The following is a 257,572-nucleotide window of genomic DNA, read 5'->3' on the forward strand; positions in this document are numbered from 1 at the left end:
TTACTACGCACCTTCATTTTTGTTTACTTGCATAAGTGTCTACCTGAGAACTGAAGCTCTTACCCCAACCCTTCCCCCAACCCTTTGGAATAAGATTCTCTGTCTGTCCACCACTTAGCAGGGCCTCTGACAGAAAAGGCAAACTTGACCTCTTCTCAATAGCCCTTATTATCAATCAATTCACCCCACACACATGCAAGTTAACCCAGAAGTTAAATAATTGTTCTGACTTCATTTTTCAGGACATTGAAATTGCTTTAGCTTCACTGGGGTGTTTTTTGGCAGACCTACCCACAAGGTAGAACAACTCTTTTGACCTATTTGACTTGGCCCCAGGCTTGCTCCTTACAGAGATTTCTTATTCTGAAGAATTCTAATAGAACTCCCTGGGGAAAACCACCCATTTTAGTTGGCATACACCAGAATCACTGGAATCAGTTATTAAATCACAGTTTCCTTCAAAACTGGAAGGATTTCCAGATTGCTATTGTTTTCCTGGTAAATTACTGGAGCCTACTGGTGTCTTGGAATGGAGCTACATGCTTTAAATATAAGTTTCCATAAACTGTAACTCAACTTCCCTGGCTCCTCAGGGATTTTCACTGGCCCAGACTCACAAAGAATTTTCTTCTATGGGATCCAAGACTGCAGAGACCAAACATTTCCTGAAGACTTTCCTCTGCTTTCTGACCTCCACCTTTCTTCTCCCAAAGACATACAAAGAAGTAATTTCTGATCAGTACAGGCAGCCAATGGTGCCCTGTGGGCCTAAGGAGCAGGGTAAAGGACCAGGGACCCTCAAGTACCAGATTCTTTCGGCATTATGGGGCTACTGATGGCCATGATGTGTTAACTCCTTGCTTTAGGGCTGGGATTTTAATTAGTCATTCCTGGAGCTTTTCTGAAGAACTGATTTTGTATATGGCATTTATTCATGCGCCAGAAGCCAAGTCTATCGTCAAGTAGGAGTGGTGACTAGTTACAAAACACAGGCAGCCAAAAGCACTTAAATTATCAGACTCTGGCACGTCCGGAGGATTTGAAAGTACTTGGTTTTGCCTCTTCCCATGGCTTGTTAAAACCTGAACTGGATGTGCAGGGTTAGTGGTTTGGAGTTAGAATTTTGGAGTTTTATTGGGAGATGTCCTGGCCTGTTGTACGGCCCAATCACTCCAGCTAAGCTAGAGTGGGGAAGTAAGACCCTTTCCCTGCCACTTATCAGTCCTGCCTTGTACGTCCCTCCAAGGCTGTAGGGACCCCTAAGGTAAGGTTTCCCCACTGGACAAAGTAGCAAATATCTTACCCACAATTTCCCAAGTCTTGTAGGAGCTAGACTTTCATTACTCCTTCAGGGTAGGAACCTTGTCTCCTCTCCATTCTGGCAACCCAATCCCTCTTCTTACCCCAGGACCTGGTAACCCGCCAGTGGCTATGAATTGGCGCTAGTGGAGCAACCTGGGGGGCACTATCAAGATAGCTCTTGGCACTTGTCACCAAGTATCCCAATTCCCACCACTTTTTTCTTATTATCGTCGATGGGTGCCTTCTGCAGAAAATGATCCCCAAGTTCAGGTTACAGGACGAGTCTCCCCCCTGTCCTCCCGCCCCTAAGCTCTGGGTTCTGAGCCCTGGAGTGCGACCTTCGCCCGGGCTGGGGACCGACAGAGCGGCGGGGGGTGGCAGCAGGCGGGGTGGCCAAGGGGCCCCGCTTCGGGGGCTGCCTGCAGGGTGGGGCCGCGCTCGCCGCCGCGGCCTCTCCGCACCTCCCCATCCTCAAAGAGGACACCCCTCCTTCCGCCCGGCCCGCTCCCCACCCTCGCGCGGCGCCGCCTCCCGCGCCCGCCCTGCCCCGAGCCTCGCGGCCGCCAGCGAGCAGGGGAGCGCTCTGGGATGGGACTCGGAGACGGCGGCAACGGCGCAGGCGACGAAGGCAGCGGCTCTGGCTCTCTAGAACCTCGCTTCCCACGAGCGGTCCCCAAGGACAGCGGCGGCCCGCGGCCCGGCGAGGCGGTCACTGAGGGACACCCGCTTCCCGGGCGCCAGCGCCGGTGGCTGCAGGTGAGCGCGGCGCGCTTTCCGCGGGGCTCCGCACAGCCAGGGTGCCAGGCGCAGACCGACCGACCCACTGACCGACAGACAGCCCGAGCCTGGGCGCACCCACGCACGCGGGCGCTGTCCCCAGGCCGGCGCCGGAAGCCCGCGGCTCCTCCTCCCACCCCGAGCGCCCTGGGGGGGCCTCCGCTGCCGACCCCTCTGGGGACCCGAGAGAGGGAGGTGGCGCCCACTCGGCACCGCGGCCGGGAGCAGTCCGGCCACACCGGGCCGGGCGGGCTGGGCGCGCTGCCTGCGCGGGACGCACGGCGCGGCGGCGGCCCCCGAGTGCCGGGTGGGGGCGCTGTGCCCCGCAGCGGGGACCCGAGACCAGGTCTACACCGACCTGGGGAGTGGGGGACTTGTTGCGCGGGTATCCAGTGAGATTCCTATCCAACTGGCAGAAAATGATTTTGTGCCCCCCGCCCCCACCTCCCTGTAGGCTGGTATTTCGATCCCCGTGTTACCTGGATTTTCTTCTCGTTTTCTGTGGCAGCTAGCGTCCTGTATTGTGGCAGAGGGAGAGAATGCAGGTATTTTGTGGTGGTTGCTAGAAACCTGGAGAGCAGTCTGGGGAGAGGACAGAAAAATGAGGACTGTCCCCGGCAGGATCTCCAGAACTGGGTGCACAGGGAGGTGTTCTCCTTAGGGACACACTCCCACCATCCTGAACAAACCCGATTCTAAGTTCCATATTGTCATAAATCACAATGACAATTGTGGCCATGCCACAGAGAGTCTGCACCAAGTGCGTCTCCCATCACCTTTAAGGAATGGGCCAGGCAAGGGCCGTGGTTAAGAACAGAGACCCCCTGCCTGGCACACACGCCAGCTGCCAAGGTGACAGGAATCCCTGGAGCACTCAGCTACTCCGGGTCTCAGTTTCCTCATCAAACAGGGACAATAATTCACACAGGGCTGTGAAGATTAAATGAGATGGGACAGGTAAAGTCCTGAGAGCTGTTCCAGAGTGTCCTAAGGTTAGATAGTGAGCTCCACCATCTGTCCTTCCAGAAAAAGCAAAGAGTCAGTATGCACAGTGAATTCACTCCCTCCCTAATTAAGGAAGAAAACTCCTCAGTGGCTACAAGGGAGGCAGACAGAGTTCACAGGTAAAAACTGGAGTTTTCCAGTGGAAGTCACTTGCCCCACACAGTTCTCCCTGCTGGCTTTCAAACCAACAGCTTCACAAAGCCCTGGCAAGATTCCAAGTGGGTTTGTGCCCCATCTCCCCCAAAGCTTGGTCCTTTTGAAACTTCTGTGGAGAAGTAGCTGCTGCTGCCTCTTCACCTTCCACATTTCCCTGTCTGTCCACACTTTTATTCCAGCTGATAGAATTCAGTATCAGACCCCAGATTGCCAGACCAGACCCAGGCAAAGCGGAGCCACCCAGGCCTGATCTCATCGCTGGAGATGTCATAGCAGAGTGCAAATCTGAAACAGCCTTGAACAGTTGTCCGGCCCTAGGCTCCTATCAGCGGACACCATAGGTCTTTGTTAGCAAAAGACAGCTAAAATGAGGCCCGAGATTTAAAGAAAAGGAGAGATGTTGCTCCTTAAAGATAGGAAAAGAATAAGAGAGCCATTGGAGGGTCTGGGAAACATTCCAGTTTGCCTAGAAGCAGTTCTTGCTAGTACCTAAGAGAAGGCACGGGGTGGGGAAGGAGAAAGGGAGAAATAGCTTATGTAAAAGGAAAAGCAGACTGGGTGGGCAGTGTCAAGGGAGATGCTAAAATCAGTGGGGAGCCAGTGGGGCGGGAGAGCAGCCAAGTTGTCTTTGGGGCTTCCTTGGGACTCAGGGCTCTTCTGATCTGTAGCACACAGTCCTTTCTTGGGATTCCCTGCCCTCCAGGGAAGCTAAGGAGGACTCCTCTGTTTGATATGCACGGTAGTGGTGACTCAGGAGGATCAGAGAAGAAGGAGGCTGATGTCCAAGGAAAGAATGGAGCATGGTTGTTACTGTTGCCTAGGAAACAGTGCCAGGGAGGCCCTTCCAAAGGACCAGTGGCTACTTGGAGCCATAGCTCATGAGGTCATCCTTGAACTCTGCCATGTGGCTCAGCAGACAGACAACCTCCACTGCTTGAAGGAGGCTCAGAGGCAGGGCCAGGCTGAATTCCAGAAGCTTTGGCTGTTGGTGGTAATGACTATGACAGTGACTTTGACAGTGATGAGAGAAAGTGGGAGTATAGCCCAAAGTGCACTGCTCTTGACACCTGAAGAATCTGGGTTCCAGTCCCAGCTCTCATACCCATAAGGATTTTGAAAAGTGACAGACTCTGTGCTTCAGTTTCCTCATCTGTAAATAAGGAATAGGGTTGTTGGGAAAACTCAACTAATTAGAACACATGAAGTGCTTACTACAGTGCCTGTCTTGGAATAAATGCTCAATATTTATTAGCTATACTTATTATTACCCTGGCCTCAGTTATATCATCCATCAAATGGGTATGAAATTGTCAAATGTTTTAAGGGTCAAATGAAGTAATTAGTGTGAATTTAACCAACACACTATATGGAGTGCCCTAAGTATTCAGAGTGAGTGGATTGAAGCTGAAACTTTCACAAAATACTTGTGTGTAAAAATTAGTGGTTGAGCAGGTAGACCACCCACCCATTTTTTTTGAGAGTTATTCTAAGAGTATTGTCAGTTTAGTCACAGATACAATATTTAAAGCATTTAAAATTGTAAAAAATACACTAATTTAGAAATAATTTTTTTATTAAAAATATTTTATAAATCAAAGTTTTCTCTTTGTTTCATAGAACAATGTTTTCAAATGCCTTACTCTCCTCTCTAACAGTGATGTCTTCTCAACAGAAAAGATGGTTTTTGAGTCTCTCAGCATCTTCATCCTGTCCAAGTTGTTTAGGACACAGCACTTTTTGAGTCCATATATGATGCTGCCATTAAAAATTTTATCCCAGGCCACCATAATGTAAGGATAGTTAGTTTTAATATATCCTAAAGTGTAAGTTCATAATCTCTACAACTTAACCCCTTCTTATTTTACTCTTTTAAATGATATTTAAAAGGAGATACACAGTGTTACCCAACTCTTACAATCATGAAGTCTCACTAATTACAGTTTGAATTGAAACCTGCACTTTGGTCAGTTAATTTCTATAAGTGTCCAAAATTACCACGATTGAGGTCTCATTTTTCCATTTTCATACATGAACACATAATATTTCTACCATATTCACCCTCCTATACCCTTTCCTTATATCCTCCCCACTCCCACTGGTGCCAACTCCCAGACAGGACCTATTTTACCTTCTTGTTCTCCCTTTTTGAAAAAACACACTTTTGTTTGTTTAAGATAGCTATACAGGGAGTTTCATTGTGACATTTCCATGTGTATATGTATTATAACCCAAATTGGTTCATCCCCTCCATTTTCTCCTTTCCACCTTAGTCCTTTTCTTACGGTGATTTCAACAGGTTTTAAAATTCTGTATTCATTCTTGTATAGAAAGAGTACATCATCCATATTCATCTTCTTCCCAAAGTAGTTTTCCTAGGGAGAGAGGAAATTACATGGAGCTCTGTCAACTATTTTGAACAAGGTACCATTTGGGGAAGATATGTTAGCCAGAAATGACCTCAATCATGGTAGTTTTGGACACTTATAAAAATTAACTGACCAAAGTGCAGGTTTCAATTCAGATTGTAATTAGTGAGACTTCATGATTATAAGAGTTGGGTAACACTATGTATCTCCTTTTATTTCTTTTTTCTTTTTCTATTCTTTGGGTTTGAATTCAGGGTCTCACACTTGCTAGGCAGGTGTTCTACTGCTTGAGCCACTCCTGTAGCCCTTGTATCTCCTTTTAAAGATCACTTAAAAGAGTAAAATAAGAAGGGGTTAAGTTGTAGAGATTATGAACTTACGCTTTAGGATATATTAAAACTAACTATCCTTACATTATGGTGGCCTGGGATAAAATTTTTAATGGCAGCATCATATATGGACTCAAAAAGTGCTGTGTCCCAAACAACTTGGACAGGATGAAGATGCTGAGAGACTCAAAAACCATCTTTTCTGTTGAGAAGACATCAGTGTTAGAGAGGAGAGTAAGGCATTTGAAAACATTCACATTTCTCTGTGAAACAGAGAAAACTTTGATTTATAAAATATTTTTAATAAAAAAATTATTTCTAAATTAGTGTATTGTTTTACAATTTTAAATATTTTAAATATTGTATCTGTAACTAAACTGATACATTGTTTTAAATAGATATTTGATATCTATATTATTTAAAAATTATATATTCAAGTTGATAAAGGACTAATACGTGGGGGTTCTTCTGTTACTGGAGTGGATCACCAGGTCCAGGGATCAGAAAAGTTCCTGGTCTTGTTGGGGAAAGAATTCAAGGATGGACACAAAGGAGACTTAAGCAGGAGCAAGTTTATTAATATAAAGTAAAGCAAAGCTAAACAAAAGTGCACCCTCCAGACAGGAGAGTGGGAGGGCTAGAAAAGTAGCGCTGCACTGGAGGTCCCAAGAGCTCAAGATTTTATTGGGGTCTGCAGATACAGGGCTGGTTAGTCCTAGAAAACTGGGTTATATGTCATCTACTCCTCCCACATGTCTGGTGGGGGAGTTCTTGGTTTTGGATGATCAACTGGGTAGGTCATTTTCTATGGGCTGTGGGTCAGCAAGACCCTGCTGAATTTCACAAGTCATCCTTGACATCAGCAGTCCAGAATGTAATTCCTTATCAACACGCAAACCATTGTTCTCAGCTGTCCGTTCCCTAACTCCCTGCCTAATTCCTATATCACCCCATCAGGAAACTAGAACCCTTCTCTTAGAGTCATTTACACTTAGGCAAATGCAGTGTGTGTAGAGGAAGACATGGACTTGAGCTTTGTGAAAGAGTGGGAACAGTTTGCTTTCACATTTAATCATTTTTAAAATTAGGATATATTCTTTGTACAGAGGGGATTCATTGTGACAATTCCAACTGGACTTGTGTTGTACATTGGTTAGCTTACCCCCTTACATTTATTAATCTTTTATTAACTACGTATTTATCTGACATTCCTTGATTTTAAAAAATTTATTACTAAATTTGGTACCCAGCGCATGAGGGACACCAAGGTGACAGGGTGTAGTCCCCAAGGAGAAGCTCACAGTCTTAACAGTAGCCAGAAAAATAAAGGAAGTGCTAGAGCAGTCAACAAACCCATTTTTGTATTATGTGGAAAAGTCAATCCTTGGGAAAACTCAAGAAGATTTTGCCAACTAAGTGACATATGAGCAAATCACTGAGGGGTAAATCCCATCTTGATTAATACAGAACATAGACATTGCTGGCCAAGCGAGCAGCAGGAACAAATGCACCAGTATAAAGAACCTGAGCGACTCAGGCTCTGATGGGGAGCCTCAAGTGGATGTGGTGACCGTCATGTTGGAGAGGTGTTCAGAGGCTGGTCAGGGAGGGGCCATAGACAGATTCCTCACAGGGGAGGGGCAGGGCTAGTAGATGAATGCCTGTGCAGGGAGGGTAGTTTCAGGGCTCCTGGAAGAGTCTAGGTAAAAAAAGCAGGAGTGGACAGCAGTGGCTGCAGTAGTGGGAACTGTCCTGAGGCCTGCATGGAGGAGGTGGAAGTGGCTGGAAAGCAGAGTTTGTGCCCTGTATGTGCTAGGGATGCAGGGAACATGTGGAGGCCAGCTCTGAGCTCCTGGTTTGGATGTGGATGGTTGAGCAATGGAGTTACCTTGACCATAGAAGGACTGGAGTGGGAGAGAGTTCATGTCAAGACAGTCTGAGTTACAAGCAGGCCTTTACCTCTGGGTGGAAGTCACAGGTAGCCATGTCAGGGCAACATCAAGTAGAACTGAGGTCTGACATTTAGAGCTTCCTGAACACCATGAGTGGCTTTGAGTCCTAGCAGAGGTCAGCTTCCCATTTGCCAGCCAAGCAGAAGATGGGGATTCTGGCCGTAGGTAGAAGACAAAAAAGACAGCCTCAGACACTCATGCTGTCAGCATCACGTGAGTCTCTGTGAAGAGGTAGGGCTGCACATTTGGTATGTGACAGAGGGGTCAGAGAGGGACAAAACTGTTGAACCTGTGATTCTCTCTCTCTCTCCCCCTCTCTCTCCTTGTCTTTCTCTCATACACACACACACACACACACACACACACACACACACACACACACACACAGAGAGAGAGAGACTGAATTTCTGTTTTTTGTTTTGTTTGTAGTGTTTTTTGAGTGGTTCTGGGGTTTGAACTTGGGGCTTTGCACTTCCTAGGTAGGTGCTCTACCACTTGAGGCACATCCCAGCCCTTTTTGCTCTAGTTATTTTTTCAGATAGGGTCTCACATTTTTGTCTGCATAGCTGGGATCACAGGTGTGCACACTACAGCCAGCTTATTGGCTATATGAGGTCTCCCTATTTTCATTGGGGTGGCCTTGAACCACAGTCCTCCTGATCTCAGCCTTCCGAGTAGCTGGGATTACAGGCATACACCAATGCAACAAGCCCTTAGGATCTTGGTTTTGTCAGTTCATTATCCCTGAGGTCTTGGGACAGCCTTTCCATCTGTGAATCTAATTGTTCCATCCATAAAGTTAGTATCTCATAAGCCTTGCAGAATGATTGTGGGGGTTAAATGAGATGATAACTTGTAAAATGTCAAGTTCACTACATGATCCATCATGTCACTTAACAAATAATAGTACGTGCCTCCCTTTCCCTTATGTGAGCAGGGCTCACCACCTAGGAGGGTGTACCACTGCCTGACAACCCGTAGCTGAGATGTCAGAACAATCTTCTCTCTCTCTTCCCCAGCCTCTTGGTAAAGCTAAATGAAAAGCCTCATTGTCCTATGGAGAGAAGAAAGTCTGCTAAAACAAACGTGAAAGCCTTTTCTGTTATAAAATATTCATTCTATGTTCCCAAGTACTTCATGGAATCTGTTCAGATTGAATGAAGTTCTATTTCTCAGCAGTTATTCTCACATGCTCATATATGAAAGGAACTGTTCTCAAATGTCATTCCATTTTCCACTTAGAGATGGTTCCTGTTCTTCAAATGCTGAAAGCTATAAATGCCAAACTGAGAAACAACCATTGACCCTGACTTATTTTTCTCTGGCTCCCTAACCATTGTATTTTGTTTGATATTAAATATTACCATACAGATTTTATGTTGGTATCTCTGTTGTACTTTTTCTCCATTCCTTTATTTTTAACAGCTTTTTTAAAGTTTAACTTACATGCAATAAAATCAATTTTAAGTGCACAATTTAGTGTTTGGACAAGTGGTAGCTCTACCATAATCATAATGTAGACATTTTCATCACTTCCTGAATGTCTCTCTTGCTTCTTCATAGCTGGTCTTTTTGCACCTTTAGGTCTTAGAACCCTGGCCTGTTTTCTGACAGCTAGTTTTGTTCTTTATTAACTGTTAGGGAAATAGAACTGTTCAATATATAATGCTTTTATGTCTGGTGGCTTTTACTCAGCACAGTAATTTTAAGATTCATCCAGGAGCTGAACTGTGGGTAGAACAAGGGCCATTGGTTACTCTGTGCTGTGTCATTAGGAAGAACTTGTTCAACTTTGTGACAAACTGCTGGATTCTTTTCCCAAGTGACTGTACTATGTTGATTTTTACAAATGTAGCAGGGTATGAGAGTTCCAGTTTCTTTACATTCTTGCCAACACTTGATTATATCAGTCTTTTTAATTGTTACTATTCTAGTAGCTTTGTTGTGGTACCTCATTGCGGATTTATTTTCATTCATTTACTTATTAAAAAATTTTTTTTTTACTAAAGATTGAATCCAGGGCCTCTCTCATACTAGGTAAGCACTCTACCACTTTGAGCCATGCCTAGAGTCCTTTTTTTTGTGTATTTTTTGTTTGTTTGTTTGGCTTTTGAGACAGGGTCTCACTAACTTTCCCTAGACTGACCTTGAATTTGCAATCCTCCTACCTTAGCCTCCGGAGTAGCTGGAATTATAGATGTTGTGAATTTAATTTGTACTTTTGTAATGACTAAAGTGCTAAACATCCTTTCATATGTTTGTCCTCCATGTATTTTCTTTGGCAATAGGTCTCTTCAAATCTTTTGTGCATTTTTAAGTGGGTCATCTTTTTTTTTCTTATTGAATTTTTAGAGTTTACCTACTCTTGATATAGATAATTCATCATATAAATATTTCTTGCAATTATTTTCTGCCAGTTTGTAGCTTGACATGCCATTACATTTTGAAAACAGAAAAAATTAAATGCTCTCAGAAACTAACATATAGTTTAAAATTATGAATTTGTATATCTTTATCTTATCATAACAATATTTAGAAGTAAGCATAAAAGTTAATTTAAAGTCAGGAACCAGTGACCCATGCTTGTAATTGTAGCTACTTGAGAGGCAAAGAGCAGAAAGATCAAGGTTCAAGGCCAGCCCGGGCAAAAAAGTTTGCAAGACCCCCATCTCAACAGAAAAGTCTGGACAAGGTGGCACACACCTGTCATTCTAGCTATAGTGGGGAAGCACAATTAGGAGGATTGTGATCCAGGCCAGTTCAGGCAAAAAGGAAGACCCTATCTCAAAAATAACAAGAGCAAAAAGGGCTGGGGGTGTGGCTCAAGTGGTAGCATACCTGCCTAACAAGTGCAAGGCCCTGCAGTCAAACCCCAGTACTATCAAAAAAAGTTTATTTAATGTATGAGACAACTTGATATGACAAAATTAATAATGTGTGCTTTCTATTATTTCCCTTGAGTGCAGAGTAATAAGAAAAACAATGACAAACAGCTAACATTTCTTCAGTACTATGTGTCAGGCACTCGTTTAAGTACTTTATATGTACGCACACACACACACTGATTTAATCCATATAACAAGGTCATTGTTATCACCAATTTAAAAACAAGGAAGTGAAGGGATAGAGAAACAAGTAACCTGCCAAGTATCAGACAGCTAGAATTATTTGGTTTAATTTATTTTTAAATAAAAAATGTCTCATGTCCAGTACCTTTTGGTTAGCAATGGTGGCTTAAAAATACAAACATTTCTTGAAATCCACAGTAGACACAGCCATGTGCAATGGTGTTTGTCTTCTGGGAATGATAATTACCCACCACCTCATATTCTAAATGTTTAATTCAAAGAGTGAGAGTGTCAGGAAGGAAGTGGACTCGAAAACACGATGGATGCATTTGGTAATAGTAATCATGGAGTTCCATGTGTTCATTTTGGAGGAAGAGGAATTGCATTACAATAATAAATTTTAATTTATGTGATGGTGTCACACATTTTCAGTGTCATATCAAATCAGGTGATAAATATCAAGACAGCTTGAAAGGAAGTAATAGATCTTAGAGAAAGAGGCAAGATATTCTAAATTTTCTTCCTTTTCTCGTAGGAATGTCAGCTATGAAAAGAGGCCAGTCCAATTATAAGACTGTAAATTTTTAAAAAGGGGCACGAGTTGTCTGTAATGAGTGCAGGTGAGCCCCTTGCAAGCCCATGACCGTAGCAAATTACTTCTCTGAGTTACTGTAAGAATGAAATCTTTAGCATTCCTGGAGCACTTGGCCCAGGAGTGACACACGGTGAGCACTGAATAAACAGTTACTACTTTTAATATAATTTTAATCCATAGTAAAAAGTGAGCTGGCTCCACATAACAAGTGTGAAAAACTGTGGACTTTTAGAGTCATCAGGCCTAGGTTCATCACCAGGTCAGTTTCTGAAAGTGATTTGCTGAAAGGTTTTCTGAATCTTTTTTTTTAATCTTCTCCCTCCACTTTATCAGTTTTGAATTTTCATTTATTTATTTGGCAGTACTGGGGTTTGAACTCAGGACCTCCTGCTTGCTAGGCAGATGCTCTACAACTTGAGCCACATTCCCAGCCCTTAAAATTTTAAATTCTTTTTTTAGTTTCAGGAACTGATCTTTGCCCTGTCTCTGCTTCTGGCAGTGAAACAGCACTGACCTTTCATGAATTGACCCATGGGGGTTTGACTTCCAGCTAACGAGTTTTCTGCTCATCAATGCATTGGCAAACTGGCCTGCTCACCCTAGGTTTGAATCTTGCTGTGACTTACCAATTGTGTGTGACCTTGGGAAAGCTCCTGAACCTCCCTGAGCCTACAGGCACATGGAAAGAATAGTAGTTAACTAAGTCAAAATACGTAAAGCATTCAGAAGAGTGCTTGGCATGTGGTCTCAGTCTAGTACAGAGTCCAGGCTCTTCATCACTGCGTCATGCTCCCTCTCAATGAATGTATGTGGGAGGCAGGGAGGCGGGGGCTTTGAGGCTGGGTATATAACACTACCTATGTCAGCTACACATGGATTTCTTGGGAAATTTATGTATATTAATTCATACCATCTGCTATTAATAGACTGAAGAAGTATTATTAGTTGGAATTCTGAGATATCATTTTTTTTCTCTTTCAAACCCAAGATATCAAATGTGACTATGACTAACTTAATTAATAAAAAGTTCAAGATAGATTTTCTTTCTCTCCTGTTTTCCATTCAGTCTTTTTTTTGAGGTGCTAAAGATCCAACTCAGGGCCTTGCACATGCTAGGCAAGTGAGCTCCATCCTCAGCCCTCCTTTCAGTCTCCTGGTGACAAGTGATGGGAAATTCCCACTGTGCATGGACTGCCTGGAGTACTCAGGAACCTACCAATGGGGGTGACTGAAGTTATAAAGGGCCAAACACAGAAATGGGATTTGAGTACAAGTGGCATGTTTGGGACCTTAAAAGGTGAGGTGGTGGGTCTGTAGCACCCCGCTGTCAGGGAGAGCTGGAAATCTCACTTGCCCCTGTCTCATGTTGTATGTTACAGCCTTGCTCCTCTTCCTCCTTTTGAAGATGGAGAAGATGCTCGTGGGCTGTTTGCTGCTGCTCCTAGGAGAGGTCTTCCTTCTCTTCCCTGTTGCAGCCAGAGAGCGGCCCCACGCCAGGTCCCTGTCCAGAGGCAGACACGCTCGGACCCACCCCCAGACTGCACTCCTGGGTGAGTGATCAGCAGCCTGCAGCAACAGGGGTTGGGGTAGGGAAGGTGGTTAGGGAATGGGACCAACCAGGGAGCTCTCCTGTGCCTGGGTCCTCACTGGCTGGTGAGGGATCTCATTGATGACAAGTGCATCTGGAATTGAGGATGTCACATATGCAGGTTTTCAAATTAAAATGAAACTCTCTATTTTAAAGCCTTTGATTTAATCTGATGCTCACAGCTCTTCTCCAGTACACAGGTTACGATTTTTCATTTGAAAAGGTCCTCGCTGTACTTATCTGGACAAGGGTGTTATGAGAAATTTTTTATTAGATTTGTCCAGATAAATCTATTAATAATACTCTCAGACATGGCAGGAGAAGAAAAAGCAGGCACAGAGAGAGGTGGGGACCTTACAGCTGAATCCATACATCAGGAATGATTATTTCCACCCAGCAAAAATGTTTTCTACAGAGAGAGGAAATGTCACGAAACACACAGATTAACTGACCAATCTGAACATGGGTGCTGCCATGCCAAGAAGGTTAGCCAGTGGAAACAAAATCTATTTTGACATAGACCTGGGTCTAAGTCTTGCCTCTTACTTACCAGTCATGTGCACATAGGCCAGGTAACCTCTCTGAGGCTCAGTTTTGTCCTCTATAAAATGGGAACTTGAATGCCAACCCTGGAACATTTTTGTGAGGAATAAATGAAAATTTTAAGAATGCTGTAAGTAATGTCTTTAGCTCAACTCTCCATCCATGAAGATCTGTACTGTAATGTACAGCGTGTTGCCGAGCTGTTAGAACCTGCCTTCCTGGGAAGGATAGTTAGGGAACTGTATCTGGAATTCAGTCAGGGACCAAAGGAATCAAAGAGCCTCGTTGGGAGAGGTCATAGTCTTTGCTGATGTTGACTAAACAGTGACCCCAATGATACATGACTTCAGTCTCCTGAGAGTCCCTATTCCATAGTAATATAACCATAAGACTTCTGCCTAGGAGGGGAAGGTGGTACAATGTATAAAATTTAAAAAAAAAAAAAGCAAAGACTTCTGCCTATGTTGAAAAAGACTAAGAAATGTCTAGTGCATTGATTAAAGGGTTTTTAAAGAAACCAATTTAAAGATATAAACACTATAATGTAGGTACCCACGTACATATATGCACACTGGAACACCAGCAGTGATTGCACAGCAGTGATTAAGTTTATTTTTGTTGTGCTGAGACTCAAACCCAGGGCCTTGTGTATGCTAGACAAGTGCTCCACCACTCAGCCATTCCTCCAGCCCCACAGCTGGGTTTCTGATGAGGCTAGTCTCAGAATGAGCCACCCCACACTTAACTGGAAAAGTGTACTCCTTCTTTCACACACAAACACACACCAGTTTCTGAAATGGTAGACCCTGACTTCGGAGATAGGAAGCAGAAGCCTGTTTTGCTAAAGGCATCAGTCCTCACATCCAGCATTGCCTCTTCTTTCTCCATTTGCTAGACAATGAGTCAAGGTCAAAATGGAGGAAGGGACATGGCACATCTCCCCCACCAGGGATAGGAAGTGGCATGCTGGCCTCACATGTGGCCACCCTAGACACACGGGAAGGCTGCTTGGCTCCTGAGTGTGCTTGAGTGAGAATCATGAAACCAGAAAGCAGACCCTACAGTCGTGGCCTGGACTCTGCTTTGGGCCTTCCTCTGAAGGGAACCAAGGTGGAGAAGCCATGCTCATTGGCAGGCCCTGGTCACGTGGCCTTGTCTTCATTCGCAGAATGCTGTCTTCTGTTTCACGGGTGTTTGCCTTTCTTGGTTTTTTGTTTTCCATGTTTGGAACACTGTATGGGCCACATTTCACTTCTTTTTTTTCTTTTTTTTGGTGGTAGTTGGGTTTGAATTAAGGGCCTCACACTTGTTACACAGGTGCTCTACTGTTTGAGCCACTTCACCAGCACATTTCACTTTTTTGGTAACAAATCATTTTGGCTGTAATTATAGCACCCCTCTCCCTCCCAGCCGGATGTATTTCACTGATTAACTGCTTGTGTATTTGCTTGTTTCTGAAGCTTTAACAGCATAGAAATAATGGAACTATTTCTTAGGTTAATATTTTGTTTGACTTTTCTGGGTTTTTAAAATGTGTATATTTTATGTCTAAATTCAAATCAGAGTCTCAGTGACAGATTGGGCCCATTAAAAAAATAAATCTGTCTATCCACCTCTCCTGTGAATGTTTGTAGGCTGCTCATCCAGCAGCCTGTGCTGTCTGTCCATACCAGCTTATCTTTTACCTCATTCAGTAATCTGGAATTTCAGTCACTCAGACCCAGTGCGTGAGGTGGAAGATTTAAGATGTATGGCCACCACAAAGAGTACAATATAGTAAGGAAACAGACATGGAAAATGATCACTAGTTTGGTGGAATCTGTGTGCAACAGTAAAGGCATATCTGAGTTACAGCGCCACTCTGCCCACTGGGTGCACTCAAGCTTTTTGATCTCGGGCCTTCTTTGTACACTCAAAAATTATTAAGAATCCCAAAGACCTTTTGTTTATGTGATTTAGATATATTGAGGTTTACTGGATCAGAAATCAAAGTGAGGAACTTTAAAAATATTTGTTAATCTAGAAATCTCTACTATGTTAACAAACTATTTTATTAAAAGTATATTTTATAAATAATCAAAATTTAGTGAAAAGATGGACTCTGTCTTACATTTTGCAAATCTGTTTAATGTCTGGCTTAATATAAGATTCCTGGATTTTCACTTCTCATCTACTCCATCTATCATGAATTTTTTTTTTCCAGTGCTGGGGATGGAGCCCAGGGTCTTGGGCATGCGAGGCAGGCTCTCTACCACTGAGCCACATCTCCAGTCATGAAATATGGGATGGTACCCTCTGCACCATCAACCTTGCCAGGCTGTGACAAAGGGCAGGTTCTAACTGGCCATCCAATCCACAGGGACCACCCTGAGCAATGCTGTCAGGTCCGCAGAATGAATGAAGGCAAAAGGAGTTAGCAGCAGGCTGTGCTGTGCCCACAGTCATGGGTTTTGTCCCCTGTTGATCTGTCTTTATCAGTGGCACACCTCCCCTTCCCTGCTTCTCCCCAGTCCCCGTCACAGTAATGATAACTGGAAGACACCTCCAATTACCGCCTGCTTTATTTGTGCACATTCGTACTCTTGGCTACATCACTGTCCAATAGGGGAGGGGAGCTGGACCTGTTGCCAGGGCAACCAGCAGGGCCTATCAGGCTCTTTGGAAACCTTAATCATCCTGTCCCTGCCCAAACACTGTATTCTTGACTCCCCGCATTCCTGAGAATGCACAGACTATGGAACCTTCTGCCAGCTTGTTTTCCCAGTTTTGTCTCTCCCAAGATCTTGTTAACATGTGCATTCTTTGCTAAATTTACCAGCCTTGTTCATTTTGCACCTACTAACCAACTTTGAGACCTTTGCCTTTTCCTCTGATAGATTCCACTTTGGATTGGTACCATCCATTCGGAATTCATGTTTTGTGTTTGTTGAGAGCACTTTGTGGCATTATGGTAGTAGATTCGAGAAATGAGTGGCAAAGATTGAAAAGGAGACTGGCCCCTTAGTGTGGTCAGGGCATGGTGGGAGCTGAACGCCTCTTTCCCTCTCTCATAAACATTGCCAGGAAGAATTCCAGAGGCAATAGCACTTAATGGAACTTCTTCATAACTATTAATTAAGCTAATGAAGAAAATGTAAGAATTCACCTTATACAACTCCAAACACTGCTCTTTGGAAATCACAGTACATCACAAAACACCAATTTCAATTTATAATTAAACCTGACATCAAAATATTAGTAAAATTGCTATGCTTTTCATCTGAGAAGTTGAAGCCTCCTAAATTAGCAGTGTAATGGAAGGAACTGACTAGCTTGGAGATTTGCAGTAAGAGTGTCCTGTCTGTGGCCAATGGGCTTTTTTTTTTTTTTAAACCTAGTTTGATAGTTAACATTTCAAGCATTGGCTTCCAGTAAAGAGATTTCCTCACCCTAAACCAATACCTTAACTGACATTCATTGGCACCCTCAGTGAGGGAGGAAAAGCAGTTGCCAAAGGCCATCAGAGTCTCTGGCAGCTCTGGGTGAGGCCCACACATTAAAGCCACCCACCTCCCATCCTAAGAAGCCACCCGGTCATGGTGAGGACTTTGGTCTCTCCTGATCTGGAGCTTTGTTCATCCTGTTTTCCACCCGGAATTTCCATCCTCAGCTAAGACCTGTTATCAGCCAAGGTCAAGTTACATCCTGTCTCCTCCCTCTCCTAGCCACGGAAGAAGAACCTTAGACACACCCTGCTCAGGTGCCCACTCAGTCTGCCTTATATTTGGAGGGTAGTAGTGATACCTCAGAGGTATCACTGCCTCAGAGGGATTCCTATTCTAGTTATTTTTGTGTTTGTCTCCATTTTTGCTAGATCGTAAATCCATTGAGGACAGGGACTGAGCACTTTTCATTTCTCATAGTGCTGATGGAGGGTAGCTCTCAACATTATCTCATTTAACCCACGGGGGGAAAACACTGCAAGTTAAGCAATTTATTGAACTTGTCAAGGCTTCTGCTAACCTAGACAAGAAAGGTGCCCAACCTTCCATAGAAAGGATGCATGGCTTGGAGAATTGATTGTGTGCATGCATGCATGCATGTGGTGTTGGGGATCAAACGCAGAGTCTTCTGCATGCAAGGCAAGTGCTCTACCTCTGAGCTACAGCCCTAGCCCCTTACCTCCTACTCTTGAACATGGGGATTTCAGCCCCTTTGGCTCTTCGACCAGGGCTTTTTGTGCAGACCATGAAATACCTGTCTGCATTTGGAGGTGCTGCTGCTGCTGCTACACTGGCTGCTGCTGGTCACACCAGCTCTGGCCACGTGTCAGGTCAGGCCATTCACCCTGCACACCAGATAAGGAGACATGGAGAAAGCAGAGAAAGGAGATTTATTACAGGGCCCAGGGCATACAGTGGAAAGAGGCAGAGTGAGCACTCAGCCCATCTTCAGCATGAGCTTTAGCTTCAAATAGACAAAAAATTAGGGCAGGGGACAACAGGTATGCAGAGCTAAACAGTCCTAGTCACAGGTGTGTTCCGGTGGTTAGACTGGTCAGGTGGGGCCTGGTTGACCATTATCCCAGTCTTTGTTCTCAGAGGGTTCTGGAGAAGTTGTCACTGTCATCACTTGAGGGGAGCCATCTGGTTCCCATGACACGCTTACTCCTATAAAACTGTATATCCTGCTCCAGGGTATACGGCCTCATCATTATAGGTAATTGTCCTCACTTGGGGGGTGGTCTGTCCTGTAAGGCTCTGCTGTTCCTTAGGAGTAGTTTCAGTTCCTTGTCATAAAGATGTTATGGATCATTCCTGTCCCTTATGGAATCCAAGGTGACTGCAGGAGAGAATGGCTCAAAGACAGATACAAAATGGAGAAAGGGGTGTCAAGCATTTCTTTTGTTTTTAATCAATTTATGAGCCCAAATTAGAAGTCAGTGCTTTTCAGCAAAAGCAGTTTAAGCGCCTGTTACAGAAACAACATTCAGGTGACTGATTGTGTCCTCACGATTCACCTTTTTTGGGGAGGGCGGGACCCTGGGGTTTAAACTCAGAGCCTTGAGCTTTCTAGGTAAGCACTCTATCACTTGAGCTATGCCCCAGCTCTTCCTGCTTGGTTATTTTTCAGATAGGATCTTGTGTTTTTGCCTGGGTCCAGCCTTAGACTGCAGTCCTTGTACTTTCACCTCCCACCTAGCTGGGATTACAGTTACAAACCACCATGCCTAGCTTGTTGGTTGAGATGGAGTCTCACTACCTTTTTGCCCAGCTATCCTCCTAATCTCCATCACCCAGGTAGTGGATTTACAGGCCTGAGGAAATGTGATGTCACCAATTCCCCTGCCTTCCCACTCCCCTTTTGTGTGGGATGCTTGAGGCAAGGCTTGGCTTTCTTTCACTGTTTCCAGGCAGAAGAGCCAAGATAGTACCACATTCCAGAGGCCAAGGAAGGAGAAGTTTGGGGACAAAGAGGAGGGACAGAAGGACCAGACAATGGAACTGTGGTTTTCAAACTTCATTGTGCATCAGAAGCTCCTGGAGGACTTGTTGGAACCTTGATTATTAGGCCCAAGTCCAGAGGGTCTGATTCAGCAGGGCCGGGTTGAGAAGCTGCATTCTCAGGACCTCAGCTTGAGAACCATTCCGGCAGAGCAGTCTGAAAGGTGGGGTGGGAATGGGCAGGAGAAAAAGATCTTAGGAGGAGATGCTGTGGGGTGTGAGCCAGGAAGACGACTCAGGATGAATAACATCTGTAGCAAAAAGCACAGCTGGAGAATAACTAGCTGCAGTCTGGGCCCGCCCTTCTGAAACATTGAAAATTGCTGCTAGCTTTTCCCTACCCAGGGGGAGTTGCCAGAGGTGAACCCCTGGCCTGGGTAGGGAGCCAGCCTGTATAGCAGATGTCTTCAGAATCAAGTGGCATCTCTGTCATGAGAACCGACTGTAAAAATGAAGGCTGATGCATACAGCTTATCAGATTGCTTTAAACAAAGCAAAGATTTTAAAGTGAAATCCCCAGTCCTCTCCTCTCCTACTCCCCGCCCCCCCCCCCCCCCGCCTTTTTTCTTTGGTGGGACTGGGGTTTGAACTTAGGATTTCATTCTTACAAAGCAGGCATCCTACTGCTTGAACCACATCTCCAGTCCATTTTGCTCTGGTTATTTTGGAGATGGGGTCTTGTGAATTATTTGCCCAGGCTGGCCTTGATCCTCCTGATCTCAGCCTCCCAAATAACTAGCATTACAGGCGTGAGCCACTGTGCCCGGGCCTATTTCCCCCTTTCTTTATTGCTGAGCCACTGTGCATCCTCTGCAGCAGAATCAGTCAGAAATGAAGACCAATTTAGGGACCATTATGGCTGCTGCTGTTCCCCATAAAATGTGCTTAACATGTAAACCAACCTCTGTTATCATTTATTTTTAATAAATTCTACAAAATGAAATTTCTCATTCCTATCTTGTGATTAATGCTTAAGAGAACCCTGCCCCCCCCAAAAAAGCACAGAATCTGACTTTTAGTAAGAAACAAATTTAAAAGCTTTCCTAGCTAAAATAAGTTGATTTTTCCCCCTACAATTCTGTCTTGGTCCCTACTGCTCCCCTTCTCTTCCCTATAAAACTCTTTCTGCATCCTTTCCTTTAGCTCTCCCTCTAAAATTGCTCCCTTTCTCCCTCATTTCCTTCCACAGACCTGAGATGTTGCACTCTCAGTTTGCTCTCGTGCTTTGCACCTGCAGTACTTCGCGTGTGGTGTGCATGGAGGGGTTAGTGTTACCCCCCTCTGTGGGTGACAGCCACTGTTCTTTTCTCTTCTTTGATGGTGGCGCTCTTGAGGGACAAGGCACACAACCTCACCCATCAAGGGCCAATCATGTTCCTGGTCTACCTGCCTGGCAGTGTGCTAAGGCAGTTCACACTTCACACTTCATTCTGCACAGTACTATTCTCCCCATTTTACAGATGACAGAACTGAGGCATACAGAAATTAAATGTCTCATTCAAGGTCATAGAACTACTGAGCAGCCAGAGGTAGACTTGGAGAAGCCAACTTGCTATTTCCTCTGCTCAAACTCTTGTCTCCAACTCTAGACATCCCCCTCTGTTTCATCTCACTGAGTTGGACTCATCTTTCAGGTCTCAGTGGAAATGCTCCTGCTGTAGGTTGGGATTTAATACCCCACTATGCATTGCCTCAGTTTACCCTGTGTCCCTGTCACTGTGCTTAGCCTGCATAGCAATTGTCTGCTTTATTGCCTCAGTGGCTCATCGTTGTATTGGCAGAGCTCAGAATGAGCCTGGCACACAGTGGGCATTCCTGTAGAGGGGGTAAATTAACTAGCAAATGGGCAAAGAGGGGTGTCACTAGAGGAAGCAACTTGGTCTGGTGAAGGCTCCCAAAGCCAGGGCCTGCAGAAAATAGTTGAAAGAACTAAGGACATTTAATTTGAAAAGAAAAAGATACAGGGCCCTGTGAAAGCCAGCTGTGGAAGTTGGCTTGTTATTAAGAAACTTTCCACCTGAAAGTTTGTAGTCACTGGGTCAGCCCACAAAGGATTGCTTCAGGGTTGGAGGGCCTCACAGAGTATTATGCAAACCACTAATCTGCAAATCCTCCCATTCCAGGATCCCATGGAGGTCCTGCAGAATTAGAAAATGGACTGAAACATAGACTTTATTTCCTTTTTTTTTTTTTTCCCAGTACTGGGTTTGAACTCAGGGCCTCATGTTTGCCTAGGCAGGTGCTCTATCACTTGAGCCACTCCACCAACCCTTTTTTGTTTGGGTTTTTATTTTAGGTAAGGTCTCACAAACTATTTCCCTGGGGCTGGCTTTGAACTGTGATCCTCCTGATCTCTGCTTCCAGAGTAGCTAGGATTACAGTTGTGAGCCACTGGCACTAAGATAACATTTTTTAATCAAGGGAGAAACTTAGAAATGATAAGTGGTTGTCAACGTATATAGTCATGCACTATGTAATGATGGGGAGGTATTCTGAGGATATGTTCCTAGGGGATGTCTTTGTTGTGCAAACATGCTAGAGTATGCTTACCCAAGTAGCCTGCTACACACCTAGGCTGCATGGTAACCATGGTCGAATGTGAGTTCCATTGGGTGGAACATGACTGGGATTGGTTAAAGATGCTGCACTTCTGGCAGTATGAATTGGATGAATGAATGATTACAGGAAACCTGCATTTAGCCTTTTTGGTTAACTCAGGTACAGCTTGTAGTCATGAAAAATCACTAACTATTTTTATTTATTTATTTATAGTACTGGGGTTTGAACTCAGGGCCTCACGCTTGCTAGGCAGGCACTTACCAATTGAGCCACTCTGTCAGCCCCCACTAAACCTTTATGACACATGGTTTAGCAGCTATGTGGGAGCTGCTTTTTTCCTCAGCATAAGTGGAAAGCTTTCAATTTATTTGTATCAAAGTTCTGTCTTCTTGATTTAAGTTCATCATACTTCTTTCTTTAAGATCTTTTCTCCCTTAAACTAGCAAGTTAGGATCACTTGCAAATTGATAAAATGCTTCCTATATCTTTCTTCAAGTCACCATTGAAAATATTAACATAATATTTTATATTCTTTTATAATGTTTATAAATAATAATCATCTTTACTTAAAAAAATTCATGTCTAAATATTTAATGATTATCAAATACTGAAAATGCTCAAAAAACTTGCATGAACAATCAATTTACAGTTACTGTATTTTTTTTTTTTTAGCTTTGGCATTTTTTTTTCCTTTATTGTACTGGCTGGGGTACATTGTGACATTTACAAAGGTTCTTACAACATATCAAATATATCATACTTGAATTTACCCCCTCCACCATTCTTCTTTATCCCCTCTGCCCTAGTTAATGTATTCTTGTCAGAAAATACTGTAGAGATTGGAGTTGTGTATTAATTTGTTAGGGCCACTATAACAATGCATTGCAGTTGTGATTGCTGAAGCAACAGAAATGTACTGTCTCACACTTTGAGGCTAGAAGTCTGAGATCAAGGCAGAATTTTCTGAAACCTCTGCTGTTGGCCTGTGAATAGTTGTCTCTCTGGTCTCTTCCCTATGTACCTTTCTGTGTCCAAATTTTCCCTTCTTATAAGGACACCAGTCACATTAAAATTAGGGCCCACCCTAATGACCTCATCTTACTGCAGGCACCTCTTAAAGACCCTATGCTGAAGTACTGGAGTTTGGGACTTCAACATACAAATTTTGGGGGGATACAGTTCAGCTCCTAGCGATTTGCTTTGCTTCCCTCATTCCCAGTTCATGGAGGACAGTATGTCTTTCTTCTGAATAGCCTGTTTTTCCTTCTGATTCACCTTCTATTCCCATTCCAGGTGATAGAATGTTTACTGACACCCTGGAAACTCCTTTCAGACATCAGCAGCATGTCACTTAGTAATTTACTGTTGCAGTTTTGAGTCAATAAAGCTGGTCCACAAAAGCATGGGCGTGGGTTGCACAGCGGCATCCTGGGGCTGCAGATGGGAAGCGAGTGCAATCTAGCCAGAGGTGAAACCATTCCAAGTAAGGTTTTACAAAGCCACGAGTTAGAACAACTAGCTCAGGAAAGCCTTCTTTCAATACATTCAGGGGAGGCTGATTTGTGGGGAATGATGAAAGTATGTATGTTTTGGCTGCTCAGCCAACAGTGGGTCTTGGGACGAAGGCAGAAAGAAGTTCTCATACGTCCACACCAGCCAGTGGGTTAGAACATCAGAGGGAGCTGGATGGCAAGATGTGCCAAGAACTGAGGCATAGGAAGCAAGATGAATGTATACCTCGGACAGTCTGGGCTCAGAGCCAGGAGGGCCTGTGGAAAAGCTGATGGATTACTCAGTGTGGGCACTGGGCCATAAGAAGCCATGGGGGGTGAACCCAGAGGCCCTTACAGTCAGGTTGGACCATGAAGCAAACCACAAAGGAATCCCATCCAAAGTGCTTGGGCCTGGCTGCAGGATGCTGTTTTCCAGCTCTAGCTCCTTTCTTTTTCTTTTTTGTGATACTGGGGTTTGAACTCAGGGCTAGGCAAGTGCTCTACCACATGAACCACACCTGCAGTCCTCTAGCTTTTCATTCCCCAGTGCTGACACCTGGGCTTCTGACAGCCTACTCCACCATGGACTGAATAAACATGTCCTTCAGGACTTCTGTTCCAGCGGCTGAGCCAGGCCCAGTGAAAGATGAAGAATCCTTGAATCTTTGGGACTTGGTGCAGTTACTGTTCACCTGTACATACCCAGATACAAGTGTCCCAGTGGCTGTCATGTGATTGTCCCACCCACTAAATGAAGCAATCTCTCCACTCTCCTCTTGCAGTCAAACTTGGATTTGTCTCCCAAATGAGTAGGAATAGGATGTCCAACATTTTTTACAGGGCTTTTGTTTCTATTCCAAAATGATTTAGTTGTAATACAGTGTTTTCAGGGCCATGCCAGGGTCACATGTTTCTCACCACCTGTTTGGTGCAAATTCCACAGCCTCAGCTACCGAGAGTTGAGTCTTTTTTAGGAAACCCTTGCGTGGAATCAGTATGAGAAGTCCTTAAAGAACTGGTAAACTTGCTCTTCTGTGATTGATGCCTTCTGTACCGGGGGTGCATTTGATGACTAATTTAATTTCTTTAAAGGACATTATTTGACTTTTCTATTACTTTTTGAGTCTATTGTGGTAATTGGTATCTTCCTTGAAAATTGTTTCATTTGTCTGCAGTTTCAAATCTGTTGGCATAAATTATAGTTCACAACACTAAGCTAAGTAACTTGGTTTCTTTATCAAAAAGCGCCCGGTGTTTTCTCCCTATAGATCTCAAAGCTCTAAGCAAAAAATCTGAGGACACATTGAGACCTGGGGGAATAGTTGCGTATATTGGGGGTGTTAACTCTTGGGTTCCTCAGATAATACTCAGCATTTGTAGAAGAGCTTACAGTTTTACAGAGTACCAGTTGCTTGTCTCACCTCTTTGTCTCCCTTGTCTGCCTGATGGCCCCAACTTCTAAACATGAACTGGGTCATACTTCATGTGGGTCTACATTCTAGAAAAGAGGTCACCTCCCTCCTCTCCACATGGGGGGGGTCTCCCTTTTCATTCCACGCTTAGGAAAATAGCCTTGTCAGTGGAGGAGTCTGTGGTGTCAGATGGTCTGAATTTTGGGGCCCAGCTGTTTGCCAGAGTTGCCTGGGGATGTTAACCGACCAGTATGCAGGGACTGTGAGAGTGCTGGGATGTTTACAGTCACAAGCGGGGGTGGGGGAGACCCCTGGACTCATGAGAAGTTCATCTTGGGGTGGCCAATCCTGCTGAGAACATGAGAGGCCCAGTCAGATGCTTGCTGTCTAGAAGTCCAGAAGAAACACCCTGTTGTTTTCTGACAGTCTTGTAGTGCAGCGGGTGGGGTGGTCAACACTGACTGGCACCTCCTCTAGGGGAGGAAACAGTTGGTGCTCTGTGGAACACACATGTGAAACCTTCCTTAACCAGTTGGAATTCATGGACTAGGAAGGCTGTATCTATTGCATTTGGGTGTAGTTCAAGTCAAGGGGGAAGACAAGGTTCTCTGGATGGGACTGGAAGTGTAGTTCAGAGACAGAATGCTTGCCTAATATGCATAAGACCTTGGGTTTGACCACCAGCACTGCCAAAAATAAATAAATAAATAAATAAATAAGTTTCTCTGGGGATGTGAAAGACAAGATCATATTCTATATTCCTTCCATGTGGAAGGGTCCCTTCTTACAGACGCTGGCTAGACACCAATAGAAACCAAGCTCTGTGAAGGCAAGGAGTTTTGACCGGCACGCTCTTCCTTTCTATGTCTTCATCCTTAGACACCAAACACTCTAGGAAGGAATTGGAGTTTTACCTTCAATGGCAGATGCTTGCCAGCAAGGGGATGGAGTGTGATTTGGAAGACTTCTAGCCTGTCTCAGCTAAGGAAAGTTTTTGGTCTGTTTTGGGGTAAGAATGTTAAAGGAGGTGCCCTGTATCCTTGGGGGTCAGGCGAGATTGACTAAGACTATGAAGGACAGAAGGCTACTTGGCATCCTGACAGGCAGTGAACCTTTTCTGCTTTGGTTTGATAATGTGATGGATTACATAATTGGATTTTCTAGTGTTGAGCCAATCTTTGCATTCTGGGGTAAACTTACAAGATCATACTGGAGTTTTTTTTGCCAACATTTTTCTTACTTTGATTCATTAGTGAGATTGACTAGTATTCTCTATAACTTCCCCTTTTTATTTTCACTGTTTAGATTTGTTTATTTGCTTATTTTGGAGTACTGGGGTTGGAACTCAGGGCTCTGACTACACTGTCTAATTTTGATTTCAAAGTTAAGTTGGGTTCATAAATACACATTGTTTCTGTAAAGTAGAGATTATCTGTTCCTGGAGGAACTAGTAACCTTTCTCATAAATATCTTCTGAAGAGGGCATACATTTGACAACTACCTTAAGTTCTTTAAAAGCCATCATTCTATTTCTTTTTGAGTCTATTTGGGTAACTGGTGTTTTCCTTAAAAATTGTCCCATTTAGCTACATTCTCAAATCTGTGAACATAAATTGCAGTTCACAACACTAAGCTATGTTTTAATAAGTAACATGATATTCTTTAGCAAAAAGTGCCCAGTGTTCTGTTTCCATAGGTCACAAAGCTCTCTGCAAAAATTCTGAAGAAGCATGAGGCAGAGGGTGAGTGTGTCTTAGGGGAAGAGACGTCTCTATTGACTCAACAGTCAGATCAGTTTCTCTGATAATTTCTGGCATGTTTAGATGAGCTTCACAGATTTTCAATACACTTATTGTTGTCTTATCTCTCTTGTCCTCACAAAGTCCTTGAGAGTTAGGTTTTATAATGACCCCTAGTTTATAGATAAGGAAAATGGGATCAGAGATGTAAATGTACCCATGATATTCAGATGAAACCAGAAGTCACTCTTTTTTGTTTTTGTTTTTGTTTTGCAGTACTGGGGCTTGAACTCAGGGCCACCTTGAGCCATTCCACCAGCCCTTTGTGTGTGTGTGTGTGTCTCACAAACTGTTTGCCCATACTGGTTTTGAACCATGATCCTCCTGCTCTCTGCCTCCTAAGTAGTGAAGATTACAGGCGTGAGCTACTGGTGCCTGGCCAGAAGTCATTCTTTGATCACCATTTTAATTAGAGAGGCAGAGATCATTCAGTTGAGAGATTCTTAACCTGAGACCCAGAGATCCCCAGAGAGTCCTTAGATGGATGTCAGCAGGTCCATAATTTGGATGGGGAAATATTACATAATTATTCACGAACCACTATCTGCAGTTTAGCATTTCTTTCTGTCATGATTGTAAAAGGAACAAACCACAGGAACAGTCCCAGTACTGTCACCAGTAGAGAGCACAAGTGCTTTCATGGCACATTACAGGTGTCAGAGATAACTTAGAATACTATTTACACTCACCTCTACTTTAGAATTACTCTAGTTAGTAGACCTACTTCTTTTTCTTCTCCTTCTTTTTGGTGGTACTGAGGTTTGAACTCAGGGCCTTGAACTCAAGCACTGAGACACTTGAGCCATGCCCCCAGCACTTTTTCTGCTTAGTTTTATTTTTCAGATAGAATCTGTGCTCTTCCCTGGGGCTGGCCTTGGACCATGATTTTTGCTTAGGTTTTAATGAATCGCTCTAGCTGCAGGATTGAGGTCAGTCCATAGACAGCACGAGGTGAATGCTGTTGTCCAGGTGAGGCAGGACGGTAGAGCTGGACTCTGGAGTATATTAGGAAACTTAAAATTATTTTATGGCATGTTTTCCTGAACAGTAGCAGGTTGCTTGGGATTTCTGGACACAGCCTTGTGAGGACCCTACAATTACAACTGGGGAATATTAATGTGTGTAAAGTCCTGCAGGTTTTACTCTTGGATAGTTGTGTGTTGTGTGTTTGTTGTTTCCTGTGGAATCGGATGTATTCTAGAGTCAGGCTCCAGAGATACAAATCCTTGCTGCATTACTTACTAACTGTGTGTGTGTGTGTGTGTGTGTGTGTGTGTGTGTGACAAATGACCCTAATTCTCAGATCTTCAGTTTGCCCCCTGTGAAATGCCGACAATGGGTTGTGTGAGGAGTACTGAGTTAGTGCATTCTGTTGATCTTAACCGTCGTGCAGTAAGTGTCATTTACCACTATGGATATGGATGGAACCATCTGTAAAGGCCCAGGAGCACCTCTGTCTAACTTCTTTTATTAGAACCACAGCACAAAAACCCTGAGCTACATCATCTAGTCCAACTCCTATTTTATAGCTGAGGAGGATGAAAAGTAGAGATTAAAAAATGATATGAGGGATAAAAATAGGCCAGTGTTACCTAGCTGAGGGCAAGGTGGGGCTGAGGATGCAGGTCTTAGTACTCCCAGTCTGGGGCTGCCTCTTCCAAACGTTGCTGCCATAGAGCCCTTAATGCAGTGCCAAGAGGGAGTAATAGCACCACAGCTAGTGATCATTTGACTCTTACTTTGAACCGGGCACTATGCTAAGTTCTTTATACATATTCTCTCATTTAATTCTCATGACAGCCTATGAGGTAGGCACAATTATTGTTCCCATCTTGCAGAAGAGGAGACTGTAGGTTGGATAGACCAAGTGACTTGCCGAGGGTAGAGAAGGTGTGAGGTATGGAGGACAGGAAGAGGCTGGGGTCAGGAGGCTGTTCCACCATGACACATGATATGACATGGGCTGCCCTCTCCATCTGTACAATGGAGAAAGGGAATCTATTCTTTAAAGTCCCTTTTCAACTTAAAAATTAACGAATTCTAAGACTTTATGATTATCAAGTCCTGAAGTATCATTTTGTCTCATTAACTTGCTATCTTATTAATTAGCCTTCATCTAAACGATCAGCTCAAGACGAATAGACTAGAAACCAAAGTCACCGAAGCTGTGGGTATTCCTGAAATGCTATTTCTGGTTTCCATGACAACACTAACATTGGGCATCAAGCTTGATGGAGTCAACTACAGCAGCTGGAGCCAAGCATTTGCTTGAGCACTGTGAGTGATGAGGAGACACACTGCTGGCTCCATAGTTTTCCTTTTGTGTAATGTACTGTCCTAGTCTGTTTAGGGAGTTGAAATGAAAACCAACTTAAGTGAGAATGGCGGAAATGAAGCATTGTATCAAGGGGAAAAGGACAAGTTTCAAACAAGTTGTAGAATGAGTACAAGCCAGGTACCCAGGGGAGTCACTGTGGAAACAGGGATGGAGGAAGGGCATTCAGAAGTTTAAGGGAGCAGAGGAAGATTGGCTCTCCTTTTACAAAGCTTGGGGAACAAGGTCTTCAGATGAGCTTTCTTAAGAACTGATCTTGCCAAGTTGTATTTTACTGCTTCAAAGTATTTTGAGTTCTCAGCAATAACCCACTGAAGATAGATAAGGCATCAAGCAGACAGATATGTTGAGGATTGAGGGAGCCACCAGGGCCAGTGCAGGAAACTGAGTTCTCTAGATACTTCAAGCAGAAAGGAATCCAATACATGGAATTAAGTTCTTACATAATTTGTGGAAGAGCTGGAAGGGGGAGGCCCAGCATCCACCACATAAAAGCACATCATTGGGATCAGGATGCTATCACCATAACTGGCGAGCAGACACCGGAACTAAAGTCTGTTGTTGCAATACACTATCTTCTACAACCTTGATCACCCCCAGAGGCAGCCTCCATGTCACTCTGTGAGTGTAGCTGACTGGGGTTACCTCATTCTTACCTAGAACCCTAGCTGCAAGGGAATCTGGGAAATGTGGTTTTTGACTTTTTAACTTCTACAGAACAGGAAGACTCATAAGAAGAAGTAGGAGATCATGCTGAGTGTCAATTCACAGTGAATATTTGTTTCATTTGAAATTTGGATTAACTAGGTAGAGGAGTTGGACACCCAAGAGTCCCAGTTGTTGACCCAAACTCTCTCCTCTACTGCTAGAAAGTCCATCAAGTAGATAGAAAGGGTGGAAATTCAACTCTTTAAGACAAAGTTTTCTTAAAATTCTCTCTGGTGCCTTCTCTGCTAGTTTATACATAGAGAATTGTTACTTTGCACCTGAATGTGGGCTGAGAACCTAGAGGCTGGGAATGGAAGGTATAGTGGAGGTGGTGGGGATGAAGGAGGAAGTCTGGAGAGACTGACTTTGGGTTGGCCCAGGTGTGGCAAAGATTGAAATATAGGCCTAGTCAGGTGCTCCTAGAATGTGCCTGACAGGAGTATGGGCACATTAAAAGCCTTCAATGGCTCCTTAGCAGTGTCCAAACTTCTTAGGTCTGAGGCACATGTAGCTCTCCTCACAGGTCCTGTCACCCCTGTCTTGTTCTTCAGGGTTCAATCATACCACACTACCTGCAGTCAACCATGTGGTTGTCCACTCCATCATGGTGTAGCCCCAGGCCTCTGCTCATACTGTCCTTTGCTGAAAATGCCTATCCAATCCTTCACCTGGCCAACACCTACTCACCCTATCCTGTAACACTCATCACCTTGTTCAGGCTCCCTTCCCTGCACTTTGGGATTGGTGCTCTGCTCCACGTATAGTTGTTCACACCTTTTACGAATCTTCTGGATGTGTCTCTTCTACAAGACTGCAAGCTCCTTGGTTTCCATACTGAATTCCCAGCACCTGGTACAAAGGGGTGTTCTGCAAAGGGTGGGGTGTGCAGGCATGCATTGAGTGAGTTATAAACAGGGCAGAAATTTCCATATTTCTGTTGTACCAGTAAAGACAAAGTCTTCAGAGAAACTTCCCCCATCACTTCTGCTTGGTTGAGTTGGATGAACATTGCAGAACACCCCTTTATACCAGGTGCTGGGAATACAGCAGGGAAATGATGCCAAGACTATACCCAGCAAGGCCTGTCACTGCAGCCTGCTCCTCCTGGCTCTTACCTCTTAGCCCTGAATTGCTATTCACAGGTCTCTCTGCTCTGCTCCTGGCTTCCATTTGCTGAACTCTCAGAAAGATGAGGCAATTGCTCAGTTTCTTAAGTTACAATGTGAGTCATTTCCCAATTTGAGAAAGCAAACAAGATGGTGAGGAGGTTTGATAGATAATAATAAACTGTATTCAGTCAGCTATATTATTATTATTTTTTTTTTTGAAAAAGGGTTCTAAAGCCATTCACTATTCTAGGGCTTTCTACCTAATTAATTAAGAGAAAGCCTGTTTGTACAGCAAACTCTGAGAGAAGACATGAGGAACATTTTCTAGTGAGATTTGAGCAAACTGCTTTACCTTGCAAGGAAATTCAATTCACTGGCAACCGTTTTCTCCCGGGCTAAACTGGGGTTGCTTTTTCTTTGGCTCCCTTGAAAAGAAAATTCGCCAGGGTTCTGGAAACCACAATTATTGAACCTCATACGATGCCTCTTTTCTTTCAGCTCATATGACAGTTACTAAAGGAGACTCATGTGATGTGGCAGGTTTTTTTTTTTTTTCCTTTTCCATTTTTCTGGCCCAATGGTACACACTCCCTGAGGGCCTTAGAGGGCTGTGTTCCTGAAGGAATTTATGACAGTCACTAGAGACAACTGAAATTTGAGCTGGTGTCAACTCTGGATTTCTCAGTGCCCCTCTGGCCTGTCTCTGCTTTATGGAGCACCAGTGCTACCCAAAGATGTGGGTCCGTTTGCCAGAATCTTCCTTAGACCAAAAAAAAAAAAAAAAAACATGACATTGCTGAGTATGTTTTGCATAGAAACTTCCTATGTGTGTCTCTATGGCAGAGACAATTTGTCCAAAGGAGTTTCCTCCAGCACATTCATCCCTCCATACACTTCTTGGGCATAGCTGGGTAAAGTGCACCCATAGCAGACCTGGCAATTCCAAACTCTTGGCTTTTGTCTGTGAACTTGGGTTCTACTTGTAAGCGTCAGAAAGGCCTTAATGAAGGTTGACATTCAGACCATATCTCAGTGTTTCTGAGAGAATCCATGGTCCATAGCACCTTGAATGCTATCAGCTACTGTTTACACAGCTCGCTAGGACGAAAGGTCTGAGATAGAAAACGTCCCAGGCACACAGAAGGAAACTGAGGTGTATAGCAGAACAGAGAGCCTGGCTTCCACAGTGTCCTTCTCCCCAGCCATCATCTACCTTTTTTTTCCCCTTGGCCAGTCATTCCAACCAGGATGTGGGGCAGTAGGGGTTGGGGAAGACCGCTGACCTTGTGTCTATCTGGACGTGCATTGTTATCTTTTGTTTTTCTCAGCAGTGGGCCAACAGTAGAGAGTATGCGTGCTGTGTATCTGTCTTGGGTTCATGAAATAGTCTCCATATTTGTCACACAGAAGTGCAGTCTCTAGTGACTATTGTTTGTGCTCTAGGATTAGGCTCTTTTGATGAAGTATTTATCTGGCTCTGCAGTCATCTGTGTACTCATCCCAGCTAGTACCGTGAGCCCCTTGAGGCCTGGGGCTGTGTCTTCTAAACCTCAACACTGCACAGCACCAAGCATGGTCTTTTGCCTTGATGCCTTCAGCTCACTATCTTCCATGTGCAGTCCCGAGTCAGACATCAATGAAACGAAGATGAATAAGGCCAGGTGGGACCTCAAAGGTGCTATTTGCTTTGGTGGGACTTGCAGGCCAGAAATACCATAAGTGTTTGTGGGATGACATCTTCGCATCAAGTTACTTGCTTACTGTCATCACTACCCAGTGAAGAGAAGGTATTTTTGGCAGGTACGGCAGATGAAACTCTGGGGCCTGAGGTTCAGAGGTGCCCTCCTAGCGCACTGGCCTGGGACAGAGGATGAAGTGGGGACGTTTGCACTTTGAGGAGTGTCTTGAGTTGCACTTTATTTTCTGGGTCCCCACTGCCTGTTAAAGTGTTATTTCTCTAGTACATCTTCCTACTGAGAGGAAACTCTTCATGCTATGCTAGGTTACCTACTGTACAGCATTGACTGGAAATTCAGAGTCAGACTGTCTTGAGTTTCAAATTCCTTTTCCAGGCTGGGCATGGTGGTTCATGCTTGTAATTCCATCTACTCAGAAGGTAGAGATGGGGAGGGTCACAGTTTAGGGCCAGCCCAGGGAAAAGTTAGAGAAACCCCCCATCTCAACAAATAAGCTGAGCATGGTGACTTTTGCCTGTACTCCCAACTCTGTGTGGGGGTGTAGCTAAGAGGATCATGGTCCAAGGCTGGCCCTGGGCAAAAATGCAAGAGTCTATCTGAAAAGTAACCTAAAGCAAAAAGAGCTGTAGGTATGCCTCAAGTGGTAGAGCACCGCCAAGGAAGCCCAAGACCCTGAGTTCAAATCCAGTACCACCAAAAATAAATGAATAAATAAATCACAAAAATAAAAAATAAATTTTTTCTATCTTCTCCCATTGGCCCCATGACCATGGACTTGCTATTTGACCTCTCTAAGTCTCACTTTCCTTGTCTGTAAGTGAGGATAATGGTGCTTTCTTTCTTTATTGTTTGAACCTAGCTGGAAACCACACACAGCCATCATGCATGTGCTCCAAGAGTGGAAACAGAACATTTACTTCAGGAGACATGAGCTAATTGAGGATATAGGGTCACCTTATTTCCAGTCACTCCTGGTTATGGGGAGGGGTTGCTGGGACATGGAAATGGGCTGCCTTGCCACCACCTTCTCTTCTAGACTCTTGGCAGTTGGTTTGTCAGGCCTACATATCCCTGGAGACAGAGTTCTCTGGTTGGTCCTGCCCAAGAATCACCTGGAGCAATTTTCTATGCAGACTCCTGGGCCTTATCCCCAGAGGCGCAGGTTTATTGAGTGTAGGGTGCTCGTTAGGACTCAACATTTTAATTAAGTTTGCCAAAGTGTTTCTGGTATCATCAAACCATTGAGGGTTCCTGTCATGGGCTGGTCTTTGTCATACCTCCAGTGATAAGCTTTTCCTGCCCACCCTAGCTCATGGAGGACTATCTGTAACTGCTGTCTTCCCGCATTTCTACTCATCCCACACACATGTGCACACCCAAGGCAATAAGAAAGACCTGGATGGGACAGCTAAGTGCCTGGCACTATACTAAGATTCATAGAAGATATCGCATGGAACCAGGTAGCCCAGTGAATGAGATAAATATGCCTGGAGATGAACAGGGGCCCAGGACCCTCAGAGGAAGGCGATTTAGGTCAGTGGAGGTCCACTAAGAAACATGTTCAAAATAGATGACCATAAGTCTGAGTGTTAAGCTGAAAAGGCAGCTGAAGGCTTCCCTAGCAGAGAGGATAGTGTGTAGGAGCTGCAGGTGGGCAAGCAGGTGTAATGGGATATAGAGCCATGGGCTGGTTGAGGAGGCCTAAGAGGAACAGAGTTCATCCTTCCCTGATCATCAGTGACCTGGTGTCAAGGACTGTAGGATGGTGGCTGATGAAACAACTCTCACAGGCTTATTTGTCCTGGGAACTTTCTACCTGCCAGATCCAGTTGTTGCGCCTCAGATCAGTGACAGTCACCAAAATACTTATTTATAGGAATGTTTTGATACAGGAAGGCTAAGGCCCCTTTTGCTGGTAGAGTCTCTCCCTATTCAGGAAGGCCATTGAGGAGATGGTTGGGGCACTGAGGTGGGGAGGAATCTAGTGACATGGCTGTTAATTGTCGTCTAGATGGAGACTTGGCGTCTTCCACAGCAACTCCAGTCTGTGGGTGGTAGGACCTTGAGGTGCTGTATTGATGGGAATCCTGTAGCTGAACTTAGATTCTTAAAGCCAGGATTGAGTGGGGTGTCTGCCACAGGCACTGCAGGCAGGGACGTGGGGCAGGGGGCATCATATAGGCTTGGATTTGCCATCCTGGCTCCTAAATTTATCTGTGACCAGCTGTAAATTCAGAAGTCTCCTTCCAAAGGTTCATACAATTAACTGTTGACTCTTCTGTGCAGTGCTTGGTGTTCATACCAAATCGATTTCCTCCTGTTAGTCTTGAGTCATTATTCCAGTCCTCAGAAATGCTTTCTGGTCCTGATTCTGTTACTTGGTTTATTCATGATTCCTCCCAACATTGTGCATAGAGAGAACCACAAATTGACCATCCCCCGACCCAGAAATTGGATAAGTGTTTGGAAAGTGTTACTGAGAAGATTTGCTAATGAGTCCAAGATATGTTCTAGACCCATTAAGTAGTCCAGGGTGTCTCCCTAACATAATCGAATCAGGTTTTCGGCTGTTCCCCAGTGGTTCAATTGGAAGGTATGAATAGAGCATGACGGGTTGAAAGAAAGCCCTGGTGCATCAGCTTATTGTACACCGTCTGGCATGATGTAATGCAGCAGCTGGCCTCTGACTAATGAGGGAGTTGGAGAGGGAAGAATTGATTATGGGCTTTCCAGGCTTGGCCAAGGGCCATGGCACTCGATTCAAGTGCTCTAAATACAGGAGAACTGCAAGTCAAGTGGTCCTGGGGACCAAAAGCAACGGTGGTCCAAATTACTTCTGAAATATCCTTTAAATATCTGTAAGCCCCGAGAGCTAGTCGTAGTCTGGAGGCCCAAGGGACAGAACCACCTGGGATCAGGACAGCAAGGGCCATATCTCAGGTATCTGGGGGCCGGGCTCACAGCGCAATGGCGGCGGTGTCATAGTGCTGAAGTGCATGGTGGCCTTTGTTCTCAGCTGTCTACGTCTCTTCCACAAGCCCACGTAGTTCAGTGCACACACACCAAATGCTCATAGGATGCAATTCCAGGTATCCAGACCTGCTACTTTTATACTCTGTCACAGAGGATCCATTCCTCTTTCGCAGTTTGTGAGGACAATGTTCCTTACAGTGTTTCCATGTCTCTTGCTCTGACCATTTGCCCATCTAACAGCCTCTGTCATAAGCGAGGCAGCTTTTTTGAAAGCTCATGTGCAGACTATTGACATGACCAGCCTTGTCTGACTGCTTTTCTAATTTCTCATTGAAAAGTAGTAAATTAACACTTGGACAATATCTCTAAGTATGATTAGCTAAGTTACCTTTACTCAGTTTCCCAGAAATGGGCAAAATTGTCACTTCAACTTTTGTTGTCTAGTACAAGATTCTAAAACAAGGTGGGCAAAATGATTCTAGCTCCTGTGCCAGTCCTTAGCAGTTGTCTATAGGTACCTGGAGTGCAGTGTTGAAAGGACCTGAAGGCTGAGTCCAGGCTGAGTGTGGGGGGCCAGAAGCTATTACTAATGTATGCCAGGCAAAAAGCAAGCAACAACAAAGGGATTACTAAGCTTGTCCTAAAGCCTGGGTGCCCGTACCAAGAGCTACTCAGCCATTGTCACTCTCTCCCCCTCTCCCCTTCATCTTCTCCCTCTCCCATCTTCTCTCTCTCTCAAAACAGCTTTAGTGTTTCTCCCTTGTCTCTTGGTGAGCTAAAATTCTCTGTCCTTTATGAATTTTTTGTGGTACTGGTGATTGAACTCATCAATCACCAGTAAGCTGCATGCTTACTAGACAAATGCTCTACTTCTAGAGCCACCTTTATGAAATTCTAATCATGTTTTAAATCATGTTTGCTAGAGTTTCTGGTTACTGTGAGTTACAAGAGCAGTTGTAGCTCTTAGCTCATGTCATTGTGTCCAGCACAGGTCTCATAATGCTGATGATTTCAATCTCTGTCTGTCTCATCCTGCAATCATGGTGACATTCTTTTCTCCAGTGTCCTTCATCTTCACCTGATCCCAGACGCTTACTTGTCTTATCCTGACCCTGTGATGGCAGCAACTGCAATCCCTCCTAACCTCGGTTAAATCCACCCCCTCTTCCCAGCTCGCCCCTTCTATGTTCTGATGCCATTAATTCTGTGATCTTCTCTGGACATTCAGTCCATTGGCCCTATACCATCATTCACCTCCTCATTTCCTCCATTCCCTACTTCCCCAGCTTTAATACCATAAGAAATCCCTGTAGTCACCCTGCAACTACCTCTGCCCTCTCCACCATGATAACCCAGACTAAATTCAACTTCTGTCTGTCTCCTCTCCCCTGTGTATCTGAGTGTGGCTGCAATAGAATGTTCACTGGTCTCACATTTCATGATCATCGCCTTCAAGTAGGCCCCTAATGCAGCCTAGAAACCGTACTCTACTTATTAGTCCATTCATTCTTCCACTGTCCCAGAACTAATCTTTTTTCCACCTGTATCATTAAAATTTTCATGGTTCTCTTGGTAGATGCCACAAACCATCTGCTTTTTGGGGATTTTGCTGAGAACTGAAAGGAAGCATCACATCTTCTGAGATCCAGTTCCTTGGCCATTTGCTATTGTCCAGGCTATGTCCTTCTTCTTCCCACAGTCCCTCAATGCTGCATAACTCTGCGTTTCCATCTGTCATACTGTCCTATTCTTCAGTTTCTCCCCAGGAACTTGGACTTGCTGAACTCTCAATAGGCACTTGTTAATTGAATGAGGATGTGAACCACAAGCAGCCCAGAGCACTGAGCTACTGCTGTTCAAGGAGACAAACATCTGTTTTCATCATTGCATTAGCTTAAAAAAATACATATATGTATGTGTACATACACACACACACACACACACACACACACACACACACACACATGCATTTAATGAGGGAAAACTTAGAAGGAGGCAGATAAGTTTGGGCAATTGCTCTCAGGCCCAGATTCCAGAAAAAAGGAAGGAACTGACCCCAAAGAGCAGATACAGTCCTGGTGCATCTTGAGAATTCTGGGAACAGGACCAAAGCCTGTCACATCCAGTCTATGTGTAGTGGCAAGACTGTGGGTCCTTGAACTTTCACATTAGCAGAACCAGAAAGGATGGGCTCAGATCCAAGCTCCACTGCTTTCTGGGCAGGAAGGAGACCAGGAGCAGTTTATCTGAACCCCTGAATCACTGGCTTCATCTGTGAAGTGGGAACAGCAACCACCTAAGGTGGGTGTGAAGAATAAATAAACCAACACATGTAAAATATTTAGAATATTTTACTAGTCTGGAAACTAGTAAGTGTCCAATGAATGTGGTTTAATTTACAAATTAGAACTATATTCTCTTTGAGTCTCACAATAATCTTGAAAGTTATTCTTGACCCTGTTTTACTGATTGAGGGTCTAGAAGGTTAAAGAGATGCTCAAGACCTTTTAGACAGAAAGTAGCAGAGGTCAGACTTGACTGAGATCATACAACTCTACTGCTGGGCTCATTTGGGCTCTCAGAGCCTCCCACTCCAGATGAAATTATTTTACCTTTGTCATAGAGATTCACATATCTTCCCACTCCAAACATGCCTTGCCCTCCCAGGGCAGATGGTACCAAGTATTTCCTGTGCCATCCATGGCCATGATTGAATCTAGCCAGGACAGGAGATGATGACTAGTGATGAGGCTGCAGCCCTGAGAAGAGGAAATAGTTGTGAGGCTGTGTACTGTTATGCTGCTGGAGTAGAAATGTTGCTTAAAATTGTCCTGGCTCAGGTTCCTCTTCTCTGGAAGAGTGAACCCAGTGCCTGGATTTTGGGGTCAAGCTGGCAGGACTGGAAGTGCTGATGGCAGAGACCATTGCTCTATGGCTAGAGGGATGACATCTTATTATGTGCCCACAAACCCACTTCCAACTGCAAAGGACACGGTTAAATTGGAAAAAGGCAAGTGTGAAGTTTCTCTTTTTTTACTGTGACTACCATACTATGCCTTGAGCATCCAAGCGAGGTTTGAGTCTGTAGATAAACTCGTCCTTCCATGTTTCTGGGACAAGGATAATGTTGGATGAGATGACAGTTCCCTGCTTCAGCGGATGGAAGTGGGGTACCCTAACAGTTTGCATATGGCTGAGTGTATCCCCCAAAGTTTCCATATTGACATTTTATCACCATTGTGAGGCATTAAGGGAGTGCAAACCTGCTCCAGCTATGATGTTTAGAGGCAGGGCCTTTGCGAGGTGATTAGGATTAGATATCAGGCAGAACCCCATGATCAAATCCCAGTGACTTTGTAAGAGAGAGAGGCCAGAGGAGGCACACATCCACACATGCTCCCTGTTTCTTGCTATGCCACCCTGGGACTCTGCCAACAAGAAGACAATTACCAGAGTTGCCTTTTGACCTTGGCCCAGAACCATTAGCCAAAATGAACCTCCTTTCTTTGTAAGTTTACCCAGCCACAGGTATTTCTTTTTAGTAACAGAAAATAGACTAACACAGTGCCTTTAGCTGGGGCTAGTCCTTCCCGCCCCCACCGACCTTCTCTATCCCCTTCTTGGACTTTGCAGCTAAATCAGGATTTGAAGGGGATTAGAAAAGTGATCCTAGATGCTTGCCCTAAATCCCAATCACCACAGCTGCAAGAAAGAGAGAGAAAGCCAAAAATGAAACAGTGAAGCCAGTCATAAAAATGAGAAATGGGAAAGGCCCATGATGTCATCCTGTCCAGGCCAGCTTGCCAGGCTGTGACTCGTCACTGAGTGCCAGCACACACACCTTGTCATTGCATTTCCACAAGTCTTAACAGTTTTAGAAAGGAGACATCCCCAAACACCAGTAGCCTGGCAGGAAACCAACCTTCTGCCACACCCACATGTAACACTGGGGGCCTGATAAGTCTAATATAATATATTAATATTAAATTATTATAATATAATAATTTGAGTTTCTCAAAACAGAGGCCCCACAAGCTGCCTTACGGGACCCATAAATAAGACCAATATAAAACCCGACATTTGGGCTGGAGATGTGAAGAGTGCTTGCCTAGCGTGTACAAGGTCCCAGGTTCGATCCCTGCCACCACAAGAGAACAAAACAAAATAAACATAAACCTGACCATTGTAGGATGTTTTAAAATCTTTTTCTTTTCTTGTTTTTGTTTTTGCTTTCTTCAGCATTTCTTTTCTTTTTTTTTATTCATTTATTCACATATGCGTACATTGTTTGAGTCATTTCTCCCCCCTGTCCCCCACCCCCACCCTCTCCCCCCCAGTAAAATCTTTTTCCAAAGCACTTTCATTACAATGGCTTGATTTCATTTTCAGAACAAGCTATTGAGAAAAGAGCTAGGAGTATTGCACCCATTGGGTAGATGAGAAAATGGAGGCACTAAGAGTTTTCAAACACTTCATAATTCAGAAAAAATAAAAAATATGTGGTGATGACACTAATAGCCATCTCACTGGGTAGTGGTGAGAATTTAAGGAAGTGATGTGAGTGAAGAGTCAACACATGGTGGCTGCATATGCAGGCTCTCTGCCACCCTCCCAACCCCAGCTCTCCTTCCTTCCTCAGCCTTCATTGCACCCTTCCTTAGGTTGTTTAAGAGCAAGGCTTTAGTTTACAGCTGTGCAGTGGTTCTGCACACAGGCATCGCCAAGGAGGTGAGGGGAACTAAAAGCCAGCCAAGCCCTGAGTCCCAAGGGCTGAGTTTTCCCTGAGATATCTGGAGGAGGTACACTTCTCATTGGCCCTGGGCTGGAGCAATAGAGGACAGAGCCACAGGTCCCAGGAAGGAGGACAAGGGCCAGGTACTCTGAGGCCCCAGGCTAGCCCCTCTCTAGGGGCTAGTCTTCATTTTTGGACCTACTGCTAGAATAATGTAGATCAGTGATCTCTGGATGCTGAGAAGAGCAGAGACTAAGCTTAGGCCCTGCCATGAAGGAGGATATTAATTAATGACTCCTTCAGAGGGAGGAAGGTACACGGAGGACTGGCCCCTGAGAACACTGTTCCTCTGGAGATCTTTGAAAGCAAGTGTTTTTGCTCCGACTGGGCTTTTTATTATGGGTCTTAGTCATGGCGTCAACACCCACCACGCATCACAAACAATTTAAAGGAAAGCCTGAAGGTCCCTCTAAAATTGTGGGCTAAACTGGCTCAGTTCCCATCAAAACAAATGGGTAGTTCACAAAAATACCACAAAGGTTCAAAGTGTTGTTGGAGGTTTCAAGTGTTGTGGTTTTGAGTTGAAATCATCAATCCTGGCAGTCCAAGTGACTGACTTTTCTTCAAGAAACCCTCAGGTCCCTTGAGGACTCAGAAGCACCATCCAGCTTGTCTCTGGAAGGGCTAGTTTTAATGGTTTTCAGGCTTGAGCATGCATCCCAATTCCCTGAGGGACTTGTTAAAAGCTAAGATCAGTGGGCCACAGCCCCAGAGCTTCTGATTCAGTAGGTCTTGGGTAGTACCTGGAAATTTGCATTTCTAAACAATTTCCAGAATGAAGTCCATGCTACCAGTCCAGGGATCATAGTCTAAGAATCACTAATCTAGAAAATAGATCTCTGGAAAAAAGTTTCAGGAAGTCTCAACCTTTCCATCTCACTGTGAATTCCACAAGGGTCAGAAACTAGTCTCATTCATCTCTGAAGTCATGTGAAGACACAGTAAGTCTTTAGTCAACATTTGTAAAATTAAATGAAATCCCAGGTGGTAAAACAAGGCTTCAGGTAAAGGGGATCAAATCAAGGAAGCAGGTGATGACAACCATGTTATCAAAAAGTTCCAGCGTGAGTGAGTCCTGTGAATGCAGTCATAGATTTTAGGACCCAAATCTTTGCCATTTTGTGGGGGAGCATAGCCACTTTTAAACTCTCAGTTTATGGAATCATAGATTAATCAAATCTTGAGCTGGAGAGGTCCAAACTGAGACCAGGCACTCACTTTACAGCTAGGGAGACTAAGGATTGACAAGATGACTCTACCTTTGCAGGGCTTCACGGCTCTTTACAGTCAAACCTTGGACTGCGATGTTACATTTTTCATCACCACAAGGCAGGTACTCCTAGAAAATTCTCAATATAGCTAGCATAACAATATGCTCTTTCAACTTTTTTTTTTTTCATGGTACTGAGGTCTCTATCACTTGAGTCACACCTCTGGCCCTACAATATGACCTTTGCAAATACTTGGGAGGACTCTGAAATATTTGTGTGAAGAAATTTTCACTTTCTGTCCAAGGGACTGCTAACAGATGTTTCCAGAAAATGGACTCTTCTGTGTGCTCCTCTCATACTAACTGTTGGTTCTGATGAAGGACATCCCTGTCACCTTGGCCTGGGGGAAGAACACACAACGATTTTCCTTTTGATCCCTATGACAGGACTTTCAAGAGTTAATACATTCCTGGTTGGTCCCTTTTCTGCTACTGTCTCCCAGATAGAGATCTGAATTCCCCCTCAACCAGACTGGCACAATAGCAATAATTGCTATGGTGGTAGAAACATCCACCTTGAAAACCACTGCTAGACTCAATTGACTTTTCTTTTTGGTGGGAGGGACTGGGAAGCAGACCCAGGGCCTCACATGTTATGCGTCTATCCACTAACCACTGAGTTCCATCCCCAGCCTCTGACTCAGCTAACTTTTTATCATGTAATTTTTCAATAAGAGACATAAGTTTTGTAATATGATACTAAGATTCCCCATCATCCATGACTTCTTGCACAAATTTCTGTCTGAATTTAAAGGTCTATAATTGGCTTCAGGCTACTTCTCCAACTAACTCTGTCTGCAACTCGTATTCACTCTCCTCCAGGGTCTCATCACTTAACACTGTTATCCACCACCTTCACTCCATCTTGGGTTTTTGTTCATGTGTCCTTCTCCATGTGTTTCTTCTCTTCAATCCAAACACTGCAAACTATAAGGCAGCTCATGTCTTATCTCACTGACCTCAGCCCCTGATATACCTGTTCTCTTAATGTCTGTTGTCAGAGTCATAGTTTATTCTTTCACTGTCCTGTTAGTTAAGTCTTCCCAGGTGGACTGCAAACTCTTTGACATTTTCTCTCCAGTGCCCTGCCAAGCTTATGCACCATACAGCACATAATAAAATACTGATCAAGTGCTTGCCCACCTAAGAACTGCATTGGTGACTTCTCTAGAAGCTAATTTGGTCATTTATTTTGGAAAAAGAAATCCTATTTGTAGCCAAGAGTCAAGTGCAGTCATACACATAATACCCTGATAACCTTCCTGAGTGGGGAGGAGAACTGATGTTTTCTGGAGTTTTGAAAGGTGATCATAAGCCCCAGGACTTCTAATCCTGTCCCTAACTCTCTTCTGATGCGCTTGACCTCTGCTCTTTTCCTAGAGAGCTCCTGTGAGAACAAGCGGGCAGACCTTGTCTTCATCATCGACAGCTCCCGCAGTGTCAACACCCAGGACTATGCAAAGGTCAAGGAGTTCATCATGGATATCTTGCAGTTTTTAGACATTGGTCCTGATGTCACCCGAGTGGGTCTGCTCCAGTATGGCAGCACCGTCAAAAATGAGTTCTCCCTGAAGACCTTCAAGAGGAAGTCTGAGGTGGAGCGAGCTGTCAAGAGGATGAGACATCTGTCCACCGGCACCATGACAGGGCTGGCCATCCAGTATGCCCTGAACATTGCATTTTCAGAAGCGGAGGGGGCCCGGCCACTGAGGGAGAATGTGCCTCGGGTCATAATGATTGTGACAGACGGGCGGCCTCAGGACTCAGTGGCTGAGGTGGCTGAAAAGGCCCGGAACACAGGCATCTTGATCTTTGCCATCGGTGTGGGCCAGGTGGACCTTAACACACTGAAGGCCATCGGGAGTGAGCCCCATGAGGACCACGTCTTCTTGGTGGCCAACTTCAGCCAGATCGAGTCACTGACCTCAGTGTTCCAGAACAAGTTGTGCAGTAAGTCCTGCTCCTCTGTGGCTCTTTGAGGGGGCCCATTAGGATTCATTCCTTCAAGTGTTCACTCTGTGCTACCATCTTCCAGGTGCTGTGCTAGCAATGGGTGTTTAGCCAAAGCCAAAAGAGAAGAGTTCTTTTGGGTCTTACACCTTGGCCAAAGAGACAGATAATAAGCATGTAATTATACAAATATGTAAGTTGAACAGTATAATGGAGGAAAAATTCAGAGCATAATGGAGCAGCAGACACCCCAGGGCCTAACTAGATCAGCGTGCTCAGGAAGACTTCCCTGGGGAAGAGACTTTTAAACTTAAAAGGCAGAATGGATCTGGGCTTGGTGGCTCATGTCTTTAATCCCAGCTACTAGGAAGACAGAGATGGAGAAAACTACAGATCAAGACCAGCAAGGCAAAAAGTTAGTGAGATTTCCCAATTTCCACCAGTAATGGTACATGCCTATAGTTGAAGCTACAAGGGAGGTTTAGGTAGGAAGATTGTGGTCTGAGACTGGCTGGGACAAAAAGCATAAGACTCTATCTGAAAAATAATTAAGCATGAGGTCCTGAGCTCCAAACCCAGTACTGCCCCCGCCCCACAAAAAAAGGCAGAATAAGTAAGAATGGATAGACAAAATTTTTCTCCAGCACATTGGGCTCTCCAGGCATTCTCTAAGTTGGAATATGTGAGTTGGATTAGGGATGGAATAGATGGTAGAAATCATAATATAATTTCCCATTGGATGGTGGAGAATACCAAGGCATTTTTGCCCCATGATGGTGCTGGTAGTGGGTGTTTTCTTAACTGACAAAGAGATCCAATGCATGGGGAGGACCAAGACATGGTCCCAGCATCTCCCCCCTGCCCCAGCCCCACCCTGTAAGATGGCAGGTGCTTCTCTCCCCCAATCCTTCTACAGGAAGACGCCTCCCATGTTCTCAAGCTGCATTCTTCTATGTTGAGTTTTTCTTCTTTGCCTTGCTTTCTAACCCTCTTCTGCACATGGCTTCTCCCTCCCTTCCTTCCCACATTCCTTCCAGTGACCTTCAAACCTAGCTCAGCCTCCACTTTTCTCAGCATGACAACTTGGTGTGTCCCTAGTTTCCTGCCTCTGCAGCTGCCTTCTCATCTCGTCCTCCTCCAGGATAGCCAACCCATACTACACTCCCATCCCTGAAACCTAGAAACAGGCATTCTGACCTGCTAAATCATGTTTCAGCCTGCCTTGTCCACCCTAGTGACCCCGTTCCCTCCAACTACCATACTTCTTTGATGGAGAAATAAAAGGAAATACTTATTTTTAAATGACTAGTCTTTCCCTGGACTATGAATAGAGAATGAGCTTAAGAGCCAGGCTTCTCACCAACTCTCCAGGAGGGAGACTTATCCCTTTGAGAGTTATGAGGACCACCTCTCAGAATAGACTTCTATGATATAGGACTCAGGGAAGAAGAAAAGGGATGTAGTTTCTGTGTGTCTTTAAAAAAAAAAAAAAAACCCTTGCCAAGAACTAACCTCAAAAAGCAGAGACCCTTTTTTCTCTTGATTCCAGGGTCAAAAGATTTACTTAAAAAATCAATGCCATGAAAGAAAAATAACCCTTTTCTTTTCAATGTCATTTGGAAAGTGTTCAGAAGTGCCATTTCCCTGGCGCCACAGTGAGGCTGTGTTATTGTGGTGCACCGTGGCCTAAGTCAACTAGAAAACTTCAATCAGTGGAGCACACTGCAGACATTTTTAAAATGCTTTCTGCAGAATTTATGTACCCCTTTTCCTGGAAAGGGGTCTGTGTGTATTGCAAGTTTTAATGGAGGAATTCTTTTACAAGCACTCTGGATTTATTAGCAAATGGAAAGATATATGATAAGGCAAAGGAGCTAGGCAATACGACTGACCACCACCCAACTCCCTGTGTTGTTGAACATGGACTTTTTCATGAAAGTACCTTTTGTGTGTGCTTGAAGGCAGGGCAGCAAAGTTAAAAGGCAGTTTGGATCCCCTCCCCCATCATCTCTGTTGTAATCTGGAAGCCCTAAGAAAACATTGATGTTACCTCCATTCAATCCGGTGGCCTGAGAAATGAATCCTCTAAGACTCCCTCAACCTCTGCAGGAGCTACAGGCTGTGCAGCACCACCAGACTCTGTCGAATAGCCTCATCAACTGTCTTGAGAGGCTGAAGAGGCTCCAGAGCCTCTTTATCAGCTGTGCAGTAAAGAGCGCAATCACTAACATCTGTTAAGTACTCTCTCTTACGTTTCCACAGTTGATCCTCATGAAAGCCTGGGAGGGCAGGCTGCATGATACCATCAGTCCCTTCTTATAGGTTAGCAAGCTTGTTAAGTCAGTCAGCCAAGAACAAAGAGCCAGGAGGTGGCAGAACTCTGATTCCAAATCCCTGGGTCATTTCATTCCACCACATGTTGGGAATTGTAAATTCCTGTCTTAAGGTGAACCATTTTCTGGTTGCAACCCCCACAGTCCAGCCTTGCCAAGTAAACCTACCCTGAGATTCACATTTGCCTGGCATTGGTAAAACTGTGAGGAGAGGCCTCAAGAGCCCCACCAGGGTGTGCTGTGTTGTGTACACTGAGGATCAATGGCTAGGCAGCTGGCCTCAGCTCTGATCTTCACCCCATGATCAGATCACAGAGAGGAGCATCTTCCAAGTTGCAGATGATATTTCGATGGTTTGGAAGTCTCATTTGCTCCTGAAACTTTGATTGAACTATATCCTGATGATGATAACTACTCTCATCCTGTGGTAGGTATTTTCTGTACATTATTCCATGCCCTTCGAAGCAGGCATTATTATTTTTTTTCATTTTATAGAAGTAGAAACTGAGGCTTAGGAAGAATAAGCAACTTGAAGTAGCAGACTTGGAGATTTAGTCTAAGCTCTTACCCTCCATGGGCCACCGGTTCTAGACCTGTGGGCAGATGCTCTTGCTCCAGAATGATGGAATGGTTGACACCCAAAGTATGCACTTCAGAGGCCTTAGAAAGTCATCTGGGACTGGGAACCTTTGGTCAAAGAATACCTAGGTCTGCCTAGGTGCCCCAGGAAACAGTCATATTAATCAGTAACATTTATTGCTATTAATGTATGCATTGCTCTTTTGCGCTATTGGCGTTTTAACTCATCTTATGGTTAAGTGACTTGTCCAAGGTCACACAGCTCTGAGTGGGAGAGTAGAGATAGCAGCCTACGCATTCTGGCTCAGAAGCTACATCTTAACTACTTTGTGCTTACACAGATCTGAAAGAAGATTGAGCAGCAGTTTTCTGGCCAAAGATGTGTAGGGAGGGTGATTGTGGCAATGTAGACAAAGAATGGTATTTTCAGTTTTGTTTCTATTTTATTTTTTAAATAAAATGCTAGTCCCAATTCTCTCAGCTGATTTTATTGCCTAATAAAAGGTCATGACTCACAATATGAAATGCACTGAAGAAGAGCCAGGCATGGGGAGTGGAAGCCACTCTGCTTAGGAAGGGTAGGCTGCTAAGGAGATAAGGGCTGATGGCGCAGTATTGCAGGCAGAACTGAGAAGTGAGGCAGGATCTGCAGGCTGCAGGACACAGGCAGTGTCCAGGTATGATCGTCAGTAAGGAATCGATTAGGCTGTGAAGCCAGACTGCCCTGGGTGAGAGTCCTGGCTTTGGCTGTTGCTGACTGTGTGACTGTGAACCTGAGCACAGTAGCAGTTTTAGACTATGGGCAGTGACTTCCCACATCAGCCACAGCAAGGGGGAATCCTGAGGCCTCATTCTCAGGCCTCTCTGGAAACCACCAAAGAGACTTAATGGACAGATGTCTGATGAATTGAGGTCTTGTCTTAGGATGACCAAACACCACACATCTGGGGTACACTTTTGCCACCCAGTGAGAGGCAACACTGAGTCTCAAGGCTGGAAAATGCATGTCTGTCCTTTGCATTCTGGTGATTCATTGCAACCTGGGCAGGGCTGCTTTCAATGAACTGCTTGCTGCCTTCTTTATCAGTCTTGCCTGGCATTTTGGAACCCAGGGCAAGGCTGTTCCTACCCTAATAGCCCCACCCCACCCAGGCCAGGCACAATTTAAGGCCCTAATAGTGTTCTGAAGACACACCTCTCATCAACAGACCTGGGCAAAGTCTACCCTTATTGCATCCCTTTGAGGCCCTATTGGGAAGTGGGGTGGCCAGACTGCACAGACATCAACTTTATGTAACCATAAATTGTTCCTCTCAAGACCCCCAGTCAACCTGCCATGTTGAACATTCTTTGAGTGTTCATTCATTAAATATTATCTTAAACTTGACATGGTGGTGCATGCCTTTAATCCCAGCACTCAGGAGGCTGAGGCAGGAGGATTGCAAGATCCAGGCCAGCCTGGGCTACATAGTGAGATCCTGTCTCAAAACAAAACAAACAAAAAATTTATCTTCATATTTCCAATCAAAAAATCCAATCCTGCCAGTGATTTAGCCTGCTGATTGCTTATTCCTCCCTCTGAACATAGAGGGCAGAGTTTAAAACCAGAGGACTAAGAAATGGAGCTAATGTCCAGCAGGCCAGAGGAGGAGGCACCTCAAAGGCTCGTTCTAGGAGAGCCAGGCATGAATCCCAAATGCACCAAGAGCAACTCAGCACTCATCCCGGGGAGTCTACAGATGGGACATTTTTATTCTGTTTAGTAAAGACATTTGGGATTCTTTTGGTTGAAAGTATCAGCAATTCAGCTTGAACTAGCTTTGAAAAGAAGGAGAGCGTATTGTATTCTTCATGGAAATAAGGACAAGAGTCACGAGTGGTCTGCTTTCATTCACTTCCCTTCTTCTCTGTTCTGTGGAGTGGGAAGCATGACTCTGTCAGCCCCTTGGGTTTTCCTGCCCTCAATTTGAGCCTCCTTTTATTAAGTTTTAGCTCCTTAACACCAGCTAAGGACGCTGATTGTCATTGTGCCAATCAACAGTGGCCAGGAGTGTACTTACCTCAGACCCCCGCAGCAACTTCCACAATCACCAGGCATTCGAAATGAGAAGGAAGGGTAGTTTCTAGAAAACAGGGTGCAAGATAGAGTAAATGACTGGGGTCCATACTGAGGGTCCTGAGACCCATTCATGCCTTTATTCTACAGGTGAAGAAATAGACCTAGGCGAGCCACTCTTCCCCACATTTTCCTCACTTGTTCAGCAAGATAGAGAGGAACCAGAACACTCCTAATCTAGTGCTCTTCCATTACACCAAGTTACAACTTCCTGGTTCCAATTTTTTTTATGGTATGTGTCCAAAATAAGCCTTAGTAGCAAGATACCACTCCATATTCCTATGCAGTAGTTTCTGTAATGTCCGCATTTGACAGGTGAAGAAAGCGCAGTTGAAAGAAACTAAGTAATTCATACAGGTTTGTGATGGTTGCAAAATGATCTCCAGAAGCGGTCATCTTCTCCACTGTGCTGCCAGCCACCTTCAGGTGCTTCCTGTGCCTCACATCTCCTGTCATATTTTGTCTCCCAGTAAGGAGACAGCCACAGGCTGACTGCTGAGCTTTCCACCAGTTGCTGTAGTCGGTTGCCTGGACTGTAGACTCCCTTCATTATGGAGGAAGAAGTGACATGCTGTGAGTTCCTTGGCAGAACCCCTTTGCCCAAGAGTGATTTGATTCCAGCTGTTCAGGAAGATGGGCCTCCCAGGATTCAAAGCAAATGCAAATTAACGATGAGATAATGACTCCCCACTCCCCACTCATAAGCTTGTCAGGAATTTGAAGTTGGGGAAGATGGAGTGCTAACGTTTGAGAGGATGAGAATGTTATTTTCAAGCATCACTGATGTGAGCCATCTTGGAAGGCAATTTAGCTACATCTGTTTAAACTGGGACCCTGTCCTGGAGAAATAATTACACACACCCTTTGGGAATCATGTTTGAGAATGTCACAGCACTGTGAAAGTGAAAACTTGGGAACCACCCAAATGTTGACCAATGGGGAAATGGCTAAATAAAATGAGGAACAGTCATGGACCAATGGATAAAGCAATGAAAGCGATAAACCCTTTCTAACATTTGATCAAATCTAAGATATTGTTGATTCTTATTTGAGGTAATTTTGTTCTGTAAAGTCATTGTGAACACTGAGTTAGCAAATACTGAACCATTGCTTGTAGGTGAAATACAGGATAAGGTCCTGTGAACCTTTGGTCGTTTGACATTTGTCAACTGATCAATATGTAACCTAGTTTTATGTATATATCTATTTAAAGATAACTTATTTAATATGTTCTGTTGACTCATTAACATTGGACTGATAGCCACTGAAGATAAAATTTGTTCCAGAATGAAGCTTATTTTAATATACACATTTTCCCCAAAAGGTACCATCGCAGCCTTTTTTGCACTTAGGAACACAAAACAGCATTTCAGACAGCTGAATCACCTACAAAATGAAAAAACAAAAAACAAAAAACAAAAAACCCAAGGCACTAAACAGACTAAGAAAAGGACATGTGCTTGCAATATGCAATATAAGAGCTTAAACAAGAAAGCAGTGTCATCTTGTTCGACCCCAGCTGGGAACATCTGTACTAGGAGACGATTTTTTTTTTAACCTCTCTAAGCATGTACACAAATGACTGCAAAAGTGCTAAAAAATAAATTTAGGGCTAAAAATAAATTTTAGTGAGTAGGCAAATTCATAAATACAGGACCTGCAGATAATGAGGATCAAGTGTACATGTCCTCTCATTTTAACATCTCTGAAATTGGGGTACATTTTAGATTCTGTGAAATACAGTACATGTATCAATATGGATAGAATCAATCTGTGATTAATGTTGAATGAAAACCCAAGTCAAAGATCAGTATAGATCTAAACATGTAAATCAAAATACCATGATACTTGTCCTTTCTATAAAATGTTACAGGTAGCGAGCAATCCCCAGGTACTGGGAAGTTCTACCTATTTTAGCAGCTTGGTAATTTAACCATCACAAGGCCTGTATGAGGATGGTGTTATTTGTTTTCCCATTTTATATAAAAAAGCTAAGAAAATTGCTTGGAGCCACAAAAAAAAAAAATGTCTATTTCACCCTGTAATACATATGACTGTTAATCTACAAACTTTCCTAATGTCATTTGGATCCTAACAAGCTAAAACATATAAATTCAGAACAATACATTCTAAAAGCTTTATTCCCCCACATCATTTATTGCCACAATATTTCTTACTTAGACATAAAGAGGCATATATTTAAGATGGATTTCATCAGTGGCTGAGTTTTCCTAAGTGCTGGATGAATGGAATGTTCTAGCTTTTGAATGCCCCTTTTATTTTAGCTTCAGAATATCATTCTCTAAATATAGACATCTTTTGTGTTTATGAGAACACTTGGCTAACTTGTTCTGTTTACACTGACACTTGTTAATTTAAAAAATGCTCAAGTTGCACTATGTTAGGTTAAGATGTAAAAAACAATGAGAGTTTTATCAGCTCTACACAGACTTATGCATGAATTATGAATCTGAAAGCTGAGGTACTTCAGAAACTAAATATTTTAAATTGAGACAAAATTATGGCAAAATGAAACATGAGTGCATTGTTACTCCAATTTTTTGTATGCTTTTGTATATTTAAAAAATCGCGTTATTTTTAGGACTTATCCTGGGAAACTGTTGGTTCTTAGTTCATTTAACTAAGAGCTTTTCCTCCAGCTCCAGTCCTGCCTATTGAAAGTCATAGGGCAAACACAAACATGTAACATAAAGCACTATGATACTATCTTTTGTTATAAAATGGCTAACAAGTGTCAAGCATCCCCTAGTTATTGTCCATGTACTAGCCAAAACCTCTTCTGGTGTCAGTAAACTTCCTGATTACCCTACCTCCCAAATGTTATTATTAAGTTGAACTGGAAACTTCTGGTTATTTAGGTCAAAAACAATCAGATAGTAGCAATTTCTTATGGTACAGCTGCACATCATTTCCTTGTGGCCATTCATGCTGATGCCATTTGTCTGGACCTGGCTTGGCTACCTGAGACCATCTGCCCCCTTGAGCATAGGGACAGCAGCTTGTTTCTCTTTGGATTCTGCCTTCCTTTACAGCATAGGTTCTGAATAAATGTTTGCTGGGTGAAGTGCAGAAGTTAAGGAAGGCATCACTGTAACTGAACTTCCTGTGTCTTCCCTTTCAGCGGTCCACATGTGCAGCCTCCTGGAACACAACTGTGCCCACTTCTGCATCAATACCCCTGGCTCCTACGTCTGCAGGTGCAAACAAGGGTACATTCTCAACCCGGATCAGAAGACTTGCAGAAGTAAGATTGCTTTGCGATGTGTCTGTCCACTTTGCTGTTCTGAGATCTGGGCTCATTTTATTTGTCTGTAGTGCCTCACCCAATCCACTTGCCATCTCCCTGAGGACAGAAATAAGGTTTTGTATTTTGTGTTGGCCACAACCACAATCTGCCATATAATAGTGCCTAGGCCAGAGCCTGGCACATAGTAAGTCATCAGGCAGAATGGGAAAGATTAATGGAGGTACCTTCTCAGAAACTTGTGTGAGCTGTTCTCCTTCACCTCTGAGCCTCTTTACAGGGAGCTACTGAGGAGCCTTTTCATCCACTGTCTTTATTAACTATACCCCAAGGAACTATTCCAATATCTCATTGTCTTTTCTGAAGCATGGGATTATGATGAGTTATTTAACTTTAGCTGGGAATGATCATTCAAATTCTGTTTTAGAAATGTACAGGGATTTGGTTGCTTTGGTAAGGGATGCTTTATTGGTCTCCTAAATTTACAAAAGGGCAATCAGAAAGAACTTACGCTGTCCTCCTTTGGCCAAGCCCCAAAGCCTACAAAAAATTCTGATTTTTGAACCAGCATGGGGTAACCTACCCTTAAAAGACAGAGTTAACCATACACTGAGTGTCTGCTCTTTTTTTTTTTTTTTTTTAGGTTGTGACTATAGTCACTATCCTTAGACAACCAGGCTGGTTGTCCTTCCCCAAAACAAGGTCTGGGGAAGCCTGCCTCCTGGGGGCAAATAGAACTCAGCTAATCAGATGTGTAGTTTTGCGCAATGCTTTATTATGCTGCATGGGAAGCAATTAAGCATTAATGGAGAGCATGTTGCACAAATGGCTGTAATTAGTGTTGCATTTATAGAGCCAAACCGCATTTTCCATTTTTCTTCTCACTTTTCAGTTTCAGGGTTGAGTGGTTAGTTGGCTGGAATTCTTTCCACTTCCCATGATTAGGTCACATCTACTTGACTCCTGGTTCTGTGGCTCTGGAACCCTCTGGGCTCTGAAGGCCTGGGGCTCTGTGCTCTTAGGTTCCTCTCAGATCCCAGGGCCCCAGGTTTAGGGTAGCTGATATCATCCTCTTTTTCCACTTGAAGACTTGACACTTCTTCAGATTCCACAACAAAAATCACTCACAGAAAACACTCCTGGGCTTAATAGAATGTACTGAAGAATGAGGGAAGCCTGGGAATGGCCATCTCACATCATCTTACATACTGCTCAGCAAACAGCCTAACATCTCTTGGTCACCCCATCCTCTTCAGGTGCACTCAGCCTCTTACCATCTTGCCAGCTCTCTTCCTGCTCTTCCCTCTTTGAACACAAGGAATTCCTTTCCTGTCTCATGCGCCAGTGCTTGGCTGAGATCTGGGCAGCTGCCAGTGTCCACTTTCCATGGGCTGCCTTAGTCAAGCCAGAGGAATTCTGACACCAACAAATAAAAAACTAAAAAGCTCTTCTTCTGATTTCATGAGCAGCATTTGCCAGTCCCACCTAGGCCCACCACAAACCCTGATGCCACTGGACTCCTCCCTGCCTGGGGTTGTGGCACAGAAGAGCCTGAAGGAGAAACTGCTTGGGCTTCACACAGACGAAGAGATGGGGGAGCAGAGAGTCCCAGGTGGAGGAGGGACAGGAGCCAAGTTGCAGTAGCTCTCAAACTTCAAAGAATCATCCACAAAGCAACTCCTGGGCTCCCCACTCAGAGATTCTGAGTTCACAGGTCCAGATTTTCAAAGATCTTCTGACCCTCTGCTGTCATCCTTTGAGGTTCTCTAACCTCCAACAGTAAGAAGACTGGGGGAAGTGTCCAGGCTTAGGGAGAAGGGAAGACTCCCCTTCTCCTCTGACCAGCCTGCAGTCACCCGAAGCAGTTAAGCAGTCTTGACCCTCAGCCTCAGACTTAACATATGTACAACACTGTCAGACACAGATCATTATAAAGACTCTTTTGTATCCCTGGTATTGGCATTCCAGTGGCCCTGGGGAAAGAACAGGACCTTTATGGTCCAGATCTGAGTTTGAATCCTGACATTGTCATCTATCAGCTGTGGCTGCCTCACCCTGAACTGCTTATTTAAACTTCTTGGTGTTCAATTTCCTAGGGCTAATTTTTCCTAGGGCTATTAATTTGTTATGGCACTAACAAATTACTACTTACTTCATTGATAGGTCCTTGTTAGGGCCTCATTTTTAGTCTAGTAGACTGTGCCGTCCAGGGACCTTTGTTTACAAGCTACTTGTCCCTGCTAACACCAGCGATACTCACCAGGTCCTGGTGAGCAATGAGGCACAGCTATTTCCATTCTTCTCTTACTGTCTGGATATAGTTGGGTAATCTCCCAGATGAAGAGGAATGTGGGTTGCACCTGTTCACCCGAAGCACCTCTTATTCCCTAGGAAGTGCTTGCCATTCATTCTTTCATACATTTATTGATGGATCATACATTTATTTCTTCACTTACACATTTGTTTGAGCACAGAAGATACACCAGGCAGCATGCAAAGCACTGGAAATCAAGCAGTGGGGAAAACAGCATTGCTTCTCCTAGTTCAGAACTTGCATTCTTGCAAGGGAGTGACTCAAATAAACAACGAAGATAATTGCAACTGACCGTCACTGCAGCCTGCGCTGAGCTCTGAGCGTGTGCAGGACATGAGGTTAGGCCCAGCCTTGGCCACGTTCAAGGGCTTGTTATGTGCCAGAAGCTCCCCTGAGCGCTTTACATCAGTTGTCTCATTTAATTCTCACAATGAGCTCTTACTGTAGTTTTATCACTCTCATTTTATAGATAAGGAAAATAAGGAACAAAACCTTATACAATTGAGTCAAGGCCACGTGGCTAGCAATGTGACGAAACCAGAATCCAAATCCTATTACGTCCTAGCTCTTAGGTACTGTGTGATATTATCCTATGTTCCTTGAGGGCCTCCAGACAGCAGCAGGGCAACCCTGCAACCACAGAATCTTTTCCAAGCCTAGGACAGACAAGTTCCATGGCCCACTGACTGAGAACTAAAGTCACCAGTACTAATATTCACCTGATTGTTGGTTCCTAAATCCACTTTTAACTGTGTTTTACTGTCACTACACAAAATGTGGGAAGAACTCAGGCAACTGCCTTCACGCACATTAAATACATTATGGATAGATAAGTAGAGTATAAATCTCTACCACTCTATTTATACTTTGCCTTTGTGGAGGGAGATGGCACACACAGCTGCCTCATAGATTCTTTGGGTGATAATAGACATCGGCTGTCAGACTTCCAGTTCCCTCTCCCATATGCCAGATTTCTGTCCCCCCCTGGTGTTTCAGATGTATGATGGCTTTTGAGAACCAAGTCATTCATTGCAAAGCACCTGGATTCTATATCCAGAAAGCCTGGGTCGGGTTGACCTGAAATCCTTTTCTCTATAATTTCCATCTTTCATCCTGTTTACAGTGTTATTCCCACACGCTCCACACATGCCAACTATTTTTTTCTTTTTCAGGAGATGTATAAACCCATCTTTAGGCGACCTGGTTTTTTGTCTCTTCACTGTCCAGTTAACTCATTTCAGGGCAGATACCAGTTATGCACATCCACTCAAAGACTAAGCCAAATGCATTAAAGAATCTTACCTTCCAAATTCTGCTCATATGGGCAATTTGGAATGCACTGGAGGCCAACGTTATTGATTTCTTCTTCCTTTCAAATAGTCTTCCCTTCAGTATCATTATGTGTGATACATGCAGGAACATCAGCATAGTTCTAGAAAGATGTTAGTTTTTGTCCTTCCTTTCCACCATTTAGAAAAAGTGGGGAAAAAGGAAATCTCTGAAGTGTGCCTCTTCACATGCCTGTTCCCTCCCTTGAATTCCTTTTCCACTAATAAGAAAATACTTTATCTTTTTCTTTATATATTTTTAAATAAGGACTTTTTCTTCCCTTCTGGAGCATTTAATTTATCTGGAAGCTAGTAAAAATGCAACATTTTAAAAACTTCACTTGGCAGAAAATGTAAACTTTCTTATATATATTTCTTTCTCTCTCTCTTTTTTTTTTCCTGTTTCAAGAGTCATACCAAATGCATTTTATTGTTCTTATTCTTTGGAAATGTTCCTGATATTATTTTTCCTAAGCTACATAAGTGATTTAATAGCTTTTATGTTAGAGTTTAAATAAGGAGCATGACCCAGAAAAATACTCAAAATGTTAGAGAAAGGAAAACAACCAACATCCTTCATGAATTTAGATGCAAAAATTCTTAACAAAATTTTAGCAAGTAGAATCTAACTATGCTATATAAAAAGAAAAGGTCAAATGCAAGGCTGCTTAACATTCAAAAACAATCAATGTAAGTCACCATATTAGCACACTAAAAAAAGAAAAAATTAATCTCCATAGATGCAAAAAAAAGGTAATGGAGTATATCAAAGATTCATTCATGATTAAAAACTCTCAGCAAAATAGAATTAAAAAGGAAATGCCTCAACCTGATAGACATCTATGAGAAAAATCTACTCAAAGGGGAAAGACTAAATTCTCTCCTTCTAAGATAAGGAACAAGACGAAATAAAGGACAAAACTCATTGCTTCTATCTATACTGTTGGTGTAATGATGAAAGAAAAAGAAATTAAAAGTCAAACAGATTGTAAAGGAAATAGTAAAGCTGTCTTTATTAGATTATGTGATTGCCTATGTAGAAAAGCTAATGGAATCTTTAAAAAAAAAAAACCCACTACAACTAATAAATGAGTTTAGCAAGGTTGCAAAATAAAAAACTAATATACAAAACTACTATATTTCTGTATACTGGCAGCAAAAATAAGAAACTGGTATTTTAAAATACCATTAATAATGACATAAAATATATAAATTAGAGATGAACATTAAGGATGTGCATGGTGATACATTGAAAAGTACAAAAGATTTCTGAGGCAAATTAACAAAGATCTAAAGAAGTGAAGGAATACACTTTTCATGGATCAAAAGTTTCAAGCTAAGATGTGAATTGTTTCTGAATTATCTGTAGATCCCAAGCCCCATCAAAATTCTAGTTGACTTAATTTTTAGAAATTGACAACTTGATTCTAAAGTACATATGAAATTTTTTAAAACTATAATAGTCAAATACAATCAATTCTCATTATTTGTGGTAGTTGTGATCTATAAAGTCTCCTGAACACTGAGTTAGCAAATACTGAATCATTGTTCATAGGGCATATACAGGGCTAGGGCCTGAACTTCTGATCACAGCATTCATCAATCAGTACATGATCTTATTTTACATTTACTTCCATTTAAAGAAACCTTTTTGAGTACATATTGTTGGTTCATTAACATTGAACTTACAGACAACCACACTATTATTCATGCCTGAATGAAGCTTAACTCACACATACTTTCTCCAAATTGTATATTGCAGCCTTCCTGCATTTCTGAACACTGGACAGCACTTCAGCACTATTGCAGGGAGAGGGGACATTTTAAATAGCAAAACACCAACAAAATGCACAAAAGTGCAGTACTAGATAGACTACCAAAAACCTTGCATGATAGCAGGACAAAACAAGAAGGCAGAGCATTGCCTTATGTGACCTCAGTTGGGGACATATATGTTGGGTGACTTGTATTTTTCTCCACTCTGCACAAAACAATGAAAGGCTGAAAAAGTAACACAAGTATTTATTGGGGTTACAAGCAAATTTTAGCAAGTAGGCAAATTAACAAATATGGAATCTGTGAATAAGAAGGATTTGACTAAAACTTTGAAAAAGAAAGTTGTAGTGTTTAAGAAAGATGGTTTCAAGACTAATTATAAAGTGACAGTATAATCAAGATAGTGTGGTATTGATGTAAAGATGAACTTGTAGATCAGTGGAACAGAATATAGTCCATGAACGTGGTCCAGTGAGAAAAGGTTAATATTTTCAGCAATGGTCCAGCAACAATTGGATTGACATTGTCATCCAGTGACATCCAAAAGACATTGACTTACCTCATACCATGTAGAAAAATTAATTAAAAATTGATTTCAAGCCTAAAAGTAAGATTGGATGAAAATGTAGAAGAAAAATCTCGATAACTTTAGGTTTGGCAAAGATTTCTTAAATAGTACACAAAAGATGCAAACATAAAAGAAACAAATAAACTTCATCTAGATTAAAACATTTGACCTTTGAGAGTCACAACTACGAAAAAGAAAAGGCACACCCAAACTATGGCACAATATTTATAAAACATATATCCAACAAATGACTTTAGAATATATAAAGAATTCCTGGAACTCAATAACAAGAAGACAAACAACCCAATAAAAGTAGGAAAAGATTTGAACAGACAGCAAACCAAAGAAAGCATGTAAGTGTCAAAGAAGCACGTGAAGAGCTGCTCAATGTTATTAGACAGTACGAAAATGCAAATCAAAACCACGATGAGATATCTGCCCATCTGCTAGCATAGATACACCTTAAAAGATTGACCGTACCAAGCGATGGCAGAGTTGGAAACTGGAACTCTCATATACTGATGGTGGGAAAGGGATATGTTCTACCAACAAAGTGCTAAACACTTTGGCACTTTCTTACAAAGGTGAATATGTGCTTACCATGAGACCCCACCATTCCACTTTTAGGTATTTGCTGCAAAGAAGTGAAAGTTATATCCAAAGATTTGAACGCAGATGTTCACATTGCTTTATTTGTAATGGTCTCAAATGGGAAACAATCCACATTTCCATCAACAGGTGAATGGATAACACACCGTGACACCTGTGTTCAATATAATATTATTCAGCAATGAAATAGTGAATTATTGACACAGTGAACTATCCACACCCATCAGGATGCATCTCAAAATAATCCTGTTGAGTGAAGGAAACGAACAAAAAAATACCTACTGTATATTTCCATTTATATAGATTTTTAGAAAATGGAGCCTAATCAAAAGTGACAGAGAGTAGACTAGTAGTTGTCTAGGGCTGAGAGGAGGGGCAGAAGGAGAAATTGCAAGGCTGTGCAGGGGAACTTGGGAAGGATGACTGTTCATTGTCTTGATTATATGTTGGTATGCCCAGTTTATCAGCTTGTACACTTTAAATATGTGCAGTTTATTATATACCAATTACAACTGAACAAAGCTGAATGAGGTTTCAGAAAGTAAGTGGTACTCAGACAAAATGCTACAAGAAAAGAGCTCAGACAAAGGACCATGGAACTAGAATAGCTCGTCTGGAATAGCTTGTTTGGGGCATAGGTGGGGGTCAGGGAAGGAAGTGAGCTGTGACAAATGATGGAGTATCCTTTGGTGAGTAGAGGAGATGAATATGGTTATAAAGGCAAAAATCATAGTTTAGTAAGTTACAGCTGCCAATAACGTATGCTCTGCGTTAGAAAGAGGCAAAGAGTGAGGCAGAGTATCATTCATTCCTTCATTCATCACCTATGGGCCCTAGATGGCTGGGCATTACAGGACATTGCTCTTAAGCATTTGAGACCCAAAAAACACTCGGATTTTGACTTCCCTTGTATCCTCCGCCTGCAGAGCAAGACATGAAAGCTGCAATCAGCTTATAATCCCGACCATTCCTTCAGTTCAGTGTGTGTTTCTTAGCTTTCAGAATTAACTAGGAGACCAGAGCAACCATTGCAGTTCCAGGGAGGAGTTTATGACCTAAAGTGGGGGTAGTGGATGGGGGTGGCCATATTGATATTGACAGAATCCTACAGAGAAGAAACCTGGTTTTTGAAGGCAAACTGCAGAGTCCAGGAGGAAGGCCACACAAGTGGTTGGGTACAGCTGAGATGGAAGATTAGAGTTCAAGGAAAAGCCTGGGCTGGATATGCTTGATGGTGGTCATCAACCCTGAAAGTAGGAGAGGTCTTAGAGGGAGGAAAGGGAACGTGGAAAGTGAAGGTTGGGGTGTGAGCGCTGGAGCAGCTCACAAGCAGAGCAGGGGGCAAGAGTGGAAGGGTGAACAAGCCACACACATGCACAGAGCAGCTGCGCCAGCTGCAGAATGCAGAGCAATGACTGGGCTGCTGCTATGAGCACATGCACAGGGCTCACAGATGGTATAAATCCAATAGTGCAGCTTCCTCCTAACCCTAGCTAAGCTGGGAGCTTAAAGCCCCTATGTGCAATGTGTTCACTCTCTGCCTGTACCAGGGCAGAGTTGAAAAAAGAAGGAATCTGGGTGAGGAGAGCCCTATGGGAGAACTGAATGGACTAAACAGGAGTGGAGAAAAGCATTATGGAAGACTCCAGAGGGGGAAAGGAGCCTGAACCTTGTACAGCCTCTCGTCTGCCTGCTATTCAGCAGGCATCTCGATAGGTGGTCCCCAGGGCTGCAGCATCAGCTTTGCAGGGAGCATGTTAGAAATGCAGGTTCCGAGACCTTCCCAGAACTACTGACTCAGGACCTCTGGACTAAGACCTCAGGAATGCAGGGGATTCTAATGTCCACTCTGGTTGAGGACCATTGACCTAGATGTTTTCAGTCTGATCTCTCCCTGGGGGAGCCCACTCAGGAGAGGGTTATGGTAAAAACATAATGATGTAACAACTGTTTGTTTGGAAATTGAAAAGCTGCGCTCTACAAGACTAGGGCATTATTCACATTTATTTATTATTTTGATCAACCTCATTCAATCAGATGTACTCATGTTTTAAGGTTTTGTTTTGGGATTCACCCCCACCCCCTTCTTCCTTTTCCTTTCCCCAAAGAAAACCAAACTTTTGTTGGTGAATAGGGAAACTGATTGAAAGAGAATTAAACATTGAGAGGAGGGAGAGCAGGCCCAGCTGGAGCCTGCCAGAGAGGACAGGTTTGTTTTTCTTTGTGACATTGGGTTCATTTTGTTTCTTTCAGCAGAGATGTACAAGGCTGATGACTCACCATTTACTGTTGAAAGTCTTTAAATCCAAGCTGCAGCTGTCTAAATAATATTAGTGCTTTTGGACATGATGGGAGAAAGGGAGATGGTCCCCAAAAATGCAGGCTTGGGGTTTGCATGTGTTTGTAGGTCCCTAACTCCTGAGTGAGTTTTGGGTTGGGGTGGGTGGAGACACCAGCATTTTCAGCTGGGTGAAATCACAGCCTTAATAACATATCTCTTTCCTCTCTTGCTGTGATAAACAATTTTTGATTTCTACATCTTGGGTTAAATAACGGCGGGAGCTATAAAAAGGAGAGCGTGTCTTATAAAAGCGTTCATTTGCTTTAACTTCAAAGGAGAAATTAAACTGTCATTTGTGTCGATGGTATGCAGTGTGGCTTGTCTAAAATTCGGAAAAGTCCATAAAAACCCTTTGATTTAGCCTTGTTGATGTCAGCCAAGCAGCCACAGAGGAGCCCCAAGCGCCCCTTTTCCAATGTAACCAGATGAACATTTCCCAAGTTCTCTGGGCGAAGACCCAGCACCAGAGTCTGGATGCAGAATCTGGGGTGCATACAAGCCTTGGGGGAGACACGATGGCAACTAGCAAATTCTTCCTAATTAATTTCACCTTTGGAGACTGAGCAGCCTTGGTAAAATTCTCCAGGAACTAAGAGAAGCCAGAGAGTTTTGCTGACTGTCAGCTGTGTGCTAATGATCACCCTCTGGCAGGGCAGAGCTTGAATTTGGCTAGCTCTTTTGTTGTGAGCTTCAGAATTGCCTATGCTGCTGTATCAGGTCAATTTAACAAACCAAATTTAGCCAGAGATACTATTAAGTATGCTTAAATCTAATCTACTTGTCTGCAGTTTTCGTAAGTACCCAATAAATATAAAGTGAAATTATATTAGAATTGTGAGGGGGGCAAAAATGTGGTTGAGATTCACCTTCAGCGCTTAAATAGGTCTGTGCCACCGAGACCTTTTTCCTTCCTATCCTAAGACTTAGGAAGGGGGAAGGGGACTAACATTTGTGAAATGCCTGCTGAGATTCACATGCTTTCTATCTGTATTGTCTCATTTGACTCTGAAAATAGAATGTTTTCACCATTTATTTAACTTCTCTGTGAAAACTGAAGCTCGTGAAGGTTACTTACTTGAAGTCACAAAGGTCACCACTGGGGCCAGGTCTGGCTCCAATGTTGGTATTCTTTCCATCCATTTACCTCATCCCCATCTTTTGGAAGAGACTTCGTTGCCCTCCTCTTATGATGACTCCCTTCATCCCTGTTTCCATACCACTTCCTCAGTTGCTTGTCCATAATCTTCAAAGCCACTGTTTAATCACACTGTTTAAAATGGAAGCCCTCCTCAATACTCCTGACTCCTTTCCTACTTCTAAGCTATAGTACACCATCTATTTTTACTTATTTACTTATTGTCTATTCCTCATCAGTGGCATGTTGGCAAATGTTTCACAACCAGCTCTTTAGGAGAAAAAGCTCTGATTTGCAGTGTTTGCCAATTTCCATGGTGCAAACATTGCTTCCGTAGCCATTTCAGGCTACCAACTTGGCCTCATTGAGTGCAAAGTTGGGAAGAAATGTATGTCATCTCTTGTGAGTCAGGACGAGTTGGATCCAGCATACCAGTGATTCTACTAGACCTTTCAGCTCTGTGATAGTAGGGATTTTTAACTTTTCCTTTTTCTTTTTTGATCTGTTTTATTTTCACTGTTGTTTCCCTAGCACTTTGAAGAGTTTCCTGAATGAACACATAGATTGGTTTATTCAATCATTTACAAATATTCTTTACCTGACCACATACCAGACACTGCTAGATATTGGAGCCAGATGTGAGGACATGACTGCCTTCATGTGGCAGGGGGAGTAGACATGAAATAATCAGTTGCATATGAAGCTATAAATTGTGATGAGGACTATAGAGCAAAACTGTGAGGACTGGCCCCTAATGGCAGCAAAAGTCCCCTGAGAAAGTACACTTTCAGCTGAACCCTAAATTGTGTATAAAAGATGGAAAGAAGGCAAGGGAGAGGTGTGGGAAAGTTAGGTAGAAGGAGTAGCATGTGTAAAGGTCCTGAGGCATGAGAAATCTTGGAGAGTAGGGAGGAAAGAATAGGTGGACCCAAGAAAACAAGAGGAGGCCTGAGCTAAGGCTGCAAAGGTAAGCGGGTGGATTTTATAGCCCCCTGACTCACACCAGAAGTTTGGGACTTCATCACAGAGCAGTGAGAGCCAATATAGAATCTTAAGCAGAGCAGAGACAGGAGCAGATTCCTCTGGCTGCAGGAGAGCCCTGGGCTGGGATAGATAGCAGAAGACCAGGTGGGAGGCTACCATGGTTGTCTGGTCAAGAGATGATGGTGGCTCCATGTTGGCAGGGGAGTTGAAGCAGGACCTGAGAATTGATTGACTCTGATGGGTGCAGGAGAGGGAGGAGTCTAACGACTTCCAAGTTTCTGTGACCATCCTTGATTCCAAGGTAAAAATTAGCTAATCTAAGACTTTATCATTGCCAAAGGGAAATTAAAAATACCTTAAGCTCCATCCCACTGTTCCATTTCTGCCTTGGCATTCATACATAAGACAGTGCCCCAGGCCGGTGGGAAGGAAGCTGTCAAATCAAACCAACAATGTCCTCCAGGAACCTGTGGTGGGAAATGCATGGTATTATCCAGGCACCATAGGAGCCCCAAGACTTATGAGAGATAATCCTGTACCTCTGGGAGCTTGGCCAGGTAGGAAGGATGAGTGAGGGACACCTGACAGCCCTGTGTTTGTGTAATGTGGCTGTGCCTTTGTTCATCCAGTCAACAAGTATTGCTGAGGAAGTACAATGCTCCAGGCACTATGCTAGGTTCCAGGGATGCAGTAGATTTCAATGTGCAGTCTTCCTGGAGTCTGAAACTGGGGCTGGCTCCCAGAAGTCCTTGTCCACTTCTTGTATGGGAATGCCTTTTGGTGAGGATGAGGAGAGGCAGAGACTTGGAGAGAGTTTTGATCCCATCTCACTCATCTTCCCAGGACCCCATTTCTGTTGGAGGGGAGTGGTTTTTTGTTTAGGTGTTTAGGAACATCCCTGTCGGGAGATAGGGATATAGACATTTGTCACTATTTCTTCAACAAATGAGTATTTCTGGGGATACTGTGTTAGATTCTGGGGAATCAAAATGGAGCAGAAAGGCTTATATTCTACTGGTGCAGGCAGATATTTGATAAATCCTTAGCAGGGGATAGACGCAGAAGTGTAGGAGGGAACTCTGTCTGTAGTGCTTTGGGGCCCCAGGGAAGGAGGCTGAAGTCCAATCAACTTGGAGAAGGCTCCTGGAGTAGGTGACACTTGAGTGAAGTTGTGAGCCATAACTGGGGTCACAGGAAGAGAAGGCAGAAGGCTGTGCTGGGGTAATGAGAGCTCTGAAGCCAGAGCTTCTCCTCCCCCATCCCCTGCTGGTTTTTATCACTTTTCAATGAAATCCTCCCAGGCTAAAAGAAAAAAAAAAAAAAAAACCAGTGCATTTTTCAAAAGCATAAGGAATCGTCCAAAAACATCTGTACTTGTTTCTAATAGAAATGACCATTGCCAGGAAAACAGCAGAGTTGTTTTGTTGGAACCCTGTCTATATTTATTCCTTTGTCTTTGTTTAATTAGATTAATCCCTCAGTAGTTTCCCTTGGGTTGGTACAAATCACCCATGGCCATAAATCCCCAATATTCAAAAAACAGCGTGAAAGGCTGATCCGCATGGAGCCAACTGGCAATCTCAATGTTTGTCCCTTGCGCCCTCCTTCATGTCTGGAGTTCTATCGGCCCTTCTGAGGGGACAGAGCAGCCATCACTCTGAGACTTGTTTCACAGAGGAATGTGAGGCTTGGGGTCTCAGATAATAAAGGAGAGCCTGACTCTCAGGGCTGGGCATCTTTTCCTCTGAGGACTCGGGGGACTTTTTATCCACTGGATTTGGTGATACTTGCCTGACTGCACACTGGGGACATTTGGAGGAGTTTTAATAAACACTATTCAGTTCTGGTTTACTGGGAGAGTACCTTAGCATTAGTATGTTCTTATCCTTTTTTTTTCAGTGCTGAGGGTCAAACCCAGGGCCTTATTCATGCTAGGCATGTATTCTATCATTGAGCTACATCCCCAGCCCTTGGTTTCTTGAGACAGGTCTCACTATGTAACCCAGGCTGGTCGCAACTCATGATCCTCCTTCCTCAGCCTCCCAAGTGTTGGGATTACAAGAGTGTACCACCATGCCTAGCTATCATGGGTATTTCCAAAAAGTTTCCACAAGGTTCTAACAGGCCTCTGAGGTCAGCACTGCTGCTTCGGTAGCTGGGACCTTGAAGTTATTCTTGGATTCTATGCGGATGTACCAGCCTATCTTTAAGGAATCCTCATAGCTTACTCTATAGGAAGAAGTCTCTTTTTGGGGTAGAGATTGGTGCTTCAAGATCTTGGTCTGCTGCTTTCTAAAGTGTTCTTTTGTAATATGTTCATTCTCCCCATATCCCATTATTTAAAAGCTCTAGTTAGAAAATTTAAAATCAGACAATTATAAATAAGTGAATTCCCGCCACTCCTTGGTCACCATGATTAGGCAGGATTCCTACTGACCTGGGTGGCGGGGGCAGGGGGCTGTATAAGGCAGCAGGTAAAGCAGAGTAGGAGGAGCCAGGTGCAGAAGCTCCTGCCTCCCTCCAGAGATAGGCGTAGGCTTTTGGGGCAGGTGGTACCAGCCTGCCAGAGCCTCATTTCTCATCAGTACTTGATGCCAGGACATTGCCCATCTCATAGGAAGCTTAGAGTCTGTAAGGGAGACACAGTGGCTATACTGCTGCGTAAATGCATATGTAATTAACATACATGCCAGGAGGGAAACGACTAGGGGTGTGTTGCCAGCAGTGGGTGAAGCCAAAAGCTCTGAACAAGTCAAGGTCCTCACAGCAAGTGTGAGTTTTCTCATTTTTGGTTTGCAGGCAAACCAAAGCTACTCAACCTGGAGTTCAGAAAACTCCCACTGTTCAGAACAGTGATTTTCGTTGAACTGTGCTAGATGTCCATCCATTCAAGTTCCCAACACTGAGAGACTGTGATGCTGCTAGACGTCATACCCTTGCAAAATGCAGCTCGGGTAGGATCACCAGCCTCCCCTTTTAAGGTTTTCCCCTTGAGGTCCCCCATGCCCTGTGTGGATGGCTCTCAGCCATCTGATGTCAATTCCTGCTGCTTCCCCTGGAAAGCAGAATGGAATTCTGCCTTCCTCCACTTCGGCACATTTGCTCCCACTGTTCCTGCAGCTGTAGTGTCATTCCCTCTCCATACATCTAACCCTCCCCTGCCAGCCTTTGCCAGTCCCCACTTGGCTGGCAATAATGAGCCCCAGTTCTGAACTCCCATAGTATTGACACATCTCATAGGAATTTCTTCATGTTCCACTTTGTGTTTTAGTGATTTAGGACATCTGATAGCTCCTCTGGTGCTTACTTCTTCACATGGGGCCAGTTTGTTCTGCCCCAACACTGTTGTTTTCACTGTTCTTGCAGCTAGAACCACACTTCTGGAACTCCTACTAGAATACAAGCTGCCCTTGTCTGTTTTGTTTACTGCTGTATTCCTAGTGCCTTGGCATAGTCGATGTTCACACATGGTTATTGGATACTTGGATGAATAGTCTGTGATTCAGAAAGTTCTTATTTCTCTGGCCTATAACCTCTAGGTTTTGTCCTTCCTTGATTACTTGCTATGATTTTTGCACCAGCTGGAGTTTTTCTTTTCTTTTCTTTTTTTTTTCTGGTTATTACTGTGTTCATTACATCTGAATCCATTGGAAATCCCAATTGGAGTTGTAAAATGAAAATCTAAGATACAAACCTACTAGTAAGAGGCAAAAGAATTTGAGTCTATAATTTTTTTGTCTACTGTTGTTGACTTGGAAGTGAAAATACTCCTTTTAAGATTTTAAAACCAGGAAGAATCCTCATTTATGAATCTTAAATCTAGGCATTTTCTAATGTGATAATGTAGATTTTACTTTTAAACACTGTTCATTTCATTTAACAGAGATGATGAATCAAACCAGGCTTTATCTTTTTGTCAATTTTATATTTATCTTAAGCACAATAGCCCATGTTCTAAAAGATCTAGACAGTGATATTAAAATGTCACTAGTGAATTCAGGGACAATCAAGCATTCCAGGTAACTGAATTTTAATCATACATTTTGTTGTCTTTTTTAACCAGAGAAAGTTCCCCTTTAACGTATTCATTCCCTTTAATATTCTCTGGTTTTCTTCAGTTTCAGTGATAAAATCACTGGTAGAGCTAGCTGTTTCATGGCATCCAAGCTGTCTCCTGGCTGGGAAATAGTGTCATCACGTCTGCCTGTCTGTGCCAAGGAGAAGCTGAGTCAGTGGTGGACTGAAGATGCCTTTAGCCTTTGCATCTTCTGACACATTCTTACTCTTATGGCAGTGGCAGTGTGCCTGGACAGACATTTCTGCCCTCATACGCATGGATAGCCAGGGCTCAGAACTTTGTGGATATGTAACGAATATTTGACCACAATAAGACCACAAGTAGCTACACGTCCATTTCTTTCTTGTAATCTTTCTTACCTCTACCTAACTTCCTTTGGCTCCTCTGTTTTCCGCACTTGTTAGTGGAGTAAATGAATAGAGCACAAAGAGGAATTTTTAAAGATCTTTCCTGCAGATGAGCTAAGGAAAAGTTAATGGGAACTTGGGAATTAGGGGCTATTTTTAGACTTACCATGTTTTCAATAACTGTGCTCTCCCTCGGCTGCCCCATCTGCAGAATGCCAAAGACAATGACACATTATCTCTGTGTACATCTGTGAGGCTGTGATTAAGTACCGGAAGGATGGGAATGGAATCTAATGCTCACAAGTGCAAAAGCCTGCTCATGATAACACAGTTCTCAAGAGCCCTCAAAATATGCTCAAGGCACTTTTCATTGCTATAGGAAAATACAAATTGATACTAATTAAAGTCTTTTAATGTATTTCATAGAGGTGAGAAATGATTCCAACTTTGAAAAAAAGTTTTATGTACACAGAAACTTATCAAAGTATCAACAGCAGCTGTTGTTGGGAGGACAACAGGTGGATTTTCTTTTATGTTTTTTCCACAGTTCCTATGGTGCTCACATACTCATATTTATAATATTTTTGAAAGTTATTTTACAATGCCATAGTCATTCTGGGCTGATGACACTTCTCTTCCAGAGTTGTGTTCTAATGGTGCAACTTTGCCTCAGTCCAGGATTTGTGTGCCACGGAGGACCACGCCTGTGAGCAGCTCTGTGTGAATGTGCCGGGCTCATTCGTGTGCCAGTGCTACAGTGGTTACACCCTAGCGGAAGACGGGAAGAGGTGTGAGGGTGAGTATCCACCCCTCCAGTCAAGCTTAGGATGGAGGGTGGGGAGACTCACCATGTACATCCTAGTGCCAGTTACTCTCATTGGGTTCAACAAAGTGCTCAGTTCTTTGGTCTAGTTAGGTAGAATTTGAACTTCCTTTTTTAAATTTGTTTTTGCAGTATTGGGAATTGAACTCAGGGCTTTGTTCTTGATAGGCAAGTGTTCTACCACTTGAGCAATGCCCCAAGTTCTTTTGCTTTTAGTTTTGTTTTTCAGATAGGGTCTTGTACTTTTTCCTCCTATGCCCCTAGACAGTGATCCTCCTACTTCCACCTCCTGAATAACTGAAATTGCAGCAGTGAGCCACCACTCTCAGTTCTGACTTCATTTTTGACTTTTTTTTCTTTAACATATTTTTGTTTGGGGCTGAGGTCAACATTTGTTCACTCCAGATCCTCAGCAAAAGCCTGGTACAATAATCTGTGTAAATACAATCACCTGTGACTGTATTGCTTGAAAAGAGCTGGGTTCAAATTTGGAGGTATGTTTAGGATGACCTGACTTAAACACATGCATTGTACATTGTACATGAAATTCACTTGGTGGTAGACAGGGATGTCATGCAATACCTTAAAGATGTTGGCAACCTTCCTCCCTGTGTTGGGCCTGAAGATGAGTGAGAGTTACCAGGTGTAAGAGTCTAACTGTCTGTATCAGGATCCCATTTGCAAGGGTTGGAGTCATGGCTCAAGTGCAATGCCCTGAATTCAAATCCCAGTACTGCTGAAAAAAAGATAGCCTTTTCAGAGAAAACAAATAGTTGCCTGAAACACAGGCCCAGGGGGAAGGCAATCATTGGAATTTGTAGTCAGCTGAGCACCTTCCCACTTGGGCAACTCCATATTAAGTGATCAGATGAGAAGTAGGACAGGTATGGGGTGGCATCTGATTTGTTTAGTGATGGATGATAGTTATCTTCAGTACCTGCAGAACAGGCCAGCAAATCTCTGATATGTAGATAGCCCTCCCTGTTTGTCCACAAAGCCTTTGCATGCTTCATTCATCATTGTACCAACAAGAAGTGCCTGGCAAATGGTAGGTGTTCAGTAAGCTTTCTGGGTTCTTAGGAGGCCAAGGAAGAGTATCTGACTGCCATCAGAACTGGACCACAGATTTCCTATCTAAGTCCTGCTTTTCTGTTCCACGTCCCCCTGCTTTTAGGGGTCTTGTTATGTCTTGCTTCCCACAGCATGTGCTTATATTTTTGCACATAGAGTTTACATTTTCTTTTCCTTTCCTTTTTTTCATTCTCTCTCTCTCTCTCTCTCTCTCTCTCTCTCTCTCTCTCTCTCTCTCTCTCTCTTTCTCTCCCTCTCTTTTTCTTTCTCCTTTTCTTTTACCTGTGCTAGGGATATGAAAGGGTAAAAAACAATAAACCAAAAAGGTAATATCCTGCTGTTTTCAAGTGAGTGATGAAAGTATCATGGCTTTGGTTTTATACACTGATGGGGTTGAAAAACACCCTCATTAGAGGTGTACACATTGAATTGGTCTCTCAAGCCTTAAGGTTTTGGTTTGTTCATTAGTTTGGGAGGTTTTGATTTTTGTCTTCATTTTTTTTGGTAGAACTGGGGGTTTTTGAGCTCAAGGCTTCATGCTTGCGAAGAGGCACTCTACTGTTTGTGTCATATATCCAGTCCATATTTTTGTTCTGGTTATTTTGGAGATGTGGTCTCTCAAACTGTGTGCCCGGACTGACCTGGAACCAGGATCCTCCCAGTCTTGGCCTCCCCAGTAGCTAGGATTATAGATGTGAGGCACCTGGCAGTTTTTGTCTTAGTATGCTGGGTGTTGACCATGACATAGTGGCAGGGTACAATTTTCACTAACATTCACTAACACTAGCAAAAAAGAAGCCAACATATAAACACCAACTACTACTACTATTATTATTAGTATTGCTTCATTAATTTTTATTGTGCAAGTAATATTCTTTCATTAATGAACTTAAACAGATGAGAAATATCACTATTAATAGTTTATTGTAGGGCTGGGGATATAACTCAAAGGTAGAATGCATGCCTTGCATGTGCAACCCCTGGATTCCATCCCCAGCACCACAAAAAAAAGGAAGAAAGAAAAATAGTTCACTGTATTTTCTATCATACTGTCCCCATAGAAATATCTACTTCAAAGCATTTTCTTAATGTAACTTTGGGAACTGTTGGATGAGGAAACCAGGCCTTTGTGAGGAAGGCCAGTGGATGAGCTTCAGGAAGCAGAGCAAGTAAGTCTGGTTGATCCGGGGAGGGAAGAACAAGGAGAACCTGGAGCTTGTGTGGTCATAGGCTGTAGATGAGGCAGGAGGCCTGCCTTGGCCCTTGGGAAACTGGAGGTGAGTGTTGCCAAATAATTGCCTAATTATCCCAGTGTAGTAGAGAACCTTTATGTCTCTGGATTTTGCTGTAACTTCTGGGATTTGACGTTTATGGAAGAGCAACAAGCATGAGAAGGTAGATGCTGTGGTTGCTGGGGAGCTGTGGAGTGCCATGTTTGTTAGAGATGTATGTTTTTCCTGCTGCTACTTATAAGCATTTAAGGGAGTCCAAGTAGAAGAGTGGGAAACTGGGAGAGACCACGCATCCCAGGATGAACCAGGTCTCATCCCTCATATGATTCTAGCTTCATCATTCTCAGCACCACCACAGATTAATTAATTGCTTAATTGGAGTGTATGTCCTTGGTCATTGTCCTGGACAGTGGTTGTCCAGGACAGTACTGACAGCTGCTGATCATTACGAGATGACTAAGCAGATCTTTGAGTCCAGTAGCCTTGGTTAGGGAGTCTAAACAAATTCTCAGAAGGCGAGTTGTTGCTCCATGGGGCTGTGCCAAGTGCACAGTAAATGATAGACCATACAGTCTACAGATGGTCAGAGAAGAGTGACATCCCTAATGGCTAAGCTGGAAGATCTAGGTATGGAAGGAAAGGTAGCAGTTGCACAGGTGTCCAAGGAAAGGGCCAATAGTAAAAGCAGTGATGGTGTGGAAGTGGCCATGCTCTCAAAGCATGAGAACTGAGACTATGGGAGGGGCAGGACTCACTTTTAGGAGCTGGCAGGTCAGAGAGAGACTGTAACAGTGAGAATGTCAAATTGAAAGCTAGACAGGCAGCCTAGCAGCAGTCTGAAGGGGCTTGTCAAAAAAGAGGCTCCAGGTACCAGACTTAGAGAGGAAATTTAAAGAAGAGCAGAGGCTAGTAAGGATCCTGCATATATTCCACCAGCAGCTTATCTGGATGGCCTAGGTATAAATGAGCAGAGAATGTTAAGACAAGAGTGACCATACATCTCAGTTAATCCAGGATGGTCCCAGTTTATGCCTGTTTTTAATAGGACTCCTTTTCACTTTAAAAGGTATTCCAGTTTGGATGCTAACTTACATGATCACTCTAGTTAAGACATCCATCTCGACTTAAGCTCTGTTACAGCAGAGAATTCTTATAAGCATAAGCAGCAAATGAAGTTGAAGATATCAAGAGAGACCAGATTGTTCAGGGCTTTGGAAATCAAGCTAAAGAGTCTGGATTTTAAGCCAGATGTGGTGGTGTACACTTGTAATCCCAGCTGCTCCAGTTGTGGAGGTAAGAGGATTATGAATTTGAGGCTAGCCTGTACATAGTTTACAAGCCCCTATCTCAAAAACAAAATACAAACCAAAGGACTGGAGTGTGGCTCAAGTGGTAGAGTACTTGCCTAGCATGTGCAAGACCATGAGTTCAAACTCCAGTACTGAAAGAGAGAAAGAGAGAATGGATTATATCTCTAAAAAGAACCACTGAACGGCTTATAATTGGGGGTGACAAATACAAAACCTCATATTAAGAAACATAAACCCATGGTAGACCGCAGGATGGACTCGAGTAGGGCTGGGGATGTAGAATTGAGGGATTTCAGGAGGAAGATGGAGAAGAATGGAAAGGCCAGTCAGGAGACAATGGCATGTATCCATGTCAGGATTTGAGTAGTGACTGTAGGAATGGAGAGGGAGAGATTAAGTAAGGGCTGAAAGAAGGAGCTATGGATACAGAGGAGAAGGAAAAGTCTGAAGAGACTCCATGAACTTGAGCTTCCACGATTGTGAGAGTGAGGGCAACAGTGATTAAAGAGTGACAAAAACAGATTTTTAGAAAAGATAATAAACAGTTATAGGCAAGGAGAGTTTGGGTCAAGGTGGAAGGACATGTCAGAACCAGCTGAAAACACAGTCCCAACTCCAGAGAGAGAACATAGAACCAATGATGCAGACAGGAAGTGGCATGGGTCTCTCTTTCATTATTTTAATTCCATTTCATTTTTCATCTTAAATGTTTATGTGTTTATTCATTAAAGGTGTCTGGACCTCCAAGCCAGGAAGGCCTGAACTCACATCCCAGTCTTGCTCCTTTCTAAACTTGTGTCTAAGTCACTTACTCTCCAAGCCTCAGTTTTCTCACTCATAACATGGAGTAATTATATCTTCCACATGAGGTTTTGGGAATAGATATTGAGTAAAGGTCCAAATAGACACCAGGCACTGGTCGTTATCATTATAACACCTTTGGTAAATCATTCCCAGGCCATGAGCGAAACATGGAGTGAGAAGCGAGTGGAAGACCAGGCATTGGACTGCACCTGCATGCAGAGAGCAGAAAGAAGTGAGGGCAGGAAAGTATCCTTGAAGGGTCAGTCTGAGGCTGGGGGAGGAGCAGATAGAAAGAGGAGAGAGGAGGAGAGGAAAAGACAGTGCATCAGAAGAATCATGCGATATGACAGGGAAGAGATTTCTAAGTTGGGTCAATATTAATGGCATGCTTCAGGAAGGCCAAAAGGAACAGAGCTTAGGAAAAAAGCCAGAGGGCTGAATCACTGATTCACCTCAGCAAACATTTTGTAGCTTTTTGCCATGTGGTCTGCCAAGTGTGAGGGATACAAAGACAACAGGAAGCCAGGAATATGGCAGAGTGGGTGGTTGGGGGTTGGGGGGGACAGCAGGTCTAAACTATTCAGTTGAAGTTTGGCAGAAGTTAACCATGTCAAGCTACTGGTGAACCTGTGCCATGATGTCCATAGAAGTAGTTCTAGTACATTGGCTTATGCCAAAATTGTAACTGTGACTTGCATGGAAATTCAGTATTTAGCCACTGACTGAGGTCTTTTTATTCAACATTTCCATGTGTTTGAGTTGGTGGAACATGACATTTGAGTACCAGAGTCCCATCTCTGTGACTACTCAATCCACTGCTGACAATATTGAATTTATTGCTGACCAGCTAAGGTCCTCTTTTTGCTTTACTTGAGTCCCCTGTATTTGTAATTCATTAGCTGGTGCCACCAAAGCTATGTTAATTGCCATTCGCAGACCATTTTTCTGTGTCTTTAAGGGTTAACTTTCTGCTACACACTTTCACCTGATGCTCACTGACAGCTTTAATCCTGTTTACCTCTCATCTGCTCAAGTGAATTGTAAACCCTTGAGGACAGAACCACCTTTATTTTTCATCTTTCATAATGGACTCACAGTACATTTTTAGTTTTGGCTGTTCTAGAGTTTGAGCCCAGGGCCTTACACTTGTTAGGTAGGTGCTCTACCACTTGAGCCAGTCTGCCAGCTCTTTTTGCATTGGTTATAATTATTACTTTTTGGCAGTACTGGGGTTTGAACTCGGCTTTGTACTTGCTAGGCAGGTGCTCTGCTGCTTGAGCTACACCCCCAGCCCTCTTTGCTCTGTTTACTTTGGAGGTAGGGTCTTGCTTTTTGGACAGGCTGGCCTGGATTGCAAACCTCCTATTTGTGCTTTCCGCATTTCTGGGGTGATAGGCACATGCCACCATGCCCAGTCATTGGTTGAGATGGGGTCTTACAAACTTTTTGCCTGGGCTGATATTGAACCTCTATCCTCCCAATCTCTGCCTCCCAAGTAACTAAGACTACAGACTTGAGCCATCATTCTCAGCTACATCTTTCTCATCTGAGATGACTGATCAAAAACCAATTTTTGCGTATTGCAATTACCGTCTCCATGCATGATTTTCCTTTTAAAAACTGTATATGTGTATTAATTTCTCGGATTCTATTTCCTTTTTGATATGAGTGTGTCTTAAAGCATTATAGCATGAAACTTTTGTTAAAGGAAGAAAGTTATCTATAATTCTACCACCTTATGGATTCACAATAGCTAAGCTATGGAAACAACCAAGATGCCCTACTACTGATGAATGGATTAAGAAAATGTAGTACTTATACACATGGAATTTTATTCAGCCACAAAGAAGAATGAAATTTTATCATTTGCAGATAAATGGATGGAACCAGAGAACATCATCTTAAGTGAAGTCAGCCAGGTTCAGAAGGCCGAAAGCTGCATGTTTTCTTCATATGTAGAAGATAGACCTAATACAAACACAGAAATGTTATGAAAATAAGTCACACTAAGGGAAGGTCACATATAAGAGAGGGAGGGTAAAAGAAGGAAGTTAAGAAAGTGAATGTAGTTGATGTACTTCCTATATAAGAATGAATATAGAATTTTTAAACCTGTCTAAATCACCATAAAAAGGAGACTAAGGTACAAAGAATAAAAATAGAGGGGATGAACTAATTTGGGTTATAATACATATATACATGGAAATGTCACAAGGAAACTCCCTGTATAGCTATCTTAAATATACAAAATGTCATTTGGGGGTGGGGGGTTGATGCAAGTGGGAGGGAGGAGGATGTAGGGAGAATACGTAGGAAGGTGAGTGAGGTACAAATATTTTATACACATGTATGCAAATGGAAAAATGAGGCCTGTTGAGACTATTCCAGAAATGAGGGGAGAGGAGATAAAAGAGAATAATGGTGGGGGTGAATTTAACTATCATATGTTGTAAGAACTTGTGTAAATGTCACAATGTACTCCTAGCACAACAATAATATACATAAATAAATAAAAATAAAAATTCCCTCTCCATATACAGTCACATGCTGAGCAGTTGGGGGTTATGGCTTTAAGATACAAAGTTGTAAAGATGCTATTTTATTTAGGTGCTCAGGAAATCTCTGTCTTTGAGCAGAAAGCTAGAATGAGAAAGCAAGCCATTTGGAGAGCTGCTTAGGATTGAGAACTTGAGGCAAAGGGGAAAGTAAATTCTTCATAAATTCTGAATAATAAAATTTTCCTGAAATGTAAAAAAAAAAAAAAAGATACAAAGTTGTGGAGGACACATCTCAGCCCGTAACACTCCCCTGTTGTTATCAAACGCAACGAAAAACCTCTGAGGTTTTAAATCCTGCATAAAGAAATTAATTCATGGGCTGGAGGTGTGGCTCAGGTGGTAAAGCGCCTGACTAGCGAGCACGAAGACCTGAAATCGAACCCCAGTACCACCACCCCCCTCCTTAAAAAACAATCCATCCCAGTCCATCCTTGAGGAGGAGGATTTGGTGAGTCTGACTTTATGTGTATGTCTAATGTATGCTCAGCAAGTAAAGTGGTTCTACCATTTCTCTAAATGATGCATTTGGTTTTTCTTTCTTTGCCATCAACAAATTTAAAACCAAATGCTTCTCTTTAAAATATCCTGTTTCTGCAGATGGATCTCTGCTGAGGAAACCTTGGAATGTGAGCAGATTATGAATCAGAAATGTTGATCTTAGTTTTTATTACCTTGCACCAAAGTATTATTTATCCTTGAAGACAGCTGAGTGATTTCTCACACATTGGGCAAAGACTGAACGTGGCAAGATGTACTTCCGACCCTGGGATCTTAGCACTTTGTGATCTGGAGCGACAGCCAGGAAATTACTGTACTCTTTCCATTTGTGAAGCAGCATGTAGAAATTCCAGGCAGAAATGACTGAGAAAGGATTTTGTTGAAGCAGATGAGGACTTGGAACAATAGAGGCATTGCTGAGTTACACACAAAGATCACTTCCATACATCCACCCCCTAACCTTAGTCTTCCTCTTTAAAAGTACAATTTTGCAACCAAGGAAATTATGCAATGAGCCAATAAAATATGGCAAAGGATGTCAGGGTTGAATAGCTTTAAAACACTCTGAGGTTCACATGCCTGGAAATGGGTTCCTCTGTGTCAGCTACTGCATTAATGACCTCTTCTACTGTTCTCAGTGGCCTGGCAGTGAGTGGGTGGCTATGACACTCTGGAATTTTATAGACCAGGGTCTTGGGATGCAGCAATGCTGAATCCTGCTTTTCTCCCCTTCAGTTCAGAGAGGAGCTGTGCACACAAAGAACAAAAGCACAGTGTTTTTTGTTTTTTGTTTTTTTGGCAGCACTGGGGTTTGAACTCAAGTCCTCACACTTGCTAGGTGAGCACTCTACCACTTAAGTCACTCCATCAGCCTTGTTTTGTGTAGAGTTTTTTCAAGATAGGGTTTCATGAACCATTTGCCCTGGCTGACTTCAAACTGCAATCCTCCTGAACTCTGCTTCCTGAGTAGCTAGGATTATAGGCATGAGCCACAGGCACCCAGAAATTATTTTTATTTAAAACACATAAATGTACATTTTACGACAATTACTTTTTAGTAGTACCTTCAAATACTAATTAGATAGATTTGAAGGAAAATATGGCATTTAAAAATCTTTGCTACATAAATCATACCCATAATATCTTGTTCACAGTTTTTAGTTTGGGATTCTTTAAGTTGGAACAAGGTATTTGAAGATGTCTGTAAAATCTCAGGACTGTCTGTAAATATTAATGAAAAACTCACGCCCAGTCTACAGCGATTTTGGTTAACAAATCATCTCAACTTTATTTTTATTTTTTTAAAGCACCCAATCTCTCTTAGTGCTTATTATATTTAAATTAATTCCAATGTAATTCATACACAAATGGCATTGGTTTAGAAACAAAAGCAACTTTGCCTCTTTTTAACAGTGGCTCTCAAATTTTAACATACATCAGAATTCCCTGGAAGGCTTGCTAAAATACATATTCCTGGGCCCCACACTCAGCGTCTCTGATTCAGATGATCTGGGGTTGGACCCCAGACTTGACATTACAGACAACTTTTCAAATAGTAGTTGATGCCGCTTGTTCACAGACCTGATTGAGAACCTATGCTTTATAAACAAACGAAATGACTTGGTCAGTTGGAAGAAGTGCACAGATGTTCTAGAGCACAGGTGTTCTACCAAGCCTGATTTGTAAGCACATGACCCAGCCAATGAGAGAAGTGCCTGTGTTCCAAAGCCCAGGCACTCTAGCTTCCTTGAGCATCTAGCAGGTCAGGCTCCAAGTCCCAGAGTGTTATAGGGAAGGCAGGCATGGATTGACCAAGAGTTGACTAAGCAAAGGTCAGTTTTTAAAGCTGCTTCTATACAATGTTTTTTGTTTGTCTTTTTAAATACTCAGGCCATCATAGCCATTCAGACCATTCTATAAGCATTCTGGGAAAAGGTGAGTTTTGAGTGTGTGGCTTATGAGGCTTAAGCAAAGCCTCCAACTTCTCCCCAGTCTAAATTATGGGGCCAGCATAATTCAAAGTGGACCGTCTAAGGAACAGAAATTGCTGGACTCAGAGATTATACCATATGAAGTGAAAGAGAAGCTCAAAAGAATGGTAGAGTCTGGGTTTCTGTCTTTTTTGGTGTAGTGACCTAACCACTCATCATTGTAACAACACCAATATCCTAGAACTTGGAAGTCAGTTAGCAGTTCCTCTCTCAGAGGAGACACTAAGAAGTGGGTGGCCAGAAATAGGATAGGCTGACTGACAGCAGACACCCATATCAGGAGTTGGAGGTTTTCAAGATGGTGAGTGAGGCCTAGTAGGAGAAATCTGAAAGTGGGAATAATTGCCAACAGTTAACACAGAACCATGTGAGGCACAGCATGGTCAACTCTGATGACACACAGACTGGGTCATGTGCCAGGGCTTAATACTCCTTAATCTTAAAGCCCCCAACACCATTGTTAATCTTTCATTGGTTCTTAAAAGATGAGAAGTTAACATTCGGAAGGTACTAGCTCAATATTTTAGGACTCACATCCAATAATGACTAATATCCCATGAGATTCAGACCTTGAAGCAATGTGAATATCTTGTTCCCACCTAACAACTTTTGTATTAAACCCACAAATATTAGGTGCTATTAGAAAGTTTAGAGAGGTACTAGGAGAACTATTCAGAGAGATGAAGTTACAAAAACAATATACTTTAAACTGAAACCTTTATTTATTTATTTATTTATTTTTAAGTGAGGTAAGAAAGTTCTTTTTTTTTTTTTTTCATTTTTCTTTTATTATTCATATGTGCATACAAGGCTTGGTTCATTTCTCCCCCCTGCCCCCACCCCCTCCCTTACCACCCACTCCACCCCCTCCCGCTCCCCCCCTCAATACCCAGCAGAAACTATTTTGCCCTTATCTCTAATTTTGTTGTAGAGAGAGTATAAGCAATAATAGGAAGGAACAAGGGTTTTTGCTGGTTGAGATAAGGATAGCTATACAGGGCATTGACTCACATTGATTTCCTGTGCGTGGGTGTTACCTTCTAGGTTAATTCTTTTTGATCTAACCTTTTCTCTAGTTCCTGGTTCCCTTTTCCTATTGGCCTCAGTTGCTTTAAGGTATCTGCTTTAGTTTCTCTGCATTAAGGGCAACAAATGCTAGCTAGTTTTTTAGGTGTCTTACCTATCCTCACCCCTCCCTTGTGTGCTCTCGCTTTTATCATGTGCTCATAGTCCAATCCCCTTTTTGTGTTTGCCCTTGATTTAATGTCCACATATGAGGGAGAACATACGATTTTTGGTCTTTTGGGCCAGGCTAACCTCACTCAGAATGATGTTCTCCAATTCCATCCATTTACCAGCGAATGATAACATTTCGTTCTTCTTCATGGCTGCATAAAATTCCATTGTGTATAGATACCACATTTTCTTAATCCATTCGTCAGTGCTGGGGCATCTTGGCTGTTTCCATAACTTGGCTATTGTGAATAGTGCCGCAATAAACATGGATGTGCAGGTGCCTCTGGAGTAACAGTCTTTTGGGTATATCCCCAAGAGTGGTATTGCTGGATCAAATGGTAGATCGATGTCCAGCTTTTTAAGTAGCCTCCAAATTTTTTTCCAGAGTGGTTGTACTAGTCTACATTCCCACCAACAGTGTAAGAGGGTTCCTTTTTCCCCGCATCCTTGCCAACACCTGTTGTTGGTGGTGTTGCTGATGATGGCTATTCTAACAGGGGTGAGGTGGAATCTTAGTGTGGTTTTAATTTGCATTTCCTTTATTGCTAGAGATGGTGAGCATTTTTTCATGTGTTTTCTGGCCATTTGAATTTCTTCTTTTGAGAAAGTTCTGTTTAGTTCACATGCCTATTTCTTTATTGGTTCATTAGTTTTGGGAGAATTTAGTTTTTTAAGTTCCCTGTATATTCTGGTTATCAGTCCTTTATCTGATGTATAATTGGCAAATATTTTCTCCCACTCTGTGGGTGTTCTCTTCAGTTTAGAGACCATTTCTTTTGATGAACAGAAGCTTTTTAGTTTTATGAGGTCCCATTTATCTATGCTATCTCTTAGTTGCTGTGCTGCTGGGGTTTCATTGAGAAAGTTCTTACCTATACCTACTAACTCCAGAGTATTTCCTACTCTTTCTTGTATCAACTTAAGAGTTTGGGGTCTGATATTAAGATCCTTGATCCATTTTGAGTTAATCTTGGTATAGGGTGATATACATGGATCTAGTTTCAGTTTTTTGCAGACTGCTAACCAGTTTTCCCAGCAGTTTTTGTTGAAGAGGCTGCTATTTCTCCATCGTATATTTTTAGCTCCTTTGTCAAAGATAAGTTGCTCATAGTTGTGTGGCTTCATATCTGGATCCTCTATTCTGTTCCACTGGTCTTCATGTCTGTTTTTGTGCCAGTACCATGCTGTTTTTATTGTTATTGCTTTGTAATATAGTTTGAAGTCAGGTATTGTGATACCTCCAGCATTGTTCTTTTGACTGAGTATTGCCTTGGCTATTCGTGGCCTCTTGTGCTGAAACCTTTATTTAAAGCAGGGTCACACTATGTAGCTCAGATTGTTCTCAAACTCTTGGTCTTTCTGCCTCAGCCTCCCAAGTGCAGGGATTACAGATATGCACACCACCATTGGCATTTGAACCAAAACTAAATGAAGCCTGGAAGCAAAAGAATGATCACAACACAGGCTATTACCCTTCAAAAACTCTAGGTTTTTCCCTTTGTACCTTTTAATTAGTATGTTAAATGTGCATTACCTTCTCCATGCATGATTTTCCTTTTAAAAACTGTACATGTGTATTAATTTCTTAGATTCTGTTTCCTTTTTGATAGGAGTGTGTCTTAAAGCATTATAGCACAAAACTTTTATTAAAGGAAGAAAGTTATCCATAATTCTACCACCTTAGCAGAGCAAGCTTTCTTATTTATCATTTCCAGGCTCTGCCTTGGAAAATGATCTAATCACTGTGCAAATACAATTTTGAGATCTACTTTTTCACCAGATATTATTTATCTTTCTATTTACAATTAAGTCCTCATAATTATAATGTTAATGTCAGCCTAGTGTCCCAAGTGGAACTCCTGTTCTTCCTCCATAAAACCTGCTCCTCCTCCATAAAACCTGCTCCATCTGTACCTTCCCCATCTCAGTTCATGGCAGCATCAGCCTTTCAGCTGGTCACTCCAGAATCCCCAGAGTCAGCCTTAATTCCTCTTTTTCTCTGGCTTCACCTCTATCCAGCAGAAATCTTGTTGACCCCACCTTCAACATATGCCTGGTGTTTCCATTTGCTAATACTGCCACCACAAAGCACCATAAGCTGCGAGGCTTAAGACAACATCCATGTCGCACAGTATAGGTGGTTAGAAATGTAGCGCCAAAGTGTCAGCAGGGCCACGCTGCCTCTGAAACTCGTAATGGGATCCCTCCTTGCTGTGCCTCACTTCTGCTGGTGGCAGCTGAATCACTCCAATCTCAATGTCAGCCTTCACATGATATTCTCCTCTTCGTATGAGACATCAGTCATAGTGGGTTAGGGCCTACCCTCATTTTAATTTGATTAGTTCTGGAAAGACCCTGTTTCCAAATAAAGCCGCAGATACCAGGGGTCAGGACTACAGTTTATTTTAGGGGACACAATTCAACCCGTAACTTCCAGAATACTTCCTTCCTTCCACTCCCTATGCTGGTGTAGGCCTCGCATTCCTCACTGTAGTGATCTCCTGGCTGGCTTTCCACTGTCACTTGTCCTCCATCATAAATTCTTGACTCCTCTATTCAGAATCCTCCAGGGACTCCCAACTCACTGATAGCAGAAGCTGAAGTCCTCACAGTGGCCTGTGGGTCCCTCCTGGGTGCACCATTCTCATCTCCTGCTTCTAACGCGCTCCACTTTTGCCTCTTTTCTGTTCCTCCAGCGAAGCAGACTTTGCACTTGTTTTTTGGCCTGGGATGCTCTCTTCCAGAGGGCTTTATGGTTGGTACTCAGTCAGGACTCTGCCCAACTACCTCCTTAGAGAGGCCTCTTCTGGCCCCCCTCCATGATACCACATCCTCCCTATTCTTCCTCTTTGCTCTTTTCATTTTTCTCCGGAACATTCTCCATCTTCTAATGGACTGTGTTATTTACCGATTTACTTTATCTTGTGTCTGTTCCTACCACCACCACCACTCAAATGTAAGCGCCTCATCTCTCATTTGTTATTTTCTTTATCCCCAATACCTAAAGCCTGGCCCACAGTAAACACTCAGTAAATATTTGTGGAATTAATGAAAAATAGGGCAATGCATTTTCTCCTGATACTAAACTATTTACCTTTATTATAGGTTCATCTTATTTTCTAGACTTTTTGTAATTATAAATAATGCTGATATGAATAGTTTAATACATGTAATTAATTCCACTCCTTTTTAAAGTTGTTTCTTTGTCACATTTCCAGGATGAACATTGTCAAATTTGCTTTCCCTAAGGATTTTTATCCATTTGTAATGCTGTCCACCATGAATGCTGCCTTGCTGCTGTTGGGGTTTTTTGTTTGTTTTTGTGGTGCTGGGGGCCAAACCCAGGGTCTTCTTCATGTGCTCTACCACTGAGCTGTACCCCCAGCTCCCACTGAGTTTTATCTCTTCTTTATTTTTGCTAGTTTAATAGGTGTCAGTGTGCCTTGTGGTCATTTTGATTTGTATCTATTTCTGATCTGAATGATCTGATCTAGACTTCTGATTTTTGTTTTTTTGAAGAGGCCTTGTATTTGTATTTATTTATTTATCTATACTCTTTGCGGGGGGGGGCAGCAATATTAACCCTGGTTTAATTTTTGTTGTAAATATACTTCCATCCTAGTTGTCCCTTCTTCTCTGTTGTAGTACTAATTACACTGTGACTGTGTTATTTTCTACAGCTGTGGACTACTGTGCCTCAGAAAACCACGGATGTGAACACGAATGTGTAAATGCTGATAGCTCCTACTTGTGCCGGTGCCGTGAAGGATTTTCTCTTAATCCAGATCAAAAAACATGCACAAGTAAGTTACACACACACATTTGGTGCTATTGCTTATGGGACTGTGGCTGTGGAAATTTCTGAAACATAGATTACACAGGATTATGTCATGAGGATCTAATACCTTCTGCTCTCAATCCTCCTCTGGCAGGCCTTTCTTTTTCTTTTTTTTTTTTTTTTTTATTTCTTTTATTCATATGTGCATACAATGGTTGGGTCATTTCTCCCCCTTTCCCTGTGTCCCTTCCCTTTCCCCCCGCCCCCTCCCTCTGCCCCCACTCCCTCACTACCAGGCAGAAACTATTTTGCCCTTATCTCTAATTTTGTTGAAGAGAGAGTATAAGCAATAATAGGAAGGACCAGGGGTTTTTGCTAGTTGAGATAAGGATAGCTATACAGGGAGTTGACTCGCATTGCTTTCCTGTACATATGTGTTACATTCTAAATTAATTCTTCTCGAACTGACCTTATCTCTAGTTCCTGGTCCCCTTCTCCTATTGGCCTCTGTCGCTTTAAAGTTTCTGCATTAGTTCCTTTGCATTGAGGACATCAAATGCTATCTTGGTTTTTTTGGGTTTCTTGCCTATCCTCATACCTCTCTTGTGTTCTCTCGCCTCATCATGTGAACAAAGTCCAATCCCCTTGTTGTGTTTGCCCTTGATCTAATGTCTGCATATGAGGGAAAACATACAATTTTTGGTCTTCTGGGCCTGGCTAACCTCACTCAAGATGATGTTCTCCAGTTCCATCCATTTACCTGCAAATGATAAGATTTCATTCTTCTTCATGGCTGACTAAAATTCCATTGTGTATAAGTACCACATTTTCTTGAACCATTCATCAGTAATGGGGCATCTTGGTTGTTTCCATAACTTGGCTATTGTGAATAGCACTGCAACAAACATGGGTGTGCAGGTGCCTCTGGAGTAACCTGTGTTGCATTCCTTTGGGTATATCCCCAGGAGTGGGACTGCTGGATCATATGGCAGATCTATATTTAGATTTTTAGGAAGCCTACAAATTTTTTTCCAGAGTAATTGTACTAGTTTGCATTCCCACCAGCAGTGTATAAGGGTTCTTTTGTCTCCACATCCTCGCCAACACCTGTTGGTGGTGGTGTTTTGGATGATGGCTATTCTAACAGGGGTGAGGTAGAATCTTAGTGTGGTTTTGATTTGCATTTCCTTTATGACTAGAGATGGTGAGCATTTTTTCATGTGTTTTTTGGCTATTTGAATTTCTTCTTTTGAGAAAGTTCTGTTTTGTTCTCTTGCCCATTTCTTTATTGGTTCATTAATTTTGGTAAAGTTTAGTTTTTTGAGTTCCCTATATATTCTGGTTATCAGTCCTTTGTCTGATGCATAGCTGGCAAATATTTTCTCCCACTCTGTGGACGTTCTCTTCAGTTTAGAGACCATTTCTTTTGTTGAGCAGAAACTTTTTAGTTTTATGAAGTTCCATTTGTCTATGCTATCTCTTAGTTGCTGTGCTGCTGGGGTTCCATTGAGAAAGTTCTTACCTATACCTACTAATTCCAGAGTATTTCCTACTCTTTCCTGTACCAACTTTAGAGTTTGGGGTCTGATATTAAGATCCTTGATCCATGTTGAGTTAATATTAGTATAGGGTGATATACATGGATCTAGTTTCAGTTTTTTGCAGACTGCTAACCAGTTTTCCCAGCAGTTTTTGTTGAAGAGGCTGTCTTTTCTCCATCGTATATTTTTAGCTCCTTTGTCAAAGATAAGTTGGTTATAGTTGTGTGGCTTCATATCCGGGTCCTCTGTTCTGTTCCACTGGTCTTCATGTCTGTTTTTGTGCCAGTACCATGCTGTTTTTACTGTTATTGCTTTGTAATATAGTTTGAAGTCAGGTATTGTGATACCTCCAGCATTGTTCTTTTGACTGAGTATTGCCTTGGCTGTTCATGGCCTCTTGTGTTTCCAAATAAATTTAACGGTAGATTTTTCAATCTCTTTGATGAATGTTGGGGATTTTGATGGCAATTGCATTAAACATGTAGATTGCTTTTGGGAGTATAGACATTTTTACTATGTTGATTCTACCAATCCATGAGCATGGAAGATCTCTCCACTTTCTGTAGTCTTCCTCAATCTCTTTCTTCAGGAGTTTACAGTTTTCCTTGTAGAGGTTATTCACATCCTTTGTTAAGTTTACTCCTAGGTATTTGATTTTGTTTGAGGCTATTGTAAATGGAATTGTTTTCATATATTCTTTTTCAGTTTGTTCATTATTAGTGTATAGAAATGCTAATGATTTTCTGTGTTGATTTTTATATCCTGCTTCCTTGCTATAGCTGTTGATGGTGTCTAGGAGCTTTTGAGTAGAGTTTTTTGGGTCTTTAAGGTATAGGATCATATCATCTCTGGCAGCCCTTTCTAAATAGCCCTAAGACCACAGCCTTGTCTGTCTTAGCATCACCATTCAATGTACTTGATGAAGGCATTTTTTTTGTCGGAGACTGTGTGTGGGCGTGTTCTTCCAGCATCCCCTGAGCACGCTGACAAGCAGACTATTTTCTTTCCTGCTGCCTCAGCCTAGCTCTGTCCAACAGTATTAACAGGGTTTGAGGAATACCTTCCCTGAAGCTTTGTGGCTTGTGGGCTCCAGCTCTGACTCCACACAAGTAACAGAAAATCGCTGAGCCAAAAAGAACTGAATGTGGTTTCTTTGCAGTGGGGCAGGGATAGGTGGATGGCATTTTGCAGAAAACTGCTCAATTTTTGTTGGAGCTGTTTAGTTCTATTTAAGTTTAACCATACACATAAAATCAGAATTCATTTTAGCTCCCAAAATTGGAACATAAAAATCTATAAATTAAAGGTGATCATTAGTTCTATAAAAGCATTCTAAAAGTGTTCTTTTAAATATAAAGGCATACAGGAGCACTTTAGGATGGTCTGTGGATGATTAGCCTGCTACATGGAGGGTCACTTGAGAGAAGTTTGTTTTTAAAGTGTTAGGGTCCAGTGTTTTAAAAGTGATGTTTAAGAGCAATTTTGAATAAGATAAGGCATCTCTGAAACATACATCAATGAGAAAATAGGGGTTTAATTCATAAAATGTTCATGTGCTCCACTCTTTCTAAACTGCAGCCATAAAAATACATTAAAAAATAAAATTCATTCGTTATGCAAAGCAGGATGCACCTGTAAGTTTTAAGCATCCCTTTAGATACCTTTAAACATAAAATTCTCTCTTATTTTTCATTCCCTTAATATCAACAGTTTATAAACACTGGGGCTGGAGACAGGGGAAGTATGGAACAGTCAAGGGCACATTAAGTCAAAAACATACATTTTGGGAGCCCCAATCATGAGCCAATAGAGATGAAGGAAGCAAAGTCCTTCTGGGGGGGGTGGAAGGGACCTTGGCTGGATCTTGAAAATGGAGCTGTCATTCAGCAGGCAAAGAAGGGTGAGATGGGGCTTCAGGAGGAGGAAAGACATACCAAAATTTGACCCAGACAGGGGTTTAGATGTCTATGCCTGGCACATGTGCCTGGCATATGAGTGGTACACAGTTGTTATTTGTTTTGTTTATGGAGAGAATGCATGCATGCATGGACTGCTTTATTCCAGTCTCCCTTCCCTTCTGAACATTGTAAACTATGAAACAGCAGTCTGGCTGTGGTGGTGGCTGGAGAACTGTGGTTGCTGAGTCAGCTCTCCCCGTCAAGGGGGCCCCTGTACTCCTGGTTCAAATCCCAGCTCCTCTGCTTTTTCTCTGGATGGTCTTGGGCAAGTTATTTTATGCCTGTTTCCTCAACTGTAACAGGGATGATAATACTGCCTACTGCACAGCATTGTCTCACAGAAGACTAAAATTCATCCAGCAAATTGCCTGGAGCTAAGGAAGTTCTTGTAAAAGATACTGCCTTCAAAGACTTTTATTATTTATTGAGCATATGCTACATACCTGGGATAAGCTTAAAGATGCATAAAATATTCAAGGCTTCCATTAGAAGTTGGGGAACACAAGTTAAACACACACAGAGCTGCTCAGTCAAAGTGCCAGGAGTTATGTGAGTGACGACCCAGACCCACCGTGTGAAGCAGACAAGACTCCCGGCAGGAGATAAGGGCAGGAGACACGCTAGACTAGAGCAGGTAGAAGCACTGCATCAGTGAGCTGAGGACTGGAGGAGAACTGTGCAGTGTTCAGGAGCTCACCCTTGGAGGAGTCACTTGTTCTCCAACACCCGCCCCACTTGCCCCAGGGCATCTTCTAGCCCTGAATTCCTTGGGATGTAGAGAATTCCAAATCTGAGGATTGTGTAAGCAAGGAGCCTTGCAGTGGAAGTAGATTCCGTTGTGAAGATGCCTGGGAAAGGAGGTTTGGCTTGCAGGCAGGGCAGGGCTCATCCAGCTGGGAGGTCTCACCAGCTAGGCTGGACGCCAGCAGTTCAGCTATCTTTGGGCACTGTCAGAATCTGGTCACCCCAACGTGTGGGCAGAGCAGCGGGCTGGGAAAGCTGAAGGGTTTGGGCAAGCAACGTTGGGGTGCTCTGTCTCTTACAAGGGTCACCTTCCCACCATAGTTGTGGGTGGGCAGGAGCCAGACCCGAAGAGGTCAAGAGATAAAAGACACTCAGAGTGCTTTGCTGGTAAGAATTGAGACACTTGAGTGCCACAGATCTGTGGCAGACACAAAAACAAGCACTGAGAAGTAGGGACCAGTGACAAGGACAGAAACACAGGGTGGAAGTGGCAGCTGGTCATGAAGGTAGTCACCCCATTAGTAACTACAGAGGCATCACAGCTTCTGGCCAGGGCTGCCTGGCTGCTACTATGAGGTTGAAAGATTTTTAAAATAATTTTTTTTCCATTTCTTATACACATCACAAAAAAACCAACTACTCAGTGCCTTACATTTCAGTCTCTATGTCTAACCAAAAGTATACTTGAAAGCTAATCCAATTAGCAATCCAATATGTAATTTTTGTCTGAAAAAGGTGTTCTAGTCAATGTAATATCCCAAGAATGATTAATTTATGATTAAGCCAAAATACATACATAATTAGAGCTTTATGTTCCTGAATAAATAATATAATTTAAAAGATGTGTTATTTTAAAAAAAGCATCACTTTTTAATATCAATTCCTTCTGCTAAAACAAGCTGTCCAAATCAGTCTGAACATCTTTTAGAGGGAGGAAGAGTGGAAACACACATTTACTATCAATTTGCAAAATATTAGCAAGGTTTTTTTTTTTTTTTTACCGTGATAAAATATTTATGATGTGAAGTTTGCCATTGTAACTTTTTGGGGAGGAGGTGATGCTGGGGTTTGAAACTTGGGGCATTGCACCACTTAAGCCATACCTCCAGCATAACCACTACCAAGTGTACACTTCAGTGGTGGTAAGTACATTCACATGGGTGTGTAACCATCAGCACTGTCCATCTCCAGAACTTTTGTCATCACCCCAAACTAAAACTCTGTGCTCATTAAGCATTAACTTTTGCTGGGCGCCAGTGGCTAGCCCCTGTAATCCTAGCTACTTCAGAACTTGAGATCAGGAGGATCACAGTTCAAGGCCAATCTGGGCAAATAGTTTACAAGACATCATCTCCAAAATAACTAGAACAAAATGAACTGGTGGTGTGGCTCAAGCAGTAGCGTGCCTGCTTTGCAAATGCAAAGCCCTGAGTTCAAACCCTGGTCCCACATAAAAATAAATAAATAAAAACACTAACTCCTTACTTCCTGACAAATACATACGTCCCAGCCCTGCAACCACTGTTCCATTTTCTGTCTGTGGACTTGACTACTCTAGGGTAATGACTATAGGTAGAATTGTATAGTATTTGTCCTTTTGTGTCTGGTTTATTTCACTTAGCATAATATCTTCAGGGTTCATCCCTGAATAATGCATACATATTGTAGTTTGTGTCAGAATCCCCTTCCTTTTTAAGGCTGAATGGTATTCCACTGTGTGGATAAGCCACATTTTGGATGCTTTGGTTACTTCCACCTTTCAGCTGTTGCAAACAGTGCTGCTGTAAACATGGGTGACAAATATCTGTTGGTGTCCCTGCTTCCAGGTCTTTCAGGTGTATACCTAGAAGTAGAGTTGCTGGATCATATGGCTAACAAGACTTTCTGAAGACTAATTTGAAACCCCTACTCTTGAACCAAGCCTGAGAAAGAATGCTTTTAGGTGTCCAGGGTCTTTTCACTAGAAAGGAAGAGAGGACCTCAGTGCACTGGACAGGGATTCACGTCTTTGGTGACAAGGGACTGTGGGTTTCATGCCCGATGCTTGCTCATCCAATGCCACCTCGCTGTGGGAAGTTGATTGCATACACTGGTCTTTTCATGTTGCTTCTTATTTTCTGGCTTTGAGGTCATTCTGCTCATTGTTTTTCAGACTCCGTTGATGACGGGGTGCACATTTCTACCTTACTGTTCACATAGAAAGGTTATTAAGTGCACAGACTGAGATACTGCATGAATATTTGATGCCTGCATTCAAAGCGAAACTCAAGAAGGAAACCATTGTAAGTGGTAGCAGAAAACGGCTTTTCCAAAGCTAAATGAGTAAGGTTCCACTGAGATTTGAACTCAGATGGCAGGATTCAGAGTGTGTTCACCATTACACCATGGAACCCACAAGAAGGAAATAAGTTTATCCTGACTCAGCAATAGAAAAACTAGAGAGAATCCATTGTCAGCCTTCCTGGCCAGGGCACCGTTAGCCTGCAGAGCCCCTCTACCCCCCTAAAGCCTGAAATGTGCCCTTACTGTTGTGAGGGGCTGCGTGCATGAATCACAGCCTCTCAGTTATCCAGCTTAGGATGTCATCACCGTGCCATCATCCATCCTGGACTTACTGAACCCCAGTGACAGGATGCACACCTGCTCCCTGGCAAGTCCTTCCACTTAGGTCAGCTCCGACTCTTAGAAAGTGAGTTCCCAGACCCAGCTGATACCTACTTCTATGCACTTAGAGACAAGGGAACAAAATGAGCATCCACATTTTCTGCGGTCACTAACAATGAGTCATATCAGAGTAACATCTCATTTAGTAGGCCAGCCAGGCGTGGGAAAATGTGGTGGCAGCTATCTAGACTTGAAATCAACATTTGAGTTCTACTAAACAGAACCCCAAGCCTTGGGGACCAGATGGAGAAATGTGCACTGGGTGAAAGAATGATTGATTGGATTCATAACTAGCTGAATATCTGTACTCAGAGGATGCTGAATGCTGAACTGAGATCCTCCTAGAGGCTTTTTTTCAGGACTGGGGGTCTTTCTTTCTTTTCCTTCTTTTTCTTTCTTCTCTTTTTTCTTCCTTTCTTTCTTTTTCTCCCTTCCCCTTCCTTCCTTCCTTCTCACTATATATCATAGAGTGACCATAAGCTCACTATGTCACCCAGGCTGACCTCTACTCACTATGTAGCCCAGGTTGGCCTTGAACTTGCTATCCTCCTGCCTCAGCCTCTCGAGTGCTAGAATTACAGGCATGTGCAATCATGCCCAGCTATAAGTTGGTTTTTAAAAGCCTGGCAAGAAGAAGCCTTAAGTAGATCTGAGAGCTGTCTTCCATTCTCAGTGACTCCTTCTTGGTTCTTGATATGCAATGTTTATACATCTAAACCAAACACTCCAGTAGGAGTAAGCAATAACCATTTATTCATTCTATTGTGTGCCAGATATAGCTGTAGACATAGGGCTTAAATCTCTATCCTTATAGATCTTCTGTTGTATTGGAGCAGGGGTGGAGAAGACTATATGCTTCAAAAAGAAAGTGACATTCAATCAAAGAGGAAGGAGACCTGCCAGGCAGAAAGAATGCAGCACCATTGCAAAGGGCCTGAGGCAGGAACTGCCTCCATAGCAATGCTGAGGAGCAGCAGAAAACCTTTATGACTAGAAGAGAGTAAGAGGCTGTGACATAGGCTCTGTGATCTAGAGTGTTTAACCTGCTCTCTTCACAGTCATACATTAGGTTCCTATCCACCCAGATTCCAGTCATGCCTGAGAACTCATCATCGCTTCTCTACATTGAGGTCTCAAACTCTGTCTGTTGTTTGTATTTTGGATACAACATCTGGAACTGCATATATTGTTCTTAGCAGTGTTCTCTGATCTTTTTTTCTCCAAATTTCTGGACACTTCCTACATTGTTCTTTTTTCTTTCTCATTTTTGCTATTTTCCATGGCAACTAATTTCATAATTATGAATGTGTATGTTTACTTTTAATACTTTTTCTGGTTGCAAAAGTAACACAGGCTCATTGTAGAAAATTGGTTTGTACAGAAACGAAGTTGTACAAAATAAAATTTTCTATGACTCATCACCCAGAGATAACTATTGTTAAAACCAATTTGGTACATTTCCCTGCAGTCTTTTTTTTAAATGTATACATATAGATACATTTTCATAGAGTTGCGATCCTACAGTAAAACTTTACTCATAAGCCTTTAACATGTCGTTTAAATGTTGGATAATATTCTATCATATATATCATAATTTATTCACTTTATTCTTGACTGCTCACATTGGGTTGTTGCAAACATCCCTTATGCATAAATCTTTACATTTCTGGTCATTTTCTTAGAAACAAAAGGTAAAAGAAAATTTATTAAGTCAAAGGCTAAGCGTTTGATGCATATTGCAAAATTATCTACCAAAACTTTGTACCAATTTATGTTCTATTGTGGCTTTTTTTGGTTTTGTTTTTGTGGTACTGGGAGTTGAACTCAGGGCCTTGTGCTTGCTAAGCAGCACTCTACCACTTGAACCACTCCATCAGCCCTTTTTAATTTTAGCTAAGTAAAAAATACTTTTGGAATAGGGCCTCACATTTTTCCCAGGTAGTACTGGACCGCATTCTTCCTATTTATGTTTCCCGCCTCACTGGGATGACAGACACACGCCACCAGGCTTGGTTGAGATGGAACCTTGCTGACTTTTTATCTGAGTTGGCCTTGAACTGTGATCCTCCTAATCTCCACCTCCCAGGTAGCTGGGATTACCTGCATGAGCCACCATGCCAGGCTCTATCATGTTTTGAGGAGACAAGGTTTTCAAAAACTGCTAATTTGCTGGGAGAAAATTTCTCCTTATGCTTTATTTATTGTTTTTCATATCTTTTCATAAAATTATCCTGTTCTATACATCTGATTTATAAATGTGTATTTATTGGTGTCACTTGGTTAATGAGTAATATGCTTTAATATAGGCAATTATAAGGGAATCCTGTAAGCTTCATGAGGCAAGAGACTGATTTTTTGTTTGCTACTAGTCCAGTGCCTGCCCCCATGCCAGATGTTCAGAAAATATTTATTGAATAAATAGATGAATGAATGAAGTCACAGTGAGGTTAACACATTTTTATTGAATAGTCAAAAGAGAGAAAACAGTAAAACTCTGATCTGAAGAAAAGGAAATAGAACCATAAAACCAATAGAGAAAGCTACAAGTTGTTTTGTTTTGTTTTTTTTTAGATCAATAAAATTGCCAAACTTCTAATCAGACTAGCTAGGGAGGAAAAAAGAAAGAATACACAAAGTACCAGTATCAGGAATGAGAAAGTGGACATCACTATAGACCCTACAGCCATTGAAAGGAATATAATGAACCATTTTAGGCTAATAACTTCAACAACTTAAATTAAATGGACAGATTCCTTGAAAGATGCAAACTACCAAAGTTTATTCAAGAATAAATAATCTGAACAAGCCTTTACCTATTAAAATAAACTGAATTTGTGTTTTAAACCTTCCCACAATTAAAACTCCAGATCTAGTTGGCTTAGCTGGTGAAATGTGCCAGACATTTAAGGAATAGCTAATATGAATTCTACACAAATTCTTCCTGAAAACTGAAGATAAGGGAACATGTTTCAACTTATTCTCTGAGGCCTTGTTACTCTGATACTCAAACCAGAATAAGACATAAGAAAAATCTATATGCAAGTATCCCTCAAGAAATACATAGAAAAGTCCTGTAAGTATTAATACCAATCAAATCCCCTAATATATAAAGAGGACAGTGCATTATGACCAAATGGGATTTATCCCAGGAAGTTGAGATTGGCTTAACGTTCAAAAGTCAGTCAATTCAGGTTACCACATTAACGTACTAAAAGCAAAAGGCATATGAGCTATCTCAACAGATGCAGAAAAAGCACTGAACAAGAACTGACATTCATTTGTAGTTAAAAAACCCAACTTTCCACAAACTAGAAATGATGGTAACTGCCTCAATCTGATAAAGTTTTCAGCTAACATTATGCTTAATGATGAAAGATTGAGTTCTTTATAGGATCCAGGAACAAAAGAGAATATACACTCTCACCACTTCTATTTAACATTGTACTTGAGGTTCTACCACGGCAACAAAAAAAAGAAAAAGAAAAGAAACAGATAGCACATGGATCGGAAAGGAATAAATTTAAACCATTTTTATTAACAGCCATCATTATCATCTATGCAGAAAATTCAATGGAATCTACAAAAAAACTACTAGAACTATTAAGTGAATTTAACAAGGTTGTGGAATATAAGATCAATATACAAAATAAACTATTTTATGTACTTTCAGTTGACAATCAAGGTTTGAAATTTGAAAATAATACCCTTCAGTATCATAAAATCTGTAATGCTTATGGACAAATTTGACAAAAGATGTAAAAGACCAGTACACCAAAAACTGCAAAATATTGCCATGGGAAATTAAATAAACTTAATTAAGTAGATATTCCATGTTCATGGATCAGAAGAGTCAATATTGTTAAATGTCAGGCCTTTCCAAATCAATCTATAGATTTAAGGCAATTTGTTTTGGTGGAACTGGGGTTTGAACTTGGGCTTCACACTTGCTAGGCAGCTGCTCTACTACTTGAACCACTCCACCAGTCCTTTTGTGTTAGGTGTTTCTGAGATAGAGTCTTGTTTTCATTTTTCCCAAGCTGGCCTCAAACTTCGAGCCTCCTGATCTTTGCCTCCCGAGCAGCTATAATTACAGGAGTGAGCCAGTGGTGCCCGGCTAGACTTAACAATTTGTATAATAATCACAGCAGTCTTTTTGTAGAAATTGACAAACTGATTCTAAAATATACTAAGAAATACTAGAAATATTGAGGACTAAAATGTTCAAATTAACTGAAAGACAGCTTTCTTTGAAGAACTTAAACTGCTTGATTTTAAGACTAATTGTGAAGCAATAATAATGAAGACAGTGTAGTACTCCGTACACAGACAATGAAACAGAACAGAGTCCAGAAATTTCACATATATGCCAAAATGATTTTCAACAAAGGTGCCAAAGCAATTCAATGGGGAAAGGTTAATATCTTCAAGAAATAATGATAAGTATTTTGATTGTGGTTATGGTTTCATGGGAGTACACATTATGTCAAAACTCAATAAGTTATTAATCTTAATATGTACAGTTTTTGTCAATTATACTTCCAAAAAAGCCGCAAATCAAGTAGGAAAGACTCCATTATTGAAAAGTGTCTGTATTATAAAACCCAAAAGAGCCTGTTGGCCATGTTGTAGACCCTCACTGTCAATCATGATGATGGAAGTCATCACACAGCAGGGCTGTCAGGAGTCAGGTATGACTGTGGAGCCCTTGGGATGTGGTCAGTACAATGAGGAACTGGAGTTTTAATTTAAGTTTAATTTGAAGAACCATATTAGGCAACACAGTTCTAGGTTAGATGAGACCTAACCAGACATGAAAACTAGATACTATCTCTGAACCTAGACTGATGTCTATACTGGAAGGTAAAAAGTGCTATGAAGAATCATGCCTGTGACCCAGAACCTAAGAGGCTGGGACAGGGGGATCACGAGGTCAAGGCCAGCTTGGGCAATTGAGACCCTGTCTCAAAAAAAAGAAAGAAAAGAAAAGAATATCATTAGGTCAACTGGCAAGATAGGAATGTGGATGATAGATTAAATAAAATTAGCATATCAGTGTCAATTTATGAAGTTGTAACTGCACAGTTATAACTCTTCTTAGGAGGCACAAGCTGCATTTAAGGGAAAAGGACCTGCATGGATACAACTCACCGTTTAACAAATAGCTGAAAAAGTTTACAAATAAAAAAGCTTTTTCAATGCCTCTATATGTGACTATGGTATTATTGTCATTTTTCTTTTTAAAAAAAGAATCCTAGTCTTTTAAAGATACGTTATGAAACATTTATGGGCAAAATGGTATCATGTCTGGAGTTTTCTCAAAGTAATAAGGGATTTTATGGGAGGCAGGTGTACATATATAAATATCTAAAAGAGCAGTCATAGATTGTCTGGAAGTGGGGGAATATGCACTGGGCTTACTTCTTACTCTGTCCATTTTTGTATATGTTTACATCTTCCATCACTGGGAAAAAACTGGCATTTTCTCATTGTTTTTCCTTTTAAAACTATTATATGCTTTTCTCTTAACTTGGTTTGTTTCTTTTGGTATGCACTTATACCAAATTCTTCATTATGAAAATTCTAACTATACATAGTTCAAATGTTCCTTAAAACAATAAGAAAAATTCTTATCAAAACAGACTTTTTTGTATGACCCCATCAGTAGCCCCATATTACCAGCAATTTTAAACAATTTCACAAGTTCCACTACAGCAAAATATTTCCTTCAGACCCTTCAGTAGAACTTTTCCATATTTAAAATGCTTATACAAGTAAAATTCCCTTATAACAAATTCCACAAAGCCCTTTCTTTCTGAATATTTTAGAGATCTCATTGGCTGACTGTGAATCTTGAGATGAAAGATATTGTTTCTGTCAGTCAGGTCTACTGATATAACAGAGAAGGAGTCCTCAGGTCAGAATACTTGCATCCTCCCATCCTAGGCCTTATATTTACTGGATATGATTTTATAACCTACTGTTTGGCTTCAGTGTTTGAGGAACTTAAGTGGCTTAGAGTTTGATTTGGGAAAGATTTGATCATTGCATAAATTTCATTAAGCACTAAACTAAGCTCCCTTTTCCCAGCCTATAATACAACAAATAACATCCAGTTTTAATTTTAAAGGCTCTTACATGAACCAAAACAAAGACAGCATGTTTGCAAATTCATTTGTTGTATAAACATTTCATAACATGTCAAGAAGATTCTCTTACAGGGGGATAGTTTCCTAGTTGGGGAAATAGCTTTATTGAGACATCCCATCCTGGCATGCATCTTGGAGGCACTGATTTGACCCATTTAGGAAAAACGAAGACTGAAAGTCCCTGGTTTTCATATGCTAGTTGTGTTGCTTTGTTTTTCATTCCTATGATCTTTCTTTCTCTCCAGAGATAGACTACTGTGCCTCACCTAATCATGGATGTCAGCATGAGTGTGTGAACACTGCTGATTCCTATTCCTGCCGCTGTCTGAAAGGCTTTATCCTGAATCCAGACAAGAAAACCTGCAGAAGTGAGTCACACTGGGCACGGAGAAGGGCTGTTGCACCCAATGCTCCTCTGATTAGATTTCCTTTCCTGGCAAATCTTTAGCAAACTGTACTCAGTGTTTGTGTTTGCTAACATTGTTTCATCTTTAGCTTACCTTTTGGTTCACTAGATCCTTTTGTGGGGACTTTCTTAGAGATCAAGTAGATTGGGTTCAGCCATTGGATTTGTTTAACAAAGTCAGTGTCCAAACTAAACTTTCCATCTCCTCCTTATGCACAATGTATATTTGGGACTTTGAGAAAGAAAAGAATGGGCCCAGAAATGGGATGTCAGAGGAGCTGGTTTCTTACAGCCCTACAAGATAAGATACTTGCTTGTTACCAAGAGTGGGAACCTTGCAGCTCTATCCTCTTTGATAGGAAGGAAGATGACAAATAAGAGTCTAGGGCATCCCAGCAGCACTCAAGGGACACAGAGCATCTGCAGGATGATAGTGACACTGTGCCAAATGACTTAAATGCCTGCTGTGTAGCACGTTGAAGAGCATGAGAGGAAAGGGGCACATCTAGTGCCTGGACCCCAGACTGGATCTCTTTAAACCAGACAATTCCTGGGATACACCAGAATGGAAGGCCCATAGGACTCAGCTGGCGGCCCTTTCTTGCCACCAAATCCTCACAGCTCAGAGTGCCTGGCACACAAAGATGCAGTGCATCTTTGAATGAGTGAATGAGTAAAGGAATTGCTCTGAGATGTGTCATCCTGGAGACACTGCAACTATTATTTGAATTCCCCAATCTTGTTAAAAAGGTGGCCTTTTGAAGGCATGCAAGTTGTGAATTTTTCCAAAAAGCCTTCCTATAGTCAGTCTACCCTTAAGCACAATGAGTTGTTTGTGGTCTCCTGACCATGTATTTGCAGAAGTCTCTGGAGCCTGCACTTAGGGATGTATTTTCCTACCTGCTGCTTCCCCCACTTCTTCCTGGGGATGCGTACAGCAGTGTTCTGTGTGGCAGGGCAGCGTTTCCAAAGCTTTCACCATCTGCCTCTTCTGAACCACACTGTGGACTGTCTGCATAACTATCCAGACAAGTCACATTCTTCTCATAGCACACGTTCTTCTAAAAAGTGTTAAACCTTGTAAGGTGGCAGATGGTTACAAGAGGATCTACTCTCTTAGAAAAGATAATTCCCGCTGCCCTGCCTGGATACAAACCCTGGAAACATGCAAGCATTCAATGGGAGCTCAAATTGAGAGCATTCAAAATGTGAAGACAATTAAATGAAATATTTTCCATTAGACCACACAGGCCTACCATTTGTTGGAGGGCCAGCAATCTGGACTGGCCACTCCCCTCCATGCTATTGATACGTTCTTCTAGTTGTGAGTGTGTCAGGAGCTGACCGTACCAGGAAAAAAATCAGTCGTAGGTGGATTCAGATTTGTGGACTCAGAGCTTTTATGTGGGAGTTAATTAAATCTGATTCAATTCAGACACTTGCTATGGTTGCCAGCTTCCTGTGTGTTACTAATGGAAGGGAAAGGAAACAAGCTACGTATGCAGAGACTTTGCTAGTGGTTTAGATTCCTCAACCTTTGTAACTCCCTCCACACCCTGCCCGAGAGGCACTTGAGGAAGAGAAGCTTCCAAGGCAGTGTACACATCATTATCAAGGAAGGATGGAGGCTGAGAGTGGTAGGTTAGCCATCTAAATTGGTAAACGTGGGCCTGTTTTATGCGGGGGCACTGACCAGAGTCCTTAACGCTCGTTAGTGTAAATTCAGTGGTGATAGCTCCATTTCCTCTAAACCAAGTGCCCTACTTTTTCATCCAGAAAAAATGAATTTATTCCTAAAAGCCAGTGTTCTCATCAGGCCTTCTCCCATGTCCTGCCTCACTGTTACATTTTCCACTGTCTTTGCTGTGAGCCCAGCCCTGGACTCCTGAGGTCAGCCTCTTGGAGCCTGACTTAAAGATTGCACTCTGTGGGTCGGTCAATCATAGCAGACAAATGGAGACGGAAGTGAGTGCTCACGGTCTCTCCGGAGCATTACATGGCAGAGGGAAGGGAAGCAATTGGGCTTAAAATCTGGGGTTTCTTAGGAGGAGTCTGAGTTCTTTCAAGAGATCTGAGCATTACAAATGTTGAGCTCAAGGCACAGCCATTTACATGTAATAAGAGGTTGATGGATGTGAGCTGTTTTCAAATCTAATAGGAAATCCATGTGTCAAAGGAATTTGATGTCATCTAATTAAACTGGAAAAAAATTCAAGGCAGCATTCTACTGAAGAAAAGATTCTTCCTCATTTGGTCTTCTTCCTCATCTGGGCTCAGTTTGTTCTCCTGGAGAGTGCTATCATCGATTTGAGATGTTAGTTATGAAGGCGGCAGTGCACAGCACAGAAACGGGGCTGGCCTGCTATCTAGGTGGAGCCCAGAGCTGAATCAGATGTGGGTGTGACTTGGGCGATGGGCTCCGGGATTCCTGATTCTTGTACTGTGGTGGGCTCCCCATAACTGGAGACAGCACACTGAAGAGCCAGTGTGAAGCGTCCAGGTTGGACAGAGCCAGGAGATATGAGGTAGAGTCTGAGCACTGTCACTTTTATCAGCTGTGTCACCTTAGGTCAGCCATTTTCTGCTTCTTTGGACTTGGATTTCCTAAATGAAGGAACTGGACTCTCTGCCTCAATGTATTTTAACCTGTCCAGTTTTTTTGAGACTTACTTTCTGCGCGATTCAGCTGGCATTATAACTTGTCTCCTGAGGTCACTAATTTCCCATGTTTTCAGTCTTACCTTCTGAGCTAGGTCTCCAGCTCTTTTGTGAATTCACCTACATTAAAAGCCAAGTGAATGCACACCTGTAATCCCAGCTACTTGGGAGGCAAAGGCAGTGTGCTTGAGGTCAGCCCAGGCAAAGTTAGCTAGATCCTGCCTCAAAAGCAAACTAAAAGCAAAAGAACTGGGACCTGACTCAAGTGGTAGAGCACTTGCCTCGCGATCTTGAGGCCCCAGGTCCAATCCCTAGTACTGCAAAAAACAAAAAGGTCTTAATTTGTCACTTCACAGTTGTGTCATCTTACCTCAGGATTTACTGGACACACTGGGCCTTAGCAGATAAAGTTACATACATCTAAGGCTGGCCTGTGTGTACCACCTCACAGTTTACAAGGTTCACACACCAGATGTGGAGTACGTAGGAAGCACTCAATAAATACGCATTGAATGAATAAATTAGCAAATTAACGTGTACCACACACATGAATCATGAGTTCAAGGCCAGCCTACATTATATAGTGGGACCCTGTTTCCAAAAAACATTATTTAAAATAGTATTTATTTATTCAAATTGACAAAGTATTATATATATATTGAAATAGACATGCTTTGCAATATGTACATGTAACTTTAAAAGACAACGCTGGCTTTTTTATTGTGGTAAAATACATGTAACATAAAATTTCCCATCTTAACCATTTTTAGCCAGCTCAGTGGAGTAATTATATTCATATTATTATACAACCATCACCACCTTAAATCTCCAGAAATTTTTATTCTTCCAAATTCTATCACCATATACTTATCAAACATTAATTCTTCCTCTTTTCATCCCCCAGCTACCCTTGGTTTACTTTCTGCCTCTAAAAATTTGACTATCTCTGGTACCTCATCTGCATGAAATCAGATAATATTTATCCTTCTGTGGCTGGCTTATATCAGTACCATAAATTCTTCAAGGTTCAGCCACTTGCAGCCTTTATCAGAATTTCCTTTTTAAGACTGAATAATATTCTGTTGCATAGCTATCTCACATTTTGTTTAGCTGTTCATCGATCAGTACACACTTGGGTTGACTGTTTTGAATAATGCTGCTATGAACTTAGCTTTAAATACCTAGAAGTAGAATTTCTAGATCATGTAAATTCAGTATTTAATTTTTTGAGGAAGTATCATAATTTTTCCTGAGCACTGAATGCTGGCTTTTGAAGACAAGTTTAATGAAGACAATTTCCCCTTTCCCTGATGTGGTGATCAAGGATTCCTCCAAACCCTATACTACACAGTCCCTGACTGTGGGCCTTCACGTTCTGTGTGTCTGTCTGTGTGTGTGTGTGTGTGTATGTAGCAATATTTGGTTTCTCAATGGAAGGTCTTTGCCTATTCCCTGCCACTCAGTTATGCCATGCAACAGGTGAGATTGTTGATGAGTCCTGGACAGATGGACTGAAACTACTCACATCTAATGACATTCCATCTGTACTCGTGCAGAAGGAATCAGAGAGAATGACAAGAGTCCAGGACATGAGAAGGTGACATGTCTTCTGGCTACCCTTGCATGTCCTTTGTGGCATGGATTTCTTTTATGTGCTTAGTCTGCAGCCATTCCAGGGTCCCAAGTAAGCTTCTCTATGTCTTTTTTGACCAAAACCAGGGCATCTTCCCACCCTAGGCCAGTCCCTGTCAAAGGAGAGCAAGATTGCCAGGTTGGCTTAGACCAGCCGTGATTCATGCTTTGGGGGCTGCAGGGTAATGGTTGTTGGCAAGACAACCAACAGTATCTGCCGCATTCCCAGAAAAAGAACAATGCTACGCAATTAGGCTGGTCCAGCCCAGCCTACGAAGTCAGTGATGACCCATCCCCCCCCAGCCCCAATCTCTTAAGGCCCTCTCTACACTCATTTTATGTCCTTTTACTGTTCTGTACTCCCCAGTAACCTGCTGTGCATGGGGTCTGTGGTTTTAGCGTTTTCTATAAGGAAATGAATTACTCATTGCCTGTTGGTTAGGAGGCAGCTCCGTCTACTGGCAGAAACCTGGATTGGAGTGGGGATGAACTTACTACAGGAGAGAATGCAGTAACCTGGGGCAATGACAGAGATGTCTTGTCCAGTTTATGATACGGATGCTGTCGTGATCTGAGTAAGATTAAGTAAGCGTTTGGATCCTTCTTAATGTAACTGACCTTTCCTGACTCCCATAAATAACTGGGCATTTTTGCAAGATCAGCTTTTATTTAATCTGCCTCATGCTAGCCGATGTTGTAAGGACAGAAGCTCCCTACATGCTTTGAGCCCCAGTGATGAGGTTAACTCAAGTAAGAGACTGATTGGATTTTCTGAGCTGTTCTGTCTTTCTTGGAAGGGACGGGGCTGGGAAGTGTGGCTCTCAGCTCCTTGTCCATCAACTTAACTCAGCTCAGCCTTGATTTGGTCTTGGGCCATCAAAGGCGAATGAAACCAATGGTAGAGAATCCAGGGGCTCACTGCAGGTCCTATATTCAATCAAGATCCCAGAGAGCAGATGCTCTTTACTCTGTGTCCTAAAGTACACCTGTCTCCCCTTTCCACTGCAAAATCTTCTTCAAGGCCTTGTCTTGCAACACTACCGCCTCCAGCCACCAAGTTAGAGCCTTCAGTGCACCATCCTGTGGCTTGCAAGGCCCTGCATGACTAGCCCCCTTTCCTGCACAGCCTCTGATGTGCCCCTCACCCTCATCCCTCATGCTTGTTGATCCTGAGTCCTTACTTGATACTCCCATTGCCCCTCTGCTTAACTCCTCTCCTCCTTAAGGCCTCCACATCACCTGTGTCCAGCTGAGAGCCTGGCACTTGTCTGGCGAATAAATGAATGAATGGTCAGTTTCTGGCTTGCCTCAGAGGCAGCACCCTCCAGCTGTCTCTGTGAGGCTGTGGGATTCCTGGGGTGGTGGGTTGGACTGGGGGAGCTGCCGTCACAGTCCTGGGAAGCCCCGAGTCTAAAGGAGGGTCTGCCTTTCTCTCCTCAGGGATCAACTACTGTGCACTGAGCAAACCAGGCTGTGAGCATGAATGTGTCAACACAGAGGAGAGCCATCACTGCCGCTGCCACCAGGGTTACATTCTGGACCCCAACGGAAAGACCTGTAGCCGTGAGTGTGTCCCAGGGGCGTGGGTGCTGACAAAGATCACACTGGTCCTCAGGCTTGCCAGCAACCAGGCCCTTCCAGGTTTCCCATAGACCTGATGGTCCAACATGTATAAACTTCTTTGCCTCAGTTTCATCGTCCGTAAAATGGGACTGATATTACACCTACTTCATAGTTGGGTTGTTAAGGATTAAAAGAGTCAGTGCATGCTGGGTTTAGTAGTGCATGGCTATAATCCCAGCATTCAGAAAGCTGAGGCAGAAGGATCAAAAATTCAAGGCAGCATGGGTTACATTGTGAGGCCCTGTCTCAAAAAAACCCATCATAAATAAATAAAAATAAAAGAATCAATATGTGTAAAATACTTACAAGCAGCACAATCCTCAATAAATGTTTGCTGTTGTTCTTTGCTATTAAAAGCCTTTACTGACTCAGACAGGCTCGAATTCAAATCTAAGCTTTGCCAAATTCTCCATGTTTGACTTTGGGCAAGTTGTGTTAACTTCCCATCTTTTTTTAAAAAGTGAAGATGATAGTAATAGTACGGTTATGGGAAATAATTGAGACCACTTCAATCTCTTGGTCTAGTGCCTGGTGCAAGGCAAACAGCCAACCAAAGTTAATAGTTCATACCATGGGGCCTGTGAAAGTGGCTAGTATCCATGAGGCTGGATGGGATCAACCTCACAAAGCAACAGGCTACCCAGGCTGATCTGAGGGCAGAGCCAAGAAACATGGGACTTTTGTGAAGCCTTTTCTTAATTTTGTGTCAGAGCCACAACAAAGCTCCATTTGGTGATGTAAACATATGGGAACTTGCTGGCCTTGCCAGCTGGACACTCCTGTCACTTTTTATGAGGCACAGTCTCCACTAGTGGGGGCCAGCATGGGTGGGAGCACATGGGCTGTGGTGGATCCTTGTGGCCCTGGCACGCTGAAAGCTGGGCTCAGTGACATGGGCCATGTAGAAGGGTCCCTTTGTATGGTTTTCCACCCAGCATGCCACACATCTGCTCCTGTTTGGAGACAGAGATAGATTGTGAATGAGAACAGTGCAGCTGTTGAACATTTGGACCCTAAACTGCCAGGAGGGGAAGTTTCACTGCTGAAGTATGAGGTCTAAAGCCAGCTTCAGGAAAACTTGTCCTCTTTCAATTTTCAGAGGGAACAAAGTACCTCAGTTGGTCTTTTTTAGGACTGATTTCAGAGGCCAAAGGGCATTTGAACGAGGAAGTTGAGGCAGAAGTCAGTGCTCTGTTGTGCATTTGCCTCTGGTGTCTCTGGGTCCTTAGGAGAAGTAAGCAGGAAGCAGGAATCTTCCGTTCAACAGGAGATAAATGTTCATGATGAATCTGTGCAAATCCTACCTTTGTCTAGGAGTGTGGTGTCTCCCAGATGCTGGCCTTGGCAGGAATCCTGGGACAGGCTGAACATGATGTGGCTGAACCCACCTTGGCCATCAGGGGCCAGGGCCTGCCTGCCTCTCTGAGCATGCCTTAGGAAACCTAAAAGAGCTCAAAAGAGGGGCCAGAGGGCACGGAGACCCTCTTTGCTCTCTGGGATCTAGTCAACTCTTAGAAAATATAAGCCAAGCCATTTCTGTCTAGGAGTCATTAGGGAAAACCATGGTCTTCCTCGACCCTTGAGGGCTCAGGGAGCCCCAGGCCATAATGACAGCAAGTCCTTTTAAGGTGGTCTCTGTTCAGCCACTACTGTGAGCACTTTTCATGCACCAACTGTCTTAAGTTTCCCAACAGAACTATGAGGCATCTTCATTCTTATCCTAGTTAAAGGAGAAACTGTGACGCAAAAAATAAAGTCACTTTCCAGAGGTTCCATGACTTGTAAATGGCATAACCAGGATGTGAACATGGAAGGAAGTGGGGCTCCTGAGCCCCTGCAAATGTTTGCAGTAGGTGCATCTGCCGGTGGAATGTTCTGGAAGGCACTGGTCCCAGGCCCTGCAGGAGTGAAGAGGCGCACTTGGTGGCCCCACACAGGGCCTTCAGTGTCTGTCTAATCTGGGGGTGCTCTTTCTCCATTCAGGAGGTCTGGGAGGCAGCCCGCAGAGCTGTCTGTGGGAACTGTCCACCACAGCTGTGTGTTCACTGGACTTCAGCCCTTGCGGCCCAGGGACCAGCTGTGCAGTGTTCTGGTGCCAGGATGGGCCACACAGGCAGGCCTGGGCTTTTGTTTGTTTTCTGAATCTGGATGTCCTGATTAGGAGAAATTTAGAAAATCAATTTTTCTGTTCATTTTCAATAGAAACGAAAGCAAACAATTAATTCGTTCTTAGCACTACTTGATAGTGATGATAATAAACGGTCATTAAATGTTTGCTATACGCCAGCCACTGTCCTCAGAGCTTTACACATATCATCTTCTCTAATCTTTACTATGCTCCTGTCAGAAAGCAATCACCATCATCCCCATTTCTCAAGTCAAGAGACAATGCCACAGAGAGGCCAAGTGACAGCCCACTGTCCACAGCTACGAAGTAGTGGAGGTGGGAGCTAGGCCCAAATGGTTTGATGGCAGAAGTCTCTCTCATAAGCACTGCTCCATCAGCTGTGTGGCTTTGGGCAAACGCATTGCCCTTCCTGGGCCTTGCTTTCCTCTCTGTGAAATGAGAATCACATCAGCTCTCAGCATTTCTCAACATGGAGCTAGACGGCAGATTCTGCACGCCAAGGCCCTGGCCCAGAATGCTGCTGTCATGATCACCAAGGAGGCATTTCTGAGGCTTTGCAGTTGTATGAAATTTACTTTTCAAACAAAGACATGGGAAGACAAACAAGGAAGACTGGTTTTTCCAGAGAGGCCAGTGGTGCAGAGTAGACTGGAACCTTCCCTGTGGCTCATTTTGCCTCAGAGCAAGCTTAGGTTTTCAATCCCCTTGGCTGGTGGGGCATTGCTCCCTCAGTCCCTTTATGCTCTTATGTGTGTGACCAATGCAGGGGTGGACCACTGTGCACAGCAGGACCATGGCTGTGAGCAGCTATGCCTGAACACGGAGGAATCCTTTGTCTGCCAGTGCTCAGAAGGCTTTGTCATCAATGAAGATCTCAAGACCTGCTCTAGTGAGTCCCTTGCACCTCTCTGGAGAAGGGTTTGCAACAAGAGGGAAATGTGTGGCCACTACAGAGGACAGCAGGTCAGGCCTGTCCCCTTTCCTCTGCCCTTTGCTCTAGTCTAGGGAAATGGCAGGGTAGTCCACTGGGGACTGCATGGCTTCAAGGGTGGCTTGACCATCACTTGTTTCCCATCACCATACCCAGAGGCTTCACTAATGGAGGTCCCGGGGAACTCACTGGCTTTTGGTTTTGCAGGGGTGGACTATTGCCTGCTGAGCAACCATGGTTGTGAATACTCCTGCATCAACACAGACAGATCCTTTGCCTGTCAGTGTCCAGAAGGACATGTGCTTCGCAGCGATGGAAAGACCTGTGCAAGTGAGTCCCAGCAGGTTTGCAGTCCCAGAACAAACAGGACTTGGCACAGGTGTCCTGTGGGTGTGCGTGTGCTGCCACCATGCGCCTGTGCCCTTGTGTCCTCTCTTGGATGTTACTGGGCCTGTGTAAATGATGTGAGTGCATTTCTTAGCCATCAGAGCCCTGGTGATTACTTCTCCTTCTGCCCTTCATCTTCCTTCCCTCAGTCCTTGAAACGGCTTTTCCTATTTCCACAGTCTGCTGCACTGAAATTGAATAGAACCCCAGTTCTTAACCGTGCTGCTACAATTTGATTGTAGTTGTCTCCCCTGAAACTCATGTTGAAATTGGATTACCATTGTGGTGGTTTTGAGAGGTGGAGCCCTTCAGAGGCAATTAAGTAGTTAAGAGAGATGGATGCCTTTCTCAGGAGAGTGGGTTCAGTCTTGAGGGAGTGGTCAGTTATAAGGAGAATGGGTTGTTATAAGGTGGGATCGGCCCTCTCTGTCTCCCCTATTTTGCATACACTCTCTTGTCCTTGGCCTTTTCCACCATGAGATGAAGCGGAACCAGGTCCTCACAGATGCTGACGCTGTGCTCCTGAACTTGCCAATCTCCAAGACCATGAGCGTCCTAAGCCTCTGTCCTTTCTGCTCCTCCTAGAGCAGCATTCTGCTCTATAGCACTAAGACACTAAGAGGGACTCAAACATTCTCTCTGCTCTGCCTCCAGCCAGCAGTCTTGCCATGAATAATAATGCAGGCGGTTTGCTGACTGGCAGCTGGCTGTACACCAAGGCTTTGTGCTAAGCATGTGAGCCATCACACTCTAGGGACAGATGAGGAAACTGCAGCCCAGATTAAGGAAAGAGCCTGAGGTTACCTGTTTGTACACGGGATTCACGTTGCTCTGTGAGACTTCAGGGTCAGTTCTGGGAGGAGGTCTATATGAGCACTTGTGAGATAATCAGATGGGTTAGAATGAACCTCAGAACAGGGCAAAAATCTTCTGCCCCTCCCTGAGCTCATGACCCTTCATCTCACAGCACATGGCCAGGTCAGTAGTAACATTGACCAGGTACATGTTTCCTTACAGCTGGTCTTAACTCCCGTCTCCTTCTGGCCTTCACCCAAGAATGCTGCTGTGTTTGCTACCTACCCTGCGATCCTACTTCCAGCTGGAGCAAGATAAAGAATTGGGAAGTAGTCATTTGAGAAAAGAGATTATTTTGAAAATAGAGGAAAAGGGCCGTAATTTACCAGCCTTAACCTGCTGGTCATTTTGGTTATAGGGCCAAGTTCCTTGGCCACTGATATAATTGTGGCTGCAGCCTAATTTGATGCACATTTTTATATCATCAGTTCACATGGGCAGAAGAACTGACTGTTTAGCTATATGTCTCTCTAACTATGCTACCTGTGAGAAAGTATTTCCCCAGTTTTGGAGAGATTCTTGGATCTTGGCAAATGGGTTATCCATGTTATCACTTGCTTTTGGCTCCCTGCCCAGCTAGCTGCCTCACATTCTGCTACTATGCCTCATTCTGGAAGGGACTGCGCATTGGGGGTGTGGAAAGAGGGTGGGTGTATCAAATAGCATCTCTTTTGCCTGTCTGCCAAAACAGATGCAAGGTGACTTGTGGGTTTAATTCTCCATTAGCTGAGATTAGCCATGCTCTTCCTTTGTCCTCCTTTTTATTGCGGTAATCAAGAACTGAGTATCAGAGGGTTGCAGAACTTCTAAAATATTCTCACAAACCTTCCAAACACAGTAGCCCCTTCTCCTTCCAATCTCCAACCCCCACCCCCAGCCTTTGCCATTTGAAATGTTGCCTCTGTGAGTATGTAGGTAATGGGACACAGTGATATCATCTATATGAGTAAAGGTTCAACAATTCAATTAAAAGTGAATTTTGGTGCTTATCATGGTTGAGTCTATACGAGAACTTGTGAGAGAATCTGATGGGTTAGAATGAACCTCAGAACAGTACATGAGAGATGCATTTTACCCACCAGAGCTATCCACCAATTGAAGACTTTGTCTGCTCTGAAATGATTCAGTCTGTAATAATGGGCTAGGTTTTCACTGTGGTCAGAGTTAAGTGAGAGTTGGGATGTGTGTTCCCCAGCCCCATGCCAGATGACACAGAGCCAGATAACATGACTGTATCTCTTTGGTAAAGCCTCATGGGCAGTGGCTGGAGACCCGGCTGGGGTCAGTCAGGCCTGACTCAATAAATCAGGGTGACCTTAGCCTTTATAGAGGGTGCCTCCTGTTAAAGTCTTGACAGCAGGTGATCTGAAGAGCTCTTCACTCACTTTCCAGAAGTTCTTTGAAGCATGAAGCCCAGGCCCAGGTTCCTTGGTCCCTGGGACAAAGTAGACACTGTAGTATGAAGCCTGTCCTCCCTTCCTCTCAACCTGCCTGCCCCCAGGCTCTGACTACACAGATAGTGTGGGCTCAGGAGGTCAATGAGGTGGTCTCTCCTACCAGTTGCAGCTGAGAGGCTTCCTCCCCTCCATAGAAGTTTCCCTGGCATTGACCTTGTACCAGGGCATCCAGTACAAGAAAGTCTGCAAGCTAGATGTGCCTGCAGAGCACAGCCCACTGATCTGCAGGTTCCTGGAGGTCAGGGATAAGAAGACAGGTCTTATCTGGAATCAGAGATCCAAGGCCTGGCCCATAGGAGATAGTCTATGAAGTGAAATGAATGAGTGAATGGATGGAAACCAGCTTTCTTTTGATCCCATAGCCCTGGCACAGGGACTGCTCCCCTGCTCAGTTGTCTTCACTGGCTCTCCACTGACTCCCAGGATAAATTTGCAATTGCACCCCTCCATTTGGCCATGTGCGAGAAGCCATCCTCTACCATGCCAGCTTTGTCCTGGGTCTTCCCCACAGCCTCCATCCTTCAGCCCTAGTGGACTCTATCCCTGCGCCTGCCAGCCTGTCCTGACTCTGCATAGGACACCCTATCCCCAGCCCTGCCTATAGAAACCCAGCCCATCACTAGTGTCACCCCATGCAGAGCTTCCTCCCTCCCCACCTGCTGGGTGCTATGATCCTCCTCTCCCCTCCACTCCCCAGGCTTGGTGGAACCTTTCTGCTTGCTCTCCTGCCCAGCCACACCCTGTGGCTCTCTGCACACATGTGAGAAGTCACACAGCAGGATATAAAGATTATTGAACTGGGAGCCCAAAGACTGGACTTAAGTTTTGTTTCTTCTTGGTACTTGGCTCTTTCTGGGTCTGATTGCTTACCAATAAGCTAGAAATGGTGATTCCTGCCTCTCTGTCTCATCCCTGTGTGGTTCAGGCAGACATACCTGTAGAAGTGCTTTGTGAACTGATAGCGTGCCTTAAACTGAGTACTCTTGTTAGGGTCCCATCTCCCTACCACCAGACTGTCCTGCACTAAAGAGGGGCTTTGGGAGCTCCCTACATTGTGGCCTAGTGACCCATCCCCAGGGCCGGGCCCACAGTCATTTGAGGGGCCCCAGAGATGTACCAACCTGGAAGGGGGCAGATTCAGGAGTCCAAGAGCTGTCCTAGGAGAGACTCTCCCTTCTTCTGGCTGTGGAGGATGCTGACAGGGATCTGAGCCACAAACCTTAAGGCTCCAGGGATCTTGAGGCTATACTCCCAGTTCAGCCACCACAGGCCTCTTTAGGCCTGAGGCCCTAGCTTGGCTTCCTAGGGTTAAGGCAGCCCTGAGCAAGGCTGCTCTGACAAAATCCCATAGACTGACACAGACATGTATTTCTTACAGCTCTGGAGGCTGGAAGTCTGAGACCAGGGTGCTGGCATGGTTAGATTCTGGTGAGGGCTTTCTTCTGACTTATAGCCAGTCAGCCAGCATCTGGCTGTGTCCTTACATGGCAGAAGAGACAGACAGATAGAGACAAAAAGAGTGGGCATGCAAGAGAGTAAATGATACCTCTGGTCTCACTTCTTAAAGCTCATTAATCTTATTAGATCTGGGCCCTACCCTGTCACCTCATCTAAACCTAATCACCTCCCAAAGGCCCCACCTCCAAATACCATCACCTCAGGGATTAGGGTGCAGCATATGACTTGGAGTGTGAGGGACACAATTTAGCTGGTAGCAGGGAGTGAGGTAAAGGGGTCACCTTCACCCTCATGTATATGCTTGATGGAACAGAACATGCATTAGAGACCTTTCCATGACACAGGGAGAAAACTGATGCTCCCAAACTGTCCTGGGGGCCAGCGACAGAGCCAGGACTCGAACCCAGGTCCCCTGACTTCATATCTCTTGCCCAGTGTGGGATCCCCTGAAATAGGACATCTCCATTCATCTGCTTCTCAGTCCATCTGAGAAAAAGCTCACAGAGCAGAAACCATGGGTTGGCTGCTCCTGTTTTGATTATAAGAAAAGCCAGGAAATAGTGTCATGCTGTCAGTCTTTGCTTACCTTCTTGGCAGGCAGCCACCATGGCCATCTCCCTCTGGGGTCAGGCTGGTTTTAATTACCTTGTTTGTGGAGCCCAGACCCAGGGTCACTGCCTGTCACTGCCGCAGAGGTAAAATATATGGAACATATTACCCACAATTGCTGCCTTGCAGACATGTGTGACCCGCCAGATGTCTAATCCAGATATGGGAAGCACAGTCTGTGTCAGTGTATGGGAACCCCCAAAACTTGAGCTACATCCTGACAATTCTAATCATCCCAATCACAAATTCATGATGAGTCTTTGATGAAATGTGTAGCCTGCCTCCTCCTGTGGGAAAGGAGGGGAAGAGATATCTCACTGAGTGGGAAATGTTTTCTTCCTGCTTCCTGAGACTTCTCTCGTGTTCCACCTCGGCAGTGATTTTAATCCAGCCTGTGGGCTGAAGTCTTGGTACTTCCTTAAGCTCTGGGTTCATTCATTCTTGTTCTCTCAAGTACTGACTGTACACCTGAAGTGTGCTTAGTGCTGGCCTTCACCAGATTTGGTTTCTTCTCCAACAGTATTTAAAGCTTTTCCAAGAAGGACAAAATTTAAAAAGACATGTTGATTCTGGGTGTGAGAGTTGGATGTGGACAAAAGTGCCAAGGGGCATGTGGCAGGGGGACCCTTCCCTAGTCTAGAGAAAGCTGCTTAATCCATCACTAGATTGAGCTAGGGAGAGTGAGCAAAAGAGCTTCCCAGGCATGGACACAGCACTGCGAGCCCAGGATCCAGACAGTGAACTGTAGGGAGATCAGTGTTCTGAGGACCAAGTGGGACAGGAAACCCGGAAGCAGGGGGACACATCACCTATAGTACTGAGAGTTACATGGAACTTTCTGGAGACCTGCCTTCCTTGAGCAAACTTGTAGTTTGTCTTCTGAAAGTCTGCAAGGCTGTCTGAGCAGACCCATTGAGCTAGGAGGATTTGTGACTGGGTCAGGAAACACAGAGGTGACAGATTTGTGATCTACTCTTGCGTCTGCCCCCAGTATAGCCGACACAAGTCGGATGAGGGCCCACCACTGTCCCCCAAGCTGAAGAACTTCCCGTGGTAGTGGGAGCGTTGTGCTGAACAAATGGGAGTTGTGCACTCTGCAAGGCTGGCGTGTGGGAGAAGTGGGGAGCCCCGCTGACCACAGGGGCCTCACTGGGAACACCTGCACAAAACCCTGGGATGTGGAGGCCATTACCCCTGGTTTTGGAGTAGAAAATTGAGGAAGTGTTCCCTTTTATTCAACAGCTGTTTCCCAGAGGCTGTTCTGTGCCAGGTATTACATTAGGTGCTGGAGACAGGTGAGAAAGATATGATCCATGGCCATCACAGCCCATGTAGACATAGCCATGCAAGGAGGGGACACAGAGGCTCCCAAAAATGACATAAATGAGTGAATGTTCAACTTCAACTTGATATTGCCACAAAGGGCAGATACGTGGGGCTGTGTGACCTGTGCTAGGAGGCCAGGGAAGACTTCCTGATACGTGCATAGTGAGCTGGCAGAAGAGTGAGAGGTAACTCAGGAGGCCGGTGCAGGGGAGGGGCCCTCCTGGAGAGGAAGGAAGAGCAGGGAGATGAGGCTGGAGGGCAGCCAAGGCTTTCCTGTCTTATCCGACTCAGGAAGTCTCAAAGGGGCCCAGGCAGAGGGAAGGAGGATGTGAGCAGATTCACGATGGCAAAAAGGACTCACAGAGGAGGGCTGACAGAAGGGGTCGTAGTGGGGATGCAGGGAACAATTAGAAGTCCATGCCACCACCCAAGAGGAAGATGAAAGCGTTTGGGTCATGATGGCAGAGGTGGAATAACTGGATCGCTTGGAAATGTCTCTGAATATAAGGTCTGGATCTGTTGTCAACATCTTAGCCTTGGTGGTTCAGCAAGTTAAAAAAAAAACAAACAAAACTATTCTTTTTTTTTTTTTAAACACCAAGACCCTGGCAGCACTCAGGCCCCTTGAATCAGACACTATGATAAAAATGATCTTACATTGTCAGTGGGAGCAGATATTGAAATAACCTCAGTGGAAGATGCCTGAGAAATATTTAATCAGCTTTTAAATGTTCACACCCTTTCACTATGCTTTTCCAATCCTGCATGGGTATCTTTCCCATTGTGTGCAAAATTATATGCCCCAAAATGTCCATTTCAATGGTGGCCTGAATGTTTTATTTTGCCTGATTTTTTTTTTTTTTGCTATGTAGCCCAGGCTGGCCTGGAACTCACATCCTCCTGCTTTACCTCCTGGAGTGCTGGGATTACAGGCATTCATCACCATGCCCAGCTGCCATAGTGTTTATAGTAACAAAAGACTAGGAACCATCTAAATGCCTACCAAGCAAGTGACTGGTTAAAGGAAATTCATTTTTATTGAAATTTTATTTTACTTTTAAAGTAGATAAGGGGTTTACATGGTTCAAAACCCAAAGGAGAAAAATCAGAAAAGACATGCATTAAGAAATTCACCATGTGTGGCGGGTGGCACACACCTATAGTCCCAGCTACTAAGGAGGTGGAAGAAGGAGGATTAAGGTTCAAGGTCATCCCAAGCAAAGTTAGCCCAAGATCCTATCTAAAAACCAAATCAAAATTAAAAGGACCAGGTACAGGAGGTATGGCCCAAGTGGCAGAGTGATTGCTAAGAGGCCCTGAGTTCAATTCCTGCTACCATTCCTGTGGCCACCATTGTTCACACACTTGTGCAGTCCCCTCCTTCACTGCTGGCCTATGTGACCAACAGACTATGACAAGAACAATGATATTTTTGGCTTCTGTCTTGGATGCTGTCTCCCACTTGTGGGATTACTCACTCTGGGAGAAGCTATGTTGTAAACAGCCCTGTAGGAATGACACACATGAAGCCGACAGCCGGTGAGACTATGCAAGTGAGGCCGGCAGCAGGTTCCCCAGCTCCAGTTGAGGCTGAGCAGCCTGCAGCTTCTGAGGGACCCTGAGCCAGAAGCACCCAGCTGTGCCACTCCCAAATTCCAAACACTCAGAAATTGGGCAAGACAATGAATGTGTGCTGTTTTAAGCTGCCGGGTTTTGGGGTAACTTGTCACATAGCAATAGATAGCCATTTTTATTAGTTTATTAAAACTTTGAGCATTTCTTTATGCAAAAAATGCAAATATGTGTTTTAATTTTCTCCCTTTTTTTACACACGCACACAGACATGAACTAGTGTACTATACACCCCTTTCTGTGCTTTTTCTCCACTCATTACTATTTCTTGGAGATCTCTTCCTATCATTACACATAGAAATTCCTTATCCTTTTCATAGCTGTGTAATGTTTCCTTGCAAGGGATATTTATTCACCCTGTTGCTGGACACCTGGGTTGGCTCCCATTTATTTTTCACCATTACACACAGTGCCACCGTGAGCAACTTGAAAGTATATTCTTTCATATGCTGCAAGGTTTCTGTAGGAGCAGTTCCAGAAGTGAAGTGGCTGGGTTAAAGGTACATTTTATAACTTTGATAAACACTGCCAGAGACTCCTCCACAGGGAAGTAAGCCCTTTAGTCTGTTTGACTTTGGAATCTGCCAGTTTTGCCTTAAGCAAATCTGTCTGCAAGAGGTTTCTGTGATAGTCTGAGATTGAGAAAACTCTCTCTCTCTCCCTCTCTCTCTCTCTGCTATGCTCTAAAGAGATGCAGAGGGGAAGAGGGAAAAAGTGAAAATGCTTCACATACTTTTAAAGCATGCACACAATAAAAATTCCAAACAGCTACAAACCCAGGAGAACTGAGGAACTGGGAAGAGCTCCTGCAGCCCAGGTTGGGGGACACCCCTGTGGGCACATGGCTTCTCCCCAGCCAGCTCCCAGTGAAGGAATACAGGCTGGGCCACCCTGGCTCAGGAAGCCTGGGGCTCAATGGGTCTGTTGGGGGACCATTCCACCACCCTCTGGTCAAGAGGAAAGCCTGAGCTGAAGCTAAGAGGGCAGGCAGGGCTGGGGAAGCTCACAGGGTTCGTCTGGATTATGGCTTCTTAAGGCTGGCCTGAAAGAGCTGAGGCTATTTTATTACCTTGGAAAATGGAGTATTCTTATTATAAATTCATGGTGGGGGAAATAAACTCCCCTCCACAGCCAGCCAGCCGTCTGTGTTGTGGATCACTCACTGCACTTCCCGCTGCCTGAGGAGCTGCCCGAGGAGGAAGGCGTGCACAGCAAGCCAGAGGGTCCCGCTTTGCTTCAAAGCTCTTCTGCAGCTAAATTTCCCTTAACAATTCCCATTGTCCAAAGACTTTTAGTAGCACTTGCACCGGAAGAAAGACAGGTAAAATTCCCTTTGCATTTGCAAGCTTATGTTAGAATACAGTAATGCAGAATGGCAAGGGTTTATTATCATAAGACAGCGTTTTCAGTCTGCTCCTCGCACTTGGCAAGCCGCTATTAGCCTTCCCAAAGCTTGGTTTTTCTCCGGGTAAATAAGATCACAGCAGCTTACAGTGCACAGGCTCCCCTCCAAGGAGAAATTCTGCTAGAATGCTGGACTAAAAAGTGTCTGCCTTGTGCTGATTGTGAAAGTCGTTATGTGCACTGGAGCCTTTATTTAACGGCTTCAATACAGAGCCACTATAGAAGTCCTGCTCAGTCTGAAGGGATTGAGTCAATTCTCAGATACGCGTATGGTTCTTTTAAAAAGTCACTGTCCACCTGTCCTCAGTATTACGTTTTTAAAAGTCAGCCTCGTGGTCACAGGTGCACAAACCTTCTGGTCCCCAAGAGCCACCAGCTCTATCAATAACAATGCATCCTTTGGTGGCTCAGTCCTTGACTCTTGTCCAGTGCATGTGAAGATGGACTTTTTATCAACACCACCAGCAAATCTTACAGGCTCTGCCTTCACACCGTGGCCACACTGTCCATGTCACCAGCCTGGTCTAGGTTCTGGGATCTGTGCTGTAAGCTGCTCCCAGCTCTTGATGCTCCGTCCTTACCACACTCCAAAGTGGAGTCAGGTTATGTGATGCTACCTCCAAATCCCCTAGCAACTGCCCTCTCGCACCCGTCCATCCCCTAGCAACTGCCCTCTCGCACCCGTCCATCCCCTAGCAACTGCCCTCTCGCACCCGTCCTGCCTGTGACCCCACACGCTGTTCCCCTGCCCCTCGCTGGCCCCTTCCCTGCAGGCTGCAGCTTGCTCTGGTCATGCTGGTGTCCTTGCCTGTCCTGCCGTGGTGTGAAATGCTCTTCTTTCTTTCCCGGACACCACCACACACTTCCTTTCTGTCTTCAGGGCTCTGTCCATGTCACCCTATCTGATTGCACCATGTAAAATGACAAGCCCAAACTGGTGGCCACTCTCTCTCTCCCTTTCCCTGTGTTTTCTCTGTAGCACTTTTCCCTACTTGATCCATCACAGAAGTTCGTGTCTTATTTTTCTTCCATGCACTTCATCTCCACTACCCCTTGATGTCTGCTGTCAAATGAAAAGCTTCATAAAAAGCAGAAACTTTGTTCTCTTCATTGTTCTGTCTCCAGAGCCTAGATCAGCGCTTGGCTCATAGTGGTGACTCATCAAATGTTTGTTGACAGACTGAATAAGTGAATCAAGGGATTGTCCAAGTGTGATTTACACATACATAGGTAGATATGCAGATAAGTTGGTATTATACGATAGCACAGAAAGTCAGACTTCACTTTCTCATATTTATATCTTTCCTTTGCAAGTTGTCTTTTCCTCTCTTTTGTTCATTTCCTGGAGATATGATTGTATTTTGTATGTTCTTTGTTTATGTTAAGAATTTTTGCTGGCTGGTAGAGTGGTTCAAGCAGTAGAGCACTTGCCTAGCAAGAGCAAGGCCCTGATTTCAAACCCCAGTACCACAAAAAAAAAAAAAAAAAAAAGAAGAAGAAGAAGAAGAATTTTTGCTCATAAATAAGCTTTCTATTCTGAAATGTGATCTGAGAGGAAAGGCACTGTTTTAATTTAAGGTGCTGAAATGTCTTTTGTTTTGTTTGTTTTCTGAGACAAGGTTTCTATGTAGTCCAGGCTGCCTTAAACTCTTGCTTTTCTTGACTCAGCTTCCTGAGTCCGGATTACAAGTGTGCAGTGCCACACCCTGCTGAAATGTTCTTATGAACAAATAAGTCACCCGTGTGTGCATCATTTTCTTCTTCTGTTTCTGAAATTCCAACTTGGTTTTCAGAACTGGACTCTTGTGCCTTGGGGGACCATGGCTGTGAACATTCATGTGTAAGCAGTGACAACTCATTTGTGTGTCAGTGCTTTGAAGGTTACATACTCCGTGACGACGGGAAAACCTGCAGAAGTAAGTTTTGCTGCTGGCTTATGTTACTATGTCAGACCACTGCATGCGTCCCCTCTCCTGATCTCTTGTAGCCAGTTACTCTCCAAAGTCAACACCATGCAAGCACATGCAATGGGGTATCCTAGATGGGGTCCTTGACAGGAAAAGGACACTCAGTAAAAGTACATGTACATAAACCACGGCCTTCAGTTACAATTATGTACCAAAATGGGCTCATTAATGATAACAGACATGCCATATTAATATTAAGATATTAATAATAGGGGGAGATTGCCATGGGGCACATGGAATTCCCTCTACTGTTTTCCCAGTTTTTCTGTATATCTAAAATTGTCCTAAAAAATAAAGTCTCACCAGGAACAGTGGCTCACACCTGTAATCCCAGCTATTTGGGAGGCAGAGATCAGGAGGACTGTGTTTTGAGACCATTCTGTAGGTAGAAGGATCATGGTCCAGACCAGTCCCAGGCAAAAACATGAGACCCTATCTAAAAAAATAACCTAAAGCAAAAAGGGCTGGGAGTGTGGCTCAAGTGGAAGAGTGCTTGCTCGGTAAGCACAAGGCCCTGAGTTCAAACTCCAGTAACACCAAAAATAAAGCCAGTCAGTCTAGGGCTGGGGTGGGGTTAGCCCAGTGTAGAGCACATGTTTAGCATGCACGAGGCCCAGGGTGGGGCTGGTGGAGTGGCTCAAGTGGTAAAGTGCCTGCCTGGTAAGTGTGAGGCCCTGAGTTCAAACCCCAGTACCACCAAAAAAAAGAAAACGAGGCCCAAGGTTTAACTCCAGCACCTAAATTAATTAATTTATTATTAAGCCTATTTAAAAAACCAAATGAACAAACAAACAAAAAGGTCAGTGCCAGTCAGTGGTACAGCTGAAGTGACCCAGATGTGCTCTGTGGCAACAAGCACTGATTTAGCGATGTGCTGTGGTGGAAGAGGCAACAGGGGTCAGTCAGCCTGTGTGCAATAGTGGGGAAGTCACCTCGCTTCTTAGCCTCTGCTTGACTGTGTTCAATGATGTCATTCTGGTTGCACAAATACGGGGGTTTGAACTCAGGGCCTCACACTTGGTGAAAAGCAGGTGCTCTAGCACTTGAGCCACAGCCCCAGCCCTTTTTGCGTTAGTTATTTTTCATATAGGGTCTCATGTTTTTTGCCTGGACTGGCCTGGATTGCAGTCCTACTACTTAACCTTCCCATGTAGCTGGGTGACAGTCAGTGCTGCCATGCCCAGCTTATTCATTAAGATGTGATCTTGCTCAAGGGCAAACACAACAATGGGATTAGACTATGAGCACATGATAAAAGCGAGAGCACACAAGGGAGGGGTGAGGATAGGTAAGAACCTAAAAAATTAGCTAGCATTTGTTGCCCTTAACGCAGAGAAACTAAAGCAGATACCTTAAAAGCAACTGAGGCCAATAGGAAAAGGGGAACAGGTACTAGAGAAAAGGTTAGATCAAAAAGAATTAACCAAGAAGGTAATACCCACGCACAGGAAATCAATGTGAGTCAATACCCTATATAGCTATCCTTATCTCAACCAGCAAAAACCCTTGTCCCTTCCTGTTATTGCTTATACTCTCTCTACAACAAAATTAGAAATAAGGGCAAAATAGTTTCTGCTGAGTATTGAGGGGGTGGGGGGGAGAAGAAGGGGGTGGGGGCAGGGGAGAAATGAACAAAGCCCTGTATGCACATATGAATAGTAAAAGAAAAAGAAAAAAAAAAAGTGATCTTGCCAAAAGGGGAGATAACAACAAACACCATGGAAGTCCAGGAAGTCATCAGAGACTACTTCAAGAACCTATATTCAAATAAATTTGAAAATCTTAAAGAAATGGACAGATTTCTAGATACATATGATCATCCAAAACTGAACCAAGAGGAAATTAATCACCTGAATAGATCTATAACACAAAATGAAATTGAAGCAGCAATCAAGAGTCTCCCCAAAAAGAAAAGTCCAGGACCTGATGGATTCTCTGCTGAATTTTATCAGACCTTTAAAGAAGAACTGATACCAACCCTCCTTAAACGGTTCCATGAAATAGAAAGGGAAGGAAAACTGCCTAACACATTTTATGAAGCCAGTATTACACTTATCCCAAAACCAGGCAAAGACACCTCCAAAAAAGGAGAACTATAGGCCAATCTCCTTAATGAACATTGACGCAAAAATCCTCAACAACATAATGGCAAACCGAATCCAACAGCACATCAAAAAGATTATTCACCAACCAAGTAGGCTTCATCCCAGGGATGCAGGGGTGGTTCAACATATGAAAATCAATAAACATAATGAACCGCATTAACAGAAGCAAAGACAAAAACCACTTGATCATCTCAATAGATGCAGAAAAAGCCTTTGATAAGATCCAACACCATTTCATGATAAAAGCTCTAAGAAAACTAGGAATAGAAGGAAAGTACCTCAACATTATAAAAGCTATATATGACAAACCTACAGTCAGCATTATACTTAACGGAGAAAAATTAAAACCGTTCCCTCTAAAATCAGGAACGAGACAAGGATGCCCACTATCTCCACTCCTATTCAACATAGTACTGGAATTCCTAGCCAGAGCAATTAGGCAAGAAGAAGGAATAAAAGGAATACAAATAGGTAAAGAAACTGTCAAAATATCCCTATTTGCAGATGACATGATCCTATACCTTAAAGACCCAAAAACTCTACTCAGAAGCTTCTAGACATCATCAATAGCTACAGCAAGGTAGCAGGATATAAAATCAACATAGAAAAATCATTAGCATTTCTATACACTAACAATGAGCAAACTGAAAAAGAATGTATGAAAACAATTCCATTTACAATAGCCTCAAAAAAAATCAAATACCTATGTGTAAACCTAACAAAAGATGTGAAAGACCTCTACAAGGAAAACTATAAACTTCTGAAGAAAGAGATTGAGGAAGACTATAGAAAGTGGAGAGATCTCCCATGCTCATGGATTGGTAGAATCAACATAGTAAAAATGTCGATACTCCCTAAAGTAATCTACGTGTTTAATGCAATTCCCATCAAAATTCCAATGACATTCATTAAAGAGATTGAAAAATCTACCGTGAAATTTATATGGAAACACAAGAGGCCACGAATAGCCAAGGCAATACTCAGTCAAAAGAACAATGCAGGAGGTATCACAATACCTAACTTCAAACTATATTACAAAGCAATAGCAATAAAAACAGCATGGTACTGGCACAAAAACAGACATGAAGACCAGTGGAACAGAATAGAGGACCCAGATATGAAGCCACACAACTATAACCAACTTGTCTTTGACAATGGCACTAAAAATATACGATGGAGAAATAGCAGCCTCTTCAACAAAAACTGCTGGGAAAACTGGTTAGTAGTCTGCAAAAAACTGAAACTAGATCCATGTATATCACCCTATACCAAGATTAACTCAAAATGGATCAAGGATCTTAATATCAGACCCCAATCTCTAAAGCTGATACAGGAAAGAGTAGGAAATACTTGGAGTTAGTAGGTATGGGTAAGAACTTTCTCAACGAAACCCCAGCAGCACAGCAACTAAGAGATAGCATAGATAAATGGGACCTCATAAAACTAAAAAGCTTCTGTTCATCAAAAGAAATGGTCTCTAAACTGAAGAGAACACCCACAGAGTGGGAGAAAATATTTGCCAGCTACACATCAGATAAAGGACTGATAACCAGAATATATAGGGAACTTAAAAAACTAAATTCTCCCAAAACTAATGAGCCAATAAAGAAATGGGCAAGTGAACTAAACAGAACTTTCTCAAAAGAAGAAATTCAAATGGCCAAAAAGCACATGGAAAAATGCTCACCATCTCTAGCAATAAAGGAAATGCAAATTAAAACCACACTAAGATTCCACCTCACCCCTGTTAGAATAGCCATCATCAGCAACACCACCAACAACAGGTGTTGGCTAGGATGTGGGGGAAAAAGGAACCCTCTTACACTGCTGGTGGGAATGTAAACTAGTACACCCACTCTGGAAAAAAAAAAATTGGAGGCCACTTAAAAAGCTAAACATTGATCTACCATTTGATCCAGCAATACCACTCTTGGGGATATACCCATAAGACTGTAACACAGGTTACTCCAGAGGCACCTGCACACCCATGTTTATTGTGGCACTATTCACAATAGCCAAGTTATGGAAACAACCAAGATGCCCCACCACTGACGAATGGATTAAGAAAATGTGGTATCTATACACAATGGAATTTTATGCAGCCATGAAGAAGAATGAAATGTTATCATTCGCTGGTAAATGGATGGAATTGAAGAACATCATTCTGAGTGAGGTTAGCCTGGCCCAAAAGACCAAACATCGTATGTTCTCCCTCATATGCAGACATTAGATCAAAGGCAAACACAACAAGGGGATTGGACTTTGAGCACATGATAAAAGCGAGAGCACACAAGGGAGGGGTGAGGATAGGTAAGACACCTAAAAAATTAGCTAGCATTTGTTGCCCTTAACACAGAGAAACTAAAGCAGATACCTTAAAAGCAACTGAGGCCAATAGGAAAAGAGGACCAGGAACTAGAGAAAAGTTTAGATCAAAAAGAATTAACCTAGAAGGTAACACCCACGCACAGGAAATCAATGTGAGTCAATGTCCTGTATAGCTATCCTTATCTTAACCAGCAAAAACCCTTGTTCCTTCCTATTATTGCTTATACTCTCTCTACAACAAAATCAGAGATAAGGGCAAAATAGTTTCTGCCGGGTATTGAGGGTGGGGGGGAGAGGGAGGGGGTGGAGTGGGTGGTAAGGGACGGGGTGGGGGCAGGGGGGAGAAATGACTCAAGCCTTGTATGCACATATGAATAATAAAACAATAAATAAAAAAAAAGATGTGATCTTGCTAACCTTTTGCACAGGCTGGCCTTGAACTACAATCCTACCAATCTCCTTCTCCCTAGTAACTGAGATTACAGGTGTGACCCACTGCACTTGGCTTGTGGTGAGGTCATTTTTATCCTTCAGAAAGCAAAACCTCTTAGATGGAGTCATGACAAGCTGCCTAGTACAAGTGAATTAATTACTGGCATAAATATCAAGACACATCTCATTGTAATCAAAGAGGGGGGCAACCCTGGGCAAAAGATTCCCACCCCTATCAGTCATCTTCTTCTCATGCTTCTTTACAAGGGGCAACTTGGTTGACACCATTCGAAGAGAAGATGAGTGACTTGGATTATTCCTCCTTTTCAGACAGGAAAGCTAAGATGCCAAGAGGTTAAGTATTCTCCTAAGTCATATATTATGTCAGGGACAAAGCCAAAATTAGATTCCAGTGCTGCTGATCTAAATTGAAGTCTAATCTCCTAAGCAATTGTCCAAACAGCATTTCCATTTGGCATGAGAAGCCAAATTGAGCAGAGATCAGGATGGATTGTGTTCTGAGGAAACACTGAAGGGAGTGCTGGCAATGACAGTGAGAAAGGTTGAAGAGTCAGCCTCAGTCAGAGCCACTAAACTTCCTCCCCCTGTGCCTTCCTGCTCCAGTGGCACTAGCACCCAGTAGCTGAGACGGATGTCCCCTCCAAGGGGTCAGGCTCAATCTCTGTTGATGCACTTGTTTGAATGGCTCTGCTGTCCTCAGGGAAAGATGTCTGCCGAGATGTGGCCCATGGCTGTGAGCACATCTGTGTGAACAGCAATGACTCGTATATCTGCAAATGCCTGGAGGGATTCAAGCTGGCCCAGGACGGGAAGCGCTGCAGAAGTAAGTGGCCAAGGTGAAGGATGCCTCCATTCCTGGGACCCTGATAGTTACAGATAGTCCCTTCATCCTTAAGCCTTCCCAATAAACATCTTAACCCACGCCACAAATGCCCTGCTTTGCGTACAGAGAAGTGTTTTACAAAAGGTCAGGCAGTCGAACCTCGGGTCCTTAGGGATTTCTCAGGAGAGCTCCTGGGTTGTGGAACTCTTTGCCTCTGTCCCTGTCCTCTGGGCTGCTGGGCCTTCCCATCACAGCTGCGTGGGTGCCCAGAGCCTAGCTCAGTGCCTAGACAGTCATTGGGCAGAATTAGATTCTTTGCCAACAATCCACTTACTATGAGGACCAAAAGATAATTTCAGTGCTTTTGGCACTGAAATTTGGCAGACTTTGTAAGTAAGGGTACAGGGTGGGAGAGGGGCTGAAGGGATGCCCTGTGGGTTTTTGAAAACCCTGTCATTTGCTTCTGTCACTTAGAATAAACTCTTAGAGTTTAGTTTGAAAGTTCACTGGAGAGACTGAGGCAGGAGGAATATTCAAGTTCCAGGCCAGCCTAACTGCATAATGAGACCCCCACAAAAAAAATGTATTGTCAGTGTTCTCCCAAAAACCAGACAACTGTGGATGTGTGCATGTGTGTGCGTAAGTGTGCTGTGGGTGAAGAGGGGCTGAGGAAGAGAAAAAGAGAAATTGATTTTAAGCTGTTGGCTCGTGGGATTGTGAGGGCTGGAGAGTGTGTCTGTAGGCAGACTGGAGACGCAGAAAGAGCTGTTGCTACAGCTGGAGTCTGCACATGGTCTGACATGGTCTGGTACAGAATTTCCTCTTCCTTAGGGGACCTTGTCTTTTTCTCCAAGGCCTTCAACTGATTGGATGAGGCCCACTCACATTATGGAGGATGATCTGGTTTACTCAAAGCCCACTGATTTAAATGTTGAGATCTAAAAGTTACCTTCACAGCATCATCTAGATTGGTGTTTGACCAAACAACTGGCACCATAGCCTAGCCAAGGTGGCACATAAAATTAGCCACCACAGTACCCAAGGAAAGGAGAGATGTGACCACACTAGCTCAGAGGCATTCGAAGAGCACAGGGCAGGGATGTTTTTCCACTGTGGGATTCTGGATGTCATCCTCTTGGGGGCTGACTACCTGCTTGCTTTTGTGACACTACTTCAGTGGGCAAAACGGAAATAAGCTCATTTGCATTTGAGGTTGAAGGGGGCTTTTCCTTACAGACTCCCTTGAGGTGAGTAGGGGCATTCTACGTGTCAACAGAGCCTTGCTCTTCCCCAGGAGGAGGGCTCCTACTTTAAGCTAGAACTTGTGTGGACAGCTGACTGTGTGCCACAGAGCCCTGGCCTGATGCTATAGGCCTCCCTCCACCATCCCAGGTTCTAGCTTCACACTGCAGCGTACCTTTTGTGGAGACCATGTCCTCGATCCTGCCATTCTGTCTGCCTGAGCATTCATTCCTGCTTTTATTTCTGTAAATACGCGTGTTTCCCTCACATACTGTCTATTTACTCGACACATTTATTGCTCAAAATATTGAGCTATGTACACAAGGCACAACTTCTGCCCTGGGAACTTTCATTGCTAAATCAGATCCCACCCATTCCTACTTTCTAGCGGGATCTGTAGACACCAACGCCAATTTTGTGTGAGGCTTCTCCTTTGAAAAGACAGAAAGGAGCCTGCGGGTGACACACTGTCAAGGAGGTGGACTCAGGAGACAACATGCCTCAGCTGGGCCACCAAATTGCTGGATGACCCTGGGCAACTCAGGGAAACTCTTTGAGGATCCGTTTCTTCCTGAATGCCTTGGGTATAGCAATGTCACCCTCATCCTATCCCAGGATGTCATATGGATTGAAGGGCTTGCAACTTCTTTTAAGAGTTCAAAATACCTCACCATGAGAAATGCTCAGTAGAGAGCCAAAACAGAGTGCAAGGGATCTCCATGGAGAAAACCCAGAAGTTAAAGCACACGTAGCCATTCTAAGATTTCATAGTAAATCCACTCCAGCTTGTGGGAGCTGCAGCTTCCTGGGAGGAGGTGCTCTTTGATTTTGGCCTGAGCTGGGCATGATACTAAAAAACAAACTATAAAGAAGTTTTCACAGAGATGGGTTTTTTGTTTAATGGATGATGTCTTTAATCTCCCCTTATATGACTGCTCATGCTAGCTCATTTCTACACTGATGGGATCATTCCTCTCCTTGTTCTTTCCCCAGGGAAAGATGTCTGCAAGTCAACCCACCATGGCTGTGAACACATTTGTGTGAACAGTGGTGACTCCTACATCTGCAAGTGTTCAGAGGGTTTTGTCCTAGCTGAGGATGGAAGGCACTGCAGGAGTAAGTGATATGAACTTGGCACTCTGCTTCCATTTGGTTTTGGAACAACTATTTTTTTTTTTTGGAGTATTTTCAGGCAACAAATTCCTCACCTCTGGCTTCTCCCATAAATATAATTGTGGGTGCACAAGTGCAGAATGGGGAAGGACCACCTGCCAAACACTTTGGGTTTTACTTGACAGTAAGCTTATTATCGGTGATCTTGGGCTGAATAAAAATCTCAGAGGTAGAGCATTTGTCTAGCATAGGGGAGTCCCTGGGCTCCATCCCCAGAACCACACACACACACACACAAAAGAACTAAAAAACAAAACTCTGGACATGAGAGGTAGAATTGTGTGGCACACTGTGCTGGAGAATTACATTCAGTTCTGTGCATAAGAGAGGAATCAAATCCTGATGCTGGTGACTCATGCTTGCAATCCTAGCTACTCAGGAGGCAGACAGAGATCAGGAGGATTGCAGTTCGAAGCCAATCTGGGCAAATAGCTCGTGAGACCCTATCTCAAAAATACACAAAACAACAAAGGGCTGGCAGAGTGGCTCAAGGTAGAGCACTTGCCTAGCAAGTGTGAGGCCCTGAGTTCAAGCCTCAGCACAACAACATGAATCAAAGACTGAAACAAACAAACAAAAATAGGGCTGCAGGTGTGGCTCAAATGGGAGAGTTTTCAAACCCTGGTAGTATAAAAATAAATAAATGAATAGATAGATAGATAGATAGATAAAACTGCAAGCACCACATAGCAAAAGAAATTTTGAGAAAATTGTTTGATAATCTCAGAGAAGTTCTTTGTAAGCATGATATGAAATTTAAATGTCACAGAAGAAAAAAGGGAAAATATATAGAGATTAAAGCTAGGATACCTTTTTGACCCATTAGTTTTTGAAGATCAGAATTTTGATGGTTACTTATGTTGGCAAAGGCAGGCTGTTACAGGCAGTTATAAATGTGGAAGATCGTTCATATCTGAATTGCTGCAACCTTTATGAGGGCAATTTGGCCATATTTTAAATCCAACTTCACTTCTAGGAGCTCAACCTGTAGATAACGATTATGTTTATTCTTTCTAAATCATGTTTGTATTAATCCTATTCCTTTAATATTTCTAAAAATTATACATGTACATGGAACAAAATTCAAACATTTCAAAAAGTTCACATCCATGTCTAGCAAATAATAAAGGAAGAAACTGGGAATCTTTGTTTAAAAAAAAAAAAAAAAGAAGATGACTTAAGATACTATTCAAACACAAAAGTGGCTATCTCCTCATTCCTGATTTATATGTCACTCCTCTCTACCCCACCCTAACCCACTCCAGGGGTGGACACTAGGGAGAAGTTGCAGCTCAGCATGAGGACAGAGAAGGGTCCTCTCAGGGTTACTACATGATTAACTAGTTCAGAGCATGAGCTTCTGGTCAGACCTGGATTTGAACCCCCATTCGTGCTTCTTGTGTGACCTTGGGCACAATCTTTAGTCTCTGTGAGTCTCAGTTTCCTCATCTATACAATGAGAATATGCCTCTCAGAGCCATTGTAAGGCATACATGAGATCAGGTATCCAGTGCTGGCACACACAAAGTGCTCAATAAATGATGTCTACTGCATTCAGCAAGAGCAGAGCTGGCTAAAGATGGCGTTTCAGTGGTGAGGTGATCCTCATCAGGAGAGATGGTGAGGCCCAGACTGAGTGGCCACTTGCTGGGGATGCTGCAGAGAGGTAAGCAATGGCAGCAGGAGTAGATGAATTTTAAAGGACTTATCCAACACTGAATTTCTAGAATCCTGTGAAAGCTATGTTCTGAGAACAAATCACAGTCTCACTGGCTTAACTACCAAAAAGAAAATGCCCTAGAAAAGTGGGAGAGACCCTCCTGCAAACAAGTACTCAGCAAGTGAGGACGTCCTCCTTCCTGGCTCTGAAACAGTGTCTCTAGGCCCTTGTCACTCTCCCACTCACCCCACATTCTTGCTTCCTGAAGAAGCCTGCATGCACCCCTCTGCGTGGAGGCTGCAAGGGCTGGATCTTTTATGAAAGAAAAGGGAAGAAAATACTGTTCACTGCTGGTAAATTATTCCATGATTTCTTAACTCTGCTAGAAAGCGATATGCATGCCATCTGAATATTTTTCTGGTCGATCCAAGAACAGGCTGTGAATGTAAATGAAGCTCTGAATTGGCCTTTTCCTCATTCACTATTAAAGAATCAATAGGTTGAGTAATAAGAACAAGTACTTAATGGAAAAAGAGAAGAGTCAACCCCCACACTCAGAGAGAGAGAATTACGTTAGCATTTACGTTAGCATTTTATGAATAAATGGTTTTTTTCAGCAGTACTGGGGTTCGAACTCAGGGCCTTGTACTTGCTAGGCAAGCACTTACCCACTTGAGTCACGCCCCCTGCCCTTCACTAGCATTTTATACTGGCCAGGCATAGAAATATTTTTGCGTGTGTATGTCTTTGCTCGCTCATATTGTTGTGCTTCACTTGGAAAGATTGTACAGCTGGTTGACATATAAAGAACATGTTAAAATAACACACTGGAGACTGAAGTGAGATCATCCATTTGGGATCTGTAAATTTTTCTTATGCAGCCTGAAATAACAAAAAGTCTCTCAACACCCAAATTGCTTAGGTATTTGCATAAAGTTTTTCTCTCTCTTTTACTGTCAACCATCTGAGTTGCCCAAAAAGCTATGCTATATGGAATTCACAGTGATGATTCATTTTTAAGCCTTAATAGGTCAGTAGGGTACTTAGAGATGTTTTACCCAATGGACAACCCCTCATTCTTTTAACCTGTCCATAAGTATTTGTTGAGCACCTATGTGTACCAGGCATAAGGGACACAGAAATGAATGACACACAGTCCAGACTGAGGGAGAACCCACAGACTGAGGAGGGACAGTCACACAGTGAAGTAATTATTGTACTCTGTGGAATATGGCATAGAGTATAGTAGACTTAAGCACTTGGTGCCAGACACTTTCTTGGTCACTATTGCAGTCTTGCTGTGTTCACTGCCTTGCACAAAACAGGTAAAGTGAGTTTTTGGTGAATAAATTAATAGTGCTAGAGTATCCCAAAAGCAAGCTGGGTTACTGGGAAAGCTCCTTGGAAGAGTGATGACTGAGAATTTTAAGCATCTCTTCCTCCATTGTCAGCATGCCAGCACTCGTGTGATGTCACCCTTCAGAGTAAGCAATAGGAAGCGTTTGATGTAGTCACATCCTTCAGGGTGCTGTACACATAGTCCCTCCCAGACCTGGCTGTCAGTGATCAGGGTTGCAGTGTAGGCCTGGTTTCTTAGATAATTTATACATCTACTGTGTTTTTGCTTGTGGAAATCTCTCATTTCACCAATTTGATAAGCCAAACATAAAAATGAATGTGCAAATGATTGTTGCATGTTACCCTTCCAACGTCTGTCCTGTGCATTAAAGAACAAAGGTGGTTTTTCAAAGTGGTTAAGCATAGTTTCCTTCTTTGTACATAAATGATTTTAATTATTTAGCCATGTCAACTGTCCTTTTGTTCCTGTAGGATGCACTGAAGGCCCAATCGACCTGGTCTTTGTAATTGATGGATCCAAGAGCCTCGGAGAAGAAAATTTTGAGATTGTGAAGCAGTTTGTCACTGGAATTATAGATTCCTTGGCAGTTTCCCCCAAAGCTGCTCGAGTGGGGCTGCTCCAATATTCCACGCAGGTCCGCACAGAGTTTACTCTGAGAAACTTCAGCTCGGCCAAAGACATGAAAAAAGCCGTGGCCCAAATGAAGTACATGCGCAAGGGCTCTATGACTGGGCTGGCATTGAAACACATGCTTGAGAGAAGCTTTACCCAAGGAGAAGGGGCCAGGCCCCTCTCCATGCGGGTTCCCAGAGTGGCCATCGTGTTCACCGACGGACGTGCTCAGGATGACGTCTCCGAGTGGGCCAGTAAAGCCAAGGCCAATGGTAATATGGGATGGAGATGTGGCTTACACCACTCAAGGTTCAGGTTTTTAAAACTCACTCCATGGTCACAATTGGCATATGAAAAAGTCTTTGAATACAACTGACAACTGCCATTATACACCTTCACTAAACTGCCACCTAGAGGCCTTAATGGGACCCCAGCGATGGTCCATAAAGTGCTCAGGAAGGATGAGAAAGTCTCACAGCCCAGTATGTGATACTACCCAGTGTGTGACCTCCGGTGGAGAGAATCCGCCCTGCACCCGATAGTTACCCACGCACTCCCAACAGCCCCCACACACTGACGTATTTTCTTTACAATCATCTGAAGGGCTTGTTAAAAAATAGATTCTTTGTGGGAAGTTTTACTGAGATGTATACATATACACGTTTTAAAACTAATGCTTCAAGTGAACACTCTGAAAGCATGTGTAGCCTTGGGATAAAGAATACTCTTGTGTTTGCAGGAAGCAAAAGCTAGTTTTTGAGAGAATCAAATGTTGGAAAGAGATTGTGACTCTAAGCTCCTGTTGCTCAATAAACTTCAGCTTCTTCTCTGAGGTTTTCCTGACCTCATGTACAATTCAGGGAGGAACTCGAGGGTTACTTCAGTTGTAGAGATGTGAAGTGTGGAAGAGGACTGTGGCTTGGCAGAAGGGAACCCCCAAAACCAGGATGGCTGGTAGAGACAGCTCATGGTGAAGGGTCTAGTTTCCTCTGGGGATATACATAAACTTGAGGTTGTAAAGCAGTTTGCCTGCAAGCTACCTCCTGTACATACTTGTTGAGAGCACAGTGTCTTAGCAGGTCCTCTAAGGGAAAAAGGGTTCACACAGACCACGGTGTCACCTAAGCCTTTATGGGCCCCATGTTCATATCAGACCTGACACATAGAAGGTACGCGGCAAACACTTGCTGAGTCAGTGAACACAGGAATGGGAGTATTGCTGCTCCCATTGGTGAACTTCCTCACAGAAAGGCTGGTTCACATTGATTCCAATCTCTCTCTTTGTAAAGGAGGCATTTTGTTGAGATTGCTTACCTCACCATTCACCCCTATTATCCTTGCCCAAGAGTGTGGGAGCCACGAGAGGTGTCCAGTCTTGAATCAGCTGAGTGGGTTATAAAACAGTTTGTTCATACTAGACTAGCTTGCTAGAGCTCATGTTTAACCCGTGGGTTCCTCTAGCCTTCATTCTTAAAAAGTACTGAGAAGGCCAGGTATGGCAGCTAAAACCTATAATCCTAGCTCCTTGGGAGGCAGAGATTAGGAAGATCATGGTTTGAGGCCAGCCCAGGCAAAAAGTTCATGAGATTCCCCATCTCAAGCAATGGATGGGTGCCTATCATCCCCAACTATGCAGAGAAACACAAACAGGACTGTGGTCCAGGCCAACCTAGGCATAGAGTGAGATCTTACCTCAATAACCATCATTGAGGACTGGTAGAGTGGCTCAAGTAATAGAGCACCTGCCTAGCAAGCATAAGGCCTGCGTTAGTTAACTCCATTACTGTCAAAAAAAAAAAAAATTCTGGGATGCATCTTTGTCTCCAGAAACTGTGATTAACCCTTTTGTTTGACTCACTGAAACTAATCTACTTTATCCTCTCCCTCATCCAAATTTCTACAAATTACCCAAAGATAAGTGGTAGGAGAAACAGATATTTGGTTCTTCAGTCAACAAGGTTATCTGAAGTGATATCCTCTAATAAATTTAATTGCTCTTGTGTATAGTTAATACAATCTTAAAATAGTGGTTCCCCTTTTTAGGAAGCTGTGCACAAGGGCATTGAGCTCCCACACAAATATGCTGAACTTGGCTGTTGACCTGACACAGACTCAGAACAAGGCATAACTCTTGCCCCTGGCTTTCAGGGCCATTTTAAAGCACATTTTTAAAAACTCTAGCTTAATGAATTAGCCAGAGTAACATATCAGTACTAAAAAATGTTGGAAATCAAGCAGAACTTAATGTTTATTGTTTTACTTTCAAATGAAGAGTATATGAGGAAAAGGATCCTAATGATTAATTTGATTTAACCTCAAGTCCCCCTTGAAATTTAAGGTTGATACTTGGGATTGCTTTTTTTCTTGACTAGAGATTTCCAGTGGTCTACAGAGTTTCCTCTTCAGTTTAGCACTTCTCAAGATGATGTCCTCCCAAGAGAGGTGGGCAGAAGGCTGCACCACCTGGCCCCAGGTCACTTTAAGATTCCTATCCTTTATCTTTGAGAAATAGAAATTAGGTAATAAAGTCATAAATTGACCTACTTCTTAGAATTTTCAGAAGATATTCCCATTTTAGTAAGCTGTAAGATAGATGCTTCCTACACTCCAGAAGGCTAATTCTGGGGAAAGTTGCAGATTTGTTAAATAACCCTCCCCAGAGATGGGCAGCAGGTTGGTGCTTTAGCTCCCAATCTGTCCCAAATACCTCACTACTCTCTAGATTCTGTCTTTTTGCTCATAGGGCCAAAATTAAAATGGTGGAAAAATACAAAAAAAGAGGTGTTGGTATCAACCCTTGAAATGATGTCAATATCCAGCTGACTGGGCGGTAGTACACACAACTTCCAGACTTTGGGAACAGAACTTTAACTACCTTGCTCTAATTTCTTCTTTCCCCTAGGCATCACTATATATGCTGTTGGGGTGGGGAAAGCCATTGAGGAAGAACTACAAGAGATTGCTTCTGAGCCCACTGACAAGCATCTCTTCTATGCAGAAGACTTCAGCACCATGGGTGAAATAAGTGAAAAACTAAAGCAAGGCATCTGCAAGGGTACTGTAGCCAGTGTCTAAGAAAAACTTAGCCAATGGGGCAGCATGAACCTGTGAGGGAGAAATCCTCAACCCATTCCTTCAGCATGCTCAAAAAAGTGCTTCCTGGTGGTTAGACCTGTGATACCTGAAACACTAAGCTCAAAAGGGAACAGGGAGGGAGGGAGAAGACAATGGCGTCAGCTACCATCACTTGATCCCTTGCTCAGTGTGAAAAATATTTTTGATATGCCAGCATACTTACTCCTCACCAAGACCCCAGAGAAATGGTCATTTAAACAAGAAACACCCATTATATAAATTAGGAATGCTGAGGTGCAATTTCAGGATGTGCCTATAATTAGAGTGGAAAGGGATGGCCATCCTTGTTAAGCCCACTGCTGGAAATGTAAAGAATGACTTCCCACATGGGTTACTTTTGTTTACTGAATATTAGACTGTCCTGTAAAATTCAGATTTTGTTTGTAGCTCACACATAGTAGTTCTGCACATTTTTCTTTTTACTCAGGCCCCAGGTTCAGACACTAGTAAAATCCAGTGTCTTACTCCTCTTAAGAACTCTGAGATGAAGTGGGACCAGGGAGGGAAGGCCTTTCAGATTCCTGCGGGTAGATCATACTTTGCCTTGGAACTAATTTAGTCATCAATTAAATACCTCAAGTGGAGGCTGCAGCCATTCCAACTTGATCCTTAACAGCCTAAACTTTTTTTCTACCCTATCATCTAGCTGAGACATTGGACCAGAGGTTAAATGTATTTAAGGGCTCCAGGATTCTCCTAGGAGAGAATTACCCTGAAGTGACAGTAACCATTTTTTTGAATCTGTGGTGTTACCAAATAAAACCAACACACCTGGGTGGTGGCAGGCAGATAAGCAGTTGATTTGGGCCCAGCTTTCTGAAGTGCACATGCTTCCATGTGGGGAACTGTCACTCCTTTTGGCCATCTCTTTTCACTTAGCTCTAGAAGACTCTGATGGAAGACAAGACTCCCCAACAAGGGAACTGCCAAAGAGGGTCCACCAGCCAACAGGTAAATTCTAAAAAGCAGTGTCTTTAGAATCTTTAGTGGGTTCTTCTGCCATGATTGCTCTCCAGATGAAAGTTGTAAGGTTAAAACATGTTGACTAACGCATTTTTTCCTCTAGCGGAGTTACTCTATTTTCTTTAAGCCATATTTGGTAACCAGGCTCTATGTCTGTGACAATCCTTTTGCCACAGTATACCTCAAAGTAAAGCTCTGAACCAAATGCTAGGAATACCAAGTCCTTCTACTCAGCTGATGGCTGCTTTAGACCTCAATAGTGTTAAGCAGGTTTGACCTCAGTTTTCATTCTCTTTACAGAATCTGAGCCGATTACCATAAATATCCGAGACCTACTTTCCTGTTCTAATTTTGCAGTGCAACATAGATATCTGTTTGAAGAAGACAATTTTTCTCGGTCTACACAAAAACTTTTCCACTCGACAAAATCTTCAGGTAATTCTAAGTAAAGAACTTTAAAAAGGCCTCTTCCGTTGTTAGATGCCCTTTCCTAGTATTTACTTTACTGGATCTGGCTGCATGGAAAAAGTTGAGCATTTCTTTCATTATGGTTTCCTCTACACACTGACTCAGTCCTATTATTATGTGTCTGGTAGAGGTGAACACTTTCCATCTGTTTTCTCAGGAAGCCCTTTGGAAGAAAAACAAGATCAATGCAAATGTGAAAACCTTATAATGTTCCAGAACCTTGCAAATGAAGAAGTAAGAAAATTAACCCAGCGCTATATCCTTTTCTAATATTCTTTGTATGGAATGCAAAGAATATTATCAAAACTTCACTAATACTATATAAGAGTTTTATCAATAAATCATTCCCATGAAGTCAAGATTAGTCAACTCCAAGAAAGGCTTTTCTCTTAAAAAAAAAAGAAAAAAAAAAAAGGCAGCCTGATAGGTGTTTGAGAGCCAAGGTCAAGCCAAGCTTAGTTGCAGTGATCAAGCACTTAGCTGCCATCTGCTGTTCTAGGAGAATTAGCGTTAAAGCCAGTCAGCCAGGCAGTATATAAAATTTCTTAAAAAAAAAAAAAAAAAGAACCTCCCTTACTGCTAGGAGGATGTAGAGTGCATCTAAAATACATCAAGGTACAGTATGTTTAGACAAAGAATGTTGTAAAATGAGGTTTCAAACTCAATCTAAACCCCAAGACTTTTCTTTAGCCCCAAACCACTTTTGGATTCAATGTAGTTTCTGCAGATTTTTTTTTTTTTTTTTTGGCAGCAGAGATCTTTTATTATCAGCACTTTAAAAGATGAAACATTCTATCAAGGGAACAGCAGGATCCAATGATTCACTTAAAAGAATATTTTAGGGGGAGAGATGGCCCAAACAACATATGTACATACGAATAAATAAAAAGATTATGAATAAAAGGAGTGTTTTGAGATAATAGAGAAATGAGAATTCAGTGCTTTCACACATTGAACACGCTGCCAACAGCTCTGAACTTAAAATTACAGTAAGCTTACTAAAGCTTCCTAATGCTGGCTGATGCGTACCTCAGCGTGCACCAACTAGTCTACAGAGAAATGGCTTAATTCTGAACCACCTCAGTGCCAATGGGTTTATATAACAAGGAACGGCAGCGCACAGCAGTTCCCTAAGAGCTGGAAGTATGCTCCTAAGTGGAATAACAATCTTTTTGACAGTGGCTAGTACAGATGATGAATTTGGGCTCTCATTTTGCCAAGCAGGCAGGTTGAGGGCATGAGGAGCTTACAGAGAAAACAAATACTCTAAAGTCCCTTCCTCTCCCTTTTCTGACCCCACCTCTGAAGGTGTATTTCATGAGACTAAAGCAATTGTGTATAAAAGCACAGGTCAGAATTCCTTAAGGCCACTGCCCTTCAGCTTTACAGGGCGTCATGGGTGAAAACTCCCTCTCTTCTCTTGTCTTCATATTTTTATTAAGGCCTAATCCTTCATTTTCTTTTCTCTACCACATCCCCAACATTATAAATTCCAGCTCCCAGAGATGTGCTATGGCAAACTAATTTTAGAAGCAACAGAAGTGTTAAGAAGTCAAAAATTTGAAGGAAAAAAGACAAATTCAAACTGAGCTTATCTGCCTTTGATGCTTTTAAAAGTGAACTTAACCTGAACAGAATTTGTCTTGACAGAATGTTAAATGAGTTACTATAAACTTCTAAGCCAGTTTAAAAATACTTGAAAGAAATTAAAAAAAAAAAAAAACCCAAACCCTTTTATATTTCAGAACAAACTTTTAGTAGTTATATCAAGTTGTATTTGAATGCAAATTTAAAAGCAAGCAATTCAGACTCCTTCCTTAATCTGTGATCTACTAGAAGAAATGACACAGAGAATGGAAGCCTTGGAAAATCGTCTAAGGTACAGATGAAGACTAGAAAAATTCTACGTATTTGTACATCATTGTATCAAGGATTACAACAAAGGCAGGGCACAGCTACAAAGCTCAGGCTATTGTTAAATCGAGAATAAATAAGCTACGCACAGCACTTTGTAATGTACTGTGGATGATTTGCTTCTGCTTTGTCCTGCCTTAGTGTTGCAATCTCATTTGACTATGAAATGATTTGCAGTCTTACTTCTGTAGAACACTGGCTATAGAGAATGCTATTTTTTTTGTATTGAACTTTACCTTGATATATGTATATGGACGTATGCATAAAATCTTAAGACATATGTACCTGTATAACATTTAATTTTATACAGTATTAAAATTCACCGTATAAAATCTTAGTTTATTATTTGAGATGAGTCTCATTATCGAACTCTTGATCCTCCTGCCTCAGCCTCCCAAGTGCTGGGATAGCAGGTGTGTCGCCATGCCTGGTCTTAGTTTAACTTTATTATTATCATTGGCAGTTTTGGGGTTGGAACTCAAGGTCAAATGGTTTCACTAACTTTTTGCCTGAGCTGGTGTTGAACTGTGATCCTCCCAATCTTTGCCAAGAAGGGAGCCGCTGCACCCAGTTAGTTTAACTTTATATGCAAGATATATACACACGAAAATGGCCAATATACATGAGAAAAATGTTTAATCTTGCTGGTAATCAGGAAAAGGCAGGCTAAAACACCATTTTTTTATAGCCCAGCAGCTTGGCAAAAGTGAACGTTTGATAGGGAGGATGTGGAAATACAGGTTCTTGTACACTGCTAGGAGAGTGAAAATTGCAGTCTTTTAGGAGAATAAATCTGCCTTCACTAATAAAATGAAAATGCACATAACCCTGTAACTATAGCAAATGCACTTAAGGTATCTAACTAGATGATTTAGCACATGCATACAAGGCCTGCAGAAGAATGTGTCTAAAGTTTGTAAAAGCAGCACGTTGGGCAATTGACATACTGTGGTGTATGGTCCATGCCACAGAAATACATTTACAGGAATTCCCCAGACCCACACAAATGAATAGTAAAACTCAAAAACAAAGATCTAATTTATGCCAATGACAATTAGCACACCATTTCTGTAAATTAAAACACTCACACAAACATCACTAGCTGTCCAAAGATACATTAACATGTATACTAAATGTAAGCAATGTTCTACAAAGATATACACCAAATGCAGAAAATAAAGTGGGAATATAGTCAAAAGGGACTTTATATTAGTTCAAGAAGGCACTTATAGCAACACTGTAAGTGGCAGCTGCAAAAACCAGATAGACAAAATGATGTTTTCCATGGAAGCCACTGTATTTGAGAGTCAAAATGTTTTGCATGCAAAACACCTTGAATAAGCCTATGTTGAAATATTTCAAGAAAAGTGATTTCATCAACGTCCTCCCAAGGGTAGTGATAGAGGAGGAACATTTCCTACTCCTCAACCTTACCTGAAAATCACTTTCCAAGTATAAGCCCTTGAGTTTGTATTCATATTTGAGTACTGCACTTGACCATGAAAACACAGGTTCTCATTAGAAAGTAGTGTTGATTTGGGTTGATACAAACTGGAGGTGTAACAACCCAATCAGGCATTGCTTCCAGATGGCTCAGGTCTACTTCACTTTGTTGTGCTCTGTCTCCCTCTAGTGGCTCAAGACCTTCCCTCACTTGCCTTTTTTTAAGTTCTAAGTACATTTCTCCTGCTTGGAGAACACTTCATAGGAATGAAAGGCTCCCTACCAAAACAAGATATTTAACTTGAAGACTGTCTAGAATATGATTTTTTCCCATTCTCCTTGTTTTTCTCACCTGCATTCATCAGTGTAAGGATTTTGCATTCCACCTGCATCAATATGACCTTTCCAATGCCTTGATGTCATCTGTAAAAGGGAGCTAATAGTCCTGTCCTGTTGGGTTGTCAACACTTAGTAAAAGGAGCTAAACATTTTAAATGCTCAATATTAGCTATTCCATCTTCACTAGCCAAAGTATCTCATGTAGAGATGGTGTTCATACTTAAATGTATGCTGAGTGAAAGACAATGAATTCTTTGCTTTCGCTGCTGTACTTTAGCAGATTCCTTTTCCTAAATTAACTTTTTGAAACAGACAGGAGGTAGCAAATAATTGTAAATACACAAGATGTTGAAAAACTATTAAGGTGAAGATTAAAAAATTCTCAACAAGGTCTGGGTGTGGTGGCTCATGCTTGCAATCCAAGCTACTCAGGAGGCAGAGATCAGGAGGAATGCAGTTTTAGACCAGCCTGGGCAAAAGCAAGACCCCATCTCAACTAACAAGCCAGGAGTGATAATTCACACCTGTAATTCTAGCTAGGAAGGAGGCATAGGTAGGAAGATCACAGCCCAAGGTGGACCAGGTAAAAAGTAACACCATATTTGAAAAATATGGGCTGGAGGCACATTTCAAGTGGTGAGCACCTGCCTATGAAGTACAAGACCCTGAGTTCATACCCCACTATTGCCAATAAAAAGCTATGGGCTAGATAGCCACAAGTTTAAAAAGGAGTTAAGCTTTAGAAGACCTTACTCTAATTTTTGATAAGTGACACAAAGTTGAAAATGCCAAGTCCCCATCTGCTAGGATCTTAGCTTAGTGAGGCACCTAACCTAGTTTGGAAGAGAATGCTGGGCTTATCCTCAGAACCAGCATAGGTTTCCTGCCCCCACGCATCAAGTGGAAGGGCAGCTACTGGTTGTGAGGGCGGATCAAAAGGAAAACTGTTCAGTGGAACAGAAGACCATCTTCTGGACCACACAGCTGACTCCATTCACCACCAGCCTAAATTTGCTTTCTTCTTTATATGCCCTTTGCTCCTAGCACAATCCCATACCAAATGCAACCGACAAACTCCACGATATCCAACATCTGTTTTGGGACTCCACACCTACCAGAGGATCAGTAGAGGTATGGGGCAAATTTAATTGGCTGTAAATTTCCTACAATTCCCTACACATCAGCACATTACTTTCACTATAATCAGAAAAGAACATTTTAAAGTGCCCCTTTATACTTTCCCAGATCCTCCTGGCCAGTGGCATTTTTCTAACAGCAACCTTAGTCATACTTTATTACAGCTATCCCAGGCCAGATAGAGGTGTATTTTCTATCTACTGGCTTTAAACTCCTTTTCTCTGAATTTTGAATTCTTCATTAGCAGAAATAACAGTGACAGGACAAAAAGTACATATAAAAGTAAAAGCTAAATAATAGTATAGCATATTGTCACAACCTAAAAGGCCCTAGAAAGCATAATTTAAAAAAGAGCTGTGACTCAAAATGCCTGCAATAAATCGTGCCATAAAAACACTGCAAAGAAATGGTACGCTAGTATTCTGTAATTTTGTATTCTTCAGGTCACTGTACTTAAGAAATTAAACTGGAACTAGTTAACCTGGAGGGAAAGTATTCCAAAATTAACTCAAACCATGAGAAAAGTGCACTGTGGGAAAACTGGCTACGGAGGTAAGAACATAAACTTCCTTACCAAGAGACTGAAACATTTTCAATTATAGGAACAGACAACTATACAAAGCAAGTCAGACCAAGCAATTCTTATCAAAGATAGATTTCAAATATTTTAAAATTTTGAGCACACCAGTCTGAACATATAATCATGAACACCTTAGAACATTGAACATTTTCATGTAACTCTTGACCAGGAGACATGCTATTTTCAAAATGTGGGAGTGACACCTGGACATTGTTTCAATGACATAGAAGGAAAACCAGAAATAGAAACATGCTACAGCATCCACAGCCCTCCTGAAGAATTATCCCACCACAAAATGTTAATAGTGCTCCCAAATTAAATAGAATTTAACTGAACCAAAATTGCTAAAGCCAGATTCCAAAGTATATCCACAACCTTTAGTAACACTAAAACCATGAGATGTTACCTTGAAAGAAACCGTCTCACCTATCAATATGGGAATCCCCGCATAGATGTTAGGTAGCTATTAGGAGATACTCCTCACTCCAACTTCATTAAGTGCTTAAACTTTCTGTATAATGTATAGAAAACTATCATTTCCTGCATCTCATTCATCTACAAGATTGTCCGAGTAGTTGAAAGGACAGGGAGAAGTGGGAGATTGATCTTCTGCCTTTGGTAACCTCCCTCAAAAAGCTCCACTCACACAGCATATGTACCATACCAGCACCATTCAACTCGATAAACCAGTAACTAAGTATTTTCCCCAAAATTAATTCTTCTCAATGTTCCAAAAAGTTATTAATCTACTTAGGAAAAAAGAGTCCCACGGGACTTACTTTTGGGAGATGTGATACGCAGTTGCCCAAAATCTCAACATCTCACATCTTTGAGAACTAAATGACATAAAACATACCTAGGCAATCTGACACTTAACATTTACTGAAGATCTGAGCATATCCTTGGTCAGTCATTTACTCCAAACACTGCACCTCCTCAGGAAAGAGTCTTTTCTACTAAGTTTAATAGATCTTTTCTTAGCCTATGATAGTATTTAGGATGGAAACACTTCACTTCACCCTTTTGCTACTCAGCTTCAGCAAACTGCAAATCTGGCCATTTAACCTCAGTGCCTCTCAAACATACTCAAATACAAAATGCAAATAGTATCCTGAGACAAGAATTATGAAAAGTATCTTGGACTAGGGACATGGCTCAAGTGTAGAGCACCTGTCTAACAAGCTTGAGGTCTTGAGTTTGAACTCCAGTACCACCCCCCGACCAAAAATAAGTCTTAAAAATCCAAACATCCCTAACCCAAAATCTAAAATGGAAAATACTCCAATATTAAACTTTTTGAACACTGGTAAGCCACAAGTGGCAAGTTCCATACCTCTAATCACTCCATGTACAATTTTTTTTTTAATTTTTTAAGGTGTGTACTTTTATTGAACAAGTCAGTATACAAGAAGGCCTGGCTGCATTCACACTTCAACCCACTCCAGGGAGAAAAAAAGCCTTCATACATCTCAAGTTGGAAGACACAAAGGGAGGGTCTGTGATGGCTGACCATTCAAAATAAAGCAAAACAAAAATATCAAGAAGATTAAAAACTTTTGCATTATGGAATTTACACAAAAGCAATGCTGTCACCTACCAAGTGGACTGGATGACGTCAAGCCATCCCGCTTTCAGAGCTGAGCAGCTTTTGGAAGGATGAGGGACTTTCTGTAACAGTCTATCCTCATATTTGGATTGACAAAAGTCCTCAGTCACATTGTAGCTATCTGGGGATGCTAACCCCAGCCAACTGATGTCACCTTCGCCATTCCAGATTTTAAATCCTGAGTCAAAAGTACCAAAAAGCAGAAACAAAAAACCCCACCATGCAGATTTAAAATACTCTGTAAAGTTACCTTCAGGTTATGTGCACAAAATGTATAAAAACACAGATGAATTGTGTTTAGACTGAGGTCCTATCCTATATGCAAATATTCCAATACTGGAAAAAATCCACTCTGAAAACTCCTCTGGCCCCACATACTTTGGATAACAGATATGTAGAGTACTCTTTTTAGGAAAGCAAGAAAATGGTAACTGAGATGTACAATTCTTCACCCAAAGTTGTGCCACCGTATCTAGCTGTTCTATCCTGAGGACGACAAAACAAAGACACAAAATAACCAAAATGGATCCAGTATTTTTAAAACCAGCTCTGGCAAGTTTTATTAAAGAAAAAATTTGCATCATTACTTCTCTCCAGTCTGTTCTGGCATGCTTCTAATTATATCGGAATCACCTAGAAAATAAAAACAGTGGTTTTACAATTCATTTAATGGCAACTGATAGCCACAAAGTTTCTCTATGCAGGTTACACATTCTTTAGACAAGTCTGCACATTGGCACTGGCTATCTGCAAGCTATTACATCAGCTAATTACTGTCTTTTAAGGTTGACCAAAGACAACCTAGAATCTGAACCATTACATGACCACACAAAATGATCATATAATAAATCAGATCTGGTTTGTCACCAGCATTTATAAAACCAGGCCTAGTCAAAGTACTAGGTCTGGGGACACATGCGTGGTCATAATATAGCGAATGTTTAGCCTGTCCTGATTATTACAAAATCAGAACAGCGAGAATATTCGCAGTATTTTATGAGTTAACTAAAAATTCTAAGTTTAAAACATAAAATAATGTGTTTCTGTAGGCACTCCCACATAACCTAATTTTACCTATCTGTTCTTAGGCAGCAAGTAAGGATTACGTCTACTATTTCACTGGATTATTTCCCCCCATAGCTTCATATTTTACCAAAGTCATCATATCTTGGGTACTTCATCAATGACAGTCATAATCTTAAAGTAAAAAGACTTGAAACAAAACCAATTATAACGTACTAGCATTGTTTATCAATTTTCTACAAAACGCAACTATAGGATATCCCTGTTTTATAAAAATCCTCATGATTTGAATTTGAGCCAAAGACCATTTGCGTTAACAAGGAACACTTGCATACCTGGATCAATGATAGCCAGTGTGCATACTCTGTAGTATTTTCCACATGCTGTGCCCAATTCAATATTATTGCCACTGTAGTGATGGACTCCAGTTTTGGCCAACATAGCATAGTATTCTATTTCAGATTTCCTTTAGAAACCAAAAAAAAAAAAAGATAAATTTTAAAAAGTGACTGACAAGACTGTTAACTACTTCTCATAGCTATAATGTTGGTGAGGCTTTCTATTAATAAACCACTTACTAGTAGAGACAATATTATCCAATATTATCATACCCACTGATAAAAAAAAGAGCCCATCTTTACTTGGATCTCTTGCAAGTAATGTGGTTATCAGCAAGTATCTACTGAATATCTACTGTTTAAGATAGTACCTATGCTCATGGAAGAGGGTAGGATGCAAATTAAACGAAAGCAAATCAGTATTAACTTAGCATTAATATCAGACACGTTCCATCTCCCACAACAACCTGTAATGTAGGTATTATGTACTCCATCTTTCTCTAATGAACAAACTGAGGCACATACATAGTAAGTGGAGGATCTAAAACTCAAACCCAAGTTATCTTTAAAAGGTAAGTCATTTTCATCACCAACTGATGCCCTGAAACCTAAATGGGGAATGGTAATTTACCTAATGCATAAAACACTTCGGTATCAACTAGTTTTAAGAATATGAAAGGAGTTCTCCAGAACTTGGCCATTTAACATGTGGGTCCACAGACCAGCAGCAGTGCCACAATGGGTACTTCCTGTCAGAAGTGCATCTCAGGCCCCATCCCAGTTCCACTACAACAAACTTGCATTTTAACATTAACTCCCTTACATAGTCACATTTGAGAACGACCCCTAACCCCTCCCCCCCAAAAAAGCTTGAAGAATGGTTTGGAAAAAATACCAAACATTCCAGATTCTGCCAAAAAATACAACAGGTTATGCGTTACCCCCGAAAATCAAGAGGCTTATATTCTGCAAATTTCTTTAGTTTATTTACAATACTAAGTTCAATTTTAAAATAGCAAATTAAAAACAAACATAGGCTCAGAAAACTGATACCATGGGCGGAACTAGGTGATTCCATGGTACCCGGCATGAATGTTTCTTCCATGGCTTTTCTACACCGATACAAGTACATAAAATGAAGTACCTCTAAAGCATCTCAAAGCTAAAAGTAAAAATCAAAAATAATAGGGCACAAAAACACATGGAAAAGCACGCTGTGTCTACACTTCCCTCGAACTTAGACGTCCTGTGTTTGTTCCCCGTCACACATTACTCCCTAAAGATAAGCGTACAGAAGAGCACATGACGAGGTGGGGAACCAAATCGAAGGCCAAACAACTATTTCTCAAGTGTTCTCTGAAAACGAGTTCTGCGTAAAATGGGAGTTCCTGCTGCCCAGATTGCCAGGTTGCCCTCCTAGACATCGGGTCACTTAGAATGTACACGCGCGGACGGGTCCCTCCCATTACCTCAAGGCCGGGCAGTTGTTGGCGAGGATGACCAACTTCGCTTTGCCCTGTCTGATCATCTTCAGAGTCTGCTTGTACCCCAGCACATACTTCCCACTTTTCATAACAAGCTGGAGCCTAGAGTTGATCGACTCCAGGGACTTTTTCTATAAAGCAAACATTGAACAGACTTGAAGACCTTATTGGCAACCATCGCAGAAAAAGACCCGGCTTTCTGGAACCGAGCCCCACAATAAAACCTCCGAAGTCACCGAGAACATGGCGGGTTCCCCTGGGGATCCCGCAATCGCTAGCGGGCATGCGGTCTCCCCCACGCGCTCTCATCTGCGCGCCCGGGCGGAGACTCATCTCTCCACGTGAATCGGCTTCCGGCCCCGGCCTGCTTCACTCACCGTCTTCTTTGCGGCCACCATCTTCCTGCCTTAGGTGCGGGACGGCCCCCAACCTAAAAGAGAGAACAGAACAGTCCGGAGTTCCAAAAGGCAACCCGCAAGCTTTCCCACACTGCCTAAACATCTGCCTGGTGGAGCTCACTCACCCACAGCAGCAGGCAAGATGGCCGGGGAGCGAGAAAGGAAAGAATTCCCACAATGCAAAGCTCTTCACGGCGGAGACGGGACACCGGAACCGGAAGCGGAAGCTCGTTGCAGCGGAAGGGGTGGGACTAAAAGCGGAAGGCCGCTGTCGGTCACCATGGGTACCGCCAGTAAGTTTAGTAGCTGGTGGTTTGCGTGTGTTTGTTGTGGGCTCGAGGTTCTCTGTGTTATGTTGTTCTGATACTGCCTGCTGAGGGTTTAGAAAACGAGAAGCGGCGAGCTGGGCGGGAGTTGGTGAAGCCGATTGAGAGTGAGGTGGGAGAAGGGGCAGCGACGACCGACTGCTGAGTCCCAGCGTCGTTGAGCTCATCTGTGCCCGAAGGCGCGGCTGTTGGGGAGGCGGCTCGGTCCTCCCTGTGCACTGCATTTACTGCACCACCCTCAGCTTGTCGAAGCAGCTGTATCCACTCCCCTGCGGTCGCCCAGATTGCCCGTCCCTTGGAGAACGGTGGCGTCACTTGCAAATTCACCTAGGCTTGCTGTTCAACTTGTGAGCCGAATTTGCACTAAAAAGGCGATGAGTAGATCTCATTTAAAAAAATCTTCCCGCTTTAAAATTTGGACCTTGGGATGAATGTCCAGTGGTGGATTACTGAAGAGATTAGGCACTAAAAGTTCCTACCCCACTCGCTAGCACCAAAAAAACAAACAAACAAACAAAAAAAGTAAAATCAGACTAGTTAGTAAGCCATTTGCTTATTATTTTGCCCTAGAAAAGAACGGGAGAGGAGGAAGCCTCGCACCACCACCCTGACCTACAAAAAATAAAAAACATGCATGCTGTGCCAGAAACTTTACTACATTATTTACCCATATTTTACTTAACAGTCACAAACTATGAGATAGTAACCTTTTTATTCCCAAGTTTGCTTATCTAGTGTACTGTCAGAGGTGGGACCAGAATCCAGGTCTGTAATTTAGGTCTGATGTGAATTTAACCAACAGTTGAGTTAGATTATCAAACTACTTCAACATTTATGTATAAATTACTTAAGATTGGCCAAATCCAGATATTTCCTCTTTATTTGTCTAGTTGTATCAACAGTGAGCTCTTCTACTAATTTTACAGCTAACAAATAGTCCTGTGATTTAAATTCAAAGAAAAAATCCTAAAGTAGTTGTGACACTACTACCTGGTAAAGGTTAAAACACCAGCCCCCTCTTTTAATCGTGTCTTTTTTTCTTTTCCGATCTGCTTCATTCATGATTTTCAAACTATTATAAAAAATTGAATTATCTACTTAAAAACACTTTGTTACAATCCACTTCGGGTACAGTTTGGGAATGTTAAGAGTCTGCTGTTCCTATTAGACATTCAGCCATGACTCTTTTTCCATTATCATCAAACAATTTGCATGGACTACACTCTCAGGAACTAATAGTCATACAGAGAAAACAAGACCTATGAAAACACACTCAGTATAAATCTAATTGCCATGTGTAAGTAAGAAATCATTGTTTCAGATACTATTTGTTCATTCCACAAACTGCCACATGGCAGGTCCTGTGTTAGGTGCTGGTTATTTCACATGCTTTCTGAAACCTTGCAGTCTTGTCTGTAGAAAGACAAACAAAGAGCATAACATGTTTATTCAATTTAACAAGTATATTTGAAAAATTCAGCTTCACTCCAGGAACTGACAATACACAGATATAAGGCATGATGCCTGTTCTTTAAAAATCTACTATCAATTTAGGCCTTAAAGGAGAGAAATAGTAAGAATAATTTACTTTTGTGAGACCTTCCTGTTCACAAATCTTAATTTATGGTTACAGTAATGTCATGGGCATTATTAACCTTATTTTACAGAGGATAAAACGAGAGAAAAGAAATTAACTTATCAAAGGTTAAGTCAGGACTGAGATTTGAAGTCAGGTTCTCCGCAAGATTTTTGAAATCAAGGGAAGATGCATTTTAGTCAAAGAAGAGCAGAAGCAAAGCTAAAAGATCACAATCAGAGTACAGTTTGGCTGCAATAATAGCATTCCTAAGAAGGCATTATAAGAATACTAAAAAAGTGGAACATTATAGAGCCTGGAGGTATAGCTCAGTGGTAGAGTGGCTTGCCTATGGAAGGCCCTGGGTTTGATGCCCAGCAACCCTCCCCTCCACACATACCCATAATTTAAATGTTCTAATTATGTAAGTTTAGAGTAGAATTTTAAGTAATGATTCTGTTCAAAATTTTACTTCTTAGTCTAGACATGTCTGTTGGGATCCAAAAGCCACAGTCTGACAAGGTCACTGTGACTTAGCAACATTCTGACAAGGTCAGAATCTGCAGGTGCACCATGTCTCTATCATGGTGGGAAGGAACGCTAAATGGTTTCCCTTGACTGAAAAGAAGTTTATACTTAGTCAAGGACACTGGCAATAAGAAGGCATGGTGGCAAAAACAGGTTGTAACTAGGTCAGAGTGTTTTTGATGTTTAAGTCTCTTCCTTTTTTGTATAAAGCTTGATGAGAAAAATAAAAATTTCCCAGTTGGTCATCAGCCTTCTGGCCCTCTCGATATGTGTCTTGTCTTGTACATTCCTGCTCTGAGCCCTTTCTGATTAAGGACTTCTGTAATCCCGGCATGTCTCCAGAAATCTCCTAGGACTCCTTATCCATTACTGAACAAATGGTAGAGAACTTGCCTAGCAAGCTTGAAGTCAAGAATTCAAACCCTAGTACTGAGGAAGAAAACAATTAGATAAATATAAATTAAATAATAATGATCCCTTATACATTTGTATTGAGTTCTATACTTTCTAAGCTTTTAAAAATGTTTCATGGGGCTGGTGGAGTGGCTTCAGTAGAGTGCCTGCCTAGCAAGGGTGAGGCCCTGAGTTCAAACCTCAGTACCAGTGTGTGGGAGGAAGAAAAGATGTTTATGTTTTTTAATTGTAAGTTGTTTTAATTTTAATTGATAGTCATCAATAATAGGGTATAATGTGATGTTTCGATATGTGTACATTGTGGAATAATCAAATCAAGCTATTTAATGTATTTATCATCTTACATGTTTTTCATTTTTGTGGTAAGAACATTTAAAGTTTAGTCTCATAGCAATTTTGAAATATGCATTATTGCTGGGCACAGTGGTAGGTGCCTGTGATTCTCAAAGGGCTGAGACAGGAGAATGCTGAGTTCAAGACCAGCATGGGCAGCATGTTGAAACCCCACTTCAAAATCATATTCCTCATTGTTGTTGAACCATATACCCTTTGATCAACATCTCTTAGGCTTTGTTAACCACCATTCTACTCTTCTGTGAGTTCAACATTTGTAGATAATCTCTATATGAGCATGAAGTATCTGTCTTTCTCTACCTGGCTATTTCACTTAACATAATGTCCTTCAGGTTAATCTATGTTGTCCCAAATGACTGGAGTTCATTTTTTATGGCAAAATAATATTCCATAGTGTGTCCCATTTCTTTAACCATTTATCCCTGTGATGGATACTTAGATTGTTATGTGTTTTAGCATTCACTTTCCTTCAAAATAATCAGAATAGCAATTACCTCCATTTTAGAGAAAAATTAAAGCTCTTGTGACTTTCCTGAGGTGCTTCTTGTTATATAATACCAAATTTCCTGTCCTCACAATACTTTAAAAAAAAGGATTGCTTACTCTAAGAGATCTTGCCATGACATGGCCATGTTCCAATAAAACTTTATTTACAGAATCAGTCAGCTGGCCAGACTTGGCCAACGGGCCATAGCTTGCTGACCCTTGTATTAAAAAATTACTTCTATTATTTAAAAGTTACTTGAAGTTACATAGAGAATGCCCTTTTTCTAAAGAGATTGTGCAGAAGTATTCAGTGGAAAAGTGTCATAATGTTTTAAATTTATTTTCAAATGGGTACAAATAAAAATGTATATGAATAGGTAGGTAGAGTACATGCAGCCAAGTGTTAAAAACTGCTGAATTTAGGTGGAGTGTATACAGGTGTTCATTGTCCTATTCAATTTTTTGCAAGTTTGAAAATCTTTGTGCTAAAACATTGGGAATGTGTATGCTTTCAGGAAGGTTTTTGCCATGCAGATGTTATTCTAGATGCTAGTCTGTAGTGTCTCAGAATGATTTGAAAGAATACCGATGGGTAAATGTGGCAGGACAAAATTATCACAAGGCTGTCCCTTTATTTTCCTTCACTAAAATCTTTGCTTCAAGTTTTCAAAACCTCTGTGGGCAACTGCATTTATTGTGCTTTCTGATTTTTTACTTGCTATGAGAATTAAAAGTGACAGGTTGCATTCCTTGTTAAAGCACATGCAATACTAACAAGTTCATCTGATTGATATCGGTTCAGTGCACTGGCCCTTACTGCCAAGCAGTTAAAATGATCATTTTCATTGTCATTGACTATTACTTAATGTCAAGATTAAGAAGATGCATGCCACTCAAAAAATATCACTGATTACTCAAAGGAGAAATGGACAGTAAATGCAATTTTGTGATAAAATCAAAACATGGGTATATGGAAGAAAAATGATAAGAGGAGTCCTTGGAGGTGAAAAGATTAACTACTACCATTGAGATATAAAACTTCAAAGTCACAGTATCATCAGTTATTATCAAGCTAGTCATCTAACCAGACTAAAGGAATAAAGCAAGACGGGTGGTTGTGGAGGAGAGCATTCAGGAATAGGGCAAGCATTGTGTATTAGTCTGGAGATGTGTTGTAAGCAACAGAAACAAGCTCAGTTAAGCAGGAAAGCAATTTATTTTTGCAGTTCAACAAATGGACAAGAAGCCAGGACAGCAAGACCCAGATATGCGTAAACTCATCATGGGAGAGATTACACCATTTATTAGTTACATTCAGAGCACACACTGCAAACCACATGACAGTACCTTGATTTTACCTTACCATAATTGAGTGTTTTGTGTATAACCATTCTATAGGTTTGGCTGCTTCTGGATAAATGAGTAAATGGCAACCAGTAAATTGCATAGAAACTAACCAGTTTCCTTGTTACAATAAAGTAAGTTCTTTGATAAGATACAATATGGAATGTGGTGTGTGGTGAAGAGGTGATGTCTCTTCTTCCTCCTCCTCAGATAGAGGTCCGCTGTGTACCCAGGCTGGTCTCTGACTCCTGGACTCTGCTCCTCCTGTTTCAGCCCTTCAAGTAGCTGGAACTACAGGTGCAAGCCACCACACCAGGCTAAGGATATGTAATGTCTTGATGGAGGCCCACTGATTGATGATGCTGGCAGAGACATGTTGGGTAGGAAAAGCAAATCTAATCCAGTATCCATTACTGTAAAGATATCTGTTTGCCCCCTGAAAGGTCCATTTTATCTTCCATGAGGTGGCTGCTAGATCACATCCTCATGCTGCTGGTAAATTGGGCACTCAGCCTGCCAGGTGAACCTTGGTAAGGGGAGGAACATGGTGTTGAGTCCCTTCCTGGATCCTGTCCCTGTCCCTAGAGTTGTTTTATTTCTAAACCCATTTATGAAGCATTGGGGTGGCCCATGGGAAAGACTTACTGATATCTCCAAAGTATCTGATTGTTATTGTTCACTTGATTATAAAATGCTTCCTCTGAAGAAAACAGAAATACCATGGCTTAGCTCACACATTATCACTGAGGAGAAGTGAAATACATTAGACAACTCCTAATGTATGGGGAAGAGGAGGAACTTAACTGGCCCTTGTTAGTATGAAAGTGTTAGGATTTAGGAAATTTCAAGTTACATATTTACTTTGAACTAATATGTGAATTATCACACCTCTTTTGGGGAAAAAGTTTTTAAAATTTTCACTAACTAAATTAAGTGTGACTTTAAAAAATACATCCCCCACAGCAGGAGGCTACTGTACACTGATTGGTGAGTCCCTAAATAAGTCTGTGCCCTATAAAAGGGGGTTATCAGAATACAGACATACACAGAGAGAAGACCAAGTGAAGATACATGGGGAGGGTAGCCATCTGCTAGCCAAGGAGAGAGGCCTCAGGAGAAACCAATCTGCTGACACTTTGATTTTGGACTTGACCTCTGGAACTTTGAGGAAATAAATTTCTGTTGTTTAAGGCACTCAGTTTATGGTGTTTTGGTACAGCAGCCCTAGCAAACTAATTCAGATGGCAATATAACCCATTCTTACACTAAATAATGTTAGAATTCACGAGTGATAATTGATTTAAATGAAAAAGTGGAAGAAAAGGGAAGTGCTTTCTTCCAGTAGGAATGCCAGCTAATAAATGTAGAAGGAATGATTAGAAAATCACCATTTGATAACCATCATAATAGTAATGATCTAGCAAGCAAGAAACCAGTGCTACAAAAGGAGCACTAATACTTTGATGAGAAACAGGATATTTTTCACTAATCCTAATAAACTATGAAGAATGAAGCAGTCATTTTACAGTGAAGAAACCTGCTAGACACTTCCTTAACTAACTGATCAAAGCAAACATCCCCAATAATAGGACCACCATTCCCTTGTGCCTCCACAGGAATACACAGATATTACAGCCAAAACCGCATCACCTGAAATCAATCATGAGCAAATCAGACAAACCCAAATTGAGAAATATTCTTTAAAACAAATGGCCTGTTCTATTTACAACTGTCAAGACCATAAAAGACAAAGCAAGACTGGGGAACTGCTCCAGATTAAAGCAAACTAAAGAGAGGCAGGACAACAAAACAATATGTGTAGGTCTGGATGGGCCAACTGACAGAAGTTTAATATAGAGGGTAAGTCAAAAGTTTGACATTAACGTTAAACTTCCTTGTGGCACTGTACTGGAGTTATGTAAGAGGATGACAGTCATCGCACATCTAGTCTACCAACCAATAGGCAGTGGCCACAGCCGCCGCCTCCTTTCCCTGACTATTTAGTGATGAATGATTCAGCCGAACCCTCCTTCCAGCTGTTCACCCTCCGCTTTGTCCCCACCTGGCCGCTCTGATCTAGTGTCCTGCTCTCTTCTGCTTCCTTTCCCTGCAGCTCTCTGGCTCTGCCCTCACGGCTCCTTCCACCTGCGCGTGCTCGCGGTGCTCCAGGTGCTCGCGGTGCTCCAGGTGCTCCAGGTGCGCACCTGCCACCCAGCGCCCGCCGCGCGCCTGCGCTCTGAGCCAGCGGGAGCCGGGCTGCAGTTGGTGAAACTTCGGCGGCTCGGGGAGCGGCGCTCACGGGATCCAGGCTCCGAGACCCACGCCACGCTCCCTGCGATGGGCTGCTCCAGCAGCGCCCTCAACAAGGCTGGCGACAGCAACAGGCTCCGCAGCGGTGGTGAGCTGGGACGCGCGCCGTACCCCGACCTGGGCGGGGGGTTCGCGTGGGCTGGCTCCCCCCAAGGTCCAAAAGATGCCACCCAAGCCCAGCTCGCCCAGCCTGGGGCGAGCTCCCGCAGGGTAAGAGCTGAAACCCACGGTCCCTGGAAATCTGGAGCCGAGCCGCTGGGACAGAGCGCGCCCCATCGAGTGTGCTCCTGCGGCCAGGGACCCCGCGCTGGCTTTCCCGGTCTGCTGATGTGATCCAGGTGTTGGGCAAATTCTTAGCCGGGTTAGCTAAGTCCTCCTTAAGCAGCTAAGAATTGTCCTACGGAGACACTCCTCCCCTCCTCTTCCCTTCCCTCCCCCTCCTCTCTCTCTCCTCTCCTTCCCTCTCTCCTTGAGCATTTCAGCTTCAGAGATGCTGAAAGCATAGATGGGCATTCACGTCATCAAATAGGTCCTTTCTGCGCTTTTGAAGAGGTCAAATACACTTTCCCGTTTCCTTGGTTTATATATCTCTTGAGAAATACATATGTGATAAAAGGTGGCAATCCTGAATCTTATAAAGCAATTCAACGAGTGTATTTTGACTGTTCCATATAGTAGCTCAGTGTTTGGCTGGATGCTGGGGCTCCAAGTAACCCTACTGTTTCAGGCTGAGCATGGAAGGGACACAATAAACAAGGAAACCAAGTGATTAAGATAGTGCCCCACAGTGATAAGTACTGTGAAAAACACATGAATGAAGTAAAGAACGACGGGGTTTTTCTAGTTTCAGTAGGTAATAGAAAGCAACAGAAAGTTAGAAAGTATGCAATTAAAACCGTTATATGAAAATGATTCAAAGTCCTTGTCCCGGACAACAATGTGAAGACACAGAAAATCCATTCCTAATGCACAGTGCTTGCAAACCTTTCTCTCCGAGTGCAGAGCCCCATATCCCAAAATGCTCTGACGGGGCCAGTGCAAGAAACAACGCTTTTATGAATCATGTTTTATTTTCTGAAATCAGATGGATTTTTTTGCATCCTGTTCCACATTAAATCCTTACTGGTTTCCATATGACGCTTCAGGGAGACAGGCCCTACTATCCCAGCTTCTCTTCCCAGCCTCCATGCGTCAGATATCCTAGTAGGAAGTCTCCTGGCTTAAAAAAGCAGCCAGCGATAGACCATGTCCTCAGTATGAGCGAGGACCTAGGCTTGCTCCTCACGCCCCCCCCCAAAAAAAAGAAAATCATTGCAGGTTTTTAAGCTGATAAAAGCCTGTATTTCCTGGAATGTAGCTCTTGGGGAGGTGCAACAGTATCCAACCAGTAAAATGGGGTTTTTAATCATCATTAAAAAATTATTACCACTGTTAATAACCATCACATTGGTTATACCTTCTCATTTTCCATTCTTGCTTTCATTGCCGTTCTAGGTTTTCATGAATGTTGTTGCGGAAGAAATGTTAGTACATTTGGCAAACACTTTTAGTGTATAGAAAATTAATTAATATGATGCATAAATTGCTTAGCATGTTTTGAATCAATCACCAGGCATATTGCTTCTGTTCCTCTATTGGACAGACAGTGCTTCTTGCAATTGGATACTATTGTATGTTCAAGTGCATTTCAACTGCATGATCTTGGAGGCTTGATAAATAATGCATTCCTGTTTCTGAAGGTTAAAACTTCTTTAAATATTACATACAACCCCTAAGTCTGTGAGCATGTGCTTTTAGATAAAACAGTTCAAGTTCATCAAATACATGAATATACACATTCATTTACTATACTTCCAGTGCCTACAAATGCGCCACACATAATAGGCCCTTTAAATGAATTACTTCATTTAGTCCTTATAATAATGCTATGACTAAGTATTATAACTATCCCAAAATCACAGATACGGTGTAAGTAATTTACCACAGGTTAGAGGGCTTATAAGAGTCAGAGTTGGGCTTTGAGAACAGGTGTTTAAACTAGTCTGTGCTAACTAAATTTAAATCTGTTTTTGCAGTTGAGCATGGTTTTACGTGTTTGTAATCCCAGCACTCAGGAGGCAGAGGAGGAAGATCGAGAGTTCAAGACCAGCCAGGTGCCAGAGGCTCATGCCTGTAATCTTAGCTACTTGGGAGGCTGAGATCAGGAGGATCACAGTTTGAGGCCAGCCTGGGCAAACAGTTCATGAGACTCCCATCTCCAAAATAACCAGAGCAAAACAGACTGGGGATATAGCTCAAGTGGTAGAGCAGCTGCTTTGCAACACAAAGCCCTGAGTTCAAAGCCCAGTTCCACCAAAAAAACCTCCCCAGAAACAAAAAAATGATGTTCAAGGCCAGCCTGTGCTACAGAGTGAGGCCCTATATGAAAAGACAACAACAACAACAATCTGGTTTTGCCTCAAATCACTCTGGATCCCCTTCAGGTGTGTGATCACTCACTATGGAAACAACAAAAGAAATGTAATAGTATTTATTCTAATCCCTATGTAAGATATAGACTAAGGATTATACAAATACTAAATAAGCTTATAACATGTTGTATATTACATATAATCAACATTTAACATAACATTACATTTAAATAGATAAATGTTATACAAATATATAACATACATTACATATTAATATATTACTTAATGAATATTAATGTACTAATATACCACAGGAATATATACTTATGCATTAATTATATTAATATTACACATTATATGGTAATGTAATTAATATATTAATATTATATTCACTGTATCTCTTTTGATGTTTTCATAGTGAAAACCTCTAATGGGGATCCTGAATGATATCAGGCATATGACATATGATATAAACACAAGGTATGATAACAACTAAGACATTTATACCCTAAATTAGTCAGGAAAATATGAAGTTTATATTTGCTTCCAAACTTAAACTAGGAATATCTGGAGGACATTTAACTTTAAAGATATTTTAAGTAGTACGTATGTAGATAGTTGTAGAAAAACTTCCAGTGCCTTTTTGTAGAGATAGATAAACTTCATAAGAGATTTTTAAATTCACAAGAGCAACTTTAGAACTCCATGGGTTGAAAGTGAAGTACATGAGAACTTTGAGCACATGATAAAAGCGAGAGCACACAAAGGAGGTGTGAGGATAGGTAAGACACCTAAAAAATTAGCTAGCATTTGTTGCCCTTAACGCAGAGAAACTAAAGCAGATACCTTAAAAGCAACTGAGGCCAATAGGAGGAGGGGACCAGGAACTAGAGAAAAGGTTAGCTCAAAAAGAATTAACCTAGAAGGTAACACATGCACAGGAAATTAATGTGAGTCAACTCCCTGTATAGCTATCCTTATCTCAACTAGCAAAAACCCTTGTTCCTTCCTACTATTGCTTATACTCTCTCTTCAACAAAATTAGAGATAAGGGCAAAATAGTTTCTGCCAGGTATCGAGGGGGGTGGGGGAAAGAGGGAGGGGGCGGAGTGGGTGGTAAGGGAGGGGGTGGTGGCAGGGGGGAGAAATGACCCAAGCCTTGTATGCACATATGAATAATAAAACCATAAAAATTTTAAAAAGAGAAAAAAAAAGAAAGTGAAGTACATGAACTATCTGAGAGGCTGAATTTGTGTTGGTAGATCTGACTGAATGAATTTTCTAGCTTAAGAAGTGTTATACAGACTGAAGAAATTTTCTAGCTTAAGGAGTGTTATACAGGTTGTGCATGGTGGTCATGCCTGCAATCCTAGCACTTGGGAGGCAGAGACAGGAGGACTGTGTGTTGGAGGCCAGCCTGGGCTACCCAACCTGAAACCCTGACTCCAAAAAACAAAAACAAAATCCAAAGTGTTATGCATGATGCAGTATTGGCCTTTGAACAAAATAATGGGCTGCATTCTCTTTTGGATCTGTTATAGCTTGAACTTCTGTGACATTAAAATAAAAAGATACTTATTTCTAGGCTCAAATTAAGATCAGTCAGCAGCTACTGGCTAGGTAACCACCAGGTGGCATAAGGAATAATTCATCCTACATAGGACGCAGGTATTTGCTCTGGCCCACCAGCTGATTGAATCCCCACCTCAGTTTTTTCATCACCTCTAAAGCCCACAGACCAGGTGTGTCCGTGGAGGGAACAAAGGTGGAGACTGGCTTCTGGTTGTATCAAGCAGTGTACTATACTGTGAGTGCCTGACATGTGGTAGTCACACTTAGATTTTCACTCAGAGTCCTGAAAGGTGTAACGAAAGAGGCTTTTCTTTCCAAAAGGACAATCAGTCAGATGGAGTTTGGAATTTCTTAAGCAAATTCTAAATATTAGGGCTATTTCTGGTCTGATGGAATCTGAACACAAGGTTGTCCCCAAAGGTCTACCTTTCAGAACTTTCTTCCCCACACTTCTGGTTCCCTGCTAGCATGAGCACTTGCTGCTCCTTTCTGACCTAATGTAAGTGCCATCCTCTTCTGGCCGGATTCCCCTTCCTGAGTTTTGTTCACACTTAAGCCCCAGTATGGACAAAAAAAAAAAAAAAAAGGTAATTATTGATAAATTCATTGCTAGGTTAATGTGTACACTTCCACTGATAGCTATAATCATTTGTTTGTTCTGATCTGAACTTGGAGTCCACGCTGCCTAGACAATGTGAGGAGGCTTGAAATTCACATAGTTAAGTGAATTGTTCTTTGTACCAAGGGTGTATCTTCAGGCTCCAAGCGATAGTTTCACACGGTGACATTTCAGTCCTAATCTTATAAACATTTTCCCTTTGCAATTGAAGAACAAGCATCCTTAACCTTAAAATTAATTTCTACAGGCTTTCTTGCATACAGAAATTATATAAATGGGATTTTTTTCAAATGCTAGAAGTATCTGGACAAATCTCGAGTACTCAGTATGTCTTTGTGGTAGAACTGGCTATTGCAGACAGCTAATTAAAATGCAATATGTAAGAACTGCAGACGTGGCTCAAAATGTAAAAATATTTTTCAGAAGCATGCAGTGAAAAATGCACCTCTGCCTCATCTCCACCATCTGCTTAGTTCCAGTCACACTCATGGGCAAACTTACTTTTTCTTGGTGGTACTGGGATTTTGAACTGGGACAAACACTGCTTGAGCCATGCTCCCAGACCTTTTATCTTTAATTTATTTTTCAGGAGTGTCTTTTTGCCCTGCTCTGGGCTCAGACTATGATCCTCCTACCTCCACCTCCTTTGTGTCCTCTTCTCTTGTAGCTGGGACCACAGATGTGCATCACCACAACTGTGGGTTTTTTTGTTTTGTTTTTGTGATAGGGTCTTGGCTAACTTTTTTGCCCAGGCTGAACGCCAACCTCAACCCTCCCAGCTATGCTTTTTACATAGCTGGAACTACAGGTGTGCACTACCGTGCCTGGCCTGCAGTTGTTAGTTTTGGGGAGGGGTGTATATTTTTTCCAGAGGGTTTTTTTTTTTTTTTGATGCTACTGGAGTTTTAACTCAGGGCTTTGCCCTTGCTAGGCAGCTGCTCTATTAAATGAGTCACGTCTCCAGCCCTGGGTTTAGGTTTTATGAGGCCCAGGTTGGCTTTGAACTTGAGATCCTCTGCCTTAGCCTCCCCCATGCTAGAATTACAGGTATGTACCACCATATTGCAAATATTATTTCCTTCTCTCATCTTTATTTATAAAATGTGTGCTCTATCTGCTGTTCTTCACCTTTTTTAACCTAACAATATGGAGGTATTGTTCTCCTTTTTTACACCTATAAAAGAATCTATTATGTGACTTATTTAACCAGTCCCCTGGTAAGTGACATTTGATATGTTTCCAGTCATTTCCTGTTGCGCACAAGGTTGCAGTAGATTCCTTTGTGCACACATCATCTTGAATGTGTGCAAGTATATCTGTAGGGCTCTTTCCCAGAAGTGGTTTTACTAGGTTAAAGGGTGTGTGCATGAATAATTTTGATAAAAAAGTGCCTAAATTCCTTCCATAAGTGTTGTACAATCCATGAGTTTACAATCTCAACAATAAAATCCTTTCCTAAAATTGAACGGTTTCAGATGTTTGTGCAGCCACATCAAGATATGAGCAGGGAGCAGAAGTCAGGATACAAAAAAAACCACAACCATTTGGTTCCTACTTTTCTCATTTAATGGCCAGAGTAACCTTATGAAGCAGATATTAGTAGCACAAAATGCAACTAGAAAACCAAAACTTAGGATAAGTAACTTGACGAGGTCTCAGAGCTAGTAAATGATGGAGCTGGGACTTAAGTCCCATGTGTGTGACTTCAAAAATCCCTGCTCAGTTCACAACCTCCAATTGCATCTGGAATCTGGTCCCAGTTCTGTCATAAACTTGTACTGTGACCTATTATATAGGAAAAATGCAGACTGGATGGGTTGACGGGTAAGGATTCAGGGAAATAAAGGGCCACTGAGAAAAGCAGAAGAGGAATCAGAGCCCAAGGAATGGCAGAAAGTGGAAAGTAGTAGTGGCTAAGCAAGGCTGGGGCAGAGTGGTGGGTGTGAGAGGGCCCCCTGGCCAGGCAGGAAAGGTGAGCACAGCAAAACAAAGCTTCGTTGTGCAGCATTAAGTCTAAGTCGTGCTTCTGTAAGGCCCCACACATTCCAGCTCATGTGTTAATGTTCTACAACATCGTTTGAAAAGATACCCCAGCACCCATGAGGGTTACTCACAGTTTCACCAACACTGATAAAAAGCATTGAACTTGGCTAGCTTGGAATCTGTGTGTGTAAGTGTAGGTAGTGCTGGTTCGTGACTGGGTTTAAAGAAAAATACCAAAACATAGCTCTCCAGTGAGGGTCAGTGTCTTCCCAGGGCTGAGATGATCTTAGAAGCTTTGGCACTCATCTTGGGCTGTAGTTCAAATTCCTTGAGCCCCTCCTTGGGAATTGTCTTCAGACTCTTGAGTGCATTCTTTTGTAAAAGTCCAACAAGTCCAAGACTGCCCTCTAAGGATAAGGATTTGGACAAAAAAAAAAAAAAAAAAAAAAACAACCCAAAACACCCCACTTTGTTTTAATCAGCTAAGGAGTTAATGTTAACCTTAGGAGTTAAATGTTGTGAAGGTGGGTGAAATAAGCCAGACAGTGCTGGTGTGTATTACTAAGTACTGCCTATATTGTGTGCCTCAGTTTCCCAGCCCGTGGGAATGACTTACAGTGAGCCAGCACTCCTCCAGCCTTTAGGAAGTAGCCAGCCTGAGCTCTGGGAGCAGCTTCCTCCATCTGTCATGTTCTATGTGTGCTTGGACATGAAAGAGAGCAGTAAGTCCTGGGATATGCAGTCCAATTGCCTTCAGCCACCCAGAACTGCGCTGCAGGGTCCTCCCCAAATACGTCACTTACTCCTTTCTCTACTGTCATCAATAACAATAATGATCTTTTTCCTCTTTTTTCCTGTAAGCTGATTTTTTCCCTATTCCTGTCCTTTTTCATTTTTCTACAACTCAGATAAAAACCACATGGTTTCTTTTGGTTAATTTCCTTTTCTTTTGCTTGCCCTAGTGTAGCGCCTGTACACTGGTTATCAGAAGCTCTGGTTACCTGCACACTTCGCATTTGTGCGCACACTTGTGTGTGTGTGTTTGTATATTTCAATGTACCGAGAGACAGCATGGAGTGTTGATGAAGAATGTGGGTCGTGCCAGATGTGGTGATCCTACCACTCAGGCAGCAGAAGCAAGAGGACCAAAAGTTCAATGCCAGCGTGGGCTACATAGTGAAACCCTGTTACAAAAAAAAAATGTGAGTGTGGAGTTAGACTGTGTGGTGTGTCACCTTGAGGCAATCACTCCAACTCTTTATGTCTCAGTGCCTCGTTTGAAATAGGATTAATGATAATACTATTTCACAGAGTTACTCCAAGGAATAAATGAGTGAGTCCATATAATGTGCCTAGAATATAGCCTAAATATTGCTTAGGACAGGGACGACAAACTGGCCTGCTGGCCAAATCCAACCCACCACTTATTTTTATAAATAAAGTTTTATTGCAACATAGACTCGCCTATTCATTATGTATGGTCCATGGTTGATTTCTCACTACGACAAGATGAAGAAACTTAAGAAAAATTTCTCTCCCAGTGTAAACCTCATCTGAACCAGTTCAGGCCCTCATGTCACCTCTTGTGATGATCATGGCATGTTATCATGAGGACATGTTTGCAGATGGACACCTATCTCCCCCACCCCCGGCAATTCAGTGTGCTCCTCATCTACCCTTATCTCTCCTCCCTAGCTCCATTCTGCCTTTCCCTGTCTGTGACCACACCGACAGCCTCCTCACCTTGTTTGCCTGGGGATCTTGTTAAAAGTTGGGTTCTGGTCAGGGGATCTGGAATGGGGCCCGAGATTCAGCATTACAAAACAAACTCCCTGGAAATGCCGACGGTGCAAGTTCTTTGGCCACAGTTTGCCTTTTTTTTTTTTCTTTTTGGCAGTACTGGGGCTTAAATTCAGGGCCTTGTGCTTGCTAGGTAGGTGTGTTTGAGCCCACAATCTGCCTTTAACACCTAAATTCTTAAGTAAGATCAAACTTCCTTGGGTTTAATTGGGAGCTCTGCCACTCTCTAGCTGTGTGCCCCCTCTTGGGGGCTGACTTGATGCTACATCCCTGGTTTCCAAAGCTCAAAACCTACCAGAACCTAGACATGGTAGCAGCAAGGGATAGAGCAGGACCCCCTGCTCAACGATTCTCTTGGAAACCGGAAGCCAGCCCAGTGAGACCTATGGGATGCCTGTGTGGCACAGTCATAGGAAACTCCTTGTTGAGTGGAAAGCTTTCATCTCTGATTAGGGCACTGAACTGAGTTGCAAAGCTTCCAGCATAATGTGAGTTTCAGGTATGTTAGCTCCAGTTCTAATCCCTCCTGTAGTGTTCACTCATATTTAGTTTCTTTGTGCACCCATCACAACGGGGCTTAGTTCTGTTAGTTCAGCTGTCACACCCAATTTGTGCAGGGTTCAGTTTACAACTGAATCAAGAGAGAGAATGAGCACCAGAGGACTGGGCCCAAAGCAGTGTGTGATTTGATGAAATACAGGGTTCAGAAAGGAGACGCATCTTTGAATGACTTTGGGTGTGGAAACAATGCGTCTGTACAAAGCACTTATTACATACTATGTCACTTAGGCCTGGCTGGCTCTAATCATGAACAAGAAAAAGTCTCTCATTGCTTTACAAGTTAAGGCACTAGATTTTTTTCTTTCCTTTTTTTTTTTGGCATGGTTTTGGGGTTTGAACTCAGGGTCCCACCTTTGCTAGGCAGGTGCTTACCACTTGAGCCACACCTCCAGTCCTTTTTGGCTTAGGTTACTTTTCAGGTAAGGAGGGTCTCATATTTTTGCCTCAGCTGACTTTAGCCCATGATCCCTCTACCTATGCCTCCTGTGTAGCTGGGATTACAGGTATACACCATGATGTTCAGCTTACTTGTTGAGAAAGGGATCTTGCTAACTTTTTGCATGGGTTTACCTTGAACCTCAGTCTTCCCAATTTCTACCTCTCATGTAGTTGGAATTATAGGCATAAGCCACTGTGCCCAGCCATGTTTGGGTTTTTGTTTGTTTGTTTGAGACAGGGTCTCACTATGTAGCCCAGGCAGGCCTTGAACTTGTAATCCTCTTCCCTCTGTCTCCTGAGTGCTACGATTATGGCTACACCACCATGCCCAGCTGGAGATGTTTGAGTAAGAGGTTATATATAGGCACCAAGTTGTACTTGAAGAATTTCCCTGCAGGCAGTAAGAACCAGATCTTCCTTGCTATCTGCTATAATCCCTTTGCCCAGTCCAGAGCTAGCCTGTGGCAGGCACTGATGAATACTTGATGTATAAATTAAATAAAAGCCAATGAATGGAATGTAACTTTTTTTTATATATCCATAAAAGCTATCAGTGGCATTTACTGATACCAGTCAAGTCTGATAAAATAATCGCTAATGTTATGACTACTAGTCCATTATCTACCAGTAATCATGTTTTAAAAGTTGTTGTGCTAATAATACAACTTGTAGGTCAACATTGACCTTCACAGCTTCCTTCACTGTTGCACTCGTTCTTTCTTTTGTTCATTGAGTTCTAACTTATGGACTCATCTCTCCATTCCTCAAGGGGGTCTTTGTAAAATTAGAAAGAGAAGCCCTCCCTCTCACCCTTCTCCAACACAAGTGCCCTGCAGGTATACTGGCCTGGAGTTCATCTCTCTGCACCTTTTCATCAGGGCACCCTGTGTAGTGAGAAGCCTATAGAGATGTGTGTAGGTTTACTGACCACTTTCTCCTGTCAGACACCATGTTGAACAAATAACACACATTATCACCTCAGTCAATTCTCCTAACCAGGCTGAAAGATGAATAATAGCCCCATTTTATAGATAAGGAAACTGAGGTCCCAAGTAGTTAAGAACTTGCCTACATTGCATTTAAGGAAATGGTGGAATGAGAATTCACCCCTAGTCTAAGAACAGTCTGGAATGCTCTGCTTCACCTGAAGGAAGGGGAGGGAGATCGAACAAATAAAAAGAGATTCTACTTCTTTCATCAGCAAATCAGTCTGAAGAATATGAAATCTGGAGCCAGAAAGGAAGTTTTAGTAGTAATTATAGACTTTACTGTTGTTGTGTTGTCTGAGAGAGATGCATTAAAAACAACAATTTGTTTTCCAGCCTTAAGCTGATCTCCAGTTCTATCTGTTTTCCCACAAAGAACATAATTTCACTCTTCTTTATGGCTGAATAATACTCCATTTTCCATACCACATTTTCTTTATCTATTTATCAGTCCATGGGCACCTAGGCTAATTCCATATTTTGGCTATTGCGAATAGTGCTGCTATAAACATGGGCGTGCAGGTGTCTTGACTGTGTGCTAACTTATGTTCCTTTGGATATATGAGCAGGAGTGATACAGCAGGAATACGTGGTAGCTCTTTGTTGTTTTTTTTTTTTTTTTAAAGGAATCTCCATACCAATTTCCATTTAGTTCCTGTGATCTTTCTTCCTTCTGAATAACTTACAGAAAGATACCAGTATGAAAACGAATGAAGTCACGTCACTTTTCCATTGTACTTTCATCTCTGTTAGGGTCATTCAGGGAATGAAGCTAAGACTGACTGGTGGACATCCTGGGTCACATCACAGTGATGCAGGATGGATCAGAGCTTAGTGGCTATTGGTCATGGTGCTAGTGCTTTCCAGGGGTTAACTCGGTAATCCTCACAACAACCTGAACACTGTTCCCCTTAACAGATGTTGAAACTGAGATATGGACAGGTTTAATAACGCTTTGTGGAGCCAGGTGGAGAAACCAGGATCCACCCCACTATGTACATTACAGGCTTCATTTCAAAGTCCTAAGAATGCTGTTCTCCAGGCCGGAGCAAATTGTTTTCTTCCAGCACATAGGAAAATTAACTTTTGAAGTACTGATTAGGGACTGTTACCTTCAAAATATAATCATTTTATTTTTTCTATTCTTAAATTATTTTTATCTATTTATTTTGTGGTACTGGGGTTTGAACTGCAGGCCTTGCATTGCTAGGCAGGTACTCCACCACTTGAGCCATTCCACCAGCCCTCAAAATAGGATCATTTTAAAATGAGGTTAGAGCACAGTTAATCTGTATATATTACAAAATAAGTGTGTCACTATGCTTCTAGCATTTTCTCTTTTTTCTGATCATCTTAACAGTATTTTGTCTCCTTTGGCCTACCCCAGAAAAAATTAGCAACGATGACATATTTTTGTAATGTTTCATATCTTGATTAGTTTAAGGTTGTATTTTATAAAATTACTTGCTCTTCCGGTATATCAGTAAGGTGGGGAAAAGGGCATATGAACGAAAACTGACACTGACCATGGCATAATGGTTTAGCAATGGCAAAACCGGCAGAACACTGGGAAATTATGACACCATTTGTGAAGAAATGAATTTTCACAAAGCTTTTTAGTGAGGGGGACTTGACCTACACTGGCAGCATAATATGTTTTTTCAATGCACACAACCACCTGCTTCAGGAATGCACCTGCCCTGGCACAGGTTGATGAACGCAGCTCCTCTCATTTCACAGATGGTCCCAATCATCGTGATAACTGATTTATCAGAAAATGTAATTTGGCAGATATCTGTGATTCAATTAACACATTTCCTTGTTAACTCACTAAGGCAGTTGTGTAGTGTCTAAATGAGTCATCTGCATAGACCTGAGAAATCACTTTTGTTAGGGTTTTTTTTTTTTTTTTTTTTGTAGTACTGGGGCTTGAACTCAGGGCCTCATACTTGCTAGGCAGGCGATCTACCACTTGAGCCACTCCATCAGCCTGGAAATCACTTTTATGTTAACTTACTTGCTGTGAAGTTGAAGACTTCATTCATGATGAGGCAGGAAAGGGAGGTAAAGGACAGCCTTCTCCCCAGTTCTGTCATATGGACCCAATGCTGACAGCCCGTGCCCTGCATTTTACAAAATTATTCCTGAGCTCTGATTTAAAAAAAAAATTTTAACTCCCGGTCCTTTCTGTAGGATTTCTATAGAATTCACAACCAGTCCCTGAGGCAGGGCAGAGTTAAAGATGTCTCTGTCCCTGTTTCTGTCTGCCTTTCCCTCCTTCCCTCTCTCTCTCTCTCTCTGCAAACTCTCTACCTCTCTCCCTCTTCTATTCTTCATCCCTCTCTCTTTCTCTCCCTCTCTTTTTCTCCCTTTCTCCTTCCACTCTTCTCTTCATTTTTCCTCTATGGAAAAACTGCCCTTCTCAAAAATAAATGTGTTACTAAGATAGCTCAGCTCTAGCCTATTCCATATGTTTCTGGCCAATTCATATCTTCAGTTGCTTTCTAGACTTTGCCACTAGGATGCAGTCTATAGTCCTCTCCAACACACCATGCCCTGAACCATGTCTCTCTTCAGCCTAAGTCCTCTTATCCCAAATATTCTGTATCTAGCATCCAAACTATGAGTCAGTGTTACCCGAGATCCTCCCTCTCTCTCTATTGTCTGAGTCAGTCAATATGCCCAGCCATTTTTACCCCTCATATCTGTGCTCTTTTTCTTTCTGAAGTCACTGATCACATTGACTTCCGTGCTTTCCAGCTCTGATCCATTCTTCACAGGTATGTACGTATGCATGTATGTATGTATTTTTGGTGCTAGGGATTAAGCCTTGAGCCTTCAGCATGTTAAGCATGCATTCTGAACTGAGCTACACCCCCAACCCCAAGAGGGAGGTTTTTGTTTTGTTTTTGTGGACTAGGAATTGAACCCAGAGCCTTGCACATGCTAGGCAAATGTTCTACCACTGAGTTACGCCTCCAGCCCTTTTGTTTTTATTTCATTTTTGAAACAGGGTCTTGCCACTACCTTTGTCTGGGCTGGCCTCAAACAACTCTTGATCCTTGTGCCTCTACCTCCAGAGTAACTGGGATTACAGGTGTGCACCACCATGTGTGCACTTTTTTGGGTTTTTTTGAGACAAGGTTTTGCTATGTAGCCCAGGCTGGCCTTACACTCATGATCCTCCTGTCTCAGCTTCCTATGTAGCTGGAATGACAAGTGTGCCTCTCAAACTTTTATTGCTTGAGATGGGTTTTTGAGAACTTCCTGCCCAGGCTGGTCTGGAACAGCAATCCTCAGATCGCCACCTCCTAATTAGCTAGGCTTTCAGATGTGAGCCACTGTGCCTGGCTTTTTAGTTTATTTCAATATTAAAATTAGCAGTTTTGGGGAAGTAGAGTTGATGTGCAGGCAACTGCACATTTACAGTGCACGTTTCAGCAAGTTTGGTCTCTGCGCACCCATGGAAACATCAATACTATCCGGTGAAGGTTTCCATTAACCTGTCAGTGTTTCTTATGCCCTTTGAAATCCCCTCTCCCATCCCATCCCAACCCCATCCACAGACAAACACTGTTGTGTTGGTATTTTCTAGTTATAAAAGTGGAATCCTATAGTACAGAATTTTTGTCTTCTTTCACCCCAGCATGATCATTTTGAAAATCATCCAGGTTGTTACACTTACCAATCGTTTATCTCTTTCATTGTTGCATGGTATAACATTGTATGGAGTTCCTCAATTTGTTTATGCAGTCATCTGTTGATGGAAATGTAGGTCTTTTTTAGTTTGTGGCAATTACAAATAATGTTACTATGAACATTTGTGTACAAGTCTTTGTATGGACATATGTTTTTTCCTCTTGGGAGTGTATGTGAGATATGTAGTGTATGCATGTATGTTTTGGGAGAAAGGTCCTGCAGATTGAACCCAGGTCCTTATGTGTGTCAAGCATGCACTCTACAACTGCGTTATACCCCTAACCCCAAGCCCTGAGCGTGTATATTTACTTTTTCCTTTTTTTGAGATGAGGTATCACTGTGTTGCCCAGGCTGGTTTGGGACTCCCAGACTCCTGAGTAGATGGGACTACTGGTACATGCCAGCACGTCCAGCTTCTTATTTCACTTTTTACAAAGCCCTGTTTACACTTCTTCTGGGTCCTCATGCTTTCCTGGTAAAGTCTCGGCTCGTTAGCGCCACCTACAGGCCTTCAGTGATCTCACTCCTGCCCCAACCTTTAGCCATGCTGTCCTTTCTCAGTGCGGCAGGTCCCCTTGTCCACTCTCCAGGGACTCTCAAAGTTGTTGCATAATACTCACCTCTTGCTAGATCTCTTGCCACTCTGTACGTGGCTATCACAGCACTTTCCATATGCCATGGCTTTGTTAGTTATCTAACTAGATAATATGATGCTATAGAGCAGAATCTGTGGTGTTTCATCTTTACACGTAAATTACTTTTATAAACATCCTATGTGTTCATTTCAAAAGTTTTGTTTTTCATTATAAACCATATACATTAAAGCATTTTGGTGTTTTTGTACTATATACATTTTCTTTTGTTATTGTTGTACTGGTGGTACATTGTGACATTTACAAAAGTTCTTATATTGTAGTTGAATTCACCCTCTCCATCATTCTCCTTTATTCCTCCTCCCACTTAAAGCATTTTGGAGGTATTGGGCAAAATATCAGATTGAAGACATGGGTCTCATTTTTTTCCCTCAAATTATAACACAATTACAATTTAAGTAATAATTTAACTATTATTAAACAATTACTGGATTAAAAGGAAATGTGAATGTGTCATGGGGGCTGGAGGTGGGTAGAAGAAAGTCTTTACATTCTACAGTAGGAGTTAATAGAAATGCCCAAATCAAAACAATCCTAACATACAATTCATTTAGAGATCTAGGAAAAATTCTCTCTAAAAACAGCTAAGAATTAAGAATTTGCCCCTAGAAAAGGAGAAATGGGAGAGGAGACCTGAACATTACTTATCTTAACTTCCATCAGGTCAGCAGACAACTCTTTAAATTATATATATATATATATATATATATATATATATATATATATGTAACTGGGGTAGAAAAAAGAAAAAGAAGCTGGCAGAGTGGCTGAAGTGGTAGAACGCCAGCCTAACAAGTGTGAGACCCTGAGTTCAAACCCCTGTTCCACCAAAAAAAAAAAAAAAGAAAAACAACTTTTGGGGAAAAAGATAGAAAAGGAAAACATCACCTAGGAATCCATTTTTACCACGTTGGCTTGTGTTCTTCTAGTCTCCCCAGCCCCCATTTGTGAATTGTTCTTCCTTCCTGCCTTCCAACAATGCTATAATCATATAGTCATACTATATATAAAACTGATAGCTAACTTATCAGCAGACCTTGGACTGCTTTGAATACATTATTTTCTGTTTTTATTTATAATTATTTTATTTTAGCATACAGTTTCACATCATCTTTTTTTTTCATGTTGCAGTAATATTTCTTCCAGTGGAATATTTCTCTGTTCCTCAAATTATTAGACTTTTAAGCTGTTTTCCAGCTTTTGCTGTTATAAAGAACTTTTTTATTTCTGGCAGTACTGGGGGTTGAGCTCAGGACTTTTGCTAGGCAGGCACTCTACCACTTGAACCACTCTGTCAGGCCTTTTTGTGTTGGTCATTTTAGAGACAGACTCTCACATTATACTCAGGCCTGCCTGGCCTCCATCTTATTTGTGCTTCCCCAGGTAGCTGGGGATGACAGCTACACGCCACCACACCCAACTGTTGATGGAGATGGGGTCTTGTGAACTTTTTGCCCAGGCTTTCCTCCCGATCTCTGCCTCCCAAGTAGCTAAGATTAGAGGCTTAAGCCACTGAGCATGGCCTTTTATAAAGAACTTGGATGATACATTTTTTCCCCTGAAACAATTTCCTAAGGTTTATGCGTTTAGGATAAATTCTGGAAGTAGGATTACTGGGTCAGTGAGTATAAACACATTGCCAAGTTGCTTATTTTAAACTATGCAGAGCGCTTTCCCATGCACGGACTAATGTGAGGGGCACCTCAGGCAACTCTGAGGTAGGTGAGAGGTTCACTACCATGTGACACATGAACACGGGGAGCTATTTTCCCAAGGCCACACAGATGCAGGAGAAGCCAGAGAGCCACAAGTAAAATGCACATTTCCTAACTCTCTGGATTTCCCCTAAAATGACATGAAACTCATGCCCGACTGTCCCTGCCTCTTCCCCTCCCAGTCTTCATAGCCTGAACCCATGAGAGCTTTTCCATTACATTGCCTTTTCCTTTCACTGGGGACCATTCTGTTTGGAGGGAAAGTAAGAGCTCCCTAGCAGCCAAGGACCACACATGGGGGAAAGCTTCTACTAAGCTAAAGAGGACAAAGGGTGAGAAGGGAAAGGAACAGGAGAAACAAAGTGGATCGGGCTACATTAGGATACAGGACAGGAGCCAGGAGGAGGCATACAAAGAGCAAAGAGGAGAAACTGGGTTGGAGGACCTGGAAGCTTTCTTAAGGAGAGGTGTTTGGCAAGGGGATTGGACTTTGATCATATGATGAGGTGAGAGCACAAAAGGGAGGTATGAGGATAGGCAGGAACCGCCCCCCCCTAAAAAAACCAAACAAACAAGATAGCATTTGATGTCCTCAATGCAAAGGAACTAATGCAGAAACTTTAAAGTGACAGAGGCCAATAGGAGAAGGGGATGGGGAACTAGAGAAAAGGTTAGTTCGAGAAGAATTAATTTAGAAGGTAACACACATGTACAGCAATGCAAGTCAATTCTCTGTATAGCTATCCTTATCTCAACTAGCAAAAACCTTGGTCCTTCCTATTATTGCTTATACTCTACAACAAAATTAGAGATAAGTGCAAAATAGTTTCTGCCTGGTAGCGAGGGGGTAGGGGGGGTGAGGGAGGGGGTGGTGTGGGGAGAAAACAGAGGGGGGAAGAGAAAGGGGGGAGAAATGTCCCAAACATTGTATGCATATATGAATAAAAGAAATTTAAAAAATAAAATAATGAAAAAAAAAGGAGAGGTGTTTGGGCTGAAGGCAGTAAAAGGATTTGAGTGAGGGTCGTGGTGTGCTTGCTGTTTAATCTACTTCTGGATATCAAATCACTTTCTCAAGGTAAAAACTAAGTAATCATTTGTGTTTTCTCTTTTCTGTTTATTTTTCAACTGAATGATCACAAAATAACTTCAGATGAGTGTTGTTCCACCACAGAAGAAAGTAAGTCCTGCATCTCCCAACCTAAACCATGTGTAGCGGGAAGCGAGCCCAGTTTTTATGGCAAGGTACAAAGGGAAAGCTGTCCCCCAGTGCAGAAGCCCAAGGCTTCAGTGGCGCCTACAGCTAATGGTGTTACGCTCCCCCATGAACAACCTCTGGCAAGGGATGTTGCTCCTGAAAAGGATGCCACAGGACCCACAGAGAAGACTCAGCCTCCAGAGGGACAGGAGGAGCCTGAGCCACATCAGCCATCTGGCACAGATGATACCCTAGGAGCAGAAGAAAAGAAAGATGGGGAACCAGCCACAGAGGCTCAGCCTGAAAAGGGGAACCCTGAGTTGGAACCTTTAGGAACAGAAGCCAAAGGTCAGGCTTCGAGGAGAGCAGGACAAAGGGACTCCCCTGGAGCAGAACATCCTGAGGATCCACAAATGGCTGGAGTCATGAAGCTAGGAGCAGCTGAGAATATTCCACCTCTGGAAACAGTGAGAGAGCTACAACCTCAGGAAGCAACAGGAAAAGAGGAACAGTCCCAGCTTCTGGAAGTAATTCCCGAAGAGAACAGATCTCCAGAAATACTGGAAGGAAGTCAGTTTGTAGAAAAAGGTGAAGTGCAGAAACTTCAAGAAACTTTGGGAAAAGATGAGCAGTCCCAACTTCTAGATACAATTTCCAGAGAGAACAAGTCTCCAGAAGTATCAGACAGAAGTCAATTTGTGCAAACACCTGTCATGAATGATCCACTCCATAAAACTCCAGAAGGTTCTGGAAGCATGGAGCAGATTCAACCTGAAGTTGGAAGCAGTGAGCATCCAGCAGGAATTGCAGAGACAGTGGCAAATGTGGAAATCACCAGAAAAATTGAAGGTGAAAGTTAGGCTGTCTAAGATTCAGGTTGTTTAGATGAGTTCCACAGGAGGCCATCTCTGGGGGCAAGGGTGCCCCAGTCACTCAAGTCCCTATCAGGTGGCTGAAGTTCATTTGACCCAAGTCTAAAAGGCTTCTGTACCTGGGCAACAGACATTCCATCAGTGCTTAGTTCAGCTTTCTAGCATTTTTTCCCCTAAACTATAGTCTGTGTCCCATTTTCTTTCTTCTTTTTTTTTTTTAAGTGGTACTGGGGTTTGAACTCAGTGCCTTGAGCTTGGTAGGCAGGAGCTTTACCATTTGAGCCACTTCACCAGCCCTGTGTCCCAGTTTTTAACCATTGATAGCAACATGTTAAAATTTCTAAAATTTTCAAGTTCATTTTCATCAGGCTCCATGTATGATATGAAGATCCAAAGTCAAGGGGAACAGATAATTAGTACAGGAGTTGAACTTCCAATGAAAGAATACACAAAGATAAGTTTTAGAATATCATTTTCATCTTAGCCAAATTTTTATTTTTAGACAGTGTCTCACAATGTAGTCCAGGCTGGCCTTGAACTCCTGGTCCTCTTGCCTCAGTTTCACGAATGCTGGGATACAGGCATGCATCACTATGCCTAGCTCTGTACTATTCCTGTCATTCTGGTCTTGTAGTCTTTTTTTTTTTTTTGGTGCTGGGGATTGAAACCAGCTTTGTACATACTAAGCACATGTCCTACCACTGAGCTAGTTCCTCCAGGACTGTCTTTTTATGAGAAGCCCAGAGAAAACATATTATGTCTTATATGTGGTGTTTTAAAATTTTTAAGTATATTTTATGAGCATAAAACAAATGACAAGGTCTCACTACATTGCCTAGGCTGGTCTGAAACTCCTATGCTTACATGATCCTCCAGCCTCGGCATCATGAGTGCTGGACATATAAGCATGCACCACTATACTGTTCCTTATTGAAATTACAAAAAAAAAAAAAAAAAAAACTTTCTCCAGGAATATGCTTTGGTAAACTTTAGCTTCACAGTATAGTATGACTAAGTGAAGCATTATAATCATATTTCTTTCATTTATTAACTCTTTTCATTTATTTATTCATTAATTTTTTCCCTTTTGGGGGCTCAAACATTGTGCCTGTCTCATGCTAGATAAATGCTCCACCCCTGAGCTACACTCCCAGTTCAGTGCAGTATGTTTGGATGCCTAACCATATGCCAGGTGCTGGGGATGCAGGATGAGTAAGAGGTTGTCCCTCTTCTCCAGGAGCTCCCAGTCTGTTGGGGACAGGCAGAATGTAGGCAAATTACTATAGTCTACTGAGGCAGATGCTTTAATGGAAATGTGTAAAAGGTGCCCTAGGAGTTAATAGGGAGAGATAAGTAAAAGTGTGTCTTTTTTGAGATCAGGATTAGCAAGGTCAAAAGGTTTCAGGCCTAGGATGCTGAAAACGTGTGAAGTGATGGGCACATGAGATTCAACGGGGAGTCCCAGGAGACCTTGGTAAATAGGAGTGCATAGCCCTGTCAAAAGGAAGTTGCTACTTGGTCCATCTGTGGGAGCAGGGGGCGGGGGGAGAGTGCAAGGGAGGCAGTGTTGTCTGTCTGACTTTTTTTAGGGAAATAGATTTGAATATGCAATGTCCAGACTTTTAAATGCTAGTTAGTAGTACTACATGTTTAAGGAATGTTTTCTTTAAATACCACAGTGGCCAAACAGTACAGATTTTGGGGCACCCCGAACCACCTTTTGATTTAGGAAGAAATTAAGCCACCTGTTGTAACATGTTGTAATGCCATTTCTTGGGCAACTTTGCCTCCTAATTTTATTTAAGAAAATACCAAGACCCAGAGATGTAAAGTAACTTGACATTGGCTATTCAGAGGTTTGAGGGAATGGAGGAGAATGCCTCTGTTGATACCACCAAAGAAAATTTTACTGTGTAGACTTAAAGAGCAAGAACTGTTCCCCTTGGAAACAAACTGTGGAGGTAATTCACTGTTGATGTTAAGTGAGTGTCTCTTAATAACTATCTCCTTTGGTTACTCTTCCAGGTGAGACAGGAGGAAAGGTGAAAACGGAGATGGAGAATGAGAAAGTCAGTGGACAGGCTGAAACAAAAGAAGAAGAAATAGAAGCTGTGGATCTTTCAGCAGCCACATAGATAGGGTGGACAGAAAGGTGAAGAAGCACAGTGTGTTCTAACAGAGGTCAGAAGAATGTTAGTGAAAAGTGTGGCTATGGATCTTATCTTTCTATGTGTTTTATAGTATGAGTGTAGTTAGATACTGTTGGAACCATGAGAATGGTTATGTTTTTGATTGTATTATTCTCTAAAACTGCTAAGCTTGAAACAGCTTTTTTTTTTTTTTACATAATTAGGATAATTATGCATTTAAAACAACAATAGCCAGAATCAATAAAAACTGGGGTAATACGACCACTTCAAAGCATGAGGGTGACTTTCTTCATTGTGGGCAATGGATCCATTCAGGATAGAAAATAAGACCCTGAAAGGTATAAACCTTTAGAGGTAGGTGGTTAGAGGAAGGAGCTGCATATTTTAAAGAACTCATGATAACAAAGTCACACAGTTGTAATGATGGAATAAGAATGAAAGCCAACAAAAATCATGGGATAAACATACCTAGTATTTCAGCCCTGTCATAGAAATTAGAACTGTAAGAACTTTGGAAAGTCTGTAGTCTGATACCTTCTCTCCTTAAGTCTGTCTACTAACATACCTCCTCTACATTATAGCATATTACACATTAGCAAAACACCTTCCAAAGGCATCTTGGTGGTGGTGTAAAATTAGGCATTTTTCCAATAAAAGCATTAACATTTTCCATTTTGAATCAGCTGGTAATTTTACTCTTAAGTGAGGCATTCTAATTGGTATTATCCTTCTGACTAACAAAGAATTTTAAGTTAGTTGACTTTTAATGTGTTTCAAAGGCAACAAACAGCAAGGATTAAGTCGTAGATGTACTGTCTACATAAAGGCTTCCTGAGCCATTTTCTTTTCTTTTTTTAAATAATTACAACTTAATACTACCTTTTATATATGGAAAAGAGCTAAGAAACCAAGCTTTTAAAAGGCATTTATAGTATTTTGTTAGAGTTAAAATGATGCATCACGGAAAGTCACTTTTCAAGAAATTTTCCAAAGTAAAGGACTTTTACTATTGATTAGTAAGTGACTGAATGTGAACAATAACATGATAGTTAACTCACTGCCAAATGCTTTTATGTTCGTATCGGAATTCTGGAAACACTTGCTATACTATTTGGAAATATATATTTAAGGTAACTGCTTAGGTGAACTAACTAGACTCTTTTTCTTTAGCTTTTACATTACAGCAATTATTAAGATGACCTGTGATTAATTATAAGACTATAGGGACAAGTGTGTCATTTTTCTGATTTGAATATCAGCTTATGCATCTGACTTTAAAGTCAGATTCAGGTAGACAACAAGAGCAGTTCCTTGAACAGATGACGCCATCCTGTCTGTAAAGTGAAGAGGCTGGAATGTGACTTCAGTGACTAAGCGCCATGTCTTGGAATTCAACCATTTAGCTCCTTTAATGGAATATGAAAGATACTTCCTACTCAAAACAGTTGTTGAATCAATAAATGAATAATACCAAGAGTTCCCATTTATATCTATTAGAAAAAACATATTTAAAATGTAAATTTGTATGACAATACCCCAAATCTATCTGGAAAATTGAAGAAAATCCATTTTCAAGTCTGGTCTGCTCAGGCTCAATGAATCGCTTTATGCTAAGAATACTTCCAAAAATAGCAATATTTTTAGGTCAGTTATGTTAATCTATAATTGATAAATCTTTTTAAGATACTTTTTTTTTATCCAAGGTTTTTTTTTTTTTTTTTTGTTTTCCTGACCAGAAAATATTGTTATACAGGCACCTGGCAAGAAGACAGTATCAGGACAGATAAGTATGTGAGGTGATAACTATCTTCATTAGCTTGATTTAATCATTCTAGAATATATATTTCAAAATATATTGTATTTCAAAAATATATTATTTATCAATTAAAATAAAAATTGAAAAATAAAACATAAAGCATAAGGCTTAGTATAAAATATCAGTGACCACCTTAGTAAGTGGAACTGTTCTCTGCATTAACACTGACATAGGAGGATGGATTAAATTACTAGGCATAAGGTCAATTCTCTTTTGGGTGGCTTATCTTTTTGAAAAACCTTTAACATAGTAACTTACCTATTCAGAACTTAACTCTTGAAAGAAATCTGTCCCAAAAAGCATTATACAGTTCCAATATAAACTTTTCAAAGCTGGATGTGGCAGGGCTTGCCTGTAATCCCAGCACTTGGGAGGCTGAGGCAGGAACATGGCAAATGGGCTACATAAGGAGATCCTGCCTCAAAAAATGCATGTAGTTTTCTAAACTGTTATTAATTTCATTATTCTCTGTTATAGCTCAAATAAATTATTCACAAACTTTTAGAAATTTGTGTAACTTTCTGTAATTTTGTCCTTTAATGTGGTACAAAGACATTTTTAGAAACTTTTATTCTTTTAGATGAAAAGTATGACCACTTTATGGCTTAGTTTGTGTCCTGTTAAGATTATCACATTATTTTCTATACCTAACTGGAAGGGAAATGGTGAACAAATGACTTCCTAATTAGCAGCCCCACCAGGGAATGAACATTTTGCCAGTTGCAAGTCTAGGAAGTGCCCAGGTTGGCTGGAAGTACCGACCTCCTGGGGACCCACAGATAGAAATATGTGATCGTTGACCTGTGATCATACTGCTCTTTCCATTTAGACTTTGGAGTAAGAGCTCCTAGCATAGTTCATGCGTTTTTTTTGTTTGCTTTTTTGGTAGGACTGGAGTTTGAACTCAGGGCTTGGTGCTTGCAAAGCAAGCACTCTTACCACTTGAGCCACACTTCCAGCCCATTTTTCTCTGGTTATTTTGGAAATGGGGGGTCTTTCTATTTGCCTGGCTGGCCTCGAACTGTAATCCTCTCAGTATCAGCCTCCCAAGCAGCTAGGATTACAGTTGTGAGCCACTAGCATCCAACAGTTCATAGCTTTTGAACAGTCAAAACACTAGTCCCACTTTACAGATGTTTTACTCCAAATTTGGCCTTATAAGAATTGGTTTTAAAGGAAAACATTTTTCCCTATTTAACTACTCAGAGAGTTTTGGATGGCCATGGTCAAGATAACCCCAGTAGGGTTTACATTTTTGCTCTTTTGGTAAATCCAATAACTTGTTAGGGAATAAAGCATCCTGTTTTTATGCAGATAGTTTGGGCCCCAGCACTTCCTGGGAAGTCACGGGTCCAAAGATGACCTTTCCAACCAGCAGTTCAGTGGGAGGACAGACTAGCAGTTATTTAATGGACCAGTACAGAGTAGTTTCAAGTTTCATGGATTATCAGTTACTAAAAACTTTTTTTTTTAATAAAAGTAATTTTCTATCTAGGTACTGTCTAGGACATAGAATGATTAGGTAATAATTGCAAAGAAAAAATGTTTTCTTAGTAAATATTGAATTACCTGTTCATTGTAGAAATTTCAGAAAATGGAAACTTTAAAAGATGACATTTAAATAGTATACTTAATTAATCAAAAATCATTGTTAGCATGTTCATGTACATGGGGGATTTTTTTTTAGTTGCAAAACTTGTAAATAACAAGTAAGCCAAAACACCACTATTACGGGAATGTCAAGTCTATCGGGTGACTGAGCACAGCACTTCTAGGTTTTTCTCCCTGGAATCCACTGAAGAAGATAACAGAGAAGGTTCCAGCAATACTTGCTATAATAGTAAATGTAAATCAGTACTATAGAGGAAGCAGCTGTGCCTAAGTATATTAGCACTTAGCTCACCATGATTTATGCCTTTTACAATAGACGAAGAGTTCACTGAAAAGTGCTTGGAATCACTGTTAGTTTTTTCTCTCAGTGCTGGGGATCAAACCCAGGGCCTTGTACATACTAGGCAAGTTCTCTACCACTGAGCTACATCCCCAGTCCTGGGATTACTTTTAAGACATCCCAATTGTTGAAATGAGAAGAGGCTGTAAGCCCTTCTGAGGGCAGGAAAGGTGGCTCATACTTGTTTGTTTTTCTCATAGTCTAGTACAAACTTGGCCTTCTGTAAATACTTGATGACAAATGCTTTTTACTTTTATATAATCATAGCAATTTCCTTGTAACTAAATATAATTGGCTATAGGAGAAATTATGGGCAAAATTTTATAAAATTGTTTTGTACTAATGGTTCAACATTTATAATTTTGATTGAGTATGTGCTATTACAACTAATAAAGTCTTTGAAAGCCTATTCCAGTATATTTACTGAATTATTACATAAACATGTAAAATATTTTTTGACTTTTGCAGAAAAAAGCAAACTTTAAATTATGTACTCTCAGAGATAAGAAATATGGAAACAGTAGATATGGGTGTCTCTTCTTTGTTATCTTACACTTCAAAGGGATTCTTATGTCTGTAAGTATGTTTGAAAGGCCAACATACAGTAAATATTCTTTTTCACATAACAAAATCTAGCACTCTCCTTTGATTTGGAAAATAAAACTCAAAATCCTGACCCAAGTTACTAATAAGCTGTTACCTTGGGTACCTATCTCTTATTTCCAGCTCTTTCGTTCTAGGGTTTGATTTTGAAATCATGACCTATATATAACTGTGTTGCTTATACCCAAGTTGGCCCAAGTATCTAATTTTCTAGCTGCAGTGATTGGTTTTGGAACAAGCCTTTCCTAACCGGGGCTGGGCCAATCAGAGGCTTCCCTGAGATTTTCCTGCCAGAGATACGAGGAAATGGTATTTTTCTGCTGGGGTTAGTACACTGTTTGACTATATGTATAGGCTATAGCATCTTCCCAAGAGACAGATGGAACCATGCATGACATTTCTGGACTACATGTGCCTAAGGACAGCTTAGAATAGAATTCTGGGGGATTATAGCCTATGAATTCCTCTTTTATTCCACTTATGCTAGTTTTTCTATCATTTACAAATAAAAGTCTTGAAGAGAAATAGCTCAAAAGCCAAAATTTGGTTCTGACTGAAGAAAATAGTAGAAAATCTCAATGTTCCTGTTATCCATGGAAGAAACTGAATCGGTCTAAACATTTTCCCCAAAGAAAATACCCAGTCCAATTTTCTAGGCAAACTTAATTCAGGCAATTCAAGGACAGATAATGAGGCCATATAGCGTCTTAAAGAAAAGCCAATTTCATAGATAAACGTAAATGTCCTAAATACTGCTAGCCTGAATTTAAGAATGCATAAGGCAGACCATATTACAAATAAAGGTGTATGTATATCAAACACATTAACCAAGTTGAAATGCAAACTTGGTTCTACATTATAAAATTGCTGTATGTTACATCAGCAAATTTGCCATTGGTAAAGAAAAAAAGTTCTAAAAATCCCAAACACTTTTAACTCCAGTCACCTCATTGAGGTCTTCCCTTCTCAGAGCTTAATCCTCCCAATCCTTCCCACCTCCCCTTGCTTTGTTTTTCTCTATGGCTCTCAACAATCCAACATGTAGGGGTGGAGGGAAGGGGGGAGAAATGACCCAAACATTGTATGCCCCATATGAATAAAAGAAAAAAAATAACCCCACCCAAAAAACCCCAATCCAACATGTAATTTTGTGTGTTATGTACCTGTGAAGAATGTTATCACAGCATTGTGGTAATATAATTTTGAAGACACTGAATCATATGAAGAATGGTTAACTCACCTAAGGTACAGACACACAAAAGAACGAACATTCTGTAGCTTTTATTTCTTTTTTCTTTTATTCATATGTGCATATAATGTTTGGGTCATTTCCCCCGCCTCTTCCCTTCCCCCCTCCCGCCCCCTCCCTCTCCCCTCTACCCCCTTGCTTCCAGGCAGAAACTATTTTGCCCTTATCTCTAATTTTGTTGAAGAGAGAGTATAAACAATAATAGGAAGGACCAAGGGTTTTTGCTAGTTGAGATAAGGATAGCTATACAGGGAGATTCCTCACATTGCTTTCATGTACATATGTGTTGCATTCTAAGTTGATTCTTCTTTAACTAACCTTTTCTCTAGTTCTTGGTCCCCTTCTCCTATTGGGCTCTGCCACTTTCTGCAGTAGTTTTTTAAATGAGGTAGATCTATGTGTATATGGAAAGATCTTTAAGACAGAAAAAACAATCTGAAGAATAATGTATTCAGTAAGGGTCCACCTATTTAAATGAGCAAAATAGACCAGATACTCAAGTATGTAATGAATAAAAAGAAACTTCTAGCAGGGATTCATTCTTTTTTTTTTTTTTAGGAGGAAAAGTTTCTTTTGGCTCAGAGTTTCAGACTTTTTAGTTACTAGTCACTTGACCCTGTTGCCTCTCAGCCTGTGGTGAGGAAGCACCTATAGCAGGAGTGCGTGGTAAAGGAAGCTTCATCCTCTGGTGAAGCAGAAAACAGGAGGTGCCAGGGTCCCAATATTTCTTTCAAGGGCATACCCCTTGATCTAACTTCTTTCCAGTAGGCCCACCTACTGGAAAGAGGTTACAGCCTCTTTCAAATAGTTTGGGGCCTTTGGGAGACTTCAAGATCCAACAATAGCAGAATAATTCTTTAAGGGGAAGAGAGTGGACTAGAGACTGAACAAGGGGGGATTTCCCTTTTTAACCTATATAATTTTATATGGGATTTATTCTACAATGGGGAAATATTCATGTTGTAGCTGTCTAAAATGATGACAGACTTTGGAACAGAGTATGGTGGTGTGCCTCTGTAGTCCCAGCTGCTCAGAAGGCTGAGGCAAGAAATTGCTTGAGCCCAGGAGTTTGAGGTCAACCTAGACAAAGAGCAAGGTCTATCACACTTCCCCACAAAGAAAAAGAAAGCTTTTAAATAAACTCAAAATAATTATAAATAACCTGAATTCAATAGGTAAAAATGTACAAAGTCAGACAAAAACTGTGAAATGAAATAGTTGAGATTTACCTTCACAGTTTCTTCTCCCCTTTCATTAGGTAATATGTTTTCCTGTATAAATTAAAACTGCTGAAAACAGTAATTGAGCAAAATCACACCAAGGGAAACCTACATGCTTATTTTATTTCCATTAGAAAAATACTTCTATATAAAATTTTGGTTCACTTTCTTCAAATTTGAATATTTTAATTTTACTCATGACAGCTAAATATTTCACATCATTAAACTAATAAGATTTAATTGAATTACTGGTGCTCTTTATTACTTCCTAGGAACAATACCTTATCTTCCCTAGAGTAAGTCATCTTTTCCTTTAAGTAACTATGTAATTAGTGTCTCTTCTCTCACATTTAGCAATATGAGTTATGTAAGTGTAATTTATAGCATTCATAACTGGATTCATTAATCTTCAATTCTTGTCAAATTTCCCTATGATATGGTATTTCCGTGATAACCAGATTTTTTAAAAATTATTTTATTATTCATATGTGCATACAAGGCTCGGGTCATTTCTCCCCCCTGCCCCCACCCCCTCCCTTACCACCCACTCCGCGCCCTCCCTCTCCCCTCCACCCCCTCAATACCCAGCAGAAACTATTTTGCCCTTATTTCCTTTGTTGTAGAGAGAGTCAGATGTTTTAATTACACCTTACACTGCCCAACATCAATTGTAAAAATTAAGATGTTAATTTAAAGACAAGATAGAAATTCCAGAGACAAACACTGGGTCCACTTAGAGTGATGCTGTTGTAAGAGGTCCTTGGACAGCTATTGCTTCAATCTCAACTTGGCTTCCCTGTAAGGAGAATAAGGAAACAATATTTGAATCATTTTGTATAGAACAAGAGAGCTAGGTATTAATTGTTAAACCATATGCAACTAACAGCAACCTAGTATCTTTATCATTCAACTTTTCAAAGAAAAGGAATAGGGAAAATTCACTAAGAACCTACAATAGGTCAAGTTACCATGCTAGGCACATTCATATACATGAGCTCATTTGATTCTCACAGCAGCCCCATTAGATAAATGTTCTCCTAATTCATAAAATGATGCACTGAAACTTAGAAAGGCTAATTAACTGGTCCCAACTCACAAAGGTAAATAGCAGAGGTTCAAGCCCATATGTTATGATTCCAAGTTCAGAGTTCCTTCTACTACACCCAATACCTTAATAAGTTTGATGGTAATGATCATTCCAAGTAATAACTGACTAAAGCAATAAATATGCCACTCTTAGAAGATACATTTTCTTCAGTGGAAAGTTTTAAGTGGCAGGCAGTAAGAGCTGCTTCTTTATTGGCAGGAATATCATATCACTAGGAGGCAAAGGAAAAGAGCTTCTAGTAAGAGAATACTAAAACCAGAATGGTAAAATATGTGTGCTATTGATTCAGAGAGTATTTTCCTAATGGAAGGTCTACATTCTTTTTATAATAAAGAATCTAATAATAGCCAAGCGAAATTTTTATCACAGAACTGGCTCAAATTTACAGTTTCTGAAGGAATATTACAATATAGCTGTTCTTGTACTTTTTCTCATGATTTAAGTGCTCTGATTCTGTTCTGCTCATATGTTGCTTTGTAAGGTGTTATAATTTTTTTCCCCATGCATGGAATATAAAGTGCTTACTTTTAGTGTTTAACTTCCAGTACAGCAGGGACTGTGTCCTTTTCTTTATTTTTAAATGTCCTTCCACAGCACTTAGTTTAAGTATATTCAGAAAACAATGTAGCAATTTAAAATTGTATGCATTAGTCATTTTCAAGTGTACTTACTTTGGGCAAAGCAGCAACCTGGTAGGCAGCTCTAGCGGGAAAATTCCTCTTGAAATCTGAATTTAAAACAATTTCATTTTAATTTCCAGGTACTGTACTCCTATTTAACACTGCAAAATCAATAATCTGGTAAATTCTTCATGCATAGTCAACAAGCAACATTTCAGAAAAGAAGCTCACATTCAGATTTGTTCGATAAAATATTTTGCCATATGATTCCTATGATACTTACTACTTTTCTGAATGTCTTATCTTTCTGGGAAAAAAAAAAGAATACATATTGACACTTTGGATCTTATTTGATGGGAATGGGGTTTGGTCTTTAAAGTGATACATACATAAACTTCAAATTTATATCTTGAAGAAGACACAAGAAAATGAGTTGTTCCCAGAAAAAGGACATAGAAAGCTGGGGAAAGGAATGGGAGGGAGACTTTACAAGTATTACCTTCTGCACTTTTTCAACTTTAGCAAAACTATGAAAAATATTAATTAGTAATTAATATACTATACCTAATAATTGCTATTAAAATCTTTTAAGATAAAATTAAAAAGTGGTATTTACAGACCAGTTATCTAAATAAGGAACAGCTAGCCCTCTATCTTCAGCAATTTTTGCAAGTACTTTCTCACTAACTTTGCTCTTCTCTGATCCTTTCTTCTGGGGAGTATAAGCAATGATGCTTTTTCCATGTTACACCTTTGTCTCATCCCACCAGATGAAAGGGACCCTATTTTTCCACTATGACAGCAGTAGTAGCACTTATTCAGTGCTCTCAACATGCCAACATAGGTGCTTTACAGGTTGTAGTAATTCATTAATCACTCCAACAACCTTATAAAGTAGCCATATAAGGTGTTTTATATATGAGAAAACCAAGGTACAGAAATGTTAAGTAGGTAGCTAGTGATTCTGAGAGAGCCAGAACAAAGATGATGGCTATACCGTATCTGTGTGTATAAAAAATTTTTAGGGGGGCTTTAAAAGCCTAAGAAAGATATAAAAAAATTAAGCTTTAGGAAAGCAGATTTGTAAGGGACTTTGCATATTATTTTAGAGAATGCAACAGAAATATAATTTTTAGGACAAGGTGACACTTCTATAGCATCTCCTGTCTTTTTTTTTTTTTTTTTTTTGAGACAGAGTCTCGTATGTAGCTCAGACCAGCCTTGAGCTCTTGATCCTCCTGCCCTAAGATCCCAAGTGTTACAGGCATGCGCCACCATGCTCGGCTTTTGCCACTTTCAACTGATAATGGACACTCTTTATATTAATGGCTTCGTTTCACTTTAAAACAAAAAGCAGGAATAAAGCTAAATTACTTACACTGTTTGTAGATTTCATTGACAGTCCCAAAGTCATTTATGTCAGCCAGTAAGATAGATGTTTTGACCACTAGAAGATACACAGATTTTCACTGGACTTAGCTATCTGGTCTAATCAAAATTAGAAAAACATGATTCTGTGACTGTCTTGATTAAAAGGTAAAGGAAGAAGTGAAGTAGTACAATGCTGTTTCCCAGACCACTAAAACAACTTTAAAAAGCAACAAAGAAATGGCATGACATGATTACTAGATGACATGTGTTCTTCAAAAAGACCAAGGAGCTATCAAACAGAAATTAATAGTGCTGGGGGAGGCGGTGGATCAGAGGTAGAGCACATGCCTAGCATGCATGAGGCCTCGAGTTTGCTCCCCAGCACTGAAAAAAACCAAACCAAACCAAAGCAAATCAACAAAACAACAAAGCCCCCAGAATCTAACAGTGGAGTAAAATCAAGTTGCTTACCATTAGTGAAGTCACAGCCTGCAGCTTTCAGAATTTCACCTATGTTCGTAAGAGCCTGTGAACCAAGGCAAGGAAGGCACTGGTGTTATTTTAAAACTTTAATTAAATTCTACCAATCGCCTTTTACTAATACCTCCTTAAATAACTCATGTTGCAGAAAAATTCTCCTTACTCTTTTTAGGATGCTTCTACACAAGTCAATTGTTTTTGGTTTTCCTTTAGTGGAATGATTTTTGTTTTTTTTAAATACAGTGAAAAGGTCGTTTCCTTTTGTGAGTAAAAAGACTGGAATGAAGCCCCTTCTACATGCTAAAATGTATTGATTTTTCAGGCAATATCCATTAAGCTGAGGCAGAAATAATTTGTAGGACTTGCCACTTTGTGTCACTTCAACAATGAAATAATAAGCATAAAAACAAGTTTTTAAAGTAATATGTAATGTTAAAGGGTTATTTTTCCTTTTTCTCAAAAAACAGTATTAGTGAATTACGTATAGGTTTAACACTCTGGCCTCTGGAAAAACACCAGTGTTTTTTTTTTACCCTAGCCTTAACTTATTCTTTTCAATTTATTCTTCCTCCCTACTTTACTGATGATAACATTTGATTATATGTTTTTAAAGAAGTAATTGAAATGTGTACTGTGCAGATAAGGCAAATAATTCAATAGCTATAAAAAAGCATATATAGTGAAAAGATGTCTTCTCACCCTCCACTCCCTAGAGGTAAACCATTATTTCCCATTTCTTGTATGTTCTTCTAGAGACAGTCAATGCTCATACATAAATGTATATTTTCTTAAACACACAGAGATGTGCACATAGTAGCATATTGCACCTGCTGGTCTGCATCTTGTTTTAATTTTATTATCCAGCCATTTATCTTAGAGATTTTCCCATAAAAATTTAGTTGTATAGGTCTAGCATGATTTGTTCAGTCAATTTCTTATGGACATTTAGGTTGTTTCCTATTTTGGGTACCACAAAAGACAGTGAATGCATTAAATTGTAATTTAATTCTATTTTGGATTACAATTGTATTCCCTCCCACTTGCTCATAGTAGGCAAGTGTTCTACCACTAAGCTACATCCTCAGTCCCCTTTAAAAAAAAAAAACAACACACTCTATATAACCTTTGATATTTTTCTCTTGCTAGCAAATGTTGACTTTTTAACTTCTGTGATAGTGACATTTCTGTGGTAGGGGGAGGGTAGGTCAGTGACTCTGAAAATAAAATTTCCCAATCTACGTGGAAGTGACAACATGCTATTTGACCTTGATAATACAGGTTTAAAGTCATCTTAGTTATAAGCAAGTGTAATCTCTTTTTTTTAATTTTTATTTTATTCATATGTGCATACAATGTTTGGGTCCTCTTTTTTTTTGGTTGATAAAAGACTCATTGCATTTCCCCTTAATCAAAACTGTCTAAACCAAGTAGGAAGCAGCTCAGAAAACATTTGCCTGTTTATTAAAAACAAATCGGGCAGATGGATTGTTAATTGCCTAAAATATTAAAAAGTAGAAGAAAAAGGAAATTCAAATGTGGAAAATGACTTACTTGTTTAGTTTCTTCCATTACTCCTCCTGGTACAAGCTGTCCACTTGCAGGGTCTATGCCTACCTGTCCTGAAATGTATATGGTCCTGTCGACTTGCACAGCTTGACTGCAATGAACAAAAAGTCAGTGCATACATACAATATAAATACAGTATGAAATTCAATGCTAAAAGAGTAATTTGATAGACACAAAAAGTACAAATTGTAAAATAAAATGATAAATTGGACTTCATTAAAATTAACTTGTTTATCAACAGACATTTTTAAGAAAATGGAAAAACAAGTCACAGACTGGGAGAGAGGTTTTTGTAAATATGTATCTAATAAAAGACTTACATCCAGAATTTATGAAGAATCCTTATAACTCAATAATATGGAAGACATATAGGCAAATGATGTGAACAGATATTTCATAAAAGGAGACATACAAAGAACTGAAGAGCACATGAAAAATGCTCAATGTTATTAGTCCTTAGAGATACACAAAAGAAACTGGAAGCACTGACAGAGATGTAGAGCAACTTGAACCCTCATCTATTGTTGGAAGGAATGCAAAATTTTAACAGCCACTTTGGACAGTTTGTCAGTTTCTTAATAACTTAAAACACATTTAATATACAACCCAGCAGGTTTTTTTTCCCTCCCTAGGCAGCTATCCAAGAAAAATGAAAACATATGTCCAAAGAATTGTTCATGACAGCAAAACAGAAAAACAAAAACTGAATCATTGATAAATCCAACTGAAGACTAAAATCTTTTTGGATGTCACTTGTATGAAATTCTAGAAAAGACAAGGTAACCGCAGCAAAAAGTAACTGGCTATCTGGGGTAAGTGCTGGGTACTGAACACAAATGGACAGGAGAGGATGTTTTGAGGATGATGGAAATGTTCTAAAACTTGGTTGTGGCAGTGGATGTATGACTATATATTTACCAAAACTCATGGAACTCTTCACTTAAACTGGGTGATTTTTAAAATAAGTAACTTGTATTTCAAATACAGCTGTGAAACCAAAAAAAAAAAAATGCCAGGTGCACTTTAAAAAAATAAATAATTCTCAGGCAAGATTAATCACTGCTGTTGAAAAGTCAGTTAAAAATGTGCTTTTGAGGGTACACTTCAGTACTACAAAGTGCTTACTTTTGTAATTGAATTTTTCTGTGATGAGGATGCTAAGTTTCAGAATTAGGATAAAAGCACAAGAAAAAGAACACATTATCCTGACATCTGAAACAAATGTCAAACAAATTCAACTTTTTTTCTTTTTTTTTGGTACTGGGGTTTGAAGTGAGGACCCTGTGCTTGCTAGGTAGTCACTCTACCACTTGAGCCATGCCCCCAGCCCCAATTCAACTTTTTATAGTAAATATATTACTTTGGGAATAAAGACGACCCCTCTGTTTTTCAAGATGCTGAAGAGAGAAACTTTAATACAAATTTTTACTTAGAAGGAAAATTTGTTTTACTATTTTTAAGCTTATTTAGAAGCTTGAGCCTTGTTATTTTAATCATTTTCCTCTAGCTCCCATTCTTCTGTTTTCCAACATGCCTTTAAAACTTTTTCTTTCTTCAGTGCTAAAGATTGAACCCAGGGCCATGTACATGTGAGAGAACACATTCAGCCAAATTTTCTTTTTATTTCATTGAACTTTCCTTGGGTTGACCACCTTTTTTTTCCCCCCAGGAAGGAACACATTCAAAAATCCAGAAAATATACCAAAAAAAAAAGCAATTAAAAAGTCTCCCTTCTATCCTTGTGTCCCTTTTGCTAAGTTCCTAGTGATTATTACAGATTATCACTGTTCTGCTTTATGGATTCTTCTGGTTTCTTCATGTACATATGAACAAAACATGCTTATTTTCTCCCTTTTCTTACATAAGATATGATTTCTTTTTTTGCAGTCAATGAATATTTATTAAGCCCATAGTAAATGGGACAGAGCTACAAAATGGGCCTCTGCCATCTGTGTACAATTCACAGCACCCATCCAGGATCGTTGCCTTGCTGTTTCTCCTCAGCTGGGCACATCCCATTCAATAGTGTAGTAGTTGGCTTGTTCAAAAGTTTGAGTCTTCTTAGAAAGTAGTGGCTAGCACAGGTCATAGCTAATGGGGACTTTGCTTCATTTTAAAGATACACTGTGCAGACTCATTGCTTTCTGTGGAGGTACTGATCTGATCTGTGGGCTCACTGGCTTCATCCACAAAGCTGGAGTTGACCATCTTGACATCAGTAGAGAATTCAAAGGTGTGTGTGTCTCCATTGTATGTGCCCATAGTGGTCTCTTGAGTTTGCAGTCTGTTGTGGGTCAGTGGTTGAATCTTCATCTGTGGTTACCTCTAGAGCAGTGGTTACGACCACTTCAGAGGTGATCCCCACACTAACTCTGGTTCACCAGTAGAGTCTAGTTCACTGGTTGAGTCTAGAGGAGCTGCTCTGACCCGGTCCAGCCCTTTATGAGGTCAACTCAAACCCACAACAGGAATCAGAGCTTAGTCACTCAGGTTCCCAGGCCCAGCAGGACTCTCTCTCTCCAAAATATGATTATCTTAAGCACTTTTTTATACTTGCTTTTTTCAATCAACAGTGTATCATGAATATCTATTCATAGAATTCCTCATTCATTTTTTAAATAGCTACACAGCATTTCTTTACACGGATATATTTTATTTAACTATTAACCTTTGCGTCCAATATTTTATTATAAATAAAGCCACACTGGAAGCTATCAAACACACACACACACACCTCTCTCTCTTCCCCTGAGAAAGTAATTAAGCCTCTTTCCCTTGAATCCCAGGGTTCCTTTTATAAATGGCTTGGTTTTTTTTTTTTTTTTTCTGGCAGTACTGGGGTTTGAACTCAGGGTTTCATGCTTGCTTAGGCAGGTGCTCTATCACTTGAGTCCTGCCTGCAGCCCTTTTTTTACTTTAGCTATTTTTCAAATAGGGTTGGCCTCAGACTGCAATCCTATCTATGCCTCCAATGTACTTGGAATTAGAGGAGTGAACCACCATAGCTGGTAAAAATGGCAGTTTTAAAGAAACTGCCAGCCTTTTTCATGCTAGGTAAAAGATCCCATATTAAGTTCTAGTTAGTCCTGGTCTCCTATCTCCCAGAGTATCTTTGATTCTAAACTCCTTGAGGGTAGGGATTAGTGGCTGACCATCCTTCTGTAGCAGTGGAGTGCCTAGGTGAATATCTGCACACAGTAGGCATAATATAACTACTTCATGTTTTGTTCTCTAACCACGTAGCAGTATCAACAATTTTGGTTGTCAACGACTATCTTTTTTAGCAGGACCTGCTAGGTCATAATGTGGGGTTTGGAGAGCTGAAAATAGACTTACTAACAGGATTTAGAAAGGCTAGGAATTCCTTAAAAAATATGAGGAATTCCTTAAAATCAAAGGAGGAGGTGGGGGGGGAGGGCCGGGAGAGAGAAAGGTAAGGGCAATGCAGGGGGAGTGTGAATGAACATGATGTACTTTACATGCATGGATGGAAATAGGATAATGAAACCCACTAAAGATTACTTAAAAAGAGAGAGAGGGAGGACAAGAAAAAGTAACAGGGGGTAAATCGATCAACAAACATTATATGCATGTATGGACATATCACAATAAAACCCCTCTATAGAATTAACATATGCCAATAAGATAAAAAAAAGTTTAGGAGTTCTTCTCAACTGTCTGGCTTTCACCTTGGTCCTCAAATGTGTAACTATGGAGCTGGTTAATCTGTAACCTTTTCAGGTTGAACAGTACCATTAGCTAACAGTATTAACTGTCCTGTGGAGAACCAGGCCATCTGCACTAGGTCCTTTTTGTTTTAGCCCATATGTATTATCAGTTATCAAAAACTTTATGATGGCAAAAAACTGCTCACATTTACTTCTGGAATATTAAAAGTAAGCACTGGAACTCTGAGACTATTTAAGCTGTGCATTACCTCTTAAGAAAGTTAAAGAGGTTTGTTCACAAAAATAACTTGGATCCTTGCTATCTTCTAAGCATACGAACCCTAGTATACATAGACAAGTTGTTGTTCGGTGTCAGAAAATTTAAAAGTGTATTATTCTACTCCAAGCCCAAAAGGTAGAAAAAGCAATGCAATAGCACTGTGATGTTGAAATCTCTCAAGGCTCTGTCCTTGAAGTATGTTGAAATGCATGCGTGGAGCTGACTAGCTGATTAGTGACAACACTCCATCTGGCCCAATGCCAGGGACTTAAAAGCTGACCACACTGAATTCTTTCTGGAGAGGACCCAGAATTTTCAAACGTGTACTCAACTACAAACTCCCCATACAAAAACTTTGTGTTTCCAATGGTTCTTAAATCATGTCCAATTCGCTTTTATCAGGGCATGGTCAGTTATAGTGTGTTTTTTCCTTCAATATAAAATATTGAAAATAAGGGCCATTTTGAGTGGCCTTTGTTTTGAATCCTTTGCATGCAATGTCCTGGAAAGTCTCCGCACCACGGAGTCGACGGAAGGCTGCTGTCACACTGGCACATTCCTCTGTCCACGACTCCCCTTTTCTGTTTGCAGCTATATGATGCAGCTACCACCTCCAACTCAGTCAGGAATGAGGATCAGAGCGTTTCTAAATAGGCTGGGTGAGTTGTATGCTCTTTTAACAAGCTTCAGGACAAAGCGTCTTTTATTACCACTTGATTTTTGCTAATGGTGGGTTTTGTTCTGAAGTAAAAAAGTTATTCTAAATGCTACCACTGGGTGATCGAGGGATAGGGACTGGGGCAGGAGGAAAAGATTTCTATCCGAATTACTATCAGGATTCTCTTCTTGAAAGGAATCTGATTTTTTTTTCCATTCAAAAACATTCCACGGCTACTCATTACATGCAAAATAAACTTCATAACTTTCTGTTTAGCATTAGAAACCATCAGCATCCGGATTCCGTTACAATCTAATTTTTATTGGTCACTTTCTTTTTGCTCTGGTTATTTTTGAGATAGTCTGGCTTTATACCCATGCCCACCTGGACACAATCCTATTTTAGGCTTTCTGACACAGCTGGTGGTGGCACCACCATGCCCAGCTTTTTTCTGTTGAGATAGGGTCTCTTAAACTCTTTTGCCCAGCTAGGCCATCCAGATCTCAGCCTCCCAAGCTAAGATTATAGGCACAAGTCAAAGGAGTCCAGCTCCACAAAAATCTTATGAAGTGCTGTTACTGTTATGTCCACTTAGAAGATGAAGAAGCAAACTAAAGAGAGGTGAAGTACTCTGCAAGGTCACACAGTTAAACAGAAGCAAAGCTGCCCCAGTCACATGCAGTGAATCACAGTAAGGAAATTGTTCCTTTTTCAATTCTTCCAAGCTGGGGAGAGCAAACTACATGATTCAGATTGAGCTTTGGGGCCCAATGCCCAAATTCAAATTCTGTTACACCACTTAGTGGTGTGACCTAGAAAAATGGGGACTGTAATAGCAATTGTGCACATGAAGCACTTAGAAAAGTGTCTAGTGCTGAGTAAGCATCAATAAACGTCAGCAATTGCTTTCAATCCTTCTGGCTACATTAAGGAGAAAAAAATATTAGGTTTAGGGAATATGTTTAAAGAAATACCATTTTTAAAAGTGCTGGGGATCAGATGCAGGGGCTTGAACATGCTATGCAAGCACTCTGTGAGCTACATCCCCAGAAACATCACTTTCAACAAAAAGAGAGCAGGCTGAAGGTTTTGAGTCAACTGCAATAACTAACTAGAATTGAGTTAAGAGTGCATTTGCCCTCACTCAAGCCATTCCCACTGTTTGGAATGTCCTTCAACTCCAGGGCATCCTGTTAACTTAAAAATCAAACTTTACAACACTATTTTAGAACCAAACTTAAGGACTATCTCTCATAAGGAGCCTTCCTAAAGGTTTTTTCTTTTTCTGCCCCAAGTTAGAATCAATTTTTCTCTTCCCACTCCATTGCATTTTATTCCCAACTCTATAATAATTACTGTTCTGCCACAGGTGAGTGCTATTTTTTTTGGCACTGTGGAATAGAAGGAGCAAATGCTGAGTTCAAATCAAGCTGTCACTTATAGACTATCTAACCTTGGGAAAGCTGACTTTAAGCCTTAGCTTTCTTTTTGTAAAATGAAGACAGGAACATAGAGAAAAAGATGGCTGTCGTGGTGCTCAGCATATAGCATGACTAAGTGAACATTTCAGTCCAGTGTGAAAGACATTCACACTGGATTGCTTCTTTTACATTTTTTTTTCATTTTTCTTTTATTATTCATATGTGCATACAAGGCTTGGTTCATTTCTCCCCCCTGCCCCCACCCCCTCCCTTACCACCCACTCCGCCCCCTCCCTCTCCCCCTCCTCAATACCCAGCAGAAACTATTTTGCCCTTATTTCTAATTTTGTTGTAGAGAGAGTATAAGCAATAATAGGAAGGAACAAGGGTTTTTGCTGGTTGAGATAAGGATAGCTATACAGGGCATTGACTCACATTGATTTCCTGTGCATGGGTGTTACCTTCTAGGTTAATTCTTTTTGATCTAATCTTCTCTCTAGTACCTGTTCCCCTTTTCCTATTGGCCTCAGTTGCTTTAAGGTATCTGCTTTAGTTTCTCTGCGTTAAGGGCAGCAAATGCTAGCTAGTTTTTTAGTTGTCTTACCTCTCCTCACCCCTCCCTTGTGTGCTCTCGCTTTTATCATGTGCTCATAGTCCAATCCCCTTGTTGTGTTTGCCCTTGATCTAATGTCCACATATGAGGGAGAACATAAGATTTTTGGTTTTTTGAGCCAGGCTAACCTCACTCAGAATGATGTTCTCCAATTCCATCCATTTACCAGCGAATGATAACATTTCGTTCTTCTTCATGGCTGCATAAAATTCCATCGTGTATAGATACCACATTTTCTTAATCCATTCGTCAGTGCTGGGACATCTTGGCTGTTTCCATAACTTGGCTATTGTGAATAGTGCCGCAATAAACATGGATGTGCAGGTGCCTCTGGAGTAACAGTCTTTTGGGTATATCCCCAAGAGTGGTATTGCTGGATCAAATGGTAGATCGATGTCCAGCTTTTTAAGTAGCCTCCAAATTTTTTTCCAGAGTGGTTGTACTAGTCTACATTCCCACCAACAGTGTAAGAGGGTTCCTTTTTCCCCGCATCCTCGCCAACACCTGTTGTTGGTGGTGTTGCTGATGATGGCTATTCTAACAGGGGTGAGGTGGAATCTTAGCGTGGTTTTAATTTGCATTTCCTTTATTGCTAGAGATGGTGAGCATTTTTTCATGTGTTTTCTGGCCATTTGAATTTCTTCTTTTGAGAAAGTTCTGTTTAGTTCACTTGCCCATTTCTTTATTGGTTCATTAGTTTTGGGAGAATTTAGTTTTTTAAGTTCCCTGTATATTCTGGTTATCAGTCCTTTGTCTGATGTATAGTTGGCAAATATTTTCTCCCACTCTGTGGGTGTTCTCTTCAGTCTAGAGACCATTTCTTTTGATGAACAGAAGCTTTTTAGTTTTATGAGGTCCCATTTATCTATGCTATCTCTTAGTTGCTGTGCTGCTGGGGTTTCATTGAGAATCTTTTACATTTTTGTATCCCTGAAGTACCTGGCTTATGATAGACATTCAACATAGACACTATAAACTATATTTTAAAAAGGAAAAGGGGAAAGATAGTTACTGGATACATATTAGTGAAGAATTAAAAACAAACAATATTAGAGAAAAAGTTTCCAAGGATACATAGGATATGATCCAATGGTTTTAAAGCTGACTTATTTTTTAAAAATCAAGTTTTAAGGGCTGGTGGAGTGGCTCACAGGTAGAGTGGTTGCGTAGCAAGCATGAAGCACTGAGTTCAAGCCCCAATACTGCAGGGAATTCAAGTTTTAAGATGGTCATGGGACCAGGCATGGTGGTGCACTCCTGTAATCCCAGTTATATGGACGGAATAGAAAGGAGGACAGAGATCCATGACTCAAGTGGTAGAGTGTGAAGCTAATTTTTTTAAAGATGGATATGGTGGCACATGCTTGTAACCCCATCACTTTGGAGGTGGAAGGAGAATTGAATGTTCAAAGCCAGCCTGGCTACGTGAGACTCTTCTTTTTGTTCCAAGTTTTTTTTTTTTTTCCTTAAAAAGTAGATAACCTTTCTATTTAAAAGCACTTATGACAAGTGGAAATAAATGCACACAGGTAGATTTTCTGCCCAGTATACATACATTTAGTTAAAGTATGCAGAAAATTATCTTCGTTGTGATTTGCATTTGATTTTATTAGTGGCAAACAAGCATGGACAATGAACCCATAAACACCTCAATACATTTCTAATACATGTTGTAAAAACCGGGGCTTGGGTAGATGAGCAGGGATTTGCTAAGCATTTCTGTGAAAAGAAGTCAAAACACATCTGCTGACGGGATTTACTCCTTTGAATTAAGAAAGGGTTAGAACAAACTTTATGGTAAGAGAAAAAAAGCCAGTCACAGAGAACCACATATCGTATGATTCTATTTATAGGAAATGTCCCAGACAGGTAAATTCATAGAGACGGAAACTAGATAAATGGTTGCTCGGAACTGAGAGAAGAACAAGGAATGAATGGGCATGGGAGTTGTCCTTCAGGGCTCCCGCAAACCACATTACCTGTAGGCACCAAGAGGCACTGGAGCTTTCGCAGTGCTGATCACCTTTCTGACCAGGGACGACATGGTTAATCCCGTCTCTCGCAGGCGCTCGGGAAAAAGAAGGCTTACGGGCCTCTCATCATACAGACACCCCACGCCCCGTTTCCGCCCGAGGCGTCCACCATGCTCGCGAGGCATGCTGGAAGTTGTAGTCTGCGCACGACTCCCGGCCACGTGCAGGAAACGTCGGATTGGCGCATGCGCTCTTCAGCTTACTCGCCGCGCTGTGCGCCTCCGCGCGTTGCAGAGACTTGTCATCCCGACCCTGGGAATCCTCAGAACGTCTGCAGGTAGGTCTTGAGGCGCTGGTGCGAGGGAGTGTGTGTGGTGGCCTCCTCCCCGGACGCTCAAGCCCCGGCCCTGCTTCCTTGCGCATCTTCTGTCCCTTAAACTGCTGGCCGCTGGTTTCTTGACTGCAGCCGGGGGCCTCTCTTCCAGGTCCAGAACCTTCTGTCGGGTGCACTCCTGCCTGCAGTCATTTCCCCGCAGTGACCTGCCCGCGGAAGCCATCCTGGGAATGGATAGTATTCTATCCCTCTACCACCTTAAAGATACGAGCTGGGTCATTAGGGAGACCACGCAGAGACAGGGCGTTGTCTGCCTTCCCGCCCGTCCAGTGCTTCCCGGGCTGCTTCTCCTCGGATCTGAACCGAGTCCTAGTGACTGGGCTCTGGCAGGTCATGCTGTGTCAGAACCGGTTGGATTGAGCTCTGGATTTCGTAGTCTGTTAATATATACGTTAATATAGGCACGCCTCACTTCTCCATTTATGCGTGCATGTGCACATCAACAATTACATATTAAAGCCCTACGTTGTGCGTGACAGTCTGCTAAATGCTGGGAATGTGACTGAAAAAAGGGCTCCTTCCTGTTTCCAAAATGTACGAGAAGAAAATTTTGATCCCTTTCCATTTTGTCTTACATAGTGCTGAGGTTTTGCTTTGCTATTTCTAGCTCTAGAATCTTTAGTTCTGTTTCATTGGTTTAGGGCTCCAGCCTGGAATAAAAGACCTTCCATTCTGGCCTCCCCTAGCCTGTTTCTTTCATCCTTTTCTACTCTTATTACTTATCCAGAGTCCTCACTACTGTATTCACATCATAGAGTCCTGAATGTTCTCTCCATCCAGATTACAGCTAACTGAAATTCTGTTTTCTTTTTTTTTAATTTTTATTTTATTCATATGGGCATACAATGTTTGGGTCATTTCTCTCCCCTTCCCTCCGCCCCCTCCTTTCCACCCCCTTATCCCTGGCTACCTGGCAGAAACTATTATGCCCTTATCTCTAATTTTGTTGAAGAGAGAGTATAAGCAATAATAGGAAGGAACAAGGGTTTTTGCTAGTTGAGATATGGATAGCTATATAGGGAGTTGACTCACATTGCTTTCCTGTGCGTGGGTGTTACCTTCTAGGTTAATTCTTTTTGATCTAACCTTTTCTCTAGTTCCTGGTGCCCTTCTCCTATTGGCCTCAGTTGCTTTTAAGGTATCTGCTTTAGTTTCTCTGCGTTGAGGGCAACAAATGCTAGCTAATTTTTTAGGTGTCTTACCTATCCTCATATCTCCCTTGTGTGCACTTGCTTTTATCTTGTGATCAAGTTCAATCCCCTTGTGTTTGCCCCTGATCTAATGTACACATATGAGGGAGAACATAAGATTTTTGGTCTTTTGGGCCAGGCTAACCTCACTCAGAATGATGTTCTCCAATTCCATCCATTTACCAGCGAATGATAACATTTCGTTCTTCTTCATGGCTACATAAAATTCCATTGTGTATAGATACCACATTTTCTTGATCCATTCATCAGTAGGGGGGCATCTTGGCTATTTCCATAACTTGGCTATTGTTAATAGTGCTGCAATAAACATGGGTGTGCAGGTGCCTCTGGAGTAACCTGTGTCACAGTCTTTTGGGTATATCCCCAAGAGTGGTATTGCTGGATCAAATGGTAGAGCAATGTTTAGCTTTTTAAGAAGTCTCCAGATTTTTTTCCAGAGTTGTTGTACTAGTTTACATTTCCACCAGCAGTGTAAGAGGGTTCCTTTTTCCCTGCATCCTCGCCAGCACTTGTTGTTCGTGGTGTTGCTAATGATGGCTATTCTAACGGGTGGTTAGAATATTTAGTGTGGTTTTAATTTGCATTTCCTTTATTGCTAGAGATGGCGAGCATTTTTTCATGTGTTTTTTGGCCATTTGAATTTCTTCTTTTGAGAAAGTTCTGTTAGTTCACTTGCCGATTTCTTTATTGGTTCATTAATTTTGGGAGAATTTAGTTTTTTAAGTTCCCTATATATTCTGGTTATCAGTCCTTTGATGTGTAGCTGGCAAAGATTTTCTCCCACTCTGTGGGTGCACTCTTCAGTTTAGAGACCATTTCTTTTGATGAGCAGAAGCTTTTTAGTTTTATGAAGTCCAATTTATCTGTGTGTCTCTTAGTTGAGGTGCTGCTGGGGTTCCATTGAGAAAGTTCTTACCTATACCTACTAACTCCAGAGTATTTGCTACTCTTTCTTGTGTCAGCTTTAGAGTTTGTGGTCTGATATTAAGATCCTTGATCCATGTTGAGTTAATATTGGTATAGGGTGATATACATGGATCTAGTTTCAGTTTTTTGCAGACTGCTAACCAGTTTTCCCAGCAGTTTTTGTTGAAGAGGCTGCTATTTCTCCATCGTATATTTTTAGCTCCTTTGTCAAAGACAAGTTGGTTATAGTTGTGTGGCTTCATATCTGGATCCTCTATTCTGTTCCACTGGTCTTCATGTCTGTTTTTGTGCCAGTACCATGCTGTTTTTATTGTTATTGCTTTGTAATATAGTTTGAAGTTGGGTATTGTGATACCTCCAGCATTGTTCTTTTGACTGAGTATTGCCTTGGCTATTCGTGGCCTCTTGTGTTTCCAAATAAATTTAATAGTAGATTTTTCAATCTCTTTAATGAATGTCATTGGAATTTTTATGGGAATTGCATTAAACATGTAGATTACTTTTGGTAGTATAGACATTTTTACTATGTTGATTCTACCAATCCATGAGCATGGGAGATCTCTCCACTTTCTATAGTCTTCCTCAATCTCTTTCTTCAGAAGTTTATAGTTTTTCTTGTAGATGTCGTTCACATCCTTTGTTAGGTTTACACCTAGATATTTGATTTTTTTGAGGCTGTTGTAAATGGAATTGTTTTCATATATTCTTTCTCAGTTTGTTCATTATTAGTGTATAGAAATGCTAATGATTTTTCTGTGTTGATTTTATATCCTGCTACCTTGCTATAGCTATTGATGGTGTCTAGGAGCTTTTGAGTAGAATTTTTTGGGTCTTTAAGGTATAGGATCATATCACCTGCAAATAGGGATATTTTGACCTTTCTTTACCTATTTGTATTCCTTTTATGAAATCCTGTTTTCTTACTGACTTTTCCTCCTGATAAGATTTTTTTTTTCAGTCTCTTACCCAGTTTTCATTTTTGCTGTACTGCAAAATTTAGTAGTTCTTTGTGGTTTTCTCCAATTGTTTTGTGTTTTAAGAACAGTAAATAGAGCCAGAGTACCTGGTTTGAATCCCAAGCTTAGTGACCTTGGATGATTGTAACTGCTTTGTGTTTCAGTCTATTGGTTTATAAAATGAGATGACACTAATGTCTCCCTCATAGAATTGAGAGAATTAAGTGAATAAGGCATGTATTAGTGCCTGGCACAGAATGTTCTCAACGTTAACTGCTTAAGACTACTTAATTCTTTAAGAAAAAGGGATCACATCTTTACAAACTACCTGAAACTGTTAGACACATAGTAGGTACCCAAAAGCTTGTTAAACTTAGTTAAGCTGAATAACTAGGAGGTGCTTTTTATTTATAAAATAATTCACTACATAGTTTTTTTAATAAAGAGCTCTCAGCATTATAACTCATTCAACTTGTATAAAATATTTCTTGTGAAATAAGATACCTTTATTTTTTAATATTTAATTTTTTTGGCAGTACTAGGGTTTGAACTCAGGTGCTTGCCAGGCAGGCACTGTACCACTTGAGTCTCGCTACCAGCTCTTTTTTGCTTTGTAGGTATTTTTCAGGTAAGTTCATGTTTTTGCCTCATACTGATCTTACTTATGCCCTCTACATAGTTAAGCTTATTGGTTGATAACTTTTTGCCTGTGCTAGCCTCCAACCTCAATCCTCCTGTTCTCTGCCTCCAAGTAGCTGGGGATTACAGGTATAAACCATAAACCATCATGTCTAGCCCAAGATACCTTTATTTTTTCTTTTTTTCTGAACTGGAGTTTGAACTCAGGGCCTACACCTTGAGTCACTCTAACAGCTCTTTTTTGTGATGGTTTTTTTCGAGATAGGGTCTTTCGAACTATTTTCTTGGGCTGACTTTGAACTGTAATCCTCCTCATCTCGCTTCCGGAGTAGCTAGGATTACAGGCGTGAGCTACCAGCGCTCAGCACTTTTATTCTTAAGAAAGATTTTTTTATCCAACGGCTTTTTAGAAATGGAAGAAAATGGAGACCATCTGGCTAGTTCTTGATTCTCGTGGTAGTCCACTATGCCAAGTAGTCTGTCTGGTCTGCCAGAAGATACTAAACCATATGAGAAAACATGACATGTTCTTTTTAAAAATAAAGCCTGGTGCTGGGTGCTGGTTGCTCACTCCTGTAATCCTGTCACAAGGATTGCTGTTCAAGGCCAACTCGGGCAAATAGTTTGAGAGCTCTCCAACTCCAAAATAACCACAGCAAAGTGGACTGGAGGTGTGGCTCAAGTGGTAGAGTGCCTGCTTTGCAAGCTTGAAGCCCTGAGGTCAAACTCCAATCCCACCAGAAAAAAAAAAGAAAGCCTGGCATATATTTAGCACTCTAAAGTTTTGACTGATTCTGAATACAAAGACAAAAAAAGAAATAAGTAAATAGGAAAACAAGCAATGATTATTAGGAATAGACGTAAAATTGACTTGAATATTATGTGTTAAGATCCTTCTAGAAACTTAAGTGAACTCACTTCATAAGGACACATTATTTATTCATCATTCCTATCTGCTGTTGGAACTGTTTGAGTACTGCTGCTAGTTCAGTTTGGTTTTTAATCTAGAACCAAGGCTCAGAGCCATGAAGTCCCAAGATTACTTTAATCTCCCAGCCTACTAATTCTAATCCTGATGAGAACCAGGGGTCTTGGGATAGTGCTTTTCCTTATTGGGTAAATTCTGATTTAAGTAGGTAGCAGTAGGTGAACTAATTGTTTTGTAAACTATTTTGGATTGGTCTTAACGCAGACTAATCTGAATTGTGTCTTTGACTAGCCAAGCAGTACTGTAGAACTCCATTTCTTACATTTTGTTCAATTTGAAAATTTTTGGGGGGTATAGATATAGCTGTCTTTCATTTAGTTGGAGATAGAGTGGAGTGAGACCGTGAAATGACATAAATCCCTGCTATTTTACTTATTATTTAAGAGTTATAAGAGCTATTATAAACTGAGCATTTAGTTCGTGCAAAGCCCTGTGCTAAATGAGTTATATGTATACATTTTGTAAAGCTAATGCCTTTTATATTTTTTAAGTTTATTTAATTATCATTCCTGTTTGCAGAGGAAAGGCTCAAAGAGGGAAAGTAATTGTTCAAGGATTAAAGAACTAAAAAGTGTAAAGGAAGGTATTTAAATCCAGGTCTTTCTGACTCCAAAGTGAAGGCTCTTAAATACTGTACCACACAGTCAACTCTTCATTTTTTGTAGGAGGTGTTGTGTTGGAAAAGGAGGTGCTTAAGTGGGCGCTAGTTAATTTAGTGGCTATTTACGGGAGTGGTGCAAATCCTGATGTGACATCTTGGAAATTTGTACAGTGTTTTGATTGACATAATGATTGGAATAACATTGCTGGCATTTGTTGAGCATGGGCTGGGGATGTTAGACATCCTGCCTGTGCGAAAAAGTCCCACAGTAGCCCAGTACTTAAATCTTTTTACATAAAGGGTTGGTGATGCAGCTGTAATATAATTCAAATTTTGTAAGCATGAAATAAATCAAAGGAAGTTTGTGCCATTTGGTGTGGGAGTACTTTGCTGAGGAGTGTTCACCAACTTGGAAAATAATGTCAACGATGGCATTGTTACCTTCTCTTTGAGGAACAAGTATATTACTCCTTTTTATGTATTTTGACCATACTGTGGTTTGAATTCAGGGTCTCACCCTTGCTAAGCAGGCACTGTAGCACTTGAGTCACTCCACCAGCCTGACACACAAGTATAAAACACAGGTATTGCTTTGTCTTTATAGCTGTTGCCTACATGGTAATTCTGTGTGTAGGTAAAAATACAGATTAATGCTTAAATAGTGAAATGCAGGCTTGTCTCCATGCAGGGCCTTTCAGACTTCCCTACAGTCAGCGGTGAAAGAGTTAATCACTGTTGTGTGGAGTGGGCGTTTCTAGGACCTTTCAACTTTATGGATTGTGCCAGTGCCTTTATTGATCCCTGTGTTGATGGGTTCAAAATCTCTATTTCATAATGTCATCTAGTATAGTTGGGGGTGAAAGAGTTACATACAGAAATACATATTTTATTAAAATTAAAATTACTTATTAGTTTTTTTTTTGTGGTACTTGGATTTGAACTCAGGGCCTCAGGCTTTCTAGGCAGTTACTGTACCGCTTTAGCCACTCCACCAGCCCTTATTTATTAGTTCTTTATGTTACATTTAGGGCATATATTGTAGGGTATGTACTGATAACAGCTATGTCTCTAGAGGGTAATATTATTTTTCAAAATATAAAAAAGTTTCAAACTGAATCAGTGAAAGGGGGGTGTTGAGTTTCAGAGCTGGAAATTACTAAGTCAATCAATCAGGCTCCTCAAGACTGTTAGCCTTTATCCTTTTTGCTTCAAATCAAAATCATTATATAGCCAAGCATGGTAGTACACACCTGAACTCCCAACAACAGGGTGCCTGAGGCAGGAGGATTGTGAGTTCAAGGCCCCCTTGGGCTACATAGCAAGACCTCATCTCAAAAAAACAAAATAAATAAATAAATAAAAGAAAGATAATCATTGTCTATTGCTATTGTAGATTAAAGCCATATCACAGTATACATGAAAACATCAATAACTCACGTTCAGTTTGGAATACAGTGTTCTATAGCATTGATTTTGGTGGCTCTTATTTCACCTAAGAATCAAGATAAAATGTTTTAACTAATTTAATTTTTTTGTCATGCATAGTGATCTTATCTCAGCTCGTTTTTTATTCTTCCACCACCCTGTGTGCCCTGTCAACATTTGTGTATGATTTGTTTGGCAGTGTAGATCAGAATGTACCCATGGGGACCCTTCCATCCATAAACTTGTTTCTTTCTGTTGAAACAGGTTATTGGTATTAATACTATTCATGACCTCCTTGAAATTTCCCTTTTTAGGAATCCCTGCTATAGATTAATATTATGGCAACATTTGGAATTATCAATCCATCTATAGTAAATGAAGATTTATTATAGTAAATTTTGAGTTACATAAATATTTATTTTATTTATTTATTTATGACACTGGGGTTTGAACTCAGGGCCTCACGCCTGCTAGGCAAGTGCTTTACCACTTCAGCCACTCCACCAGCCCTTTTTATATTGGGTATTTTTGAGATAGGGTCTCTCCAACTGTTTACTGGGGCTAGCTTCGAACCTTGCCTCTCCAGATCTCTGCCTCCCGAGTAGCTAGGATTACAGGTGTGAGCCACTGGCACCTGGCTCAGTTTCTTATTTTGAATGACTATTCCCTCCCCTTGTATTAAATTTGTTACTTCCTTTCCAGAAATGTCTAATGCAAAAGAAAGAAAACATGCTAAGAAAATGAGAAACCAGCCCACTAATGTGACTTTATCCTCTGGCTTTTTGGCTGAGAGAAGTGTGAAGTACCCTAATGGAGGGGGTAAACCTTTCCAAACTCAAAAACAAGGTAAGATGCACACTACGGTCTCTCCACTTCTACTTCGGTTGCTTTTGCCAGCTCCTTTGGATAATCAGCTTCTAAGTAATATATGAGCTGATGTAAAAACAGAAACCACAAACTCTCATTCTCAAAATTCATATTTACATTATATCACTAGTCCAAAGAGTCCAGCACAAATTCATATGTACAAACTTGCCTACCTGCTAACATTTATTTGTAACCCTCAAATCAGCACTTGGGGAGCTTTGGCGGTCATTCCTGGACATGCAGAGAGCAAGAAGAAAGTGTGGTACAAGAAGCATCACCTCTGCTTGGGGTTTGAGTCTTAAACCTCAGGTTGGCCCTGTCCAAGTTACTGAACACTTCTGAACTTCTCTTTTGTGAAATAAAGGAAATAGAATTTATCAGGATGAGTTGTTTTTGGAATTTAAAACTAATCTAGGTGAGATTGAGACTTCTCTCTCTTTAGATTGATAGATAGATAGATAGCTATTTCCTTTAGGAGCTGAGAGTCAGTATTTGCTAATTCATTGTTCACTGTGACTTTATTGAACCTAGTTACTACAGTATGACTGTATATTTCAGAAGTAGTGTATTTTATTTCTACCTTAACATTTATTAAGTTATATTTCTATGTATTCTAAGAGAAATATAGTACAGTTGTTATATCTCTATTTAATTTGTCTGCTGATTTTAAACCCTTAGGAGGTGATAGGAAGGTGACACTTGTTCATTCGGATAGCAATGGAAAATGCTGGTTGGGAAGACAGCAAAAGGAGGTGGCCTGCCTTAAAGAACAGTATTCTTTGGGTCTGATTACATAGATTTTAGATTTAAATTCATGAGATCTAGATTCAGATCCAGCAATTGAGGACTACCACGATAAGCCTTTGTCTTATTTAAACCTTCCAATGACATTCTGGTTTCTCTTCAAATCGTGTAAATCTTTTGCCTTTTAAACTTTCCAATGACAAATCTTGTAACATTTCAGATTATAGTGGTTTCATAATTCACAGTCCAGTGGAAATAAGCAGGAATGCTGTAAAATTCTCTGCTGACCTCGCCTTTGACATATCTGATAGTTTCTGTAGTTTAAATGCCCAGACATTTGCAAAGAGACTGCTTCTCATTCCTTTGTGCCTTCTAACTTGAGTATGCCAGACAATTAGGATGCAAAATCATGTGGATTATAGTATTTGAGGGAGTGTCATTCAGGTTGCCATAATAAGATACCATAAACTAGGCAACTTCTAAATAACAGAAATTTATTTCTCACACTTTTGGAGGCTAAGAAGTCAAGATCAAGCAGCAGATTCAGTGTTTGGTGAGGGGTGCTTTCCGGTTCACAGGCATCTTCTTGCTGAGTCCTCACATAGTGCATAGTGTAAATATGCAATAGAGTCAATTTCTGTGTATATGTCTTACATTCAGTGTTCTTTATATGCTGTACTTTCCTACTTTCCTGCCTTCTAACTTTGTGACCTTGGGCTCGTGCTTGGACAGGTAGGGAATGACGTTCCTACTTGATCTTTCCCTTTAAAAAAAGATAGTAATAGCGATTTTATAGGGTGATCATAGGATTAAAGGATTAATTAGTTCTCTACTCTAATCCTTGTCTCTGGTAAGAAGTGACAAATTTGTTTTTACTTTCTTTTTGAAAATGCCCTAGAGCCTCATTCTGGAACTTCAAGACAGCGGCAAACCAAGATGGCCTCCCATTCACTATCTGAGCCTGATGTGAATGAGCAGTCTTCTTCAAAAAACATGTTTAAAAAGAAGGGAGGCTGGAAAGCAGGTCCTGAGGGCACCTCTCAGGAGATTCCCAAGTATATAACGGGTGGGTATTTGTAAGGAGTTTGATTGTGTTATGAAGTTTGTATTTCTACTGTAGCCAGATATGCCAGTGAATTGCCCTCTGCACTGCCTGGGCTCTGCCTTCCTCACCTCTCTCCCGTGCACTTGGGCCCTTCTTACCTCCTGCCTGGACTGTCGGCCACAACTTCCTTAGGCTTAATGGCTCTCCCTTCAGATTATCTCCCTTTTCTTATCCATCTCATAGATCTTTGTGAACTGTTCCCCTGAATTCCTACCCTCCCCTGTAAATGAATTCACTTAAATTTCTTTAGCACTTGTTTTCAGAAAAAGAATGTTTGGTTTTTAGTTTCTTTCTTTCTTTCTTTTTTTTTGCAGTATTAGGGTTTGAACTCCAGGCTTTGTGCATGTTAGGCGCTCTAACATCTGAGCCAAACCCCAACCGCTTTTTGCTTTGATTATTTTTTACTTTGTTTTGGTAGGTCTGGGGTTTGAATTCAGGCCTTTGTGCTTGCAAGGCAGATGCTCTATCACTTGAGTCACACCTCTGGTTATTTTGGAGATGGGGAGGTCTCACAAACTATTTGGGGGGTGCTTCAAGCTGCCATCCTCCCCATCTCAGCCTCCCAAGTACCTAGGATTGCAGGCATGAGCCACTGGCACTCAACCAAACTTTGGTTATTTTTGAGATAGAGTTCTCCCATTTATGCCTGGGTTGGCCTGAACTGCAATCCTCATATTTATGCTTCCTGTGACAGGTGTTTCCTACTGTGCTCAACTTTTTATTGGTTGAGTTGTGGGTCTCACTAACTTCTTACCTGGACTGGCCTTGAACTGTGAGCTCCCTGATCTCTGGCTCCCAAGTAGCTAGAATTCTAGTGAGCCATACACCCAGCGAGAATCTGTTTTCAGTAAGAAAAACAAATAATAATGGTTACATGTTTAGAAAAAGCAGGAAATATTAAGGAAAAATCCCATAGAATCAAAACCATTATTGACATTTTTTTCTTTGTTTCCCTGTGTGATTATTGCACTTAAAAATTGTGATTATTTTGTATATCTAAATACTGCATGTAGATTCTTATTTTTAAAACCTCTTTACGAAGTTGTCATTAAAAAAATTTTTCCCCCCGATTAGTAAAGTAGACTTGAATCCTTACAGGAAACACGGAAGATGTAAAAGTGGTGATAAGTCAGAAGTAGCCAGTATCAGAATTTATCTGTGGGTGTTAGGGTGGCGGGTAAGCTCATGGTCTTCCCTCTGAACTCCACCAGAACAGCTGTGGATTCGACTTGCTTTTAGTGACACTGACATTTTCTTCTACAGCTTCCACTTTTGCTCAAGCACGAGCTGCTGAAATCAGTGCTATGTTGAAAGCTGTGACTCAGAAGGCTTCTAACTCACTGGTGTTCCAGACTCTGCCACGCCACATGCGGCGAAGAGCCATGAGCCACAGCGTCAAACGCCTCCCCAGACGGTTACAGGAGGCGGCCCAGAGAGAGGTAGGTGCTTCACCTGGTGTAAGTGTTTACGCTAGCAGTCCTCGAGGACATCGTGGTATTCTTTCTTTTTTTTTCCTTTTGCATGTTTTTGGTTTAATGATATCCAGCCTGCCTCACCCTTCCTAAGCCAAATTAGCAGGCAGTTGGATATTTTAGCTACCTTTAAGATACAGCATTTGGAACCCCTCTTTTTTAATGGTGTGAAATAGTTGATGTTCCTCTCCTAGAATTAAAAACATTCTGACATTCTTACCAGATAATTGGTTTGGGGGGTGTGGCCAGCTTGGGGCTGGAAGGTTAAAAAAAAAAAAAAAAAACATCATTAGGTATCATTTGACATTTTCCAAGTTGAAATCTTGAACGTGGTTATAATTTTTGTACAAGTCTAATTGTGTTTTGGCTTCACCAGAATTCTGGACTTTAATGTTCTAAGATTGTTTGAGCTAGCTATGTCTTAACTAATTGAGTCAAAATTTATTTAATAGCCTTCTCTGTACTATACTATATTTGTGGTGGTTAGAGTTCAGCAAACTGGTATCCTTATCCTTAAGGGGTTCATAAATTAGTAGAGTGTTTTTTTTTTTTTTTTTAATAGACGTTGGCAGTGAAAACTAGGTGGGTGTGGTGGCCCACACTTATAATCTTAGCTACTCAGGAGGTACATATTGGGAGGATTAATGTTTGAGACCAGCCCAGGCAAAAAAGTTTGTGAGACCCCATCTCAAACGATAAAAGCTGGGCACAGTGGTACATTGCCTGTCATTCCAGCTTCACAGGAAGCATACAAGGCAGCCCAGGCATAAACTCGAGACCCTATAAAAAATAACCAAAGCAAAGCCAGGTACCAATGGATCATGCATGTAATCCTAGCTACTTAGGAGGCTCAGATCTGGAGGACTGCGGTTTGAGGCCAGCTCAGACAAAATTAACAAGACCCTATGTCAGCCAATAGCTGGGCATGGTGTATGCCTGTTATCTCAAGCTCTGCAGGAGCCCAAGATTGGGAAGATCATGGTTCAAGGCCATTCTAGGCAAAAAGTGAGACCCCCATCTCAACAGAAAAAAGCTGGGCATGGTGACATGTACCTGTTATCCCAGTGACAGCAGTATGTGTAAAATAGGTGAATTGAAATCCAGGCTGGCCTGGGCAAAAAGTGAGACCCAGACTCTAAAATCACCACAGCAGAAAAAGGACTGGAGGAGAACCAAAGTTGTAAAGCACCTGCCTGGCAAGCTTGGAGCTGAGTTCAAACCCCAGTACCACCAAATAAATAAATAAATTAATTAAAAACAAACAAACAAACAAACAAAAAAATTAAAAAATTAAAACATTAAAAAAAAAAAAATCCCACCCGAAACAAAGCAAAAAGGGCTGTGGGTATGGTTCAGGTGGTAGCATGCTTTTAGTAAGAACAAGGCCCTGAGTTCAAACTTCAGTTCCCACTCCCCAGTCCCCATCCAAAAAAAAAGAGAAAGAGTAAAAACTAAATAGGGACATTGTACTTTCTATATTTAATCTAAGGGATGTTTCCCTTATAGAATTTAGCATTTGTAGCCTAACTGAATTGAAATGAATAGGCTTTCCTCAATTTGTGTTTTTGATCTTAAGTTTTTAGTGTTAGTTACAATCTTACAGGTTAAAATAACGAGAAGAAGCTAGCATTTGATTTATTCTATTTACTAATAGCCACATTAAACTTATGTTACTGTGGGGAACGTTTTGTAAGTATTTTAAGTTTGCCTAGTTAGTGAGTGTTAGAAACACGCTTCCTTCCTAGGACTGCTTATTCCTAAAATCTTTACCCTTTCCATTCATTGTCTCCATTCTCTGCTTACATAGGAGAAGCCACCAAGTTAACTTAAGCAAACTAATGGGGTCCTTTATTTGTTTGATTTCCTAGTGTTTAATTTGTTCTGAGATGTTTACAAACTAGGATCTGCCTCTCTTATTCAAACAACAGGCAGAGAAGGCTGTACATCAGAAAAAAGAACATTCCAAAAATAAATGCCACAAAGCTCGAAGATGTCACATAAACCGAATTTTAGAATTTAACCGTAGACAAAAGAAGAACATATGGTTAGAAACTCACATCTGGCATGCCAAGCGGTTTCACATGGTAAAGAAGTGGGGCTACTGCCTCGGAGAGAGGCCAACAGTGAAGAGCCACAGAGCCTGCTACCGAGCCATGACAAACCTTTGCCTCCTTCAGGTATGCTTTGCCAATAGGCTTTCTTTCTGGTTTTGTTTAGTCTCTTTTCATTGTCAACTTTAGAATAGTTCATGGTTTGCCCAGTCTTATCTCTGAGGTTATCCGTCTTAAAAATGATTGCTGGGGTGCTTTGCTAGGTGCTGGAGATGAAGCAGCCTGAAGTTAGTGGGGGAGATGGACATGAATCAAATTACATGAGTAAGGGAAAAATATGCAGTTCTGGTATGAAAGTTCAGTTCGAACATTTCTAGCAAAAACAGGAAGGCTTTTACTGGCAGTGATGTTTGGGCTGACTTTAAGAGATAAGGAGATGGAACTGAGGGGACAGAAGGAAACCAGGTAAGAGTGAAGAGCTTGAGCTAGAATCTTTGTGGCAGAGGTAGAGAGAGTGAGAGCAGGGCTATCATTGTTATCTGGGAATTGGCTCATGCATGGTCTTATCACATTAAGATTTGCTCAGTAGTCAGGGTGGCTCATGCCTGTAATCCTAGCCACTCAGGAGACAGAGATCTGGAGGATCACAGTTTGAAGCTAGCCCTAGGCAAATAGTTCTCAAGAACCTGTCTCGAAAAAACCCATCATAAAAAAGGGCTGGCAGAATGACTCAAGCTGTAAGAGCACTGCCTAGCAGGCATGAGGCCCTGAGTTCAAACCCCAGTTCTGCCAAAAAAAAAAAAATTCACTCAGTATAGATTAATCTTAATGGTCATTCACCACCAGCAGATATTTGAGATACCCTGTGGTAGGTGAGTATGACTCAGTGGCAAGCTCTCTTTGAAAGGATAGTTTGCCTCAGAGCATTAATCCTGTTTATCTATTGCTCTTCTCCCCAACTGCTAATTCATTGCCTTCTCACTTTTCTAGACATATTTAAAAATTTGCTTCTTGCAGAAGATCATACCTTTTAATGGTAAGATGGTGTTTGGCAAGTTTTGAAAGCCATAGATAGATATTGGTGTCCTCTGATACCTCTTGAGAGCATTATAAGTAGAATAATCAACACAAGAACCCTTTCTAGAGAATTTGTGATAAAATATATATAACGTGAAACTTACCATGGAACCATTTTTAAGCATTGAGTTCTTTGACATTAAGTACATTCACATTGTACAACTCTCACCATCATCCATCCCTAGAACCTTTTCATTTTCCTAAACTGAAATTCTGTGCCCATTAGACACTAAGATTCTCTCATCACCCTGGCTGTGGCAACCATTGCTCTACTTTCTGTCTTTTAATTTCATTCCTTTAGGTACCTCATATGACTGGAATTATTTACTATTTTCCTTAGTGTATTTTTTTTATTTCACTTAGTGTAATATTTTGAGGTTCATGTGTGTTACAGCCCATGTTGGAATTTCCTCTTTTAAAGGCTGAATTGTATTCTATTGTATGCGTATAGCATGTCTTATTTGTCAGTCATCTGTCAGTGGACCTTTGGTTGCTTCCACCTTTTGACTGTTATGAATAATGATGCCATGAACATGGGTATATAAATATTCAAGTCCCCGCTTTCAGCTGTTTTGGATGTATAATCCAAAGTGGAATTGTTAGATCTTATGTTCATTCTGTGTTTGTTTGTTTTGAGACAGAATTTCCCAGGCTGGCCTAGAACTCACTTATGTAGCCCCCAGGCTGGCCTTCCTGCCTTAGCCTCCTGAGTGCTGGGAATAATGGTGTACACCACCACACTTGGCCTGAGTTTAATTTTTTGAGGTATTACCATACCATTTTCCATACCAGCTGTATCATTGTACATTCCTATTGGCAATGCACAAAGGTGACAGTTTCTCTACCTCCTCATCAGCACTTATTTTCTGCTTTTTGTTTGCTTGATGATAGCCATTCTAATGGTATGAAGTGAATATATGAACCTTTTAAGTGCCTTTGATTTGAGGATTCAGCATCAGAAGACATGATTATAGTCAAGTTCCTCATTTACATTGAGGAAGCCAAGTTTTAGAGAGATGAAGTGACTTGCCCAATGCCATATAGCTTGTTGGTGGCTTATAGCACTGGCACCTGATTCTCTTGGCTTTATCCACTGTACTCTGCCATCTCTGAAGTTGTCAGTCAGTTATTTCAGAATGAAGTACTTCTCATTTGGGGCGGAATTTTGCTGAAGTTATTAAATATTCCCTTAACATTTGATCACCCTAAGTAATACCTAATAATAACAAATACTTTTGGTGCTTAAAATGTGCCCAGCCCTGTGTTTAGTGTATAATATATGCTTGCTCATTTAATCCCTACAATAGCATGAAGTAGGTAGCTACCATTATTTCCGTTATACTGTTGAGGAAACTGAGGTACAGAGAGGTTAGTTAGTTACAATCAATGAGTGGTGAGGTTGCACTTTGAGTCCTGGTCGTTTGTCTCCAGACCATTGCTCTGTGCTGTCATCCAGTTGTACAAATCTGGTGAGGTTCATCTGGCCAGTGTTAACTGTGAGTGAGTCTATGAATCTAGGAAGATTTCTGTATGTAATGGCAGTGATAGACCTGAATTTGTCAGAACCATAGCTATAGCTTATCTTTTGTTGCACTTGCTGAGTGTACTGAAATCACTTAAAGGTGCTGTAGCAGAGGGGCTCATTTGGGGGTCACTTAGCTTGACTTGCGTGCTGGCTCCACCTGACTGTGACTTTTTATAAGTAACTACCTTTGTGCCTTAGCGTCCCCTCATCTGTGAGGGGCTGGGAAGACTTGTCTACAGTGGCTGTTAACTATTGCTGTGTTCGTTAGTACTGGCTTCGCTGACTCAGTCCCATCCCCGCTTGTTTACATTGGCACATTCTTATTCCCATTGCTTTCATTTTTCCTTCCACATTGCTTAGTCAGAGTTGCATATCATGATCGAGACTGAGCATGGGAGGACTGTGGAATAAATTAATCTCAACTAGGGCCTCTCGGCTCAGGTTCCATGATCTTGATTTCCTGTATTAGTTAAGCAAAGTGAGCAACCTTCGCATAGGTTTGTAGAATTTATTACTGTCTTGCTTCCTTTACTTTGGTTTTTTATGTAGATTTTGGGGATGAATAATCCTTTACTTAAAAGCAGCAGTTTTGCAGTTTTTACTTTGAACTTGCCGGTGAATATGGATAAAATGCAGCTTTGCTCGTTGAAAAGCAGGACACTGTAATATTTTAAGTGGAGACTCATTTTTATTTTGATTCAGATTGATTTAGGAATATTTGCTAATGCAATGGGAATGACCAGGATTCAGATTTTCACTTGTTGAAAAGCTAGCTTTGGTAATTTGTTCTGTGTCTCAGACCTCTACAGATTTTCTGGTGTGGCTTTTCCTAGCAGTTTTGCCTCATGCACATTCTGAAGGATTTAATTGTATTTATCCCTCACTCAGGATTTATCCTACTACTGTTGTTTGGAGTTGAAGGGCAAAGAGGAAGAAATACTAAAGGCACTTTCTCAGATGTGTAGCCCGGACACAGGTAACCTTGTTTCAAAGCTGGGTCCTATTTTAGTCTTTGCATATTTATTTATTTCGTAAATAAGTATCTGCTGTAAGCATTTTGAATTTAGACATATGTAATAATGTGTGAGACAATTCTTGTTCCCAAGGAGTATGCCAATTTAAGGTAAGTTGGGGTAACATTTAAATCTTTTATAACACTGTCCAGTGTAAAGTAAGAGAATCTTTATTCTGGTGGAGTGAACTTAGGCAGGAAACAACTCAAAACTCCCACTGAATCATTCATTTAATATGTATTTTGAGCAGTGATTGTGTACTAGGCTTTCATTTAAGTCATGATCAAAAAAACTTCATCCCTGATGGGAACAGTTTCCTGTGGCTATCGAGAAATAGTATGACATTGTCAACACTTGAAATCATGGTGTTTTGCTTGTGTTTATATCAGGTCTGACATTTGCTGCAGTTCACTGCTTGTCTGGAAAGCGGCAAGGGAGCCTCATGCTTTACCGGGCAAATAAGTATCCCAGAGAAATGCTTGGGCCTGTTACGTTTATTTGGAAGTCTGAGAGGACCCCCGGTGATCCTTGTGAGAGCAGGCAGTTGTGGATCTGGCTTCACCCAGCTCTTAAACGGGTATCATCCTTTAGATTATTTCCTTGTTTCTCTGTTACCATTCTTAATTACCATTTGAAGTCAATAACATAAACAGTGTTTGTCTAATATTTTGGTATTAGAATCTAAGGGGAAAGTTGTGCGTATTGAAATGAAGCAAGTTTTGTTTTTTTGCAGTGCTGGCGTTTAAACTTAGGGCTTTGAGCTTGCTAAGCACTTGAGCCACACTCACCCCAGCCCTATAGAGGTTTTGTTTGTTTGTTTTGCTTTTTTGGTAATGGCGATACTAGGGTTTGAATCCAGGGCTTCACACTTGCTAGGCATTTGCTATACTGTTTGAGTCATGCCTGCAGCCCGAAGCAAACTTTTTAAAATTTTATTTAAAAATACTTAATTAGCAAATTGTCAGTATGTTTAAGGTATACACTGTGATGATTTGATATATGTACACATTATGCAGTGGTTACCACAATCAAATTAGCTAACGCATCCATCACCATACGTGTTACACATTACTAGATCTCCAGAACTCTCCCATCTTACAGGAGGAGGCAAATCTTGACCTCTCACTTTTAAGTCATAAGCAGCAGAAAACTAAAGGGAATTTGAGATGTTTGGACTGATGATTCCATCATACTTGAACTAATTCACTGATGTAAAACTGCTTGTGAGAGCCCAGTTCATAATGAGTAGGTGTTTTGAGTCACTCTAATGTCTTTTAATTCTGCATTTAGCTTAGCTTCCCCCTTCACCCTTTTTTTTTTAAAACATTCTCAATATTTTCATATTGCAGACCACAAATAGTTCTTTTTTTGTTCAAAGTGTTCTACAATACTCAGAACAAAAAAAAAAACTTTTTTTTTTTTTTTTTTTTTTTGGCAATACTGGAGTTTGAACTCAGGGCCTTTCGTTTGCTAGGCAAGCACTCTATTACTTGAGCCTTGCCTCCAGTCCTTACTGCTTTAGGGTCTGGTACTTTTTGCCCAGGACTGGCCCTCAAACTGTGAACTTCTTTTCGGCTTCTGCATAGCTGGGATTATAGGTATGAGCCACAGTGCCCTGATAGAAAAGCTTTTGGGGATGATAAAATTAGCTTCATTTGTGAATATTTATTTATGACAGTACTGGGGTTTGAACTCAGGCCCCCATCCTTGCTACCCAGGCAGTCTGCCACTTGAGCCACTTCTCCAACCCCTTTTTGCTTCAGTTATTTTTTAGGTAGGGTCTTGTGCTTTTGCCTGGGGCTGTCCTCAGGTGTACTCCTACCCACGGCCTCCCATGTAACTGGGATGACTGTCATGTGCCACCACGCCCACCTTATTGATTGAGATGGGGTCTTGGTAACTTTTTCCCCTGGGTTGGCCTTCTGCCTCAGTGCTCCTGATCTCTGCCTCTCAAATAGTTGGGATTATAGACATGAGCCACTATACCTGGTTTGTGAATTTTTAAAGGACTGAAAAAGCAACAATGAAATTTCAATACTGCATTTAAATTTCAAAAGTTAAATGTAAATGTTTAAATATATCCTTAGGATATCTTAGAGGAAATAAAAACAGTATGCCTGTGTCTGGAACCCAAATCAAATGCCTGCATACCTAACCCACTTCTGACACCATCTCAAGAAATAAAACAAACTGAACTGGCTGATGAGAAAATTGGCAAGAAAAGAAAAAGGAAAGATGATGGGGAAAATGCTAGACCAATTAAAAAGGTTATCGGTGATGGAACTAGAGATCCATGTCAACCATATTCTTGGCTCTCTGTAACCACGGGCATCATAATCAGGTATGAGCTGCATTTGCTGAGCCTGCTGAACACTGTCAGTGAGGACTCAGCCCATTTCTGCCAACAGCAGATGCTGTATGTGGTGGAAGCTTCCATTTTATGGTGTTTTCTCTTCCAGTGACTTGACGATGGAGATGAACAGATTCCGGCTGATTGGTCCCCTTTCGCACTCCATCTTAACTGAGGCTCTGAAAGCTGCTTCTGTCCACATTGTAAGAGTAAAGGCAGCTGGCATGTTTTATCCTAGGCATATTTTCCTTGGCAAATTTGTGAAACCTGATATATAATTTTATAACGTTTTGGGCTATGGCTTTAAAATGTTTATTTCCCTACTTATAATAAAAGGTTTTTTTATTTTTTATCTTTCACTTCTAGAAGACCTAATCTATTAGGATGTGATAACTAAACTATTATTTACACTGTCTGTTCTAGAAGTTGTGAGTCTTATGAAAGGGTCTGCTGCATAGGTGTCAATAGTTATCCTCAAACCCCCTGAAATTGTATTCCAGGTTTCATGTGTTTAACTTACGTGATTTATATTTTCTGGGACTAGTTCCTGTGATTCCCCAAAAGGTTAAGTGCAGCATGCCTAGCTCAGCATTTCTGACAGAACTCTGCAAGGATGACATTCCTTTGGGCTTTCTGATATGGGAGCCATGTATGAGGTTTTTGAGCACTTGACATGTGAACTAAATTAGATTTGAGTGGCTTTTTGTGACTTGTGGCTGCTGTGTTGCACACTGCAGGTATAGAGCATGCAGACTAGATCAGGAATGCACTCTTCTGGGTTTAGATCCCATCCATTTTCCTGTCCAAATGTGGTTAACTTTCAGTGCCTGTGCCTCACAGATTTGACATGGTCAGATACGATAATACAGCTGAATGAATCTTGAGCCTTTAGAAGTACAGAAGCAGCTTTCCTCCATCATCCTTGCCTCCATGCTAGTCTCTACCGTTGTTGTCTCTTGCCTAAAGTTCTGGAGCAGAGTGGCTTTGTAACTTAGAGATATGATCTTTTAAATTTATTCACTTTTTTTTTTTTTTTTTTTTTTTGTGATGTTGGGGATGGAACTTTGGGCCTTGTTCATGCTAGGCATGTTCTTTACCAGTGAGCTACATATGCCCCAGTCCCAACTTACTGCTTCTTGTTGCTCCCTGACTAAATGTTTCTAATAGCTTCTCATCATATTTAAGATAAAAGCCAAAGCCTTCCATGTGGCCTGTGTCATCTCAGGCCTTCTTGCCTCTGTGGCTTCATGTTTCATCTCTCTTCACCTCTGCACCTCAGCCATGCTGGCCTTTCAGGTTCTAGAATATATCACTTCTTGGCTTCTTTTGAACCTTTGCACCTTTCTTCCTCCCTCTTCATAGCTCTGTATGTGGTTGAACCTCCTTACTGTTCAAGTTTCAGTCTGTCACATTCACTGTATCGTTTCCCTGTATCTACACTGCTTTTCTTACCCCTCAAGTTAAATTACTTTCCCTCTGTTGTTTTCATAAGCATCTCGCACATTTCCTCAGGTGATGTACAGATTTTCTTGTGTGGTTATGTGATATCCGTGTCTCTTGTTAGATGTGAGTTTCATGCTGGCAAGGGCAGGACTGATCCTGCTCTTTACTCTGTCCCTAGCGCTTAGCATAGTGATGGTATGGAGAAGGTGGTAGGTGGTGGCTGATAAGTTGTGGAACGAGCATTTGAATCGAGAAAGTTTGGTTCTAGATCCTGCACTCCAAGCCACTCAGCTTTTTCTTTGCATTCTGTGACATGGTGTGGCACCTGTCTTACAGGTTGCTTCTTTAGGATCTGTAAGAACACATCCTGCTTCAGTATGAGTCATGGCTGTCAGTTCTCTTGGTGTGTGCCCAATACTTGAAATACTATTTGAAACCTTGATCAATCCCTAGTTCTGCCCAGAAAAGATAGAAGTGAGGTGCTCCTGCATTTTATCTTACATTACTAAGGATACTGTGGTAGCAATATATTCTTTACCTAGAGATTTCTTCAAAAGGTTCTGGTTTGATTGTCCTTTGGCGAGGAACATTTTATTGCTCAAATTGGAAGTAATGAAGGTGGTGATAGTGGGAGGACCAAGGCCTCCCTTGTTGGAATTGTGCATGATAGACTGGGAGTATGAAGTGACTTCATTAGGCCGTCTCTCTGAAAATCATGGATATATTTCCTAGTACGTGAAGCCTTGAGAAAGAGATAATGTCCAGGTCTGTAATTAGAAGAGTGCTGAGTGTGGTAGTAATTACTATTTTAAATATAGTGTGCTTGCTACTCTACATAAAACAGTCATCCCCTGACACAGAAACAAAAGGGGTTGGACAGATCTTAAAACCATAACACATTTATTTATTTATTGATTGATGGTACTGTGGTTTGAACTCAGGGCCTCACACTTGGTAGGTAAGCACTGTACTACTTGAACCGCACCCTCAGCCCTTTTTTCTTCAGTTTGTTTCTTTAAATAGGGTCTTGGCATTTTTTGCCTGAGATCAGCCTGGACCAGGAGCCTCCTACCTAAAGCTTCCTGCATAGCTAGATTGCCAGGCACACATTACCATGCCTGCCTTATTGATCGAGGGTCTCACTAACTTTTTGTCCTGGTTGGCCTCGAATTTTGATCTTCCTGATCTTCACTTCCTGAGTAGCTGGTATGACAGCATGAGCCACCAAATCTTGCCCTATAAAACAGTTACTAAGTATGATTCATTATTTTTCTGCTAAGAAGGAGTTGTTTTTCAGGGGGAAGAGGACACAGAAAAGATACCTCATCGGTGGTGGATAGACACCTGTAAGAACCCTGATAGTGTTTCCCTTCATCGAAGACAAGAAACTGTGCTGGACTTGTTGGGAGGTATAAAGAGGGAATACTGGGTTATAGTGGGAGGACAGGAAGAGTGGGAAGTACTGTAAGAGAGATTCCCAGTTGGATCTTTGATAAGTAGTCTTTGCTTTTAATCCTGCTACTCAGTTTGTTGTGATGTAGCAAGAGAAGCAAGTAAGATTGGTGCCTGAAGTTAGTGAATAAATCACTACATACCTATTTGTTTATGAAACAGTGAAGGAATGTGATGTTAGTATTCTAAAAAACTGGCATTCTTATATTACAGATCAATGCATATGTCAGGTACTGACCCAGATATCTATATTTAACTACCCATATTGCATTTTGTAAAAGATGTTGTAGTTGTCACTGATAGAAGCGTATGTATTCATTTTGTAAAATAACCTTTTTTGTCAGTCTAATATTTTTTGCAAGAAAATTCACTTTGTGAGTACTTTTAAAGTATTAATGAGAAGGAAAGGAATGCATATTTTAAAATAATTAGTCCAAGCAAAGCTTTAATTGGAAAACCTGAAAGATTTGAAAATACAAGTAAGTATATATATATATTTTTTGTTGTTCTCTATTTATTTGTTTTGTTTTTATTTTGTTAAAGGGATAACATCACCAGCAGAAATTCCTGCAGGTACTATTCTGGGATTGACAGTAGGGGATCCTCGAATAAATTTGCCTCAAAAGCGGTCCAAAGCTTTATCCAACCCAGAAAAATGCCGAGGTAAAGCGCTTGCAACACCCTGGCTTTCCTTGTTATGTTGAACATTCTAGATCTGTGAGAAATTGTGTTTCTGCCACTTGTACCACTTCTACAGGGGGGCCTTTACCTACCTTCCTTAATAGGGAATTATGGTCAAAGGACATGGTGGGGTGTATGTGTGTAAGCATCTTTTAGCTATAAACCATGTGGCTGGATCCTTAAGTTTATTTTTTATTTTTATTTTTCTGAGTTCTCTTATTTTTCAGTATGTAGTAAAGCCTATCTCTCTACATCCTGTATTCTCTGAAAATGCCCGTGTTTCAGAATTTTAACTGTGAGGGAGGGATGTGCACCCGCAGCTGGTCTTGTGCTCAATGGAAGCCTCTGTCTAACCATACAGATGATCCAGGTTCGAATCCTGGCAAGGCCATCCCAGGTGCTGAAGTATTGAATGTCTTGGTTGTGACTGAATAGAGGGGCCTGAGATAGCTGTTTGGCTTGTGGAGATTGGTGGGGTAATGAGTGGGGCTGGCCAAAAGTTTTGTGTGATCTGGGAATTATGATAATATCTCATTGTGTTTACTTTCATTTAAACACTATTAGTTGGAAGAATTAAATTAGCTTGGGAATTTGGGGAGAAAAAATATAGGAATATGTCATAACTTCAGAATTTTTATTTTTTATGGGTTTTTTCTAACAACTTTAGGATTTTTAAAAACTATGTATAGTTAGATAGCTTATTATGCAGATAATCATTTACTCTGTTAGCAGTTCACATAAAAAGTGGGTAGGATGAGAAGAGTTTGAAGATGCGTAGGTAAGTTAGTTAATTTTGGAGCCTAAAACTTAATCAGTGAATTGTTGCCTCTTTCTTTGCTTTTTTTTTTTTTTTAATGTCAGTATGGTCTAGTGTAGCCACGAAAGTTGCAGTGTGTACTATGCCATTAAATGCTGGCTGTCGTATAATCTCCTAAAAACCATAGTTAAACTTCATTTCTGCTGCTACCTCACATCCTTTTTTTGGAATGAGGCAATTCTATATTAAATCCTTTTTAAGGCTTTTATCTTGATATGAATTAGTTCAAGGAAAATTCAAGTCTGCCTTGAAAAGCATGATTTAATTTCCACGGTAAGCACTTACCATCTTGTTAGTCATTGTTGTGGTATTTCATTAAAACCTTTTGTAAGTAATGTGCTTTCTTTGAAGATGTATTTTGTTTGGTAGGTGAACTACATAAAGAAGTATACTTCTTAAGGACTTATTATTACATCAGTATTATTAACAAATTAACATCTCATCTAGGAAGCTAAATCAAAACTCAGGGTAGAAGTGTACTTTGGTCTGGGACAGTTAGAAGATTGATCTTTACAGGAATCTCAATCAGAATGATCTAAAATTTTATTCTCTGACATAGTTCCATTGTGTCTATATCTAAGTCATTCTCTGTTTTGACTTAAAACAAAAAATTAGTTCTGGTTCTACTTAAACCATAAAGGAGAGCTTTTGGATAACAAACCATTTTCCGGTGTATACTCAGAATCAGAGAGATTTTAAAAGAGAAGGTACCTGAAGAACCTGAAGTAAAGATGTATGTTCTCAGATGCTTTGAAAAAGCTTATTTAATTATTTGGTTCTTAAGTTTGAATTAAATATTAATATCATGTTTTTGCATATCTTTTCAACTTCATTAGCATAGCATTTTACTATGTAAGTAACTGATTTTCTAGGTGAGATTTAAAAATACAGATCTGGGGTGGGGGATATAATTTGATGATAGAATGCTTGCCTAGCATACACGGGGCTGAGCACTGTAAAACAACAGCAACCCCCCAAAAAATTGAATATGTGTTGTCCTATCTCTTACTTTATGCGCTGTCCTTAGCATTTTTGGATATATTTTGATAGATCAGTTCAACTAGTCCTTGTCTTCCGGAGAAGAGTTTGCTTTAATACTGGAACATGGGAGCTAGTGGGTTAACTCAGTGGTATGGCACATGCTTGGCATGTGTGAGACCTGATTTCAATCCCCCGCATCAGGGGAAAAAAAAAAAAGAAAGAAAGTATGCAACATACACATAACTATAGACAGCATAGGTATTTTAATCTTTATCTTTAAATATTCCCTGGCTATGTGACTTTGCCATATTACCCAAAGCATGGAAGAGTCCAGTTGCCTTCAGAATAGTAGGTGAGAGAGCATCCCTTTCCTTTTTACAGCTCTTGCATATACCTTTATAGCACACATCTGCAGGGGGCTTCCAGGAATGTCCAGTTAATGCTCATTTTGTTGCAACTTCTCTGTTTCTGTTCTTGGGAAGAAAAGTCTTACAACTTTAGTTGGGTACCTTAAACTGGTCTGCGTATTTATAAAATAGAGTGAATTGGAAGGCTGCAGCTTCCTTCCCTGTCAACCTGTGGCAACCCCTGATCTTCTTACGGTCCTTGTAATTTTGCCTCTTCTATAATGTCATATAGTTGGAGCTGTATGGTACGTAGCTTCTTCAGATTGGCTGTCTTCTTTGTCTTTTCAGGACTTGGTAGCTCATTTCTTTTTAGTGTTGAATAGTCATCGTTTGGCATATTTGAAAATGAAGTAGTGCATCCTGTGCCTTCAGACCCCACGTGTTAGCCTTCTCTTTTGTCTGCAGCTCAGACTGCATAATATACCAATTCTGACATTCAACTCCATGGCAAGGGCTCCACAGGAAAATATTCTGAGTAGACCGGGGCTGTTGGGAATGGAGCTTGTCTTTCCTAGACAGGTGATTTGAACCTTTGCAGCACACAGCATTGAAGCACTTGCTGCTTAGAAGTAACTTCTCAGATCTGTTCACCAATTTAATTTTCTCTACCTTTGTTCTCCCCTGAAATCTGTCACATTGTGGCCTGGTCACTTCCATCTTATTTTTTTCCCAGCCATCAGACCCACCCAGGTATGTGCTTTTGAGTGATGTTTCTGTGTTGACATTTTGGAATCGTAGCCAAAAATCATGAGTTGTCTTAACTTTTTTTTTTTTTTTAATTCTTCAGTCTAACAAAATTAAATCTGGAAGATTTTCTTTTCCCCTAATGATTAAATGACTGCACATAGAAGTGTCTTACATCATTACAGGTGTTTATCACTGAAAATGTTCCTTCCCTTTTTCCAGTAGAGCCCTTTCTAGTGTGGCATGGCTTGTTCAAAGGGGCGAAGCAGAAGGTTTCACAGAAGATAAAATACGCTCATCTTAAAGGAATGGAGAAATAAGTTTTACAGAAAGAAATAAATAGATCAATAAAAATGGGTTATTAGAGACTTTGGATAGGGGCAGAAGAAGATCTAGAATCTGATTGTCTTAAATGTGGAATCAAGCAGTTATTTAAAGCTACTTAATATACTTGCATCTTATACATGGAAAAATAACTATCAAAGAAAAACATTTAACAGCCTTTTTTATTTCATAGACTATGAAACTAATGATACGAATAATTTCTTGTCAAGTAAATTCTTCTAGCTAAATAAACGTCTATAAAATACTCCCTTGTCTTTAAAGATCTTACTGCCAGAATTATTAGAATTTCATGTAATTGATCTAAGGATGTGGTTTGAAGGCAATTTCTTTTCCCTCTTAGATGATGAGAAAGTTAGACATCTGCTCCTGGAAGGTGTGCCTGTGGAATGTACACATAGCTTTATCTGGAACCAAGATATCTGTAAGAGTGTCACAGAGAATAAAATCTCAGATCAGGTAACTAGTAGTGTAAGGCTTACTGGTAAAATTGTGAATGTTGGGTGAAAGTCATTCTAGAGACACTATGAAGTGATTTTTGTACTTTATGGATTCTCATAGACTTCCTTTTATTTTCAAATAGCTTATTCTTTACTCATGATATATATGGTGATTTTTGTTTTTGTTTTTCTTTAGGGAAGATGATTTCTAGGAAAAATACAGAAACTTTTTCTTAAAGCGTTAATTTCCTGATTGAAATTTTTTAAAATTCTTTTTTTTCCCTTAAATATTCTGTCTTTAATTTCACAGTGACTGAATTCCTGTGAGAGCCAGGCATTATCTTAAATGATGGGATAGATGAAGGACATGGTTGAAATTTACGATATTCAGGAAGCCTAAGAAAGTATTGAGGAAGACTGAGAAAGGAGTACTGAGCCCAGGCTAGGGCAATTGAGCTTCCTAGAGGGAGGGGCTGGTATTTGAATTACACTCAGGCAGGAGTCTAGATTAACCAGACATCTTGGGGACAAGGTCAAGGCTGCAGTGAGGAAGTGATTTTAGGAAGTGAGAGCAGCATGTATGATGGCCCAGGCCCAGACCAGGATGATGTGTTCATAAATCTCCAAATTAGTCAGGAGCTGGGAATTAATAGTGGGGCAGGAGAAGAAGCTGAAGGGATATATAGGGATTGGACTGATGATTTAGGGCACCATTGAAAATTTTAAGACAGGCTGTTACATGATGGGATTTCTCTCTGGCAGCTCTGTGGAGAATCAGTTAGAATGGGTCTGTGGGACAGGATTGCTGGAGAGTGGACGTGGTTTGAATGGCCTTAAAAGACTCTTGTAATACTCTGGATATGGTGGCCTGCATTGTGGTGTGGCTGGAGTAAAGGGGCTAGGGCTTACTACATATTCCTGGAAGGTAAAATTGACAAGACTTGGGGGGTTGGCTGGAAGATAGGAGATGAGAAAGGAGACTTAAAGATTAGTTCCTGACATTCTAGCTTGGGTTTAGGATCTCACCTAAAAGAGAGCCAGCCAGGGCCATGTCCATCTTCTTTGTGACTATATCCTCAGGCTGCAGAAAAGTGCCTTGTGCACAGAAGTGCTCAGTAAATATTTGGATGAATGAATGAGCGGGCAATCAGCTAGATGGGGGTGTGGGAGGAGAGCAGATGCCGTGGGAAAGGTAGGGAGTGTGGGGCTGTGGTACTCCCCAGTACCACAGTCTGTTTAGGAGACAGATCAGTCCCAGGTGGAGGACTTGGCTAAAGAGAAACCTGTTAGGATGAACAATAAGCACATGTTGGTATTGGGAGCTCAGGCAAAGGTAAAAGAGCTGGGGCTGGTCATGCCTTGAAGAGTATCCATGAGCTGGCAGTGAGGCACAGTGTTTGAGGCGGTGTCTTGGGTGGTGTTCAGTAGAGTGGTGACCCTCTCACCTACTTCTGCATCTCTTTATATTCTACTAACACATAATTTATAGCAACGTCTGTCTTAAATCATTCAGTCCTGGTGAGAAATTTTATCAAGAGCCAGAGAAATTTTCTAATTGTTCTTCCTTAAGAAGTCATTATTAAAATTCTTTGTATCTTTTTTACTTTATGACAAATCTTAAATGTATGAACCCAGTATCAAAATATAAGATTAATTTTGATAATGAGATTAACAGAATGAATGTTTATCACTTTTGACTTTGAATCATCTAGTAGATTCTGGCCCAAATTTAAGGTAATTTGGCATTTTCTACCAAAGCCTTTGTACTAAAGGAAATCTTTTATCTATGGAAGGAATACTTTGTACTTACAATGGCTCACATTTATTTATTCAGAACTCTCTGTTCCTTTTTAAAAGAACATTTAATTTTCTAAAGCTATTTATAGAGAGATCCAATAGGATCTCCTAGAAGACAGAGGTTGTTTGTCTTCAATTCTTTTCTTCCACTTTAGGATTTAAACCGGATGAGAAGTGAATTGCTGGTGCCTGGATCACAGCTTGTTTTAGGTCCCCAGGAATCCAAGATACCTATACTTTTGATTCAACAGCCAGGAAAAGTGACTGGTGACGACCGATTGGGCTGGGGAAGTGGCTGGGATGTCCTGCTCCCAAAGGGCTGGGGGATGGCTTTCTGGATTCCATTGGTAAGTTACTTTTTGATTCCAACTAACAGTTACAATGTTTAAGGTACATTGCTGACAGTTACTAATGCTGAGCGCTTTCTGTTTGTGTACAATTTAGAAACTGAGTGGTGTATTTCTCCACTTACAGGTATAACCCTGGATACAGGCTGCATTATACATGTAGTCCTTGGAGCCAGGTTCTTATTGTACTGATATGTTGTGAATTTTTGAGGCTTTTTTTCTCCCCCATGTATTTTATTTTGTTTAATGTGTTATCAACACACTAATTGTACACATTCACTGTGATATTTCCATATATGCTTTGATCATGGCCATCCACCCTTCTACCCTTGCCCCATCCTGCCCTTTTGCCAGGCACCAGTCTCAGTTCCCAGGTGGTAGAGCACCTGTGTAGAAGCTGGAGGCCCCAAGTTCAAACTCCAGTACTGCCCCCACCCCCAAAGAAAAAGTGGGACTATTTAAAAATAACTCCATTTAATTTTTTTTATTTTAAAATGTCTCAAGTATATAGTGTACTGATATAAATTAAGCGTACGGGTTCACTGGCAGTACTCAGTGTCCCTTTCTCCAATCTCATTGGCCCTCCTCCTCCCACCATAATCACCATTCTGGTGATTTGGTGTTTGTCACCACCACACATGTTTTTATAGCTTTATTAAATGCTTATACCCCACAGTGAAATAACTACACTGACATGTTTTTGAACTGTAGACCTCACTGCAAATGCTTTGTCTACTTGCTGTATTTACTCAGCACTGAGGGTTTTCCGTGTTGATTGATGACACTTCATTTCATTCACTTTTCCTGTTGTGTGGTAACCGATTGTAGGATTATCCCACCGTGTGTTTCTCTGTCCTTTTGATGGGCATCTTCCCCATACAAACAATTAAACAGTTTCACCTGGAGCTGGTAAGTTGGCAGTGTCTTCTGACATTTCTTTTAGGTCTATCGAGGTGCAAGAGTTGGAGGGTTAAAAGAGGCTGCCATGCACTCACAGTATAAAAGGACACCTAGCATCCCAGGAGATTTCCCAGACTGTCCTGCGGGGTCTCTGTTTGCTGAAGAGCAAGCTGAGAATTCTCTTGAAAAGTATAAACGGTAAGCAGCTGCTTTCCTACTTGGTGGTGTCTTAGGGGATAAGAAGAAGGAGGATGTGCTCATGTTGAATAGTAGTTTGGGAGTGGCTACAGGGACTCTTGATGTCTAATGTGGAGCTTTCATGGGATTTTTCTTGAGTTCTGCATTACCAAGAAGTAGCTAAGAAGATATTACCCCAGTCAGGAGATTATTTTATATCTACCTGGCTTTTCTAGGCCCATTCAGGTTATAACCCTTCTCTTGGCTGTCATGGAGTGAGTACACCTGAACTCACTTGAGTTTCAGACCCTTCTGTCCCCCTCTAACAACTCCCTAAATTGTAGGCTCCTGGAAGCCCAGAAATTCTTTTCTCTCTCTCTCTGTCTCTTTCTCATTTGTTGCAGCATCTGCCATGTGCAGTAGTACTGGTGCATGGAGGGTCTTCATAACTCGTTTGTCTGATGAGCCAGTGAATGATTGAATGCTGGAATTGCTCATGTGTGAGCTCCGTGGAGGGTGAGATGTGTTTTCCCTTCCCGTTTGCTGCTGAAACCAGACAGGCACAGTGCCTGGCTTTCCAACTGTTTGCCAAATGTTGAATGAATGAGTGAACGAATGAGTAAATGGTGATACATTCCTGGATTGTCAGCTTACTAGCTCTTTTTTGTTTGTAGACAGGGTCTCTCTGTATATGTAGCCTAAGCTGGCTGTGAACTGCTGATTCTATGTGTTTGTTCAATAATTGATAATAATATTTAGATTTTTTTTGCATGAATATTTTCCATAGGTATAATTTTTCAATAAAAGGATTATACTGTACATATTATTTTGAAACCTGCCATTTTCATTTAACAATATATCGTGGATATATTTAGTTGACTCTAAACCAAATATTGGCAAACTTTTTTGGTAGCGGGCCAAATGAGAACTAATGTTGACTTTGTGGCCCCTTCAGTCTCCATGACAACTACTCAGCTCTGACATTGTGGCATGAGAGCAGCTGCAGATGACAAACGAATGACGGTGGCTGTGCTTTAGTTAGACTATTTATAAACACTCATACGTGGATTTCATAGAATTTTCATGTGTCATAAAATATTTTTTTTTTGCTTTGTTCGACCATTTGGAAATGTAAAGCCATTCTTGGCTGATGAGTTGTACAAGAAGACCATGGACCAGATTTGCCTGTACATCACCGCTCTCAGATAGAACTTGGAGGATTGCAGGGACTTGCAGGCTGAATGTTCTACATCAGTGGCCCTTCCACTTTCTTGCCATGCACGGATGTGCCCATCTCCATTACACATCTCTATGTTTGTCTGACGTGTTCATTCCTTTATCACATATTTACAGGGAGTCTGTTGTGTGTCCAGTGCCATTGTAGATGCTGGGGCTACAGCAGAGAGAAATCAGACAGTCTGTCCCTGACTTTGTGGAGCTTCTATTCTTGATGGAAGTATGTTTTTAGGCTGGTGTGTAGATCCAGGAGTGGTCAGAGAGGCTTCAATACAAGAGCAAAGCCCTTGAGCAGAGAATAGGGACTGAGGTCCAGTGCACAAGTAGAGGGGTGGCGTCTGATGGGCCTGGGTCAGTTTTTCCATTTTAATAGGCTGGAAGAGGCATCTGAAGTCTGAATATAGATCTAGGTAGATGAGATTTTGGGTGAAGAGATTAAGGTAGCATTGTCTGTATCACAAGTGTTATCTTAGTGAACAAAGCAGTGAGGTTACCAGCTAGGGGAGTAGGGCTGTCAATTTTGAGGAGAGAGGAGTCATAAATAGTTTTTTTTGGTTTGGTTTGGTTTTTGGTGGTATTGGGGTTTGAACAAAGGGCCTCATGCTTGCTAGGTAGGTGCTCTGCCATTTGACGCACAACTCCAGCCCTTTTTTGCTTTAGTTATTTTTCAAATAAGATCTCCCATTACATTTTTGCTGGGGTCTGCCTGGGACCATGATCCTCCTAACCTGTGCCTCCTGCATAGCTGGAATTACATATATGAACCACCATACTCAGCTTTTTGTTGAGATGGTGTCTTGTTAACTTTTTTGTCCAGGCTGACCTCAAACTTTGATTCTCCCAATCTCTGCTTCCTGAGTAGCTGGGATTATAGGGATGAACACTGTGCCTGGCCTATAAACAGTTTCCTGAGAGAGTGGCAGGTTGAATTGAGATTTGTAAGAAGTGTAAGAGAGCATCCAGTTGAGTTTTTTATTTATGAATTAAGGCTGGTCAGGACTATATGTTCTTCTCTAGCCATGCTCTGCCAGTGAGGGCTGGCATGGGGGCACTGGAGAGTTGCTCTACCCAGGATGGCCTTTGCCAGGTGGAGGGAATTGAGGGCACATGTAAGGGAGGGACCGTTGTGTGCACTATGGAATCTAAGCGGATAGAGAGGGATGAAGAAGTGGAACTGAGCAGTGAGGAAATGGTAGGATAAATGAATAAGAGGCTGACATGGTTGAGGGATTGTGGGGATGGTAAGTGGACTGAAAAACAGGAGGGTCTCTCTGAGAGTGGCACACTTGACATTGTGGAACAGGTGTTTGCAATGACCAAACCTAAGGTACAATGTGGGGGGTGGGTGGCAAGGCATGGTGCAGTACTCATGGGTTGGGGTATGGAAGGATGATTTAGGTAGACACTGAGGCCACAGGGAGTGACAGTTGTTTGAGGGTGGAGGTGGTGGCAGTGCTGCAGTAAAGCTAGTGGACAACTTGACCAAGAAGGGAGAGCCAGTGGTTTGCTTAATGGGTGTGCTTCAGAGAAGCTGGAGGAAGAAGGAGAGAAAAATGGCCTGGCCACATCAGGAGGCCATGTACCCACCCTGGCCATTGCTGGAGAGGGGCTGTCAGGACAGCAATCACTGACCTTGGGCTAACTCCCTACAAGTGAGATGTGTCTAATATCAGGCTCTTGGTACATGATTGTCCTGTTGATGGTTGTGCTGAGTTAGGATTTCACCTGTAGGTGAGGCCAGTTCCCCTCACTTTCACCAACCAGGACTGTTACCAGGCTTTTCATATGGACCACCCAATGGTTGAAAAATGGTGGGGTTGGATATTTTTTTTATGTGCTCTTTACCATTTTGTGTCTTTTTTGTATGTTGCCTATTTATTTATTTTGCTCCGTTTTCTCTTGGTGTGTATTTGCCCCTTCATTGATTTTTATTCTTTTTTGTTTTTATTTATTTTTTTGTGGTGTTGGGGATCAAACCCAGGGCCTTCTGTGTGCTACACAAGTGCTCTACCACTGAGCTACTCTTCCATTCCTGTTTTATTGATTTTTAAGAGCGTTTTTGGTTTAGTCTTTCTTATATTGCTACTTGCAGAGAATGATACTTTTATTCCTGCTTTCCTTGACTTACAATTGTATGTAATTAAACGTATTTTTTTTCTCACACAGTTTTAGTATTCTGCTTAGAAAGTTATTTCTAATTGCCATATTATGAAAATATTTGCCTCTGTTCTTTTGAGAGGCAGTACAGTTTATGGCTAATGAAGTGATGCTGCCTAGGTTTCGTATCTTAGCTCACCCACTTAGTAGCCTTGGAGTCTCAGTTTAGTAGGAACCTACCTCACAGTGTGTTGGGATGATTTATTAATGAAGGCAGTACTACTTGCTGGAATAAACAAACTCCCAAATTTCAGTGGCTTAATGCGAAACAATTTTATTTCTCACTCATAGTCCACAGTGGTGTTCTTGGTCAGGGCTGGGGTTTCAAAGGTCTGGGTACCTTCCATTCTGTAGTTTTTCCTTTTTCCCAGGTCTCAGGTCTTTGCATACAGCTGGCAGAGGGACGAGGTGCATAGAGGAAATGGGTGAGACCTGGAAGGGCTGAGCAAGTCTCTGCCACTTATACTCTGTTGGTTAGGATGTGCAACCTAACCTTCCTTGTGTCAGGAAGAGGAGAAAATGAATTCAGTGGAAAGCTTAGCCAGTCTCTACACAAACATTAAATGAGTTAATACGTATAAAGCACTTGGAACAAAATAAGTGTTTAATAAATATTAGCGATTGTTGTTATCATTAGTCAAGCCTTTCCTGAGCTTATGTTAGTGTGAAGTAGGAAACTGTTTTACCAAATAGTAAGCCATTTCTGACTCAGACCCCACCTACCTCCCACCAGCCATGTTCTCATTCTTCATCTAATACTGCCATACACTGAGAGCAGAGGGGGAGGGCTGAGTAAGAACTCCTCTACCTTCTAACCCAGCATCACTGTTTACTTCAGTATGAAATATTGAGAGAATTTGTGTAAATGATAGTTACCTTTTTTCACAGGTTGAAGGAAGTTTTTATTTATTTATTTTTGTGGTGCTGGTTATGGAACCCAGGGCCTCCTGCATGCTAAGCAAGCACTCTGCCACTGAGCTGTATCTCCAGCCAAAAAGATCTTTTTTCTTTAAAGGTCTAACCAAAATTTGTGTTTTATTTCCTAGGTGTACTGTTTTACTCAGCTTGTACTGGGAATTGGCTCCACTTCTCTAGAGACCTTTTCTTTAAGCTTTAGAAAATTATTTCACATCTCACTTTTCAAACTTTATTCCACATGGATCTACAAAAGTCAGGTTTGAAGAATATTGTGCTCTGCTGCACCAAGTGGCAACACTACACACACTGTGATTAAGATGGCTTTCCTAATCAAGGGATTGAATTATGCTCCGTGGTTATCCCTCTGAACCTGGAAAGGTCCCTGGGGTGGCAGGTGCTCTGGGAGTGTTTTGGCAGCTGCTCCTCTCAGGGAGGCCATCACACACTTAGTTCAAACTTGAGAATATAGATAGTCTCAAAGAGAACTCCTGACTAAGATTGCAAGGTCATTTCCATGTGAGTCCTGGGACACTGGAAGTAAATGAGGGAAGGAACACATGGCCCTGTCTTGAGGTGACTCTCAGTCCAGTGCAGTCAAAGAGTCCTCCAAGCCGTAATGGCCAACAGCCAGGCTGATCCCGAATTCTTGAGTCAGACCCTGGTTTTTACTGTACTTCTTAAAAGTTCTGCCTCATTTATACATTGCCAGAAAGGTCAGTTGGTGTCACTCTTGGGTAGGGCAGTTTGGAAGCATCTGCCAGTATTAAAAATGCTAATATTCCTTGTCTTAGCAGTTCAACCACCAGGAACTCATCCTGTGGATATGCTTGTACTTGTATAATATGTTCATGGTCACTCATTGCAGCACTGTTTGTAGAAGCAAAAGCCAACACCCAAAATGTCTTTCAGTGGAGGACTATAAATAGATAAGGATGTATTCATTTGGTGGAATAAGATACACAGCCTTTTACAAAAGAATGAGGGAGATTGATGTGCTGATATAAAATGCTCTCCCAGATATTTTGTTAAATGAAAAAAGTGGTTAAGCAAAAAGTACTGTATGTAGAGTGCCAACATTTGTATAAAAGTGAGCAAAAGGAAAGAAATATGTATGTAGGGTTTTGCCTGTGTATATAAAATGTCTCTGGAAGCATATGTAGGAAGCTAATAATGACATTGTCATTGTGGAAGGTGGCAGGGTTACTAGAGGTCAGCATTGAGAAAGAAACTACATTGTAACCTTGAACTAAGAGCCTTGTAAATAATACAGGGACGTCTTTGTGGATGCATTATCTATTAAAGAACAAAGAAGACAAGAAAGCTTGGCTGGTAGAGATGGCTACTATTTTTTATCTTACATTTCTTGGAAAGCCTTTTTTGGTGTTTGTTGGTTAGAGATACGTTATAATGGCCATAATTATCTTAAATGTCCACTCTTCAGTTGTTCAAAATCAAGTTTTTTTCTTTTTCTCTAGACGCCCTCCTGCCAAACGGCCCAACTATGTTAAGCTTGGCACTCTGGCACCTTTCTGCTGTCCCTGGGAGCAGTTAACTCAGGACTGGGAGTCCAGAGTCCAGGTCCAAGGTGCATCTCCTGGAGCCTTAGCTCCAAGTGTTGAGGAAAGTGACCCAAGAAGGCACGAGGTGCCCCATGCGGTCATGCCTGAGAAAACTCATCAGCCATCTGATAAAGCGGGCTTATCTGCAAATGACCCCAGGGAGCCAGAGGTCATGGATACAGAGTGTCAAGACCAGGCAGAGAAGGTTCCGGACCAGGGTGCCAGTGAGAACCACATTGCTGCCACTGGGAGTCAACTCTGTGTTCTTAGGTAAGTACAGGTGACTTCCAGATACATTTTGCATTGTTTATATTTATATTGAACACCTTGCAGGATATAGTTACCTTTTCCTTTATGCCAACCCCACATGAATATCTAGACTTTTGGAACGGGAAAGCTAGTTCTTTGATGTTTCATGGAAGGCCCAGGAAAACAGCATAATAGCATTTGATGATGAAATGATTGAAAATAATGTTGTCCACTGTTCTATGCCAAGGCAGCTTTCCCTGTGGCCTTTTTCATTGAATCTTGATTCACAAAGAAGTGCCCTACCTCACTGAATAGAACTTTCCTGGTTCTTTTGATCTCTGTGGACTTGTGCGGGTCACAACCATTCAGTGTAACGTGGTCGCATTGTAGCAGCTTCCCCAGTGAAGCGTGTTCTGTTCTCAGTTCTGCTGCAGGCAAGTTCTGCTCAATACCCTCATGCTTACTTTCCCACCTCAGACTTGCTCTCTGTACAGCAGCCTCATCATTTCATATCACTTTTTCTTACTTTACATATAACTCTCCCTCTTGAGATTTTCTCATCAAAATGAGAAAATTGTCTCGCACTGTGATTATAACGCTAAGATGTAGCCCACTGTCTTACTTTTCTCAGCATTCAGTTTTTTATTTTATTTAATTTTTTGTGGTTCTGGGGATTATACATACCCAGGGTCTTTGTGCATGCTATACCCCCAGACCTGCCTTTAACTTTTTTTTTTTTTTTTTTGGCAGTACTGTGAGTTGAACTCAGGCCCTTGTGCTTGCCAGGCAAACTGAGCCACTTGAACCACTTGAGCCCCTCTGCCAGCTGTCTTCAACTTCTTTTTTTTTTTTCCTTTTTTTCTGGTGGGACTGGGGTTCGAACTTAGGGCTTCATGCTTGCAAAGCCAGCACTCTACTACTTGAGCCACACCTCCAGTCTTGTCTTCAACTTCTTAAACCTTTACTTTTCAATTTCAGAATGGTGGACACCTAAGAAGAAAAATACCACTACTAAAACATATTAATCTGTATTTTTAATTTTAAAAAAAATTGTAATTTTGATAACATTCCCACACACAATATAAAAAATCAAATTAACTGTAGCAATGCCTCATTTTCTAATTGGATATTTTTTCCTTGAACAAAATATCCTCAAATGTATGTCTCTGACTTCATGTAGGAGTAGAAAGTTACTGAAGCAGCTGTCAGCCTGGTGTGGATCCAGTTTTGAGGACTGTCGGGCAGCCCGGCAGGCTTCCAGCAGAGGGCAGCAAGAATTGACCAGAGAGGCCTGCCTTTCCATCCTGGACCACTTCCCCAGGGCCTTGGTGTGGGTCAGCCTGTCTGTGCTGAGGAAGGGCAGCCCTGAGCCACACACCATGATCTGTGTCCCAACGGAGGAGGACTTGCTCCAGCTTAGCCGGGATCACCACTACTGTGGGCCCCAGGAGTCCAGACACAGCGACCCATTCAAGAGCATGATCCTGAAACAGAAAGAAAAGAAGAAGATGGAGAAGAAGAAGAGCCAAGGACATGCTGCTTCCGAGGGCCTAGCAGTTGGAGCTCTTGTGGCTGAGCAGGAAGCTCTGACTCCAGGGCTGTGGTCAGGCCCCCTTCTGGGTGTGACCTCACACTGCTCCAGAGTCCTCCTCGGCTTCGTCACTCAGGGAGATTTCTCCATGGCTGTCGGCTGTGGAGAAGCTCTGGGCTTTGTGAGTGTGACAGGCCTGCTGGTTATGCTGTCTAGCCAGCCAGCAGCCACAAGGGGCGTGGTGCTGCTGAGGCCACCTGCCTCCCTGCAGTATCGATTTGCAAAAATCGCCATTGAGGTGTGAGTGTGGGTTCACTGCCTCGCCACGCATAGATCATGGTTTTGTTTGCCAGGTTCCACAGTGGGCGAGTCTGCTTTCCCTGTCTCCTGTTTCGAAATATCACATGAAATTCCCTGGAAACAAGAATTAAAAATTATGTATTTTGAAATGGTGAAGTGTTCACATCATTCCAGTAATTATCATTGGTTTCCGACCTTCCCTGCTCTTGCTGTCATACTCTGAAATCGTTTGGGATGTGTAGCTAAGAGCTTTTGTGTTATTGTCTCTTAGTCTGTTTAATTCTTGCTGAAGAGTATTAGAAACTATCTTTTATTATCCCTTTTTTGGCGGTTAGGAACAAAGAGCTATGAGGTCTCTTTGGAAAATCTTAGAGTCATGTGTTAACAGGCGTGTAATGATTTGATTGTTACTGAAGAGGAAATTTGGCTTCTTTATGGGCTGTGCTCAATTGTGTACTGAAACTAGTGTGCTGACCACCTTATACCATCAAGAAAGAAATCACGGATGATTTATTTTTGCTTGTTTTCAGGCAGGCTCAGTTTATGACAGCAGTGTTGGGCAGGAAGTAAAATAGGATTTGTACCTCTTGACTCAATGTTCTTTAATGGTTTTGCAATACTAGGGTTTGAACTCGGGGCCTTCACCTTGAGCCTCTTTGCCAGCTCTTTTTGTGATGGGTATTTTTGAGATATGGGCTCACGCACTGTTTGTCCGGGCTGGCTTTGAACTGCTCACGCACTGTTTGTCCGGGCTGGCTTTGAACTGCAATCCTCCTGATCTCTGCCTCCTCGGTAGCTAGGATTGCAGACGTGAGCCACCAGCACCTGGCTTGTTTTTGTTTTTTTGTTGGTCTGGAGAACTCAGACTCACGTTTGCCAGGCAAGTGCTCGACCTCTAAGCCATGCTCCAGTCCAACCACTTTGTTGTTGACCCACATGTGATCCTAGGAGTTACTTAATATTTTTTACATAAAAATTATTATTCTCTTTCTTCTGCGAAGAATTTCTTAAAGCCATAAAGGAGCATTTCTCAAAATATGTTCTAGAAATATGTTACCTTAAAAAAAGGAGATTTCAAGGTCAGGTTGATTTAGGATACTCTGATAAGCAAAGTTAAGCATTTCTTTATTAAAAGACTTCTGAAACCTTCCATGTAATAATATACATTGTGAATCTCCAGGAAGTAGATAACAGAGCATAGTGTTTTCTAAATCTTTTTACTACTAAAATTCTTCATATAAGGAGCCCTTTGTAGGGTCAGTATTAGGACACTTTGGGCAAGATGGCTGTATGGCAGTGATGACTACAGTGACCAGCTGCTGTCCAGCTCCAGTGCAGTCGCATCCACTGAGGTCTCAAGTGGGGCAGAAAATAAACCTCACCCTACCACACAGGAAGAGTGGATTCACCAACTCTCAGTGCCTTGGCCCCGACTTTTCTGATAACAGTCTCTAGCAGAGCTGGAGTGGGATTTTTTAGTTTAAATGTACAGTTAGGCTTTATTTCATGTAAATGCATTGGATTTTGTCAGGAAAGGTCCTTGGTGTGGTGAGTTGGGGAAAGACGACAGGCCTTCTAGTATTTGGAAAGCACCTTGAGCCAATGAAATGGCTGGTGTTTTCTCTTTTCCCCAGCATCTGAGCATCTGTCCAACCCAAATGAGCTGAAAAAGAGGATTACTCAATGCTGTCTGTAAACAGAATTAATGAAAATGTCACCTGATGTTCAGTTGTGAATATTTATTGGACCATTCCTCATTTGTTTTCTAGGTTCTAAGCCACTTCGTCTGTGGCTTAGCACTATTGGTGACAAGTCTGAGTGTCCCACATGGTCATGCAACCTCATTCTGTACAGCATCCTTTTGGGGCCTGCTGCCCTGCCCCCATTACAGGGGACAGGACATGTTTACAGTCACTCTGCTTTTTGAGGTAGGTGAAAGAGCCATGCAATTAAAGGATGGAGTAGTGTCTCCCACAGTGTACGCTGGGAGCCTTGGTCCCTGGAAAAGGCGTTTTATGCTAAGTGGATTGGGAAGAACTGTGCACAGTGTCTTCCTGTTGCAGAGTCATGGTGAACATGCAGTCAGGGGTCTGCAGGATAGAAGTCTGTTTTTCAGACACACACATGCCCTTTTTCCTATACCTATTGTCCAGAGAACACTAGTTTTATGGAGTATACTTTGCAAACTGATAGAATCTGCATATGTGCAGAAAAGAATCTATATTCCCATGAAAAAGTCTCAGGATGGCTTCAGTGTAAGCAGTTGAACAGAGTAATACTGATTTTTATCTGTCAGATGCTTGCTGAGCTGGACTAGAGCCACATAGCCACCAAACAAGTATGACATGATCCTGTCCTCTTGTTGAGCGGGCAATGATTTCTGACAAAAGCCAGAAAATGTCCGAAAGACAAGAGTTGTGAACTGAACACTCAGACTGGTTATACACTTGTTATGTGAAACAGAATTGATTCTCTCTAGGTAATTATGCTTTGGCTTTTTCTTTTGGCTTTGCACAAGTAATGAATCAATTATCCATTTTCATCATAGAAAAATTAGAAAGTGAAGACAGCAGCAATAGTAACAAAATCTAAATCACCTGGACTTTCACCAGCCAAGTGTATCTGTCCACCTTTCTGGTGCTTGAATATCTGGGCATTAAGATGTATGTGAGTAGGTTTCTTTGAAGAAAGTGTAATTGTTTAAATAAAAACCTGTACAACTGCAACTTAAGTGATTTATGGAGTTTGATCAGCATGAGCCCTAATGTTACCTTTTATTGGAAAAACAAAGTTAGTAGAGAGGGTTCTTTCTTCCCAGCCTCTGGGAAGTCAGGGGGCCATGACCCCTGACCAATTTTAACTGCTCTGCTCATGGCCAGCCTATGTGAAGCCTGGGGAGCACAGATCTAGGTCCAGGAATGGGCAGCTTAGCAGACACAGGTAGAGCATCCAAATTGCATCCAAATCCAAAAACTTTTGAGTGCTGACGTGGTACTGCCAGTTCCAAATTTTCACACCTGACCTCATGTAATGGTCCACAGCTAAAATACAGGTACACTAAAAAGTTGTGTTAAAATATTGTACAAAATGACCTTTAAGCTATATGTATAAGATAAATATTAAAAATGAGGGCTGGCAGAGTGGCTCAAGCAGCAATCAAGCATGGGGCCCTGAGTTCAGACTCCAGTGCCACCCCCCCAAAAAAGAAATACATAAAAAATGAATGAATTTCATTTTGAGACCAGGGTTCCCTCCCCAAGACATCTCATATATATATATATACATACATATATATATATATATATATATATATATATGTATGTATATATATATATATATACGTATATATATATATATATATACACACACATATAGAAATACTCCAAAAAAATTTTTTTTATTCATATGTGCATTCAATGCTTGGGTCATTTCTCCCCATGCCCCCACCCCCCCTTACCACCCACTCCGCCCCCTCCCTCTGCCCCCCACCCCCTCGATACCTGGCAGAAACTATTTTGCCCTTATCTCTGATTTTGTTGAAGAGAGAGTATAAGCAATAATAGGAAGGAACAAGGGTTTTTGCTAGTTGAGATAAGGATAGCTATACAGGGAGTTGACTCACATTAATTTCCTGTGCATGTGTGTTACCTTCTAGGTTAATTCTTTTTGATCTAACCTTTTCTCTAGTTCCTGGTGCCCTTCTCCTATTGGCCTCAGTTGCTTTTAAGGTGTCTGCTTTAGTTTCTCTGCGTTGAGGGCAACAAATGCTAGCTAATTTTTTAGATGTCTTACCTATCCTCCTATCTCCCTTGTGTGCACTTGCTTTTATCTTGTGATCAAGGTTAAATCCCCTTGTGTTTGCCCTTGATCTAATGTCCGCATATGAGGGAGAACATAAGATTTTTGGTCTTTTGGGCCAGGCTAACCTCACTCAGAATGATGTTCTCCAATTCCATCCATTTACAGAAAATGAGAACATTTCGTTCTTCTTCGTGGCTGCATAAAATTCCATTGTGTATAGATACCACATTTTCTTGATCCATTTGTCAATAGTGGGGCATCTTGACTGTTTCCATAACTTGGCTATTGTGAATAGTGCTGCAATAAACATGGGTGTGCAGGTGCCCCTGGAGTAACCTGTGTCACAGTCTTTTGGGTATATCCCCAAGAGTGGTATTGCTGGATCAAATGGTAGAGCAATGTTTAGCTTTTTAAGAAGCCTCCAGATTTTTTTCCAGAGTGGTTGTACTAGTTTTCATACCCACCAACAGTGTAAGAGGGTTCCTTCTCCCAACCCCCCCCCCCATCCTCTCCAACACCTGTTGTTCGAGGTGTTGCTAATGATGGCTATTCTAACAGGGGTGAGGTGGGATCTTAGTGTGGTTTTCATTTGCATTTCCTTTATTGCTAGAGATGGTGAGCATTTTTCCATGTGTTTTTTGGCCATTTGAATTTCTTCTTTTGAGAAAGTTCTGTTTAGTTCACTTGCCCATTTCTTTATTGGTTCATTAGTTTTGGTAGAGTTTAGTTTTTTAAGTACCCTATATATTCTGGTTATCAGTCCTTTGTCTGATGTGTGCTGGCAAATATTTTCTCCCACTCTATGGGTGTTCTCTTCAGTTTAGAGACCATTTCTTTTGTTGAGCAGAAGCTTTTTAGTTTTATGAAGTCTAATTTATCTATGTGTCTCTTAGTTGCTGTGCTGCTGGGGTTTCGTTGAGAAAGTTCTTACCTATATCTACTAACTCCAGAGTGAAATACTCCAAAATTTAAAAAAAAAATTGGAAATCTGAAACTCTTCTGGCCCCAAGTATTTTGGATAAAGCTGTATTCAACCTGTAATATAAAAACTATGTCAATTGAAGGTCACTTACAGCAGCAGCCCCAGTTACACAGCAGTTCTGGTCATCGTAGGTGTTGTTAGAACACGGGGCTGCAGGTGCTGTTTGGCTCTGGCAGTGGTGGCTTTCGTTCTTGTCTGCATGTTGGAATCACATGATAATCCTTGCCTCAGCCCAGAAATCAGTCTCCAGTTGGGCCTACACGTGGGTATTTCTTAAAAGCTCCCCAAGATTTGAGCTGAGACCTACTGCTTTAAGAGATCTGGCTCATTGGCCCCTCTGACCTTGGGGAAATACGAATGAGTAACAAGGCCACAGAAGCCTCATAATTCTTCTTCCTTTAGCAGACCTCCTGGCCAGTATGAAACTGTATCTTTCCCTGACATCAGCTCCTGGGGGCTGTTGACTGTGGTGTGAAGCGTCCAGGTGGGAACTTAATGAGAGCCATTGTGTTGAGGGGTGGGTGGCTCAGAAGCGGGGCTTCCCCCTGGGACCAGGCCTGAATGTGAAAAGAAAACAGCCTGGCTCATTACTCATATAACTCTCACCACCAAGCAGAACTGAGTGAGGTGTTTTTACCCCTCAGAATTTCTTCCAGGTTAGTTCTAACTCAAGCTGCACACTGGACTCACAAGAGAACTTTCAAAACACTGGTGCAGTGCGCCCAACCCAGGGATGCATAAGTAACTGGTCAAGGCTAGAGCCTGGATATTGGGTTCTAAGAACTCTCAGGTGACTTGCAGCCCAGGTTGAGAACAGTGGCTCTGACTTTTAAAATGGGGCCCCACTGTAATTCACCAGAGACACAACTAGTCGGTAATGGCGAGCACACACAGGCCGGCTTTGAGTGGGATACACAGCTGTTATTGATGGCTGGGGTCCTGCTGGAACCAAACAGGTTTATGTCAAAGCATTCCCCTCCCCCACTTTTTAAATTTAAATTTAGCCAGGTACTGTGCTAGAGGGCCCCCATTTCACCTGTGTGCATTTGTTTAAGGACATGTGTACAGTCCACTCTCATGGCAGTCTTCAGGGCCCCGCTCACTGTGCTCTCAACACACCAGTCTTTGATCTCCTTCAGTGGTGGAGCTCTTGACCCCTTCATGATTTTGCATGTGCTGTTCTCTGCTTCTGTGGGAGGTTCTTTCTCCACTTCGTCCCATCCTCCTGAACTTGAGTTTTGTTTCCCAAAGGTTTTCTCTGCCACTTTATTTAAAAATCTGCCATGGCCAGGTATGCTGGTATACACCCGTAATCCCAGGTACCCTGGAGGTAAAGACAGGACAAACATGGAAGTTAGTGGGAGACCCTAATATCCAATCCCCAGTACTAGACAAAAAATTAAAGCTTCTTCTGCCTACATATTCCTCTGTCCTACAAGGGACATGAATTATTATGCATCCTAATGTATATTAGTATGTATGTCAATTATATATCACAATGTAAAATAATTATTTTGTTTACTTGTTTGTCTACTCCATTAGACTCCGAGCCTCAGGAAAGTGAGACAGTGTTCTCTTTGATTACGCTTTCACCTCAGGTTCTGGCACAGAGCTTAACCTATAACTCCGTTTAATGCATTTTGGTTGAATTGATACATTAATCAGAGGGTGTTTGTATTAAGACTGTAACTTCTGCAAGCCAGGTATATGGTTCAATGAACAGATCAGCCACTAGGTGGTGCCAAGACCTCATGAATAAACAGCTCACGCCAGAAAAAACATCAGAATTGAAATAAATTCAGTTGTGTATGTCCTTGCACTATGGGCATTTTGAGATCACAGATCAGTTAGTATTCCCCCTTTTGGGTAGAAAATCCATGCTTGCAAAATCGTAGCTTGAAAAGGCTCTGTGTATTTTAAAGAGGTGCCTAGAGAAGAAGCAACTTGAAAAGCTTTTATCTAAAGAATGAATTTCCAGAAAGTCTGTTCCCTCCATCACAAGCTGCCTGCCACTGTACCAGGTTGCTTGGTACTTCACCAGGAGATACCACCCCACCTTGATAGTGAGCATCATGATGGTCAAGTGCCCTTAGCTCCTGTTTAATCCTGTCTTCTCGTATTCTTTCTTCAGCTAACATTGAGAAACATCCTTTTAACTTTTATGAAGTCTGTTCTGAACCTCTTTTGCTTTCTTTTCTCCAGGCTAATCAAGTCTCGTTTCTATCTTTCCTTCTCTTTTTCTGATGCCTAACAGAGGACTTAAATTATTTTTTGGACAAGGCATGGTGTGCTCTTTTATAACAGTCCTGCACAGCTGTGTGGGCCTCTGGCAGGAGTTGCTGTTAGAGTGACCCCGGAGTTTTCTGGGTGGCTGGATGCCTGCATCTCCTTTGCTGTGCAGGATTCAGCCACCACTGCTTGAGAGCCTGTGTTCACTTTGTCTTCCCCAAAAGCAGAGGTGGAACAGTTTACATGCAGGTAGTTTACATCAGAACGTGACCTAAGGAAACAGGGAATGTGGAGTCTGGGAAGACTGAACCAAAGAAGCCATCTGAGTTCGCATTCTGAGCTTTTTGCCTGTGGGATCAATGGGGGTGCCTCCCACATGGACACTCCAAGGACCAGCATGCACCTCTCCATTGTTTATGTGAGGCCTGGAAGAGGGGAATCTTCATGTACCAGCTCCCATTCCAACAGACTGAGGAGTGGCCTTCTCCTGGGATGTCCATGCCACGTTCACACAGGTGCTAGCATGGCTGAGCCTGCTCCCTGAGCATCCCTTAGAAGGCCAGAGAGAAGCCCCAAGGGCAGGAAACTAGAGGGGCTGCTAAGGCTGGTTGTTGATGTTGATGGGCTTCATCTGTTCCCAGCAGATTCCTACAGCACAGGCTGAAAATAGGCCAGGACAATGTGAGCCAGGGTAAAAGACGTCCAGCATAGGGCCCTCTGGAGACAGTGACTATTTCCTCTGTGTGTGTCCACACGTGATTGTGCATGGGTGGGAGATGGGGTGGCGTGATGTCAGGATGTTTCTGATGAGCACTGTGGAACAAGTGCCAGGCGCTGGTGTGTACTCTAATGTTGATCTTGCCAAAGTAGTGGGGCAGTTAGGGCCAAGCTGCCTGGTGCACTCTGAGACCGGGGGCCTGTACCCCGGAAAAAATGGAAAGTTCTGACTACTTTCCATTGCACACAACAATCATTAGAAACAAGTCCCAGTACTGTCGCCTGGTCAGAAAACAACCATGTGGAGATGCTCTGTTAGTTTGGGGCTGGCTTTACATCATTCTTGCCCAACTCATCTGGAGGTCCCTCCTGCTTCCCTCCTCCCACCTTGTCTTTCCTCTTCCGATGCAGCCATTTACACCTGGGCTTCCCCCATATCTGTCTCTCAGTCTGCCTCTGTTTCTCAGTAAACTAGGAGAAGTTGAAGAATGGTGCAACTGAGAAGTGACCCAGGAACCAGCAGCCTCTGCAATAGCAATACAGAATCTTAAGCACCACCCAGATTTGTAGGGGGCTCTGCAGTGGACATGATATCTAGATGATTCCCACATGCTAGAAGGTTTGGGAGCCAGGCACAGTTAGAGCTGTCCAAACCTGGTTATCATCGGAGGACCCAGGGTGCTTGCCAAAGGCATGCATTCTTGAGTGTCAGCTCTACCAGGTCTGTGGGGTGGCCCTGTCATCTGTGGCTTCACTAAGCCCCCTGTGTCATTGCATGGGATCATCTCTCAGAATCACCAGGATAGGCCATCTTTTGTTTCTGTTTTTTTTCCCTACTTCTGAGATTCTGATATTTTTGCCATTAACTTCTCATCAATTTGAATGTCACTCCTTTTTGGGTGTTATGAGTTGGTGCTTAAAGGTTTTTTTTTTTTAAGTAGTAAGACCCCAGATTCTGGTTCCCTGTGGGCTTTTTATTTGTTTATTTTTTATTCCATTTTTTCACAAAAAGGCCTACTCTGGTCAGGACCTTGAGTTTCTTCCAACATCCAGCAGATATAACCTTTGGACACTGCTGTGCCCTAGAGCCCTCTCGGCCTCCCACTTGAGGGCCTGGGCTGCTGTGCTCTGGTGGAACTGCGATGGTGGAGGCCTCTGCCCCTCAGTCCTTAGCACATTGGAGGGCATGTGCCTGAGCTGCCAGGTCCTGACTCCCTAGTGTCACTGTTAGCGATGGGGCCTGTGGCAGCTACAGAGAAGAATCAGTTTCTGCTTTGCATCCTGGAGTCAGGCTATCCATCCACATCACATACGCACAAGCCTGAGTGGCCTTCTGGAAAGCAGCTTCACTCCTCTGCCTGGGGTATCTGTGACAACACCCGTCCTCAGGAGGGAGAAAAGTCCAGTGGGCATGGCACTAATTAGCTCTGGGCACAGAGTACTTAGAGGTGAGAGAGAGGAGGATGATTTCAAGGGTACCTTTGCCAGGCCAGAGGTTGAGACGTGGCAGGAAGCTCCAACCCAAAGAAAGCTTTTCTCAGAAGGCTCTTCTTGGGACATGGGCTTCTTGGGCCTCACCCCAGAAGCTGCCTTTGTCTGGTTGTCTTCTGCCTGTATCTGGTATGGAGGGAGAGGAAGGAGTATTTCTTACTGAGGGCAGTGCTTGACTTTCCTGAAAGCTTGCCACCATTCAGGTGTTCCAAAGTGAGGAAGTACATTAGCCAGAGGAAGTTGGCCTTCACCATGGCGCCAAAGAGGATTGGAGTCGGGTTGGCGGGGGGGAGGGTTACTTTTCCAGGACCAGCTCCAGTCAAAAAACAGCTGCCTGGCCCTGCCTCTCTTTCCCCCATACAGAGGCAGGAGGTGAGGGCGACTGTGATCTGGGCCTCCAACATGTTCCAAAGCAGAATCTATGCACTGTTCTCCAAGACTGAGGGGGACTGGAGCATGGATAGAGGAGAGTGCCTACCCTGCTGTGTTCCCCCAAACTCCAGCATGAGATCTTCATCTTAGTCACTCAGGGTTTCTCAACCTCTCTGTCCCTGAGTGGAAAGAAACAAAAGCAAACAACATTAGTTCCACCAACTTGGCAAGTGGAATGGATCTGTAAAGTTCCTGACTACATCATTCAGTCACTAGTAGCATAGAGGGGGCAGACCCTGAGCACTCACCATACACAAGGGCCATCTGTGCAATATTCCATTTGACAGTTATGACCACAACCAAGTAAGTCTTCTTACTCTCCCATGTTACAGGTGAAGGGACAGGTGTGAGAGGTTCACTAGCTTGCTGGTAAGATGAAGGCCCCAGGTTTGGGCTTAAGTCAACTGGAGTCAGAGTCTGAGATGATAACCCCACGCTGTGAGCTTGCTGTCTGTCACTCATTCAACAGCAGGGATGTGTCAGTTGTTCTGTGCTGGGCACCCAGGGTTGCAGACGCACACATAAATCAGACATGGACTTGTCCTTAAGCTCTTCAAGGTCAACAACTCCCTGTTTTCTGTGCCATGTGAAGAGTGTCAAGGATTTTGGCTTGTGGTCTGTCACAAGAATCTGGTCTTTCTCATCCTGATGTTTTTCTCAGAAAGATGGCCCTGGAGTCCTGATAGATTTATTTCCTTTGCTTTTTCTCCCTCTCGTTTTGCCCTGATATGCTGCTAATATTTATGACTCGAGCACCACCCACACCATTCATCTTGCCCTCGTTAGGCGTGTATGAAAGGCCTGAGATGACATCTCCCAATTGGCCGCTCGTGTTGAAAACGCCAGCCAAAAGCAAGACAATAACACATACATACATGCACACGTGTGCGTGCACACGCACATATACACACACACAGCTGCCCTCCCTCCTAGGAATGGCATTCCCTTTCTGAACTGAGGGTGCCCTGGAACCACCGCTTCTCCTCCCACTCTGTCCTGTGTGGGTGTTCAAGGCCAATGCCCGTGGGATTCTTTTAATCTTGCCCATAAATCACCGGTCTGGCTCCCAGGCCTGCATTGTCTGGCCTGCTATGCTCTTGGCCCCGCTGTGCCGGCCTTTGTGGGCATAGTTACTCAGTCCCAACTGGGGATTAATGTTAATCTCCTGTTCATGTGATCGAACACAGAGTTATTCTTTCCATCTGTCACCCCTCCAGGGCAGAGTTTTGGGTTCTTTCTACCTCCCATGAAAGGTCTTAAGAGCAAATTGTGATACCCCCTTGCCCACGGGCATTGGAAAGGCACAGATTGAAGAATGACAGGATGTAGGGCTGAAAGGATCCCACGCAGGTGTCTTGACTGATCTCCTACCTTATTTGATTATGGAGGAAGCTGAGCCCCAGAGGGAGGCATTTGTGTGTCCAAAATCAGTCACATAGCTGCTTCATTTCACAGGCGGGGTCAGAGCCCCAGGTTCCTGATGATCAGTACTGGTGCTTTTCAAATAAAGAGGGTCTCACAACCACAACAGAAGTGAACAGTTTCCAAAGCTGGATTCAAGTCCTGTATCTCCTATTTTGAATTTTCCAACTTTATTTTTCCTTTCAAGTGGCTGCCTGGAATGTTCAAAAGAACCAGAAGGCTTGGTCTCAAGTCCTGTCATTCCTTGGCCAAAAGACCTTGAAAAACTTTTGACCCTCAGCGTTCTTATCAATAAAATGGAAGTAATACTGATGTCCATTCAACCCGCCATCTTGAAGCGAAACTCAAATGGAGAAACATCAACCTAAGTTCCTTGTATTTATATTTGTTGAGCACTTGCTGTGTGCTGGCCACAGAGCTGTAGCTAATTCTATGTGAATTACTTGTTTCAATCCTCATTGCAATTCTCTGTCACCCCCATTTTACTGAAAGGGAAACTGAGGCTCAGTAAGATGAGGTTATTGCCCTAGGTCACACAGCTAGGCAATGGTAGACTGGCATCAAACATCTGTCCAACCCCTACCTGACGTGCTCTTTGGTGAGGGTTTATCGCATTCATCTTTGTTCTTTTATCTCTCACAATAATCCCTTGGAAAACGGGATTGATATGTCAAAGCCAACATAACTGAGGTTATTCTTTGACATTTTCTAGAAGGAAAGGGTGGGGATGAGTATGACATCTTTGGATCCCGATTTTCCTCAGCACTGGGGATGAGGACATGACAATGCAGGAGAGTGCTTGGCGTGACCCGAGAACGTCCATTTCCCAGATATGACCATGGGGTGGCGCTGTGGACTGTCACAATGCTTGCAGAGGTCCCAAGCAGGGAACCAGTTCTGTCCTGGGATGCCACCCCTGGAGGGAGGCTCAGCTTTGTTCCTTGCTGCAGCCAGGGAAAGGGATGGGGCTTATGTCCCTTTTGATTTAACAGACATTTGTGGAGCTCCCGGGGCAGACCAGGGCCTAGGCTCAGGAAACCCAGGGGATAGAATATCAGATTTGTCCCTGCCCTTTTCCAAGTGAATATAGCTCCAGACCTGAATTTTCTTTACTAAGAGTAAGTGAGACCCTCATATTTTCCTAGACCCTCACCCTAAACCTGGCTACTTACTCAGGGTGATCCATCGCTAAAACAAAGTAGAGCTGAAGAATTCCAAGCTTTCATGAATGTTCTAAGGACAGTAGAGGTCCATCCCTTGTCAGGCACATCCCATCATTCGTAACTAACACCCCTCTCACCTGGGCTGGCCCCTGACTCATTTAACCTGGCAAGCACCCTCTCTTCCTCAAAATGCCATTTAATCTACCCTGTTACAGCTTCCCAAATCCAATGAAATTAAACCTCTCCCTCCTGCCTGTCCCCTCCTGTATGTAACTGTGTACTTACCACACTATGCAGTAATATTTGGTCTACACGTCTGCCCTGCTAGACTGATACGGCCCTGTGGGCAGAGTCCCCCGCTGCGTTTAGCACCTGGCACGGGTTAGTAGTGTGCCCTTAGCCTCCTGTTCAGTTGAACAGTTACTTGCGAGAGACTGCATGGTTTTTAACAGTTACGATCCTCTGTGTTATGTGCATTGTTTTATAGATGAGGCAATGATAGTTGGTGTGACAGATAAACCTGAAATCTCAATGGCTTCACACACTCCCACAGTTTGACAGCCTTCTTCCATCTTGATGCTACTTCACCTGGACCACATCTCTCTAAGGCTGCTGTTTTAGTCAGTTCTGTCACAATAACAAATGCCACTCACTGGGTGACTTCAACAGCTGACATTTATTTCTCACAGTTGTAGGGCCGGGAAGTTAAAGATCAAGGTGCCACCTCTTTGTGGCTTCCCTGTGTCCTCACATGAGGGAGTGAGGAAGTGAGAGAAAGAGAGAGAAAATCCTTCTTCTGTGGGCACTCATCCCATCACAGTACCCCATCCTCATGACCCCTCTTTCACTGGCTATCCTGGGGGGAGGGGGAGAGCTGGGCTTCACCATGTGCATTCTGGGCAGACATAAACATTCGGTTCACAATAGCTTCCCAGTTAAGGGCACTTGGAGAGTAAGCTGCCCTCATCCAAAGGTCACTTGTGTTTACAATTCATTGACCATAACTAGCTAAGTCACCCCAACATACAGGTGGGGGGCTAAGAAGCATAAGGAGCACATGATACTCCACAAGGCCTGACTCCGCACAGAAGCACACGTGCACAGCATCCTCATACATGTGGGTCTCCCTGCATGTACGTATGTCCCTCTGGATCACGCTCCAGCACGTGTGATAAACATTAGAGGGCCTTCATAGATGGACACAGACCCTGCAGAACACTATATGTCAAAAATTTTTTTTAAAGGACCTGAGTAAAATAATCCTCATGTTAGGAAATGCAAAAGGCTGCACTTCTTAAAGATGATTTTTTTCCAGTGTTATGTAGCAAAGCATTATGCCTAGAACTGAAAAAAAAAAAAAAAAGAAAGATGCTTTGGGAGAAAACTTGCAGAGTAGCAGGGAAAGCAATGGTGACAAGGGGGAGATGCTGGCATTCTTGCTGTGTCTGAGGATGATAGACTTCTGGAGACACGCAGTTCTTACTGCACAGGGAGCAGCAAGACATACTCTGCAAGATTTAGCTCAAGCAGAGCACATTGTTTTGTTTTTCTAAGGAGCTCCATATTTATAGAAGCAAGAGAGGCCGCAGAGGGGGCGGCTACACCTTTTGCTGCACCCAAGATTCATGGTGCCGCCCTGGGTGGGTGTTGAAGCTGCCACCAAGGTTAAGCTCTGCTGCAGGAAGCTTACCCAATGACGTTTTGACATTACAGAGACTGGAGGTGACACATCTTTGTGGAAATTAAAATATTTGAAGCAATTGTAACAATAAACACGCCTGAAAGCATAACAGAAAAAAAGTCAAGATTTGAAGCTCTCAGTTGATTGATGTTGCTTTCTCCTTCTGCGGGGACTATCTGGGACACAAAGGCATCCTTTCTCTGGGGCTTTTCGGGCTCTGCTCTGAGGATCATGTGATTCCCTGAAGGCTTTGGGTTTTGCTCCAGAAGTTCATTTTACTTTGAGGAACATTCATGAACCACTGTTTGAGGCAGTGCTCAGCCTCTCCCTGTCTTTCCAACTGTACAAAGATTCAGAAGCCTTATTTCACTGGTGTGTGGAGTAATAATTCCTGTGAAGCCCTTCTTGCCTCTCCCAGGGCACTGTAGCTTTTGCTTTGCCCTTGGCATCTGCTCTGGGGGAAACCAACTGCCATGCCAAGAGGACACTCAAGCAGCCCCATGGAGCTGGGCATGGTGGTACAAGCCTGTAAACCTGCTCCTCAAGAGGTAGAGGTAGGAGGATCTCAGTCCAAGGCCAGCCTAAGCAAAAGTATGAGACCCTCTCTGAAAAATAGCCAAAGCAAAAAGGGATGGAGGTGTGGCTTAAGTAGTAGAGTGCCTGCCTAGCAAGAGTAAGGTCCTGAATTCAAACTCCAATGCTGCCAAAAATAGATAAATAAATGGATAAATAAGTTAAAGTAGTCCAGTGGAGGGCCCATGTGGATAGGAAGAGAGGCTCCCCCAGCCAACAGCCAGCACTAATATGTTAGCCTCACAAGTGAGCCACCTCAAATGAGAACCGTCCAACCCCAGTCTGTCCTAGTCCCAAGGGACTCTGAGCCAGAACTGCCCAACCAAACTGTCTCACAACTTCTGACCCATAGAAAAGATGTGGGATAATGAATTTGTTATTTAAGTCTCTGCAGAGTAGGGTGATTTATTACACAGCTTTAGCTAACTAATACAGACAGGGACTCAAATGGTAAAATTTTTCATATCAAAACCCTTCCAGAATTGAGACGCCCTCTCTGAGAGTATGGCTGATGCTGTGTGGTCTGAGAGCATATTAAATTCATCTTGCTGCCAGGCCTGCTTCACATTTCACTGGATGCCAGCCCCTCTCTTTCAGCACCCTTTACATTTGCTCCCTGCTCCCATGCTTGGGTGACGCCAGCCATTGGCGCCATCAGCACAGAGGTCCTGCTTGCTTTCAGCATTCTGTCCTTGTTCCCGGGCCCAGATGGTTTGGGTGAGGACTTTCCCTCCTGAGTCCCTTCAGACACTCAGTCATGGCTATGATTGTCTGGGAGGAGAGGACTTGGAGAAATGGAACTTTCTACTCAGGAACTGGAGGGAAGAGCTGAAACTGCTGAAGAAAATACTCAGATCTTATAAGAAGAATGAGTTGTGTTGTTCTTAAGTTGTTCTATGCAAAAGGACCTACTGGAGCAGAGAGTAAGGGCCTTGAGGGTAGTGCTGTGTGCCTTTCCCTTTCCCGCGCTCATTCATTCATTCCTTCATTATCTGGCCATTTGTTCATTCACTCATTCAGGATTGCATATGCGCCATGACAAGCACGGGAGATAGCAACAGTGATAGTCCTGGACTTGGGGAAACCAACAATGAACAGGAGAAGGACAAATATTTAATATCAGAAGTTCTGGGAAGAAAAAGGGGAGAGCAGGTGTCAGAAGGTGGTTGCAATTTTAGTTAGTGAGTCAAGCAGGAGTAGCTGTAGGTGACATCTGAGTAAAGGTGACAAAGGCAAAAGCTGAGTCTTGTGATTGCTTAGGGAACTATGTTTCCAGCAGAGGAGTTGTCACCACAAAGGCCCAGAGATGGCAACATTGGGAGCCCTCCAGAGATACAGGAAGTGAGGTGGCTACGCCATATGAGCAAACGCCAGAGGGGTGAGGGCAAGAGGAGAAGATGAAGTGCTGAAGTACTTTGGCTTTTACTTAAAGTGAATGGGGCAGCTGTGACAGAATCTTGAGCACGAGAATGTCCTATTGCATGGCTTATTCTGCCTGGTCTCCTTTCTCCTGTGTACATGCAGACAGGAATCTAAAGTTCCAGTCCTTGTCTTTTTGTGCAGGGACTTCGGCCCTTCCCTTCCTGAGGGGGTTTCAGTGTACGGATACATCCAGTTCTTAGCTACATGTGCAGGTATGCCAAGTTGGGTTCGCCTGCTCAGTGTCTCCTTGGCACCCACTCTCCAAAGAGCCACCCACCATGGCTTGGAGCACCAGGGTGGGTGTTGCTATACCCACTTACTCCTGGGAGATGGCGAAGAGCAGGTTCTGTGCAGGGGCAGGAAAGCAACCATCTCCCCCATCTCTGTGATACTTTTGGCACCTCTGGGCCCAAGCACACTGCTGTGTCACCCTGCTAACACCATCTTACCACCAAGAAGCCTGTGAGGTTGGCCCCCATCCCTCTGCACGCTCAGGCTCAGAAACCAGGGCCTCCTGCACTGCTGCTCTCACCATCCTTCCTTTCCACAAGAACTCTGTCCTTCTTATTTGATTAACCAGGCCTGGATTCTGCCCAGGGTGGTCAGCCATGGGGTCTGTCAATATCAGCAGGGTCTGAGGGCCCAGGGCAGTCGCCCACATGCCCTGGATGCCCACACTGGCTGTGGGTGTCACTGCTCTCTGAGATTCTACCCACTCTCATTTCCTCTGGCCACCTCTCACATCCCCATCACTGGTTTCCTGCTGCTTGGAGGCAGCTACCAGTTTCCCCTCCCTCCCATAGGCCCTTGTTGCTTCTCCAGTGCCTACCACTCTTGTCTGCAATGACCTTCAAAGTAACCTTTACTATCTGAGTCACTTCTGGATGTAGCCCTGAGATGATGTGATCTGACAACCTTAGACACATTAAGAGTGTTTTTCTTGTGCACTTGTGATTTGTACACTACTTGTGTGCACACGCAATGACAGGGATCCCCATGTCCTCTTGCCAGGCAGTTTCAAGTTGGGCTGTTGTCCTTGAAGCACTGATTTGGTCTCCTTGCCATTGTCTGCATTCTGTGGACCTCATCTGAGATAAATCTTCAAGCTCTCCACCCCTCCCTGAGCCTCTGTGTGACTCAGGACGCCCCACACTTGAGAACAAACAGGCTGTCCCCACTTCCCACCTCCGCCCTCCACGACCTGGCCCTGTCTCCAGCAATGATGAACCTTTATTGCAGTGACAGCTCAGGGTTTGGTCCTGGGATGGCAATGTTATTAAAAACAGATTTAGTAATGCTCCAAGCAGTTAGCCTGCCTGTGCAGTATCGGTTCATCATAGCAGTAAAGCTAAACAGAACCATTAGAGGTCAGCTAATCTCTGCTTTTAGGCACAACCACACCTACGTCATTCCAGAGAGATGGGATTATCTTTTATTTGTTGTTATTTTTTAAAGACCTCCAGAGAGAGCTCTGGGCTCAGCCTCCTTTGGAAATTGACTCGAGTGTTACAGTGTTCCTGTGGCTCTGTTGTGTGTGTGTGTGTGTGTGTGTGTGTGTGTGTGTGTGCAGGTGAAGTGCACACCCCAGGGTTTCCACGGTAACTTCTGTTTCCCCCACCTGTCCCTTGGCTGCCTCTTCAGACTGAGACAATTGCAGTAGAGGAGCAGGCTGATGGCAGAGCAGGTGGGAGCTCCCTGGCATGGAAAAAGACCACACACTTTGGCAGCTGGATGCAAACCCACCTCCCCCCTGGCTTTCTCTGGGACCTTATTGTCTCCTTGGGCCTCAGTTTCCTTGGCTGTGAGAGGGGCTCTAATAACCATGACTTTGCAATGCTACCAGGACTGCAGGTGATAGATGAAAAGGGCCTCATGCATTATAGGGGCCCCCATAAATGTCTGCTATTTCTGGGGAGAGACAAAGAAAAGCGTGTGGGAGGCTCTGGGAACATTTTGACTTGAGAGTCTCCTGAGAACACACTGTGTGGTCTGTGTGAGCCTCTGTACTGCAGGGCGAATCTCCAGGGAGCCCCCACTGCTCCCTGCACAAGGTTCCTAGGGATCCCAAGGCCGCCAGAGCTGGGAGAGATGCCGGCCCCACATCCATTTGCATCTTGGATACCCAGCTACCTCGCTGGTGACTTCTGTCCTCAGGCTGTGGAGGACATGGGCACATGTCCGTGTGTTCTGTGGGGTGTGATACATGTTGCCCGACTTGATGAAGAGCAGCCTGTCCCTGGGCTGTTGGTTTCCATGGCAGCACCAGGAAGAGCAGCCAAGCAACCAGGCATTGATGCTTAACAAAAAGAAAAAAGAGCATGATTTGGGAGGCTAGTGACTGTTGTAGCTATGAGTATGCAGAATGCACTTATGTAACAAATATTTACAAGTATACCTCATTTTACTGTGCTTTACTGCATCTCACAGATGTTGTGTTTTTATAAATTGAAGATTTCTGGCAACCCTGCTGGGCTCACTTCGTGTCTCTGTCACATTCTAGCAATTTTATTAATATTTTAAACTTTTTAAAATCATTGTTATATGGATTATCATGACCTGTGATCAATGATCTTTGATGTTATTTCTGTAATTGTGCCACAAACATCACCCATATATGACAGTGAACTTAATCCACACATGTATGCGTTCTGACCAGCTCTTTCCCATCACTCTCCCTTTCCTGGCCTCCCTGTACCTTGAGACACAACAATTTTTTTTTAAGTTTATACCATAATAATCCGTGTTTGAAGATATATTAGGATTATTTATCTGTTTTTTTATTCATATGTGCACACAATGTTTGGGTCATTTCTTCCCTCTTCTCTCCCGACCCCTCCCTTACCCCCCGCCCCCGCTACCTGGCAGAAACTATTTTGCCCTTATCTCTAATTTTGTTGAAGAGAGCGTATAAGCAGTAATAGGAAGGACCAAGGGTTTTTGCTAGTTGAGATAAGGATAGCTACACAGGGAGATTCCTCACATTGCTTTCCTGTACATGGACACACAACAATATTGAATTTAGACCAATTAACCTTCTAAGTGTTCAAGGGAAGAGCTGCATATCTCTTACTTCAAATCAAAAGCTAGAAATGATTAAACTTCATGGGAAGACACATGGAGAGGTGAGACAAAAGCCAGCCATCTTGCACCAAACAGCTAGCATGTTGTGAATGCAAAAGCAAAGATCTCCAAGGAAACTAAAAGTGAACACACAAATGACAGCATTCCTCTAAGCCCAGGCCTCCTCCCAAGCAAGGCCCAAACTCCTTCCATTCTGTGAAGGCTGGGAGAGGTGAGAAAGCTGCTGAAGAAGTTTGAAGCTGGCTGAAGCTGGCTCCTGAGGCTTAAGGAAAGATGCTGTCTCCATAACATGAAAGTGAAGGTGAAGTCCTGAAGGAGAAGCTGAAGTGACTTTTCCAGAAGGTGGAGTCAAGATAGTTGTTGGGCGCTGGTGGCTCCCTCCTGTAATCCTAGCTACTCAGGAAGCAGAGATCAGGAGGATCATGGTTTGAAGCCAGCCCTGGCAAATAGTTCACAAGACCCTATCTTGAAAAAAATCCTTCACAAAAATGGGCTGGTGGAGCGGCTCAAGGTATAGGTCCTGAGTTCTAACCCTAGTACTGGGGGAAAAAAAAAGATAGTTGATGAAGAGGGCTACGCTAACCAACAGGTTTTCAGTGTAGACAAAACAGCCTTTTATGGAAGAAGAGGCCACTAGGGCTTTCGTAGCCAGAGAGAAATCAGTGCCTGCTTCAAATCTTCAAAGCAGGCTGACTGCCTTGTTAGGGGCTCATGCAGCTGGTAACTTTAAGTTGAAGCCGAGCTCATTTGCCATTCCAAAAATGCTAGGGCTCTTAAGAATTACACTTAATCTACTTTGCTGTGCTCTGCAAAGGAAACAACAAAGGCTTGACTGTACATCTGTTTACAACATGGCTTACTGAATATTTTAAGTCCACTGTTGAGAACTACCGCTTAGGAAAAAAGACTGCTTTTAAAATATTACTGCGCACCAACAATGCACCTGGTCACTCAAGCCTTCCGATGGAGAGGTACAGCGAGATGAATGTCATTTGCATGCCTGTGAATCGAGCATCCATTCTGCAGCCCATGGGTCTGGGAGTCATTTTGACTTTTAGATGTTATTATTTAAGAAACACATTTGGTAAGGGTAGAGGAGGCATAGACAGTGATTTCTCTGATGGATTTGGCAAAGTCCTTTGAAAACTTTCAGAAAGGGATTCACATTCTAGGTGCCATCAGTGACATTGGTGATTTGTGGGAGGAGGCCAAAGCATCAATATTAGCAAGCGTTTGGAAGCATTTGATTTTAGCCCTCAGGGATGGCTTTGAGGGGTTCAAGACCTCAGCAGAAGAAGGAACCACAGATGTGGCGAGAACAGTAAGAGAATTAGACTTGGAAGTGGAGCCTGAAACCCCATTTCAGGATAAAATTTCAACGGATGAGGAGTTGTTTCTTTGTGGATGAGCAAAGGAGGTGATTTCTCAAGATGCAATTGACTCCTGGCAGAGATGCTGTGACCAGCATCATTGAAATGACGAGGATTCCAAATATGACAGAAGCTTAGTTGACAAAGCAGCGGCAGAGTTTGAGAGGTGTGACTCTAGTTCTGAAAGTTCTACTGTGGGTGAAATGTGATCAAACAGCATCTCCAGGCACAGAGAGTTCTCTTGTGAAAGGAAGAGCCTGTCAATGTGGCACTCTTCACTGTGGTCTTAATTCAAGGACCCGGAACAGCCACTCAGCCTCTAGTAGTCACCACCATGATCAGTCAACAAGTACCCACATCAAGGCCAGACCTTCCACTGCTGAGAAAACCACCACTCGCTGAATGCTCAGATGACCAGTCTCACTTTTTTAGCAGTTGAGTTTTTGTTTTTATTTTTTTGTTGGTACTGGGGTTTGAACTCAGGGCCTAATGCTCGAGTCACACCTCCAGCCCCAACCGAGTTTTTAAAATTAAGGTATATAAATTGTTTTGTAGGCATGTATTGCACATTTATTAAACTATAGTATAATGTAAACAAAGCTTTTATACGCACTGGGAAAGAAAATAATTGTCTTACTTGCTTTATTGCAATGGTGTGGAACTGAATCCACAATGTCTCTGAGGTATGCCTGTATTGAGCACTCGTCATGTGCCAGAACATGCCAGGCTCACAGGATACATCAGTGCGCAGAGAAGACAGACCCTGACCTGTGGCTGGTGTGGATGGGTGGAGAGGCAGACAATGAAGAACACGCATAATGAATGCATAAATTATGCAGTATTTCAGAAAGCAATCTGTGTGATGGGGAGAGGGAAAAAGCACAGTGACAGGGATTGAGGGTACCTGGATAGAGGTGGGGTGAATTGCAAGTTCAAACGTGGTGGTTTAGGTGGATCTCCTTTAAAAGGTGCCATTTGAGAAAAGACTTTAAGAAGCTGATGGGTTTATCCTAGTAGAGAGAAAAATATGCAAGGGCCCCGAGCTAGGAGTATGCCTGTATTTTCAAGGAACAGGGAGGAGAGAGAAGGTTGGAAAAGAGAGAGGAAGGGGGAGGAAATGACTTTCCTTGCAGAGAAGTGGTGGCGGTCAGCTCTTGATAGGTCTTTTTTTCTTGGACTTTTCTATTGAATGACCAGTGAGAAACTGTAGCAACAATCCAGGGAGGCCTGGTCCTGGTGGTGTTGGAGGTAGAGGTGAGGTCAGGGTAAATCCTCCTCCACAAAGAAGAGCCAGATGAGCCTGCAGATGACTCTGACTCCAGGTGGAAAGAAGTAAGAGTTGGATCCCAGAATGTAGAGGAGATTCAAAGGAGAGAAGGAGTGCTTGATAAAAATCATGAAAATTGCCATCAATATTAGAGATGGGTTTCAGAGGTTGGCTAGATTCTAACACAGGGCACTGGGAGGGCATTGGGGCAGGAAGGCCAACTATGCAAAGTGTGACAGTGATGGGCCAGGGAGGGGCAGAACCCATCTTTCTCAATCTGGGACCCTCCTGCTTCCCCTCAGGCCACAGAGTCCCCAGAAATCTGGAGAGCTGACCATGGGTTAAACTAGTGGGGAAACACAGGCAGTATTTCAGGTGGGAGGTAAGGAGGCACACGAATGATGGGGAGGGGGGGCACTGGAAAGCAGGGGACTGTGGATAGATGTCTGGGAGGTGGTGCTCAGGGAACACAGGAGTGTCACCAGAAGAAGTAACTTGTGGGGGTGTGGAGAAAAGAGGAAGGATAAAGGTGACAAATTTGCCTTTGGACGTACAGTCCTGAGATTAAGATGTTCCAGAGGCAGTGGGTAGGCAGAGGGTGGGGGGGGGGGGTGGGGGGGGAAGCTGGCTGAGGTGCCAGGACATTCTAGGCTCTCTGTCATTTGGTACTGACTGATTTGACTGTTTCCTGGGAAGCTCATGGAATCAATGGGAAAACTGGAGAATTAAGCTTGGAAAAGGGGCAGGAGCCAAGTGAAACCAAATGGATGAACTGGTGGCCGAGGTCAAGCTTTTGGAGGATGGTGTGTGGTGTCAATGGTACCATTACAACTGCATGTGGATGTCATCACTGCTGGTGGCAAACAAATATATTTTAAACTGCCCCACACTTGTTTCAGTGTTCTGGGATGAAGCATCAGCTGCCTGGGGTTGGGGAAGGGATTCTCCTCTTTCCAGCTTTCATGGTAGAAGGGGCTGGGGGGGAATCTGCTCTCCAGCAAAGTATACCCCATAGGAGATCCCCAAATAGAGACAGAGTCAAAGATGTTGGCAGCCCAAAGAGACAAAAGTCATTTTATTGATTTGCTAAATCTGCTGTGACAAAATACCGCAATCTTGGGGGCTTAAAATCAGAAATTTATCATCTCACAGTCTGGAATCTGGATGCCCAAAATCAGTGTCATTGAGGTTGGTCCCTGCAGAGGGCTGTGAGGGCCTCTCTGCTGGCTTCTGGTGGTCGCCTCAGGCATTCCTTGGCTGGTTGACAGCATTCTCTTTATGTCTTCACATGGCCTTCAGTCTGTATCCAAATTTCTCCTTTCTATAAGGCCACCAGTCATACTGGATCAGGGCTTTCCTCATGACCTCATTTTTAGGTTGATCACCCCCGTGAAGACCCTATTTCCAAATAAGATCACATTCTGAGATAGTGGGAGTTGGATTTCAATGTGTCCTTCTTGTGGGGGCAGCCACAATTCATTCCACAAACATTCCCTACACTAGTAGCATGTTGGTTTGACTTTTTTGTGACTTTGCTTCACTTCTCTTCCTCTCAAGAACAGCATGGTTTTCATCCTGATGGTTTTTGAAAGATATTTATATAATTGTCAATTTTTAAATTATGGAAATTAAATAAATCTGCTTTGCTGTTTCAATCATTTATAAAAATCAGTTTGGTTTGCTTTCAGCAATTTCTGTTGATAGATTGGAGATCTAGTACTCTGCTTGCCTACAGTGTCCCTGGCCATGGGATAAATGTTTTTCCCATTATTAACTTTATTGTTTGTGGTGCAAAAATCAGGCAGGAAAGTGAAGCTGTTCTCATTGCTTTTGGACCCAGCCAACATGTTCAGCATGTACACTGTGTGAAGGGGCCAAATACCAATTTGCAGCAAAGACCTGTCACCCGCAGCCCACCCAGGAATGGCTTGTTCATCAGTCAGACCTTCTCTGGAACATGTTGACATCCCAGTGGTTTTCAGAAAGGACTTACAGTCATGCGTGTGGCTAGGCCTGATGTCTGGGGCACCTCTGCTTCTCCTGCCTTGTCACCTTGTGTCTTTGCTGTCAACTCTGATCTCTCAGAGATGAGAGGAGATGCACATTGCTCTGAAGGAGACTGATAAGTCTTGGTGGCAGGCATAAGCCACCCCCCGCAGTCCTTTCATGTTTGTGTCATCTCTTTCTCTTCCATCTTCCTTTGAGGCCCAGCAGACTAGACATAGTTAGTTATACTTGGTAAATGAGATAATGGGGTCACAGCAGGCGACAAGCACTCAGCAATCTTGTCTCCCTCTACATAGGACTAGAAAAAGATGTGTGGATTAACCCAACACATCGCAGAATAAAGGTATATGCGACAAAAGGCAGGGAAACAGAAACACGGAAGGAAAAGAAGTGGGGGTGGGGGAACAAAGCCTTTATTTTCCTTGTTCTCTGGAGGGGGCTTTCCAGCCCCTGGGGTGAGAATCAGCAGGGGAGTAAACAGGAAGCGGCAGGAAGCTATTTTTATTTGGTGCCATCTTTGCTTTCCCTTGTTTCAGTGGAAAATGAGTCTGGATTCCACAAACCTCCTGAGTGAACAACAAACACCACCCGTTGCAGTGCCAAGGCTGTCATTCCTCAGCGGTGGTTTGGACGCGGTTTTTCTTTGTGGAGACCTTGGAGGGCCCCGGGCTCAGCCCGGCAGGAAGCAGGTGGTTCACTTTAGAGACGGCAGTGCATGGAACGAAAGGCCAGCGCGGCTGCCCTGTGCCCAGCGACAGATTTCTGTCCTCCTCCGCAGGAGCTTGTTTTCCCACCAGCGACTGAGAGGGGTTGGCCCTCTAATGCTCTGGACAGCAGCAGTGTCCTAGGCTGCCAGCGTGAGAACCCATGGTATGGGGGAAGATGGAGTGCCATGCTCCCCAAGAATGCCACCGGGCTTCTGAGGCAGAGCCACAGAGCCCCAACTTGGCACAGGAATTGCTAGCTTGGGGTTGGGGTGGCCTGCTGCTTGGAGACACCTCCTGTCACCCTCATCCAGTTCATGTCCATGGTTTTGCCTTGTGACTCCCCTGCTCAGATTTACCCTCCCTGGTGGACGGTTAAAGAAAGGTTAAATAAAGGGCTCTTTTGCTCTTGCCAGGCTTCTTCCTGCCTATGTGAGTAGAGAGACTTACCTTTCAGTATTGGAAAGGGGTCCCTTGGTGTCCCTTTCTGCACCCCTTTCTCACTCTGGGTTGCTTAGGCCATTATTAAATGACCACACATTGGGACCATTGAACCTTTAAAAACCAGCAACTTAGGTGAAGCCCAGGTTCTACCAAGGGCTTCCTGTCATTTGCCTGGGTTCATCTTCTTCCATCTCCTACCTAAAGGATGGTGCCTCGATTATGGATTTCCTTTGGACAGTTCTGTGCTATGACTTGAAAGAATGTCTTCCTGGTTTTCATGAAGCATTTCTCAACTGGGCTCTTCCTTTCCTTTCATGGTACCAGAAGTGCACATAGCTACCAGCTTCTGGGCCCTGGAGCCCTGTGAACATCAAGAGCGCGTCAGGCAGGCTGTTTAAGCCTGAGCCTGAGCCGGGGACTGAGGGAGTGCACTGCACACCCCTGCCCGTCCTGGAGCTGGGCCTGGGGCCCAGTGGCTCTCTAACACGCTGGACCCCTCCTGGCCACCCCTCAACAGTCTTGCTTCTCTCATTTTATTCCTTCCTTTCCTAACTGGTTTGGGTCTTATGGCTTTTGCCCTCATGATTCCTTGTCCCCTGTAACTTCTGTTCAGCACTTTCTCAAGCTCGTCCATGACCCTTTGTTGACCTCACCTTCATACATTTCTAGGAAGCCTTCCAGCATCAATGCCCACTCTTCATTCTGTGACTGTCTCCGCGCCTCATCTCAAGAACCTTAACGTCATTGCTTTACCCAGCATCCATACACTTTACTGTTCAGGAGGTGAACAAATCTATTTTGGGACCATCATTTAACCCACTATAATTCCAATGCCTTTGAAGACTGTCCCTTTATTCAAAAGTGACCTTTATCTCCTCTAAGCACCCATGTGCTCTGTTCAAGTCTCCTAGTGGTAAAAGTTAGGTATAAGAATGAGATGTCCTCTGTTCAGATCCCAGCCCTGCTTGCCAGCTGAATGATGTGGGTGGTGTAAGTTTTTCATCACTATGACAAAATAACTGAGGAAACAGCTTAAAGGAGGAAGGATTTATTTTTGGCTCATGGTTTCAGAGATTGCAGCTCATGGTCATTTGGCTCTGTTGCTTCTGGGTCCATGTGTGGTGAGGCAGACACTATGGTGGGAAGCATGTGGCAAAGAGAAAAGTGGTTTGCCTCATGGTGGACAGGAGAGACAGGAGTGGGGGTAGGATGGAGGAAGGGAGAGAGAGAGAGGGTCCAGAGAAAAGATCTACCCTTCAAAGGCACACTCCCAGTGACCTACTTCCTCCAACTAGGCCATCATCTCTTAAAAGCCCATAGCCCATTCAGCTATGAGCTCATCAATGGATTAATCCATTGGTGAACTTAGAACTCTCGTGATCCAGTCCACCTCTTAAAAACCTATAAACTGGCAGCCAAGTTTTTAACACATGAGCCTTTGAGGGACATTTTTAGATTGAAATCATAATTCTGCCAAGTTACTTTACCCCTCTTGTCAGGACCAGGATACAATGAGGTACGTAGAACACAAGATTTAAGGAGTCACTCCCAGGGCTCTGCATTGGGTTGGCACTCTCACCACTGTGAAATCTTGTTGTTTTTTTTTTTTCTCTTCTTGGCAATACTGGAGTTTGAACACAGGACTTGTGCTGGCTAGGCAGGCACTATACCACTTGAGCCACACCTCCAGCCCTTTTCGCTGTAGGTATTTTTCTCAAATAGGATCTTGTGTTTATGCCTGGACTGGCCTGTACCACCATTCTCCTATTTATGCTTCCTGTGCAACTGGAATGACAGGTGTGTACCACCATGCCTGTTGTTTTGTTTTGTTTTTTGCTTGGGCTGATCTGGAGTCTCGATCCCAATCTCAGCCTCCTAAGTAGCTAGGATTACAGATCTGAGCCACCGTGTTCAGCGAAAGTAAGATTTTTTTCATGAGTTTCCTTAAATTTTATAACTTAGGTGTCTTTCTTGACTTACTCTACCCTTGTCCTGCCCTACCTTTTTGTACAGTGCTGGGGATTGAACCCAATACCTGCATATGCCAGGTAGGACGTCAACTACTGAAGAACATCCCAGACCCCAGTTTTCTGGTATGTAGAGTGGAGATTAGACTCTCCCTAACAGAGAAATTATAGGAATTAAATGAATAACTCAAGTAAAAGACTAAGCACAGGCCTCGCACACAGCAAGGGCTCAGTAAGTGATAGCTGTTGGTTTCTCTGATGAGACAGTTTCTGAGAAGCTGGTCACCATGTCTAATTCATTTTATATTCCTAGTAGCCATAAATTGCCCAAAGTTGGAGGCAACTAAGATGTCCTTCAGGAGGTGAATGGTTAAACTGTGGTACAGCCAGAGAATGGAGTATTATTTAGCACTAAACAGAAATGGACTATTAAGCCACAAAAAGACAGAGAGGGCAATTAAATGCCTATTATTAAATGAAAGAAGGCAATCTAAAAAGGCTGCCTACTGTATGATTCCAACTATATGACATTCTGGAAGAGGCAAAACTTTGGAGACAGTAAAAAGATCAGGGGTTGAATGGAAGGTGGGGGTGGATAGGCAGAGTGCAGATGATTTTTAGTGCAGTAAAACTACTCTGTGTGATGCTATAATGGTGGATACAGATCACTATACATTCACAATGTCCACAGAATGTCTAACTCCTAGGATGAACCCTACTTATCATTCTGATGGGGGATGATGATAATGGAGAGGCTATGCAAGTGTGGGGACAAGGAGTGTAATAGAAATCTCTGTACCTTCTGTTCAATTTTGCAGAAGCAAAATTAAAACTGATCTACAAAAGCACCCCAAACTAAACTTACATTAAAAATAGTAGGTGATCAATTATGTTTTAGCAAATTTATTAGTAGTTGCCAAATTTGAACAGTGTGGGTAACCTATAATCAGGCAAATCCCCTATGCTTTGAGTTCCTGCATCAAGAGTTCTTGAGCTGGTTCATCTCCTTGTTTTTGCATCATGTTCAGAAGGCTTTGCTGAGGTGCTTTGGACAGAGGGAGGAGACCCCAAACCTCAGAACATTTCTGAGGTTGGTTTCCAAATTAGAACCATGAAGGGAAAGGCTTTGGAAATAGGATGTGTGCGTGCTGGAAGGACTGGCTCACGTCTGGATAGCAGCAGCTTAAATGTGCAAAGTGGCTTTGGTCCACGCGAGCTGGTCCCAACAGGAATGGACCGGCTCCTTCTTGGTTGTACACTTGGCAGCTCCCTAGGATGGAGAGTCTTTCCTGGAACACGGAGACTATCTTGCATCTTGCCTGGAACTCTGTGAAATTCTTGGTAATGCCTGGCCCAGCTGGGTGCACCCCGAAACACCATTTATTTGATATTGGGGTTGCTATTCCTTTTTTACATTGTGGTTGGGACTCGTTAACTCTCAATAAGGACCCATGATGAAGAACTTTTCTTCTCTTTCTAGCAAAAAAAAAAAGTTTTCTTGGTTGGGCCACAGCTCTTGTAACTGATTTGTTCTCCTGGCACAGGACGGCATGTTGTGTGGTACCCTCAGGCGGGTGAGAAAGGGGACAGACTCAAGAATTCCTGGGTGGGAAGGCTCTTCCTTGCATTTACAATGGCTAAAATGCTATGCTTAATAGCCCCAGACTGGTCTATTTTTGCACGGAAACTGGGTATGTGTGGAATTTGATTTTATTTTTTACTTCAAGATGGCTATAATAAGAGCCAGACTGCTGATGAGGCTAACGATTAGAAGCAGCTTCGAAATTCCCCACACAATCTCGTTGGGTTAAATTTTGAGATCTTGTTCTAATAGTGCAAAATGTGTGGTGTTTAATCTACAACCTCACTGAAGGGCTCGTAATCATTGGTGCCAAACACATGCATTAGGTTTGCAGTTACTTGGTTCAAGGATTGCCTCAATAACCAGTCATGGAATTTACGTAAAACAGTCTGGAAGGGTATGGGAAGGTTCATTTTAGTAACTGCTGTATTTATGTC

The 257,572-nt window shown here is 42.2% G+C and overlaps 5 protein-coding genes and 1 non-coding gene across 18 annotated transcripts; 3 read left to right on the forward strand and 3 right to left on the reverse strand.

Annotated features, from left to right (window-relative positions):
* The first annotated feature begins 1,818 nt into the window (after window positions 1-1,818).
* Matn2 (matrilin 2) lies at window positions 1,819-134,434 on the forward strand. 12 transcript variants are annotated; one of them, XM_074068883.1, is made up of 20 exons: window positions 1,820-2,058; window positions 12,956-13,100; window positions 42,692-43,261; window positions 51,432-51,554; window positions 67,708-67,830; window positions 82,238-82,360; window positions 95,634-95,756; window positions 101,525-101,647; window positions 104,602-104,724; window positions 104,974-105,096; window positions 115,688-115,810; window positions 120,994-121,080; window positions 121,448-121,570; window positions 123,806-123,928; window positions 127,476-127,889; window positions 130,520-130,672; window positions 131,632-131,703; window positions 132,073-132,150; window positions 132,341-132,439; window positions 134,017-134,434. In XM_074068883.1, the coding sequence occupies exons 1-20, from the start codon at window positions 1,891-1,893 to the stop codon at window positions 134,070-134,072; spliced, it is 3,072 nt and encodes a 1,023-aa protein (XP_073924984.1). In that variant the 5' UTR covers window positions 1,820-1,890; the 3' UTR covers window positions 134,073-134,434. The 12 variants fall into 12 exon arrangements, with proteins under 12 accessions (XP_073924993.1, XP_073924984.1, XP_073924986.1 ...); XM_074068882.1 differs by having other exon boundaries at window positions 1,821-2,058; window positions 132,016-132,150; XM_074068888.1 differs by having other exon boundaries at window positions 1,919-2,058; window positions 12,930-13,100; window positions 132,016-132,150.
* A 5,300-nt stretch (window positions 134,435-139,734) lies between these two features.
* Window positions 139,735-142,676, reverse strand: Rpl30 (ribosomal protein L30). The gene is made up of 5 exons (XM_020177518.2): window positions 142,571-142,676; window positions 142,425-142,477; window positions 142,033-142,178; window positions 140,561-140,691; window positions 139,735-139,835 (listed from the first exon to the last, which is right to left on the reverse strand). The coding sequence occupies exons 2-5, from the start codon at window positions 142,443-142,445 to the stop codon at window positions 139,786-139,788; spliced, it is 348 nt and encodes a 115-aa protein (XP_020033107.1). The 5' UTR covers window positions 142,446-142,477; window positions 142,571-142,676; the 3' UTR covers window positions 139,735-139,785.
* Window positions 140,061-140,192, reverse strand: LOC141422093 (small nucleolar RNA SNORA72). The gene has a single exon (XR_012446745.1). It is a non-coding gene; the product is annotated as a small nucleolar RNA SNORA72 (small nucleolar RNA).
* Window positions 142,677-149,459: 6,783 nt separating the features above from the next.
* Window positions 149,460-174,608, forward strand: Erich5 (glutamate rich 5). The gene is made up of 3 exons (XM_074068894.1): window positions 149,460-149,871; window positions 167,374-168,267; window positions 170,316-174,608. Exons 1-3 carry the CDS (start codon window positions 149,484-149,486, stop codon window positions 170,423-170,425), a joined length of 1,392 nt encoding a protein of 463 aa, XP_073924995.1. The 5' UTR covers window positions 149,460-149,483; the 3' UTR covers window positions 170,426-174,608.
* Window positions 174,609-177,382: 2,774 nt separating this feature from the next.
* Window positions 177,383-191,177, reverse strand: Rida (reactive intermediate imine deaminase A). Of its 2 annotated transcripts, XM_020177519.2 has the most exons (6): window positions 191,044-191,177; window positions 182,410-182,515; window positions 180,850-180,904; window positions 180,386-180,454; window positions 179,059-179,114; window positions 177,383-178,075 (listed from the first exon to the last, which is right to left on the reverse strand). In XM_020177519.2, exons 1-6 carry the CDS (start codon window positions 191,106-191,108, stop codon window positions 178,013-178,015), a joined length of 414 nt encoding a protein of 137 aa, XP_020033108.1. In that variant the 5' UTR covers window positions 191,109-191,177; the 3' UTR covers window positions 177,383-178,012. The 2 variants fall into 2 exon arrangements, with proteins under 2 accessions (XP_020033108.1, XP_020033109.1); XM_020177520.2 differs by lacking the exon at window positions 180,386-180,454.
* Pop1 (POP1 homolog, ribonuclease P/MRP subunit) lies at window positions 191,107-231,916 on the forward strand. The gene is made up of 16 exons (XM_074068895.1): window positions 191,107-191,374; window positions 198,881-199,024; window positions 200,688-200,855; window positions 202,158-202,333; window positions 204,295-204,543; window positions 207,908-207,995; window positions 208,422-208,609; window positions 210,120-210,373; window positions 210,492-210,585; window positions 213,123-213,234; window positions 213,821-213,940; window positions 217,533-217,648; window positions 219,582-219,773; window positions 220,717-220,871; window positions 226,637-226,990; window positions 228,150-231,916. The coding sequence occupies exons 1-16, from the start codon at window positions 191,107-191,109 to the stop codon at window positions 228,802-228,804; spliced, it is 3,333 nt and encodes a 1,110-aa protein (XP_073924996.1). The 3' UTR covers window positions 228,805-231,916.
* Window positions 231,917-257,572: the final 25,656 nt, after the last annotated feature.

The sequence above is a fragment of the Castor canadensis genome, chromosome 3 (assembly GCF_047511655.1).
Source record: "Castor canadensis chromosome 3, mCasCan1.hap1v2, whole genome shotgun sequence".
In the NCBI taxonomy this organism is placed as follows: Eukaryota; Metazoa; Chordata; class Mammalia; order Rodentia; family Castoridae; genus Castor; species Castor canadensis.

What these genes read in the sequence shown, in the direction of transcription:
- Matn2 (XM_074068882.1), top strand. Translation starts at nt 1,891, where the DNA reads ATGGGACTCGGAGACGGCGGCAACGGCGCAGGCGACGAAGGCAGCGGC. An exon ending in GTTCCAGAACAAGTTGTGCA is followed by an intron (nt 43,262 to 51,431) that starts GTAAGTCCTGCT and finishes CTTCCCTTTCAG; the next exon opens with CGGTCCACATGTGCAGCCTC. An exon ending in AGATCAAAAAACATGCACAA is followed by an intron (nt 82,361 to 95,633) that starts GTAAGTTACACA and finishes CTTTCTCTCCAG; the next exon opens with AGATAGACTACTGTGCCTCA.
- Rpl30 (XM_020177518.2), bottom strand. Translation starts at nt 142,445, where the DNA reads ATGGTGGCCGCAAAGAAGACG. An exon ending in TGGTGGCCGCAAAGAAGACG is followed by an intron (nt 142,179 to 142,424) that starts GTGAGTGAAGCA and finishes TTTGCTTTATAG; the next exon opens with AAAAAGTCCCTGGAGTCGAT. An exon ending in AACAACTGCCCGGCCTTGAG is followed by an intron (nt 140,692 to 142,032) that starts GTAATGGGAGGG and finishes TGGTTTCTAAAG; the next exon opens with GAAATCTGAAATAGAATACT.
- Pop1 (XM_074068895.1), top strand. Translation starts at nt 191,107, where the DNA reads ATGGTTAATCCCGTCTCTCGCAGGCGCTCGGGAAAAAGAAGGCTTACG. An exon ending in ACCACGGGCATCATAATCAG is followed by an intron (nt 210,374 to 210,491) that starts GTATGAGCTGCA and finishes TTTCTCTTCCAG; the next exon opens with TGACTTGACGATGGAGATGA. An exon ending in TCTCTTGAAAAGTATAAACG is followed by an intron (nt 220,872 to 226,636) that starts GTAAGCAGCTGC and finishes CTTTTTCTCTAG; the next exon opens with ACGCCCTCCTGCCAAACGGC.
- Rida (XM_020177519.2), bottom strand. Translation starts at nt 191,108, where the DNA reads ATGTCGTCCCTGGTCAGAAAGGTGATCAGCACTGCGAAAGCTCCAGTG. An exon ending in TAATGGAAGAAACTAAACAA is followed by an intron (nt 180,905 to 182,409) that starts GTAAGTCATTTT and finishes CTTGGTTCACAG; the next exon opens with GCTCTTACGAACATAGGTGA. An exon ending in CAATGAAATCTACAAACAGT is followed by an intron (nt 179,115 to 180,385) that starts GTAAGTAATTTA and finishes TTTTAAATTCAG; the next exon opens with ATTTCAAGAGGAATTTTCCC.
- Erich5 (XM_074068894.1), top strand. Translation starts at nt 149,484, where the DNA reads ATGATTCAGCCGAACCCTCCTTCCAGCTGTTCACCCTCCGCTTTGTCC. An exon ending in CAACAGGCTCCGCAGCGGTG is followed by an intron (nt 149,872 to 167,373) that starts GTGAGCTGGGAC and finishes AAATAACTTCAG; the next exon opens with ATGAGTGTTGTTCCACCACA. An exon ending in AATCACCAGAAAAATTGAAG is followed by an intron (nt 168,268 to 170,315) that starts GTGAAAGTTAGG and finishes TTACTCTTCCAG; the next exon opens with GTGAGACAGGAGGAAAGGTG.